Source organism: Pteronotus mesoamericanus, unplaced genomic scaffold (assembly GCF_021234165.1).
Source record: "Pteronotus mesoamericanus isolate MK-2021 breed Mesoamerican mustached bat unplaced genomic scaffold, CSHL_Meso_final scaffold_167, whole genome shotgun sequence".
Lineage (NCBI taxonomy): Eukaryota > Metazoa > Chordata > Mammalia > Chiroptera > Mormoopidae > Pteronotus > Pteronotus mesoamericanus.
In genome coordinates this window covers 21,361,348-21,597,360 of record NW_026555308.1, presented here as the reverse complement: position 1 = coordinate 21,597,360, position 236,013 = coordinate 21,361,348, and the positions used below count along the sequence as shown (strand labels likewise).

The window sequence follows — 236,013 nt, the reverse complement described above, 5'->3', positions numbered from 1 at the left end:
CGGGGAACATGGCTTCTAGCTTTGTCCTGGCCAATCTCACATCCGACTTGGATGGCCCAGGAGGCCTTAACCATCCAGTTCCTTGCCTTCCCCTTTCAGGAAGGAACATCTCGTCCTCCTTCGGAATCTCACCGCCAGATGGGGGTGCCTCCCTTTTGCCGCAGAATTCCTCTCCCAAACTCACCCCTCACTGGACCCAGTCTAATATTTTTCCACTTCATCTTCTCTCCCATGGCCCTGGAGTCCACTCTGTGCTCTCCCTGCGACCTGCAGCCCTCAGCCCCTCCTTATCTTTCCAGTTCTCTGCCCCTTCCCATTTTTCCATGGAGTCTTTTGCCTTCATTTTTCCTGACGCTTGTTTTGGGATAGTGCCATTGTGCCTCAGGGACTGCTTCCTCTGCTTATATTTAATTCATTTCTCAACTCACTGCAATTCACATCTGTATAGCATAGAACTGGCCTTACCCAAAAGGAGAGCTGGCTCTGCCTTCAGCTCCCGTGAGGCAATCTCAAAGCCCTTGCAATGTCCTAATAAAAGTGTCTCTGTGTACCCGTGGGCTTTGGCGATACAGTATTGCTTGACCTTTGGAGGGGCTGGAGACGAAAGGTCAGCCACACAGGTGACCTCCATGTCTATGTGATGGAGTCCCAGGAAAATGCTGCACACAGGCTTGGCTGAGCTTCTTTGCTTGGCAATACTCTAAGCAGGTCGTCATATGTCATAGATCCGAGGAGAACCTAGAGCTGCCCAGGACTTTACTGGGAGGGGACACGGGAAGCTCCAAATGTGGAACCCTCTTGGACTCCGCCCCATGCATCTCTTTCCTTGGCAGATTTTAATCTGTATCCTTTATTTGTCGTAAGCTGTAACCACAAGTGTAACAGTTAGCTCTGTGAGTCCTCCTAGTGAATTCTTAAACCTTGGAGACCCCTGAATTTCGTGGCATCCCTACGTTTACTTAAACTGCTCTCTCAGGGGCACACATCTGCACCTCCTAAGTCCTCTCCTCGGTCACCCCTCTCTCACCTCTCTGTGACCTTTGGCACTTTCATTCACTCCCTTTTTTCTTGCCATACTCTCCTGCCTGGGCTCTGATGACATTGAAATCTGCTGGCTTCCCTTCTACATCTCAGGCTCCATCTTCTCAGTCTCCTTTGGCTTCTTTTCCTTGACCATTTCTTGTGGATGCTTCTTATCACTTGCCCACCTGATAACTAAACATGACAGAGCTAAAGCTCAGACCCAGGTCCCTGTCACTGAAAATCCCTGACTTGATCCCCTGCACTGTGCTCTTGTTCCTTATTCATCCTGACCTGCATGAATAATTTAAAACCAGGTAAACTTTAAAAATGTACACTTGGTATACTCTAGATACATGTCCTTTGTCAGATAAATGTTTTACAAGTACTTTCTCCTGGTATGTGGCTTGTTCCAAGTTTCTGTCTGGATACCCCTTTCTTCTCTCATCCAGACCCATAGCTTCCCCCACCATCTCGATGAGAGTGGCCCTCCACTCACACCTATAGCTCTGACGGTCCTCTGGCTATTCCAACAGCCTGATGGCCATCTCTGTGTGGCATTTGAACCTTGGTGTGTCCACAGATGAACTCGTTGTCTTTCCCTCACAGTATTCCTTATCGCAATCAATGGCATTATTTAGCAAATGCAGGATGAGATCAGCTTTCCCTGCGGACACTTGACCCTCGTCCATCGCCAGGGTCGATTCAATGCTCTTTGCCTATTCCTGGCTACCAGGCTGCCTGTCTGGTTTTGGCTTCAGTTCCCGTTTTGGCTTAGCTCCTGCCTCCCTGACTTCTGACTTGACACAGCCCCTGGCTCCAGTTTCAGGTTCCGCTTTAGCTCTTGATTCAACAGGGACAGGTACCCCACTCCAGCTTCCCTGCACTGGTCTGATGTGGGGCCCCCTGAGCATTTCTGCCAGGCCTTCTCTGCCCCCTTACTGGTCATCACCCTTCTCCCCAGTCTACTCTGAACCCCCTTCACTCATAATTAATGCTTTGAGAACTGGTATGGACATTTCAAGGTCTGCCAAAGACTTTAGTAATAAAGTATAAGTCACCCTATACAACTAAAGAGCAGCTTACGGTCTGGGAGCTCTGCCTGTACACCAGCTAATAATAAGCTGAGAGTCCGTTTCAACCAACATACTAAGCACTGCTTGGGGTGTATTTTTGTTGTTTCTGTGTTTATCAATTATGTTGTTTATACTTTCTTTATTTTTAAATTAAAAGATACATAAAAGCAATAATCTATATATAAAACTCCATCTCCACCCCGTAAGTTATTAACAGCCTGGATTATATCCTATCAAATCTTTTTCTATGTTCATTCACATACACAAGCATATATACAGCTCTATGAGAATTTTGTTCATTTGTTTTTACCAAAGCAGAATCATTCTATAAACACTACTTTGCATCTTGTTTCTCTCCCATTTGACAATTTATTATCGACATCCCTACAATTCATTAAATATAGATATAACTCTATCCTTTTTCTTAGGTATTCATATATACACATAGAGAGATAATTTTCCATAAGATCCTATTCTTGTTTAATCCCCCATGTATCTGGAGAAATATGCCACTTTCATACCTCTGATCTAGCACTTGCCTTCTTGTATAGGATGTGCTTTTCTTTACATGTATATCCATCAATAAACAATAAACTTACACCTTTTTAGTCATGTACCTCCTCCAGAATAGGATCTCAACAAATGTCTGCTGAGTGAAAGCTTGTGTTACTTACTACTCTTCCTGTTTTGCAGTTGGGTAAGAGACTCAGAACATTCAGTAACTTGCCCAAGTATCCACAACTAAAATGTGGTAGAATGGAGGTTCAGACTCAGATCTGTGTCATTGTAAACCCTTAGATGGTCCCCTACATTGTGCTCTTATGCGTGAGTCACCCTGATCTGTATAAACAATTTAAAACCCAAACTAGGTTTTCGGTTCCTCCCTGCATGTCACTTGTGCCTTTCAAGCTGCTACCCCAGTGCTAGAGCTCAGAAAGAATCTGAGAATGAAGTCCGTGTGTGGGTTCTTTAAGGGCAACTCCTTAGGACTCCAGAAGTTCCCTCCACCAACTCAATCCACACTGGTTTTTGCAGCCAAAAGTTATGGGGACTCACCTTCCTGGCACTGGAAGCTTGGGCTGGGGGGCCTGGTGTGGGGCTGGGACTCCTCACTCCCAAGATACCTCTCCTGAACTTATATCCACCGCATGTGGATGTGGGACCAGCCTGTTCTCTGTCTTGCCCCTCCTACCAGTCTGTATGGATGTGGTTTCTATAATTCTGTAGTTGCCAGGCTTCCATTCAGCTCAATTCCTGACAGTTATGAGTGACAGTTGTTCTATATTTTAGTTGTAATTTTGATGTGTTTGTGCAAGGTGGTGACCTGTGTTTACCTATGCCGACTGGAAGTCCTCCTTTTCATTTTCATAGCAGTCTTTTGAAGAGCAAAATTTTAAAATTTTGATAAAATCTGTTGATTTTTTTCCCTTTATACTTCATGATTTTGGTATTGTATTTAAGAAACTGTTGTCAAATACAATGTCACTAAGAGTTTTAGTTTTTATATTTAGGTCTATAATCCATATTGAGCTAATTTTTATATATGATATGAGGAACGTATTGAGGATTGAGGGTTTAAAAACATTTTTTTTAATCTTCACCAAGGGCATTTTTTCATTGCTTTTCAGAGAGAGGAAGACAGAGAGGAAAGCATCAATGCAAGAGAGAAACTTTGACTGGTTGCCTCCCATCTGTGCCCGGACCAGGCATTGCTCATGCCCAGAATAGAGACTGAACCTGCAACCTAGGTATATGCTCTGGCTGGGAATCAAATCCGTAACCCTCTGGCTATGGGATGATGCTCCAACCAACTGGGCCACACTTGCTGAGGTGAGGATTGAGGGTTCTTGTTGTTGGTTGTTGTTCTTTTAGGCATTTGGTTATCCAGTTGTTCTAGAACCTCTTATTGAAAAGATTATCTTTCTTCCATTGAATTGCCTTGCATCTTTGTGGACAATCAATTGACCATATATGTGTGGTCCTATTTCTGGACTATCTAATCTGTTCTATTGATCAACACATCTACATTTTCACCAATACCACACTGTTTTGATTACTGCAAATTTGCAAATTTTTATTAATTAAAAAGGAAAAAAATAGTGGAGAAAAATAATAGACCGCCAGCAAGCGATTGAGCTTATCAACAGTAATAACACATATGTACCCCCAAGAGAATGGGTGAAGAAGGGTACACCACTTCTGTGCTGCTATTTTTACCAGAAATTCATAACATTAATCTAATCAAAGAAAATATCAGGTAAGTTCAAACTGAGGGACTACCTACAAAATATCTGGTCAGTACTATACAAAAGTGTCATTTCAAAAACACAAAACTAAGGAACTGTCACAGATTGGAGGAGCCTAAGAAAACCTGACAATTAAAGACAATGTGCAGTTTTAAATTGGATCCTCGGGCAGAATAAGGACATTAGTAGATGGTGAAATCCAAATAAAGTTTTTGGTTTAGTTAGTAGTATTGTACCAATGTTAATTTCCTAGTTTTAACAATTGTATCATGGTTATGTCCGATGACATTATCATTAAGTTGTACAAGAAGGTAGGTGAAGGGTATGTAGAAAGTCTGTAGTATTTTGCAATTCTTCTCTAAGTCTATTGTTTCAATATAATTTTTTTAATGTGCAAAAGTTTAAATAAACACTTAACCAAAGAGAATATACAGATGTCAAATAAGCACCTGAAAAGGCAGTCAACATCATTAGTGATTGGAGAAATGCAAATTTAAATACCAGTGAGATACTACTACATATTCATTCAAATGGTTAAAATTAAAAGACTGACCATACCAAGTATTGACAAGGATGTGATGCAACTGGAACTCTCATATGCTGATAGTAGGAATGTAAAATGGTACAGCCATTTTGGAAAGCAATTTGGCAATTTTAAGAAGTTAAACATACATCTACCATACAAGATATTTACCCAAGAGAAATGAAAGCATATGTTCATACAAAGACTTGTATATAACTGTTTGTAGCAGCTCTGTTTGGTAATAGTCAAAAACTGGAAAGAATCCAAATGTCCATCAGCAGGTTAATGGATAAATAAATTGTGGACTCTCCAACACTGGAATACTATCCAGCAATTAAAGGGACAAATGGCAACATACATAAATTTCAAAATAACTATTCTTAGTGGAAAAAGCCAAATGAAAAAGAATACAGCCTGTATGATTCCATTTATGTAAAATTCTAGAAAATCCAACTAGTGTATGGCGCCAGAGAGCAGATAAGTAGTTACCTAGGCAAAGGGGTTTGGGAGGAAGTAAGACTCAATTACAAAAGGGGATTTGCGGGTGATGAATACATTCATTATCTTGATTGTGAATCAAGACTATAGATTATAGTTTTATGTGTGTACATATATGTCAAACCCATATTGTATACTTTAAATATGTGCAGTTTAATGTATATTAATGATTTCTCATTCAAACTATTAAAATGTGTACTTTGGCTTCAGGAACCTGTAGGAATAGTGTGGTCAGCTTATATAACCTCATACCAGATATTAAATCAGATCCAAACTAGGTGTGGCGTGGGGCAGATTTTACCAGTTATGGAGAGGCAGATAATCACACTTATTCCCCTTTCGGTTTCCGAGGGACTAGTATTCCATGCCCTAAATCCGGCATCCCTAGGAGGTATAACAAGTGGCTCCACCTGAGGGGAGAGACAGTTAGAGCTAAAGTAAACTAGTAGTGTCCTGCAGTTTATATGCTGGAGGGTGGTTTCCCTCAACCGTTGGCAAACGGTTTTGCTGCCGGGGCAAGTGGGATGTCCTTATTTTTAACTCACTCCGAGTTTCACAGAGGAAGGTAACTTGATTGAGTGTTTTCCACTGGGTGCCTCCAAACCACAAATTCCTAATTCCTATTCTGATTTATTCTAATAAGGAGTAAGCAGATCCCTTAATCCCTGTTTAAAGTGCCCTTGTTTATTGAAGCATAAACTCTGGGGAAAGGGTTATAAATCACTCTCTAGCTGGGTCCAGAATGTGGGGTGGGTGCAGGACTAAGAACTGGCACACAAAGGTAATGTAACAGGGTACAGCTAGGCCCCCCCAAAAGGGGATTTGTAATGGGGTCCAGAAATTGGGGTGTCCAAGAAAAATAAAGGTATTTTCAACACCCCACCCACCGCGGGCTGCTGTGGGGGATGGGAGACAAGGAGCAGGGCCGTAGAGAGTTGCTTTGCAAGTAACAGCTCCATTTCTCCATTTCTCGTATGCAAAGGTGGTGATTTTGCCTACCAACAAGGCTAACCAGGAAAGTTTGCATAAGTTTAACCTAGGATGTAACTGGAGTCAGAGATGGGGTTTGGCGGGGAGGATTCACACCAGGGGTTTAAACCCAGGCACGGCAACCAGGTTGCGTCAGCTAGAGGCTTTTGACCTTGCAGTTTTGGGAAGCAGGAAACCACGATGTAGCAGCCATGCAGGCGGCTCCCCCTGTTAAAGTGTACATGCACGAGAGCTTGGAGATTGTTCGCTCCACGCCGTGGGGGAACAACGCGAAGACCATGCGGGAAGGAAAGGGGATAAAGGACTCTTGCTAGTGGACCATGAGAAGGTGCCGCGTGGATTTGATTAAGAACTGGAAATCGCAGCAACACCGCTGACGGAGCTGGGAACCGCCAGAGGCCTTCCTAGCTGAGCTCTGGACTTCTGTTTTCCTCTGAAGGATGATTTGCTGATATGTAATTCTTTACATGTGTCAGTAAGAAAAACCAGGTATTTGCCATCAACAGTTATACTATTATGAATCTTGCCTGTTTTCCTTGTAGGCATATTCTTGTGAGCCCCCTGGCGTGGGACCCTCATGCGCACCGCGCCCGCCCCCCGCCCACGCCTTACCTAGTCTTCACTCTTTTCCACTCTACTCTGTGTCTAGGAGAGATGGCGGCAGTACTGAAGTATCACCCTTGCTTCTGGCTTCCACCTGAGTTTGGCCAGTGCGAGACACTAATAGGAAATCAGAGGAGGGGAGAGAAAGCAAGAGAGTGGGATCTCCCAGTGACTGGTGTTCTACCTGAGGCCACAGCTCTTGTCAGCCTGTCCCTTCAGGTATGGGCTGGTAACACCTTCCTCTGTTCTAATCCCTGAGTGCTTCCCCCGCTTTGGTTGATACCCTTATTCTAGGTTACACCTTTGTACAAGTTCCTTCTTCAACTTCTAGTCAGCCCTTCTGGGGAGCGATCCCTTTCCTTCTGCAGCTCTGACTGATACATCTTCACAACCCCCAAACAACTGCAAACATGGTACTCACCTATTGCCTTTTTCTCCTAACAGGGTACAATTTATTGATAACACCTACCCTCTTGGCCTTGGTGCTTCCCCTATTTCAATTCTTCCTCCCCAGGCTCCTCTGTTTTCACACATCATCTGCTTACTGGCCAAGTCTATGTTGACATTGCTTTGCTTAGAACTGAAGTCCTCCCCTCTCTGGCATCCAGCATGCTACTACCATGCTCCTCTACGCAGTGTCACCTCTATTTCCCAGACACAAAGCCTCAAAAACTAGGTGACAATGAACCCCTTCCTGGAGGAACCCAAGGGGCGCCACTCCAAAGCCTCCCATGTAAACAATTAAACAACAACAACAAAAAGGTGAAACAGGTGTGCTTGTTATGCAAATGTAGCCTCAAGGCAATTCCCCTCCATCCCATAGCCACCCTTACACCCTTCTTCTACAGAAATTCTAGCCTCACCACTGCCTCCTCTCTTCCAGCATTCCTCTTGTCCAGGCCTATTCACTGGCCTCCACAGGACAGAACTTTCTCCTCTCCATTCTAGTGCAGGGCCTCATTGTCCCTCCCCTGTTGCTGGAGTCTCCCCGTCAGTTCCCTCCCTTCCCTCTCCCACCAAGATCCCACGCGCACAATGCCAGCCTGGCGAAGCACAGATCTGAGCAACAGCCTTCAGTAGCTCCCTCGCACCTGCAAAGGCCAGCCCGCTCTTCCATTTCTCTATGCAATGTGTAATTTTTTTATTGTGGAAGAAAACGGGCCACATATTAACTTGACAAACTCAGGGGGCTCCTGTGAGGCAGTCTTATAAACTCACAGACCTAAAGTAACCACAAAGGCTGGTCTAAAATTAAAATATTAATTAAAAGTAGTTTACAGTGGTTAGTCTTGTCCTAGGCCAGCACTTTTCCCTAACAAAGGTCAATCTTTTTACCTTAACTGAGCGTGTCTCTTGTCTTTTTACATCTATGATAACACACCTTTGGAAGGTCAAGTTAACTCCCCTTTTTCCCAAACCCCTTGGGCACAAGCTGAGGCCACAAATCTTATTGTTATTGTTATCCTGTTAATTGTTGACTGTTAACTATCCTTTCCCCACCCATGTAAAAGAAGTTGTGTCGACCATTTCACGTTTTATCCAATCCCAGAGGTTTCCCCCTTTTGCTTTCTCCTTCCTGTCCTCATCTATCATCAATGGACTTCATGTAACACCCTCATGGCTCCTCCTTTGATTCTAATGTATAAAATAAGGGGCTAAACTGCCTTTCTCCAGAGCATTTCTCAATCCGTTGAGATACTGCTTCCTGGCAATTGTTGTCAGTTTGGCTCAAATAAACTCATCCAAAATTCTCTACAGGTTTTGAATGTTTGTTTTTTTCTTATGTTGACATTATCAAAAGTTCATAGTTAAAATTTTTCTATTTTTGTTTGTATTTTTTTAGTTAAAAAAATTTTAATGCCTTTCTTTGATTTAAGCTTCAAAGCTCCCCCCGCCCAACACCAAAATTTACGGAAAACTTTTTCTTCAGCGTCTGCGGTAAGCATCACACTTTCCTCTGCCTGTGGGTACCTTGGCTGATGTTTGAGCAGGATGGCAGGGGTAGCCCAGAACCAAGGATGAACAGAAAGTGTCTACAGGGGTTTCTACCAACGAATGCTTTCTGGCCGGTCCAGATGAGAGGTTTGGAAAGAGGGTGCGGGAGGTTCCAACTGACCCAGCCCAGCGCTCCCAGGGCTGCAATCATTACAAAGGAGACTGGCAGGGATTCAGCAAGGGGTCAAGCTAAGGGAGGAAGCCAAGAAAACTGGGTGGAGCCCGCCACCCACAGCGGCCAGGTCTGGCAGATGCTGACCCATCCTGCGGGAACCTGGCCTGGGGGCAGAGCTTCCAGGGGCTTCAGCCGCCAGGCCGGTCTATCCCGCGCTCTCAGGTCCCTGGCCCGAAAGAAGTAAACAGGGTATTCCAGACATGCAAGAAGTCCTGCGGGAGAGCCGACTCCCGGCCAGGGTGACCCCCGCCCACCACGCGGGGACCTCGTAGCGCCCAGGCCGAAGTAGAGCGCGACTCGCGGGGAAAGGGCACGAACTACGGCGGGGGAGAGCGGAGCGGAGGGCGGTCCACCAGCGTCGGGGGAGTGGCGGTAGAGGGTGGGTCAGGGCCTTCCAAGACTCCTCCCTCGCCCCGCCCCCGCCCGGGGCGGTGGGACTCAATGATGGACAGGCCTCCGGGCCGGTCATCGCGCGCCTGGCGGTCCAGAGGGCTCGGCCAGGCGGGACGCACCGGGGGGCTTCGGAGGGACCGAGTGCGGGCAGGGAAACCTCTGGGTGGGGCGGGGCCCCGGGAGAGTAGCAGCGCTCCCAACCAATGAGAGGCAGCAGCCGTCCCGTTAGCGCCGGATCCCAGCGGGGCGGGCGGGGCGGACGGCGCCGTGGGGATCCCGGCGCGGCCGAGGGCCCCAGACTCGGCTCCGCTCGGCAACATGGACAGGATGGCCAGCTCCATGAAGCAGGTGCCCAATCCCCTGCCCAAAGTGCTGAGCCGGCGCGGGGTCGGCGCGGGGATGGAGGCGGCGGAGAGGGAGAGTTTCGAGCGGACTCAGGTGAGGACCAGGGGACTCCGGGGGCGTGCGTGGCTGGGGCATCCCGACAGACTTGGTGTGCTGGAGGGACTTTGAAGGGAGTGGGGGTCTTGCAGGCCAAGGGAAGGACGGGGCAAGGGGACCGCTAGAGGGGGCATCTCGTGCTCAGGTCTGGTCGACCCGGGAAGGTCGGGGACCCGGGCATCCCAGCTGGCCTCGGAGAAAGGCAGGGCGGCTCCGAGGAGCTAGCGTAATCCGTGCGGCGCGGCTGATGGGAGCGGGTCCCGGTGGGGCGGTGCAGGGGTCACAGGGGCGGTGTCAGGGGAAGAACCGAAAAGCGACAAATGGAAGTGCCCCTAGGCAGGGGGAGTGTGTTGAGGAGCCACTTTGAGACGCAAAGGTGGCGGCGAAGAGTGGGGCGCTGAATTGGGGATGTGAAGTGTCGGTGATGTGAAGGGGTCGGGAGCCCTTTCCTCCTCTCTCGATCGCTTCTCTGTTGCATCGACACTCCCCCCCGCCGCAGTACCCCCTTCCTAGTGCCTCTTGCTTGGCTCACACCACCCCCAGCTGTCGGCCCTCAGAGGCTGGGCCAAAGGGGTTTGAGCGGTGAGAAGGAACGTAGGAAATGCGAAGTGTGGCTGAGCTCGGAAAATAACTGGGGGCTGGAGGAGGGGGCGGCCAGGGGTAGGATTGGAGGTGCTTGACCGGACAGTCCAATGCTGGTAGGATGAGCTAGCTACCCAGTGGTGCCCTGACTTGGGGTTTTGATTTCATCCCCCAAGATGTGCCTGACAGCTAATAGGCAGACTGCCCCATTTGTCCAGCCTGACCAGGGCTGGGGGCCAAAATTCCTCTGTGTCATCAACAAAAAGCCACAATCCATTTTTACCTCAGCGTTTTAATGCCTGGTGTATTGATTTGACAGAATTAAGCTGACATGTTTATAGTGTTCATCAGCTCGTTTGTATGCAAGATCCATTTCAAAGGGTGCAGTACTTTTAATCCCAGTGCCAAAGTTGTTCTTCATTCCTCCTCTTAGAGTGGAACCTTTGAAGATCCAGCTGGGCCTCCACTGCCAGAGGGCTGGTTCCCCTGCTCTCTTCTGCTTTCCCCCCCACAAATTTTTAGATAGAAAAGATTGTGAGGCCCTGACTCAGTGTTCTATATATGGAATCTTGCAAAGAATAAAGCTTTATGCTCCAAGGACTTCATCCTCTCCCCTTTCCAGCCACCGCTGGCCCCTTGCAGGTGTGCCCATCATTGAGGACTGATGTAAAGTAAAGTGTGTCCTCTCCTTGGGGCATCCTACCCCAGGCACGCTGGGAGAGGTGGCCATTCACTTCTGCCTCTCAAAGTCCAGCTGGGTTGGAGGCTTGTTCTTTGGCTTTGTGGACCGGACTGACGAAAAGAAGGAAGCTTGCCGTGGTGCCCGTCTGCCTTGGGTGTGAGTGCCTCGGGTGTGAGTGCCTCTGCCAGTTGCCTGATCACATGAGGCTTCTTGCCCCAGGAGACAGTGTGAATACTCTTCTTTTTTTAGATGGGAAAGGAAAATAAATAGGTGTTATTTTATGGTACCCTGTTCCTTCTAGAGTCTCAAATAAGTAAAAACTGGAGCAATAAAGAAATAAAACTTTGACCCATTATAGCGATAGAAATTAGGTTTGTGAAAGTTTCCACCTATGACTAGCATGTTTCCTCACTATCCAGGGACAGCCGAATGAGGAGAGTCTAGATTATTCTGTGGAACACTTGTAATTGGCTAAATTTGACCTAGTGTTGAGGGTTAGTGGGGAGTGGGGAGGTAGTCTGGAGCAGGAAAAGGGATTTTTTCTATTGGGGGGTAGGAGAGTGAAAAAAAGAAAAGAGAACAATCCTAAAACTTAGCATAAGTCAATCTGCGAAAATTTATTTTGTTTAATGACTACCTATCAAATGTTTTGTGATATATAAAAATAAGTTAGGAAAAAAAACTTTTAATGGGTTAAGAGACCCTGAGAATCAGCCAAGGAATAGTGATCATTGTAACTAATTAGTGTTTGGCACTGTTTTAAGTACTTTATTGTATTATCTTCTTTAAGCTTTACAAGGACCTATTGTGTAGGGTATCAGCCACATTATCCGGGAGGAAATGGCGCCCCAGAGAGGTTAAGTAACCTACCCAAGGTCATACAGCTGGAAGTTGCCTCTGACTACTGGGCGGAGCGTTGGCGTTGGAGCTAGGTGAGGTTTGAGTTTTAAGGCTTGCCGCCGTGTGGATGGGCTGTGTGGCCTCAGGCAAGTTGTCTGTCCTTTCTAAGCCTCCATTTCTTTATTGTGAAATAAAGACAATGCTCTTGGGGATTAATTTAAGTAATATGTGTGAAGGCATTCTGTAAACTGTGGAGCACTATTTCAGTGATTAATACTATGTATAGTCTAACTGGGGAGATAAAACATAAGAAAGCACAGTGTAAGTAATCATGCAGGTTGTGATTAACGCTTCAGTAGAGGGACAGAAGTGTTACTAGGTAATGCAATAATTACAAGAGCGTGTGCATAAAGTGCACATTGTGGGGTTGGGAAGGGATAGGAAGCCCTCACACAAGACTGAACCTCTTTCAGCATGAGTTAGCACTTGCTGGGTGAAGCGGAGAGGATTGGCCATTCCAGGATCGGGGAATGACATCAGGAAACATCTGGAGGTGAGCGTGGATGACACAGATTGGCTGAGGTGGAGACGAGAGCAGAATTGGCCTCTCCTACGTGCTGCCTCATACTGTCACCATTTCTATGTTGCCCTCAGTTAACTATGAGCTTCCTGAGGCAGGACTGTGTCTTGTTCTTGTCTGTGTCCTCAGATGCCTGAGGCTTGTGTTAGTGGTAAGCTGGCTATAGCTGATGATAGAAAATGACTGGTTAGCTCCAGCAGAGAAGTCCTGGCCTGGGTGGGTTATTCAGCTCTGGACTACAGAGGACAACTGAAGTTACTTGACGATTGCGCCTCCAGGTTTCCTCCTGGTCCAGCCTTGCCTCCTACATTCTCAGTCAGGAGCCTCCCCCATGCCCACCAGAGGATTCCCATTTCTCTGCCTTCCTCCTGGTCAGGCCAGTGTCCTGGCGGTGCCCTCAGACCATCCTTGTTTCCTCACTTCCGCCAGCCTCTTCCAGGAAGCCTTCGCTCCTCTTCTCCTGGCATCATCCTCACACTTCACACAGTCACTGTTCCTGCCAGAATGGGGACCCCAGACCCACCTGCCACAGCCCTCATCTCCAACTAGACTGGTGTGTCCTCCCTCTGGTCCAGCACAGGCAACCTTCAGGCTCTAGGGAAATGAAAAGTTCTTGCTCTCAAAATAGCTGCTGTAATAACAACCCCTTGCCTGGAGCACTTTATAAAGCGTGTTTCAGCCATTGTTGGGCTACATGATGGTTAGGTAATGTCTCCCTCACTTTAAGAATGAGAGCTTGGTAACTTAGCTAGGGCCACTGGTTGGCAAATGAAAGGGTTGGAATTCAAACCCAGGATTCCAGGTTCCAGGTCTCAGGCCCCTTCTACCACGCTGTCCCCACAGTGCCAATTCCAGAGGGTGATTCGAAATGAACTAAGCGGACTGCAACTCACAGACAAACAAAATACCCTCCTTGTATTTACTTAGCCAGAAAAAAAGTTTTCTCTATGGTTTGTTTATTCTTTTCAACATCCATTTAGTGAGCACATACCGTGTAGGGGACATGGAGATGAGTAAGATAAAGGAGACCAGCCCCAGAGGAGCCCATGAGTCAGCAGGGAGGCGGACCAGTCACTGTGGGGCTCCTCCACCCCGAGGACAGAGGACCTGCAGCACCAGCCTCACTGGAGTCCTGACCAGTGCAGACCTGCCGAATCTGAGCCTGCGTTTCAACCAGAGCCCCCGTGCTCCTGCGCACACCGAAATTTCAGCAGCTCTGCTCTGTGGCAGGTGAATGCTGGGATCAGAGGGAGAGGCTGGGGCTCTGGAAACACAGAGGAGCCCTTAGAGAATAACAGTCTCTTCAAGGGGAGCCCATCACAGAGTACAGAATGCTAGTGAATCACGTGTTTGGAAGAGCCAGGAGATTTGGGTTCTAGTGAAGAAGAGGCAGAAACAAATATTTATTAAGGGGCTGCTGTGTACTAGGAACATGTTAGGTGATTTCTACCCATTATCGTATTTAACAGCTCAGACTGAGAGAGAACAAGTGACTTGGCCAAGGTCACACAGTGAATAAAGAGAGAAGCCAGGGCTTTATAATTGGACAGCTGAGTCTTCTCCATGTTTAAGTCAGGGTATTTCTGCCACCTTGTTCATGGTCTTCAGCAGACGCTCAGCCTTTGATTCATCAGCTGAAAAATTCAAGGGTTGACTAACAGGGATCTGTCATTCTCAACCCTGGTGTTCAGGAATGGCTCCTTACGTAAAAATTACCCCTATCTCCTCCTGCTCCCTTAGTTGGTATTGGCAATGTAGTAAGGAGGCCAACAACTTTCTTTGGGTCCATGGTTTCCTCCCACTCATGCTAATGATAATAGCCAACACTTACTGCCCTTACTATGTGCAATTGGTAAAGGCCTTACATGAACCGCCCCTTTGAATTCTTGGAACAAATTTACGAATTATAATCCCTATTTTATAGATGAGGAAATTGAGGCTGAAGAGGGGTTAATAACTAGCTCAGGATTCTGAAGGAAGTGACAGAGATGAGACTCAGTCCCAGGAAAACCAGTCCCAGAGCCTGGCCTTACACAATTCCCATCCCTATGTCACTGCCTGGCCCCCTCCGCTGTCTTCCTCCTTCCTCCCACTAACTGTTGTTGGGGTTCCCAAGGCGCTGTCCTCACCCCACTTCTTTTTTACCTCCTGTCCACTTCCTCTGCCCTCACCACCATCTGATGGTTTCTGGTCTTGCCTCCATGATGCCGACTCCCCACATCTCCCCTCTGGCTTCCTAGCCTGAGTGACCACTTCCTATTGGGCACTTCCCCCCAGATAAACCACACACGGGCCAAACTCAGCTTAGGCCTCCCCCGTCTCTGAGTGCCTGTGTCTGGTCCCCATCATCTCCCTGGCATCTGTTCTGAGTCCCCCTTCCCTCTTGCCCTCACAGTCACATTCTGTTCCATGACACTTCTCTTGTTCCTTTGCTTCTCACTGTTCCTGCCCTTATTACTTGATGTCTGTGTTGTAATCCCATCCTCCCTGCCCCCCAAATAGCCTGGTGCCAGATGGATTGTCTCTAAAGCCCAACACTGCTTCTATAACTCCCTCTTTTCAAGAATCTTTGCTGGCTCCCCAGAGACCCTGAATGATGCGGCACCATCCTATCCTTATCCCTGTCCTTTCCAGGCCTTACTTACGCCACCTCCTTCCATGAGGCAGCCCCTGCAGCCTGGTTTCCGCTAGACCGTGTAGTCAAGTGAGCAGGGCCCCTCGCTACTGTGTGTCTCTCCCGTTCCTCCAAGGAAGCCCACATCTTGGCTTCCCTTCTAGTCTGTAAGCTCTTTGGGGCAGGGTCTGGGTCTCAGGGCCTTGCATGAGGCAGGCAGTACGGCCCGTTTGCCAAACATGTGAACATAAAACGGCCGGAGGATCTACAGGGAGCCTGGGTACTAAGGCAGGCGCCCTCTTGCCCAGCACTTTTCCTTTGCACATTTTGGAGATTCTCCCTCTTTCTCCTTTGATTGCTCTAATGATTAATCTTACTTACTAAGTTTCTGTCCTGTGTGCCACGCCTTTGCACCCAGGCTGCCAGGGAAGCCCCCACCCAGCTCCTGCGAGCTAGGCTGGAGAACTCACTTAGGAGAAAGCCTGCAGAGTCTAGGAACAGAATTTGAGCTGAAGGTCAATTGTTAGAATTTCTGTAAAGTTTCGAATAATTTATGAGCGTTCCAAAAACATGCTCTTGGACTTCCCAGGGCTTCTATCTTCTTCAGCTGGGACCTTTCTGAGCTAGAAGATATTACCAGGAAGGGAGACTGACTGACCTAGTGTCTCAGGCACCTGCATGTGACTAGTAGCAGTGGCCACGTGCAGGTGCTGGAGTTTGCGGCAAGGTGTAGCAGAGGTGTCCAACCTCTCGGCGTCTCTGGGCCACACTGGAAGAAGAAAAGTTGTCTTGGGTCACACGTTAAATACATTGCAACATGTAATCACCAAAAAAAAATTCATGATATTTTAAGTAAATTTATGATTTTGTGTTGGGCCCCATTCACAGACACCCTGGGCTGCGTGCGGCCCGCAGGCCGCATGCTGGACACCCCTGGAGGGGATGTTAGGGTGAGTGCAGAGGAATGTGAGAGCCCTCCCCTGGCGAAAATCTGGCTCTGCTACTGCATTTCTTGTTTCAAAACGAGGAGCCTGGAAAAGACTTCTGAAGGTCCTTCCAGCTCTCAAATATTTTAGCTTATAAAACTCCTGTCAACAGGCTTTCACACTGTGGAATAAGGATGTGCATTTCTTCTGAGCTTTCTATGCTGGCTTGAAAAGTTTCCAGATGCCCCCTGTGTATGGAATGGGGCCCAGGTACTGCTGTACCTCAGGAAGAGATGAGGAGTGGCCGTGTGGCTCAGGAGAGCAGATCTCTAGCGCTACTTGGGCACTGAAAGGGTTCCTTGCCTGTGAGGCACTGATGAGGGCCCATTTACTCTCCCCATACATTGACACACTTATCATGTGACCTCGTGGAGGAGACCTGGGTGGGGCGTGGGGCGCAGCCTGGTGCAGCGGGCTGGGGGCCAGTGCTTTGCCCGCATCCAGAGGGTTGATGGCCTGGAGAGATGCCCACCTAGGAAAGGGAACTTGTCAGCCCCACCTCTTGGCAGGGGGGAGCTGCTTCCTGTTTTCCTGCCCAGGCAGGCAGGGAGGAGCCCTGTTCCCAGCTGTGGGCAGTACCGTTCAGGGAGAGGGATGGGGGATGAAGGTGTCCTCTGGCTCAGATGTGGAAAGAGAACTGGGATCTGAAAGGTTGCTGCTGTTGCTTCTGCTATTAGTGCTGTGGGAGAGCTCAGGAAGCTGGTCCAGACAGGCCAGGAAGCTGGTGTGGCCCATGGCTTCTGATTGAACAACAACTAACACTGTAGTTATAAAGCACATTTGCACATAACCTTTTTTTAGGCACAGAACAACAGTGCAGTAGGTGATTGTGGTCAGTTTTCACGTGTGGATGCTAAGGCTCAGAGAGCTTAAGTGACTTGCCTTAATTGCACTCAGGAAGTGGCTGATCTGAGGCTTGAACCTGGTGGCTCAGATCTCTGCTTGTGTACTTTCCTTTCCATATATATCTCCCTTTAAAGCTGAAGTGTGGTCTGGGGCTGCTAACTTAGAAAAGGTACAGAGATTTTTTCCCCCCCTAGATCCTTCCCATTTGACTATTTGGACATTGGAAATTTCCCCCAGAAGAATATTTTTGCAACATACATAACCATCAGTGGGACTGTGTCAATAATATGTAAAAAACTTGTAAGGGCCTTGGCTGGTGTGGCTCAGTGGATTGAGCACCGGCCTGTGAACCAAAGGGTTGCTGGTTCAGTTCCCAATCAGGGTGCATGCCTGGGTTGCGGGCCATGTCCCCAGTGGGGGACATGTGAGAGGCAACCACATATTGATGTTTTTCTCCCACTTTCTCCCTCCCTTCCTCTCTGCCTAAAAATAAATAAATAAAATTTTTAAAAAAATAAGAAAAAAAGAAAAGGGCAACCTAATAGAAAAATAGGCAGGAGGTACTTCACAAAAGAGGATTAAGAAATGGCTAATAAATATATGAAAAGGTGTGCAACTTCATTAGTAATCAGGGAAATGCAAATTAAAATTACAATGAGATCAGGACGGCTGAAATAAAAATGAAAAAAACCTGACAGTGTCCGGCGTTGATAAGAGTGTGAAGCACAGAGATGCTCATGCACTACTGATGGGGTTGTACTGGTACAGCCAGTGTACAGCCCCATCAGTTTTCCAGACTGTTCTGGAAAACTGCTTTGGAAAACAGTCTGGTATTATCCTAAAATTGAAGATATGTACACCCGATAACCCAGCAGTTCCACTGCTAGCTGTATACTAAATAGAAAGGCATACATATGTACCAAGAAGAATATTCATAATCGTATTTTGTAATAGCCTCAAACTAGCAACAGTCTAAAAGTCCATTGACAATAGATGGATACATTGTAATATAGTCTCTCATTGGGATACTATAAAAAAATGAAAATGAATAAAGTATAGTTACACTCAGCAGCATGCATGGATTTTACCAAAAAGGCAGACCAAAAGGACACTTCTGTATGCTTCCATTTATATCAGGTTTACAAACAGGCAAAGCTCCAATGTGGATACCCCCTGGGAGGTCACTGTCCACGGGGCTCTGTCCAGGTAGGGTAGGGGAGCATCGGGCTCTGCCCCCTGATGCCTGGTCCATTTCCACAACATTGGAGAGAAAGTGGGCTTTGAGTCTGCACCTGCGTGTTCCCACAGCTGCTCAGAGTCCTGTGGACAATGACTGAGGAGACAAACCATGCAGGAAACATGTATGGGGAAAAAAAAGAAAATAAAAAATAAAAATTAAAAATTTTTTAAAAATAGGCAAAGCTAACCCAGTATTAAGGGGTGCTACTTAGATGGTAAAACTGTAAAGAATAAAAGGAATGATTACCATGAAAATCCAGATAAAGGATTTTCTTTGGGTGCAGGGGAGGTCAGTGATTGGGAGGGTGTGCAAAGGGAGCTTTGGAGGTGCTGCCATCAGTCTGTTGATTGGCCTGGGTGATTAGGATACTTTATTAGCTGTGCATTTTTGTTTTGTGTAGTTATTTCAAAATACAAAAGGTTAAAAAGAAAACAAACCTCTTCCTAGCAAATCGAAGACAGTGTTTTGAGGAGGCTGAGGACCTGCCACGTATACATTTGAGGTCTCTTTGAAAGGCAGCCTGCCCTGTGAAAGCATTTCTGATGGTGCCCTAGAGCTGGAAAGCTTCTGATTTATGAATCATGCATACACAAGCATCTTCCGAGCACTGCTGTAACATGTAGCCAGGAAGTTGAGACCTATCATTAACCCACACTTACCATGTTGCCCTCGACTTCCATTCATTTGTCTTCCTTCCTTAGTGGCAGATGGGCTCTAAGTTCCTTACTCAGCTTTTAGCCAGTTTACCCAGCATCTAGCAGAGGGCTTTACATCAGCTCAGGCTCAGGGTATCTGTGAAATACAAAATAAATTAGGTGGTAAAAAGTTCTCAACGGAGAGAATGAGAGAAGAAAGTCTGCCTTCAGCTCAAAAGAAGCACATTTGAATAAAACCAAAGACCTGGTGGTGGACTTTTGGAACACAGCCTCAAGTTTAGCTCATGTTGCAAAGATATAGATTAAGTCATGCATAATGAAGCTATGATGAGTGGCTATGAGCATCTGAGAGCCTTGGGGAATGTCACCTGGGAACATGGCAGAAATGCTAACCTTCTAACAGTGGTTCCTTGAGGTCTTTGGCTGTGTGGTGTGGTCCACGGAGCCAGCCCACAATGCAGTTGCTCTGTGAGTTATGTCTTACTCTGTCATATGCTCCCTCTCCCATTTTGGCTAGAAGCAGATACCTTTTCTGTTTGGTTTTCCTTGGCTGTGACTTGACTAGTGTTATATTCTTCCCTCCAATTTTCCATAACACTTCAGAAACACAGGTATGAGCTGTGTGGTTTCTTCTCTGAGCAAGATCCAGGGTAACTTCCCTTAGAGTAACAGGGTTAGGCTCTGCGTCTCCGGGCTTGGCATTTGGTTGACATTCACAGAATCCATGTTGAGTGCCTTATTCATCATAACCTCAGGTTCGTGGAGCAGCATCTGGCCTTGAGCAACTCTTGTTAAGGGTATTGGGAATGAAGGATAAAGTATTTTGAATTAAGCACTGAATGAGCATCACACATTTTCAGTCCCGGCTGTGAACCGTGAACCCTGATGAGCTCACTGAGTGTGGGTTCTCCTGAGCACATTTGGAGCCACCACGAGGAACGCTGAAGAGACCAGCTCTTTGACGTAATGTGGGTGGTTCTCTGCGGACTTCCTCTTGAATGTCAACTCCCTGACTCATGCTTGGAAGTGATTTGAGATCTTCTGTTTCCTTTCAGATCCTTAATGTAAGATGGGACCTCCCTGTACAGTCTAGGCCCATTATGGCTGATAGGAAAAATCCAACATACTTACACCTGAACTCTCTCTCTTGCCACAAACGTGATCATTCTCCTTTGTTCTCAGATTTTGAGAATTTCAGTTTATAAACCATCCCCGGCCATTCCAGCTGAACTTCTCTCAGCCATCCTTGGTGCCCATCCAGCCTGCACCCCTGCAGCTTGTCACAGATTCCTGGTGTTGATGTCTCCTTAATTGCTCTCCATCTCACTCCCACTTTACCCACCATGGCCTGTGCCTTATTTCAGCCCTTCATCTCTAGCGTGAACTATTTATTACACCGCCCCACTCCACTCTACCCTCTTGTGATCCACCCTCTCCTCGGCCGTCTGAGTTCTGTTGGAAAAGGCATAACTGCTTGTGTGATGTCATGTTTTAAAAACCTCTGTTTGTGATGCATCACTCTAAGCTGAAACCCACGCCTGTTGGCATGACACAGAGCCAGCTTTAACGCCCTGCCGCGTGCCTCCTCTGCAGCCCAGCCTTACCGAGCCCTTGGCACTCTCCCAACACAGCCCCATTTTACTCCTTTGTGTTTCTCCAGGCAGTGCCATGCTTTTCTGCCTAGAATCCCTCTTCCACTTTATTCACCTGCCAAACTCTTCTTCATTTATTATTATTATTATTATTAATTATTTTAGATTTTATTTATTTCTAGAGAGAGGGGAAGGGAGGGAGAAAAGAAGGAGACAGACATTGATCCACTGCCTCCCACATGCGCCCCAACCAGGGACCGGCCCGCAACCTTGGCGTGCGCCCTGACTGGGAATGGAACTGGCAACCTTTGGCTTTGCAGCCTGCTGCCCAAGCAACTGAGCCACACTGGCCCTATAAAGTAGAGAACCTTCTCTGGCTGCAGGCAGAAGAGAGGTGTAACAGAGAGAGTGCAGGTGTGAGGAGTCACCATGCCATCGCTGGCTCCAAGATGCGGGGGCCCTTGTGCAAGGACTGGAGGTAGACTGCTCGGAGCTCAAGGGTGGCCCCTGGCTGAGAGCCAGCAAGGGTACAGGACCTTGGGTTTCTAACTGCAAGGAATTAGATTATACCAACAACTGGAATGATCCCAGAAGGGAATTTTCCCCAGCGCTTCCAGTAGGGAATGTAGCCCTGCTGACACCTTGATTTTAGCCACTGAGATGCAGTTGGCCTTCTGACCTCCAGAACTGTTAGATGATACATGGGTATTGTTTTAAGCTGTTAAATTTGTGGTAATTTGTTACAGCAGCAATTAAATCTACCAGGGGATGATAACTGGTAACTTTTGCTCTGGGGCAAGAGTCCTAACAGAGCCCATGCCTCACTGCACAGATGGGCCACCCTTCTTATCGTAACCTACAGGGACACTTGCTATTTCATTTGTGCTCATTGTGGTCATAGATAAAACATTGGATTTCCACACTTGGCACTTTTTCATAGAAGTTTTATCCTGGAAAAACAATTCAGCAGCCTATTCAAAACATTCTTTCCTGCTGGGTTATGGAGTTCTTTGGTGCAGTTCCAAGTTTAAGGATCACAGATATAATTTACTTAACATTAAAAAAAATTTTTGATGAAGTCCTGTGCTATTTAAAAGGGCGGGTGGGAAAGCCCCGTGTTACTATAGGGTCATGACTGTGTCTCTGCTAGAAGGAGAGCTGACTTAAAGTCAGGAAGCAGAGGTGGGAATAAATGAAGGGCTTTCCCTCAGGGTGGGCCTGCTGTGTCCTGATGCTGAGGTCCCCGCTGCGAGCAGTCCGGAGCTCCTGGAGCACTGGATGAAGAATCGGGAAGCCTCGTTTCTGGCAGTGGTTTCTCCTTCTGCCGCGGCCCGCACCCTCTGTAGGTCTTCAGTTGGGGTCGGACGGGACGGCTGCCAAGGCGTCGAGAATTGGTGATTCCGTGTCAGCGCGCTCACTGAGGTGGCAGGCCTCTCGGGGTCAGCTACCTTTAGACAACGCCTGGCCCTTGTTATTCCAGCTCTGCTATCCTGATTCCCATCTTTCCCATCCCCAAGTGGCCTTTCCTTCTGGCTGCATTTTGTTGTTATGGGGAACTTACTTCTGTGTTGGTTAGATGGACCTATGCCCCACTAAAGAACTGGCCTCTCAAAGCCACTCACTCAGAAAACTTGCAGAGCAGTTGGTCGCCTGTGCCCAGGCACCAGCCTCTGCCTTCTGCTTAGGACTGCTGGGCACGCCTGCTCAGGCTGTGCACTGCACACCTTTGCGGGTGTCTTCTCATCCTGTGCTAGTTAGCCTTCCCAGTGTTAGCCTATTAGGCCTCAGTTGTAGCATGTAAAAAATGTAGCTTCCAGAAAAATTCTTTGACACTAAATCAGAGGGCACATAGAATGTCTAAAATGATGCCATCTCAGCAAACCTGTGGCCCAGCCCCCTAAATCTTTTTGACTTCGAGAACACTTAGGTTTTCCACATTCCCCACCACTCCCTGTTGTCGTCTATCAGACTGCTTCACGCATTGACCTTGACTCCGTGGTTCCTGTTATCTGAGGCGTGACCTTTGACTCAGTCCAGCTTCCTAGAGGAAAGTGAGGATTAGGAAAGAAAAGTAATTGCCCAGGGTCCATACTGCAGGTCATTGCCTAGATTTGAGGCAGCCCAGGCTTGTGTCTGGGTCTGGGTTGTGCTCCAAAACTCTGTAGAGGTGATGAGCTTGGGCTGCAGAGCCAGACAGTTTACCTGCTGTGGGTCCCAGGCAGCAAGATGTTGGTGGCCATATGTTACTCTGAATCAATGAAGTAGAGCGCTGTCGAAAGAGCATCTATGTAAACTAACAAACACACCTAGCTCGCAGGGTTGATGGAAAGATTAAGAGACGTAATACATGAAAAATGCTCAATACATTGCCTTCCATGTAGCAAGCCCTCAGAAATATCACTCTTACTATTATTCTCTTACTAGTTCTTAGTAACATCAAAGTTTAGGGGCTAGTGCACTATTTGGCATAGAATAGGTGTCTTGGTTTATCTCTCCTGTTGAGGCCTGAGTTGAGGATCATCTAGATGAGGACAGGCTCTGGGTTTGCCGGTGCGCTGTTTCAGAGGGCGGTGTGCAGAGCCACAGGAAGAATTACCGGGGATCTCAGGCTGTGTTTTCCTGGACCGTGACCTGAACACATGGCCTGCCTTTGCACAGGGCCAAGGCTACACTGCGTGCCCCGAGAAATCTGGATTTCTGGTTCTGTGGCACAGGACTGGCTCAGAGGTGACAGCTGAGATGACAGAGGGCATGTAGAGAGAACTGTCTCGTCTGGAAGGACAGAAGCTGAAGCAAGGGTGCAGATGGGAGGGAAGGACACTGGCCCTGCGTCAGAACACCGGGGTTTGGGTCGTGGCTCTGCCCATGACTCATTGTATGATTTTATTTTCACCGAAGGTGTATCTGTAGATAGTTACAGGAGTCAGGGAGTTACACAGGCTTGGTACCAAAAACCAGCCAGTCTCCTGGCCCAACTCTTTCTCCTTTCCTTACCATTTCCTGCTTCCCCGGAATCACCAGTTTGATTTCTTTAAATTGCTTTCATTATAGCCCTCATTATGAACCTGCTGTTACGGAAGAGGAAGATAAAGACGTAGCTTTTATTCACATTTGTGCTCCTCCCACCCCCATGGCAAACATGTTTCCTCTCCTGTCCCCAGAATTTTCACTCTGTATTCAGTGTCAACTTTATCGTGGCCCTGTAAATACGAGGGGCAGCTGAGCCCCTCGTGTACTTTGATTTCTTCTCCTTCCCTGCAAAAATTTTCATTAGTCCTGGAGTAGTTAATTGTTTTCATTTGCTTGGGTTTCTGTGTACTTAATATTTCTCCACGACTCTCGCTCCAGTGAGAAAATCACCACAGAACACCGTTAGTCTCGTCACCTTATGGTCAAGTGAAAGAGCGCACGGGCAGGGGCTTTGTAAGAAGACAGGGATCATGAAGATGACCTAGACTGGTGATGATGATTGCTGTCTGGAACTTTCTTCCCAAACCTCCAAACTGGAAAGTAATCATAGGGCAAGTGAAAGGATGCTCCCCTGTGCCCAGTGGGAGGAAGGCACACCCAACCTGAGTGGTGGAATAGGCTAAACATGTGTATAGGGCCATAACGAGTTAAAAGATTTAGCTCTAACATATTATGAAGGAAAGTCTGAACAATGAAGGGTGTCCTTATGTCATAAAGAATGACCTGGACCTCTCACAGACCCCCTCTTGGGGGCCTTGTTAGGGGCAGAACTAGGGGCTCAATGGACTGGATTGATCTGATGGCATTAGCGATATTTTACAGAAACAGAAAATACTTCCTTTAGTGCCTAGAAAGACAGTATGTAACTATCATAATGATGGTGGTGGTGTGGTCATCTCCTTCAATGCCTTGCTCCAGGGATGGCTCAGAGCCTGGGAGTTTTGAATATTTATTTTCATTTATTTTGAGTGCCAGTTAAATACATTTACAACGTGTCTTGTCATGGAAAATGGGAAATAAAACCAACGGATAGGGGAGAGTCTTAAATGCATGGTGTAGGGTCGTAGCCATGGTCCTGCCTTAGGCCTCAGGATGAGGGGCAGGCCTGGGTAATGACCAGCTCTAAGATCCTCTAAGCCTCTGTTTCCTCGTTCACAAATTACTTTATCTAATAGTATGGGCCCACAATCCCTAATCTGCTATTCTGAAACCCCAAAGCTCTGGAAACCTAAAGTTCTTTTCAGAGTTTGGTGCTCTGCCTGCACTTGTCTGGGCATATTATAGTCTTTGTTCATGTCCATCTTAGAATAGACGGTCACATAATATGCTACAAAGATATTACTGTATTTGATTAGAGGGTGCTGCCTAAATCCCCAAATTCTAAATCCCAAATACACTGGCCCCAAGAGTTTAGAATAAGGGATTGCATTTCTGTGGTATCTACTTCATTGTGTTTTTGGAAGGATTTGAATGAGATACTTTGTATATACAAGATGAAGCACAATGCCAGACAAATAGTAGGTGCTCAAAAATGTTAACTGTTATCCTTAGTGTTCATTCATTGATTTTAGAGTCACCCTTGTAGGACTAGCAATAATTAGGTTAACTATCTGAGTCCAGCTTCCTATTAAAGTCATATAAAGTATTTTAAACTAGAAAGAATTGAAGTAACAGTTTAGCGTAGAATAGAAAGATCCAAAGACATAATAGGGTTCAAATCCTATCTCTGCTACTTAGCACCTTTGTGACCTTGGGCAAATGCCTCAACTTCTTTGCCTCAGTTTTCCCATCTGTGTAATGGGGGATAACAAACCTGTTTCATGGGGTTGCCCTGAGGATCCAGAGAAACTCCAGAAGGCAGTGCCTTAACATGACTGACCCGTGTCACGATACTGTAAGCCGGGCATGATACCTGTGTGGTTTTTCTTGCCCAAATTACATATCTTCAATCTAATGACAACAAAACACACACACTCAAATTGATGGATATTCTACAAAGTAACTGACCAGTGCTTTTCAAAAATGTCAAGGTCATGAAAGACCAGGAGCTGTCACAGACCGGAGGGACTAAGGAGATGTGACAATCAATACAAAGTGGGGATCCTGGACTGGATCCTGGAACAGAAGGAGAACAGTAGTGGGAAAACTGGAGAAATCCTAATTGATTCTGTGGCATAGTTAATAGTATTGTACCAAGCTTATTTCTTCATTTTGATGATTTTCCTATGGTTGTGTAAGATGTTAGTTAATATAAATGGAAGTTGGGCAAAGATGTACGGGAACTCTGTACTATTTTTGCAATTCTTCTGAAAGTCTAAAATTATCTCAGAGTAGAATGCTGAAAAAAAGAATGGCATGCTGCTTGGCAAACCTTAGTCAGGGCTAAGTAAATGTGCATTCCCTTACTCCCTTGGGTCATCCTGGGGACAGTGGAAACCCACACACACAGAGGCACAGGACAGCAGTTCTGAAGAGGGAGAATATGACTAGTCCAGGCTGCATCCGAGGAGGGAGAGCCTGGTGCCTGTTCCGAAGAGGAGCTGCTTTGTGTGGCCAGGCCTTGGAGGCAGAAACAGAGCAGCAGCAGACACACTCTGTCAGTCTCCACCTGTCGCAGTGGCTTAGGACTCTGAGTTAAGCACTTTGCAGCCAGACAATCTTAGCTCCTACTCCACTTTTGTTTATTATTTTGTGGGGACCTTGGGAACTCTGTAGTGTGGGACAATGTACTAACCTCTGGTGTCTTTGCGTGGGTTGAAAGAGCGGGCCCAGCGCAGTGGCCTGTGCCCGCTATCATCGTCCACCTCCCCTACCCCCCAAGCCTTCCTGAATGGCTCCAGTGGAAGCGTCCTCCACCTTCCAGGTTCCTCCCACAGCACTTGCTCTGTGTCCCACCAAGGGCCCTTTCTAGGGAAGACCTTCCAGTCCCACAGTTTGTGTTTCTTGTTGGCCCTTGACCTAGAGCTCCTATGGACCGCAGGGCTTTGCCTGTAGGGAAATGTGCAAATGTGGTGAGTGAGTGGCTGAGTGAATGAATGAATGAGTGAATAGAGAATGAAGTGAGTGGATGAGTAAAGGGTGTCCCTCCCTCCCTGCCTGTCTGAGGAGGGCTATGTACCACATATGGTTATTGGCTCAATTAGTTGCCCCGTGTCAATCTGCTCTCCAGGATGACTCTGAAAGGGTACAGGCCAGACATACCTTTTTATTATGATTTTTCTCCCCCTATCTTGGGTGCTAGTCACGTACCCAGAAAAAGCAGTTAACTCCTTTTCTTACTATGTTTGAACATCACAAGCTTTCAAGTTGTTTGTCAGTGCTTCAGAGTTCTCTGGGCCTCTCTCCTAGTTGTTGAGAACTTTTTGCCACAGGAAATCAGGCTCATTTTAAGGGCCAAATAGTCACTAAATATAGCCTCCCCGGCAGAGATATTTAAAGAGCTGTGTTGGTGATGTTATGTCTGAACAGAGAAGAAGAGGAAGAAAATACTTTTTTTTTCTGGAAAAAAGAGTGAAGTTTCACCAGCTTTTCTGTGGGTTCTCAGGGAGCAGAGCAATGGTGCGGTGTCAGCGTCTTCATTATGGAATCACTGTACGTTCGTCACCAGCTTGGGGCTCGGGTTTAGGTGTCTTTTGCCAGGGAGTCATTTCTTGATAATTCTGCCCGTCTCTTTAAAAATGCCTCCTGCCCTGGAGAGTGACCTTGGACGAGCGTGCCCTCCCGGAGAAGGCTGGAAGAGCTAGGCTCAGGAACATGTCAGCGAGAGCTGCTTTCCCCAGCCCCAGAGCAGCAGTGGCTGGGTGGGGAGCCCACCCCACAGCATTTTCTCCTAAGTGCTGGTTGACCAGCAGCAGGTGATACAGGTGGACAGGAGTGGGATGGGGCCCCCGGATTTTTACTGGTGTAATGTGATATTGGGTGCGGCGGCCAGGAAACAGGTCGCCTCAGAGAGAGGTCTAGACCAAAATTCCTAGAGGACGCTGGTCACAATGGCATGGACTGGGTGGGTGGGTGGAGCTTTCATGGGGAGGGTGGCTTTCCTGGGGGGCCGTTGGCTTTCCACCTACTCTTTCCTCTCGCTTCCACTTTGGGCTCATTGGGTGGTCAAGATTATGTCAGGAGTATAAAACTTTGGGGATGATGTTTTTGCTTCTCATGTGGTCCCTCTAGAGTATAAGTAGGACTCATTTAAGAGTTCTGAACTTTCTTTGGGGCTGAACTGACATCTCTTTAGGAGAGGAAGTTAGCTCTTTCTGTAAGAAGCTCTGTGTAGTGAATTCCCTTAGTTTAAGTATGGCTGAAGGTGTCTACATTTTACCATCTTTTTCTTTTTTTAACCTGTTATTACTAAGATTTTATTGGTACTCCTTTGGTCCTCAGCACACAAACATAATGAATTAATGCTAGTATTAAAAATCCTGCACAATGTAGCTGCAATATTTTGCTAAAGAGTTACTCAACTGCTATTCCGGCACAATATTTGGAGACAATATATCTACAAGCAGAGAACATTAAAGTTCAGAATTTCCAAATATTGCTAACTTTAAACTCTTTTGTGAGGAATGTCCTGATAACACAGAATGTGATATCTTACACATTATATCCATTGCGCATTAACAGGTTTGGGAAAATTCCGGACCTTCCCTTTCAGGATATTGCCACAGATAGTGTGTGATTCTGATAAGGAGACAAAGACCATATAGAAGACACAGATAATAATAGTAGGGGAAAACTGGTATAAATATTAAAGATGGGCCATTTTTAAATGACTATCATTTGGGTTATGTGTGTTTTAGAGGATTTTTTATTATGCCCTTCACAGCCTATGGAATGTTAAGTTTACATCAAACAAAACCTCCTGTAATTAAACATTTCACTAATTTCTGTTCTTACTGAAATTAACTAGCACATGATTTTACCTCTTAAAAAGGCATTTGTAGTTATTTAAAGATGCATTAAAGCACGGGAGAAGGTAGATTTCATGCTTCCTAAAAATGTTTCTGGAGCTACAGAAAATCTCCGTTCCTAAAATAGTTGAAGCTACTTCTAAGAATTGTGGAGAAAGGCACTCAAGAACCATCGCTTAGACTGATCTAAGATTGCTTTGTTACGCACTGCATTGGGACCTGGAATGTTTGATTTTTAGATTCTGGTTCTGTTAAGTCATCTATAGTCTGCTTGATAATCTTCCTCTGCTCATCTTCTTTTGCTTCCTTTCTTCTTTTCTTGAGAATTTTTTGGCCTGAAGATTTATCCTTTCCTATATTGCCTTTTTGGCCTAAGATTCCATTTTTTTCAAGGGCAGGTTAAATCACTATTTGCTCATCTTTAGGGGGTTTTCCTTAATGCCTGTCCATTCAGCAGAATTGACTTTCCTTATTGTCATCTTCGGGGCAAGCAGTGACTGTGGATACAGTGGGGTCAGGAGGCATGGCCTGTGGGTACCATGGTGACAACCTTCCCAAAGCGGGCAACCAGGACACCCCGCTCCTGAGCTGCTAGGGCACAAGATGGAGGTGGAGTAAGCAGACAGAACAGGAGTAGGATCCTGCTGCCTTCTCATCATATAGTTCTTTTTTTCCAACACTGTGAATCTATTATTCTGTTGTCTTCAGGCATTTGACAATCCCTTGTGGACAAGTTTCTCTCTAATAGCTTTCAATATTCTTTTCTTTTACTGTGGTACATTGTATGCACCAGGTGTTTTAGCTTATTATTCTTGGGACTTGGTTTCATTTATACTGTAATTTTGGAAAATTCTCAGCCATTATCTCTTTTGCCTCTGATTTTTTTCACTATTCTCCCTTTTGCAAATGCTATAAAATACACAGTGGAATTTACCATTTTACTCTCCATTTAATTTAATTTCTTTTTCATATTTCCTGTCTGTTTTTTCCCTTTGTTTTCATTTTAGTGATTTCCTCAGATTTACCTTCCTATTCCCTAATTCTCTTTTCTTGGATCTAAATCTACTTTTGAAAAAATTTACTTGCTCTTTTTCTACAATATCTTATTTTTGCTATGTGGTTTCTATTTCTTACTTCATCTTATTGACTATTTTAAAGTCCCTTTCAGGGGACTATTATTTATAGTTTCTGGAGTATTCATTCTCTTGGTCAAATGTTCTCTTTCTGTAGTATTTGATTTTCCCCATAACTTTTGTCATTTTTGTCTGTGAGACCCACTTTGATGTAGATTATATTCTAGGGGGTTCTGCATGTGCCCTGAATTGTGAAGATGTCCCTGGGGATATCTTTTTAGTGTTTGTCTTTGCTAGACCCTACAGGGCTCATTGGTTACTGTAGGCCAAGTTTTGCTTGGTTTTCCAGGACAAGGGTTCACATTGCATGAGTAGCGGGGGAGCCTTGGCATACCCAAACAGCCAGGCCGGAGACTCTGGCTTCTCTCTAGTCTCCTCACCAAAAGTCTAGGGCTGTGGCTTTGGCTAGGAGTTCAGTTCCAGACCCTGATGCCCACAAAGTCAGTGACCTCAACTTTGGTCCCTCATAGCATATAAGTCCATGGTTTATAAATCCTATAGCATGTGTCTTTGAATCTCATTTGCTGCAGTAGCTTTCAGGTACCTGGAGATACTTTCAAGTTCATCTATATGTTGATTATATTAAAAAAATTTTCTAGCATGTCTACATACATACTGCATGTCTACATACTGTATGGAGAGGTCTTATGTATGACAGCTTAGTCTGTTGTTTTTTTTTAAACCAAGACCTTAGTCACCTAGTATTTATCTGCTATAAAGCAGCCAGACAGAGCTTTAAACAAACAAAAACATAAATCAGATTATTTAATTTATCTGCTTAAAATCTTCCGGTGGCTTCCCAATTTCTTAGAATAAAACTACCTTTACTAAGACCCCCTTGTAAGCTATCCTGATGCCCGCACCAGCCTCATCTTGGTTACTATAGATCTGCTTCCTTAAAGGGGTTTCTTCTCTCCCCCACCCCCGCCCTAAGAAAAGCACACCTCCACTCTCCATCTCACCAGCTCATTATGTTTTCTTCATAACCCTTATCACTGGGTAGGATCATCTTGTTTATTTTTTCCCACTTTCATCCTCCGTCTCCCTCTCGCTACCCCAATGGAGACTCCCGGAGCGCAGTAAGAATCTGTGTTACTTACTGTTGTGTCTTCCGCTCCCACCACAGCGCAGTGGAACAGAAATTAGTGCCAGGCTTCTCCTCTGTAGGTGAGATCATTCGAACCCCTGCCACCTCCCTTCAGAATTGCTTCTCGGACTCTGTCAGGAAAGAACACTGGAGATAGGGTTGAAGATCATTGTCCCAGTTCTGGGCTGAAAGGCACGTAGCCTGTATGATCTTGGGCAAGTTCCTTAACTTCTGCCCGTCTCCACTTTCTCATTTCTAAAATGAGGACAACTGTATGTGATAGAGTTTTTGGCAGAATGAAATGTGACTGTTCTCATAGCCTTGGGAGAGGTGGCAACAATTATTCTCATTCAGGAGTAAATGTATTCTATTCACCTCTCAGGGAGGGGACTTCAAGGCCACTCCCTACTGGGATCCTGAAGCCGTGTGAGGCTTTGCTCACTCCTCATCTAAGCACCTTCTTGTTAGTTTTCCTCAGATGTTATTTTTTGTCTCTGCTGTGACTATATTTTTTGTGACTGTATGGGTCGTAAACTCCATGTCGGGCCACCAACAAGTATGTTTGAGGGCTTGCTCTAAGTGACAGCGTAAAAGCTAGTATATACCCTCATGGAGGGTCTGCCTGAACCCTGGAAGACAGGTATCCTGTTGTCCTCTTTGGCTTGCTCAACAAAATTCTGTCAGGGGTCTGGATAAGTGAATTAGTTGGATTGCCTGACAAAGAGAAGACCTGCTCTGAGAGTATTTGTTCTTCAGCAGATGAGGTTTCCCAGTGCCAGGCCCCAGGAGTCAGGGATAAATCAGACTTGATTGTTGATGTCACGTTGCTCTTAGAACACGGGGAAGACTGGGTGGGCTCAACTGCAAGCCACCAACTGCGGAAACAGGATGCCAAAGTCCTGGGAAGAGCCCAGGACGGCAGGATGCGCTGTCTCAGTTGCTTTAAAAAAACGCAGGCAGTGGAACTCAGAACTGTGGATTGCAGTGACTTTAAACCTGACAGCTGTGGAGAAGAGAAGAGAAGCTCAGTGCGGACTGGAGAAACCAGGGAGGCTTTGAGGGGCAGGTGGGCCTGAGGAAGCCTTCGGAGAACCAAAGGGTGTAGCTGAGGGAAGAGGGGAAGTGTCAGTGAATGGGTAATACTGCAAGCAGAGGCCGCAGACTGGCATCCTGAGGGCTGGATTCTTTTGTGGGCTTGTTTTATTTGGCTCATACAGTGGGGTTTTTTTGCTGTTGTTGTTGTTTTTGTTTTTTTAAATAAATTGGAACTTATTATCTTTATGTGGAGAGTGCACTTTTTCCTTCACTACAGTCCTCACCACTCACCCTTTTCATTCCCGACCTGTCTAAACACAGTTATGGAACCAGCGTAGGCCCTTGCTCTGTTCATTGGAAACTTAGAAAAGTCAGTGCAAAAGGGCCTGGAATTCATAAGTGATTTCATTATAAGAAATAAAAGTGCTGGGAGCAAGATAAGAAAATCAATAGTATATTTCCTTATGTATCAGTAACCAGCTTGAAAGTCTAATAAAAACAGCCCTGGCTGATGTGGCTCAGTGGACTGAGTGCCAGCCTGCAAACGGAAACGTCTGAAAGGTCACTGATTTGATTCCCAGTCAGGCACACGCCTGGGTTGTGGCCGAGGTCCACAGTTGGGGGGCGTGTGAGAGGCAACCAGTGATGTTTCTCTCCCTCCCCTCTCTCTAAAAATAAATAAATACAATTAAAAAACAAAACAGATCCTATTCACCAAAAGTAGGAAGAACATAATTTACCTTTGAAAGAATCTATGAAATCTCTAGTCATTCACTCAGAGCACATTTACTGAGTGTCTGCTATGTATTTTATTTTTAATTAAAAAATTTAAAATTTACTTAATTTTTGCATAGGTAATACAATTACTTGGTTTACAAAAATGTGAAAAGGCTCCCTTCCACTCCTGTCCCCTACTGCCTAGTTTTTACTCAACTACAAGAGATCACCACTCACTAATTGTTGTGCCCTCCAAATGTTATATTTTTACATGTAAATAGGTATGAATATATTGGTATAGTACCCTCTTCCTCACTTTTTACACAAATGCTAGTTCAGAGTCTTGCATTTTCATTTCACCAGTATCTTGGCAATTTAAAAAATATCCATAAGAAAAGGCTTCCTCATTCCTTTTTACAGCTGAATGGTAAAAATACTGATTGTAGATAAAGCCATGGGCTCCAGAGTAAAATTTCCTGGATGGGAAACCTGATTCTTCTGCTGTGACTTTGAACTAATTTCTTTGTGCCTCAGTTTTTTCATGTGTAAGGAGAAATAAAAGGTTGCAAGAATTTAGTGAGGTGACACTTATAAAAGGGTCTAGAGCCATAGCTGGTGTAGCTCAGTTGATTGAGTGCTAGTCTGCGAACCAAAGGGTCGCCAGTTTGATTCCCGGTCAGGGCACGTGCCTGGGTTGTGGACCAGGTCCCCAGTATGGGGCGTGTGAGAGGCAACCACACATCGATGTTTCTCTCCCTCTGTTTCCCCTTCCCTTCCCCTCTGTCTAAAAATGAATAAATAAAACCATTTTTTGGAAGGGAAAGAAAGTGGGTCTAGAATAGTGCCTAGCACCTAGTGAGTCCCCTAAATATGAGCTGCTTTTCTTATTCTTATTAAATGATGACTATTACACATGCAAAGTAAGGTAAAAGGATAAGAAGTTATTTTAGACAGAGGGGTTCTGTACTGAGAGATAAAACAGATGAATTAATGGAGAGATTACTTTGTTTTCATTGGTAACTATGGAACTTGCAGAGATTATCAGCTCTTCCTAGTGTAATTTATACTTTTACCATTTGTAACCAGAACTGCAATAGGATTTATTTTGGAACTTAATTTTTTCTAAAATGTACCTGGAAGAATAAGTGAGTGAGAATAACTTTAAAACTTTGAAAAAGATTGCAGTGAGATGCAAATTGCCCTATTAAATATCAAAACACAGTTTAATGATTAAAGCAGTGATTTAATTATTGGCTTAAGAATAAACAGATCAGAAGAATAAATAGCCCAGAAGTGTACCTTTATACACATGTAAATTAATTATATGATGTCAGTAAGACTGGAAAAAATCATTTGAGAAATGAGTCGACGGTCTGTCATTTGGTGAGCTGTTTGTGAGAAGGGGATGGTTTAGATTCTCACGTCAGGCTGCCTGCCTAGGTAAATTCCAGCAAGAGGATAAAGTTAAATTTGAGGGAGGGAGAATTAAACAATTTTTTTAAAACTCAAAGAAGTTAGAAGAGAGCATTAAAGTTTTTAATGCTCTGAGTTTTAAAGCAGTCAAAGGTATCACAGTGAGAAAAATGTTGACTTACGTGGTCACAAAACTTAAAGGCTCTGCATTAGTTTCCTAGTCTCTTGGACTAGCTTCCTAACTCGGAAGTCCTCTGTGGCAGAGGGTGGGGTACTGCAGTACTGAAAAAAAGGGAGCTAGTCTGCAACTTTCACTCCATCCAAACGAGCCAAGTACTTTTATCTCCCAGGTGGGCGATCGGAAGATGCTTCTCTGGAGAAACCCAAGGCCTCAGAGCAGAACCCTCCGCAGCCTGATTGGGAGGCCCAGTAGGAGGGCTGGCTCCCCACCCTCTCCCTAAAACTCAATTTGCCAGTTGATGAGTTCCACCGCTGGAACTTCCACATAGAACCTCCAATTAACTTTTTTGAACTTTGTCATTAATATAAGCAGCTAACCAAGGATCAGCTGACTTATAAGGAAAGGCATGCCTCTGCATGAACAAAAGAACTCAAATAAACCATCAGGAAAAAGCAATCTGTAAGAAACAAAGACAATGCAAGTTCAGAAGAAAACTTCGGAAACTTCCAAATGACATTCTTGTAGAGTTCAAGAGGGCAGTGAACTTAAAATTTCATTAGAAAATAAAGTCATAAAAGATAAAGTCACAAAAATCTCTCACAAAGTAGCAAAAAGGGCAAGTTGAAAAAGTACAGAGAACAGATAAGAGACCTGGAGAATCAATTCAGAAGGGTCAACATCAAAATGTGTCGAGTTCCAGAAAGAAATAGAGGCATCAGAAGCGAGGGAATCTAAGAAGTTAGACAGGGAACACATCTTCAGACCACCAGAGCCCAATACAATAAATGACAAAAGACATCCCAAGGCACAGCACTGTGAAACTTTAGAACACCAGTGTTAATGAGGGGATTCTACAAGCTGCCAGAGAGGAAAAACCGGCATCAGGCAAAGGAATGAGTATTGGATGGTACTGAACTTTTCAAGGGCCAGCACTGGATGCTGGGTGTGCATGCCTTCAGCATTCTGGGGGAAAATGATTTTCATTATGTTATTTCTTAACCAGCTGAGTAACTAATAAATAGTGAAGACATGACAAAAATATTTTCAGATAACCTAGGATGCAAAAAAAAAAAAAATTATTTCTGAAGCCTTTTTACTGGAGGATGCACTTCAGCAAGACAAGAGGAAGAGGAGAGCCTGAGATTTGGGAAAAGTGGATCCAGTCAGGTGAGGTAGGGGTGCCTTCTGGAAACAAGACACCCCACAGAATAACTTATACAATAGAATATTTGGGAAAAGTTCAGAACGTATATGTAGAAAATTATGCAAGTAAAATAACAAAGGGATTATTAACTCCAAGAAAAATAAAAAACTGAACAAGAATGGAAAATGTAGTCACAGTTTTCCATTTGGCTCTGTGCTGAATGACATTTATATAGTTATAATTTAAACACTGATTACTTAACTGAAACATTTGTAAAAGCATGCTGAGAAGATGAGGAAGGAAAAATCTAAAGGAATTATATATCTGTCATAAAGGAAGTCATTGGGCATATTTAAAATGATAAATAAAGAAATAGTAGGGTGAGTATATTGGTTAGAAGTTTCAAATTTATTAGTACCCGCTAGAGGGGAAAAAAGGCAAAAAGCAAGACTGCCTCTGGGAAGCGGAATTGGGCGAATGGAAGGGGAATTAATGACTACTAGTCGCACATTAGAAGCTGTCCTTACCAATTAATTGTTTTAATTGAGGTGAAATTTACATAACTCAAATTAACCATTAACCATTTTAAAGTGTACAATTCAGTGGCATTGAGTACGTTCAGAATGTTGTGCAACCACTACCTCTGTCTAGTTCCAAGACATTTTCATTCCCCCACCAAAGGAAACCACATACCTATTAAGCAGTCACTCCCCATTCCTCTGTCTCCTTCCCCCGAGCCCTCAGCTCCTGGCTACCAGTCATCTGCTTTTCTATGGATTTATTCTAGAAGTTTTCTACAAATGAAATCACACAATGTGTGCTCTTTTGTGTGAGCCTCTTCCACTGAGCATGATCTTTTTGAGGTTCATCCATGTTGTAGCATGTATCCGTGTCTCGTTCCTTTTTATGGGTGAATAATATTCCACTGCATGAATAATACCACCTTTGTTTATTCATTCAATAATACAAAGACATTTCCACTTTTTGGCTTTTGAGAATAGTGATGTTATGACCATTAAGTTCAAGAATTCATTGGAATGCCTGTTTTCAGTCCTTTTGGGTAATACACCTAGGAGTGGAATTACTGGGTCATATGGTAATTCTATGTTTAACTTTCTGAGGAATGACCAAATTTTTCCACTGTGGCTGTACCATTTTACATTCCCACTAGTAAGGTACAAGGGTTCCAGTTCTTCCACTTCCTGCCAGCCACCTGTTATTTTGTTTTGTTTTTTTAAAATTATTATTCTAATGGGTATTAAATGTTACTCATTGTGGTGTTGATTTGCATTTCTCTAATGACGAATGCTGTCGACTGTCTTTTCATGTGCTTATTAGCCATTGTATATTTTCTTTAGATAAAAGTTTGTGTCATTTTTTAATTGGATTGTTTTTCTTTGTATTGCTGAGTCGTAAGAATTCTTTATGTATTCTGGATACTAGACTCTGATCAAATATATGATTGCAAGTATTTTCTCCATTGTATTAGTTATCTTGTCACTTTCTTGGTAGTGTGACCACTTGTTTTTTAAACTATATGTATGATTTTGATTATCTTTATTAAAAAATAAAAATAAAAGGACAAAAATAAATATGATATAAATAATAGATATTATGTAAAAAGATAATACGAGGGGTGACCAAAAATAACCCAGAATTTATTTATAAAAAATTGTGCATTTATTCTTACATGTTTAAACTTCAGTCACCTCCAACGTACTCTCCATTTGATATCATACACCTATCGAGACATTTTTCCACTGCTCAAAACAGTTTTTGAACTTGTCAGTTTCGATGCCTTTTAGTGCTTCTGCAATTTTTTTGTTTCACCTCTTCCACTTTGGCAAAACATCGTTTCCCTTTGAGGCCTTTTTTCATCCCAGGTGAGATCAGGTGAACAGGAAGGGTGGGGCATGAGGATCATGCTGTTTTTTGTCAAAAACTGTTGAATACTCAGCGCATGTGGGCAGGTGAGCTCATAAATCACCCATCATGAAATGGGCAAACGTGTTGAAAGAGTCTTAAAAAAAAATTCACTGAAGCCAAATGCAGCCTCTCACAACAACGCCAGCTGGTACACTGACACACACGGGTTCCTAGAACACTCACCTAGTGTAAGAAGCCTGTACTACAAGGGGCCGGCCCTCCAGAAGATAATTCTGTTTATTTATTTTTTTGGGGGGGAGTCCCCTCTCATAAGTTTTAAAAATTGATAGAGTAGGTATCTTAATCTATTTAGAGAACTTATACAGACCTCTAAGGAAGCACAGACTCCAATAAATAAATGGATATGAATAAGATGACTCATGAAGGAGAAAAATTTCATAAACATAAGAAAAACTAGTAAGTAAAAACTACAAATTTATGTAGTAAGATATGTATACTTTTTTTTATAGTGACAAAATTAATGTCAGGATATGCAAGATGGTATTCTTCCGATGAAGAAAGTACAAATTGGTGTGACTTTTGGGAAGGCAGTCTATCATACCATGTCAAGAATCTTAAAAATATTGTTATTGTTTGACCCAGTAATTCAGCTTCTAAGAATCTCTCCTAAGAAAATAACTCGAAATATGCAAAGCCCTCTTACATACAAATATGTTTACCATAGTGTTAGTTTAATAGTGAGATACTGTAAACAACTTACATGTACAACAGAAGGTGAATGAGTAATTTCCGATATACCCAGTGCTTGAAAACTGTCTAGGACATAGCAGGAGAAAAGTAAATAGTTGTTGAATGAATGAATACATCCATAGGATGGAATATTATGCAATCATGTAAAATTATATTTATAGCATTTTAAATAATATGAAATTATTAAACTTTGGGGGGAGATGCCATTAAAAAGTTTATCTGGAGTATGGTCTAATTACCTGCTTTTTTAAAAAGATTTTATTTATTGGTAAAATAAAGATAAAAGAAAGCATAGGAAAAAGAAGAAAATAAAAACGTTGTCTCTGGATGTTAGAACATTAAATGATGAAAAAGAAACAATCTCCTTAGCTGCTGCACAATTGTTCGACCTGCCTCAGGTAGGACAGTTTTCCCAGGACTTGATCACCTGGTAGATGATCTAAAAGTGGAGTCAACAGCTTCTGCTGGGCTCTCGCTCCCCCCATTAGTTTATTTAGTAAAGGTCCTGCCTTTAATAGGGCTGAGGCCTCTGACTCTTTGCTGACCATGCTGAGAAGTGCAAAATGTATGCAATTTATTCTCAAGCATTAAGCACCCATTTTGTACCAGGGACCAAGGACACAAAGTTGAAGGAACCCCTTCCCCTAGGGAGTTCACATTCAAGATCAAATAAGATCCATCATGGCTCCAGACCGTCCTCCATGCATGTATAGCAAAGGATGACACCATCTTCAAATTTCTTGGTGAGGCTCTCCAAGCACCTGTAACGACTTACTCAGTTGACATCCCTCTGCTGGTAGCCAGGTCTGGTGTACCTGAATGCTCATTTTGTTGACAACCCTCACTTTCTATTTGTCCCCATGGTGTGTGGCAGGGGGGCTTCTCATGGAAACACAGACAAAGCCACTGATGATACTCCAGAAAAAGTGACTTCCCTGAAGTGCCATGGCACAGCCAAAAATTTTGTATCATACATTCATATATGTATGTGTATACACATATTTATACATACCTGCATATATACATATATGTATAAATAATAAGTTGATTTCACTGTTATATGGCAAAAATCAAAGTGCAACTTGTGTTTCTCTTTTGGCATTTGCTCTGCTCATTTGGTTTATGGACTTGCTGTCTGGTTCGGGTCCTGGGCATGGCCACAGTGTGGAGCTGAATCAGGGGACCTCAGAGAGGATGCAGGGGTCTTGAAGAAAGGACTTGGTCAACTGGTCAGCTGGAAGCACTAGTCCTTTGCTTGTAGCTTGAGTTGGGGACACCAAGGTGCCCTGGGGCCACTCCGCTGAGGGCTCCTGGGTGGCTCCAGCGATTTGAAGGTTGCTATTAGGAATTAGACCAGGGAGGCCTGTGACGAACCATTTTCCACCCACTGTTGTGGTGCAGCTGTCCCCAGGAGAGGACCAAAGGCTGCCAAGTGAGGGAAGGTGGCAGCTGCTGGCAGCAGGCACAGGGCCAGGACTGGGAGAACCATACAGAGGATTTGCTTGGGGAGCCTGACAGGTGGAGCTTTGTGTCCCGGGTGCCCTCATCCGGAGCGGTGGCTGAGAAGATCTGCCCTTAATCTAGTTTCCTGTCATGTGGGCTACTCTTGGCCATCTTCCAGTCACTCACTCCTCGAGGGTCTCTCCCAAGAGCCCCTTTGCCCCGACTCCTGCAGATGCAGCATGGTGGGCACCTCATTCCCTGAGTCTCCTCGGCCTTGGCCACTCTCTTTATATGGTGGTGGTAGGGTCTCACCTTCCAACCACAGGAATTTCTATGAGCACCTGCTGTGCCCAAGGGAAGGCAATGCTGGTAGGTTTCCACATGCCACCTCCAGGATTGTGGCTCACAGTGGAGCATTGGCAGCGTGGGCAGGAGCCATGTGGAGTCCAGAATGCTGGGAGCTTTGCCCACAGTTTCACAAAGAGAGACTCATCACCAACCAGAGTGAGAGTACCTGCTGAGGCGCCACTAGGGGACACTAGGAAGGGAGTGAAGGACTCTTCCTATGTGGGGAGGGTAACTTACAGGGAGGTAATTCATGAGCGATGCCTTGAAGAAGTTTTACAGCTGAGGGCACAAGAGAAAAAATTCATGTTGGAAAGCCCCCGAAGCATGAAAGAGGCTGGTTCTGAGAACAGCAAGAGTTTAGGGATACAGGTTGGGAAGGGATTAAGGCACAGAGGGAATGAAACAGGGAAGGAAGGTTGGGTGCAGATTATGTGCATTTGTCATCTGAGATATTAAAGGCATTGTGTGGAGGGAGCAGATGAGTACCAGCAAAGTAGTCTTCTGTTTTCAATCAGGTGCCAGCTGGACTCCTGGGGGAGAGATCTGGGGCCTTTGGAGACTTGGTTACAGCCTCAAAGTGGATCGAACAACCTGAAAACCCTGTTGCCTCAAATACTTAGAAGTGCTAGATGGGGATTCCAGTCAAATGGTGGCATAAGTAAATGCAGTACCTGGAAAATCCCACAACCACCACATCAAAATTACAACTGCAGAACAGCCATCATTCAGAACTGCCTGAAATCTAGCTGAACAGAAGTCCTGTAAGTAAAAATATAAAGAAGAAGCCACATCAAGATTGACAGGAGCGGAGGAGGTGTGGAGACATGGAATGGTCTGGTCCCACACCCTCTTGTAGTGAGTAAAAATTGGGAGGGATATCTCATCTGTGGAGATGCCCCCTGAGGACCCAGGAAAATAAGCTGCACATCAGAACCTCCACCCCAGGGTTCCAGTACCAGGAAGATAACTCCGCATAACTTCTGTCTGTAAAAACCAGCAGAACTTGTGCCTGGGTGAGACAACGGGCAGCTGGAGTCCCAGTGTTCCTCTTAAAGGGCCCACACACAGACTTACTTGGACTCACTCACCCTGAGCTCCAACACTGGAACAGTAGCTTAGAAGGCACCAGGGACCTATGGGGAGGAAGTGAATTGTCTGGTTTTGGGGCCAGGGCTGGAGGGGAAGCTTTCTTCCAGACAGGTGCTGGCGAAGGCCATTTTTCCTTTGCTGAGACTCCCCAACCCTACACAGAGCTGGCAGGTGGGCACCATATCTAAATCTCCATCAACCTGGCTATCACTGTTCACTCCACCCTGGTGATTTCCTGAGACTTTGTCCCACCTAACTTGTAGGCCCACCTGAGCAGTTTCCAGTAGCTTTTTCCATCCAAATGGCCTGTCTTAGCTCATGCTCTGACTTTCATAAAATCTCTCAAATAAGTAGCATCTGGCCTCTGCCTACTCTCTACCTCTAGCGAAGTGGCCCCAGGCCCAGCCCTAGTGGCAGCCAGCCTCAGTTCTTAGCTTGGCCTCTCCTGGGCGCCTCCAAGCCCAGCACAAGGAGCAGCCCTCTGCTGATCACTCTAGCTCATGCAAGGTGGCCCCAGGCAGGGCATGGGTCGTGGCTGACCTTGCACCTCCCAGGAGCCCCAGAGCCAGTGGACAGCTTCAGACCATGCCAGATTACAATTCAGCCACCTCCATGAGTAACACAGTCAAGGGGTGCACTCAGCAGGCCCCACTGAAGCAAGTCCTGCTCAATGGGATCAAACCCCGAACAGCAGCTTCTCTGATGTAGTCTCTAGCCTGTCTTTTCAGCCAGTTGGCTTTGGTGAGGGGGGTGGTCAGCCCCTCCCAGTGATGTTTCCAAGAAATCACGGATCAACTACAGCATAACAATACACACAGGGAGCACAGGGGAGTGCCCAGCTTAGGTGACTGGGGAAGCTGCACCACTGGGTCCTATACGACCCCTACTACATATTTTACCAAGCAGGGAGATGTACCAGCTCTACCTAATACAAAGAAACAGATACAGGGACGCAGCTGAAATGAGGAGACAAAGAAAGAGGTCCCGAATAAAGGAACAGGAGAAATCTTTAGGAAAAAACTAAATGAAGTGGGTCAGCAAACTACCAGATACAGAGTTCAAAACAATGGTTATAGAATGCTCAAGAACTTAGTGAGAACTTCAACAGCATAAAAAAGGACGTGGAAACCATAAAAAAAATAACCAATCAGAATTAAGGATCCACTAACTGAATTAAAGAATAAATTACAGGGAATCAATAGTAGAGTAGAATAAGCAGAGAATCAAATCAGTGATTTGGAATATAAGGAAGCAGAAAACACCCAATCAGAACAGCAAAAAGAAAAAATCCAAAAAGATGAGAATAGTATAAGGAGCATCTGGGACAACTTCAGGCGTACCAACATTTACATCACAGGATTTCTAGAAGAGTAGAGAGAGCAAGAGATTGAAAACCTATTTGAAAAATTAATGAGGGAAAACTTACACAACTGGGTGAAGAAAATAGACATACAAGTCTATGAAGGGCAGAGTCCTAAACAAGATGAACCCAAAGAGGTCCACACCAAGACACATCATAATTAAAATGTCAGCCCTGGCTGGTGTGTCTCAGTGGATCAAGTGCTGGCCTGCGATCCAAAGGCTTGCCAGTTCGATTCTCAGTCAGGGCTCATGCCTGGGTTGCAGGCCAGATCCCCAGCAGGGGGTGTGCAAGAGGCAACCACGCATTGATGTTTCCCTCTCTCCCTCCCTTCCCCCCTTCCCCTCTCTCTAAAAATAAATAAACTCTTTTAAAACAAATAATTAAAATGCCAAAGGCTAAGACAAAGAGAGAATTTTTTTAAAGTATATTTTATTGATTATGCTATTACAATTGTCCCAGTTTTTCTCCCCTTTATACTTCTCCACCCTGCACCCCTGCTCCCTCCAGCATTTCCGCACTTAGTTCATGACCATGGGTCATACATGTAAGTTCTTTGGCTTCTCTATTTCCTATATAGTTCTTAACTTCCCCCTATTTTGTACCTACCAGTTATGCTTCTTACTCCCTGTACTTTTACCCTGATACTCCCCTATCCCCCTCCTCGCTGATAACCCTCCATATGATCTTCATTTTTGTGATTCTGTTCTAGTTGTTTTCTTAGTTTGTTTTTGTTTTGTTTTTTAGGTTTCGTTGTTGATAGTTGTGAATTTGTTGTCATTTTACTCTTCATAGTTTTGATCTTTTTCTTAGGGAAGTCCCTTTTAACATTTCTTATAATAAGGGCTTTGTTATGATGAGCTCCTTTACCTTTACCTTATATGGGAAGCACTTTATCTGCCCATGCATCCTAAATGATAGCTTTGCTGCACAGAGTAATCTTGGATGTAGGTCCTTGCCTTTCATGACTTTGAATACTTCTTTCCAGCCCCTTCTTGCCTGCAAGGTTTCTTTTGAGAAATCAGTTGATAGTTTTATGGGAACTCCTTTGTAGGTAACTCTCTCCTTTTCCCTTACTGTAATCTCTCCTTAAGATTCTTTCCTTATCTGTAACCTTGGGTAATTTAATTATGATGTGTTTTGGTTTGTTCCTCCTTGGGTCCAACTTCTTTGGGACTCTTGGAGCTTCCTGGACTTGTATGTCTATTTCCTTCTCCAAACTGGGAAAGTTTTCCTTCATTATTTTTTCAAATAAGTTTTCAATTTCTTGCTCTTCCTCTTTACCTTCTGACACCCCTGTGATTCAGATATTGGAATGTTTAAAGTTGTCCAGGAGGTTCCTAAGCCGCTTCTCATTTTTTTAAATTCTTGTTTCTTCATTATGTTCCAGTTGAATGTTTATTTCTTCCTTCTGTCCACAAATTGTTGATTTGAGTCCCAATTTCCTTCCCTTCTCTGTTGGTTCCTTGTATACTTTTCTTTATTTCACTTTGCATAGCCTTCACTTCTTCCTCTGTTTTGCAGCCATACTCAATCATTTCTGTGAGCATCCTGGTTACCAGTGTTGTTTTGAACTCAGCATCTGATAGGTTGGCTATCTCCTTGTCACTTAGTTCTTTTTCTGGAGTTTTGATCTGTTCTTTCATTTGTGCCAGATTTCTTTTTTTCTGTGGACCTGTTACATTGTAAGGGGCGGAGCCTTAGATATTCACCAGGGTGGAGCAACCCACTTCATTGTGTTGTGGCATTGTCTGTCGGGGAGGGGTCTGAGAGGGAACAATGCCACTTGCTTGTCTCTCTGCCGCCTTTCATTCACTTCCCCCGCTACACACAAGTGAATTGGTCCCTTCTAGGTGCTGCCCTGGTGCTAGTTCCTGCGTGTTTGGGCTTATGTACCCTCTTAGGACCCCATGGGTCCTTCCAGCAGACTTTCTTGTGAGACTGGGCATTTCTCCCACTGCCACAACCCCCACAGGTTTTTACAGCCTGAGGTTTTGAGGCTTTATTTCCCCACGCTGGAACCCTAGGTTGCGTGGCCTGCCTTGCTCCCCAGTTGTTCCTCCCAGTTTATCCCCACATTACTGTGGGACTGCCCGCTCCACCAGCCACTGCCTTGCCACGTGTCTTCTCCACCCCAGTTGCCCATCTCTGCCTCTCCCACCAGTCTGGATGAATGTTTCTTCTTTAACTCCTTGGTTGTTGGACTTCCATACAGTTCAATTTTTATGGCAGTTCTGGTTTTTTTGTTTGTTTGGTTTTAAATTGGTTGTCCTTCTTTTGGTTGTGCGAGGAAGCAAAGCATTGCTACCTATGCCTCCATCTTGGCCAGAAGTCCCAAAGAGAATCTTAAAAGCAAAAAGAAAAAAGCAGTTCGTTATCTACAAGAGAGTTCCCATAAGATTGTCAGAACCTTTCTCAACAGAAACTTTGCAGGCCAGAAGGGACTGGCAAGAAATATTCAGAGTAATGAAAAGCAAGGACCTACAACAAAGATTACTTGATCCAGCAAAGCTATCATTTCTAATTAAAAGACAGATGAAGAGCTTCCCAGACAAGAAATAGGTAAAGGAATTCATCACTACCAAACCTGTATTACAAGAAATGTTAAAGGGTCTTCTCTAAGAAGAAGAAAAAAGATAAAAAAATATGAATATTGTGAAATAGCAATAAATACATATTAATAATTACTTTATTTTTTCATTTATTTATTTATTTTTAGAGAGAGGAGAGAGGAGGGAGGAAGAGAGAGAAACATCAATTGTGGTTGCTTTTCGCACAGCCCTACTGGGGACCTGGCCCACAACCTAGGCATGTGCCCTAACTGGGAATCATACTGGTGACCCTTTGGTTCGCAGGCTGGCACTCAATCCACTGAGCCATACCAGCCATGGCTCAATAATTCCTTTAATTGCAAGTGGATTAAGTTCTCCAGTCAAAAGACATATAGTGGCTGAATGGATAACAAAATATGACCCTTAGAATGCTGTCTATAAAAGGCTCACTTCAGATCAAACAACACACACAGACTGAAATTAAAGGGATGGAAAAGATATTTCATGAAAATGGAAACAAAATAAGCAAAAAAGTTGGGGTAGTAATACTTAACACCAGACAAAATAGACTTTAAAACAAAGGGCACAACAAGAGACAGAGATGGACCCAGCAACTCCATTTTTCTGAGTATTTATCTGAAGAAACTCAAAACACTAAATTGAAAAAACATATGCATCCATATGTTTATTGCAGCTTTATTTACAATAGCCAGTATGTGTAAGCAACCTAAGTTTCCATCAATAGATGAGTGGATAAAGAAGTGGTATATATATACAATGGAATATGATTCAGCCATAAAAAAAAAAAGAATGAAATCTTGCCATTTGCAACTGCATAGATGGTCCTAGAGGGTACTGTGCTGAGTGAAATAAATCAAATAGAGAAAGACAAATGCCAGATTATTTCACTTATATATGGAATCTAAAAATCATTAAGCAAGCAGAACAGTAACAGACTTACAGAGAGAACAATTTGGCGTTTGCCAGATGAGAGAGGAGTTGGGGGGATAGGTATAAAAGATGAAGGGAATTAAGGATTTAGAAGTACAAATTGATAGTTACAGAACAGTCATGGGGATGTGTGGTACAGCATGAGGAATACAGTCAATAATATTGGTGTAACTATGTATGGTGTCAGATTGGTAGTAGATTTATCAGGGTCATCACTTTATAAGTTATATAAATGTCTAATCATGGGGTTGTACACCTGAAGCTAATGTAATATTGTATGTCAACTGTAGTTTAAAATAAAAAAGAGAAATGCTAGATAAAGAGAACAAATATCCCTTCAGATGCATAGAGGTACTTATGGGATAGTAAGATAAATTCCCATCTCACTTTCCTGACCCCCATTCCAGGGCTGCCAAGGGCTCCTCCCAAATAAACAATTTGCTCTTGAATCTTTATCTCTGGGGCCTCCTTCTGTGAGAACCCAAACTAAGATGGATTCTTCAAGAAATGATGCTGAAGCAACTGATTTCCCATAGAAAAAAATAAAATAAAATTAGAATATTTCTTTATACCTTAACTAAAAAAAAATTCCAAGTATATTAAAGACCTAAAAACCAAAATTTGAAAACTTTTAGAGGAAAATAGGAGAGAATACCTTTATGAGTTTAGAGTAGGGACAAAAGTCTTAAGTATGACACCAAAAGCATGAAAATAAAGGGAGATATTAATAAATTTGTCAATGTGTTGACAAAAGATACCACTGTAAATAAAAAGACTGCCCATGGGCTGCAGCAGATATTTGTAATGCAGAAAACTGACAGAGAATTGAGTAATCAGAATAAATAAAAAAGCAGAACGAACCTATACGAAAGTAGACAGGTAACCCAATGGAAAAATAGGAAAAGACAAATTGCATTCCAAAGAGTAGAAAATGTGAACGACCAACAAACTTATGAAAGACTATTTGGCAAATGTCTAAACGTCCAAGAACACAAATGCTGGCAAGTAGATGGAACTGCTTGGGGCACTCCTTTGCTGGTGCTGAGAGTATAATTTTCACTTCAACAGAGATAAATTTGGAAATAGAGTTTAAAAGTGCGTACCTTGAGCCCAGCAATTTCACTTCTAGGCGCATATGTGCAAGACATGTAAACTAGATTATTCACTGAATCACTGAACAATCTGTAGCTATAAAAAGCTGGAAACAACCTAAGTGTCTGCCTACATGAAGATGGCCAAATCAATCGGTACAATGGGACCACTGATCAGTGGTTTACATTGTGTCAACATGGCTAGCTCTGAAGAACTATAAGTGTTGGACACACACAAAAAAGCAAGTGGAATTCAGCTTCTGGTTAGGATGTAAGGAAAAAAAGAGCAAGTAGCAGAAATGGTGCCACCATTTATATACAGTTTGAAAACATAAAGACACAGCATATTGGTTTGGATATGCACATATGAATAAATGTTCTAAAAACATGCAAGAGAAAAATAAAGACTACATTCAGGAGAGTAGGAACATTTTTGGAGTGAGGAAACAGAATGGAGTTGAAAAAGGATGTGCAAGGAGTTTCAGTTCAACTCTGCCAAAGTTAAGATTCAATAATGCTAGGTAATGAGTACATTGGTGTCATTATAATATTCTTTATTTTCCGTGTGATTGAAATTAAAGGTTTGGAGAAAAGAGAAGATGTGATAGAGGGAATGAGGGTAGGAAGATAACCAGTAGACAGTACCAAGAACAGGTCTTCGGGGATCGCCCACATTTGAGGAGTATATAGGTGCAAAGGGGCTTAGGATGAGGCTGGGGGAATGGAGGAGAATTGAGGCAGACAGGATGTGGAAGAGCAGAGCTTGGTGGGGGGCGGGGGGCAGAACGCCGAATCCTGGGAGAAGGTCCTTGAAATGGGGAGTGAGTTAGGGCAACTGAGCAAGGAACATGGGCAGGTAGAGAAGGCTGCACGCAGACACAAGGGTTCAGAGCAGATGATAGTAGAAACTTCTAGGAGAAAGCATGCTTAAAGGGAAGGAGAGCAGCAGCCTCCGGGGAGTGGAGCTAAGGGAAGCTGGAGGTTGCAACTCCAGTAGTGCAGAACCTGAAAGAACAAAGCCAGCCAGCTCAACTCTGCCCTCCAAGCTCAGTCCAGAGCTCCCATCTATGTGTGCATCTTAGGTCTCAGGCTGCCCAGAGACAAGTCCTGGCTTCAGGGACGAGGGACCTGTGGCCATTCTATCCTGTCACACTAAGGGTTAGCTCTGCCTCTCCCCTGTGTGGGAGGCATGGAAGGGGCCCCCCCCCCCCGTGCAGCACCCCTGTTGGGAGGGCGCAGCTGTATTGGGAAGTCAGTTTTGGGCCTGTTGTCGGACTCCAGCGTTGGGGCCCCAGGAAACATGAGGCCTGTGGTCTTCCATCTTTAACTCTGCCCTGCACTCAGGTTTGTAAATCTCTTTGGAACCCTTTTAACAGTAATGCCGTTGTGGTCTCCAGAAAGAGCACATCGCAGCTGTGAGACTCCCAGTGAATCACTTAACCTCCCTGTGTCTCAGTGTCCTCAGGTGGAATATGGGGGTAATACCTATTTGCAAAGTTCTTACAAAGGCTAAACAATAATAATCATCAGCAACTGTATAGAGTGCGTCCTGGTGTCAGATGTGCTGCACCTAATCACATTTAGTCACCAACCCAGGAGTCAGGCAGAGGTGATCTCTAACCCTAACTTAGGGATGAGAAAACTGAAGGTCAGAGAGTACATAGTTTGTTTAAGTTCACTTAACTGATTGGCTGCATGCAAAATTGGAATTTGGTCCTACTACACTGCCCCCACTATTGACTAATATATATGAAAGTGTTTCATAAACTGTCAAGTGCCATACAAACGTTCAATTGTTTTTATTTCCTCCTTGATGAACTTCAGAGACCAAAACAGACCCTTTAACAAAGAGGGAGCAGGTGGCCTTTTTTCCACAGCACCAGGTGCAAGGATGGGGCAGGGGTGTGGTTCTCAGATGCCCCTGTCCTCTGGACCGCCACAGCCTGCGCTCCCAGAGGCTTAGAGCCTCAAGATGTCCCTCTCGTCCACGCTGGAAAAGCAGATGCCCTCAGTGGTATCATTTCTTCCTCCAGTCTGGTTTCCCTCCTTCCCGACCAGCTTCCCTGGGTTCCATCCACACACATGCCCTGCTGTCCCACAAGCCTGAGTGACAGCCTTTGCTTCCTGGCAGGCCACCCTTCCTTCAGGGTGGCCACAGCTCCCAAAGTCATCTTGCCTCCTCTTTAGCTCAGGTAAGTCCCTGCCCAGGATCCGCACAGAAGCAGCTTGTTGGGCCCAAAGGGTACTTCACAGCTCCTTTGGTCCAACAGCCCCATTTAGTGCATGTTTGGATTCTGTGCAGTGCCCTAGTCCAGGGCCTCAGCACCTTCCAGCTTCTTCATAATTCTCAAGTGAATGATGAATATTGATGTTTGCCTCTTGGAGCTAATTTAAATTCTCTAGCCTTACTCCCAAAGTCCTTGAATAGAACGTCCCATGCCATCGTCCATGCCCTTGGCTGACCAGCAGAGCGAGAATGGATTAGCAGCCAAACCCTCCAGGGCAGCAGTCGGGGGACACATTATCAAGGAGGAGGTGGGGACATGGTCAGAAGAGTTTGCTCCTGTTTGTGAGTTCTGTAGCAGGTGTGTTTTGGAGTGTGTATGTGTCTCTGTATCCTTGTCTATCTATTAATGCCTCCTTAAGCATTCCAAGGTCAAAGTCCTGCATAAACAAGCAAAACTCTGATCTCCTGGGAAATAGGAATATTAATTTCCTCTGGGCTACAGTTGGTTTTTTGTTTGCTTGTTTTGGTGTTTTTGTCTGTCAAATGAGGGTGTTGGCCTAGACACATCATTTGTAAGCCTTTTAAATTTATTTATTTAACAGGTATTTATTAATCACTTGCCATGAGAAGACATTATGCCAGCATTGCTGGCATATGGGGTGGGTGGACAAGACACAATCGGGTGCCACCTTCATGAGTCTGGTGGGTGGATGGGTGCTCCATTATGTGACGATAGGCATGATGTAACCAGAAAATCTGGTGCTGTGGAGTGAATGATAGGAGAAGCACCCTAGTCTGGGGACAGCAGGAAGGGAGGTTTAAGCCAAGATCTTAAGGAAGAGCAGGAATTAGCTGGAAGAGGAGGTCAAGAAGAACATTCCAGGCAGGGAATGCAAAGACCAGAAGCTGGAGAAGATGCTGCTCATTTCAGGAAAGACGCGCAGTGCCTCTGGTAGACAGGGAGGGCGTCAGGGTCTCAAGGTAGTGCTGAAGGGACAGGGCAGTGCGCAGGGCTTTGGGGCCCTCTTGAGAGTGTTATGTTTTATCCTAAAGACAATGGGAAACTTTTAAAGGATTTGAGGCAGAGGAATGTCATGATTGTATATGTACTTTTTAAAGATCCTCTGTCATTTGGTTGTGACCCCATAAATATTTGAATGAGGTAGTAGGATGGATTAAAGGGAGGCCACATTGTGAAGAATAGAGTGGGGGCAGAGGCAAGGAGCCAGTGAGGAGAGTGAGGATGGTGACCACAGAGACAGGAGAAAAGTGGATGGGACATTTAAAAGACTGAGTTGCCAGAACGGTCATTGGCTAGACCGAGAGGGAGCATATTCAAACATTATTCCCAGGATTCTGGCTTTGGCTACAACCTGAAACACAATGATATCATCAGATTTGCAGGATTGGTCAGGGGTGGATTTGGAACATGTTAAGTCTGAGGTCACTGGGGATATTGCTAAACAGATGTGGAGGTCAGAGAGATGGAAGTTACGTTGGCCTCCGGGTGGAACTGGAGGTATGGGGGTGGGGAGGCTACCGAAAGAGAGAGTACAGAGGGCCAAGCAGGGCATCTTCATCTGTCCTGAGGACCCCAAAAGTTAGTGCAGGTTGAGAAGAAGTCAGCCAAGGAGGTGAAAATGAAAAGAAAAAGGGAAACCAAGAAAGCTTCGTGCCATAGAGAACAAGGGAAGAGTCATGTAGATCAGCATATAAGCTGTGAAAAACACTACTAAAAACACAAGCTCTAGTTAGATGGGAACTAAAATAAAAACAAAACACAACAATAACAAAGTGTTCTTTGGCTTTTGCAAATGGAGATTATTGTGCATCTAGCAAGGAGTTTGTGAAGACAGTCTGTAACGGCAGGTCTTTCAAGACATTTGGGGAACGGAGGAGAGAGTCACAGCTGGAGCTGTGTGTGAGGTCGAGAAGGGAATTTTCTTTTTTAAGTCTAAAAGCAAACAGGGATCAATAGAGAACGGGTGTATCGGGTTCAATGGGTGAAGCAGAACCACTTGGAGATATATGTAATAAAGGATCTGTTAGAAAAATATGACCTTGCACAGTTGTGGGAGCCCATTATCTATGGGAAGTTGTTTTCTCAATGTCTGGTGCTGGACCTTGAAGTCCACAGGGGCCAGTTGGGAAGGGATGAGGGATGTTAAGTGAGGAAAGCAAGAAAAAGCTGGAACCTTAGAAGGTGAGCTGGAACCCTTAAGGATGGACTGGAACATGTGTTGTTTTCTCACTGGCTGCATTCCTCCAACTTGAATAATGAGGATGGCATATGGAGTACTGGTGTTCTTTGTCACAGAGCTAAATATCCACATGGCCAAGGAGTTGGAGAAGCTAGAGGTGGAGGAGCTGTGGGCCTGGCTGCTGTTCCATGCTCATCAGGTGACACCAAAGACAAGTGATGGTGTGCATGAGCCGAAACTGTGTCTGGTGCCTTGCATTGACCTCCTGAGCGTAAAGGAACATGGCCTCTCCTTCATGGCTGTGTGTCTGTTCTTGGGTAAAGTGTCTCTTGCTAATTTGGAACTACACAAGGAAGGGAATTCTGGGAAGTGTAGTCCAGTTGAGGTAAGCTGACAGAATACAAATCCATCATAGGAGACTATTTCATTTTTAAGCAAGTATTTATTAGCAGATCCAGGCACTGTTTTAAGAGTTGGGGATAACAATGTAAGTCAGAGTTCGTCTTTACAGATCTTAGGTTCCAATAGGGAAATCAGACAATAGCAAGTACACATATGATATAATACCAGATTGTGATGACTACTTTTGAAAAAAAAAAGAAAGAGAACAGTGAGTGTTGGAGGTGGGGATTGGGTGAGAAGGAGGTTATATAGAGGAGTAATCATGGGAAAGACTATTTCAGGCTGAAAACAGTATGTGTGAAGGCCCTGAGGCAGGAAGAGCTTGTTCAAGAAACTGCAAGCATGCCAGCATAGCTGGAGCAGAATGAATGAGGCAGAGAGGGTTAGAAGGTGAAGGAGAGTTAGACGGCAGCCAGATCACGTAGTATAGCCATTATCTAACCTCTCCAGTGGTTCCCATGAAGACCTTACTTGGAAGGTTTTTTCCTTTTCGACCTTACTTAAACTGTCCCAGTGCTAAAAGCCTCTACCCCAGGGACGTTTGTTGCATATCTTAACATCACAGCTGATTGAGGCAATGGATAACACTTGGGGTAAACTATAGAACATAAAGCTTAAAAGGAAAGGCTGAGGAATAAGATGTCCATAAGAAGCTTTCAAAAGCTCTGACATATTTCTTTAACCCATGCAGAGCTGTTGGCTGTGTGTATGTTCAGAAAAGACTTGAGAAGGCAATAATCTCTCACCTCTGACTGAAGCTCCGTGCAAGCAGGACGTGAAAGCTGAGGCAGAGTTATAAGCTGCCTGGTAGAGTGTCGAAGGCATACCCCCCAACACATACAGAGGCCCTCAGCAAGGAGTAGGAGATTTATTGGTTCTATGAAGTTAAGGAAATCTCTCTCTGTCCATTAGCTGACCATTAAGTTAACCAAGCCAAGACTTCAGTGATCATCATGACATAGAATACAGAGTTTACAGCATTAGTTCAATAAAGTCACTGAACAAATAAGCACTGCAATAAGCAGCACTAACAACACACCATATAGAGGAGGCAGAATCTGATTTCCAGAATTACTACATTATACTATTTAACATGGACAGTTTTCAACAAAAATTAAGAAACATGAAAAGAAACAATAAGGAAATATCCTATATGTACAAGAGGGGAGATGCACAGGGTCGGGGGAAGCCATTAATAGAAACTGTCCCCGAGGAAGCCCAGAAGCTGGAATTACTAGATAAATACTTTAAATCAGATATTTTAAATATATTCAAAGAAATGAAGGAAACCATATCTAAAGAATGAAAGGTAAGTATGAAAATGGAATCTCACATAGAGATAATCATACAAATTATAAAAATGAACAAAAAAATAAAATTATAGAATTGAAAGGTATAATAATTAAACAAATAAAAAAATGCTGGTGGGGCTCAACAGCAGATTTGAGCAGGCATAAGAAAGAATCAAAGCTTTGAGATAGGTCAGTTGAGATATTTGAGGAAATAATGGCCAAAAATATGCCTTATTTGATGAAAAAAATACATCTAAGAAACTCAACAAACTTTAAGTAGGATACAAGAAATCCCCATCTAGGCACATGATAATTATACTGTCAAAAGACAAAGGCAAGATGAGAAAGCAGCAAGAGAAAAGCCATTCCTCATGTACAGAGGATCCTCAGTGAAACTGACAGCTGATTTCTCATTAGAGGGGGGAGGGGGGAAGGGGGGGAAGTCAAGGATGAAAGGGGGGGGGGGGGGGGGGGGGGTATTTAAAAAGTAAATTAATTAAAAAACAAACAAACAAACAAACAAAATATAGTGGCCAGGAGGCAGTAGGATGACATTCAAGTGACTACAGGAGAAAAAGAACTGCCAACCAAGAATTCTATAGTTAGTGAAACTATTCCTCAAAAATGAAGGAGAAATTAAGAAATTTTTCAATCTGATAAAGAGCGTCTTCAAAATATTCACAGCTAACATCACACTTAATAATGAAAGGCTGAAAATTTTTCCCCTAAGGTCAGGAACAAAACAAGGATGTCTGCTTTTACCACTTGTAGTGAAGATTATATTAGAAATTATAATGAGAGCAGTAAGGCAGGAAAAAAAATAAATGGTACCTAGATAGTCAAAGAAGTGGTGAAACTATCTTTATTGATTGATGACACAGTTGTATATAGTATATATAAGAAAACTAAATTAGAGTCCAACAAAAACAACCAATAAAAACCCTATCAAACTAATAAATGAGTCAAGCAAGTTAATTAGCATTAAACTAATAAATGTTCTTGCAGGCTACAAGATCAGTATTTTAAAAATAAGTTGTATTTCTGTTTACTAGCTATGAAAAATCCAATAATTAAGAATATAGTTTCTGCCCTGGCTAGTATGGCTCAGTTGATTGAGCTCTAGCCTGTGAACCAGAGTCACCAGTTTGATTCCCAATCAGGGCACAAGTGTGGGTTGTGGGCCAGGTCTCCAGTAGGGGGCATATGAGAGGCAACCACACATTGATGCATCTCTCTCTCTCTCTCCCTCCCTTCCCCTCTGTCTAAAAATAAATATTAATATATATATAATTTCCACTTATAATAGCATCAACAAAAAGAATAAAACACTTAGGAATAGATTTAACCAAAGACATGCAAGACTTAGACAGTGAAAACTATAAAACATTGTTGAAAGAAATTAAAGAAGACCTAAGTAAAGGAAAGATATTCCATGTTTTTGGTTCAGAAAATAATTTTGTTAACAGTACTCCTCTAATGATACACAGATTTGATGCAATCCTTATAGAAATTTCAACTACCTTTCTGCAGAAATAGACAAGGTCATACTAAATTCTTATGGAAATTTCAAGGACCCAAACAACCAAAACAATTTTCAAAAAGAACAAAGATGATGTACTGATACCTCCCAATTTCAAAACTCATTACAAATCTGCAGTAATCAAGATAGTGTGGACTGGCATAAGGATAGAAATATAGATCTGGAATAGGATTGAGTGTCCAGAAAGAATCCCATATATTTATGGTCAGTTCGTTTTTGACAAGGTCACCTAGACCATTTAATGGGGAGAGGATAGTCTTTCAACAAATGGCCCTGGGACAACTGGATATCCATATGTAAAAGATGAAGTTGGACCCCTACCTTACACTATATACAAAACATGAACTCCAAAGGGATCAAAGACTTAAATGCCAGAGCTAAATCAATAAAACTCTTAGAAGGAAACACGGATGCCTTAACGCCATCATAATCCCTTTGGACCTAATGTTCCCATTAATGAAATTGGAACTCTTATATTTTGCTGATGGGAATGTAAAATGGTGACTTCTATGGTATCTGAATTGTGTCTCAACTTTTTTAAAAAAAGATTATTCTGGCTGCATGTAGGCATGGAGCGTAGGTGGGAAAGTGTGGACTGGGAGGTTGTTGTAGTCTAGTCTAGGGATGAGCTGATGGTTCACTAAGGCCCAAGGGGGGATGCCTTTAGAAGGTGGGAAGGCTCAGGACAGGAACCCACGGAAGAGGCTGGCCTCAACAGGAAGAGGGACACCTCCCACAATGAGGGAAGAGGGAAGAAAGAAGGGACGTGGGTACAGGAGTGGGCATTTTAGGAAATTGGATCTGCTTTTTAGTTTGGTACAGAAAGGATCATGCACCATTGTGAGCAGAGGATGCCTGGAAGCTTCATGTAGCTGTGGGCAAGCTGAGAACGTGGCCTTGGCTTCCAGGAAGATCATGGGGGCCTGGGACTGGGCATAGGGCCACTGGTCAGGAAAGCAGTCTCCTTGAATGGTACACAACAATGATTTTTGAATTGGAATATGAGGAAACTTGAGATATTTGTTGTATTATTATGGTTCAATAATACAAGCCATAGCCTGATTTTAGTGAATGTTTATTTTATGAAATCAAAGTCTGTGTCCGCAAGCCTATAGTCGGTGTGGACTTGCTGTGTTATTTCACTTAATATATATCTTGGATATTGTTTATATCAGCACATATGGCTCTGTCTTGTTCTGTTGTTTGTTTTAAACTGCCATATAGCGGAAGGCTTTTTAAAGTCAAGAAATGTCAAGAAATGGCATTATTTTACAATTACAATTTAATTTTGAATTGGGTATATGCTAATGCATTAATAAAAGAGTAAAAGGTAGAATTAATACTAACATTAAATTTACCTGGTTTAATTGACGGGGTTTTTTTATCTTCAGTGTCTCACTTGGTCGCTATAGTAATCATATGAAGCAAGTTTTATTATTTTCACAATCATTTTATAAAAGGACATGGGGTCTTAGGGAGTTAAAACTTTTCTAAGTAACGAATCCAAGTCTTCCAAATTCCATGTTCTTTCCACTGTTACCCCATGAATCAAGCAGAATACTTTTTTTTGCTTATTCAAAATCTCAGAGTATGTTGCCAAGGTATCTTTTTCCAGAAAGTCTATTTTTGTAAAATGCCTCTGATGCTTGCTCATTCCAGTGACTATTTTAAATAGCATTTTTTCTGTTAATATGAATGCTAATTGTAGAAAATCTATTGTAGAAAGCATTTTGAAAATCCTACTCAGATAACTACTGTTAATACTTTGGTGTTATATCTTTCTGGTGACTTCTTAAAAATAAACCATATAATACACATGTACACACACACACATAATTACACACATAATTATCTTTCTATTTTTACAAAATTGTGCTCATACTAAAAACAGTTTTGTGTTCCACTTTTCCACTGAATATGACGCGAGAAGTGGCATATCACACTGGTGAAGGTTAATTAGACCCTAGCATGGAAGGCGACGCGCTGTTAGCTGTGTGCCTTTGTGTGAATGCTACCTAACCTTTTTGTACCTTAGTACAAAATAGCTTCATTCAAACCTTCGTACAAAACATGGTATATCCTATCTACTGTGTACTCTTCTCTGATCCCAGGTGATCTCTGTTCTTGAAATCAGGAACTGCTCTATGTTTGGAACGTGTCTGCTCCCTCTGCCGTTGGCCAGCGGGGCCCCAGCCTTGAGTCCCTCTTACTCACACCCTCTGATCCCTTGCCCTGTGACTTCCATAACACCCACGCCAACCAATGAGCTTCCTAGAGGCAGCCCCTTTACGGTCTTTGTACAGTCTTCCTGACACAGTCTGTGTCCGCAAGCCTATAGTCGGTGTGGACTTGCTGTGTTATTTCACTTAATATATATCTTGGATATTGTTTATATCAGCACATATGGCTCTGTCTTGTTCTGTTGTTTGTTTTAAACTGCCATATAGGGGAAGGCTTTTTAAAGCATGCCATGAAGCCTAGAAACTATAAAAACGTTGATAAATTTGGCTATATAAAGATTAAAAGCTTTAATAGAAGAAAAGATAATATAAAAATGTCAAAAGACAGTTCTGGCTGGTGTGGCTTAGTTGATTTATCGTTCCATAGACCAAATGGTCACAGGTTTGATTCCTGGTCAGGGCACATACCCAGGTTGCAGGTTTGATCCTGGGTCAGGGTGCCTACAAGAAGGCAGCCAATTGATGCTTTTCTCTCACATTGATGTTTCTTTCTTTCTCTCTCTCTCTCTCTTTTTCCCTTTCTCCTCCTCTCTCTCAAACAATTTTTTTAAAATGTCCTTGGGTAAGGGCAAAAAAAAAAAGGTCAAAAGACAAAACAGCCTCCATATTCACTTGGGCCTCCAACATTGCTTGGTGATCCTCTTTTTGCTCCCACCCCTTTCTCAGCAGTGACTGATTCAGACCTTCCTGCTCCTCAGAGCTCCAGCTCCGTCCATCCTTGCTCACTTGTCTCCAACTTCATACAGAAAACCAAAGTCACCAGGGCAAATGCTCTCTATTTCCTGCCACAGAACTTCTAAATGTATTTGAACTCAACCCCATCCATTCCACCTCCTACCTGTTAAAATGGAAGGTGCCTCTCCTGCTGTCTGAAGCCAACATGGCCTGGCTCACATCCCATCTTGCCTTGGCAGGATGTTGCTCTATTAATTATCTGTGTCAGAAAACTAGAAATCAACCTGGCCTACCAGTTCTGTACTCTCACCCTATCCATTACCACGTCCTACTGGATATGTCCTGACTCTGTTCTCTCCTCTCCTTCCTTTCTTCGCTGCTCATGGTCAGGCTGCGTCATATCATGCTGGGACCTCACTGGCCCCTGCTTTCAACTTGGCCATCCTCAGAGCTCTTCTCTGTACAGCTCTGCCAGTGGTGCATCTAAAACTCAGACCTACTCATGTCTGCTGCCAAACCCCCTTCACTGACCGTCTACCTCCTCCATCAGTTGTATCCTTTGCTCTAGTTTGGGCATAGGAGCGGTATGTAAGGATCCCTGTGGCTGGTGAGGGAGCATCTATAATTTAGAAATGCTGCCCCATTCATTTCGAGTCACAGACCTTCAGGATAGTCTTGTAATGCAAGCTTCGTGCCTCCAGACTCAACCTGCCCACAGTCCTCGCCTTGGACTTTATGTCACACAACTGCCCCACATCTTCCAAGCACACATTTACCGCCCTACTTCTTTGGGACCCCTATTGCTCATCTTCCAAAACTCAGCTCAGACATTGTTGCCCCTGAGGCCCCGGGTGGGTAAGTGGCCTCTGCTCTGAGCAGCCCTAGCAGCCTGCACACCCTCAGTGCTCTGCTGAGCAGCCTGGTGCTCTTGCTGCCTCTTAGGAAGCTGGTTGGAGCTGTCTGACTCCAGAATGTGGGACACATGTCACCACTTGGGCCGCAGCTTTGGGTCCCACCAGCTAATTCTGGGGTAATAGGAAAGGTCCCCCTTCCTTCATAGCACTTACTGTGATATTGGAACTGTGGTATGTTAAAATGATTTATTGCGTTTGCATCCCCACTACACTAGAAGGATGTGGACAGTAAGGACTATGTCTTGTTCTTCACACAGCCTGGCACATACCTTGTGCTCAGCTGAACTGAAAGGAACTTGGCAAATGACAGATTGATTTGATGTTTTCTTGGTCATTGTACCAGAATGGGTGGTCATAAAGACAAGTTATGAAATGTAATTAGGATAAGTGTAAATTCACATAGCTACACACAGAAATAACAGGCATGTAAGTCTCAGGTGGGCAAGGGTGGCTGTGCAGCAGTTGATGTGAGAAAAGGTGCGGATTTTCACTGAGGAGCCTCCGCCTGGGCTGCCAGCGCGGCCAGGGTTCAGGGTGCCGCCGGAATCTCGGCCTGCCCTGCTGGTGTCCCTGCGGTCATGCTCTGCCTTTGTCTCCATTCTCTCTTGTTTCTTCAGTAATTTCCTCCTATAATTTCGTCCTATAAATACACCTCTGTGCCCCTCCCCACAGCCTTTAAAACCCTCTGGCCTATCCTGCCTTTTCCTCAGGCGCCTCCCTCTGTTCTTTCCCTTTATTTTCTTGAAAGAAGAGTCTGTGCTCATTGCCTCCCCCTCCTCACCACCATCCCTTGCCATCTGAAAACCCCTTTTCCACCTTCGCTTACAGGCTGCCACTTTCTCTCTGTTCCTCTTTTCCTCTCCTTTCTTCCTCTCTGGAGATAAGTGTGCTTTATTGAAAAGCTGGCGTGCCTCCAAAGTGATTCCGCTCTCCATTTTTTATCTCATGCACCATGACATCATTGAACATATGCCCCCTCCTCTTTCCTGACTGTGGTTCCCCGACCCACTTGTTTCCAGGAGCCCGTCTACTCTTTAGACACTTTGCTCAATCAACCATCCCTCTTCTGTTGCAGTTCCTACCCATTCCATCTCTTCTGCCCACAGTTTGTGCAAATCTTTCCATCCCTACAGCCCCCTTTGGATTTTTCCATCCCTTAAGAACTTTCTGTGACCCTCTGCCCTTCTCCACCAGCCTTTTCCAAAGACAAGTCCACCTCCCTGCCTCCCTCTTGCCTCCTCTCACCAGTCATTCATGTCATGCAGTCTGACTTAGGCCTGAGTTATTCTGTGGCAGCTGCTCCCTGAGTGGCATTAGAAACCTAACCAGCACTTTCAGTGCCTTTCTGCCCCTTCTTCCACAAGTCCCATCCTCAGGGATCCCCCTGCAGGATCCGGCCAACTCCTTCTTGTTTTAGGGAAGTCCCCAGTCCTCATCTTCCCCTCCCTGTTGTCTCTTTGAGCTTTTGTGGTTTCTTGCAGAGGCTGCTTCTCCCCTCCTAGACGGGGTGTTTCCTGATGCTCTGTTCTTGGTCTTTTTTCTCGGCACTTTGCCCATTGCCTATAACAACAAGGAGATGGAGAGAGGGTGCTGGGAAGACTATAGGAATCGGGGAGTTCTTTGTGTTGGTTTGGAGGTATTGATTTGTTATTATTGTAGTTGTTTTGCAACAGTTTGAGGGATTCCTTGGGGCACAAAGGAGAGGGTTGGAAGGAGACCAACAAATCACATGTTGGTTCTGCTATTTTCTGGACATGCCCCCCAAACATTCTTTGTCATGGTCTTTTTCTACCTGTTGCGTTCTCTTCCCGCTCATGGCCTCTGTAGCATTCTGGCATTGCCTCTTATACAAATCAAGTATGATGTTGTCATCCTTTTACCATGTACTGTAGCTTATATTCTACACCAGGACACAGGCTCTCTTGTGATCAGGACTTATTTTACATCCCCTGGAGCACGTAAGAGAGTTTCTTTCATAGAGTGGGTTCTCCCTAAGAGCTTCCTCCCCTGCCTCAGCTGATGGGAAGAGCATGACGTTTAGATGTAAATAGACCTAGATTTTTATGCTGAACCTGACCTTGATCCTTGTTAGTTGGGAGACCTTGGACTCATTGCTTACCTTTCTAATTACCGTAATTGTGAAGATTAAATATGACAATGGATGCTCCAAAGACGCGGGTCCCCTCCCCTTCCTGAGATGGGAAGGAGTGGAGTGGGGTGGACACCATTGTAGGGGACACTAGAGCACCCAGTGAAATTAAATCCAAGCATTTTTGCAGACCTCAGGATTTGTGAGGAAGCCATCTGCAAGACTATCGAACTTTGATGTAACACACATGAATGATCTATAGTTCAGCCCCAGTACTGACCCGAGATAGGAGGAAACAAAATGACCTAAATTACCCAAAGCAGCTTCAGTGGACATATTGACATCACTTGATGTGTCCCTGCCTGTAAATGACCGACCAGTGGCTGGAATTTTATTGCACTTGATATGGCCCCTTTAACCTTCACACAGTCCTGCCTTAGCTTCCTTTTCTGCTGTTTTTATAGATTTTTTTTTTTCCTGTCCCCTTCCCTCCTTTGGCCCTGTACCACATGCACGAACACCAGTACGCCTTCCTAGCTGCCGCCTCCCTGACTTTCCCTGCCTCAGAGTTAAGCTGCTGGGGTAGGATACTCCACCCTCTTCTTTCAAGTCTGGCAGCTCTTCACATGGTATCACGCAGAGTAGCCATGGAGTTGGGCAGATGTGTGTTCCACCTGCAGAACCCTTGAAAACAAGGAAGAGGCTGGTAAGCCAGCTAGCAAATCTATTTGGAGTGATCTGGGATGTTATTTCTTAGAATTAAAGCAGCTAGGTTGTTTCAAGTTTCTGCTATTGTGGGAACATTGAAGTTGTTCTCGCCTTTTCCTTCGGAACAATGCTTCAGGGAATGCCCCTGAATACGGCTCCTGGGAGGGTTTCTCTAGGATGGATGCCCGGAGATCAGAGGATATGTGTATTTGAAATATTCAATCCTGCCAGACTGTCCAGTTCAAAGACTGCTGCCACAGGGAAAAAATTTATGGTGTCATCATTTTATTTTCTATCTTGCACAAAAAAGCTCTTCTCATTGCTAAAGTTATAAATTGATTTTTCTGTATTTATTCTACTTGGCCTTTTGCTTTTATGCATTTGGCTGCCCTCATTCCCTGTGAGAACTTTTTCCATTGTGTAGGCACTGCCCGAGGAGTCTGCTTTTAGACTTGGTCTTCTGTCTCACTGATCCATATTTCTACTCTGATCCATATCGTTCTATTTCCGACCCATACTGCTGTCATATTTTGTGCGTGTTTGTGCTCTTTAAAGATATCTATAACATAAAAATTTCCATTTTAACTATTTTTAAGTGTATGATTCAGTAACATTAATCACATTCCTAATATTGTGCAACAATCACCACTGTTTCCAGAACCTTTACCAGCCAAACAGAAACTCAGTGCTCATTAAGCGATAGCTTCCCATCCCCATCTTACTCCGTCCCCTGGTGTTCTACTCTGTCTCTGTGAGTTTGCGTATCCTAGATGTTTCATAAAAGTGGAACCATATAATATGGGTCCATTTGTGTCTGGTTTATTTCATTTAGCCTAGTGTTTTCAAGGTTCATGCACATTGAATCATGTATCAGAACTTCATTTCTTTTTATGGCCAAATAATATTCTGTTGTATCCACATTTTGCTTATCCATTTGTCTGTTCATAGACACTTGGGTTGTTTTGTGTTTTATTGTGAGTAATGCTGCTATGAACATATGTGTACAAGTATCTGTTTGAGTCCCTGTTTTCAGTGCTCATGGATATCTAACTAGGAGTGGAATTGCTGGGTCACATGGTAGTTCTATGTTTATCATTCAGTGGACCCGCCAGACGCTTCTACAGTGGCCACAGAGGAGATGTTTGACCCCCTTCATTGTTAGTAGAAAGAGCAGTCCCTGAGGTCTGTTCTTCCTCCAGTTTTGCATTCACCTACCCACATTCCCCCGCCCCCGTGCCCCCGCCCCTGGAGCCTAGGCACAGAACCTGGCACATGGTGGTACCAAGTGAAAGGTGGCCTGGTTGGATGGGTAGATGGACAGATGAACTCCAGACCACTGGATGATTGAGATCGTCCCGGATGGTATAATAGGACAGCAAAAAGCAATGTTGGGCCATGGAAAAAGCCCGCAGCCCTAATAATGGTGAGCAAGTGCCACAGGAGACATGAGGTCTCTTTCATAGATGAGCCCTCAGTTTCTCTGTGTCTCATTTAGCTCATTTGTAAAAGGCGATTGCACCCCTGCTCCACAGGATGTTGAGACATGAGATCTGGGTGCGAAAGCCAAAGACACCCACCAGTGTAGGTACTGCAGGGTCCCATGTGAGCCCCAGCCCTCAAAATAGAGCTGGTGCACCAGTTAAATGATTTCTTGTTTACCTTCATTCATACATTGAATTGCTATTAATTGAGTGTTTGCTCTGTGCCAGGCACTGTTTGGAGACTGAGATTCAGCTGTGAATAGAGAGAAAAAGGCCCTGGCCTCATCAATCACTCAGTGGGCCAACAACAAGTCCCAAGAGACCACTCCCTTCTCATTCTTTTGGCACCAACTCTAGGCTTTTTAAAAGCACAGCAAAAAATGCTGGTGTTGAGAGCCTGTATTTAAGGAGGTGTCTCCAACTTTAAGGAGAAAAATGGAGTTTAAAATGTAGAACAAAGAATAGGCCAGGTACTTTGCAAATCAATCAGCTTGAAACTCCATGAGGGGAAACTTTACGGGGTTTCAGAGAGAAAAGTTTGCAGATGCCCCTCCCGCCGTCACCCCCAGGAAAACAGAGAGCCGTGGACTCCATGCCTCTTCTGTAGGAGTTGGGGGTCGGGGGAGGGTGGGAGGACTGCCACCAGCCTCTCTGCAACACCAGACATGACTAGCAGTAGTGCCAGGTGACACCTTGGCCTCACTTTGGCCCCACTGGAAGACAGAAGGCTGTTTACCTGGTTTGGTCACTGAGCCCTGCTCCCCAGGAGCGCATAGCCACTGAGCACGGCTCTCATGCACTGGTCGTCAAGCATCTCATTCAACCCCCTCCATGACCCTTGATCATCTCCAGAAAACAGGCTCAGGGAGGATAAGAACCTCAGTGGTCATGCATCTATTCAAGATAGAACCAGAATCCTTGTTCTTACCAGGACACAAGTTGAGCCAGATCCTAGAAGCCAAGTAAAGAGAGGAGCAGCCAGGTTGATGGGGGCAAGAATTGGCAAGAGACTCTAATAAAACCTGTTACCCCTACAACGACAGATTTTATTATTTATTAATAAACTTAGCAATAAAGGAACCCTTTTGAAGCCCAGAACATTTTATGAGCACTAATAGTTTCCCAAGTACTTTCATATGTTATTTTGCACTTGATGCTTATAATGGCCTCTTGTAAAAGCAATGTTTGTTTGTTTGTTTTTATGCCCATTTCATGGACAAAGAAACTGTGGCTCACAGGGTAATGTGCTTCAGGTTGCATGACTAGGCTATGTGGGAAGCCTGAGTTGGGGGTGAGGGGAGCCTGACTTGGGGGACGGGTCCGGCAATTGTGGGCAACAGTTTTATCACGGGTTTCACTCCCAGTGGGGTTCTCTGTGCAGAGGTGACCCCAGCCTGGGGGCGGGGCAGGAATTCCTCCACCTAATGAGGTCACAGTTTGGTTTATTCCCAAACCTTTGTCACTCAAATCATGTATTGTAGTGAATGCAATTGACCTATATGTGCTATTTCCCAGCTTTTTCTCCAGAACATGAAATAAACTTCACCTCTATACTATTGCCTTTTCTTAAAAGGATTTTCATCTCTGGTGATGCCAGTGTATTTTGAAATGGTGGAATTTTTCCTGTGCATGTGCTTTAAGGGCCTCCCTTGAAGTTTGGGAGAGCTGCTTGCCCTGGGCTGGGCTCGGCTTGGAATGAGACTAGGCCCCAGCCCTCAAAGGATCAGCCAGCCCAAGTGATGGCACCAGAGCTAGATGTGCAAAAAGTGCTGTGGGAGACAGCCTGCCTGGGAAGCCTTCACAGAAGTGATAGCGTGTGTGTGTTTTTCTGTGAGGCAGAGAGAAACAGAGAAAGGACACAGGCGGCCTTGTAGGGACAGAGGTTGACTCATGCAAAGGCCCTGTGGCAAGAGTGACCTGGGACAAGGTTAGAGGGGCAACAGACAAGGTTAGAGGGGCAACAGCCAGGGGAAAGCCCTTGGGAGCCTCCTTGAAAGCTGTGGGTGGGGAGCTCTTAGGATTTTTAAGGAAGGGGTAACTTACCTGTTTCTGAATGATCCCTGAGGTAGCAGATGGGGAATCTGGAGGGGAGGAGACCACCGTCCCTAGCATCTCGCCACGTAAGCCTGGGATCCCATGACAGAAGTAAACCCTGGTCCCGGAGGCTCTGCGGAGGTCTGCTGGGGTGCTCAGCCCAGGAGGCCTTCAGAGGGGCAGGAGCAACCCTGAGGGAGGCAGACTGGTGTGGAAAAGAGTGGGCTCTAGACCACTCTGACCCGGGGCCCGTTATGTGAGGGTGGCAGGCAGTGAGAGTTTAGGGAATTCCGGCTCCTCCCCAGGGGTCTCTCCCCCGCAGGGGCCTGCTGAATCCCCCCTCCCTGCACACGCACACCGCTGTTTCAAACTCCTTGTCTGTCACTCCCTGCAAGAAGATGCCCCTTGGTCTGCCGCCCCTTCCCCGACCCACCTCCAGCCCCTCTGTGGCGCTCCCTGGGCACCAGCAGTCTTCTTGTCCAGGTAACCCCCACATTGTATTGAAATTATCTGTGGTCTGAGGCGCTGGCATTATTTGTCTCAGTAGTCGCAGCACTTAGCTTGGGACTATGCATACAGTAGACACTCACTAAAGGTTTACTGGATGGAACTAGAAAGGAGAGGGCAGTAAGGGCTGGGTTAGCAAGCAGGGGGTGTCAAGGGCAGAGGAGCAGCCAGATGTGTCAGGCAGGTGTTAGGGAGGGGGTGCATGGAGGGTGGTCGGTGCAAAGCAAGGTGACGGCTGGCAGGGAGAGGTCAGATTCTAGATGGGTCTGGATTTGATTCAGTGGGCAACCAGAGAAACAGAACACACACATGCATGTGCACACACACTCATACACAGACTGATCGATTGGTTGGTTATAGGGAATTGCCTCCCACTGCCGTCTGTAAGCTAGAGACCCCAGGAAAGCTAGTGGTCTAATTTAGTCCAAGTCCAGAAGCCTGAGAACCAGGGCAGCCAATAGTATAAGTCCCAGTTTAAGAAGACTGATGTCCCAGCTCAAGTAATCAGGCAGAAAGGGAGCTGAATTCTGCCTTCTCCCACCTTGTTCTAGCAGGCCCTCAGCACTGGGTGCTGCCCAGCCACACTGGGGAGGACATTCTTCAGTATTTAATCCACCAATTTAAATGCTAATCTCATCCAGAAACACCTTCACAGACACACCCAGAAATAATGTTCAGCCAACTCTCTGGGCACCCTGTGAGCCAGTCAAGTGGACAATATTAAGCCATCACAGCAGGAGAATTTGAGTTAACAGCAGGATAAGCACCTCCTGCAAGCCATGCTGTGGGCTTCCATTTTTGTGATGCTTTAACACCCAAAGAGTGGGTATCCCCCATTCATAGGAGGAGAAACTGTGCCTCAACATTCATACCTAAATGGAGGCAAAGCCTCTTTACGCTCATCCTTGGCAGGCGTTGGGTTGTGAATACAACATTTTTTTTCTTTATTTTTATTGGCACTAGTACAGATGCCCCCATTTCCACACCCCCCCCGCCCTCCCCCACCCCGCCCCTGTGTCCCCTTCCCTCTGGCCATCACCCTACACCTGTCCGTGTCTGTGAGTTATGCGTGTACGTTCTTTGGCTAATCGCTGTAACTTTACCTTTTTTCACCTCAGGCCTTCTGTGGCTTCCTACTCTATTCTACTCCAAAATACTATTTTAAATTGACAGTAATAATTAACATATGTATGGTACTATAATAGAAATGATAGCTCACTCTTACATAACATGAGGTATACCAGGCAATTTTCTAGTGTTTTAGTACATTAACTAGCCTTGTTTTGTAGATGGGAAGTTAAGGCACAGAGAAGGCGAATGTCTTGCCCAAAGCCACATGTGGCCAGGGTTCCATCCCAGGGTCTCATCTCACTTTCCCAGTGAACTGCCCAAGACCATCCAGTGAGAGAAAGCTGGGGGTAAGATTTGAACTTGGGGATTCTGATTTAAAAGCCTCTCTTTGTTTGCCTCCCTACACTGTCTTCAGAATTGTGGGACATTTTCACTGTGAGAAGGGCCCTTGAAGACCCTCTTACTCTTCCTCCTTATGCAGGTGACCCGCTCCCCCTGCCCCATTCCCCCCATGTGAGCAGCTGCCTCCTGCTAAATGGTGTTTGCACAGAACCTGTGTTGTGGCTCTTAAAGAGAAATGCGTGGGATGAATAAGCACCTAAAAATAACTCAGGATCGATTTGGGGGGGGAGGGAATGGGGAAGGCTGTGTTTTTCTTTCTCTTCCCTCTTCTCCCTCCTTCTGCCCCCAATGCCCATAAATTGCTGCTGGTTGACAGTTGGGCCAGGCTGGCTTCCTGTAAGGCTGTAATAACATGGAATTAGCCTGGCTGCCGCCCTTTCCAGAGCGGAAATGCTGGCCCTTGGTCACTACAGACATCTCTGGGTTGATGCTTTCTGCCCTGGCCCACGCCCCTGGGACAGGTCGTTGCTCATTAGAAACTGGGCACAGACAGATTCCTGGACTTGTCTACCTAGGGAGGAGCAGTGGAAAAACCTCTCCAAGTAAGAGGCTGGCAGCTTCTCGGCTAGGCCATTTGAGGGTGCCCAAAATTCCTGCCTCCAGGGAGGAGCCGGGCGGGCAGGGGCAGAGAGCTCTGGCAGCCTGGGCCCCTGAGCCGAGGTTTCCAGCCGTCTGCTGACTCAGGGACTTGGCTGAGTGGCTTCCATCTGTTTCCGTGCCTCTTTACCCCCACCAGCTACCCACAGCCTGCCTGGAGAGGCTTCAGAAGGCCATTAGATCTTCGCTGCCTTTCCAGCTAAAAGTGGCAGCCAGGCCACCTTTCTTCCTCAGTCTGGTTGATCTTGCAGAATGGATATGGATTCTGGGAGTATGCTGGATATTTACATGTAGCTCAGCCATACCTGGAGTCTTTATTTTCCCTGTGATGCCAAATGTGTGGAAAAGGTTCATAGATACCTGTGTTTAATATGGGAGTGGGTATGGCAGTGTAAAGAGGGGAAAGAAATCCACCAGGATCAAAGAGGTCCTTGCTTATGCTGAGTCTTTGGCCAAGGGATGGAAAATTACAGGTGGAAGCTCGGAAATTCCCAGTGTAGGAGAAATGGCAAGGGAAGTGTCACACTTCCTGTCTCTCGCACACCTCAGTTTCAGCCAGGACTGGGGCCAGGGTTCCTGAGCCCTAATGGTGATCTCAGTTATTCCCAGTCTTGGCTGCATGATCAGCATCTCCTGGGGGCGATTCACAATGCTGATTCCCAGGCCGGCCCCAGACCAGCTACATCAGCGGCCCTGGGGCAGGGCCAAGCTTCCCAGGTAATTGCAAAGTGCGGCTGGAGTGCAGAGCCAGTGCTGACAGTAACAGCCTCCACTTTCCTCCACCCTCTGCCTTCCTTTTTCTTTCTTTCTTTCTTTCTTTCTTTCTTTCTTTCTTTCTTTCTTTCTTTCTTTCTTTCTTTCTTTCTTTCTTTCTTTCTTTCTTTCTTTCTTTCTTTCTTTCTTTCTTCCTTCCTTCTTTTCTTTTTTCTTTCTTTTCTTTCTTTCTTTCTTTCTTTCTTTCTTTCTTTCTTTCTTTCTTTCTTTCTTTCTTTCATTTATTTTTAGAGAGAGGGGACGGGAGGGAGAAAGAGAGGAAGAGAAACATCGATGTGTGAGAGAAACATCGATCGGCTGCCTCCTACACGTGCCCTGACTGGGGTCCAAACCTGCAACCTAGACAAGTGCCCTGACTAGGAATCAAACTGGTGACCCTTCGCCTTGTGGAATGACGCCCAACCAACTGAGGGACACTGGCCAGGGCTGCTGTGCTTTTTAACCTCTGATTTCTCAAATTCAGAGGTGGGCGTTGCTGTGCCCGGCACCATATGCTACATAACAGGGGCTCAGTAAATAACCTTGAGGGCTGCTGTGATGATGATTTAAGTCACACTCCAAGGGCTAGAAGCATTCAAAAAGTGCTTTTCTATGACCTCGATAAAAAGTGTCCCTTACAAATACTGAAGGGAAAGAAAGGATCATTTTGACAGTTGTACTTAGGTTCAAAAGGGGTTAAAAACAAAAGTTCTCCTTAACCCATAGCCTGCAAAATGGCCCATCTTCTGGGAGCTCTGCTGCCTTCCTGGGCCTGGCCTGAGCTGAGTTCCCACCCTTGGCACTAAACGAGCCTCCCAAATGGCTCTCCTGGCTCCCTTGACTCATAGGTGACTCCCAAAAATGCATGTCTGGGGCCCATGTGGTCAGGCTGCAGTGTGTCCATTGGATCTCCCTTGGCACATGGTCATCCAGCAGTGCAGACTTGATGTGGTGAAGACCAGGTTCTTTCCCCATTGTCCTGGAAAGCAGGGCTCTTGTTCTGATTCCTCCTAACAGTACCACTTCTAGTCTCCAGGGTCAGATATTCTTCTGCCCCTCCTTCATCCCTGTAGCTGGTCTTATCTTTTTCCTTGCTCTCTTATTCTTTTTTTTTTTTTTTAATATTCTTCCCCCTCCCTTTATTTTTTATTTTTTATTGTTTAAATACATTTGTCTCCATTTTCCTGCCTCCCTTGCGCTCTTAAAGCCCTGGCCCCAATTCAAGCATCTGTCTTCCTGGCTCACCCTGACCGCCTGCAGCTCCCAGCCTGGCTCCTCTCCGGAGCCTCCCAGGCACCAGCCCCAGCAGCTGTCCTCAAACACAGCTGGGCATGAGCGTCTACAGGCTGGAGGGGCCGCAGGAGCCATCACTGAGCTCACCCTGTGCACTGCTTGGCTCCTCTCAACCCTCGGTAGGTGCTCCAGCTGGCCTTGGCCTGAGCTCTGAAAGAGTAGAGGCACTCAGTCCTACTTCACCTCTTGAGTTCGTATTTGATCTTCCTGGCCAGTGGCCGCTCTGGCTTTCTGATGCCTCCGTGGCAGGACCTAAGTGTTCTGACTCTACATGAATTTCCTCAGTGAGATGGCCTATTCCACTTACCACACTTGGCCACGCTGCCCCTGTGGCCATCCTTGCTGCCTGGTCTTCTTGCTCCTGCTGACCTTCCTTGCCACCAGCCTCCGTTTACAGCTCCATGTGCACTCTGCTCTCCCGGAACCCTCGGGAGGGAAGTGGCATGTACAAGTGCCCATGGTGTCTCCCTAAATGGGGTCAGGGACGGTCTCTGTCTACACAAACAAGCCAGCAGGGGTCTGGTAGTAGCCCTGCACTGTCTGGCCCACCTCCTCCTGCTGAACTGCCTGAGAACTCTGGGCACACGTCTGGATTTCTTGATTTGAAACTTGTCTGCCTTCTAGGTGTACCTGTTCTTCCGAAGGAAAGAACAAGAATATTTCTGGGGTGGCTTAGAAGCTGCAGTAGCTGAACTACCAATAGGAGCTGCTGGTAAGCAGGGCTAGAAACAGAATTCTAGGTTTTCAGGTTCACAGATAATAAAACCAAGGCTAAGGCACACAGGCTCACGCATACTTAGTGCCAGAGTGAGGGGCACCTGGGACCTTTCCTCCTAGGAGACCCTGACCCTTTTGCTGACCAGGAGGGTATTTTTCTAGATATACCTGCTCTAGCGGACTGCACTCCTGGGCTCCTAAGTATGTTCCTGGAACACCCTTAGTCCTGGAGGAGGCTTCATGATTGCAGAGCACTTCACCTTTCCGGACTCAAAGTGGCACTTCAGGCCTCATCTCATTACTCATTTATGTTGCCGCTCCTTAGGGTCCCCAGGGACAGCTCTGACACCCCCAGCTGGTGCCCAGAGAGGTGCTTGGGCAGATGTCCCAGCTAATGGAGAGGTTCCCGTGGCCTCGCTCCTAGAAGGCTGGCAGATTGTCTGTGGGAGTGATCTGAGCCCCTGCCATGCCCAAGTTTATCCCAGGAAGGTGGGCCATGGGTACAGAGAGAAAGCAGAGACTCTGCAGGAGACAGCCTGTCGTAATCACTATCTGTGGGACCTTGGGAAGTCCCTAGCCTCTCTATAACTCAGCATCCACATCTATAGAGCAAGTGCCATGAGCTGGAAGAATGAGACAGGACAGTGTAGGCAGAGCATCCAGTCTGGGTACCTGGCAGATTGCAGGTGAGTTTCTTGCTCCCGTAAACCCTCTAATGGGCAAAGCACTACACAGATGTTTGTTAGGTTTAATGCAGGCTCAACAACACAGTCACTGTGATCACACATCAGTAACTAAGTCTTTATTGAGTGGGTGCTCAGAGGCCAGGTTAGAGCTTGTGTGGGATGTGCCTGCTCAGTGCTCATAATGGAGGTTTATGGAGATTACCACCCATGCCCCTGATTGGGCTGTCTTGTGAATGTCAACACATATGTAGCTGGTCTAGGTGAGAAGGAGAGCTGGTGGCCCATCAGCAAGGGAGCAGGGATTCCTGTAGGCACCTGGCTATGGCATGAGCCCAGGACTCTAAATCAGGTGACTTAAGCTGCTGACAACCTGGCCCTTCAGGACCACAACAGATGAGGCTTCTGGGGCAGTTGTGGCAACTCACAAACAGATCCAGGGCTTGGTAGAAACATCTGAAAAGGGCACCTCTGTGCCACCAAGTGCCTCCGCCAGCCTGAGGCTTCCCCAAAAGAGTTGCTCAGCTTCACAGTTTATTGTTACCCTATCTCCTATACCTGCTGCGAGGTTCCTGTAAAATGAATTTTATGTATAGAAAACAAATAAGTAGAATTTCATATAAAATTAGAGGTATGTTCCAAGAAGTCAAAAGACAGACTTCCCAGTGGTTCCATCTGAAAGGTTTAGCAGAGAAAATGACGTGGAAGCTGAACCTGTTTGTGATCTACAGCATCACGGGAGGAGGCGGGAAGTTTAGTGCCTGCCTGGCGGTTCACTCTCCTTTCTAGCACTTCCCGTACTTAACTCCAGGGGCTCCCGTCTGCATTCTCTGCTTGTCTTTTACTTCACTTCATTCCCTATGGCTATGGGATTTTCTCAGCCTTGTTCTAGTATCTTGTTCATTGTTGACAGCTTCCAGCCTTAGCTGCCATCATTTCCTTTCTACCTGGTGTTTAACTTAGGTCAGTATAGGCACACCTCGGGGACATTGTGGCCTTGGGTCCAGACCGCGACAATAAAGTGAATATCACAGTAAAGCAAGTAGTAATCTTTTTGCTGGTGGAGGGTCTTGCCTTCAGTTTGTAAAAAACATAACATCTGTGAAATGCAACAAAGCAAAGCACAATAAAATAAGGTCTGCCAGTATTTATTTTAACTTCAGTTTCAGAATTTGGGATACCTGGGACAATGCCAGGTATCTCTAAAATAGGCACCTATTTAGGGTGTTGACGATGAAAACTGGGTTCAGGGGAAATGTTTAAACTACTTAATGAATCATTTCTTAGGAATCCCTCCTTAGGGCCCATTCTTGCATACCCGCAGCAGATAAGCCTGTACACAGCACACACGGTGCAGGGGGAAGGAATGGGATTGGGGTAAGTGCCTAGCATCTGGCTCTGGGATTTTATGCAGATCACTTAGAGGAAGGAAGAGAAAGCAGCTGAATTCATTGTACTCACAATCAATTCACAAAATTTTAGAATAAAAAAATCAACCCCATAAACAATAATTCCTATTAATAATAGCAGTTCAAACTGCCTGCCAACCCTGGTGAGGGCATTAGCTGTGGACCCTGGGAAAGTCACTTAACCTTTCTGGACCTTGCCTCCTTATCTGTAAAACAAGGATGATAACAGTAATACTTAGTGTCCAGAGCTGTTGTGGGGACCAAAAGGAATAATACAAGTACCTGGCACATGGTGAGAACTCAATAAAAGTTACCAGTCATTATTATTCACAGGGTGACACAGATGTCCTCTCTCCCCCCAACAGCACCCACATCCCAACGTGCCGCGAGATGCTGTGCACTTCAGGTATTGAGATACACTATAGGTCTAGGACCTCTCGTGCTTCTTGAGGGTGTTTCCCGCCCCCCCCCCCCCACAACTTTTAAGTGTAATCATGCCTCCACAGGGAGGCAGCAGAAGGCTTTTCCCACTGGAGTCAAAGCGACTCATTAGAAAGGCTGCATTCTGCCCAAGGAAAGCCCAGTGGGAATACTCCGTGACGGAGCTCCCAGGATCACAGGCCATGCTGGGATCTCACCGGCCCTGGCCAAGGCTCTGTTTGCAGGAGCTTCCCATGGGAAGGATGGGGGCCACTCAGCGAGTGAGTGCCAGCCAATGTCCTCTGCTGCTCAGCTGGGTGTGGTTGATGGCTTTGAGTACTTATTTTTCCCCCTGAAACCTACTTATTTACTGTCATTTTGATCAGAATGACTGCCGTTATCCTTGGCTTTTTACCCTTTTCTCTTGTGATAGGAACTTTAAAAAAAGTTTATCCAGAACTTTCCAGGGACTTGCCACCAAGTAAATGCAGAGATGAGTGTGTTGAGCCAAGCCTGGGGCCAGCCTCCCACTGTGGTTTTCCTTAATTCTCACATCAACCCCGGGGGTATAATATTTATTAGCCATAACAAATTCAGAAAGGTTAAAATACTTGCGCATATCAAGAAAGTAATGGAGCTAGATTTCAGCTTGAGGTCTGGCTTCAGAGCCTATACTTGCTTCTTTAATATTTTTTGTCATTAGGCAGGTACTAATATTTCACCACATTTTCCCTATAAAATGTTAAAACACTATAGGCAAAGCTGAAGAACCTTTAACCTCCCCTTCCCACCTCAATGCTTTGCCCGGTTTCAGTTGTACGCTCTTTCCTCTGTAACACCTCAACTGTAAAATAAGTGATGTGATAATTCCCATTCTATGTGCCTTACCCTATTTTTTAAGGATCAAATGAGATAATGGACAAAAAGGCATTTCATAAATTTTAACAGCCCTCTGCATATGCTTATTGTTAATGGTAGCACAGTAACATACATTATATAAGATCTTTTGTTGGAAGTATTTGTTTCTGGAAATTAACGGAATCTCAAGCTTCTAAAGTACTCTGTACGGCCAAGCCTGGAGCCTGTCCTCTGGGATTAGTGTGGTATTTATAGGGCTAGGCTGCAGAACCACAGTTCTCCAGTAGGTGTCACTCTCTACCAGATCACATCCACTACACCTTCCCCCACAGGCCTCCTGAGTCCATTCCGTACTTTATGTTGACGTTAAGGGTGGTGCAGTGATGTAAGTGAGGAATTCGGGCTGGAGAGAGCTCTGGGACAGGTTAAGTGAGTAAGAAAGGGACAGGGCACTCAGGATGCAAGGCCAGTGAGGCCCAGCCTCTGCCTGAGGGAGCTCACAGGAAAGCAGGGAGAACCAAGGGCATGGACCGTCCCTTACCAGGGTGATGGAGGCTGTATCCAGGAGCTCTCCATTGTAAGAGGGACTCCTGAGGGACTGGTTGTGTCTGGAGGAGTCAGGGATGGCTTCACAGGGAAGGCGGTATCTGAGATGGGTCCTGAAGGGTGAGAAGGACTCTTCCAAGCTGAGGAATTGGGAAAAGCGCCCCAGGAGCATCCTGAGTACTTTGAACGGTTTGATGGGCTAGGACCTCACTGATGCGGTGGAAGAGAATAAATGGAGAGGGTAGACTAGAATGGAGGGAGATGCAGCCAGATTAGTAAGGAGCTTGAGGGACAGTAAACTATAAAAGAGGCTGGTTTGTTTTTTCCTATTTGGGGTGGACCAGTGGAGCCTCACACTTAGATGAGTAGAAGATGAATTAAATGGGAAGAGGCTGGAGAGAGGAGGCTAGGAAGCTGTTGTTGAAATTCTTGGCCATCACAGGAACAGCTGATACTGGAAGGGAAGTCACAGAACGGAAGCTATTTCCCAGAAAGAATTGCGTGCATCAGTGGCCTGATTAGATGGGGTGAGAGTAAGGAATTGTCAATGGAAGAATTAAAGCTGACTTTGAAGTTTCCAGCTTGAGCAACTAGTGGAGGTGGAACAGAGAACATAGGAGAGAGACCACAGGAAAACAGGGAAAAGTTATCTTTAGACTTCTTGAGTATGAGGCGCCTGTGAGGCTGAGACCCTCCACCCCCCGACTGCAGGTGGAGATGTGCAGTAGGCTTTGGATATGGTGGCCTGGAAGTGGTGAGGAAAGGACAGAACAGCAGCTGGAGGGTCATAGCATTCTTATTTATGGACCTGATTTCTCTTTCTGACCCAATTTATTCAAGAGTCTCCCGCAGCCTAAGCCACTGGCCCGCAGCCGCATGGTGACCTCGTGTGTTTCAAATTGCTTCTCTCCCCACCTGCATGGCTAGAAATGTCTTTCCTTGATTTCTTAAGACCATGGGATACCTTGTGGCGCAGCCGCTGTAGAACGGGGAGTGCTTGGGCCGGCCCCTCTTCATCACCTCTTCTACAAGCCTGACTCTGTCTGTCCTAGAGGAGTGGTAGGAATGGCAGCCCCCAAAGATGCTTGGGTGCTGGGTGGGCCGAGCAGGTGCTTGGGAGAAGCCCAAGCCCTTAAGCTGTGTGCCCCTTCCCTGTGTTTGCATGTGTGTGCAGGTGTGCATCCATGCATACATGCTTACATGTATTTGCCAGGGCACTCCCCCTAAGCAGACCAGGAGGGTAGGCCTGCTCCTGGCAGACCTCTCCTTTTGCCATCACACGAGCAGCTCCAAGGACGTCTACAGAGAAGCCCCCAAGGCAGGGGCCAGTGTGGAGCCATGACACCAGCCCTCAGTGACCTTTGGGTAATGTTTTCACTTCCTGTGGCTGCTGTAACAAATTCCCATAAATTTTACGGTTAAATCAGCAGAAATTTATTCTTTTAAAGCTCTGGAGGCCAGAAATCTATAATCAGTATCAGTGGGCCCAAGTGAACGTGTTGACAGGACCACATTCCTTCTCGAGGCGCTAGAGGAGAATCTGCTCCTTGTCTGTTAGAGCTTCTGGCATTTGCCAGCATAGCCGACCTTGTGGTGCGTGACTCCGTCATTCTGCCTCCGTGGTACACTTCCTTACCTCTTCTGTGTGTTCAATGTTCCTCTTATGGGGAGACATGTGATTGCATCTAAAGTCTACCCAGATAATCCAGGATCATCTTCCCATCTCAGAATCCTTAATCATACCTGCACAGTCTTTGCCATATAAGGTAGTATTTACAGGTTACTGGTATGGGGCTGACATTAATTCAGTGGACTACAGGTAAGGTGTGGGAAAGTTCTTTCATTTGCCCCTTACCCCCTGTGAGTGAAGTGGGTGTCACCATCTCCATTTTCGCAATGTGAAAATTGGGCTTTGCCAGCTAAGGTGCCAAGAGCTATTGGGAGGCCTTGAACTATTGATAAACCCCAGGCCTAAGAGATCATAATATATTTTAAACATATAAAGTCTATCTTTTTTTTTTTTAAAGATGGTGGTACATTTAATCAAGTAGATGATCCAAACCTCATTTGTGCCCTGGGTAACTCCTGCTGGTTCGCCTGGCCCTAATCGTGCTTGGGTGTCACCTCTGTGGGAGCCCAGCATGCTAGAACAGACCACAACAGCCCTCCTGACTTCTCTGGCTGGGGCACAGGGTGGAAAGAGCTGGGCTTGCCGGGGCAGCCCTGCAATGGGGTGGGAGAGTGAGTCTGCTGCCAAGACTCAAGGTTAGACAGAGACCTGGGCCTGGAGAGCCTTTACCTGAAGCTGAGGGACCTCTGACTGGTATCCAGAGCCCAGAAACTAAAATAACCTCCACAGTCAAAGTCCCTTACATCCCCATGCTTCTGCTCTTCCATCTTTTATATCATGATGTTCTCACATGAGAACTCAGAAGTAAAGGGGCAGGGGCTGTCCTAGTCAGCCTAGCTGGCCCTGGCGTCAGCATAAGGGACTTACCCAGAGCTGCCGTATGGATGGATCCCATCACTTGTTCATTGGAAAGGATTTTATTTACTTTTTAAAGATTTTATTTATTTATTTTTAGAGAGAAGGGAAGGGAGGGAGAAAGAGACGGAGAGAAACACCAATGTATGGTTGCCTCTCGTGTGCCCCGTATAACGGGAACTGGCCTGCAATCCAGGCATGTGCCTGACTGGGAATTGAACCGGCGACCCTTTGGTTTGCAGGCTTGCACTTAATCCACTGAGCAATGCAAGCGGGGGCTGAAAAGGATTTTATAAGCTGGGTGCACCATGGCAGCATAAGGAGCTTTTGTTGGCTGGGGCTGTGCTGTCCTTACTGAGGATTCTCCTGCTCCCATTCCCTCCCAGCTGTGTGGCCTGGGGCAAATCACTCCCCTTCTCTGGGTCTCAGTTTCCTTACCTGTTGTGTAACACAGGGTTGGTGTAAGAGGTCTCAGGTCTCTGCTGACTTCGGTTGTGCCCCAAACCTCCCTGCTCATCTGAAGATTTGAGGTGGGCTGTGTTCATACCAGGGGCTTGGGCTTGCCGCATTTTTCTGGAGAGCATTTGCCAGGAGCCCTTTTCTGCCACCAGCTGCCTTCCCTACGGAGAGAAGTGTCTGCCTCCCATTTCTCTAAGGGTAGACATGGCACTGAGTACGAAATGGAAGATTGGGGCTTCTAGTTTGAGAGGAAGGAGCTCTGCGCTCAGGGCCACCGTCATTTAGAAGCCAGTTTCCCTTACTCCATGAAGGGCTGGCTCTGGCTTACTCGCGGGGAACCTAAGGGCCTTCCGAGGATACCTGTTCCAATTTCTTAATTTGCCCATCTGTTGGCAGACCCCCGACTCATCTGGACGTCCCCTCCGGATTAGCTGAAGGAGGGAAGCAACTGGCTCTGAATTCCGCCTTTGTCCAGTGAAGCCAAGTGAGGAGGGGCTGAGCAGACCCCCTGCCCCCACTGGAATGTCGGCTCGCGGCGCCCCCCAGCTCTCCCTCCTCTTCAGCCGCCTCCCCCGCTCACTTCCTGAGTCCCACTGATCCCACCACCAAACATGCGCGCACACACACGCGTGCGCGCACACAGAAGCACAGAAACACACACAGACACTCACACTTCCTGGCGGCCCAGCGGCCTCGCTCCCGGCTTGGTTATCCCGGTCGCCAGGGCTGGGGGAGAAGCGACCTTTGTTATTCAAATAACCCCCTTAACGCGCGCTGGGCCGGGGCTTCGGCACCGAAAAATCGGTCCATTGCCCCCCCCCGCCCCTCCCCCCCTCACGGCTCCCCGCCCCTCCTCCCTACACCGGGGCACCCCGCGCTGATTTTGGGATTTCCCGGCTCCCCGGGGCTCGCCGTGCGGGGCCGCTGGCTGGGCCGCGCCTCCCCCGCCCGCGGTGCGCTCTGCGGCTCCGCGCTCGGCACCCTCCTCCTCCCCGCCTCCCCTCCCCCTTCCTTTCCCTTCCTTTCTCCGGTCCAGCCGCGGTCCTGCCGCCGCCGCTGCCGCTGCCTTCTCTGGTCCGCGGGGTCCCTGCCGGCCGCCTTCCCTGCAGCATGGCACCATCGGGTCTGGATTAGCTGGGAGCAGCATTTGGGGGAAGCGGATCCCAAGGGGTGGGGGGTGCCCTGCAGCCTCGGTCATGGATGTGAGCAAGATGGTAAGTGAAGAGAAGGGGCTTTGCCCTGGAGCCCCCCCCCCGCCGCACCCTCCCTCCACACACTTCCCCCTCTCTTTTCCCCTCCCAGTCGGCATGATCCATTGAAAGTTTCTGGATTGTTGATCCTGCCTGTTGGCCCCAACTCCAGGCATGCTGGAGAAGGGAGTCCGGCCAGGATTCTGGAGGCAGCTGCCGGACAGGGATGGGGCTCCCGGTTTCCCGCCGCGCTGCCACCAGGGCTGCCCAGGAGAGCTCGACAGACTCCAGGGGGAGAGGGCTGTTGAGCTGCCTCCCAAATTGTGAAACTGGCCTGGTGGGGGAGGGGGGCATGGCTGTAGGATAGGAGCTAGTCCCATCCCCTCCAGAGCCGCTGCTTGCACACCTATTTGAGATTTATGGGAAGATTTTTGGACTGAACCAGTGGTCAGGAGGGCACAGGTGGGTGGCCTTGGAGGGCAGTGTGGAGGAGCTAGGGCGTTAACCATCCTAGAAGATGAGGGGCAGGAATGGAATCCTTGTCATAGATGGGGAGTGTTCTAGATTTACCACTTGTAGACTCCAGCTGCATGAGCCTGAGGAGCAGCCTCTTAAGCATCTGACTCCCTGGAGAGGGCTGATCCCCCCTTCAGGGCAACCCTTCACCCCCAGGAACACAGCGGTGCTGAATACATTGCTTGTTAATTGAGGAGCAGTTCTCAGGGGGTAGCAGGATGTGATTTAGGGGACTCTGAAGGGAGAGGGTCTCTGGGAGCACTTGTTGATCTGGGGTAGTTTTTCTCAGGGGTCCCAATTGGCTGCCACTCTGAATGAAGATTTAAGGGTGCCCTTGACATCACTACCACCCTGACCCTGGTTTTAGACCAGGGTAACACATCCCCCACCCCAAGCCTTCCAAACTTTGAGGGCCAGAGTGGCAGGCTGGAGAGGCACCCTATGCATGAGCTGTGCTTCAGAGGAAAGGAGCTGGGTTGGGGTGTGTCTGTGTGTCTGGGGGAGGGGTCTGGGTCTGCTTGTACCTAAGGAATAGGAAGATACTGGGATGTGACTTCATCTTGTACAGAATTAGGCTAGTATTCCCAAGGAGTGCCCTTTAGAAGCAGCTATTTCTATGGTAAAGGCAGGTAGGTTCCTGGCCCTGGCAGGCCTTTGGCATTCTGTCTTGGGTAGGGGTCAAAAGGAAGGGGAGCAGAAGATAGGTTAGAATCATTTCTTCTTATGGCTGGAAACTAGTCTCAGACTGAGTACCACCCTTGGGATTGGGGAGGAGCTTTGCTGTCTCCCGTCTTCCTACGAGGATGCATACCTGTTCATGGTTGGGCAATGCCAAGAGGCTGCACCATTTGTCCCTAGGTGTGAATCGTGACAGCTCACTTTCTTTGAGTGACTATAAGAACTATCCCTTAAGAAAGCCCTTTCTGTAGCTGTGGGGGTGGGGAGGTGGGAAACAGACTAGCAGCCAGGCCCTTTCCTAGAGATGTCTTAGCAAGTCCAGAGAGTCACCTGTCCTGGCTATGGTGGGAGGCAGGATGGACTTGAAGCCCTAATCCAATGGCTGCCAAATAGCTGTCAGCCAGGCTCCAGTCAGAAGGTCACAGCTCCAAGGGCTGTGGAGGTCTGAGAAGGGACTAGGCTGCAGAGTTCAGGTGGAAGATGAGGCCCTAGGCTGGCTCTTCAAGGCTGGGTGGTGTTGGCTCTGCTGAGCGCCGTGAGAGGCATTGGCTGTTGGGAGAGTCACAGAAAGAGGAATGCGCAGAGCCCATTGGGTAAGGCTGAGGATGTCTGGCTGGGACAGAGGTTTGAGATCAGGAAATGTTAAGATCATTGGTTAGGGCCAGACAAGAAAGGCCTTGAAGACCAGCCAAGTTGTTCCAACCCGGGCCTGTAGGCACTGGGTAACCTCTGGAGAATTTTGGGCACTGGAAAGGCACATGTATTGCCTCTTTTCTCTTTGGCTTGGGGTCCAAACAAAAGGGATATTAGATTCTCATTAATTATTGAGCAGCTGAATACCCAGCCCAGAAACTATTGTCCTCAGCTCTTTGTAAAGAGCACAGATCCTGGACTGTGTAGTGAGAAGAACCTAACCCACCCCAGGGAATTGGTACCTGCTTCTTACTCCTGCAGAAGGCCCAAGTTACTATTTTTCTGACCATTAAAGCCCCATCTCCAATTTGAAGTCCTCGCTCTGGGGGCCCTTAGCTCCAGGGCCGACCTCACACCCAGCATTTCCTCCATATACTTGGCAGAGCCCAACATCAGCCTTGAGAGTTTCTTTAGGTTATCACTGAATAAGAAACGCAGATTGTAGTTCACCCAACTCCCTGCATGCTTTTGAGCCAATTTCTTACCTCCCAGCCTCATCTGTAAAGTGAGGACAGTAATATAGGCATACCTCATTTCATTGTGCTTCACAAATATTGCAGGCCTGGGTTGTTTTTTAAAAAACAGATTGAAAGTTTGGAGCAATCTTGCACCAAGAGAGTCTATCAGCATCATTTTTCCAACAGGCTCAGAAAATGGCTAGCATTCTTTTTAGCAATAAAGTATTTTTAAATTAAGGTATAGACTTTTTTTTAGACATAATGTTATTGCATGCTCAGTAGACTATAGTATAGTTAAACATCACTTTTATATGCACTGGGAAACCAGAAAATTTGTATGATTCACTTTGTTGTGATTCGCTTTATTGTGACCACCTGGAACCAAACCCGCACTATCTCTGAGATATGCCTGTACCTGCCTTGAGCATTCTCATGAAGGCTGGAAATAATTCTTTTAAGGCATAGGACCTGGCATAGTAAGTCCTCCATACATGGTGGCTGTTACAATAATGGTGGTCTCCAAAGTCTCATTCTCTCCCTGCCCCGCACCCCCCGCCCTTTACTTTCGTGATTGGCCACAAGAGCTGAGTGTAGGCTGTATTGACTGCTTCTGAGACAAGTCATGGGAGCATGTCTTTTTTCTGAATGAAGGTGCAAATGACTAGGGAGTGTGGCTTCACCAGCTGCTATGACTGATGAATTTTTGATGACATCAGGTATCTGCCCAAGGGAGAGCTGGTTTACCCTGGCACTTGGGGGTAAAGTGCAGGTGCCTTTTGGGGATTGATGATGGAGTCTGTGCCTTTACTAAACACAAAGAATGCCAAGCTCTGATTAGGGGAGTCAGCACTGTCAGTTCTTACAAAAGAATGTATAGTTGATGTAATAGTTTATATTTGCATAGTGCTATACAGTTTGCAGGGCATTTTCACATCTGTTCAATTTTATTACAATCCTGTGAGGAAGTCAGGGCAGAAATAATAAACCACATTTTATAGGTAAGAAAACTGAGGTTCAGCAAAGTGAAGCCCAGATCCCATACAAGTGGTGGAACCAGATCTTGTATCCAGTTCTTCTGATCACCAAAACATATGCTATGATGACAAAGTAAATAAAGGGTAAGAAGAGAAAGACAAGTACCATATGATTTCACTTATATGTGGAATCTAATGAGCAAAATAAACTAACAGTGGAGACAGACTCATGGATACAGAGAACGGACGGATGGCTGTCAGGAAGGAGTTGCGGGCTGGGTGAGAAAGGTGAAAGGATTAAGCAAAATTAAAAAAAAAAAAAAAAAAGGAAGGAAAGACCTCTGGACACAGACAACAGTGTGGTGATTGCCGGGGGGAGGAGAGGGCAGGGGAGGTAGAAGAGAGTACAGGGGGGATAAATGGTGAAGGAAGGAGACTTGACTTGGGTGATAAACACACAATACAATATACAGATAATGTACTGCAGAATTGTACACCTGAAATCTATATGACTTTATTAACCAATATCACCCCAATAAATTCAATTTAAGAAAAAGAAATAAAAATAAAAGGTAAGGAAAAAGATTCAATGACCACAAGCTATTCTAAAAAGATGAGCTGGGTGTTGGCCTTTGGTCTCTGGGTCCCTAGGGCAGAGGTCATTTGCATTACAGCCTGAGCTCTGCCTCCCCCCACAACCCCCCAGCCATCTGGTCTGTGGAAAAATTGTCTTCAGTAGGTCCCTGGTGCCAAAAAGGTTGGGGACTGCTGCCGGGGAAGAAGACCCAGGGAGAGGGAATTAGCACCTGTCTATAGGTGGACTGTGCACGTCCTCAGTCACCTATGGCTATCCTTAAAACTCTGGGTTTCATGAATTTCGGCCTCCTCTTCGAAACTGGGACACCTGACACCTCGGATCCTCCAGCTTACACTGCAGGAAGGTCGGAGGAGTAGAGAAAAAGGTGTTTCAGGTGTTCTGAGTAAATGATGATGATGGTGGGGCAGGAAAAAAGCTTCAGGTCAATCTTCTGTGGCTGGTGGTGTGTAGGTGTGTGCGCTGGGTTGAGGCAGGGAGTGGGAGAAGGGAATGCCAGGCAGGGGGGATCCCGGTGTTAACTGATGCCGCGGCCTCCACTCACGGCCCACATCGGCTACCAGCTGTGGAAAGGAGGGCGTTGGGTCTGAGGTAAATAATTCGTTAAAGCTTGGCATGGATGACCTGGGTGAAACCACAGCACTGTTTTCAGCTCTGGGTCACAAAACCCATCTAGTGTGTTCTAGCCAACATTTAAAAGAGTGAAATAGATCAGAAAACATCCAACTGTATCCCCTTTAAGGAGGTAAGCATTAGTTCATGAAACTGGTTTTGGTTGTTATACACACATGGACACAGGTAAGGACTGGCCTCATAAAATGTACTTTTTACTGTGGTCAGAGTCAAAAAAAGGTTTGAGGTCTCTGACCTAGAAAAACCTGAGGAGGGCGAGGAGGATGTCCGCCTGGTAAGAGACTGGAGGGCCAACTGCGGTCTGATTCACTGAGGGCTGTCAGAAGGAAGAGGTCGTTTATCTGCTCCACGTGCTCTGGGGGGTGGGATTTGTTTTCTAGGGGCAGCAGATTTTGGCCAGCCAGGACTTCCCCACAGCAGGGCCACCACCCTAGGGCAGAAGGAACTCCCGGAAGAGAGGGAGCCTCTCCAGCCACTGGAGCTGCTCAGGGCCCCTTTGTGTATTGCCCACCACAAAGCCAGGAGAGCACCACGCATCAGCCACCTTCTCCATCCAGCCCCTGGAATAAGGTCGGGGATCATAGATGACATGGGCCTCAGAGAAGTGCCAGTGGGGAAGGAAATCGGTAATTGCCTCCTTTAAAAATGCTTAGAGCCCTGGCTGGTGTTGCTCAGTGGATTGAATGCCGGCGTGCAAACCAAAAGGTCGCTGGTTTGATTCCCATTCTAGGCACATGCCTGGGTTGCAGGCCAGGTCCCCAGTTGGGGGTGTGCAAGAGGCAACAGATCAATGTATCTCTTATAACATTGATGTTTGTCTCCCTCTCTTTGTCTCTCCCTTCCCCTCTCTAAAAATAAATAAATAAAAGTCTTTTAAAAACTTCTTTAAAGCTAAAATGCAGCATTAAAAAAAGATTAAAAATGCTCAGGAAAAATGTTTTCAATTTACCATATAACTGCTATCACTTATTGTCACTGATTACTAACATTTTATCCAAGTGATTTTAACCAGAATGAGGTTGAATTCAATTCAGACACATTGAATCCCATTTTATGTGCAGGCCCCTGGGTATGATGTTAAGATGTTAGGGATCCAGAGCTGCGGATGGCCGAGTTGTCCTTAGTCAAGAGAGAAAGACAGAGGTTTCCTTGAAATACATTGAGCTGGTTGACACATAGGCATTTGTAATTGACAGAGCACTCTCACCTACCTGGATTATTTTCTCCCTCAAAACAGCTTTGAGAAGCAGGATTTAGTGTCTTCAGAGGCTGCTCCAAGTCATCCTTCCAGTCAGGCCTAAGTTCAGAGACAGACGTAGGTTTTAAGACCTCCCAGCCCACAGAGAGAAGACCCTTCCTTTCTGCTCTTTCCCCCTAAGCCCCTCCTTCCCCCAACACATACACACAGCTGAGTGATTTTCTTGAAGAGCACGTCTAGGGGCTGTTTCCGCTCCACCTTTGTCTCCTTTCTTGCCTGCGAGGTCCCAGTCCAAAGCCAGACAAGCACATGGTCTGGCAGCTGTCCCTGAGCCAAAGAATTCCAGCATTTGTTATACTGCCTGGGGCCCCAAAGAAGCTAAACCATAGGTCTTTTAAGAAGAAAAAAAAACCCTGTCTCCTTTAGGTTCCCTGCCTCCCTAACAAGTCTTTGATCTGGAGGTGGTTCCTGTGGATGGGACTAGAGGGTGGGGGACTATTTGTAGATATGAATGGGAACCACCTAGAGCCCACAGCATCGCTCCTGCACATAGAGGTTCAGGGAGCACCTTCTGTGTCAGAGACTTCATTAGATGCTGTCCAGGGGCTTTGGAGACACATAGGCCAGAGGCTAAATCCTGATGCCACTGCTTGCCTCTCTATGACTACACACAAGTTAGTTGACTTCACTGTCATCTAGCTTCCTCATCGTGGAGGGATTGGTGTCTGCAGACAAGGGAGGGGTTGAGATGGCCTGTTTAAAGTTCATGGTACATGGGAGGGGCTTACGAAACCACAGCTATGATGATTAATATTTTTGCTCATTCCTTTAGGCAACAAATACAATCTTGAAACTTAAGGCAAAGGGGTAGAATGTTCCTTCTTTCAGAATGACCCGTCTTCTGGGTGAACTTGGTCTGGTAGGGCAGTCAGACATGTCATAAGTAATTACAGAACATGAGGTACTGAGTGCATTTGAGGCATGTGCTAGCGTGGGAGAGGGTAGGAATCATGACCTGGCACTAGAGGAAAGGCCTCGCTGAAGAAGCTGGAGAAGAGAAAAGAGGAGTTCCTCTGGCAGGTAAGGAAGGAAGGGTATTCCAGGCAGAGAGAGTCACACGTGCGAAAGCACTTGGTCGTGGGACCACAGGTGTGTTCAGGAACTACGTGCAGTTCACGCTAGATGAGTAGGTGCAGTCACTGCCTCCGACAGACTAGCAAAGTTTCCAGGACAGGGATCCTAATCTTATATCTCAGTGCTTCCTGGAAGAGGTATTTAAGCTGTGTTTCGAAGAAGGGGAGCAGCAAGTTTATTGATAAAAACATGACACACAGTAGGTGCTCCATGAATGGATAAAGGGATGAGAGAAGACATTCCAGCTGAGTGTGTGCTGTGTGCAGGCGGATGGATTTAAGTAGGTTTGGTAGGAGCAGGGCCAGAAGAATGAGAGGAAAGATGAGTGGGTGCAGGGTGTGAGGCCCAAGTTAAAAATAATCAGCAAGTGTCCAGGAGAACCAGTCATTGAGGCCCTCTCTGCTTGACGATCAGGCTTGGATGTGCTATTCTGGCCAACAGGCTTACACCTCCTCTGGTCCCAGTGCTGGAGATGAGCCTCGCTGGTGCCAGGATAAGTGTGGGAGCTGCAAACCGTGGGTGGGGGGAAAGTTTTTTTTTGAAATGAACATTTCTTTAACTTTCTATCATGACCTCTCTTGGGTGCACTCAGTTCAGTCTCATTTTCTGGGACCTAAAATAGCTTTCTCCAGCTGGAGTTATCTCAGGCCGATTCTTTGAAAAGGGGTCTTAGCAAATCGCTACCTCCACAGCCCCTCCTGCTCAGAGAGCAGTGTCAGCACTTTCAACCGGGGTTCTTGAGGTCACCCCTTTTTTCCTGGGTTTATATCAAGATTGTCCCCTGAGTCAGCAAACACTGAGGCCCTATGCCAGGCACCGAGAATATGAAAGAGAATGGTATCATTTGAAAGCTCCTGCTTTCAAGGAAGTGGAGGAGATAAATAGTTATAGTATGATAAGTGCCATATTAGAGATTTAAGGAAAGTCCTATCTGTAGAAAACTCAGGAATAATTCTGCCAAGTAGTGTAGGAGGTACTTTGGAGAAGGGGACATTGCAGCCCATTCATTCATTCCTTTATTCAGAAATATTAATGGAGTACCCTTTATATACCAGGTGCTGTTCTAAGCATTTGGGGTACCTCAGTAAACCAAAAAAAATCCTTGCTTTATGGAGCTGTCCTCATGTGTGTCGTGTGTGTGTGTCGTGTGTGGGTGTGTGTGTGTGTGTGTGTGTGTGTGTGTGTGTGTGTGAGAAAGAGAGGGGGGTGTGGTACTCCTGGGGGCAGGGTACAATAATAACAGTAAATATATACGAGGAAATTGTGTAGGATGTTGGAAGGTGGTGAGTGATCTAGGAAAAGGGAATGGAGTCTGCAGAAGTGGCCACGATTGCCCTAAGGATGCTTGGCTAAGAATTGAAGGGGAGTGGGCCAGTCATTTCTAGCACGCGTTTTCCTTGGCTGCCAGTGGACCCTGAGGCTCCCGTTTCCGGTCTGTTACTGGTTTATGGTCTGGCTGAAACGGCATCCCAGCACAGCCCTGGCTCGTTGCTGAGAGTTGCCTGAGTCTGGACCTCAGGGAACCTGCCCGTGCCCCGGTGCCCTGTGCCCTCTTCCTGCAGGCCATGCAACTTTGGATGCAAGAGTCAGCCGTCCCATAGAGAGAGCACTGCAAGCCTCTTAGGTCCTCTCAGATTTCATAGAAGTTGGAGGGGAGATGCTGCCTTTTGTTTCCAACGGACCTCCATGAAAGGAGCTGAGTGTCAAGCGGGCAGTTTCTGGCCGTGGTTGTGGGGTAGGCTTGGTCGTCAACACTGTACGAGGCCCTCTCAACCACACCCAGGTCACACCAACTAGAATGAAGGTGAGACGACAGAGCACTTGGTTCCTGTCTCATTCACTTCTCAGAAAAGTGTGATTCCTCCTCTCATGTTCAAGGTGGAGAAACTGAGGCTCAGAGGAGCCCCGCAGCTGGCAGGACTCGTCACTTGGAACGCTGGGCTCTCCTACGGCAGCTTTTGACCACACTTTCGCTTTTCAGCTCCCGCGGGGAGATGGCCATGGGTGCCCCGGCCGCTGATGCTGTGGCTCAGGGGGGCTGGGGCCCCGGCGCTTGGGGTACATCTTCTTATCACATCGCTGTGGTCATTGGCAGCGGCGATGAGGAAACAGGGAAATGTTGAACTCGTGCTGTTTTTCAGAAAATATGAAAAAGTGTAAAGAAATAAAGATCAGGCCTATTCCCACCATCCAAAACTACTGCTAACAATTTGATAAAGATCCTTATAGACATTCCTCATATGTATACATACATGCACGTGTGCACATGTACTGGGTTGAATCATATGGCAAGTGCTGTTTTTATAAATCAAAAATGACCAAATTTTCATGTGATTCAACCAAATACAAACATGTGTATAGACAAATACACACATATTTAAACAAAATAGGGCCATACCATAGAACAGCTTATAGACATTTACTTTAGTTTACACTATGCCATAGGTCTAGAAACAGTGTATCAGAGTGGCGAAGGGCATGTGTTCTGGGGTTCAAATGCTGTTTCCACTGCTTACCCACCTAGACAGGTTCCCGAGGCTTCCCATGTGGACTTCCCCCTTGTGTAGTGGGGTAGTCACGGGACCCTCTAGTTAGGGTTGTTGTGAGGGCACAGGAGTTAGAATGTACATCAACTAGACCAGTGCCTGGCCCATGGCCAGCATTCCGTAACTGTTAGCGATTGCTACCATATATCCAAGAGAGTAGAGATGTATCATTTCATTGTAATTCGCACCTTGTTAATAGATTTTAGCTGTATCAGTTTTCCACTGCTGAAGTGACATCATTGTACACACATGTAAGAATGTGGGTTCACTGCTGTATGCGTTAAGATTTTGGCTTTTAAGAGTTCTTTGTATCGATGTACTTTGAGCTGAGTGGTGTGTACAGGGGAAGGTTGCCCTCTTGTTGCCTTGTGACTTCGATCCCTGCCTCCCTTTTGCATTGTCTCACTCCAGCAACACTAACAGCTCGTCGGTTCCCACATTGGGCGCTGGCCCCCGCTCCTGTGCCTTGGTGCTGGCCTCTCCCCGTGAATCCCCCCCGATCCCCCTTTTCCAAGCTGGCCTGTCGGGTTAAACACCTTTCCTCCTGGGAAGGGTGCATACCCAACCCTTCCGCCTCGGTTCAATGCCTGCGCCCAGGCCTCCCTGCACTCTGCACCACCTGTGTCTCTCCTCTCACTGGCTGTGTACGCAATCCACCATCTTTCTCCCCATCTAGATTATACACCTTAAAGTCAGGACTTTCATCTTACCTGTGAGTTGACCTCATACAGCACTTGACACATAGTTACTCAATATATGTTTGGTGGGTGAGTTTAGTGAATGAATAAAATCATGACTGACTAATTAATGACAGGACTTAAGTAAATGGAGGTGGTTTGGAGAGGGTGGTTAATTTCAGTTATAGGGGTGGAATGAAGCAAAGGCATGAGTGAACCCTCGGCATGGCTGGAGCTGTGCTTTAGAGAGAGATCTAGCCCTGTTGTGACCAGCGGGAGCTGGAATCCCGGGCAGCAGTGGGATGTGAGGCCTGGACAGCCACTGGGGGTTCACCCTGCCCAGGGCTCTTTGGGTGACTCCAGCCACACCTCTACACTCCTCTTGAACCTCATGGCTCTTCCGCTGAGGAAGGGCTCTCCTCCACCCTTGAGAAACAGAAGTGAGAGTCCCTGGCTGCTCTGCGTCCTGAGGAAGTCCGTCACAGCCATACTGCTGCTGATGAAATCCGCCTCTGGAATTAGCAACCACCCCTCTCTCCGCTGCAGAAAGCTGTTGAGAAAATCCCTCTCAGCCTGTTATTACTTCCTGTGTCCAGAGCTGGAAGTATCCATCAGGGTTCCAGCCTGCCAGCTGCGACATTCCACGGCCTCCCGAGGGTGACCAGACCCTGCTCTGCTCATCCACTCTTTTCTCTTTGGCTCTGACCTAAGATCAGGGAGGCCTGTGCTTGTGTTGTGTGTTAAATAAGGACTTCAATTTCCGGGACCCCAGGCTTTACATTGACCTGACTGTTCTCTCAGTGGAAATAAACCTGAATTATCCCAGACCTGGAAGGATATAGCCGGGATTGATGTGCCTGAACCTGGAGTGAGATCTTGGTTGAAATGCTGGCTCTGCAGCTTACTGGCTGGGCCACCTAGCTAGCCAGGCATCAGGACCAGCTCAGCAAGACACTTAACCCTTTCACGTCCATTTCTCCGTCTCATCAATGGAGCTAACAAGTCCCAGTGTTACTGTAAGGGTTAAATGAAATAATGTGTGCAAATGAATCTAGGATCTATTACAGGCCAGGAAAGGTTAATTGAATTAGGGAATGAGAGACTGAACACAGTGAAGTAGAGACTATTCAGTCTGTGTTTTAGATAAGGAAATTGAGATCCAAAAGGAAGGAGGGTGACAGGGGGAGAAGGAAGGAAGTTGAGAGAAGAACTGAGACAGTCTGGATGTTTTGCCTTATATTTCCTCTGCTTCCCCCAGACTCCTGTGTCCCTGATCCTGCCCCCGCCACTGCTGCCGCCACCGACACACACACACACACACACACACCCACCCACCCATCCCCGCGCCCCCAGCAATTGCCCAGTCCCTGGATCTGTCTTCCCAAAGGAAATAACATCAATTCCATCTTTCCTTCCTGAAAGGCCTCATTGAAGAAGGAGGACACCAAGTGACCAAGTATATCTGAGTGATTCCATCAATGTCCATTCAGTTTTAAAGCTAGAAAGGCAATGAGAAAGAGAAGGGTTTGTGTGAGGAAAAGTGAAAGGGATGGGAGAGAATTCGTCTAGAGGAGGAGGGGGCAGAGGGCTGGCTTAATTTCTGTCTTCAGGTTGCAGTGGATGCGCCTTTAGTGCTGCTCCCTGGCAGGCCTGTGCCTCCCCTGGTCCTTAGAGCCCACCACCTTCCTACATGGTATGCCGTGCCGCCTCCTCCCCCACCCTCGCTCTCTGCCCGTGACCTGCTTCGCTGTGAAACGAGATGAGACGCAGTCCTGAGAAAGAGATGAGACGCAGTCCTGAGAAAGCGCGCACGTCTGCCTACGCCTGTGCCCATACTCTGTGACCTGACCTGTTATTCTAACAGAGTGGCCACCTCCTGTTGTGCACTAGATCCCTTCTCCACTCCAGTGACTCTCCCTTCTCCCCTCTTACATATATATACAAACAAGTTATAATTTTTCCCATTTACAACAAGGAAACCTAGACCCTGCCCCCTTCTTTCTCTGCCTCCTTACAGTTCTGGCTGCCTCTCCCTTCCCTCTTCCCCTCTGTCTCATGGATCCCCCATCAGGCTCTCTGTCCCCCTTCCCTACCAGAAAGCCCTGGTAAAGGTCACTATGATGCTCAGTCTGATGGTCAGTTTCCAGCTCTCGTCCTGCTTGATCTGTTGGCAGCATTTACCACAGTCAATCGCTTCCAGGTGAAATTCATTTCTTCATGTGGTTTCCAGGATGCCACACTCTCCTGGTTTCCTTCTACCACATGGACTGTTTCTTTTCTGTTTCCACTACTCATTTTCTCTCTTTTGAATACTGGGTATCCTCAAGCTGCCCCAGATTTCTCATCTGCAGTGATTCCTTGGTGAACTTACCCTTTTTTAAAAAAGATTTTATTTATTTATTTTGGGAGGGAGGTGGAAGGGAGGGAGAAATAAAGGAAGAGAAACTTCGACGTATGACAGAAACTGATCAGTCGCCCCTCACACGTGCCCCAACCTGGGACCAAACCCTCAGCCCAGGCATGTGCCCTGACTAGGAATTGAACCGATGACTTTTCACTTTGTGGAACGATGCCCAAACAACGGAGCCAGAGCCACATCAGTTGGGGGGAACTTACTTTTCTTAAATCCTGTCTGTCCATCCTGATGACTATACCAAACTGACACATCCAGCTCGAAACTCTTGAATTCCAGGCTTGCACAGCCCACTGCCCTTTCAGGGCTCCATTTGGATATCTCATAGGCATCTCACATTTGACATGTCTATAAACAAGCTCCTGTTTGCCCTTCCGCAAATCTGCTCCTTCCATGGCTCTCTCCATCTTGTTAATGGCAACTCAGTCCCCCTCATTGCTCTGGCAGAGTATCACGGTGCCGTCCTTGACTGCTTCCTCACACGCCACATCCATAACATGCAAGTCCTGTGAGCTCTGCCTTCAAAATATATCTGACCACGTCTCGGCACCTCCCCCGTGGCCGGCCTAATCTGAGCTCCCGTAACCTCTGGCCTGCATTAATGCAGCAGCATTTCCACCGTCCTCCCTGCTTCCATGCTGGCCGTGGTCTCTTCTGTGTAGCAGCCGGGGGAGTCTCTTTAGAAAGTGAGTCAGGTTGAGTCACCCCTTTGCTCAAAACCTCCCAGTAGCTCCTGTCTCACTCATAACGAACCAGTGGTCCATAAACCCCTTGTGATTCGGCCCCTCCCATCTCAGACCTTCAGGCTCCGGTCACACTTAACCTCTAGGCATTCCTTGGACCTGCCAGGTGGGCTATGCCTGGAACTCGTTTGCCAGCTCGCTTCCTTGTTACTTCCAAATGTGTCCCTCTGTCACCTTCTAGTAGCAGCACCTTCCCTGATGACCCTGTGTTAGGTTATGATACCAACTCAGCGAGCCCTGGCCTATAGCTGGCCTTATATTTCTTCCATAGCACCTATTGCTATCTCATGTGCTCTGTATGCTCTTTATTTGTTTACTCTCACTCTCCCACTGGAATGTAAGATCTCTGGTGCCAGAAGCATTGTTTTTTTGTTCACAGCTGTGTTCGTAGAGAAGTGCCCAATGCATGATAGGCCATCAGCAAAAACGTGTTGAATGAATGAGTGAAAATGAAAAGAACTCAGAGTGGCCCTTAAGAATGTATTAACCATAGTCAGGTAAAACATAGAAGTAAGTGGCAGAGAGTGGGGCTGGGTGTCTTTAAGAAGAAAATAGGTGACCATCTGTACTGGGCCAGTTCTATAGTTAGCCAGGCTACACAGGAGGAGAGCTATTTTTCTAAGCCTATGTAACAGATGTGGTTTTGTATAAATCACACTTCTGTAAATGGAATCCTATTTTAAATGTACTAGCGGAGATTGCTATTTAAAGGAATCTGATGCCAAATTCTTTTATAAAATGAATAATCTCTTAATTTGTCTTTAGTATCAATTCATACCCCTCCACCCCCACATTTATTTATTTATGTCAAGGTATGCTGGTGCTAGCTGAGAAAAATCTCTTTATTTTTCACTTTTCCTTATTATTTCCTTATTCTCTGTCCTTATAATTCTCTTCCTCTTTGCCCTCATTCAGTCCCCTCTCCGTTCCTGCTTTTTCTATAGCTGAGTTTTTTTCTTAGACTCTGACATAGAATGTTCTTCTGTAGCACAGCCTGAATTAGAGTGCAATGAGCAATGGCTCCTTTCCAGACCAAGTGAATCCAATCTGGGGGTGGAGCAAAGGAGTCTGTTAGGTGTGTGCGAATGCTACTGGGGTAGTGGGTTAGGTGCTCGGGTGCTATTCATGCACAGCTGGGTCTGAGAACCACTGACCAAAGAGACAGCCACGTCCTGTTCTCACTTCCCACATCCAAGCCTACAGTCTACAGAACTGATGAGGCTTTGCAGCTGGCCGATGTGAATCTGATCACAGACTGATTTGTCTGGGGGCTGGAGTTCAGGGCTCAGATTCCTCTCTCAGTAACATCACCCACCCTGCTGATATCTTAGATGAGAGCAAGGTCCTGTGGCCACTGCCTGATGCAGTTTTGTTCAGGTGTTTTCCAGAGTGTCTGCCTGTAATGACCTTGGGCTTCATAATCCCAGGCCACAATCTCTGTTTTTCTTCAGACTGGAATGGGTCCCTCAAGAGAACACCACTGTGATTAAGGATTCAGTGGAACATGTGCAACCAACTACCACTACATCCTACTTCCTCAACAATAGTAGAAGGTTGACTTGTTTAGAGGCTGCTTGGCCTTAGGTTGGATCTTCTTTATGTACCCACTCTAGGTTTTCTGGAAAACTTTTCCTTTTTGTACTCACTGCACCAAAAGATTGTAGCATCTGCTAGTAGGGCAGGTTGGACATTTTATAAGAGAGGGAGAAATTTGCCTTTTAGACAACCAGTGGGTTGAGATCAGGGAAAAATTTTAGGAAACAAGTGGACTTTGGCTAAGAGTTCAGTTGTAACCATCTAAATAGTTGAATGCAGAACGCGTACCTGACTGAGAAAGTCAGGTGCCAGCCACAGCAAAGCTGACCTCTGAGTGCACTTGTTTATCTACGGAATATGTTCTGCCTCCCTCACAAGGTTTTCTCACCAACTGGAAGGCAGTACCTATGAAAGCTCTTTGAAGATTATAAAGGGCTAAACAAAAATGAGAAATACTATTGTCATTACTATTTAAGCAAACCTGGTATTTACACATTCTAATGAGTGAAACCTGTATATTGGGAATGTTTAACTTTACAGAATTATTTGCTAGAGTCAAATAAGATATCTTCACATAGCTACCCCCTATGTAAAATGGGGTTATATTTATTTATACACTGCATTTCAAGAAAATTGGATTGCAGTCATGTGAAGACCACCACCTGAAGTGAGAAATACCAGCTGAAGTATTGAGAGGGGTGATGCTGAAGCTATGGTGTTGGCCAAAAAGTCCATATGGTTTTTTCCATAAAAAAGAAGACACATTTTTCATTTTCACCAATAACTTTATTGATTTGGATAGTTTGAGTATGTTGGCTGTCTCCTGTTTGGTACAACGCTGATTGTTCTCAATGTCTTGGTTTGATTGCTAGCAACTTCAGCTGGTCTACCCAACAACCATGGAGCACTGTCCAGAGAGAAATCTCCAGCACGAAATTTCACAAATCACTTTTGACACATTCAGTCAGTCACAACACCTTCTCCATACACTGCACAAATCTTTTTTTTTCTTTTGCATTTCAGTTGCGTTTGTACCTTTCTTAAAATAATAAAGCATAATATGCCAAAAATGTTGCATACTTTCTTCCATGTTCAATGTTAAAATGGATACACAAAAATTCACCAATTTCAATAAGTTGGGTTTTTTTCAAATGCATGCTGATATGACAGCTGTCACAATACAGTCTAGCAGAATTGTTTCGAATGAAGTTAAAAATAAGCACTACCGGAGCCGTCGTACAGAAAAAAACCAAGCGAACTTTTTGGCCAACCCAATGTATTGGAGGGTTTGGACTTCACAAGGTCAGGAGCCACTTGAGATTTCTCTGCTGGGAGAACCTGTGAAGAAAGTTATTCTTGCTGCTTTATTTGGGGTTAGTTGTGGTGGAGACTAGAGGTAAAGGGCCAGTCATATAGTAATATGGGTGTAAGATGAGGGTTTTTGCCGTAGAAATAGAACAAAAAGCGGCCGGAAGGATGTTTGGGAGGGAGGAGTGGCAGGCCTTGGCATTGCCTGCACGTAGCAAGTGCCCCCTGACTCATTCCCTGGACAGAAGGAGACACTCTCAGGGGTAGGACTCTGGGAGGGGCACAGGCCCTGAGAGCAGGTGCTTCCTGTGCCCATCTGTCAGTCAGGCAGAGAAGAGACAAAACTAACCTCACAGTTAAAAATCTGGGAGGTGGAGAGTGGCAGAGGGCATGGTAGAGGGGAGGAGAGGAAGTTGAGCGAGTTTAGGCAAAGACACAGGGCAGGGTTTCAACTCTTGTAGAGCAGCTGTGTGCCTGGTAGGCAAGGACATTGCAAAAGGCCTGCCTGAGGCCTGACTCTTCTACGTAGAGTGACTTGCCCAGAAAGTGACCCTAATGAGTTCTCAGTGCAAGACCTGTGTGCTTGGCATTGCAGTTTCAATTCCGGGAAAGCAGAACCAAGCCTTCCACTGTGAAAAGAGAAGCAGAACCGCAAGGGAGGGCATGCTTTCTGAAGCCGCGGCCCCCTGCAGGTAGAGAGGAGGGGAGAGGGGCCGGCTTCTTTTCCATGACACCTGGGGTCTAAGTGTCTACCCTTCGAGCCCTATATTCAGAGGCCTTCTGAAGGCATCCTGAGCGTTGTCTTCGAAGTTCTCATGTGGGAGGAGGCAGCTGCTGTGTGGAGAAAAATGAGTGGCTGCAAGACCCCCATGAACAGCTGGGCTGCTCAAGTCAGTAGGTGACATGGGCATGGGTTTTTAGGTGAGGACGAAAGTGCAGGGGGGTGATCTTTGCCTAAGGATGTGACAGGATGACCTGGCTGAGCAGCTCATCAGTAATGATAACTGAGGGCAGAGAGACTGAGCTGGCTGGCTCCTTCTCCAGGTCAGGAGGGATCAAGATGGGGTCCCCCTTTCTATAATCTGCAGTCCCCTTGCCGAAATGGCCTGATTTGGAATCTGTAGTAAAAGTTCTAGGGAGCTTTGGGGATATGGAGCAGGTAGAGGAGGCGGGTATCTTCCAGTGCAGTGACCGAGAAGACAAGAGCACGAGGTATGCATGGCAGCGTGGTCGGAAGTCGGAGAGTGTGGGGAGGCCCGATTCAGGACGGAGACGGCTCGCCCAACTCTCCCATGTTCTGCTTACCCCCCACTGAGTAAGAGGAGCCTTAGGACTGGTAATAAGGTGGCAGATGGGACAGGTGAATGTTAATAGTGAGATCTTGTTCATAGTAAGGGAGAGCATTTTTCTGGGGATTGATGAGCATCCTGGATCATTTTCACAGAAGAAAAGATAGGTATTTGTCTCTGGCAAAAGGCATGGCCTTTGCAGTCCCTCTATTCCCAGTCTGGAAAGATCCTATGCCTATCTGTGCTCCTCGTCTACCTGACCCTTGTCTACTTGACCCATGGAGCTGCAGTTCGAACTGGGGACACCGGCGGGAGGTCCTAGAGGGAAGACGAGGGGCTGCTCATGGTCCCAAGAGCCCCACCACTGAGCCCCTGGCCCTGGGAGGGAAGGGACGCCTGTTCTGTCCAAACTGTCTCCACTCCTCTCCTGCCGTTCTGTCTTACCCCGCCCCACGCAGCCCGTTGCCTCCTCCAGCATTCCCCTGGAGCTGCTCTTGCCCAGGGCGCCAGTGATGCCCTTGCCATATGCAGTGGATAATGCTCAGTCCTCATCTCCCCGCGTGGCTGGCACAGTTGACAGCTCCCTCTAAACTGAAACCCTTTCACTGAGAGAGGTAGCCCCCACGCCCGGGATCCCCCTCCAGCTTGCCAGCTGCTTTTTCTCAGGCTCCTTCCCAGTTCTCTCCTTTCCTCCTAGGACCATGGGATCATAGGGCTGAGGGGGCTTTAAAAACCCTCTTGTGTAAACACTCCTCCGGTGACTGAACATCCCTGGCCCCTTGTTAGTGTGCAGTTCTGTGAGTTTTGAAAGTCACATACAATTAGGTAGCCTCCACATAGTCACAGGTTAAAGTAGGTCCACCATCCCCCCAAATTCCCTCATGTCCCTTTATAGGCACCCTTTCCACCACTTTTGCTCTGGCAACCATTGGCCTGTTTTTTATTCTTAGAGTCCTAGCTTCTCCAGAATGTCATACAGATGGAATCACATAGTATATGGCCTTTTGAATCTAATTTTTTCACTTAGCATTGCATTTTCGAGCTTTATCCATGTTGTTGCACGTATTAGTTCCTTACTCCTTTTTGTGCGTGGGTGTGGTAAATATACATACCATGAAATTTACCATTTTAACCACTTCTAAGTGGCATTAAACACATTCACGTTGTTTGTGCAATCAGTCACCACCATCCAGCTCCAGGCCTCTTCCATGTTCCCAAACTGAAACTCTGTGCCTATTAAACAGTAGCTCCCCACTCCCCCTCCTGCCTGCTCCTGGTGCCTACCATTCTACCTCTGTCTCTGTGAATGTAACTGTTCTAGGTGTTTTGTGTAAGCGGAATCAAACACCTATATGTTCTTTTATATCTAACTTACTTTGCACAATGTTCTCAAATTTCACTTTGCACAATGTTCTCAAGATTCATCCATGTTGTAGCATGTGTCAGAAGTTCCTTCCTTTTAAGCCTGAGTAATGTCGCATTGTATGAGCATACCATGTTTTGTTTATCCATCCATTCTGCGTGGATGGGCACTGTGGTTGCTGTCACCAGTGTTTTCCACTTTGAATGTTCTTATTTCTTCGGCTGTTCCAGATGCTCCACTGTCCTGACCACCCTCCTCCCAACACAGGATTATACACCATGTTGGTTGCAGGAGTGATTGACATTTTTTAATCTTCTCGATTTTTTTATTCCATCTTCTCTTCCATATTATCAGAGTGCAGTATAGTGCCTTTCTTTTTGCTGAACTCTTTGAAATCAGTGTGACCCAGACAGTTCAGTTAATAACCACTTGTCCAGAAGCCAGAGAATGGTTGGGGGCCTTAGAGTGGGAGGGAGGGGGAGATGTGATCCTAATTTCATTAGCCCCCGGCTTATGAAGCAGGGAAGGCACACAAAATACTAAAAGGAAAAAAAAGGCTATCTTAGTCTGTTCAGGCTTCCGTAATAAAATATGTAGGCTGGGTGGCTTAAACAACAGGAATTTATTTTTCACAGCTGTGGAGGCTGAGAAGTCCAAAATCAAGGTGCTGGCCGATTCAGATCCCCAGTGAGGGCTCTGTTTGTGACTTTCAGACAGCTACCTCCTTGTGGAGAAAAAGAGAAACTGAACACTTTCTGGTGTCTCTTTTTATAAGGGACTCATCTTGTCATGAGGGCGCCATCCTTATGACCTCATCCAAACCTAAGTACTCCCAAAGGCCCCCCCCCCATTTCCAAATACCATCATGTTGGGGATAGGGCTTCAACATATCAATTTGAGGGGCACACAATTCAGTTCATAGCACATACCTTTTATAAAACATGTAAATAAGTCAAAGTATTTAATTATAAGGAGCCTACTGGGTATAAAAGAAGTATAAGAAACAATGGGTCTCATCAGTTAGGGCAGTTTATATTTCAACATCAGTAAGATTTCAACTGGAAAGGGAAAGAAATGTGTCTTGAGGAAGGACAAGATAGACAGGAGAATGGAGCAGACAAGGTATCGAGGACGTCTGCTTGGAGAGGACTGAGCAGAGCAGCCCCTTCTTCATCCCTGCCCGCTGTGTACCAGGCACAGTGCGTGAGGCCAAGAACACAGTCCCCGCCCTCACAGGGCTCACTGTCTAGTGAGAGACCGAAAACAAGCAAATGAACGAGCAAGGGAATTTCAGGTTGTGATCAGGGCAGCAAAGAGCTAGGGTGGTTGTGAGTTGTGATAAAGAGATAGTGCAGGGCATGGGATGGAGAGATGCTCTAGATTAGAGAGGCTGCCTAGGGGGTGGGATTTGAACAGCTTGAAGAAGGAGGAAAATCCAGCCTTGCAAAGAATGCGGGGAAAGACTTTTCTAAGCATAAGAAGCATCAGAGACAAAGAATAAAAAAAGAGGCAGCTAGTGTGCTTGGGCATAATGAGTAGGAGGGAGAATGTGGTGGGGGCTCTGAGCAGGTGGTGTGTCTCATGAGTGGTTTAGAAAGATCAGCTGGGGGAGGCAGTCCATTTGGGAGGCTGTTTCAGTGGCCCACGGGATGGAACAGTGGTTTAGGCTTGAGGGGCGGCAAAGATGAAGAGAAGCACAGGGGCCTGGGGGTGGAAAGGACAGCATTACTGATGGGCTGGACGGGAGCACTGAGGCAAAGGCCACAGCCAAGGGTGGCTTCTAGGGAGAGTGGGAGAGGATTAGTTGGGCAGGTGGGCGTGCTGGCAGAAGTTAAAGCGTTCAAACCATGGGCCTGGTTGAGATCCCTAAGGAGTGACTATAAGTAGATAGAGCTCTGGGGATCGGCATCATGGGTTAGAAAGCAAGGCAGACAGGTGGGAGGTGCTGACTAGTATATCAGGCTGCTGGGAGTTACTGAAGGCCGCTTGGTGTGAGGACAGGGACCTAGGTTTGAGTCCTGGCTCCACCTGCTGCTGCCTGTGCTACTTTGGGCACCTTGACTCAGAGAATAGAGGGGTTGATCCATGACTTCCAGGGCCAAAGGGAGGACCAGAAACAAATGCCGGAGTTCAGTGGCTAGTAGGAGGCAGGGTCTCTGCTGCTGCTGCTGCTGCTGCTACTGCTGCTACCACCACTACCGCTACCGTTACCACTAAACCATTGACACCAACTATGACTGCTCTATTATTATTATTTCTGGTCAAGAGAAGAATTAAAAAGACTTGCTGTTGGACATCAGCCGCTAAGTATCACAGCTAAGACCAGAGAAGTCTCACAATATGCTGAGTCTTCACAATATACCCGGTTTTGTGCCTCGCTTGTTACTTCCCCTAAAGCTCATGAATCTTGACTTGCTTCTGAACTCTGTCATCCTGGCCCAGCCTTGGGGTCCCAGTTGTGAAATTAAGCTGTTCCCACACTTGCTGTGTGTGACATGCCGTTGCAGCCTTTTGCGTTTGTCTCTTCGCGAATCTCACCCCGCCCTCTCTCATTGCCATCCTTGTTCCTCCCAGTCAAGCTGACTCCCAAGAGGATCCTTCTCGGCCCCCTGTCTCAGGATTAGGCATTTGGGGAAAAAATTATTTCAGCCCCATATTGGCCAAGCTTGGCTCACAGACCCTGGAAGCCTTTTCAGGAATACAGGCCAGGGCGGGAGAAGGAGAGCCTAGACCAAACCGCAGGTGTTAACGGGCCCATCTCCCTTATCTGTTTACCTCAAGCTTGCAAACCTGAGGAGGTGAGGGATGCCGAAAGTGAGGCTAGTTCCCAGCGCCCAGCCCCGTTGATGGGCAGTCATTGCCGGGGCCACTAGTGGTGGCTGCTTATGCCTTTGCTGAGAAAAGCCTCCTTTCCCTCCGCTCTTTGAATTTCTTTTGTCTCCTTTCTATCTTCTTTCCTTTCTTCCCTGCCTGGTCTCAGATATTCCTTGACTTGATCTGGGCTGTGGGCCCCTCCATTCTTTGGTTGGGGACCTTCCACTCCCCACTCCAGCACATTGTCAACTCCTGCCCCTGCTGTGGAACTTTTGCCCACGGGGCCTTTTTGAGCCAGTTCGGCCTTGGCAGCCCAAATGCTGGGCCTCTGCCAAGAGCTGTGTGCGCGACCGGACAGTGCCCAGCTGGACCCCACAGGCCAGGCCCAGGCCCTGCTTCCCCCAGAAGCAAGGAAGGCCCGCGGGTTTTCGTTGGCTGCAGCCTGGCTGAGGGAGCGGAGGATGGGGACGGGGGGCAGGGAGGCTGGGAGAAAGCCACCCTTCCTGTGGTGCCTGCTGATAATTGGCGCTCCGGAACCAGCTTGGGACACAAGGGCCAGCTGGGTCAGGAAGTCGTGTACAATGCTGCTCTTTCAGGGGGACACTGCAGGGTCTTGGGTCCCGTGTGACTCAAGGGAAATCTGGAAAAACAGCCCATTCTCAGAGGCAGCTCTCTAACCTAGACCGGAGGTGAGAAATTGAGCCCTGAACTTCCCACCCTGTGCCCTGGCAGGGCCCCAGGCATTGCCCAGATGAGAACCCGGTTATTTTCTTCAGAGAGAGTCTGGGGAGGGAGGGAAAGGAAGCAGATTTTCTCAAGAGACCATGAATCATGTACCTGGTACTCTGTAGAGGGGGGGAAGCAAGCAGTCTTTAATGATTTATTAAGACTCTATGCCCTGCCTTAGCAACTGTGGACCCTCAAGGGAAGAAGGCAGTGTCCTTGCCCTTAGGATTTTACTCTGAGGTAAGACCGTATAACATACAAAGTGTCAAACTCATGGAGAGAAATAGGATTTCAAGAAAAAAAGGAGAAACAATGATTATTGGCCAGAGTAACCTGGCAAGTCCAAAGGAAGGTAAGATTTTGGTCTGTGGTGGGAAAACAGGCAGGGGTTTGGAATGAAGAAGGAAGCGGAAGAGCGTGTCCCATAGGGTGGAATCCCAGGCACCAAGTATTACATAAGTATAGGAAACTCGCCATAGCCCGGGGCTTCTGCCCTGGAAATGTCCCTGTGTCTGACGTTCCGAAGGCCCCGGAGGACCCGCAGCTTTCCTCTACGAGCCCAGAATGCTGAGACTCGGCCCTGCCTCCGGGCCCAGAAAGCCTTGCCACAGAAACTGGGCAGTGGGCCCGCAGTCACAGGCTGGACGCTGCCTCTCGGGAGCTCTGCTTGCGGAAATGTTGGTTGGAGAACTTTGAGCACGTTGGCTTCAGTAAGTGGGCGCTCCTGTGAGCCTGCCAGGGATGCAGGAAAGGGGTCTGGGGCCATTGTGACAAGGGCAGGCAGGACTTGGGGTGACTTGTAGCTGTTGGTTTAGGGGGAAGCTTTATTCCATAGCCCGGTGCTAGGCTTTGCTAGTGTACTGAACCCGTGCTGGAGACCGTGACTCTTGAGTGTCCACACAGAAGTTGTTCCACACTTTCTTTCATCGGGGCACTGAAGCAGCACCTCCTCAGACTCAGGAGGATGAAGGTTATTTGTATGAAGACCCTCCCCTGCTCTGTGGCTCCCTAATATCCATCGGGTCACCATCTCCTGCCCTGATATCCAAAGCCCTCCATCGTCTAAGGCCCTATACAGAGTCTGAAAATGGGGAGGGACCTAGAAGTCATCTAATTCAGCCTGAGCCATCAGTCTTTTTCACAACAAACCTGAGGAGAGGTTGCCCCACTTCTGCCTATACGCTTCTAATAATGGGGAAGTCTCTTTTTCAAGGGACACCTTTAAGTTTATCCAGAGATGGCCTGCCTGTAGTTTGTACTAATTGCTCTAGGTTTGATCCTCCAGAGTTACTCCTTTTCCACATGACCACCTCTCAGAAAGCTGATACTCCTCTCTCTTCAGGTCCTGCATCCATCCGAGTCTAAATCACTTTCTTTTCCAAGTGGTCTAATTTGTCAACTTCCCTTATAGGAAGCCTAAAACTGAACGGTGTCTTTACTTGTGAATTGATCTGCATAGTGAATTGGAGCGCCCCACCCCCACCCCCCGCCATTCTGAGTACTATACTCCTTTTAATTCATAAGGTCTCAGACTTGCATTTTGATCAGCCATATCAAAATGTTGCTTATATCAAGTTAGCAGCCAAGTAAAACACAATTGTTTTCACAAGTTCTGTGAGGCATCTTTGCCCTGTGCCAGTGAGTTTAGATGTAAATGTAGGAAACTTCCTTTATACCTACGGGAATGCATCTTGTGACGTTTCACCCATTTTTCCAGCCTGTGGAAATCTTGTGGGTTCTGACTCTGGTTCGGTTTTGTGGTGTGCAGGGCCCTGTCCCGCGTGGGGATCGAGATCCAGTGCTCAAGTCACAGGGCCGCGCTGCAGGCCTGAGTCCTGCTCCATGCTGGCTGGTGGAGTGGTCGCGGGCAATTTATTAGCCTTTCTCAGCCTTGATTTCTTTATTTGTAAAATTGAGCTCATTAGTAGTAATACTCATCTACTCATAGGATGTAGAGTTATAATCTTTAATGAGATAATTCATACAAAATGTTTATTAACACAGAGCCTGGTAGTAAACACCCATTAGCTGCTGTTTCCTTGGTGGTTATAACCGCTGCTACTGCTAGTTCATTTCCTCATTCTTTTTTAAATGGCCATTTCTCCCCAAATCCTCCTGGCCTCATTGTTCTTAGCTTCTGATGTCTCCATGCTGTGCTTCTGTTCTCCCACTTGTGTAGGTGCTAAACCTCTGCCGCACCTCGGATGCTTCCTTCTGCTGAATCCCCTGTTAATGGGAGCTCCTACCTTATATAGGGTTCCTAACATTTTCCCTTCTATCATTTTGGTTGAAGCCTTTATTCTTTCACATCTGTTTGCTGTTAATACCTCCCTACCTCCAGGCTCTGCCCTCCTTTACTCCAGCTCTCACACTGCTGCTGGCCAGACTTCCTCCACTGCTTCTGTCTTTTCCTGCCCCCTTGAAACCCACTGGCTTTCCACACCCAGCACCACCTCTCTCTCTGGCTTCATCCCCTTCCTCCCTTAGATGCTGCCCTCCAGCCAAAGCTGCCTGCCTGCTCCAGGCCTTGCCGCTCTGCTGCCTTTCCTTGTTGTGCCTCCTCAGCCTGGAGGGTCTGTCCTCCATGTCTCTGATGTAGACCCAGCCCCTGCAAGCTCTTCCATGGTTCAGGGCTCTGCTTGTACATCCAGTTGGCCACAGCTGGAAGTGAATATAGTATGACCTTGGGCAAGTGGCTTAGCCTTTCTGTCCAATCATAAGGTGCCCCCGAGTTTGCATGCAACACAAATACAAGAAGTAGGTAAATTGCAGGGGACAACAGCACCTGGGACAAGTTATCTATCCCTCTCTTCCTCTGAGAAGTCTTTCCTGAGCAGCATCACCATTTCAAGGGGTTTCTCCGTCCTTAAACATTTAGAGCACAGAACATTTCCAACTTACAGCCCCCTCTCGCCCCCCGCCCCTCCCCACCCTGACACAGAGTCTATAGATACAAAGTCATGGTATTTTACTGCTTAAAGGAATTTTCAGGATTTTTGTTTTTTATTTTTTGTGAGCAAGGCCAAAATGACCACAAGCTTGGGCACTTGGGTTGATTAATATAAACAAATATTTGTGGATAAGTGTAAATTCCACCCATCAGAGGTCCTCCCTCAAGGCTCTGATGTGATTTCTAGAATATTCCACCAACATGGGTTTTCTCGTCTTCCTCCCTGCCTGCACTGCTGTCTCTACCAGTCCCACTAGAATTTGGCCACATCCAATTCAGCACCTTATTGGATTTGGGTCTCTTGTCATTTTACATGTTTACGTTCCTCATAATTTCTTACGGAATGCAGGCAACCTTTAAGGGCTCAGCAAAAGTAGTGACTTTGCTTAGAGCTCCGTCTGCAGCCAGGATCCCCTCATTGTCCCGGATCCAGGAGAGAATCATAGTTTAAACCGCCATAAGTACCCGAGGAAATCTGAAGGAAAGTGAATGGCCTGGGATGGCCCTGGAAGCAGAGGCTGAGGAACAGGGCCCAAGTAAGGATCTGTTAAGAGGAAGCTGGAAGCACTCGGCCTCCATAGGACACATGAACTGCTTCACTGAGTGAGAAATGTTTGGGGAATGAACTACTCACTTCTCTCTTGTAGCACCTCTCATGTGAGATTGCTTCTCAGTAGAGCCTCATATTGGGTGCTACAGGGAGGAGGGAAGGAAGCGTCTGCACTCTCCTGGACCTCAGGAGGACCCAGCCTCAGGGGGAAAGAACACTGTATCCATCCCCTGGGGCTGCCATAACAAGTGACTACAAATTGGGTGGTTTAAAACAACAGAAATGTGTTCTCTGGCAGTTATGGAGGCTAGAAGTCCACAATCAAGGTGTCCGCAAGGCCGTGCTCCCTGTGAAGGCTCCGGGAAGCACCCTTCCGTGCCTCCCCCAGCTTCTGGCGGTTGTGGTCATCCTTGCTGTTCCTCGGCTTGTAAACACATCACTCACATCTCTACCTCCATCTTCACATGGCCTCTTTCAAAATTATTATTATTTTACTCTCCAATTAAAGCTTGTATTCAATATTATTTTGTATTCACATGCTCTTATGAGGACATCAGTCATACTTGATTTAGGGCCCACCCTAATCCAGTATGACCTCATCTTAGCTGATTACATCTGCAAAAACCCTGTTTCCAAATGAGATGACATTCATAGGTAATGGGGGACTTGGACTTGAACATATCTTTTTGGGGGTGGGACACAATTCAACCCACAGCAGAGCTTATGCTGTTAAAAAGTTGAGTCTCGTAGGGAGAAAAAGGCAGAAAAGTGGGCTTAACACATCCAAACATTATATAAACCAGATATAAAAGAACATATTTTGGTAAAGCCTAGAAATAACCTATTTTATACTGTATATACACCTATACGAGGTCTGTCCAGAAGGTGTCTAACCCTGTAATATGAAAAAGAGACATATTTTTTATTGAAGAAGATACAAGAAACACTGTACATAGGACAATGACGCCTCAGCCCTCTTTGGAGTTGGCACTTTGGGACCTCACACAGTTCTTCCAGGTGCCATCCACTGCCCCATTATATTTTCCTGAATTTCATCAACAGTCTGAAATCTCTTCCCTTTCAAAGGAGATTTCAATTTGGGGGAAAGGCAGACATCACAGGGGCCAAATTTGGGCTGTAGCGGGGCTGAGTCACCTGGGTGATTTGAGGTTTCGCCAGAAAATTCTGTATGAGACGTGAAGCATGGGTGGGTGCGCTGTCGTGATGAAGCTGCCAATCACCAGCTGCCCATGGCTGCAGCCTTCTGAGTCATCTAAATAGTTTCCACAGAGGAATGTTCAAGCTTAATGCAAAATTTGATGCAGATTCGTTGCTCTAATTGCTCACACATTTTGAAGGAGGTGGCCACACGGTACACACGCTCACTCAGTGGTATCTACACCCCACTGACTAGTACAGTGAAGTTGTCATTGTTCACACATGCACATTCCTGTCCACTCTCCTTGGCTGCCAGGTTACATCGAGGTCACTCAACTCGTTCTTGTTATATTAACAATGGCTGGAATTTTTCAGGACATACCTCGTCATATGTACATGTACTTATGTATGTACTTTTTCCATATAAAGACTCAAATGTGAAAAAACAATAAAACATTTAGAAGAAAATATAAGTCTACCAGGGGTAGAAGAAACCTTAAATAAACAGAAGTTTAAGATAAGATGGGCATACTTAACTATGTAAGGCAATCAACAATCATAGCTTATAAGACCAGGAAATACAAATTAAGATAGTGATCAAATGTCACTACACCCATGAGACCAACAAAACAATAAGAAGCAATAACCCCTGTTGTTGGTGGGGATGCTTTTACACATTGTCAGTGGAAAAGGGAACTGTTAGAGCGAGATGGCAACCTTATTTGTATCCTGATTTGAATGACTGCAAAAAAGCTTTTTTGTTTTGATACAATAGGGAAATGTGAGCAACAACTAACCATTTAATGGTATTAAGGAATTGCCTTTAAAATGTTCGGTGTGATTTATAGTGTTTTGGTTAATTTTTGAAGAGTCCTTTTTTTAAATTTTTCTTAGAGAATACTGAATATTTACTGTTAAAATGATGTTATGTCTGGGAATCTACTTCAGATAATCCAGTGAGCAAGGGGGTGAGTGGCTGACAGTATAAAGCAGGCGTATACACACTGCAGGCACAGCCAAATCTAGAATCCAGACCACCTCCTGGTTTTTCAGTTAAGTTTTATTGGAACACAGCCACACCCATTCAGTTACATTTTTTTTTTTTTTTTTTAGTATCACTGGGGCTGCTTCCGCACAACACCAGCGGAGTTGAACAGTTGCATCAGAGGCCATGCGGCCTGCAGAGCCTAAAATATTTACACAGAGAATCTTTGCAACCCCTTGTCCATAAAGAAGCATGTTTGGCTAAAAGTTTGTAAAGGTTGATTCGGGGGACTGACAATATGAGGGCCTCTTATACTAGTCTTCCTACTTATCTGTTTTGGGACTTTTCCATAATGAAAAGTTAAAAACAACAACAGCAAACTTTGACCTAGCTATTTCATTCCTAGAACTCTATCCCTTGGAAATAAAAACTTCAATTAATAAGGATATCTGTATAAGAATGTTTACTAAAATAGTTTACGGTGATTTAAAAAAACCCTGAAAATAAATTGCCTTCCAACATGGGGATGCTTGTGTAAATCACCTCCACCCACACCGTGCAATATGATGTCTTTTTAAAGAATGAACTAGAGTTTTGCCTTTCTGCTTGGTGAATTTTTCATGAGATATTTTCAAGTGAGAAAAAACACAATGTAAGAAAAAGTCTGTGTGTGACAGTCCAATTTTTGTAGAACAGTGGCAAAATTAACCCCTTCGAGGGATGGTGCATAACAGGTGGTTAACATGGGTTGGGGTAGAATGACGCCTGTTTAAAGGAAACAAAGCAAAACAAAAAAAAGGAATAACCTATACTTAAAAAAACATGATTCTGTGTTGTGTTTCTATAAGTTATATTCATATGTATATGTGCTTTGCTAAATTAAAAAGGGTTATGCTTTTTAAAATAACTGGAAAGGAGTACATATTTTTAATGCCCTTTGATGTAAGTAAGGAAATAAAAGGGAATTTGGTTAGGAGTTGGAAAGTGCCCAAGAATGAGAAAAGAAGAGACAAGAGCGACCTGGGCCAGCTAGAGAAGGCTGTGTGGAAGGTTCTGGCGGTGAGAGGGGTGGCTTGATGGTCTGTGGGCCTCAGTCACTCCCTCATCTCCGCGCCTCTTCCTCCTCCTCCCAGAGAAATAATGTTTCCCTGGGGGATGAAAAAGCATCCCTTTGTGCAGGCTTTAATTGCCATGTTGTTGTGCCAAGTGAATGAGTGGCAGGCGGGCGCAGCAGCTGGGCACAGCCAATGCCAGGCAGCAAAGCCCACTGCCTTAGGGCACACTGGGCCAGCTGGCCTGGGAGCACTGCCCACCTCTGCCCCCCGGCGGGGGCCAAGCACTGGGACAGTGGGGCAGAAGGGTCTGTGGCGAGGGAGAGAGGAGTCGTTGGAGGGAGAGGAAGGGAGGGTCTCAGCCACTCTCAGAAGCTTATTCATCTCATCCTCCCTTTCCCTTCCCCTCCCTCTTGTTTTTCAGACTGTCAGCATCAATAAGGCCATTAATACGCAGGAAGTGGCTGTAAAGGAAAAACACGCCAGAAATATCCTTTTGGATGTTGCTTGGAAGACCAACCCTGAGGGGAGTCAAACTGTGGGGACTGAGGTCGGGGTGAAGTGTCCTCGCGCAGCTGCAGGAAGGGGAACCCCCACGCAGGCCAGGCCCCTGCAGGGCTGAGCAGTGTCGGTTGGCAGCAGCTGGCCGCAGAGACCAAGGCTCCCAGGCCAAGGCCCATTAGGATGTAAGGCACCAAGGTGTCAATGTAGCCCAGTCCTTCGAGCTTTTCCAAAGATCCCGCTCCCCGCCCAGGACTTCCGCTTTTCAGACTGCCAGGTCCTTTCTTTTGAGATGCTTCCTCGGGACATCAGAGGGATTTTCTCTCTCTCTCTCTCTCTCTCTTTTTTTAAAAACATCACTTGAGGATGTGTTTCTTGATTTTAGGGAGAGAAAGGGAGAAAAACATCAATTGGTTGCCTCCTGTATGTGCCCCAACTGGGAATTGAATCTGCAACCTTTTTTTGGCATACAGGACGACGCTCCAACCAACCCAGCCTCATGGGCAGGGCTACCAGAGGGGTTTTCACCTGTACCATCAAATTACTCCAGGTCCTGCACTTTGCCTATAGTGCCGCACTGACCTCCCCTTGGGGTACATGATCATCTTCCCTTGTCTGAGCACAAAAGCAAAACAAAGGCCTCAGTTAGAGTGGTTGGCCTTAAACCAACAAGGGTTCACCGTAAGCCAGAAGGGGAGGAGACTGGGACCTCAAGGTGGTCTAGGGAACCGGTGCCTTGACGGTTTTCACCACATTGAGTTGGCAGAGGCCCCAGATGACCACCGTCATGGATCTGTGGCTTTGGAGAGAAGTGCAGGCAGTACTACGGATCCCTGAGGGTCTGCCCTGAGGTATAGAGCCCAGGAACTGGAGGGCGGAGTCCCCAAAGCCTAAGGAGGGGCTGCCAGTGGGGTTGAGCCCTCATCTGTGTGTGTGCCAGGGGTGGAGCAGGGCACCCGTCAGGGCAAGTGGAGGCTGGGCTTCCGTCTGGGATGGGCAGCTCCTTCTTGCCTGGGCTCGTCATGGTGGTTGCACCACAGCCAGTCAGTTTGTCTTGACACCATCCCACCTCGGCCCCTGGAGGAGACACTCTAGCTTATAGGCCCAGAACTGGCAGGCCGGCAGGAAATGTTGCTAACAGCATGTACTCCTCTTCACAGGGGTGGAAACAGCTTGTCTTTAGTGGGAAGATACTTTGTTTGGAATTGGGGCTTTGCTGTGTCTTGGGGGCTGTAGAGCCTCTCCCTGGTACCCCAGAAGCCTGCCCGGCAGTCAGCCAGCCAGACCTTGCCCTTTTATTCCCAGAAAGACATAGTCCCTTTGTTTAACTGCATCAAGAAAACCAAACCAAGAAAAATCCATTTGATTTTCTCAGAATTACCTAGTTCTGACCCCTACCTGCTAAGAATTTGTGAGATCAGTCTGATGCAAGATACGAAGTAAGAAAGAGACAGTCGTCATAGGCCAGTGTGTTCCTCTGGGGGGGGGATTGGCACAGAGAGGACCAGGAGGCCATGTGGGGCAAAGAAGGGGTACTGGAGGAAGGGTCCGGGACCCCACCCCCAGAGCTCTCTGGCTCGCTCTGGACTCATGGGGCCTCCATGAGCCTTAGACCCCTTATCTGTCAGATGGAAGACTTGGTTGAAGAAGATGTCAAAGGTCTCATGTTCCAGCTCTAACACTCTGTGCCTCTCTCTGATTCTCCATTTTTAAGTGGAGGAATGTTGGAAAGATCAACTCTTTACAGTAGGGTTTTAAAGCCTAATTAATGATATCACAGAACATTTGTTCTTTATTCCTTTAAAGAGCATCAGCCGCCCTAGTGCTTTTGACTTGAGAAATACTGTTTACACGTTCACTTATCCCAGGCGCCTAACTGGTGAACAGGTGGCCCCCTCCCCACAACCACCATGGTATCTGCTCCTGGAGGGCTGGGGACTGAGTCTTATTTTTCTTTGTATCCCTGTGTGCCTTTAACAGTGCCTGACACATAATAGGTACTTTAAAGTGCTTATATAATAAAAGAAAGACAGAAAGGTCTTGCCTCTTTCAAAGTCGGAGTGTCCAGCTAGCTCCACACCTGCTCCTGTTTCTGTTTGGGCAAACTGCCCCCAGGCAGGGCAACTACAGTCAGTGCGAGAGAGAAGGCATCGCGTGAGAGGGAAAGGTGCTCCCCGTCCCTCCTCTTGGCTTTTTTTCTAATCTAAGGGGCTGTGTTTTAGGTGAAAACATAAGCTATGTCAGAAATCCAACACCAAAAGCCGATTTCAGCTTCCGGACCCAAAAGTCTACATGCAAGCCCACCCAGCTCACCATGCAAATTTCAGGCCCAGGAAGGAACTTTATGACACATTCTAGCTCAGGATAAAAACAACACGTCTGGATGAGTCATATGGTTTGTGACCTGAGGCAAGTTTTTCTGTCCTAAAGGGCACCGTGCTTCTTACCTGAGCCTTGATAAAGAACCTAACGTTCTGAGCAAAGAGGTATACTTGGGGTTGATGGTGTCCAGTTATTGGGTGTGTGAGGCCTGTTTAAACAGACAATGACAAAAGAAATGTGGGCACCCTCTACTTACCCCCAAAAGGGTTCACTATCTACCGAGGTCTGGAGTGCTAACTTAAAGCATAGGAGGCCAAATGGGCATTTATTACACACGTACCATGGCGGGTGGTCCCTGGGGAGTGGGTACCCTTTGGAATTGAATCGGGAGGAAGTGGCCCCAGGATTCCGCATACAGGGAGCTCAAGGCGTTAGGGGACGAAAGCACCCTTGAACAAGGCCAGAAAGGTTTACAGAAGAGTGGGGTGTTAGGGAAAAGACATCTTGCAGGAAGACTGCTGCCTCCAGGGCAAGAGCAGAGTGCCCAGTGGAGAGGAGCTGGGTGCCGCCAACCAGACCCCCCTCCCTTGGAAGGCCTGCCAGGACCGCTGCTGGCCCGGGGGGCGCTCGTGTGAGTTAGAAAAAGACACCCCTCTCAAAAGACATTTCCATCTCTGGGAAAATGATCTAACAAAATGTATTTCCTTAGAACGAGACACTTTATTTCCATCTGTCAAAAAATTGCCTGGATAAATGTACAGATCTGTGGTGTCTTAGTTATAAGCAGTGTCCCCTCCTAGGTCGGGCCACCGCCCTGAGCAATTACACAACCCTCCGAGGTAGCCTGTTACAGGCTTGACCACAAGGATTGGCCGGTGGCCTGAGGCAGGGCCTGTGCCTTTGTTTTCCATGACCCTCCCTCACCGTGCATACTGGGCACCCACCATGAGAAAGGGGCGCAGACCTTTTGGTCTGTGGTCAACCGGCTGCCCCTCTCCAGCAACGCTGTGCTCTGCTGGAAGTTCTGCCATGTGTTCCACAAACTCCTCCGGGATGGGCACCCAAACGTGCGTACCTGGGGCTGCGGGGGATGGGCAGAGGGCAGGGACCCACGTGGGGAGCGCGTGATCGCCTGGGCCACAGAGGCTGCTGCCCCGCTCCTGCACGGAGCGGGGCAGCTGGCCTTTCTCCTGGCCTTTGGGTTACTGACTAAAGGTGGGGTTGTCCCTCTCTGATCAGCCTCTCCGTCCCACCTGAGACCCATCCTTTACCATCATCTGTGTCCTCCCTTGTCATCGGCGGTTCTCCTCCCTCCCCAGGTCCTGAAGGACTCTCTGAGATACAAAAATGAGCTGGGCGACATGAGCAGGATGTGGGTGAGTTTGGAGCTTTGCACAAGGGCTACTTGTGCCTCCTGTTCTTCCCCAGAGGCCACAGAACAGGGACTGTGGAATGGAACAAATTCATCTCTTTCAACTCGTTTAGGATTTCTCTCAGCATCAGGGAGGGCTCAGGGGTGCCCCCCAATAGTACCATGATACCCACAGTCTTACCTGGGGTTCCAGGAAGCCGCAGGGAAGTTCAAGAGCCTGGGAGCTGCTTCTACCAATGGAACCTTAGGTCACAGTGTCCTCCAGGCATTGGGGTTCCCCCAGCAGTGACACTGCCACAGTTCCCACCTCTTTTTTTTAACTGGTCCTATTGGGGTCACAGTACATTGAGAACTAGCATTCCCACTTCTTAATGCCAGTGCCTTTTCTGTCTAGGGATTCAGTGCCTTAGGATGAGGGAGGGGGTCGGTGACAGCATCAGAATCGATTGAAAAGAGTGTTTTTATGCACACACACCAGAATTCCTCTAGAATCATATCCAGTGGGTGTATGTATGGACGAGAGGTGATCTGCATTTTGAAGAAATCTCCCAGGTTGATTCTGATGTGTCCCTTTGCCCTCACTGGGTGAGAACTACTACGTTAGCTCCTGCCTTCAAAGTCTCACCTGTATCTGTGCACTCACACAATGTTCGCAGTTATGTGGTCCAGGCTACCCATTACAGGTGAGGCCCAGAGAGGGAAGCGGCTTTTCCGAGGCACAAGGCCAGTTCAACTGAACAACGCTGAGAGTTGTCCCCAAACCTTCCAGCGGGATACTAGAGAGCTTTCTGTTATATCCCTAAACATGTAGAGCTTAGGTCTTTTTCCTTTTTGTTACAATTTGCCTGGTATGTCTTTTTCCATCCTTTTATTTTTGACTTTTCTACATTCGTATGTCTTAAAAATAACACTTGTAAACAGCAATTAGTTGGATTTTGTTGATTTATTAAAGATGGCAGTCTTTGTCTTTTAAATGTGCATTTGCTGAATTTACATTCACTGTAATGCGTGATATGTTTAGATTTATATCTCCATCTTATTTTGTGCTCTTTGTTCCATCTTTTTCTGTTTCCCTCACTTTGTCCTCTATTGGATTGACTATTTTTTTTCTCATTCCATTTTTCTGTAATTGCTGGTTGGGAGGGTAAAAAACCCTCTGCTTTTATATTTTATTTTTTGGGATGTTATCTAGTAATTACAAAATGCATGTTTAGTTTATCAAGGTCTAAAATTCATATCTTTATCTGTTTCCTGTATGACACAATGACCTTAGAATATTTTAACTCCATTTACTCCTCAACTTATATGTTATTGTCATGTATTTTAATTTTGGTTATTTGTTTCTTTTTAAATGCTGTAAGATACTGGGTTGGCCAAAAAGTCTGTATCGTTTTTTCCATAAAATAAAAAACACATTTTTCATTTTCACCAATAAATTTATTGATTTGGGTATTTTAAGTATGTCAGCTATCTCTTGCTATTGGTTTCTAGTGGTTAGAGGCCAGGGGGGCTGCTAAACATCTTCCAATGCATAAGACAGCCCTGCAGCAAACAATTATTTGGCCAAAGTATCAATAGTACCAAGAAACTTTGCAAACCACTTTTGACATGTTCAGTCAGTCACAGCACCTTCTCCATACATTGCACAAATCTTTTCTTGCATTTCAGTTGTGTTTTTACCTTTCTTGAAATAATAAAGAATAATATGCCCAAAATGTTGCATAGTTTCTTCCCTCTTCAATGTTAAAATGGCTGCACAAAAATTCAGCAGTTTTGATAAGTGTTTTGTTTTTTTTTAATGCACACTGATAGACAGCTGTCACAATACAACCTAACAAAATTGTTTTGAATGAAATTCAAGACAACTAAGCGCTACTAGAGCCATCATATGGAAAAAATTAAATGAACTCTTTGGCCAACCCAATATTTCATTTTAATTCTTTTATTCTGTGTTTTTCATTTCTTCTTATATCTCATATCCACCACCTGAGATCACTTCCTTTCTGCCTGAATTATTTCCTTTAGTGAAAGTCTTTTAGTGGCCAAAAACCATTTTTACTTCTTTGAGAATGTCTTTATTTCACTCTCATTCTTGGAATATATTTTCTCTGGGTTTAGAATCTTGGTATGACAGTTATTTTCTCTCATCACATGGAAGATATTATTCAAGCTATCTTTCCACTGACTTCCAGATTTATTTTCATGAAGTCTGCTGTCAGGCTCACCGTTACCCCTTTGAAGCTAATCTGTCTTTTTTATCTGGCCATTTTAAAGATCTTAGTGCATGTCTAGGTGGGACTCTTTGGACTTCTTAAATCTGTGGGTTAGTATCTTTCATTACCTATGAAAAATTCTCATTGTCTCTTCAAATATTGTCTTTGCTCTTCCATTCCGTCTTCTCCTCTGACTCTTTAGTTAGAAGTATGTTAGACTTTCTCACTTTATCCCCCCTCTCACTTTAAACTGCTATTTCATTTCTTCTACCCTTTTGTTGCTCTACTTCCTTCTGTATTAATTTTATTAGATCTCACTTTCAGTTTACTTGTTACCTCTTCAACTGGCTCTAATCTGAGTGGCATTCTTTTTAATCTCTTGTGTTTAGCATGTATTTTGACTGGTCTCTTATTTATTTAGACATACTACACATAATGGTTTCATATATAATTTTTTTATGCTTCCATTATCTAAAGCCCTTAAGAGATCTGTTTCTTGCATCTGTTGTTTTTGGCCAGTTTTGCTCATGCTATGTAGTTTCTTTATGTGCTTAGTTATTTCTTACTGTGAGCTGCTCATTTCCCTTAAAATTTTTTTCGTGGGAATTTTTTGGAGTCTGTAATGAAGGCAGGTTCCTCCAGAGATCCATTACGGATCCCTTTGCTTCGGTAGGGATCACTCTAAATCCTCAGCTTAAGGTTTTTTGAATTTTAGGCAGAGCCCCTTGAGAACTAGCTCATGGGTCCAATTCTCAGCAGCCGTATTTTTCCCCCCTCTGATCACAACAGTGGTCTGAGGCAGCAGATTTTCTTTGTCGTCCTCAGGGAGGACTCCTTCAGTGTAGGAGCACAGATGTGTGCTATTCCTGGTTTACCCTTAGTTACCCTGAACCAAGGAGGCAGCCTTTTGGCTCCTCTACTGGACTCTTCAACTTCGGCAGACCAGAGCCCTACCTCCTGTTTACCACCTGGCCCTTGAGGCCCAGAAAATCAAAGCTCAGGTTCACTTGGTCTGGCAAAGTCCCCTTTCCCCCCAACACCATTACCCCAGTGTTCCATTTACTCTGCGAGAATCTGTGTTTACTCAGTCCCTGGCCTGAGGATTCCTTGCTCTCTTGTTAGTTCATTAATGCCTTCAAAACTCTTTTAAAAATGTTTTCCCAGTATTGCCTGTTTTCAGTGGGAAGGTCAACCCAGGCAGCTAGCCTGCCTTGTTATCCAAAATAGAATTCCTTTAGGTCTTTTCTCCTGTGTAGCCTATCTCTCCCATTTGCCTAAGAATTTCTGAGGTTAGAAACCTCTTTTACTCTACTGTTTATTTTTTTTAATTAAGACTTTTTTTTTTTTTACAGCAGTTTTCGGTTCACAGCAAAAATGACTGGACTATACAGAGATTTCCCATATAGCCCTTCCCACTCCAACAGACACAGCCCTCCCCTGTGTCAAAATCCCGCACCAGAGTGATACATTTGTCACAATCAATGAACTTATATCAATACATCATAATCACCCAAAATTTATAGTTTATATTACATTTCATGGTGTTGTATATTCTATGGGCTTGGGGAAAGGTATAATGACATCCATGATTGCAGAGTCATCCAGAGTGTTTTTACTGACTTAAAAAATCTTCTGTACAACCCCCGTTTATCCCATCCCACCCTCTGCCCGCAACCCCTGGCAACCACTGATCTTTTTTATTGTGTAAGGCTTTGCCTTTCCTAGAATGTCATATAGTTGGAATCTAAAGAAGGTAGCCTTTTCAGATTGGCTTTTTTCACTTGATAATAAACACTTCAGTTTCCTCCATGTCTTTTCATGACTTGATAGTTCATTTCTTTTTAACACTCAATAATACTCCATTTTCAGGATGTACCACAATTGATTTCTCTATTCCCCTACTGAAGGGCATCTTGGTTGCTTCCAATTTGGGGCATAGATGAATAAAGCTGCAATAACCATCCATGTGTAGATTTTTGAGCAGAAATAAGTTTTCTACTCCTTTGGGTAAAAATCAAGGAGCACCATTGCTGAATCATATGGTAAGCGTATGCTTAGTTCTGCTAGAAACTGCCAAATTGTCTTCCAAAGTGGCTATACCACTTTGCATCCCCACCAGCAATGAATGAGAGTTCCTTTTGCTTCCTGTACTTACCAGCCTTTGGTGTTCCCAGTGTTCTGGATTTTGGCCATTCTAACAGGTGTGTAGTGGTGTCTAATTTTTTTGATTTGCATTTCCCTGGTGACTTATGATATGGAGCTTATTTTTATGCTTATTTGCCATCTTATTTTTGGCCCATTTTTAAATTGGGTTGTTTGTTTTCTTATTATTGAGCTCTAAGGGTTTTTTGTGTATTTTGGATGGTAGCCCTTTATCAGGTGTACCTTTTGCGAACATTTCCCCCTAGTTTATGGCTTATCTACTTATACTCTTGATGCTGTCCTTTGCAGAGCAAAAGTTTTTAATTTTAATGAAGTCCAGCTTATCAGTTACTTTTCTAGTGGATCATGTGTTTGGTGCTCTAAGAAATCATCACCAACTTCTGGCCAAGATGGAGGTTTAGGTAGATACACTTTGCCTACTTGCACATCCAGAAGAAGGACAACAACCAATTTTAAAACAAAAAATAACCAGAACTGCCAGAAAATCAAACTGTATGGAAGTCTAACAACCAAGGAGTTAAAGAAGAAACATTCATCCAGACCAGTAGGAGGGGCGGAGACAGGCAGCCAGGGCAGACAGGATGCGCGGCAAGGATGCAGCTGGTGGACCGGGCTTTTATTTAGTCCCACATTTGTGTGGGGATAAACCATGGGAAACAACTGGGAAGCGAGATAGACTGCGCAACCCAGGGTTCCAGTGCGGGAAAAGAAAGCCTCAAAACCTCTGGTTCTAATAACCTGTGGGGGGTTGTAACAGCAGGAGCAACTACCAGCCTCACGGGAGAGTTGTTTGGAGGGGCCCACAGGGTCCTAGAACGTACACAAACCCACCCACCGGAAAATCAGCACTCGAAGGGCCCAATTTGCTTGTAGGTAGTGGGGGAAGTGACTGAAAGTGGGGCAAAAGCCAGTGAGCAGCATTGTTCTCTCTCTGATCCCTTTCCCACATATAGCACCACAACACAGCCAAATGGGTTGCTCTGCCCTGGCGAATACTAAAGGCTCCGCCCCTTACAACATAACAGGTGCTCCAAGACAAAGAATTATAGCCCAAATGAAAGAACAGATCAAAACTCCAGTAAAAGAATCAAGTGACAAGGAGATTGCCAACCTGTCAGATGCAGAGTTCAAAACACCAGTAATCAGGATGCTCACAGAAATGAGTATGGCCACAAAATAGAGGAAGAAGTAAAGGCTATTCAGAGTAAAATAAAGAAAAATATACAGGGAACCAAGAGTGAAGGGAAGGAAACAGGAACTCAAATCAATGATCTGGAGCAGAAGGAAGAAATAAATATTCAACTGGAACAGAATGAAGAAATAAGAATTCGAAAAAATGAGGAGAGGCTTAGAAAGCTCTGGGACAACTTTAAACATTCTAACATCCAAATCATAGGGGTGACAGAAGGAGAAGAGGAAGAGCAAGAAATTGAAAACTTATCTGAAAAACAATGAAGGAGAACTTCCCCAATCTGGCAAAGGAAATAGACTTCCAGGAGAACCAGGAAGCTCAGAGAGTCCCAAAGAACTTGGACCCAAGGAAGCACCCACCAAGGCACATCATAATTAAGTTACCCAAGATTAAAGATAGGGAGAGAATCTTAGAAGGTGCAATAGAAAAGCAGAGAGTTACCTACAAAGGAGTTCCCATAAGGCTATCAGCTGGTTTCTCGAAATCCTACGGACAAGAAGGGGCTGGAAAGAAGTATACAAAGTCATGAAAGGCAAGGACCTACATCCAAGATTACCCTGTCCAGTTAGTTTTCAGCTAACAGTGCAAGATATTCGATTACCTGGAGTGTGAGCTCAACCTCTTCCAACCTCTTCAAAGCAAGCAAAGCTGTCATTTAGAATGGAAGGGCAGATAAAGTGCCTCCCAGATAAGGTAAAGTTAACAGAGTTCATCATCACTAAGCCCTTATTATATGAAATGTTAAAGGGACTTATCTAAGAAAAAGAAGATCAAAACTATGAATAGTAAAATGACAACAAACTCAGAACTATCAACAGCTGAACCTAAGAAACAAAAAGTAAGCAAACAACTAGAACAGGAACAGAATAACAGAAATGGAGATCACATGGAGGGTTATCAGTGGTGGGGGGAAGAATGGAGGGAGAAGGTACGGGGAATAAGAAGCATAAATGGTAGGTACAAAATAGACAGGGGGAGGTTAAGAATAGTATAGGAAATGGAGAAGCCAAAGAACTTCTATGTACACGTATAGGGACATGAGCTAAGTGGGGGGAAATGCTGATTGGAGGGTGATTGGAGGGTGGAGAGGAAAAAGGGGGAGAAAAAAACTGGCACAACTGTAACAGAATAATCAATAAAATATACTTTAATAAATAATTAATTAAATGGCATCACCATACTCAAAGGTTATCTAGGTTTTCTCCTGTGTTATTTTTAAGAAGCTTTATAGTTTTCTGTTTTACACTTCAGTCAATGATCCGTTCATCTTTTACTTTTTGATCCTGTGCATTTTCATGTAAAGGATAGTTGTCTCTGATGGTGAGAATAGCTTAGCTTCTTTTTTTTTGCTTTCCAGTACTTTCCAATTTGTCTCTAATAAACAAGTATAATGTAAAAATCAATATGATTATGAATTTTCATAGAAAATTAATACATTATGAAACACTCGTCTCTGGCATTTGGTATTTTTAACCTCTGATTGCTCAACTCCCTTTGGTGCTGTTTGAGGCATGTTTCAACAGGATCTCGTTAGGATATAGATGCAATTAAAAAAAAACAAAAGTAAACTCTCATGTGGGAGCCACAACTATTCAACTGAAGGGTGGTGTCCCATATACCTTCTCTTTTGTATGTAACTAGGAGTTCCCATCATTACTTTGCTAATCCTAGCTTCCTGCCCAGCACCCAGCACACGGTGCCTAGGCAGGCCCCGAGGGAATGCTGTTCACCTGAAGGATTGATGACATTTCACACCGCAGCCCGCCCCCAACCACGTATAATACTACAGATGCTCTCAGTCCCGTGGAGTCCAACTGGAGGAGGTGTTTCTTCTCCTGTGCTTAGGGAGACAGAGGAAAAGAAATAGCACATAGCCAGGCTGTGATTACTAAGAGTAGGAGACTTAGAATTCTTAAATAAGAAGCCCTTGTTCGGAATTTATCCAAGAAAGTCCTCATGTGTGTACATAAGATTAAACTGTACGAATGAACAGTAGGGAGTTGGTTCGATAAATTATGGTACATACTTACAATGTACTGTGTGGTCTGTCACTAAAAATAGTGATACAAAAGGAAATTTAAGGAAATAGAAAATATTGCATTAAGAAAAAAAAGCAAGTTGATTCCATTTTATATTTTAACGTAAAGGTGGAGTACAAAGGATTTTTAGGGCAGGAAAACTACTCCATGTGATATTATAATGTTAATATATGTCCATATACATTTGTCAAAACCCATAGGATACACAATACCAAGAGTGAACTTTAATGTCAGATTTATTTTGGATGATAATGATGCGTCTGTGTAAGTTCCTCAGTGATAACAAATGCCCTACTCTGGGATCCGATGTTGATAGTTGGGGGAGGTTTTATATGTGCAAGGAAGAGAGAGGAAATTTCTATACTTTCTGTTTAATTTGCCATGAGGATAAAATTGCTCTAAAAAGAAAGTTTATTTAAATTGATAAAATGAAAATAAATACCATTTTGTACCCCAGAGTGTTAGCCATGATTATATCTAGAGTCTTTAGATTAAGGGTGATTTGTTTATATAAGTAACTGTCTATATTTTCCAAATTGTCAACAATGGACATTTATTATTTTCATAATCAGAAAAAAAATGTTTTTAAAAATGAAGTTCCGGCTTTAGGTCTTTCAACTCAAATGTGTAGTGTTGACACCCTACTTTCTTTCCTCTTCCTGGAAGGGCCACCTGAGTGAGGGGTATGGACAGCTTTGCAGCATCTACCTCAAACTGCTGAGAACGAAGATAGAGTACCACACCAAAGTGAGTCTTTGCTAACAATTCCGCTCTCTACCGTCGTCCCCACCCCACCCCCCAGCCCCGGCCTCCTCAGCACCTCGCTGGCCTTACTTGTCAGGTCTTTCAGGTAGTAAGAGAGCCTGGCTTCTCAGGGATTATTTATTCCACCTCCCAGCTGTGTGAGAGGGAGCATTTTATAGGGCAACCGTGGTCAGGCCCTGGGATGTGGCCCATGTCTTCTGTACCTTTTGTTCCCCCGTTTTGCATGGAGAAGGAGGAACCCTATCCAGTAGCTTGCCCTATGAAATGTTTTAGAATCACTGACTTCACTATTAATAAAAACAGTTCCTTCCATTTATATAGTGAATTTCCATGCAGAGCCTTCTTTTCATCAGTATATGACTTTAGTCAGTATTTCTTATGTACCTAATGCATGTAAACCTGTGTGGTTGGTACCAAGTAGCATATAAGAATATGTAAAAAGGGTCTGCTCTGTAGGCATTCACAGATTCGTTGGGGAGAGCAGGCTTACACGCTTAAAGCAGCCTGCGTAGTGCAAAGCAGTTAGGCGCGCCTCTGCCTGTGCCCGCGGAGAAGGGCCGGAGACGTTCTGAAATGATTCAGGGCCCAGGGCCGTGGTGTTCAAAAGGACAAGACGAAGGACGCGAGGCTCGTGGTGGCCTTGAAGGATGGGTGTGGCCTACACAGGTGGTGGGGAAGGATGGCACCCGGGGGAGAGAAAACCGCCTGAATTAGGGAGCTGGCAGGAGAAAATGGAGAAGGAAGAAGATTTAAGGGAAAGTAACATAATTTAGTATCTTTTTTAAAAGATTTACTTATTAGAGGGGAAGCAGGGAGGGCTGTGAACTGTGGGGCCTGGGGGCCGACTGTGGCAGACTCTATTTTCCAGAGGTTGCTGCCATAATGTATCCCATTCAAAACACTCTCTTTACAATGTGATTTTGTCATTCCTTCCTCGAGTGGTGTGATCTCTGTCCCCTCTCTTTGAATCTAGGGACCTCTGTGACTACCTCAGCCAATACAGGGCAGTGGAAGGAATGCCTGTGACTTCTGAAGCAAGACCTTAAGGATGCCACACCCCTTTCCCTTGTCCCCTTGGGGAACTCCCCAGGAAGGACTGATGTTTCTCTCACAAACACCACATGTGAGAGAAACATCAGTCAGTTGTGTCTCGCATGTACCTTGATTGGGGTCCAGGCCCTCAAGCCAGGAACGTACCTGGGAATTGAACTGGCAACGTTTTGCTTTGCAGGGCGACACTCAACCAACTCAGCCACACCAGCCCTATTTAGTGTCTTTTATCTCCATTATCTTTTATGAACTTAAGGGGCAGCTTTGATTTATTGAAACCATTCTAGTCTATTAAACCTTTTCTATACATGACTAATCCTCACAATATTACATCCTAGAGAAATGAAACTCACAGAGTGGTTGAACCCCTTACCTGTGTCACGTAGCTTTTCCATGGTATGGTGGAGATTTGAACCTACAGCCCCTGCTGCTCAGCGGCCACCATTAACCAACCCCACCCCCATCCCCTCGCCCCACATCTCATTGATTGCGTGCCAAGGGCCAGAACTAGTAGGCCCTGAAGAGAGAAAGGTGAATAGACTTTGCCCCTGCCTCTGGGAGTCCTAGTTGCGTTGGGAGAGAAGTGGTAAAGGGAGAGGTGATAAACCGCAGTAAAGACGAGAACTGAGAGAAGTGCAGAAGGTGGTACAAAAGCACAAGAGGACAACTAGCCCAGATTCAACCAGGTGGGTTCCCCAGAGGCAGTGCGCACCTGAGCTCAATCTTACGGTGTTACAGTTATCTATGCTGCACAACACATCACCCCAAAACTTAGTGCCTCGCAACAACAGACCTTTATTATCTCTCACCCTTTCTGTTGGCCAGGAATTCTAGAAGGGCTTGGCGGGGCAGTTCTGGCCAAAGGGCTCATGCGGTTGCAGTCAGAATCTGGCTGGAGCTGCAGCAGTGGGGGACTGGCCTGCCAGCCCTCTCTTCGTGGAGGCTCAGGCCCAGTCAGGGCTTCCGCACAGCCTGGGGGAGTTCCCCAAGGGGACAAGGGAGAAGCGTGTGGCATCCTTAAGGTCTTGCTTCAGAAGTCACAGGCATTCCTTCCACTGCCCTGTATTGGCTGAGGTAGTCACAGAGGTCCCTAGATTCAAAGAGAGGGGACAGAGATCACACCACTCGAGGAAGGAATGTCAAAATCTCATTGTAAAGAGAGTGTTTTGAATGGGATACATTATGGCAGCAACCTCTGGAAAATAGAGTCTGCCACAGTCGGCCCCCAGGCCCCACAGTTCACAGCCCTCCCTGCCTTCTGGGGAATACACTTGCCCCTCCCCCAGACCTGTCTGCTGCACAGCCAGTAGAGGGGAGGGGCGGGTGAAGAAGGGTGGGGCCTGCATTCTAGGCAGAGGAATCAGCTGGAGACACAGGGCATGAGGCCCAGGACGCTTTGGTGTTTGTGTGGAACTGGCAGTCGATGGAGGTTCACGAAGCGGGCAGAGTGGAGAGCAACAGGGGGCTGAGTGGGTGGGTGAGACTGTCCCAGTTACGGAGTACGGAGTGTGAAAGGTGGTGAGAGCCAAGTAGGAGGACACTTAATTTGTGGGACAAAGAATGGAACTTCCTGAAGACTAGAAAGAAAGAGAGAAGAGAGAGGGCAACAGCTAGAAGGAGATATTGGGACCATAAGGAAGACATGGGCAACAGGAAGGGGGACAGGGGCATAGGGCGAGAGAGTGGGCCCCTGGGAACTCTGGCCTGTGGGCTCCAAGAAGACAGAGGACAGGTGTGTGTCTCCTTGTGTCCTGTGTCTGGCCCAGCATCTAGCCTGGAACAGGTGCTCCATCAGGATTTGTTGGATGAGTGAGAGAATGAACCAGAACCTAGATCGGCTCAAATAGACAGAGTCAGGAAAGAAGCAGCCGTCCTCTGTTGAAGCTGGAGGAATGGAAGCATTGCTGAGTACAGTGAAAGCAGGGAAGGGAGTGGGAGGCAGGAAGCTGAGGGAGTTACCACAATGCAAGAAGGAAGGCACGTGCTGGGGCAGTGGCTCAGGCTGGGCACCAGGTTTGAAAGCTGGGCAGTTAATTGATGGAAAGGGGAACCGTCCAGGCAGTAGCAGGGACTGTTAACAGGGCATGTTCTAATAGTGCTTCCAGCTGTGAGTCCTTCAGGGACATTTGTCAGCCTGTCCTAGGCACAGAACACATGACAAAAATCTAGACTCACCAGGTTTAACAGGTGGAAGGACAGGCAGTAAGGAAGGCAAGGATCAGGGAGAAGGGGCCAGGTCACCATAATTTTCAGACTAGGTGAGACAGTAAGTGCAGCGAGAAGGGAGCTATGAAGGAACTGACAGTGTCTGAGGCAGAGGAGCTGGCGGCAGGTCTGAGGGCCGGGAGGACTGCAAGGGCCGAGGGCAGGTGCTGCAGCCAGAGTGAGGTGCCGGGGTGGAGGGCTCCTGTCTCGGAGCCTAAAGTATTCACAGTGGAATTCAGCACCCCCCTCCCTTGGGGACTGGCCATCCGTCTCCCTGCGCCCACCTCCACCTTTCCCTTGGCCTTGTGTTCTATCCACTCCAGACAAACCACACTGAGGAGGAGATAATGGTACAGGTACCGGATAATGATCAATGATACAAAATAACATCTCCTGACTTCGGGGGTACATGGTGTAATATTTTCCTACCTTTAAGTTTATTTGACTAATTATGTTTTGCTGAAGCTAATATGAGAGTGGGTTTGCCTTCCCTGAACCCACAACAGCAGCTCTGGGAAATGGCCAAAGGACAGTGGGAAGCCTGGCTGGGATTCAGGAGGTGCCAGGAAAAACAGATGCTGCACCGCCTGTGTCTTATAGATGGTTGGGGGCCGACCGTTCTCGGACTTGGCCTTGTTGCACCACAGGAGAGTGTCCCGGGACACAGATCGCTAGGGGGGACTTTCTTCTGGCTCTCGGGGATAGGATGGAGGCTTGCCTCCGATGATGGGCAGTGGATGTTCTTTGCCACAGACAAGGGGTCTGTGTTTGTGTGTGAGGCTGTGTGCACTAACACCGTTACCTGGGAAGAGTGTAGACATGAATCGTACGCATATGTGCCACACAAGCAGAATCATCAGGCCGGCTGCTGCCTGCCCTCAATGTAGGCAGCTTGTTTCATGTTGCTTAGTTGGACTCTATAGAGAGCTTTTGGGGTGCCCTCTTCTGACTTCCTTTCTCTGCTTCCCTTCCAGAATCCCAGGTTTCCAGGCAACCTGCAGATGAGTGACCGGCAGCTGGATGAGGCTGGAGAGAGTGATGTTAACAACTTGTAAGTGGCTGTCCTCGTGCTCTGGAGCCAGTGGAGAAGAAGGCTTTTGCAGAATGTCTTACTTTCTGTTAGGGTCACATAAGGCCTGATGGTAGGGGCTGGGGAATAAAGCCCCTGGGTGGCTTGGCCTCGGGGCCGCCTACTGCTGGCACCTCATCCGGAGCGCTGCCAGGCTGTCTCACACTCCAGGCCCTACCGTCTGCTCCGCTCCTCCCGCCCTACCCAGCGTGGTACCTGTCCCCTCCCTCTGCCACTGTGACTGTTGATTTCACCCTACCTGATCTTCAGACGGCCTTAACACCTACTCAGCTGGCATCTAAGAATTGTAGCTGGTGTTTGTGTGTGCGCACACACAGGGGGCGGAAGCAGCAGCACAGAGTGTGGGGGAAGGGACAGGGGAAGCGCTGGTCTTAGGCTGTGGAGTATAAGTTCTCTTTCCTCTTGGGTTCAGTTTTCAGCTAACAGTGGAGATGTTCGACTACCTGGAGTGTGAACTGAACCTCTTCCAAACTGGTGAGTCCTCCCTCCCATCTGGCCCAGGCTGTCACGGAAATTGCCTAATTCCCAGCCGTGTTTTCTGCTTGGACCAGCTGGGTTAGTCTACCTCTCCCTACAAGCTGCACAGCACAGCGCCAGGAAAGGGGAGACTATGGGCTCTCCATCTCTCATGAAGAGAGGGGCTGACGCTCTTGGGCATTTTCAGAGTTGGGATTTCATGTCTGAGCTGGAAGACCACACTCCCCAGCCCACTGGCTTCCCCGCTGAAGGCCAAGAGCCCAGAGACAGGTCTGACCTCTTTGACAGCCCATGGACTGTGGCCCCAACACTGTGTGGTCCTTCGGCCCAGCCCTGTCTGCTACTCAGCCAGCGGGGCACTTGGGCTGAATTTCTGCAAGAAGAGCTGCTGTCTGCTGTTTGGTCAGTAGCCAGGGAGGAAGCTGGTAGAGTTGAATTGTTACTCAAGTCCACATGAGAAGTCCTAATTCCCTGGTAGGGGAGCACTTCCTGGCTCCCTCCTGCTGAGGGTTCTAGTGCTTCTAGGCTGTCAGCCCCTAACACTTCCTGAGAAGAAAGTCAGCCCCCAACTCTTCTTTCCTTGGGAAGGAAGCAGCTGCTTCCCTTGCCTCCTGTGCTCTCTTCCCCACACTTTCCAGCGTGGCTTCCCCTTCTGGCCTTGGAGAGCGGACGAGTCAGTGTTCTAAGATTCAGGATGTTCTATGACAAGTGTCCAACTCTGAAAGCACGTTCCAAACCACAAGTAATTGTGCGCAAGCTTGGCGACCTTGGCATTTGGGCACGTAGGGCCCATGGCTGGGGCTTTGGTTCTCTCTTGAAAGACAGAAACTCTCTCACCATAAATTGCAACTTTTCTCAGCGTGTTCATCTGTAAAGCAAATACTTACAACTGGCCAGTTAATTCCAGCTGTACCAGACCTATGACAGGGTGGCAAAGTATCCGTGATACTTTGACCAGTCAGTTCAGTGTGGGATGTGGTCAAAGAACACCAGAAACAGTTGGAAACTATAGTGTGGGAGAATGAGTATGTTGCCTACTAGCAACCTATTTGAGCAGGGTCTTCTACAAAAGTCAATAGAGAAATCAAAATGAAACAAAAAATCCAGTCCCCCCTCTAAGGCATTGCCAGCAAGGTAGGAGAAATGGTGCAGAGGCATTTTTTTGTTTTGTTTTTAATTGCATAAAAGTAAACAAACAACTACACATTGTTGTTGCCAACTTTCAGTTATTTACCTTTGGTCAGGAAAGGCCCATGGGTATAAGTCAGAATTCATTGACATTCGGCTTTGGAATGTGCTTAATCTGAATGCAGGTATGAGTAATGTTCTAGGATTTGTCATCCTTGGGAGAATCAGTCTAGAAGTTCCCACTCAGCTGACCCAAGCTCTCTTCCTGCAGCTCTGGCCTTCTTTTCAGAGTCTGCCTGCCATTGCGGCAGTGGTTGGGGAAAATAAGGCAAATGTTTCAACCTTTGGGGATATCCCTTCCACCCCCTGACAGATTGTTGGAATAAGAGTAAGCAAAGGTGTGATTCCACCTGCCAGGATGTGAGGAGGCTGGGAGAATGGGTATGTAGTGCAGGCAAGTGCCCCGCCCCACGTGGCCAGCTCGCTCCCACCTCCCATGATACCTGGCTCTGTTTTTATCTCCATTGTTCACTTGTATTATTACCACTAGATCCTGAGCTCCTCCTCAGAACCAGGAACCGTGCCCTGCTCGTCTCTGTTCTAGCCCAGAGCCTGGTCTATAGCCAGCGCTCAGCGGTGGAACAGCAGTGCAGAAACAGCAGGCGAACGGAGTTCACAAAATGGTGTCAGCATCCAGCTGGACGCTCTGGGGTTATCTGGGTGAATTAGCTACTTAGAGTTTTCTAGACAAGAGCTCCCTGAGTCGACTTTCTCATTCCTCAAAGAGCCCTGTTTTGGAATCAAGAGCCCTCTTCTACATGCCTCCCCTGCTACCTTCCTGTCCCCACTCACCTACTGTGTGACGCAAAAGTCATGAGGGCTGGTGTTGGAAGAAGTCTCTCCAGCTTCTCAGGCCTGGCCTGTGGCCTTGCAAGGTTCTGGCCTGTACCCTCAGAAGCGTGCCACTGATTTCCAGCTGTAAGAAATGGACCAATAACAGTTAACATTTATGCCACAGTTCTGTGATTCCTGGACCAGTAGCGTCAGCATCACCTAAAATTGTTAGAAAAGCGTATGCTCAGGTCCCACCCCAGACACAGTGAATCTGGGGCTGAAGCCCACCAATCAGTGTTTTAACAAGGCCCCCAGGTCTGTACTATCCATTATGGCAGCCGCCAGCCATATGTGACTATTTTAATTAATTACAATTAAATAACACAAAGAAAGTCAAGTCCTCAGTAGCACTCACCATGTATCAGGCACTTGGTAGCCACACGCGGCCAGCATATTGGGCAGCACATGTGGAACACTTCCGTCATCAAAGGCTTCAACTGGACAGTGCTGCCTGGTCATTCTGGTGCTTGCTGAAGTTTGACCACCACTGAGGTAGAAGATACAGCTTTTAACTGGCTGCATAGTAGAATCACTTGGGAGTCTTTTGAAACCTACTGACGCCCCAGTCCTACCCCAAACCAATGAAATAGAATGGGAGTATGGGAGAGTTGCAGGCAGGCATTAATAGTTTCTAAATATCCCCAGATGACTCTAATCCATTTCAAAGCCAAAGCTAAAAACCACTGAACAGCGCTACACACTTCACACAACATTTTCATTTAGTTATTATGAGGCCCTTATGCGATGTGCTATTAGAACCACCTGCATTTTCTAGAAAAGCATCTGGAGGCTCAGAGAGGTTGAGTGACGCACCCACGGCCACGCCGCTCTAGCTGTCGCTGGGCGCCAGCGGGTTCCTGGAAAGCAGCGGCAGGCCCGGAGACGGAGCCGTCTGCGATTCCCTGCCAGAGTGGAGCCTTCGGAAGCCGGTAGACTTGGGGATGGCCGCCTTGCAGTGACAGCTGATTTTAATTTGTGTCAAGAAAAGCTGACTTTTAATTAGAACCGTTGGGGACTTTTTTTCAGCTGCCAGACTGAGCTGGTTAACAGGGATTAGTTCAGGCAGAGAAGGCCGAGCGCAGCAGCTCTGGGTTTTCCTCCGGGAATGTCTGTGGGGAATGCCTTTCGTTGCCGACCACGTGTGGAGTTCTGGAGGTGCTGGGCAGCCACACAGGCAGGAAATCGGCCCCGGCCACTGGTGTGCACTGAGGGCCCACTGCCAGCTTCTAGTGGCTTGGCTTAGGAGAAGGTGCAGGGGGTTAATAGGGAAGGATCTCAGGAGAAACGTGCTCTCTGGAGCTTGGGAGAATGGAGGGCAATCCTGGTGTTGACCTGCTCCAAGGACCTCCATCAGCCCCTGAACTTGGTTCTAGCAGGCTCTCCAACTATCCACCCAGGGCTTTTGCACATCCCCCCACCCCCTTTAGCTGTCCCAACAACCTGTGGCAAGCCACCAGAAATCCAAGGCTGACTTATTCCCTTCCTCGTGTTCTGATCGGTGTTTGATATTTTCCCCACATGTTAACTGTTGCCACCACCAGATTGGGTCCTTCTCAGCTTTGGGGTTACCTTCAGATGTGTTCGTATAGGAGAGGAAGGGCTGGATTGGCCATCTCTACAGCCCCTTCCAATCCTGAAATATTTTTTAAACATGCTTTTAAATTTTTATTTATTTACTTATTTTTTAGGATTTTATTTATTTATTTTTAGAGAGGGAGAGAAACATCAATGTGTGGTTGCTTCTTAAGTGCCCCCCACTGGGGACCTGGTCCACAACCCAGGCATGTGCCCTGACTGGGAATCAAACCAGCGACCCTTTGATTCTCAGGCCAGTGCTCAATCCACTGAACCACACCAGCCAGGGCCCAGTCCTGAAATTCTAATGCCCCATACACTGGAGCATCAAGAGCTCATTTCCCCATTTCCACTAAATCAGAGACTGTGAAAAGTGATTGTTCAGTCTTTCTGATTAGCCTGGGGCAAGAGGCCACCAAGCTCCTCTAGGAGGGGTTCTCCGCATCTAGGTGCTCCCCCCAGGCTGTGGGTAAATCTCTCTTTCCCAGCTTCCACAGGGCTGTGTGCACAGAGAAGAGCAGAGTTCACCTGCTCATGATGCATGGAGCACCTGGGTTTATGGGAGCACAGGCTTCTGGTGTAGCCATTGCCGGCTACACAGGCACTATGTTTTACCTCACCACCTCAGCAAAACCAGTTCTTGATTTTGTGGCTACCGTCAAGTCACTTACTATCAGTTTCCTCACCTGTCTGACAAGGCTACCTTTAATTATCCTGTAGGCATGGTGTAAAGTTTAAGTGCATTAAATATGATAGTGAATGTACAGAATAGGTCCTCAGTGTGTGAGCTCCCGCCTTCTGCCCCTCTGAGAAGATCACCTAAAGCTTCCTAGCTCCACTGCCTTCCTCCCCCTTTTATTTTCTAGTGTTCAACTCCCTGGACATGTCCCGCTCCGTGTCAGTGACAACTGCCGGGCAGTGCCGCCTTGCCCCGCTGATCCAGGTCATATTGGACTGCAGTCACCTGTATGATTACACTGTCAAGCTTCTCTTCAAACTCCACTCCTGTGAGTACACCAGCCAGATTTTCTCTGAGCTTCTGGCTAGAAGGAGGATCTCGGCCCAAGGCTGTCCCTGGAGAAATGCAGCTCCTCCAGGGCCTGAGCGTTTAGCCTCTGTCCTGAAAAACCCACCTTGAGAAGAGTAGGATGCAAGCTTTATGGTGCCCAGTGAAGCACCTGGCTTGCCACACTGGGGCCCCAGGATGGCCTTCTCCCTCCTCCCCTAGCTTTACCTTCTCTCCATCCATACATGTCACGTATTCTGTGAACCACACAATGATGACAGATCTGGCCTAGACCCACAGCAGCACAGGCATTGTTTCCAAAGTGTTCAGCAACATAGTCTCTTTGTGCTAATGGAATTTTGTAGAGACACATAAAATATAAAACGGCTGCTCAAGTAAATGGAGTGCCGACCCTAACCTAGCCACAGACCCCAGGGATGCTTTTGCATAATCTATTTTGGAGACTGCTGGCCTTGCAGAGGTTCTTATACTTTCATGAGCTTCTTGTTTAAAACAACATGTGTGGGTTCTGCCCCTGCACGGTCTGCATTGGTAGGTCTGTTGCCCTCGGGGTCTACATTGTTAAGCCATATCCCAGATGAATCTGATGTGGGCAGTGCCTGGGCCATACTCCAAGGTGGCCACTGTGTAGGGTATACATGTGCAGAAGGTGTGGGTGATGGAACACCAAGAAAAATCGAGACATGAATGGGGACTATCATGGTTTTGGTTTAGAAGTCTCGGACAAGGGACACTTTGGATCTGTGGTCACTGACAAGGAATGGATCTGCATACTTAGGACAAAGGGGTCAGCATCACTCTGATGAACCCAAGAGGGTGCGGTGGAAGGAAGGTTGGACTTCGATGTTCAAGGGTTAGAAGGGCTTTGGAGCAGGTGGGCGTGTCTAAAAGGAGCAGAGGTTGGACTAAATTCTAAGAGAAGGCAGGCAGTTACTTAGAAGCTCTGAATACTGATCAACTTGTAATTGTCTCTAAGATGCAGTGAAACCCAATTGCCCATTAGCACATCCCTACTTTTTTACAAAGTGGTGAGTTATGAGAAGAAACAGGTAATTAAATATTTGGGTTTAAAGGCAAAGCAATACGCAAGGCCCCCCTGCTGGCCTCTGCGGGGCGGCGTGGCCTGAGGAGGGGCAGGGGCAGGGGCGGCGCTCCGTTCAGTGTGTGCTTTTCTAAAAATAAAATTTTATTTTAGAATAGTTTCCATCTGCAGGAAATTTGCAGGTAGTTCAGGCAGTTCCATATACCCCCAACCCAGTTTCCTCTGTTGTTAACATCTTAGATTAATGTATTTGTAACAACTAATGACCTAAGATTGATATATTATTATTAACTAAAGTCCATATTTCATTAAGTTTTTATAGTTTTTACCTAATGTCCTTTCTCTGCCCCAGGGTCCCCTTTAGGACACCACATTACATTCAGTCATGTCTCTCTCCTTAGTCTCTTTTTGACTGTGACAGTTTCTTAGACTTTCCTTTTTTTTTTTTTTTTTTTTTTTTTTTTTGATGACTTCGACAGTTTTGAGGAGTTCTGGTCAGATATCTCTTAGAAGGTCCCTCAATTTGTATCTGTCCGATGCTTTTCTCATGACTGGACTGGGGTTAAGGGTTTTTGGGAGACAGATCACTGGTAGAGTGCCATTGGCACCTGCTGTATACTTTTGCCATTTTGAATTATCATACCTTATGTGTGTACTACTTCTTTATGCCAAATGAATGTATCACCTCGTCAATAAGGTTTAAATTTAAGAAAAAATAAATAAAAGGATCTCTGAGTTATGCTGTATCACTGAACTACACGGAACCACACGATCTGTGAAGTGGAAGGACTGTGGAGAACCCGCTCAGGAGGAGGCTGGCCCTGAGCAGCTGCGGCTTGTCCCACTCCATAGAGTTAGCAGTGACCAAGTGGGCACCGGACCCAGATCCTTGAGTCTTAGTCCCTGACAGGCACCCTCTCAGGCAGGCTCTGTGGATACCTTCCAGACTAATGTCTGCACTGAGCCCCACCCAGTGCACCCAGTGCATACGCCTCTGGGAAGAACCCTCATTCCGCTCCTTCTGGGGCCTGCTGCTTGGCCACGTCACCACTGCTTTTTCTATGGTTAGGGACACAACTTCCAGTCCACTGTGCCCAGCATGGCTCATGCTCCTGGGCAAACAGAAGGAACGACTTGGAGCGTAAGCACCCCAGACTCCCTGCTGGTCCTGTTGAACCTCCTTGGATACCAGTCCTGTGGCAGCTCTAGGCCAGGGATGCCTGCCAGCAGGGTTGGCCACAAGCCCCAGGATGGGTGGTCTGCTGCAGCTTGACCCTCCCTCTGTTCCTCCTCTTCCCTCTTGCTTTTTTCTAATTTCTCCCAGGTCTTCCAGCCGACACCCTGCAAGGCCATCGGGACCGTTTTATGGAGCAGTTCACAAAGTAAGTGGCTCAAGTGATAGAAATGAGGGTGAATCAAAAAGTACCATAAAATCAATCCATTCAAGAGCACTTGCTTTCAATAATTGAGTGAGGGTACCTGCATTTTAAAGCAATAAAGTGAAGAAAAAGACGTAGGTGTGTGGCAAGCCTGCCAGTGTCTGGGTAAACTGTCGTTTCTTCAAAAAAATCTCACAGCAGCATGCAGAAGTCCCTGGCTGGTGTGGTGCAGTGGATTGAGCACAGGCCTACAGAAATGAAAGGTTCCTGGTTTGATTCCCAGTTGGGGCACATAGCCGGGTTGCTGGCCAGGTCCCCAGGTGAGGCATGCTTGCAAGAGGCAACCAACTGATGTTTCTCTCTCTTTCTCCCTTCCTTCCCCTCTCTCTAAAAATAAATAAAATTTAAAGAAAGAAAGAAACAGCACACAGAAGAAGGTGATTTCATTCATCATCTGCTTCATGCCCAGAGCCCCCTCCTCTTCCCTTTTTCTTCTCCCTCAGTTCTTGTGGCCTTATACCATGTGCATGCTGACACTCCCAAATCAGTATCTCTTGCAGAACCTTACCTCTGAGTTCCAGTCTCATGTACCCAATTGCCTATGTGACATCTCTACACCAAACTTAAATCTCAAACTGAACTCTAGGTTTTCCTCCAAGAAACTTTCTCCCCAGTGTTTCTGTCTCAGTAATTATTTCCATTGTCCATTTAGGCCAGAGATTTAGAACGTGCCATTTTCCTCATCCCCTACATCCAATCCATTCACAGGTTCAATCGATGCTCCACAGATATATATACCTTGGCTCTGGTCATATCTCATCCCATCTCTTCAACTACCATTGCTGCCCGCCAGGACCGCCAATATTGATGGGATGCCCTAGACTTCCACTCCACCCTCTTGCAATCCTATTCTCACCCAGCAGTTCAACATCCTCGTGAAAATATAAATCCCTTGCTCAGAACCTTTCAATGGCTTCTGATTACACTGAGAATAAAAGCCAGGCTCTTCTCCATAAGACCCTGCATGATCTGGCCCCTGCCCGCTACCTCTGACTTGATTTCCAGAACTCCACGTGTTTCAGCCGCATGGGGTCTCCTTTAGTTCCTGGAACAAAGTCAGCGTATTCCTTCCTCAGGGCCTTCATATTTCTGTTCCCTCTCCTGGGGATTCTGTTGCCCCAGCCTGACCAGCCCCAGGTCATCTTTGGTCACCTACTCTCAGAGGTAGTCTTCGGTCACCTTGTTTGAGTTGGGATCTTCTCCCCCATCTTCTGATCCTCCAGCATCACCTTGTTCCACCCCCATAGTCTTCTTCACAGCACCCTGTTTATTTCCTTCATCATTTTTTTAAAAAGATTTTATTTATTTATGTTTAGAGGGAAGGGAGGGAGAAAGAGAGGGAGAAAAACATCAATGTGAGAGAGAAGCATTGATCGCATGTGCCCCAACCGGGGACCAGCCTGCAACCCAGGCATGTGCCCTGACTGGAATCGAACCGGCCACCTTTTGCTTTGTGGGACAGCACTCAACCAAGTGAGCCACGCCAGTCAGAACGCCATCATTCTTAGCACAACTTTATTTCTGTTTGACTGTCTTGTCTGTTATATCTCTATCACCTGATACATAGCAATTAAGCATATAGTGTTTAAGAAATACTTGAATGAATTAATGAGCTAAATTAGCCAACTATCTAGTCTCGAAGAGGAAGACCTTATCTGACTGAGAGGCTCATTATTCTGATGTATTTGGAAAAGAAAATTGGCAGCTACATGAAAAGTATAGCGCATCTTTCAATTAAATGTGCCCAAGAAGAGGGGAAGGAATGGAGTGGGAGGTGGAAGAGCTGAGGGAGCTGAGAAGGGAGTCAACTTAACAGGGTTTATTTTGACCCTCTTGTCTTTCCTGTTAATTTCTTCATCTTTGACAACAGGAAAAACATAGCTCCCAAATCCCAAGCTTAGGTTTCTCTGCAACTGGTTCCCAAGCAGTAATCAGAGGACAAGTTCAGGGTTGTACTAACCTCCTGATTTCCTTGTTCCATTTGAAAAGCCTCGTGTGTTTATTCTATAATAAATGACTTACTAAACCCTAGGAGACAGGCCCTGGGGCTGATTTCCTGGAATGTTAAATTCCAGTAGCTTTTGAAAGCAGCAGAGCCTATTACTGTTGGCTCCATCCCAGAGAGAAGGAGATGTGTGGTCAGGTGGTTTTATTTCCATTAATTTTTTTCTAGCTTATGAAAACATCCCCCATGCATATCCACTTCATTTTTTCTTTTATAGGCATGTTGGTTCTCTGAGGTGTCACTGTCCTCTAATTCTGGGAAAGCAGCATGACATCACGGGGACATTCCCAACCTTGGGGTCTGACTGGCTGTTATGAGACCCCAGGGATTTAGTTTATTAGGCTAAGTTGGACAAAATTCTGTGTTGCAGAGAGAGGGTGCTGAGGCTCCTGACTCCCTTCCACCTCATAAAATATTGGGCTGGCCAAAAAGTTCATTATTTTTTTTTAGAAAATAAAAGACACATTTTTCATTTTCACCAATAACTTTATTGATTTGGATATTTTGAACATGTTGGCGGTCTCCTGATATTGGCTTCTAGTGGGTAGAGGCCAGGGGTGCTGCTAAACATCTTCCAATGCATGAGACAACCCCACAGCAAAGAATTATTTGGCCAAAATGTCAATGGTATCAAGAAACTTCACAAACCACTTTTGATATGTTCGAGCAGTCACAGCACTTTCTCCATACACTGCCAAATCTCTTTTTGTGTTTCGGTTGTGTTTTTACCTTTCTTGAAATAATAAAGCATAATATGCCAAAAATGTCGAGTATTTTCTTCCATCTTCAATATTAAAATGGCTGCACAAAAATTCACCAATTTTGATAAGCTTTTTAAAAATGCACACTGATGTGACAACTGTCACAATACAACCTAACAAAATTATTTTGAATGAAGGTAAAGACAATGAAGCAGTTACTAGGGCCATCATAACGGAAAAAACCAAATGGACTTTTTGGCCAACCCAATAGAGACTTGAGGATGAGGGAAAAAAAATTGATTTCTTCATTCCCGTATTCATTCAAGACTAGGACACAATATAATTAGTTTTTCTCCAATGAATACTTGTTCAATAATTCCTCTATGCTCGGTATTATGGTGAACCTAGGTCAGCGGGACCCAGAAGCTTATAGTCTAATTGCGGAGATAACAAACAGCTCTGACAGAAGGTGAATAATTTAAAAGAGTCATTAAGAGTAATTACCTTAGTAATTAAGTTCCCTTCCCTTTTCCTGTGTGTAGTTGGTTTATTCTGAAAAAAAAAAAATTTATTTTAATGTTCCTCTAAGCCAAACTCCTAGGAAGATACATCTGTCAAGCAACAGTGATACAGAAATTAGTTTTTGGATATTATCTACTCTTGTAAAGGATTCTGCAGTTTGAGTTACTCTTTCCTCACCACCAGATGAGTGAGGGCTGGCTATAGGTACTCTTTATAGCATCATAATTGAATCCTTGCGCCATGGGGGCCATCTCCTTGACAGCCTGTGCCTTTGGCCTGGGCAATCACAGGAGGAAAGCTGGGGTGTGCACTGTCCCCTTCCCCCTGGGTGAAGACCCCAGCCTCCTCAGGCTCTTCCCCACCCCTAGGTTGAAAGATCTGTTCTACCGCTCCAGCAACCTTCAGTACTTCAAGCGGCTCATTCAGATCCCTCAGCTGCCTGAGGTAAGTGCACCCCACCACACCTGGGAGCCATCGAGCCCAGGATTCTCTTTTAGAGACTGTCAGGTCTGATGAGTGACAGAGTTCGAGGATGTGTCTTCCCTCTTCAGAACCCACCCAACTTCCTGCGGGCCTCCGCCCTGTCAGAACACATCAGCCCTGTGGTGGTGATCCCGGCTGAGGCCTCATCCCCTGACAGCGAGCCGGTCTTGGAGAAGGATGACCTCATGGACTTGGATGCCTCCCAGCAGGTAAGGACCACCTGGAAGCGAAACTTGACTCTTCCCATTGCCCCCAAGTGCAGGAGAGAGGATGGGAAGCCACATTGGCTCGGACCAGGGTCAGCTGCCTTGTAACCCAGGCTCTAACCTAGACTGACGCCCTGCCCCGTGGTCCCTGGAGCGACCGCAAATGGGTTGGAACCAAATTAAGAAAGGGTCCGTTCTCGGGTGTCACTCATTTGACCCCCACTTTGAATTCTCTGGATCTCTAACTTTGTCCTCAATCCTTTTTGGTCACCACAGAATTTATTTGACAACAAGTTTGATGACATCTTTGGCAGCTCGTTCAGCAGTGATCCCTTCAATTTCAACAGTCAGAACGGTGTGAACAAGGATGAGAAGTGAGTCCAAGCTGAGTTAATGTAAATGCAGCAGAAACTAAGTTAAGCCATGATCTGACTCGCCACAACTAACCAGAGAGGAATTCTTAATGATGCTTGGGCTTCTTAGAGAAATGTCTTGACTCTCAAATATTGGCCCCTTTAATCCCAAAGGAAAATCAAGTGATGCTGAAAAAACAGTGGACCCGTGGGTATTAGATTAGTACCTGTTAACACTGACGGGCTTAGAGTAAAACTTATGGATTTTAAAAGAATTGTCCTAAGATTAACCCCAGCTGTTCACTCCCTCCCCTGATCTCCCAGCTTGCATTTAGAAGGAGAGGGGTAGGAACACAGTGGAAACAAACTAGTTCTCCTTTTATTCCTTCCTAGGGATCACTTAATTGATCAATTGTACCAAGAGATCAGTGGGCTGAAGGCACAGCTGGAAAACATGAAGACTGAGGTAAAAGTGGGCTCTGATCTGCTTCTTGGCTTAACAGGGCAGATTTTGATTAAATTTGCTTCACATAACCCTGGCCGGTATGGCTCAGTTGGAGTGTCATCCCATAACTGAAAGGTTGTGGGTTCAACTCCTGGTCCAGGTGTATATGGGAAGCACCCAGTTGATGTTTTTCTCTCTTGCCCTTCCTCTCTCCCATTCTCCCTTTCTGAAAGCAATGAAAAAAATGTCCGCAGGTAAGGATTTTTAAAAAATTGCCTTACATAGATACTTGTTGGATCACATTTTAAGGGAGATTAATTAGTAGAAATGCCAGAGTCATAGGGTCAGGTCTTTCTGTGGTCTCGATTGTAATGCATTTCTATTGTATTTGCTTTGAGAATGGCATTGAAGCCAAGCTCCAGTGTCCCTCAGAAATAACCATGATCCCCAGCTGGCTATGAAGCTGTGGTGAGAAAGACCTATACTCACATGGTGATAACAAGGTTTGATTTCGAACTCTGATGGCTGTTTGCAGTGTCTGCTGCTGTACATGTGCCTTGCCCCTCACACCCAGAGTTGGTTAGTCTTTACTCCCTGGGACAGGAGAACATTCTCTCCTTCCTGATTCCCACTCATCCATCGCTATTCCCAAGCCACTCTTAACAGGACCAGAATTCCCTCACCATCATCCCCTGTTGTTGCTGATTGGATGGGTTTGTAATGACCTGAAGGCTTAACTCCCATGAGACTTTGGGAGTGGGCTTGTTAGGTAAACCTAGATATTTATTTGGTTGGTGCTGGAAACGCAATAGGGCCTGCTTCTCAGGCCAGCTCCCCTGACCCACAGCAGCCAGCGATCAGACATATTACCTAAGTCCTTCCCACAGAGCCAGCGAGCTGTCCTGCAGCTGAAGGGCCGCATTAACGAGCTGGAGGCCGAGCTGGCCGAGCAGCAGCACCTGCGACAGCAGGCAGCCGATGATAGTGAGTTCCTACGGGCAGAGCTGGATGAGCTCAAGAAGAAGCGAGAAGACACGGAGAAAGCACAGCGGAGCCTGACAGAGATAGAAAGTGAGAGGCTGGATGGGGTGGGAGTAAGGGGGTGGGTCGGGGAGATCAATCAGGATGAAGGAGGCTGGGTGGCGGAGCCCCACCCAGCTTTACATCTGTCCAGAGGAGCAGTCAGCAGTGCCACTCTTGCCACCAGTCAGAAGGCGATGGGAGTCCAGCAGGTAGGGCATCTGTGTGAGGCACTGCTGAGAGCATGGCGAGGGGGGCTACAGAAGGGGGAGGCGGTGCCTGACCCAGGAGACTGGATCTCCGAAGGAGAGAGAGCCCAAGGAATAACTTGACCTAAAGGCAAAAACCCGTACAAAATGAATACATGCATGGAAATGCTCAGGAGGCATGAATTGGCGTGGTGATTTGAGTCAGGTGAATTCATTTTTAAAGGCTTCCCCAAGGAGTTTCCGTGGGGTTTTTGAGGGAGAAGAGGTGTATACATTTGTGAAAAGAAAGGAGGGTCTTGTAGAGACTGTGGTTTATTGGAAGGCGGGTGGAGGGTCCCAACCAGGTAGGTGCCTCACCTTGGTCTTTGACCGCAGGGAAAGCCCAGGCCAATGAGCAGCGGTACAGCAAGCTCAAGGAGAAGTACAGTGAGCTGGTACAGAACCACGCGGACCTGCTGCGGAAGGTAGGACCCTCAACCTACGTCTCACCGCACGCAGGCCTCACACCATGGGACAGAGAGTAGCACGGGCCTCATAGTTTCTCCAGGTCCAGTGTCCCCACCAGTCTCTGGTGGGTCATCACCATTTCTTGGGAACCTCAGCTTTTTAGGCTCCCTTGCCTCCCATATCTTGAGCTTCACCTTAGATGCTAGCCCCACTTGCATTATCCCCCATCTTTATTAGTTCTTTAAATACTTAAAAAGTTAAGACTCTGCAGATGACAGCTTTCTTCTGGCTTCCCTCTGGGTAGAACAGTGATTTCTGTGTCTGACTCTAGGGCACGCAACAGCCCGAATGCTGGCATTTTTCCTAGAAGGAAGATGTCCTGTGATGAGCTGCCTCAAGATAATATTCTTCCCTTACAGAATGCAGAAGTGACTAAACAGGTGTCTGTGGCCAGACAAGCCCAGGTGGATTTAGAGCGAGAGAAAAAAGAGCTAGAGGATTCCTTCCAGCGCATAAGTGAGCAGGCCCAGCGGAAGGTGAGTAGGAAGGAGACCACGTGGGAAATGATGGAGGGGTCCATCTGAGTTGGAGGCGGACCTTGATCCAAAGCCTTGTCCTCTGCTGCTCAGGCAGCCAGCTCCGTGGGTTGGAACCCTGTGAGGGTGCTACAAGAGGCCATATAGAGTAGATTGTGGTTACCGAGGCACAGGGGTTTAGAAGTGATGGAGGGATCCAAGCTGAGTGAATTTCATCAGCAAAGGCTTTCCTGGGGCAAGTCTGGAGGAGAGTTTGAAGTAAAAGCACGTGGATATCGGAGAGAGGGACAAGCGTTTACAAGGAGTTGGAGCCAGAGGAAACCCCGGGAGTCAGGGTAGGATTGACAGGCAGGTTACTTTGGAGTAAGTGATGTTGGATGGATAAAATTAAATGCTTTGCACTTTAAGTACTGGCTTTTATGTTTTCTGTCACCCAGAGTAAAAATATACATCTATCTAATGGAAACAAATTTTCACAAAGAAATACTTATCATTACTATGTGAATGCATTGGGATATTTTTTTTTTTTGCTGTTTTTTTTTTTAATGTTAGCCATGAATTTTAGTAATGGGTCACACAACCTGCTTTTTGAAAAACACCACTTAGAAATCAAAGAAAGGGAATATTTCTAGATGGCAAGATTTGTCAGTGTACCAGTGTTGGGATGCCTGAATTAAAGATCCATTTCTACTTTAATGAGTATTATGGGCTTAAGCATGGCACTCGGGAAATGTCCTAAAATTCCCCCCTTGATATTCCACTTACTCAGAAGAAAAATATTTGTACACTCAGAGTTCTCACCTCCTTTCCTCCCTCCCCATTTTGCTGAGGTAAAACTTTTCCATAACAAAAAGAGTACACAAATCTCATTGATAGGTCAGGCATTTTTTTTTTTACATGTGTTTACACCTTGTGCCCACCACCTAGATCAGGGTGCTCCTGTTTTTCTTCTCTTTCAGACTCAAGAACAGACGGAAGTACTAGAGAACTTGAAGCAAGAACTTGCCACCAGCAAACAGGAACTCCAGATTGTCCAAGGCAGCCTGGAAACGTGTGCCCAGGTGCGCACCATCTTTATTTCCCTCCCTATTTCCCCTCCCCTGGCTTTCGTATTGCTGTTACTGAGCCTCTGTCATGCTCCAGCCCATGGCCAACCTGGTCCCATCTGTGATCAGTGTGTACTCAGGGGAATGAAAGTGACAGGTTAAAGAGATAGGACCCTTCTGTTCCTTGTGGCCTCGTGGTAGGTTTGAACTTCTGGGAAGGGGACGGTTTAATTCCTCTCAGCAACTCCCTGTTCTCCTGCGGTTGCCATTATAGTCAAAAGAAAAATGGGTGACCCAGATTGCTGAACTGGAGAAGGAGCGGGACAGCTTGGTGAATGCCGTGGCTCGTCGAGAAGAGGAATTCTCTACTCTTCAGAAACAGCTGGAATGCACCCAGCTCAAACTGTCCAGCACACAGGCAAGTAACAGATACCCTGAGGCCGACCAAGTTCGACCTCTCATCCATGGGCATCAGCAGCGGACTCATGGAGGGTCGGGGGCTGTGAAAGGGGTTTAGACCCTCCCGCCTGATTGTGAAGACATTTGTAGGAATCACCCCTAATGCTGCATGCTCTGCGTCACCCACAGACCAGATGAGGGAAAGCAGAGCTCTCCTTTTTCGTATGAAAAAGAGATGCACTTAGTACTCTATCCCCAAGATTAGAGAATGGGTTGCAGTGGTCCATCCCCATAGCCTCCTGTGCTCAGTGGCACACACCTTGGACAAAGCAACAACTTGAGCTAAGATGCCAGGACCCTCAGCTGTGCCACCGGTGGGTGCTGGTCGGAGACTGTTATGGGGTCTGAGGCAGACTCTCACCTCCCTGCACCATTTCTAGGAATCTATGTGCCAGCTCGCAAAGGACCAACGGAAAATGCTTCTAGCAGAGTCAAGGAAGGCTGCGGAGCAGGTGATACAGGAGGCTCTGGGGCGGCTTGAGGAGCCCAGTCTTGTCAGCTGTGCCGGATCTGCAGGTACTCTTCCCTGCTTGCAGGTGCTGAATCCTGTTGGCATTAAATCTTATGTGACGCTGAACTCAGGGGCTCTCAGCCCAGCCTCATGTCACAGCTCCCTGGGGGTGCCTAGGCCCCAATCCCAGGTCAGTCTGACAGGAGGCTGTTTGGTCCAGGGCCTGGGCAGTAGTATCTTCTAAAGCCTCCAGGTGTGATAACTACTGCTTTGGTCGTGGGTCACACTGTTGAAACACCTACGGGAAGTCGGGCTCCGACAACAATTCTAAAGGCCAGGAGGAGGAGGAGCAGGCAATCCTGTGTCTAAGAAGGGAAATGTGCTCGGAGTCAAGGGGTAGTTGCTCATGAGCTTCAAGTCAAGACAGGTAGGCATCATATGCATGGAGAGGCAGAAACAATAAAAATCCCCACGTCGTCATAGGTGTGACCAGGGGCCTACTTGGTAAGTACCAGAGTCCTAAGAGCATGCGAGCAGAGCAGCAGTCCAAGTCAGAGAAGCCCTCTCAATGAGACGGGAGAGCCTTCGTGCCCACTAGACGGAAGAACACCCAGGCCCGGGGATTTGTGAAATCATAGTCATGAGCAGTCTCATGACAGCTCACTCTGTAGCAGAGAAGACATGTTGGCAAAGTAACAAGAAGATCCACTGAAGGGTGGACAGATGGGAAGAGACAGCTGACAGTTGATTTTGATTATCAAATGGAAAGGTTGCGATGTGGTGAAGTCCACAGCAAGGACTGTTAATGTCTTACTCAACAGGGAACACATCTGCAAGGAAACGCAACCATGCGAATGAAGGAGCACACTGAGGGAGTGCCAGGCAGTGGGGCCACTGCAGGAAGATTCTGGGAAAAGGTGTGATGAGCTAGCTTTTGAAGGAAGAGGAAAGACGTGAACCAATGGGGGAGGAAGAAAAGGGGGAAATAATAAAATAACTGACATTGCTTTCTCTGTGCCAGGCACTATTCTAAGCACTTTTAATGCCTTAGCCCAGCAAATCCTCACAGTGATGTCAGAGGTGTTGCTGTTATTTTTGTTTTCAGACGAGGAAGCAGGCACAGACGGCATGAGATCACAGCCAGTGGTGGTAGAGCCAGGAGCCACAGCTGGGCCTAGTGCCCGGAGAGCCCATGCTGTAACTGCTGTACAACACAGTCTCCGCGGCCGTGTGCACAGAGGCACCGCAGTGGGAATGACTGTTGGCGTGCAGAGCACGAGCACAGATTAGCCTCATGGGAGCCAAAGCTCTGGGCTCAAGATGAGTGAGAGTCCAAGGGCCTTGAAAAACTTAACAGGAAAGTCTGGATTTGATACAACGGACAGTAATGAGAAGTGAGATGCAGAATCTAGAAGGGCAATGTTGTTGCCCTGGTTCTCAGCTAAAGACCAAGTAGTCTGAGAAGCACAGCTTTTGAAGCTACAATAAAAGAATCACGTACCAGTGTAACCGAGGAGCTTTTCTTCCTTCCTCCTCCTTAGGGCAGCTCCTATAGGGCTGGAGCCACTCACTAGGTAGGCTCATCCATCAAGCGACTTACCTAACAGGGATAAAGCAAGCTGCGACAATTCTAGCTTTGACTTTGCCCGATTTTTCCTATCATAGATCACCTTCTTTCCACGGTCAAGTATGTTTCCAGCTGTATTGAGCAACTGGAAAAATGCTGGAGCCAGTACCTGGCCCGCCCAGAAGGTAAGAAAGGCAAAGGATAGAGTCTGTCACCAGTGATGGCTCAGTAGGGTTCAGAAATGCTTGAATGTGGAAACCGTGCGTTCCTCTCTATCAAGCAAGGAGTGTGTACAACTTGTAAAGTGGGGAGGGTGGACATGTGAAAGTGACACCTCCGAGCAGGACTGAGAAACTTTCCTTTAAATTCTTGGCAGATATCAGTGGGCTTCTGCACTCGGTAACCCTCCTTGCCCACTTGACCAGTGACACCATTGTTCAAGGTGGCACCACCTGCCTTAGAGCCCCACCAGAGGCTGCTGATGGTGAGTACCAGGGTGGGGGGTGGGCATTCAGCAAAGCTGGGGGAGCAGAGGGCATTTAAAAGTCCTTATTACCTTGCCTCACCAGCACTGACCGAGGCCTGTAAGCAGTATGGCAAGGAAACCCTTGTCTATCTGGCTTTCCTGGAGGAAGAAGGAACCCTTGAGAATGTCAACAGCACAGCCATGAAGAGCTGCCTCAGCAAGATCACAGCCATCGGCGAGGTATTATCAGTGTCATCACTGGGGAAAGTCATTGTTGTTCTTGGGTTAGAGTGCCTGTGATTTGCCAGGAAGTCGGTGATGTCCTAAGCCAGTTCTTTCTGCACTTTACACTTAATTCTAGAAAGTTAAGAGAGCTGAAAAATCTGACCTCCCTGCACGACATTCTAGTTACATTTAATTCATTGGCTATTAAGAATTCACTGTGTGGTCATCATTATGCTAGGCTAGATCAAAGAAGAATAAACATATTCGAGGATTTTTATGTGGTTGGGCAGGTGACACCTAGAATGGATATAGTGATATATATTTATTCACTCAAGAAAGATGTAGTGAATACGTCCTGTATACTAGGAATTGTGCTAGGTGAAGTTATATAGGGACAAATAAGACATGGCTCTAGAGGAAAGGAAAAGAAAGCAGTCATTTCTGGGCAGTGTGATGAGAAGTGAAATAGAGATCTGTTTTAAGAGTACAGTACAAGGCAGCATTTAACTAATTCCTAAAATGTGTGGTGATAAGTTCAGGGAAGGAGGAGATCAGGGCCAGAGTTCAGATCCTCATCATCGCTCATTAAACAGCCTTCTAATTAGTTTCTCTTCAAACAGCCTCTGATTACTTTCTGTGCCTCTGGCCTCTTTTTTCTTCTGCTGTCTTCCAGAAACAGAGATCTGATTATGATTTCTCTGGTTTGATAACAAAAATCATATTATGTAACGTGACATACAAGGACCTTCAGAGTCTGGCCCGTAGTCACCTTTCTGGGCTCCCCTTGCACTCCCTTCACCTTGCAGGTGGTGGCTGCCACTGTAACATGCCTGAGTACCTGCCTATTTTCCCCCAGTGAGCCCTCAGAGGTAGAGCCCATACCTTCTTCATATCGTATCCCTGGTCCATGGCATAGTATCTGGCAGATGGTTAACACCTCACCAATGTTTAATTAATTGAATATGCACACAGAGAGAGCAAACCAGATACAAAGATGGATCAGGAAGGGGAGGAAGGTTCATACTGGGGAGAAGAGGACAATGAGGTGGAGAAACTTGAAGGTCTGAATAAGGAAGGCTATGGACAATGGTGAATTGCTAACCTCCCTTTCACAGGGTGACATAATCATGGTGATAGTTTGGTCTTGTTAAATTGGTGTGGCAGCTGAGGCAGCATTACACAGTCTGCCTGTTGTTGGAGAGAGAGCGTCTTGCCCAGTGTAGTGGAGAATTGAGATCAGTATGTACATGCAAAGTATGTAGGACACCATGAAGAGATAAATCAATGAAGGCAAATCAAAATGTGACAGAAAGATCATAAGCAAGTTTCCTTCCTGGCACTAGGGTTTACCAGATGTTTAGAGGCTCTTCCCAGAATAGGACATGAAAAATGCTGAGTAAAATTTGAAAAAAAAATTTTTTTTCATTGAATCTGAACTGGCTAAAAACTGAGGAGACTTCAAGATGGTGGCATAGGTAAACATGGCTCACCTCCTTATACAACCATATCAAAGTTAAAATTAAAATAGCCCTGGCTGGTGTGGCTCAGTGGATTGAGCACTGGCCTACGAACCAAAAGGTCACCAGTTCGATTCCCAGTCAGGGCATATGCCTGGGTTGCAGTCCAGGTCCCAGGTGGGGAGCATGCAAGAGGCAACCAATCACTGTATCTCTCACATACTGATGTTTCCTGCTTTCTCCTTCCCTTTTCCTCTCTCTAAAAGTAAATAAATAAAACCTTAAAAAATAAAAAATTACAACTAAAATATAGAACAAATTACAACTAAAATATAGAACCACCATCACTCAGAACTCAGAAATCAAGTTGAATGGAAGTCTGACAGCTACAGAATTGAAACAACCACATCCATCCAGACTGGTAGGAGGAGTGGAGAAACAACATGGGCTGGTCCCACGTCCACATGTGATGGACAAAAATTGAGGAGGGCTATCTATCAAACAATTGAATCTAAAAAACAAACTGCGTGAATAAGAAGAACCGAGACAGAATCATGGATACGGAGAGCATTTTGATGGTTGCCAATTGGGAAAGGGATATAAGGGAATGGGTGAAGAGGTGAGGGGATTAAGAAGTACAGATAGGTAGTTACAGACTAGCCATGGGGATGTAAAGTACAGTGTAGGAAATGGAGCAGCCAAAGACCCTATACACATGACTCATGGGCATGAACAATGGTGTGGGGAATGCCTGAGGGAGGGGGTGTTGCTGGGTAGAAGTGGGCAAAGGGGGAAAAATTGGGACAACTGTAATAACATAATCAATAAAATATAATTTAAAAAATAAAAACTATGATTCTCAAAGTCAGAAACCAAAAGAATACCAGAACCAGTGTTTGTCCATCTCTGGTGGCCTAGAATTTGGATTTTAATGGGCCACACGTAAGAGAATAAGAAACAAAACCTAGGTCCAAGTATGACTAAAGATTGGAACGGGGAGCCTTCCTCCCCAAAAAGGAAGTCTGAAGTGAATGAGGGGAAAAATCCTGCCCTACAGGGAAGTTCTTTTCTTAACTTTGACAAGTTGAGGCAGCAAACATGGCTGCCAAGAGGATTCCTTTCCACGGATTCAGGTTCAAATCTCATACTTACCAGAGTGGCCTAAAAAACTTGAAGTGGAAAATTAAGCTTAAAGCCTAAGGTTGTTGGGGGCCCAGTTACCTGGCAGAAACAGACCCCAATTGTCTCTGAAGGAATACACTTTGATTCTAAACCTCAAAGAAGTTTCATAGATAATCCCAAGGACTATAAGTTACCAATAACTGTTTGACATATTAAAGAACTTTTTAAAAGGTATTAAAAGTGTGATGGAGTAAGTTTCAAACGAGATATATTTGAAAAACAACAATGGAACTTCTAGAAATGGAAAATATATATAATCATTGAAAGTAATAACCTTAAGATATACAGATTCAATAGTGGGTTAAAACAAAGCCAAAGAAAGAATTAGGGACCTGGATGATAGAACTGAAGGAATTACATAGACTATGGCACAGATTTTATATGTTGGAATGTAGAGGTTACATGTAGAATGTTTAATCAGTTCCAGAAGAAGATAATAGAAAAACTATATTCTTCCCACCCCCAGTTTCATATTGTTAGTTCAACGTGTTAAAGACTCTTCTTCTATAGCTTGCTTTTACCAACGTTCTGTATGTGAGATTCATCCATGCAGATATGTTTGTTTTCACTGCTCTACCATGCTCTATCATGTGAATATTACTTAATTTCTATATCTTTTTTCCTCTTGGTGGACATTTGGATTATTTCCAGTTTGGGCCTGTTATGAATGTGTCACTATGATCATTCTTACATCTTCGTATGCGTGAGTGCAAAAGTTTCTCTAGAGTTTATACATCTAGGAATCGAATTACTAGGATATAGAAGGACTCTCATACACAGAATGCTGAGTGAAGAAGCAAGTCACAGAAAACATACACAGTATGGTTCATTTTAATAAAGAACAGAACATGCAAATTTAACACTGTATTGTTTAAGGATGCATTCTTACGGACTTAAAATACAAAGACATTGTAAGTATTCTCCTGAATTCTGTGTTTATCTTGGTGTGAGGAGTAGGGAAGAAGGGAGATGGATCAGGGCAGGATGCAAAGGAGATTTCAAAGGTACGAGTAATGTTTCTTAAGCTATTTCTTAGGTTGGATAACATGGGTCATTTTCTTATTCTTTAAACCATTTGTATCTATTCTATACACCTGCATTTATAACACATAATGTTTTAAAAAAATAACGGGCCATCAGACCTGCGTTCTGATCCCTGCTTCACCATTTCTTAGCAGTATAACCATGTTCGAAACATTTGATCTCTGTGAGCCTTGGCTTCCCATCTGTACAGCAGGAGTGGCAACTGCTTCACACGACTGCTGTGGGAAGTTAAATAAGGGGCAGGCTCTCTGATGGGAAGACATTGTCTACATTTGAAGAGGTTTTTAAAACATCCCAAGCATCAAACAGTCAACACTGCAGCTGTGGGGTTAGGACCTGTGCAGGTAAAAGTACCTGCAGCTGCAACTGAACGGCCTTGCAGGGGTACGCAGGGGTGGCCTGGAACGAGGTGGGTTCTGAGTGAAGGTAGAGGAGGTGGAGCACGAGGTTCCAGAGTTCACATGGTAGAGAGTTCCAGACAAGGCCCATTAGGGATGCCCCTCTATGGCTTGCAGAAGTGTGTTATGTGGTAGGGGTCCTCCCACCTTCTGCCATCATGTGAGGGTTACAGGTCTGCCACAGGAGAAAAGAGGAGGTCAAAGGGTCATTTAAGCCCTTGTGATCTGTTCACAGGAGCTCCTGCCCAGAGGCCTGGACATCAAACAGGAGGAACTAGGAGACCTGGTGGACAAGGAGCTGGCTGCTACTTCAGCTGCCATTGAAACTGCTACAGCCAGAATAGAGGTATGGAGTATCTGATGATCTCCTAAAGCAATGCTCTTGCAGCTACCCTTTGGTAACATTTCCTATTGAATGTATCTTAGTTGTTCAATAAGGCTTCAGGGCCCCCCTATAAAAAGAAACCAGAACCGGAACTCACAGGATAGCTGAAGGATAGAAAATGAGAAAGTCCTCACCAAGAGAAGGTGAGCAGTTTCCTCAAAGATCGCATTCGTGGGCATCAGCCCATCCTGCATTCAGGTTCTGGATTGGCTGACCACTTACGAACTGTACAACTTCCGATAAGTTACCTCAACCTTGCTAAGAGTCAGATTTCATTTTGCTATGATGTTGATAGTAAAAGTACCTAATTCAGAGGGGTGTTTTAAGAGTTAAATGAGATAATGCACATCTCGCAATGGCCCGTGTGGCTCGCTGGAATGTTGTCCCATAAACCAAAATGTTGCTGGTTTGGTTCCCAGTCAGGGCACACACGAGAAACAACTGATCGATGTTTCTCCCCACCACCACCATCTCCCTCTCTCAAATCAATAAGCATGTCCTCGGATGAGGATTAAAAAAGAGAAGAGACAATGCCCACCTCTCTCCATGCTAGGCACTCAGTAAATCAATGATAATGCTTGTCTCAGGGAAAAGCTGAGGGGGCACCTTTGGAAAGGTCACATATTGCTCCTGTGGTGAAAGACTCAAGCCACCTGCCTTGGTGTGAGTACCTGCTTCCTGGACCTGGTAGCAGCTGCCCCTCCTGACATGGTGCCATAGCTCTCAGAGTTCTGTGCATGTGAGCCTGGGTGCCAGAATGTCAGGAGAGCCGGCCTGCTGTAGATCCACTGAGTAGATCAGAAGTCTAAATTTTTTCCCAATTCTTGCAAGTATGTGGATGGGCCCAAAATTCTAGATTATCTAGAATTATTCTAGAGTCTAGAATATCTAGATATTCTAGATTCTAGATAGTCTAGATTTGGATATTGGGCCCAAAGTATAATAGGACACCAGTGGTTCTCAGTACCTGTGACATGTTAAGAACCTTGCTTCTTTTTAACAGGAGATGCTCAGCAAATCTCGAGCAGGAGACACGGGAGTCAAATTGGAAGTGAACGAAAGGTCAGTCTGAACAGCATGGTGGCACGTAGGTGACCAGGATCAGTCTTGCCTGGATTGGATTATACTAATTAGAGTAGAACATTGGCAGCCACAGGGAAAAGTTGAGTCTATGTAATTGTCAAAAAACAGTATTAATGATGGTGATAGTATCGCTGTTGTGTAATAGGGGAAAAGAAACCCCCAAGAATCCTCACTTAGCTATTCCTTACAAAGAAGATCCACGATCAGTCTCCTAACTTACCTGCTTTTCTTCAGGGCTTCACCCACAGAGCATTCCCTGCCTTATTTCCCTTTCCAATTTTGCCTGTGTTTAGGAGTGGAAAAAAAGAACAGTTTTCTTCATTGTTGGTCTCTGTCCTGTATCCCTCACCTCTTTTTATTTAATTACATTAATTAATTAATGTTTTGCAGGATTCTTGGATCTTGTACCAGTTTAATGCAAGCTATTCAGGTCCTGGTTGTAGCCTCGAAGGACCTCCAGAGAGAGATAGTGGAAAGCGGCCGGGTAAGCATGGCTGATGGCCCATGGACGGGGAGAGCAGAACAGGCGGTAATTGCAGATTCCCAGCTCACTGAGCGGCTGAGTCTACACGGTGTACTTGTCCACACTCAGTGAAATCTATATACGCAGTTGTCTCACCCTATGTGTCTTATCTGAGGGCACAACGGCCACCCGTTGGATGTCAGCAGACATCATGGGAAGAAGCTGGAACAGTGCCAGGTCCCCAGAGAGCAGCCAGCCACAGCTTCTGGCTGCAGGTTCATTGACCCAGAGAGATCACTGGAACCCGCTGTGGAAACCCAGTGTGCACTGCAAGCCTGGGCCCGCGCAGGAGGACATAGAGCTTTTGAAAACTAAGCAGATCAGAAGAACGAACCTGGCGCTAACTTTTCACAGTGGCCTCTGCTGTGTCCCTTTGCAACAGCAGCCAACTGGCAGCGATGCGCAGACTCTGCCTCGGTCTCGTGTCAACTTCAGCACTGTGACTTTCTCATCCCTTTGCTGGCATTATTGCCATCTCGTTTTTTCTGACATCCCTGATGCAGCTGCAACTCAAGAGACAAAGGTCCTGGGAAGGTTTATGAGCCTGAAAACAATCACATAAAGAACAAAACCATATGTGCTTTGGTAGTGCTTTTTATCAGTCTGAGAAGTGATGTTCTGGTCCCCAAAAGTAGAAAGAGACTGAGGAGGGAGTATCTGCAGATTCTCAGACTGTAAGATACTCTCAAAGCGTAAGGTCATTTTTAAAACCCAAGTAGAAATAGTTCTTAAAAAGTATTCACTGTATACTCTCCCCTTTTGGCAAATCATGGAGAGCAGCTAGACTCCTCTGAGATTTTTACTCATATTATATACATGTATATACACACACACACAATGTGGAAATGCAATAAAAATGCTATGAGTTTTGGAGTCAGAAGAGCCTAGGGTTTACTTCCATTTATTTCCTACATGACCTTGGGAAAAGTATATTTGCCTCTCAGGATGTTACTTTTCTCATCTGTAAAATGGGAATAATAATGCTTGCCTCTCCAAGTGGCTGTGAAAATATATATGAGGTTATATATATAAAAGCACCTGGCACATAGTAGGCACTCAATAAAAGGTACCTATTATTATTTCTCACTTCCCTAGGGCACAGCATCCCCTAAAGAGTTTTATGCCAAGAATTCTCGATGGACAGAAGGACTCATCTCAGCCTCCAAAGCTGTGGGCTGGGGAGCCACTGTGATGGTGTAAGTGTCTTTCGGTCCTAGTGCTCCTCACCCGCACCCCCACTCCATTGATCCAGCCCAGAGCATAACTAAGGGAAGAAAATACTGCCCCTAGAACCACTGTTAATGAAGTTTAAAAGAGAGCCTGGGTCACCTGGGGCAGCACAAGGCAAGGCAGGCAGGCAGGCGCTGCTCCCTGGCTGGCAGGGTGATGGGGTGGTCTAGAGGTGGGAACAGAAGGGGTTGCGGCTCTGGCTTCAATGGTGGCATAGTTCATCTTGTCCTTTCCTGACCGTCAGCGATGCAGCCGATCTGGTGGTACAAGGCAGAGGGAAGTTCGAGGAGCTGATGGTGTGTTCCCATGAAATCGCTGCTAGCACAGCCCAGCTTGTGGCTGCCTCCAAGGTAGGACCTGTATTCCTGGGATACTCTAAGGCCTGGCTACTAGGTTAGACATACTTGGACTAGGGAGCTGCCTCCAAGAACAGATGATTTACCCAGGGTCCCGGTGGGCTGGGTCCCAAATTAGTTCTGACTCGCAAGGGTCCCCTTCTACCTCCCCCTGAAAGCCTTTCATCTGTCAGTAACAAGCCCTTCTACCCAGCCCACCACATATTCTCCTCTTGGCTCGCCTCACTTTGTTACAAGTGGCCTTCGAGGGTCCCAATGGTGCCGACCTCTGATAAGCAATCACAGCACCCAGGAGCTCTCACATAAGGAATGGGTCGGAGCAGTCGGGTGCTTAGCTGGCCTGGCCCAGAGCTTCCACAGCCAGTGTCGGCCTCTCCTCGAGAGTCTCCAATTTGAACCATTGCCCCAACTAATCCTAATGCAAAGCTTGTCGCCAAAATTCTTCAGTGAGTTAAACAGTATCCTAGGGAGTGTTCTTTTATCATCCTTATTTATTTTTATCCCAAATTGGTTTTCACAACTGGAACACTTCATCAAAATACCTGATTAAGCTAGAGTTTGAGGCCATCAAGCAAATAAGCCAGGAATCATCTTTTATGTTAAAGATGTGCCAGGAGTTGCCCCACAGGCAACAATTTTTGAGAAGTTGATTGGTAACCACAGCGGATCACATATATTTGTCAAGAACCGTCAGTCCAATTCTGACTCAGTCCTTGCCACCACTCTATATCATGTGAACCTAAATATGCTTGGTTCTGGCAGGTGAAAGCTGATAAGGACAGCCCAAACCTGGCCCAGCTGCAGCAAGCCTCTCGCGGGGTGAACCAGGCCACGGCTGGAGTTGTGGCCTCAACCATTTCTGGCAAATCACAGATTGAGGAAACAGGTAGCCTTTCAGAAGCAATATTTTTTTTTTATCCATCCGACTTAGCTGCTCTTTATAGTCTCCATGATCCCAATTTACCACAGTTCTGTTTTTAAATTCTTTACTTTTCATCTTTTTGGATAAATACTTATTTTCTCATAAGAAGGGACACCACATAAGCATGCTGTTTATATCGCTATAGTGACACACCTTTAGGTAGATTTTCCATTTATCCATTTCTCTGAATTCAAAGAAGTGCATCTATAGGCTGGTTGTCTGGGGCAGGAGGAGGGGTGTTGAGGAATGGGAGTTCTGACTCTGGTCACCCTGTCACTGCGTCTTTCTTCCTCTCCATCCCTTGCACTGTGCATACACAAGTAAATGGCAAACCAAGCATTTCAGTAGACCACTGGCATGGGTCACCTCTCGAGCGAGAGTCAGCCTAGTGTATTATTTGACAAGAACTTCTCGTTTCCATCCTGCAGACAACATGGACTTCTCAAGCATGACGCTGACCCAGATCAAACGCCAGGAGATGGATTCCCAAGTAAGAACTCCATCTCTGAGTCTAGCCAGTTTTATGACTTATGATGTTGATCCCAAATATTATCCCCCTTGTAAGAAGCCAGTGAGAGAGATACTTGTGGGGAAATGAACTCAGGTGTACCTTTTAGCCCAAGAGTGAATGTAAATGATGCTGGAAGAAACAGTGGACGTGAAGAGGGGCAATTAGTAATGATCAGAACCTTAACTCTTGCCCACTAATCTTCAACTTGTGTCCCCAAACCTGACATCCTTGTTCTAGAATTATTGGTCATCAATTTTGGGGTAAAGTCGAGATTAAAACTATTAAAATCTATGAATGGGACACTCAGGAGGTATCTTTATGAAAAGTCATGTGGCCAAATTTCTGTGTATATACTGAAAAAACTGAGCTCAAGCCTGAGTCTTCTCTATCTACACTCTCTTGTTTACTAGTCTCAACTAGCCCCTCTTGACTTTAAATACCATCTGTATGCTGATAAATACCAAATTCTTCTCCCCAGCCTAGTTCTTCTCTTTGAGCTCTATATTTTTCCAACTGCTGACAATATCTCCATTTGATGCTCAATAAGCATCTCAAACTTAACATCCAAAACAGGTATTTTGGCTTCCCTCTTACCCAAATTTGTCCCTTCCCTAGTTTTCTCCATCTCAGTAAATGGCACCACCACCACCCACCTGGGTGCCAAGCCCCTAACCTAGGAGTCATCCTTGGTTCCTCTTTCCCTCACCCTCTACATCCAATGTACCAGAAAGTCTTATCAACTCAAAATTTCCAAATGACAGTCTTAATTAATCTTCCCACTATTTCCCATCTCCCTAACCTAGTCTAAGCTGCCATTGAGCTCTCTCCTGAGCTACTGCAAAAGCAACTGAACTATAACATATGTGAGTCAGTGTTTCACAGTCATCCTGTGGTGGGGCTGGCCCGGGTGGCCACGGGAGAGAGAACAGGAAAGAGTATTGCTGAGACAAGTTGGGCCATGAGTTGACAGGTGGTGGAACTAGGTAGAAGGCACATGGTGGGGTTCATTGTACCAATCTCCATCCTTCTGCATGTGTTTCACATTTCCAGTAATAAAAAGTTTAAAAACAAAAAAAGGAACCATCTAACTGGGTCTAGTTATTTCCACTTTTGCCCCTCCACAGTTTGCTCCTTCTCTACATAATTTAAAAACCTAAGTGACAACATGTTACTTCCCTGCTTTAAATCGTCCAATGGCTTCTCTTTGTACTTAGAGTACTATCCAAATTTTTAACCCTGGCCTGTATGGGCCTGGGTGAAATGATCCTTACCTGCCTCTTCAACCTCATCTCATGACCCTCTCCCACTCTCACATTTCAGTCAACCACGCAGGATTCTTTCTGTTCTCCTACATCTCAAGCTCATTCCTGCGTTAGGGTCTGCTTCCTCTACTGGAATATTATTCCCCAGTTCTCTGAATAGCTGATCTCTTACAGCCATTTAAGTTTCAGCTCCAAAGTTATTTCGTTTTCTGACCATCCTTAGTATTTATCCCTTCACCTTGTGTCATTTTCTTTATGATCTGACCTTTTCTTGTTTGTTAGTTTGTCTCTTTCCCCTACAAAGGAAGCAGGGACCTCGTCTGTATATGCACCACAATGTCATCAGCACCTACAGGGCCTGGGTTACGTGATGGGTGCTCAGCAAACTATTTCTTGAATTAATAAATAAAATAACTAAAATTAATCAGGAATAGGGACAGCCACAACCAGCCTCACCTGTAGTGAGATTGTGCCTGCATAGTAATAACTCCTAAGTTGCACGAACCCTTTAGAGATGTTTGAACCATCATATTTGGTTCCTGCCTGAACTTCCAGGAAAATGAGATTGAAGGGCTATGACTAGATATGCCAAACAGTAGGGTTGTTTTTAGATAGTGATTTATTAAAGGAACTTAAGATAGCCCTACTCTGTTTCAGGCATTCAGACTATAAAGCATCATTCATTTCTAGTAGAGGGTCCTGGTGAGAAGATAGATGAAATAGATGAATGAATGAGAGGGTTGAGAAATTAGAGCAGAGACAAGGTTGGAATTGAGAACTGGGTAAGCTATGGAATAATATGGAAGAAAACTGGAACATGGGGAAAAGGATTAAGTCAAAATAAGACAGTTCTCAGATTGCTGCTCAAAAGAAAACACTTTCTCCACAGGTTAGGGTTCTAGAGCTAGAAAATGAACTGCAGAAGGAGCGTCAAAAACTGGGAGAGCTTCGAAAAAAGCACTACGAGCTTGCTGGTGTTGCTGAGGGCTGGAAAGAAGGTAAGCCTCTCTGAGGACCTGCACTAGCCCACAGTGAAGGGGGTTGCTGTGTGGTGAGGGCTTTCCCCTTGAACATAACAGAGTGAGGAACTCATTGGTCAATGACTACCTACTTCTCTGTACTCGCAGAGCATGTTTCCAGTTATAAATAACCTATAAACCCAAAACTGGGATAAATTGTGAATTGAAAGCTTTTATTGTCACCTTCCAAGACCGTAACATTGACCAGTGGAGTGGTCACCCACCACCATCGCCCTCCAGGTTCAGTAAGCCTGGCTTACGCCCCAGGAGTTTCATGTCTGGCCAGCCTGGAGTTGGATAGGGAATGAATGAAGAGTCCTCAGTGAAGATGCAGCAAACAAGGGCAAGCGAATTACAAGGTTCTGACTGTCTAGAGCCAGCAATGGGCAGCAACAGCCAAAAGATAGGAAGGGTCAGGAGCCAGAAACGGCACAGAGTGAGTAATGTTCGGCCCACCAGCCCAGAGGCTGTTGCTCGGACTCTGAGTGCTGCTTTTCCGCTTGTCCAAAGTGACCAACCTGATCACAACCAAGGCTGCCAATTCTCGTAGGACTTGGCTGGCTCTCGTGTATCCCAGTCATTCCTGGACGCTTAGGGAAGAGGTGGCTGTGGTTATAATGTTCTTTAGAGCCCAGCGTGGTGGCAGTATTGGTTAACTGAACGTGTGCATGCATCATGGGCTATGCAACATGAATGGTTGTTACTGTGTTTTTAGGAACAGAAGCATCTCCACCTGCACTGCAAGAAGTGGTAGCCGAAAGAGAATAGAGCCGCACTGACACCCCACACGTCACAGTGTAAATCTTTGTTGCCCCTTTATGTGTGTTTTATTCCCCAGCCACAGACTAAACCCTTGGAGTCGCAGTGGCAGCCACACCACTCCCATTGTCTAGTGCTAAGGACCTGCATGGCCTTCCAAAGACTCCCTCCACAGGGACGCCCTTTGTGTTGGAACCCGTGATCTGTGTTCTTTCCCTGCCTCCCTGCTGTCCCGAGAGGACGGGAACAGGGCCACCCCCACAGAGAGAACCTCCCTCCCAGTCCTGCCTGCTGTTTTAGCCTTAAACAATCGGTGTCCTTGTCCACGGGGCTCTGGTCGCTGTGGTTGAGAGCCTGCGGAGGGAAGGTCTTACGCATTTTCTTTTCTGTTTTCTTCTCAGTCTTTTCAGTTTCATCACTTGCACAAACTTGTGAGCATCAGAGGGCTGGTGGATTCCAAACCAGGACACTACCCTGAGTCTGTGCACAGAGTCAGAAGGACAGGAGGAGTGTCCTGGCTGAGAATGCCAAGGCGATGCTCCCCCTCTTTTGGCAGTTCCATGGATTCCCACTTCTGCTATGGTGGTGGGTTGGGTTTTTGGTTTTCTTTTTTCAAGTTTCACTCACATAGCCAACTCTCCCAAAGGGAACACCTCTGAAGCTCTGAGCTCCCTGGAGCCCCTGACCACAGCAGTTAACAGCGATGGTGCTGCTCAGGCTCTACCTTGGTGCTCCCATCAGCCTCCATGCTGAGTGTCCTGCTGAGTGTGGGTCAGCCGAGGCCACTACCCAGGGTCGGGCGGAGCTGCTGAGCCACAGCTTTCCTCCAAAGGCAGAAGTGGAGGGAGTGCCTTTCCTTCCCAAAGCTGGAGCCCAGCTGAAAGCCTCTGCCCACCTAAACAAATGAAAGGGCCACCGAAAGAGGGGAACGAGGGGTGTGCATGGCCCAAGTCTTCAGGGGACGCTTTTCTTGGGAACTCCTTGTGACCAGGCTGGAGAACCTTGTCACATGCTTGAATGGAGCTGGTGAGAGTAGCCACACCTCTTCCTCCAGGATGAATTTTCCTTGGCATCTCCCTTCAGACCCAGGCAGGGCCCCAAGAGAGAGCTTGTGAGGGGTTTTCAATTCCTTCCTCCAAATGTCTGCCTGCCTTGGTATCCTCTTGAATCTGAAGAAGCTAGTTCCATGTTCTACCTAATGACAGACCCAGAAGATAAGTCAAACTTGCTCCCAGTAGGAAAGAACCCTGTGCTTGGCTTGGTTCCTTTAATATTTATTACTAACCTCCATTAAGCAGCAGCAGCGTACAAAAAGAAGCTTGGAGCAATCAGGATTTCAGGTGTGACTCTAACAACGCTTGTGTTGCTGCCCTATACATCAGTCTTGAAGAATCAGAAACAAGGCCAAGATGCCATCCCAATTTGTCACCGGTTTGGATCATGAAGCAAGCAAGGTTCCTCAGAGTATCTGAGGCAGGGAAAACAAAAAAAGGGGACCACTGGCTCTGTCCCCTTCCAGCCGCATGTCCTGGGCCTTCACCGCCCTGTGGACAGGATGAGGGCACATTAATATCCCCATAGAGACGGTCAGCCAGACAGCACTTCTCCACCTCCAGAGGGACCCCAGCATTCAAGTGACCTTTCGATCTTGGACAAACAATGTCTTCCTTATCTGTAGCAACTCATAGGTAGCAGCCAACAAGCACTTCCCAGGACCTGTCCCAAAGGAACATTGTTAATGTGGCTATGTGACAGGTTATGAGACTCCTGTTTGATCACTGTGAATCAACCCCCTCCTTCCTTCCTACATATCCCCCCAGACTCCGTCTCTGCATTTTCTAAGTAGGGCACTCAAAAAACTATCTCCCTTTAGCTCAGATTATGAGACTCGGATGTGTGATCTCCACACTAGGCTAAGGAGGGTTCAGCAGTAGAAACTGAGTGCTCCCGGGTTTAATGCTTCTTTGTGCTCAGCGTTTTCCCATCCAAAGCTCAGAAGGAGTGGTATATGGCATCCCTGGCCCACTTGTGCCAATTAAGCCAGTCAGTGTGTTCTCAGTGTGGATCAATATTTCCAAAGGTGGATGGTCCTCATTTCGAGAATCTTGTCCATTCACACAGTTGCGCTTCAGGTCACCAATGGGGGGAAAAAACTCTAGTATATTGGGCCAAATTAGGACTGAAAATCACTCTCTTAAAAAGAAGCCACAGTTTCAAAACCTTCATGGGCTTAGCCAGTAATAAAACCATTAAGAAAGCCCTTAAACAGGAGCACGGGCTCAATCAGTCTCTCATGAGGCAATACCTGTCATAATTACGTTCATCGCTGCTCAGATTAGAAGCTAGTCCATTTTCTAGCCAAAATCAAATTGTCCTATCTTGGCTCTTCTAAAATGAATGTGTGGTATACCTTGATGAAAACAAATCATATCCTAAGGCTAAAAATGAACCTCACAGCCTTTTAAATTAGTCACTGAGCATCATTAGTGACTGGAGTCTCATGGGTCAGTGTAAATGGGTCATGACAAGAGAGGACAGTGGCAAAAGAATGGCTCAGGATTGATAAGGTTGAAATGAAGCTGCATCTGTTATTTAATTTTGTAATATGGTGCTCTAATACCTCTAAAATAAGGATAGGTGTGTACATAATGAAGAAAAAAACAGAAAAGACCTGCTTTTGTGGTGTTATTTTATATCTGAACAAGGAATTCAAACTAAAATTGAGATTGGTCCCTAGGATCCCACCATTTGGAAGAACCAAATGTTTTCCAGGGCATCCTTTCCTGGAAGTGTTTGAGCTGTCAAATCAGACACCAGGTACCATGGGGTCACAGGTGCATGTTTTTCGGTCAGGGCCGTATGCTTTGGCCTCACGAATGAGGAGCTGGTTCTGAGCCTGCACCCAAGAAGTGCTCACTTAATACCATCTCCTTAGTCTAGTGCAGCGATTTTTCAACCGGTGTGCTGTAAGAATTTTTAAAACATGAAATACTTGACTATTTAGTCACGGGCACTGACCTCTTTTCCCTTAGATTGTCAAATTAAAAAATGACAGTAGCTGACCAGTGTGAATGCCCTCTTGAACCATACAGTTGCATCTTAATGGTCATGTTGCATAATGTTGAATTTTTTAATTCTCAGTACCAGAAATCCTTATATACAAGTATAGGCACCACACCTGATTCTTAAAGTCACTTTCGAGCAAAAAAAGGTAGGTAATTACTTTTTGGCGGGGGAAGAGGGGAAGTAAATCAATCAAAATTATACCTATTTTTTATCAGATGAGCAAGAAAGTATATTTTTCAGTGTGCCACAGAATTTTAGTAGTTTATATGCGCCAAGAGATGAAAAAGGTTGAAAATCGCTGCTCTAGAGGGGTCCTCTGGCTCCACATAACCTGGTCTTTAGTAACTGTAAAGTTCTTGCTACCTTCTACCACCTTTCCAAATCCCTGGAAATCCCTCTTGCCAACGAAAGCCTTCGATCTTGGCATCGGCCTTCCAACCAGGTCAGCTTTGCCCTCTGCCCACCACCCTCCGTCCTCCAGAGACCGCGCTGCCTGCAGTATCGAGCGCCACCACCACAGGCCTGCCGGCCATCAACACAGCAAAGTGGCGAGCTGTCTGCCGCTCACGTCCTTTGTCTCCCAGGTCCAGACCAAGTAAGGATCAGCAACCCACAGCGGTGGCCCAGCCCTTCACCCCAGGAGCCAAAGCTACATGAAACAATTGGTTAGATGCCGGGTTGGGTTCCATTCTGAGAATAGATCATTTCCAGACATGTCTTTTCAGGTGACCCTCAACTACCTCAGGTTTGAAGGCCCTAAATTAAGCTGATTATTCATAGGGACAAACCGAGGGGGTTCAGGTAAATGTTGGTGATAACACAATTGTCTCTAACTTTTAACTCTTTCACACTTAGGTTTGCAGGGATGGGTTTGGGTTTGTTTTTTCTGTTTTTAACCTTTTCCCCACTTTTCCATTAGAATAGTTCTTATGAATGAATTTCATTTTTCACTGAGTGCCTACCTTCCCAGGGCAGGTAGCCACTGGCTTTTATTCCCTTCCAACAATACTTTTATTATGGTATTAAGACCTTTCTTTGTACAAAACATTGCATCTGTGTTTTCAACTTTTCAAATAAATATTTCAACCTGGCAATGGAGAGTAGTGGTGATAACTGACCAAACAAAGCGGTTTTAAGGTCTGGGGTTCATTGAATCCAATTAAGCTCTTCATCCCTGGGAATATGTCCAAGGCACATTTTCTGAAGCATTGGGCTCCTATTGCATTTCCTTTGCTTGGTAGAGAAACTGTAGTTTGCACCATCCTCTGTACAGTCTGCTGTCCCTGAGAATGATCCAAGTGCCAAAGTGGTCAGTACTATAATTTATCTAGAAGACTGGGTCTCTGCATGAAACCTGGGATCTTAGGCTATGGATATGCCCTCCTCCACCTTTAAGATGTAAAAGTAAACTACTGCCTTAACATTGGATGGGATGAATTTTGCTCAGGGACAGAAGCTGCCAATCATGGGAAGACTCAGAGACAGCCAGTCACAGCTACCAGAGGATTTTTTGGAGGGATCTGGCAGGATTGTCTGCAACCTTATGCTTGCCAGTATGTGAAGCCGAGGAGACCTACAGGGACGAGCAGGGCGGGGCAGGAGGGGTGGCATGGGGAAGACCTGGGGTTGGTAATTGCCCAAATGATATATCGAGTGAGTAGCAAATGATGCAAGTAATTAGAAACCATAGAGTATAAGGTGGTCAAAGAACCTACGGGGGGAAACTGTTGAAATCACCCAGTAGGGAAGATGATCTGGATAAATACAGAAGATGGGGGACACTTGCCTATGCTCGGGCTTTTCTCCCTGTAGCAGAACGCAAAGGTGAACCTGCTGCATTTGAAACATCGCCAATAGACTGGACACTTCTTGGTTACAGCTGTCTTGCAGATCAAATGTGAATTTGGGAGTCCCAAAAGCTAGGCAGAAGACTGCCTTGAGCACACAGGGCCCCCGTGCTTTGAGTGTCTGGGGCGTGGGTCTGGCCTAGTGCCATCCAGACAGAGCCTTTCTCTCCTTCCGGATGTACTCCAGTTCTCGATGCCCCCTACACCTGCATGTGGCCTTGACCAGATGCCCCAAAGGCTCTGGTGCTTGTGTCTGAGTGGTCCTCCTGGGCTCCTGTGGCTTGCTCCCCGTTCTAGAAAGACAGCCTGGCTAGCTGATCACTGGCTATTACAAGGAATCCTGAAATCAGGCCACCAGAATGATGCATGCCATAAAAAGGGGGTTGGGGAGGGGGCCAAATTTATTTGGGGTCTAGTGCTGGCCCTGCCAAAGTAAAAGAGAATAAAGGGTTGTGATGGGTAAGCGGGAAGTTGGCCAAGATGAAATCTAGGCCGAGGGCACATATAAAATGCATACTACGCACTGTTGTGATTTAAAGCCAGTGAGTTTTAATCCTGCTCACCATGGTTGTCCTGTCTTAAACCCATTGCCCCAATGTACAGTGTAGGCCCTTAAACATTTTGGAGTGAATGCTCTTTTTACAATGCATTCTTAGTTCTACATGTATTTTATGCATCCATTCATTGTGCAGGCGCTGAAATTTTCAAAGAGGAAGGCTTTCCATTCCCTGTCCTCAAAAGTTACTCTCATGTATTCACTATTTGTTATCAAGTGTCTACTCTTATCAGGCACTGGAAACACAGTGGAGAGCAAAAATAGATATGGTTCCATAGTTCTAGAGCTTATAGGCTATTGAAGGAAACAATTAGGATAATCAATTAATCACAAAAACAAGTGTATAACTGACTGGACTAAGTGCAAGAAAGGAACATGATAGAGCGCTCTGAGCATATAAGGAGGGTCAGAGAAAACACTTGATAGTGGCAGCTGAACAAAGACTAAACACAGTGTGAAGAGGTGTTGACTAGGGTCTATCATGGGACACTACAGAGGCTTAAAGGCCAGTATAGTGGGAGCCCACGCAGGGTACTGCAAGGTGAGTCTGGGCAAAGAGGTGGGGGCAGCTCATGCAAATGTGGAAAACGATTGATGGGCTTTAGGCGAAGGGGTATCAAAATCATATTTGCATTTTGAAAAGACCATTCCAGTTGCAGTGTGGAAAACAGATGAGAGTGGAGCAAGAGTCGATGGGAAATCCAGTAAGGCTAAGAAGTTTTCATTTTGTTCCTTAGAGAGTAGCAAGCTATTGATGGGTCTTAGGTAGGCGGACAGGTCACCTCTCATCCTCACCTGTATTCACTACTCAGACTGGCCAACTGAAAAGACTTTTTTTATTTTTGGCAGGCTGACATATTTTTGTCACCCCACAAGACCTTCCCCACTCCCCCTCCGTTCCCCCTTTAACTTTGCCTTTCACCTCTTGCAGTCCATTAGGTCTGCATCAGGCCATTTCACAGGACACTCAGGCTCTGTAACCCTTCTTCCTCAATCAGTGTGCACCACGGTCCCTTTCTGAGCCAAAACTGAGCCTAAATGTGGCTGATAGCACAGCAGTACTGTTTCTAGAGAAAGTGTTAAGTTTCTAAGTTAAACCCCAAAGTCTTTGGAAGCATCCTGGACTGTCCTTCAAGACCTCTACTGAACTTTCCATATCTCCCAATTAATTACATGTTGTCCTTACACAACCAACATTCACAGTCAATTTTGAAAACTAAATTTTACTCAGTTTCTTTTAAAAAGACTAATATTACAACAGGTATGTCCTCTTCAATCATGCCAACTCAGCAAACACTGCTGAGTTCTTATTGTACACAAGAGACTGTGGGGAAGAAAAAAATAAGCAAGATATGCTCCCATCTTTAAGGATCTTCCAAGCTTAGGAGGAAGACAGACACATTAGAAAGTGAAGTATACACATGAAAGGAATGAAACACTTTCAAGAAATCTAGCAGTATTCAAAGGAAGGAGAGAACTCAGGCAATAACTTTAGGAAGCAGTGGTATCAAGGGAAGTGTTTTTAAGGAGAATGATGTAAGAATACTTCAAGGCTAAAAAGAAGTCAGAGGAAGTAGGAATTGAAGTATGATAGAAATGAGAGGTACACTGAAGCGAATTCCTTGAGATGCAAATTCATTCACTCCTCCCACAAACTCTTACTCAATGTTTACTGTGTTTAAGGCACAGGGATACAGTGCCAGGGACACTGCATCCTTCTAGTGTGTGTAGTCTGGTGGGGCAAATGACAGTGAAGACATGCAAGGCATGACCCATAGAGTGTGGGAAAAAAGAGGACATGGAAGGGAACTATTCAAGGAGGTCAAGGGCAAGCTTCCATGAGATAATGACATTTAGGCTAAAACCTGAAGAATAAGTAAACGTTAGTAGAGAGAAGAGTGAGGTAAAGGATATACAGTCATGCCTTGGCACACTCATTGCTCATCGGCTTCAGAACTCATCAGCTCCAGAACTCGTCAAACCCCCTTGACTCTTGCTCGGGACTTGTTGCACTTGCTAGAACTTGTATGAGTCACGACACTGCCCCACAAGAGAAGATGTGTCATCACTTGGTACTCGTTGGTTTTGGCACTCATCATAAACTCCAGAACGAATTAACGATAATTCCTTAGTAGTACTAAGGTACTACTATACTTTAGGCAATGTTAATAGCGAGGAGAGTTTGGCACATGGATAGATGGTAGTAGCCCCAATCAGTTATGGGTGACTGATTTAAGAGCCAAATTGTGGAAGGCCTTGAATGCCATCTGAAGGATTTGCGGCTTTATGCTCGGGATTTTAAGCAGGTGTGTGATATGACACCAGCTATCACCTCTATCTAAATAGCTTCAGTGGCCTCCTAAATCTTACACCTAAGCCAGCTGTGCCCTCTGCCACGCCATTCTCAGTTTTCAGCTAGCATAATTGTTCCCAAAGTTACATCTGTTCTTGTCACCCTCCCTCCCTTCCAATGACTAGAAAGATATGTTTCAATGGAAAATTAGAGTATAGACTTACAGATATTAAATTCTAGTCCTCTTCATCATCTTTAAGGTTTTATTATCTACCTATAAACTGAACTGGATCCTGAATTTCTCTAGTCCCCTTCAATATCTGACTACAACTCTCCAAACTAACATTTCCAATTTTTCTCCCACTCTTCTGATTTGAAATCACTGAAAACTAAAACTGCCCTTTTCCCAAAGCACGTCAAATTGAAGCTGGATGACTTGGTTATAAACTTCAGAGACATCATCTCAATAGGTCATTTATAGACAACCTTCTTGGCCTTTCTGAGTGGGACACTCAGAAAGTGTGCCAGAACACCTGATGACATCAACAAGCGATGCTGACACTGAAAACTAGGGAAATCTGTCAAATTGCCACTGCCTGTCCTCACTCCATCTAACATCTAGAAATCTCAACTGCCCTCTGAACTCAGAAACTGAATTTTTAGTTTGTTCTAACCATTAGCCTTTATTTTTCTTTTGTCTCCATAAAAATGCTTATTAAATGCCTGATTGCTCACACCTAATTATAGAAGCCTAATTTTGTTGGGAGCTCACCTGCAAAACTTCCTCCTGAAATGAGATACAACTGTTTTACTGGATAGACCTATTTCCTGGCCTAAGAGACTGGATCAGTGGGTTATGAGACAATCTACCAATTCAGTTTCTGAATTATGAAAATTTGGGGGGAAATTTCAGACAAGTGATACAGAGTCCAGGACATACTACCATAAAATATGGTGCTCTGGCATACTGAATATTTTATGGTGAAGGAATTCGAGAAACAACATGTACTGGAAGGACTCTCTGATCTTCCCCTAAGCAGATCATACAGCTCTCATGTGAGAAGTACACTCCCCAGAGGAAGGGAACCTCTTTATCTCCTAGTCAGAGGGATGCCAAGAGGAATCTGAACAAACGGGCCTTCCTTGCTGTTTCCCTCAGTTTACTACATTCAGCTCACACCCTTTTTTTACTAGCATTTTTCCTACAACTCTCCACTTTTCATCTAACCTGGCATAAAAATTACTCAGGTTTAACTGCTTCTTTGGGTCATTTCCTTATGAAGATTCCCATGTCACACAAAACTTATGTTAAATTAGTGTGCTTTTCTCTTGTTAATCTGTTTTGTTGTTGTTTTGTTACAGGGTATACCCAGCTGAGAACTTAGAAGGGTAGAGGGAAAATACTTTTTTTATCCTCTACACTTCTTTTCATTGAAAAGTATTTGGGAAAAAAGTATGAAAGATATGACAAAATGACAATACTTGTTTTTTTCTGAGTGGTGGATTATTTGATAATTGTGTTATTTTCACACTTTTCTATATTTCACATTTTCATTTAAAAGATGTTTACAAAAATACAGATGCAAAATATATGTAGGTGAGGTAATTTACTAAAATTAGAGTGGGGTACAGTGGAAAGCCTGTGGCAGACTATAGGAAGTCTAGAGGACATGTTGTAGTTAATTTGACAGCAAGGTCACAAGAATGGGTAAAATAATTTCCAATCTGCAATAGGAGCACAATGCATTTGTGGAGGAGTGATAGCACAATTCTCTGCTTTTTGATAGCAATGTTTGGGATCTCTGCAGCCGAACTGGAGAAAACACACCGCCTGTTTTAGCAAGGGATGGAAACTTGCAAAAAGGGCAAAGTTAAAAATCACTGAGGTGAGAAATAAAATGATTGGTCGTAATACCCAATCGAAGCCCAGAGAGCTTCTGGTTAGAGCAAAAGAGCTTTACAGGACCTACTGAGGATGAAAAGTATATTCAAAATAGACCTGGAGGAATGTAAAGCGGTGGTCCCCAATCCTTTTGGCACCAGGGACCAGTTTCAGGGAAGACAATTTTTCCACAGACCGAGAAGGTGGGGGCTGGTTTTGAAATGATTCAAGTGCATTAAATTCAAGCTCACCTCCTCCTGTGCGGCCTGGTTCCTAACAGGCCTGGAGGTTGGGGACGCCTGATGTAAACTATTTCCACTAAATGGAGGGGGAGAGATGACAGGATCAGTTTGTGGTAGGAGAGAGGAATTTCGGAGTTTGAAACCCACAAAAAGGGTTTTCCTTTAATGCTCAGACTAGTGGAATAGGTGTTAGGTATTTGGTTTGGGCCAGACCTTGTGACAGCACGGTTGTGAGGAGGAAACACCTGAGCACGTGGAGCAACAACAACGGCAGCAGCAAAAAAGTGCCTGTGAGATTTGGATTGCCAACGATCCATCCGAGTAACTTACAAAGAACAACACGAAAACCAACCAACCAAACGTGGGAAATCTCCAGCTGTGTGGGGTGTCCAGAAAGACCTAGCACTTGCAAGGGACAGAGATGAGGGGGGATTTGGGCTCTCAAAGAGCCACGGCGGTGGAGGAACTACTACCCTTGGGAACGTTGGTGCTGGGACTGAGCAAACTACCCCTTCCTGCAGAAAAGAGCCATCAAGTTGGGTTCTCTGGGTCTGCGAGGTGAAGGAGGAGGGTGGAGCCTCACTCTGTGCGCCTCAAACCCTAGACCCCACTCTGGACGCGCCTCAGGGAGCAGCCTAGCCTCGTTGCCCAGCAACCGGCTCCCTCGTGCCCCTCGCGCGCGAGTCGCCCATAGTGACGGGAGTTGCGCGAGGTGCATGTCGGAACCACGCAGTTTCCGCCTGCTCGGGCGGGCTGGCCAAGAGGCCAGGCCGTCGCGGCCTGGACTAGCTCACGTCAGGGCCTTGCCTGCCACAGCCGTTTAAACTGGCTAGTTGGTGGGGCCTTGGCCAGGCCGCAGTCTGGAGGTGCGCCGTCAGGTAAGCCCCTCCCGTGCCCCTAGCCCACCTAGACCCCGCCCTCCGGGCGCAGGCTCGCCTCTGGGACCGACACCCGCGGCTTTCGACTCAGGGGAGGTGATGAACGTTATGAACGTAGAGGGTTGTGTGCTAGGGTTTGTCAAGCAGATCACAGTTAAAAGGCAATTCAGCGCCTAGTAAGTGCACAGCATCTCTTGCTTAGCATTGCACCTACAGGGGTGTCCGACCTTTTGGCGTCTCTGGGCCACACATTAAATACGCAAACACGAATGAAAACCGATGAGCAAAAAAAGGTTTTAAGTAAATTCACGATTTTGTGTTGGTCTATATTCGTAGCCATCCGGGGCGCGGGTTGGACACCCCTGCTCTAGTACATTCTTTGCCTTCCTTGCTGGTTCCTGTGCGCTCTCTCTCATCAGCCCTACAATTCCGCTCCTTCGAGGACATCCAGCCCTTCTCTGCCTGCTGCTCCTTTTCTGGTTTCTGCTCCTCAGCTCAGCACCACATCTCTGCTCAGGGTTCTGTTCTTGGCATCCTTTGTCTCTCTCTCTTTCTCTCGTATTTTTTATTGCTTTTAGGGAGAGAGGGAGGGAGGGAGGAAGAGAGAGAGAGACAGACAGATGTGAGAGAGAAACATCCATCAGTTGCCTTATTGTACCTGGTATCAAACTGCACCCTGGGTATGTGCCATGATGGGGAATTGAACCTGTGACCTTTTGGTATATAGGAGGCAGCTCCAACCAACTGAGCCACACTGGCCAGGGCTATTCTTGACACTTAACAGATGTTGGTCTGCTACATCATTTCCTCAAGTACTAAAGTTGTTTAGGTGGTTCCTAATCGCTCTCCTTTTGCAGAACTTCTGAACTCTAGGACTGCATAGAACAGCATTATGTGCTTCATCCCTCATACTGTCTAAATCTGAAGTCATAATGTTCGCTTTCTCTCCCAGTCTCCCAATCTCCCACTTCCTGTGTGCTTACTGAATTCACTAAAGTCACTAGGGCATAAAATACCAGATTTGACTCTTAACCACCTCTTCAGCCCCATCATTCGGTGAGGTCCTATAAAACTGTCTCCATCATTCTGTCCTTTGCCTTCTTACTACCCTTCCACAGGTCCTTCACCTCTGTTCCATTTTTTAAAAATTTTTTAAATTTTATTTTAGAGAAAGAGAAACATCATTTTTTTGTTCCACTTATTTATGCATTCATTGGTTGATTCTTTTTTAAAAACACTTTTTTAAATTAATGTATTTATTTTTAGAGAGGGGGGAAGGCAGGAAGAAAGAGAGGGAGAAAAACACTGATGTAAGAGAGAAACACCCATCGGTTGCCTCTCTTGTGTACCCGTCCGGGGCTAAACCCACACCCTAGGCATGTGCCTTGACCAGGAGTCAAGCCCACAACCTTTCACTTTGCAGAACACCCAACCAGCTGAGCCACACTGGTCAGGGCTCATTGGGTGATTTTTGTATGTGCCCTGACTAAGGATGGAACCTGTAACCTTGGCCTATCCTGACAGTGTTCTAACTGAGTTACCCAATCAGGGCTCTGTTCCATTTCTTTAGTTTTCTTTCTGCCCCTCAGACTGGATAATTTCAAAGGACTTATCTTCAAGTTTGCTGATCTTTCTTTTTACTTCTCGAATCTGCTGTTGAACCCCTCTAGTCAATTTTTCATTTCAGTTCAGGAAGTTTTCAGTCCAGAATTTCTGGTTGGCTCTTTTCTATAACTTTTTATTGGTATTCTCATTTTGTTCATTCATTGTTTTCCTGATTTTCTTTAGTTCTTTGTTCAAGGTGTCCTGAAATCATTGAGTTATCTAAGATAGTTGATTTAAAGTTTTTGTTTAGTAAGTCCAGTGTCTGGGCTTCTTCAGGGATGGTTCTGTCAAGTTTTTTGATTTTTTTTTCCTGTGAATAGTCCAAACTTTGCTGTTTCTTTGTATATCTTTTCTTGTTGTAGTTGAGAGCTGTACATTCTAAGTGTTATAATGTGGTGACTCTTAAAATGTGATTTTGTTAGTCTTCAGGATTGCTAAGTTTTGCTTGTTGAGGGCTGTATATTGCTTTTCCAAACTATTTTCATGAAGTGTGTATTCCTTGTTTTTTTTTAATTTTTGTAGTTATTTAACTTTATTATATTTTAAAATCTGAGAACTATAAAACATAGTATTTATACAGACACCTGAGAACTGTTCAGTTGGGCACAGTATTGTCACACAATTTGAGAGATGATGAAAAGTGTAAATTAGAATCTTGTCTTATAATACAGAAGGAATAACATAGATAAAACCACTCTTTAGATCATATATGGCCAATAAATAGTTGCTTTTGTTTTAAATATAAAGGATACTTGGTTAATGGCTAATACAATTAACACCAGTCCTCATAACATAACCATTACAGCAAATGTTATATTATATAACAATGTAATAAATAACAAAATAATAACAATGAACATGTTTTGCTTGAAAGTTGTAATTTTTTAAATAAAGTCCAAAATGACAAATCAGAACTCACATACTTTCCAAAGTTTAGTAGAATAAATAAATGGCTCATAAAGTGAATTAATTAGAAACATTACACAGGTCAGAGAATTTTCCTGTATGGAAACCCTGAAAAGTGAGCTAAGAGGTACTAGTGATGGCAAATGATGTGCATATTTTTTACAGAATAAAAACATCTCACTATATATAGATTTAATCTAACCTCTGTTGGAGTGCAAAGTGCCATTTTAAATTCAAAAAGAAAAGATTTACTTGTGTGTATACTTTAGATATAGAGTAAGATACAAATACGAGACAGTATCTATATGAGGGATAAACACAGATAATAGAATTTATATCTTTAAAAAATTTGCACCTAGGCATCTTCACAGAGAGATGTGAACTATAAAACACTAAACATCCAAGCTTAGGCAAAAATATTTTACAAGTTTTAAAATAATAGGGATTTAATGTAAAAGAATATAACCAGACTCCATCAAAATCACCCTTGTAGTATAAGATTTATTGCATAAAACAACCATTCTATCTTAAAATTTATCAAAATACTGGTAAGAACACTTTATGAAGGCTTATAATTTTGCTTTTTTTCTTTAAAGAGGAACAAATATAGCATACAGAGAAATAACACAAAAAGGAAAATAATTTATATGGCTATTCCATTTCAGGAAACTGGTAGAACAAGAACAGAATACTGCAGAATATTTTGTAACAGACACAAAATATTTGAGAAACATGATATCTACAGCCGTATCTTTAAATTCTCTTCTAAGGAAAACATCTCGTGGATTTTATTACAGAACTTTTTGACCCCTGATACTTTTCTCTTTGGGATTTAGCTGTTTTGATTCTACATATAAACATTAACCTAAATCAAGTGTATTTTTCTGTTTCCTATACAAAGTATATTTGTAAACTATCCAATGACACAATAAAAACCAATCTATATGTTTCAGAAACAGGATCACTTCCTCTGTGGACCGAGTTGAAGGGTCATCAGAGAAGTTTTGTTTTAGTATACCCTTGTCAGTTCCAGTTGATGAGCTTGTAGTGAAACCAACTGGGATGCAGAGAGATGAGGCAGTATGGCCAAGGCTCTTACTTTTCAGCAAAGTCAAGTAAGCCGTCATCTCAGGGTTGTGAGCCGCACTGGAACTGCCTTAGCCCAGCATGGCGGCAGGTACTTATGTGGCATCTCGGGCAGCTGAGAGGATACTACTGGTGCTGCAAGTCCTTGGGATGGCAAAGCAGGGCATGGAAGAGGAGCCCTGCAGTGGATCATCAGGTGTGTAATATGACTGTGAGAAGATGGAAGAAATCATCAAACTCTGTCTGAGGTGTGGCTGCTACTCCTGATAGAGTGTCTCCTGATTTCTTCCTGGTAATCAATCCTCTGACGGGTAAGATGTTCCTACAAGGTTGCTCTGGGAATCATTTTCTGGCCTTTCTACTGGTATAGTTGGGCTGTCACTTTCGGGATAAGATAATGAAAAGGGATGAGGTTCCTTCTTTATTTTCTGTAATTTGATCTTTCTAGAAAGAAGATAATTTTATGCATATCCAAGTGGGTGATTTTGCTACATTTATTTCACATGAAAATGGTGAATTGTTGAAACCTTTCCATTAATGACGTCAAACTTCTTATCCAGGTTTTGAATAGAATCGTGGATGATCTGGCAATGACTCAGGACATCCAGAATTGTTTTTTGTCTCTCTTCATCATAGGATGTGTCAGACAGAATACTTTCCTGTCGTCAGTTTCACTGGAACAGCTAGACATCTTTGCACAACAGGAGCAATTCTACTTCCTCTGAGTTGGACCTGATTATTTTTAAACTCGCTGGAGGGTTTATTTGTGAAACTGCTTGGTCACCTAGGACTAGTAAACCTACTACTCCTTTTCTGGTCACAGATTTTGTCACACCAGCTTCCAGAAGATGTGGGAACTGACTAGCGGTGGCCTGTCTCCTCAAGGGGCAACAGTGAAGAAGTGTATTCCTTGTTTTTGTGAAGTCACTGTTTCTGTGGGGAAGCTGATGCTGGCTGCTGAGAGGGTTCAAATGCAAGGAAAGCATTTGTGCTGGTCCTCAGGAATCCATAAGACTGACCAAAATGTGTAAGCCCTAATTTTGGGAGGACAAGGTTTCCGCTGCCAGTAATGGCATCAGCAGCTTCTCCAGAAATGCAGGCTGCTATCCGTATAACAGCAACATGTCTAAGAAGTGGAGGATGTTGGCTGGTTTGCACATGCTGCTTACTTGTGAAAGAGCTGCAACTTCTCCCTTCATTCTTATGAGGACTCCTCTGGTTGTTAAACGTTTCTGGTCATGTTCCAGAGTTCCAAAATGTTAATTTCAATCACTGTTCCCTGCTCAGTGGTTGCTTTGATGATGGGACCAAATCCTAGAGTTTTCTACTTTGCCATTTTGTGCGACCTTTCTCTGAGTCATGTTTTTAAAAAAATATATTCTGACAATGTCTGTATTTTAATTGGCCTATATAGACCAATTAATGGTTGCTGTAGAGATTATATTATACATACTTTTACCAGTTCAAGTGGAATATAGAAACTTTACCACCTTTAGGTCCTTTTTCCTTTCTTGATGATACTGTTTTCTTTTTCTTTCTTTTTTTTTAAATCCTCACCCAAAGACATGCTTATTGATTTTAGAGAGGGGGGAAGGGAGCGAAGAAGGCAGAGAGAGAGAGAAACATTGATTGGTTGCCTCTCATATGCACCCTGACCTGGGACTGAACCTGCAACCTAGGAATGTGCCCTGACCAGCAATCGAACTGGCAGCCTTTCATTTTATGGGACAACACTCCAACCAACTAACTGAGCCACACCGGCCAGGGTGATAATGTTGTCTTAAATAATATCTCTGGATACATTAAAAACCATATGAGACAATGTTATAATTTTGCTTTCATCCATTAAACATAACTGTAAAAATTCAAGAGATTATATTCACCCAAATATTTACCCCAGAAATATCCTTTCTTCATTCCTGATGTCTCAAGTTTCTATTATTTCCTTTGCATTTGAAGAACTTTTTTTTTTGGAGCAGCGCTCATAGTGGCATCTCACTTCATTTTCTTTCATTTCTTTTTTTAGGTACATTTCATTGATTATGTTATTCAGGTTATCCCAATTTTTTCTCCCCTTTATGCCCCTCTACCCTGCACCCCCCCCCCCCCCCGCGCACCAGCATTCCCCACCTTAGTTCTCTGTATAAGTTCTCTGGCTTCTCCATTTCCTATACTGTTCCTAACCTGCGCCTGTCTGTTTTGTACCTACCAATTATGCTTCTTATTCCCTATATCTTTTCCCCTATTCTCCCTACTCCCCCTCCCCTCTGATAACCCTCCATGTGATCTCCATTTTGGTGATTCTGTTCCTGTGCTAGTTGTTTGCTTGGTTTTTGTTTTTGTTTTTTAGGTTCAGTTGATAGTTGTGAGTTTGTTGTCATTTTACTGTTTATAGCTTTGATTTTCTTTTTCTTAAATAAGTCCCTTTAACATTTCATAAGAGCATGGTGATGCTGAACTCCTTAACTTTACCTTATCTGGGAAGCACTTTATCTGCCCTTCCATTCTAAATGATAGCTTTGTTGGATAGAGTAATCTTGGATGTAGGTCCTTGCCTTTCCTGACTTTGAATACTTCTTTCCAGCCACTTCTTCCCTGTAAGGTTTCTTTAGAGAAATCAGCTGATAGTCTCTTTTTTCTTTTTTTAATTATTCAAATATATTTGTCTCCATTTTTCTGCCACCACTTTCCCCTGCCCCACCTCCCCCCACACCTCCCACCCTCAATCCTTCCCCACTTTGGCTTTGTCCTTGGTCCTTTATACACATTCCTTGATTTGACCCTTCCTCTACTTTTCTCTGTTACCCTCCTCCCTCCTTCCCTCTCGTTACTCTCAGTTTGGGTTTTCGGGGTTTTTTTAGTATTGCTGGTTATATTTTTCTTGCTTCCTTGTTTTGTTGATTAGGTTCCACTTATAGGTGAAATCATATGGTATTTGTCCTTCACCCCCTGGCTTATTTCGCTTAGCGTAATGCTCTCCAGTTCCATCCATGCTGTCACAAAGAGTAGTAGCTCTTTCTTTCTGCTGTGTAGTTTTCCATTGTGTAAAAACTTACCATAGTTTTTTGATCCACTCATTTATTGGTGGGCACTTAGGTTGCTTCCAACACTTGGCTATTGTAAATTGTGCTGCTATGTACATTGAGGTGCATAGGTACTTTTGAATTGGAGTTTTGGGATTCTTAGAATATAATCCCAATAGAGGAATTGCTGAGTCAAAAGGCAGCTCCACTTTTAGCTTTTTGAGGAAATTCCAAACTGTTTTCCACAGTGGCTGCAACAGTCTGCGTTCCCACCAACAGCGCACTATGGTTCCCTTCTCTCCACAGCCTTGCCAGCACTTGTTGTTGATTTGTTTATGACGGCCATTCTGACCAGTGTGAAGTGGTATCTCATTGTGTTTTTAATTTGCATTTTCCTGATGGCTAGTAATGCTGAGCAACTTTTCATATGTCTCTGGGCCCTGTGTATGTCATCCTTGGAGAAGTGTCTGTTCAGGTCCTTTGCCCATTTTTTAATTGGATTGTTTGTCTTGGAGTGGAGTCGTGTAAGTTCTTTATATATTTTGGAGATCAAACCCTTGTCCAAGGTATCATTGGCAAATATATTTTCCCCATACAGTTGGTCCCCTTTTCATTTTGCTGATGTTTTAAGAAATCAGCTGATAGTCTTATGGGAACCCCTTTGTAGGTAACTCTTCTTTTCTCTTGCAGCTTTTAAGATTCTCTCCTTATCTTTAATCTTGCGTTATGATGTGACTTGGTGGATGCCTCCTTGGGTCCAACTTCTTTTAGACTCTCTGAGCTTCCTGGACTTGCATGCCTATTTTCTTTGCCAGATTGGAGAAATTTTCCTTCAGTATAAGTTTTCAGTTTCTTGCTCTTCCTTTCCTCTTCTGGCACCCCATAATTCGGATGTTGGAACATTTAAAGTTGTCCCATAGGTTCCTAAACCTCTCCTCATTTTTTTGAATTTGTGTTTCTTCATTCTGTTCTGGTGAAATACTTATTTCTTCCTTCTGTTCCAAGTTGCTGATTTGAGTCCCAGTTTCCTTCCCTTCACTGTTGGTTCCCTGTATATTTTTCTTTGTTTCACTATGTGTAGCCTTCACTTCTTCCTTTATTTTGCATCCATACTCAATTATTTTTGTGAGCATCCTGATTACCAATGTTTTGAATTCTGCATCTAATAGGTTGGCTATCTCCTTGTCACTTAGTTCTTTTTCTGGCATTTTGATCTGTTCTTTCATTTGAGCCATATTTCTTTGTCTTAGTGCACCTGTTACGGCTATAAGGGGCAGAGCCTTAGGTATTCACCAGGGTGGGGCAACCCACATTGCTGTGTTGTGGTGCTGTATGTGTGAGAGGGGTCAGAGAGGGAACAATGCCACTTGCTTGGCTCTCGCCCTGCTTTCAGTCACTTTCCCCACTACAGACAGCAAATTGGGCCCTTATGGTGCTGATTTCCAGGTGGGTGGGTTTGTGTATGTTCCAGGACCCTGTGGTCCCCTCCAGCCAACTCTCCCGTAAGGCTGGGAATTTCTCCTGCTGCAGCAACCGCCACAGATTTTTACATCCAGAGGTTTTGAGGCTTTATTTCCCTGCGCTGGAACCCTGGGTTATGCAGTCTGTCTCGCTCCCCAGTTGTTCCTCCCAGTTTATCCACATGCGACTGTGGAAACACCTGGTCCTCCAGGCCCTGCCTCACCCACCCAGTCCACCAGATGCGTCCTTGCTGCATGTCCTCTCTGCCCTGGCTGCCCTTCTGCGCCCCTTCTACCAGTCTGGATGAATGTTTCTTTTTTAACTCCTTGGTTGTTGGACTTCCATACAGTTCAATTTTTGGCAGTTCTGGTTGGTTTTTGTTTTTAAATTGGTTGTCCTTCTTTTGGTTGTGTGAGGAAGCAAAGCATATCTACCAATGCCTCCCTCTTAGCTGAAAGTCCCATTTTCCTTCATTTCATAATATCTTTACTTAACCTTCTTTCCTGAAAGGTATTTTTCCACTGGATATAGAATGTTGGGTTGTCATTTCTTTTTTTTTTTTTTTTTGAGCACTTTAAAAAATGTTTTGTCGCTTTCTTCTCCATGATTTTTTTTTCCTTTTTTAAAAAACTTTATTTTAAAAACCTTTAATGCAGTATTAAAAAACAGTACAGCCATCTAGAGCGATAACCAGTAGAAAGGGGAGGAGTGGGGAAGACCCATGCACCACACCCTGGCTTTCCCAGGGAATGGAGACTGGGGGAAGACCAAGGAGGGGCCTGGTTGATGGGGGAGGGAAGAAAGACCACCCACGAAAATGAATAGGCAGAACAAATCATTTATATAGGAAACATCTGGCTGAACTGAAAATCTAGAGGAAATGGGAAGCCTTCACATTTTTCCCAAAAACATCTAGGCTCAGGGGGCCAGGGTTGGCCTTCTGAGGTGAAATAAGCAGGCCTTTTCCCACCCCACACTCCTCCACCATGGAGTTTAGGATGTTCTAGAGGCCAGATATTTTCTGGGGAGACAGGGAAGAGAGGAAGAGGGAAGGGCGTCCCCTCATTGGAATCTCTTATGAGGGCTGAGAGTGTCTCTGGTGCAGCTCCTAGACTCTGGGGTCGTTGGGTGAGATGGGGTTGGAGTGCGCTGATGCAGGGGAAAGATTGGGCACTCAGCATAGAAAGCCATCAGGGTCATTACTCTCAAAGTAGCCTTGCTGGAGCACCTTTGTAACCGAACAAACAGGGGCCTGTGCACGTAGTGACCCAAAAATTAGTGTTGGAAGAAACATGTTTTTATTTACAGGAGCAAAACCTTGCAGGGACTGAGAGCACTTCTGCTCAGAGCCCTGTTCTTCCATGAGACCCGACACTTCCCTTGCTCCCCACCAGGCTATAAGCCAAAACCAAGCCCAGTGGTTCCCCATCTCCTTATCTGTTCTTAACCTGGCTGCACAAGCAGATCCCTATCCTTTCACAGCAGGATCTGGGGTATATTGTCTTCAGCCTCCATGTTATAGTCCAGGAAAACATATGCCATGATGCAGTGGATTATGGTGAAGTTCAGGAAAGGCAAAAGTCCCAAGAGAGTGGTCTTTCCATATGTCCTGAGGCCCAAGAGCCCAGATAGAGTCTAGGTCTGCAAGGCAGCAGGTTAGCATCTTGCAAGGCAGAGTCCTTGGTGGCTTCAGAGTCACCTGGAGTGGGCACAATTAGAACAGCAGCATACCTCCTTCCTTACTACACCAGGCCACATGGCAGAATCCTGACTACAAACTGCATGGCCACTACATCATTATAGGCAGTATGGCTGACTCCTCCACAACAAACTACATAGCTGCTACTTTACTACCAGCCATGTGGCTGAATTCCCTTCTGGCTCATGGCTCCTTCCTCATGGATACTCCTTCTTCCCTTTCCTCACTTTGCCTGCATGGCTCTCCCCATAGCGGACCAACTCTCCTACAAACTGCTACATCATGGCCCTCCTACCTCCTGCCTGCCTGCTGTTCTTTCAAATCCTGACCTGGAGTTTCTTATGTAACCTCCTATGTGTCTTCTCCCACAGTGAGCTACATTTGCCAGTTTCCTGTATTTCTGCCTTCTCTTGGCTGCCATGTCTAGTCAGAGCGAGTGTGACTCCCTGATACAAGGGCTTCCGCCTCCCTGGTTATGTCACAAGTCAGGATACCTTCAGAGAGTCTTGTATACCTTTTGCCCGGGATGGGACGGTAGCACAGCTATTATCTAGCCATCAGCTTGCCATAGATATGCAAAGTATCTCAAGCCTATCATCTGCTCTCTTCTCCCACCCCCAACCATGGGCTACAGAGAACATCTCTATTTAGGGGACCTCTCATTCTGTACCTCATTTCACCTCGATGTGGTACTTGTGGGTTTTCAGGATTGGGCCAATGAGGATGGACAGGCAGGTTAGCATGTCTGTTGTATAAGCAAGAGAGACTTGCTATTGATTTCCTGTTCTTAGAAAGCTGTTGCCTGCTTAGGAAAGCCAGCCTCTGTGAAATTTCTACCACATCCATCACTGTCTACTCTACAGGGTGACCTGGCTTCTCTTTATACCCAGAAGGACAGCCAAAGGGGAACCCACTGGCCTCAGGCAGAGCTGGTTTTCCTGGAGCAAAAGCATGGGGAATGGGGAGTCTGGCCCAGTGGCAACAGAGACTGATTCCACTTCCTTACAGTGGCCATGGAGAACACCTAGAAGGTGCCATTGCCTGGTTCTAGCCCCTATCCTTCATCTTGGCCCTGGTGGGGTCCACAGGATGTCCACTCCTTGGCCCTCTCCTTGGCACTCTGAGGGTCCTGCTCACCATTACGCTGGTTGTGCTGGGCACCCGCAAGATGATCACCCTAAGGCAACTGGGAGCCTTCGCACACATTGTCTTCATCACCCTCATCTTCATCCTCATCTTCCTCTTTTCCTTCCCAAGCAGTTGCTCTTCTGATGACAGATCTATAGTCATTCGAATTGTTATTCTCCTGTAGGTAATACTTTGTTCCTCTCCAGCTGCTTTCAAGATTTTTTTTCTTTATCTTTAATTTTCGGGCATTTGATTATGATGTGTCTGGGTGCTGATTTATTTGGGTTTATCCTTTTAGGATTTGCTCAGATTCTTGAATTGGTATATTTATGTCTTTTGTCAAATTTGGGGAGTTTCCAGGCCTTATTTTTTCAAATATTATTTGTACACTGCACTGTTTTTACTCTCCTTCTGGGACTCCAATAACATAAATGTCAGATCTTTTGTTATTGTCCCATAGGCATTTGTTAATTTTTTTGTTTTGTTTCTTTTGTTCAAACTGGATAATTTCTACTGATATATCTTCAGGTTCAGTGACTCTTTCATCTGTTAAATATCCATTCTGCTTTCTGGCCCATTCATTGAGTGTTTTACTTGTAATTTTTAGTTCTGAAATTTCCAGTCAGTTCTTTATATCTATGTTTATATATATCTTTATATTTAAGCCTATGATGAGACTTTCTGTTTTCCAGTTTGTTCCAAAAGTATTCATAATTACTTAGAATATTTTTATGGTAGCTTCTCTAAAATCCTTGTTCAACAATTCCCACATATTTGTCACCGCAGTGTTGGCATCTGTTGTATTTTCTCATTTGAGTTGTTTTTAATGTTTCTTAGTATCAGAGGTAATTTTTTTTATCCTGGACATTTTTAATATTGTTGTGAGGTTCTAGTTCCTTTATAAAACTTATGTTTTAGCAAGTATTCAATATGTTGATATATAGAATGCACATTCTGGTCCAATTTTGGGGGCTCTGGTTCAAAGATCAATTTTCAAAGCTTTTGCAGAGCTATTCTGACCTGTTCCACTGTGAACTACTGAGAGGCCAATTTGAAACCTTAGAGTATTCCACATTGTAATTCAATTCTCAAAGCTTTTGATGTATTGATACCAGTTGGTTTCATACATGGCTTGCTTGGGGAGGTAATACCTCTTTTTCTACTTCCCCACTCTATTTGAGAGTGAATGGGGTACCACCTTTTAATTATTCAATTAGCGCAAGTTGTGAATAGTCCGTAGAACTCCTCCCCATGGTCTCTTCAGTACCTGATGAGGAAGGAAGAAGTGCCCCCTTTGCTCTGTTGGTATAAGCTGGGGATGGTCAACAGTGCTTTGTCCCACAGTCTCTGCAGTCTCTGGGGAAAGGGAAAGGTATGGGTTTTTTTGTGGTGCTTGACTAGAGTAGGGTAGCTATGTCAAAAGGGTACCATCCTGCAGAACTACACTTTTCCTGGTCATTCGGCTAGAGCAAATGGGCTTTTCTTGGGGCTTGTTTTTTGTTTTTGTTTCCGGAGGGGGCAGTTATTAGCATTTTCTGGTTGCATATGCTCTAACATCCAAGCCAGGTTATATAGGAGGCAAAACAAATAAACCTCCTAGGGAATTCACCACTGAGTCGTCCCTCATTCCCTAGCCAGTCCCTAGCCAGTTTGCTTTCTTTTCTCCACTTTAATTATTCATGTGTTTCGAATAGGAGTTTTGATTGTAATTAGCAAGAAGAATATGATAGAATATGTTTACTCCATTTTCAATGGAATAGGAAACAACATAAGGCATTTTAAATTGTTTTCTTGATAAGTTGTAGAGTGTTCTCATTTGTTCCTGTGTGTAATGAAAAATCCTGCCCATTTTGTGTATGGATTATGTTTCATGGTCCCATACTGCGACAGGCAGTAAAAATCTAGCCTCGGTACACAGCCCAAATCATCTACCTAAAGAACGCTACTCTTCAGCTCTCTCCCTATGCACTGGCTCATGAGACCACTCCAGATCTTCCTCACTTCATCTATCCATTTGGGTCACCTTCTCCAGGTGACCAGCTGCAGCCTTTTCAGCCCTTCCTGAACTTACAATAGGACTATTAAGAGGATTAAATAGTTAATACATGTTAAGCGCTTACAACATACAACTGCCACAGAAAAAACAGTCATTACACAGTATTGGTGGTGGTTATACCCTTCAATTTTGGCACAGCCTAAGCTTAAAGTAAAAGATAATCCAAAGTATCTATGGTCTTCCACCAAAGTAGGGAGGTCATATTCTTATTAGCTTCAGTTTGAAGGTGGAATTTTAATTCATGCAATAGTCTTCAAACATTTACTGAGTGCTCAACATATTGAGCATCCAAAGATAAACAAATAAGACACACTTAATGTCTTCAAAGAGCCCAGAGACTAGAGTGGGGCATATATATGTGAATGAGTACAATAAAGTAAATAAGTGCAATGAAAATAGTCTCTACAAGATAGAGTGGGGACACCAAGGTGGCCATATACTTGTGGTTGAGGAAGGGTTCATAGAGTTGGTGATGCCTAGGCTGAATCTTAGAAGATAAATAGTTTTCCCCAGGTGAGTAAAGCCATTTCATGCAGAAGCAGGATGAGCAAAAATTTCAGAAGCATTAAGTCAGTGTGGCAGTAGTTTAGTATCCACATAATCTGTGACATATGTCTGTGATTGGGTTGAAATTGTATGTTTAAAGAAGCACAGGAGCCACACTCTAACCTAATTTACAAGGTCCTTCATGATGTACTCCCTGCTTGACTCTCCAATTTTATCTCGTCATCTGCATACAGATATTTATTATTGTCTGATATTGTATATTAATACCTGCATGGTGATACACAGTATCCATTTTTAAAGACAGATTTTTTGGATCTGAATCTTTTTTTTTTGCTTTGAAATTTAGAAATAGATTGTATTTAAGATCTGAAATACAGTTCCTAAATATCAACTTCTCCAGAAAACTGTGGCCGCATTATAATGCATTGCCTCTATCATGTTAGAACATGCATTAGACTCAAATACAAAAACCATGAGACAATTCACTATCCTTCAACAATCTGAGTGAAGATAGAATGCCTAAGGAACAACATAGATGGACTTGCAGAGGATGGAGTACTTTACTTCAGGCACCATTAAAAAAGGAGCACAAATGCATGGGTTTTCAAGTATATAAAGTTGAACCTTTGGCCCTTGGAATTAGGGTATTTTATCATGTAGTATTAATACATAATTAGAAAATTGTGTAGTGTCATGGGGAAGAACCAACAGCATTCAAGCAATGTTGTCAACTAGGCAAGAAAATATTCTACTGAATGTTTTTTCTTTGTCTAATTACTGCTTACATTGGTAGCAACTTTCAATGAGAAAAGGAGCTTGCACTCCTTTTATTTCCTGTTTAAGAAAAACTGAAATATAAGCCCTTTATACATTAATAATTTTAAAGAACACCAATTATACAAGACAAAGACTAAGAATGAAAGAGTGTTTACAGTTACAAACAATAGTGTGTTCAGTGGACCCTCACAAGGCTTTGCACTGGTACTCAGCTGAAGCCACTTTGTAATCACTGGCAGTAAATAGAGATCCAGCATTCTTTGCCAAATATGCAAATAGACCAATAATAATGCAAGGCTTTTCTCATCAAGGGGCATAAATGACAACACTGGTCTGACTTACAAATAATCTCAGTAGGTGGGGCATTCCATAAACCTGGGACACTGGTGTGTCAGGGTGAGCCAAGAGGATTTCATTGGGCAGTGCATATCTTTTTAAAAAGATTTTATTATTTTTGAGAGAGAGGGGAAGGGAGAGGAACATGGATGTGCAAGTTGCCTCTCTCACACCCTCAGCTGGGGACCTGGCTGGCAACCTAGGCAGGTGCCCTGACTGGGAACTGAACTGGCGACTTTTCGGTTTGCAGACTGGCACTCAACCCACTGAGCCACACCAGCCATGGCTATTGTTGACATTTTCTTGCAATTTCTTGCAGCTTGCATAGTCTTCTAGAATGGCATCTACATTTTTCTTAGGAGGGAGTTGAAGCAGCTGCTTCTGCCTGGTAACTAAGTCCCAGTCCTCAAAAAGCCATGGTTTTAATTCTTTAGGAATCTTCCCTTTAACTTCCATTCTATTCTTAAATGCTTCCTTGCTTTCAACAGTGAGGTCAGCCTAGGCCCTTTTCTTCCGAGGTGGCTGAAGGGTTTTGCTGGTACTGCTACCATATCCATTTCCAGGAGTCTTCTTTCTTGTCTCCCTCATACACCCTGAAGGGGGCTTCTCGACAGAGCAACACCCCCATCTGCCTGGAGGGCTGGATCCAGATTCTTCTGCTGTGGACCAGCTGTCTTCTTTCCTGACAACGGGTCCCTCTCATCTTACCTCTCTGCATATTGCTTCTAGTTGGTTTTTTAAAGTTGTATTCTTTGGCAGATTGTTGTTCATGAGTTTAAGAACCTGTTTTCTGGACTCATTCAGTCCTGTTTTTATTTCAACCAATAATCCTCTTCTTTCTTGCTCTCCAAGAACTAGTGTTTTCCCAACTGGAATCTTATAGATCTTTTGGGATGATCTAGAAGGATGAGGTGGGGGGAACAACTCAGGATTCTGTAATCAGGATCGGATCTTCTAATCTTTATTATACAGCAAACTTAGCTTTTCTGATAATGGCCTTCTTGTCCTGATCTTCAAGCACGGTGCCCTTTAGGGAACTGTGCGCTCAGTTAATTTTCCATTGGGTCAGACTCTTGAGATAAGACTAATTTGAGACATATTCAATCCCAAGTATAAAATGAGGGGAAAAAAACCATGCAGTCTCTGATCTAAATTGAGGACGAGGGGAAAGAGTACAGGGTAGCAGATGCCTAAGTGACAGCAACTTGAGATCTTTACTGTAGACTTTCTGGGTCTTCCCATCTCCATTGTACTGTTGATGTGCCTTGTGTCAACTCCTTTATCCATAACTGCCTCAGGCATATTAGAGGCAAATGGAGTCTGGGCATAGTTATTTCCTCTGGACACCCATTACTTTATCTGGATAAGATTTGGGCAGGACTATCTTCCATACTGGGGCCCCTGGGCTAGTTAGATGGTAACCAAACCTCATAGGGTTTCCCTCACTTTCATGAGTTTGGGGGTGGTCACTGCCTGCTGCTGTCCTCTCTAGCCCCTCACTTCCTAAGACACCTCTAACTGGAGACTGCTCCTGTTCTCGGGGTCCGGCACAGAGGGTATGATCCAGGGCACATGGTATCTTCCCTCTGTTTCTTCCTCTTGCAGCATGTTTCCCTTACCCTTCATACCTTCATCACTTTGAAATGCATCATTCAGACACACCAGCCTCTATCTGGAGTACACCATTTACACATGTTGATTCTTCTACCTGAATCTCCTCCCCAGGCTCCTTTTAGCCACTTACCCCCCTTAGCTGAAGACAAGACTTCCTCACAGAGACCTTTGCTGTTACTCGCTACCCCTACTCTATGCTATCATTACAGCTGATGGCAGATTGGTATTTTATGAAGATGGCGGCAGTATAATATCTCCCATCCCACATGCTCTTCTTACCATGTAATTTTAGTGCTGTTTCTATCAAGAAGTGGAGTTAGTGGATCTTCTCCTTGAAGCTATGCAGATCTTTGTGATTGCCTGACCAAATAAAGTACGATAGAAGTAATGCTATAGTACTTCTGAGACTTTATCATCAAAATGCTATGTACTTCCACCCTTCTTCCTGTGAATGCTTGCTCTTAGAACTAAACTGCTGTACTCGGAGGAAGCCCAAACTAATCCATATGAAGAGACAACATGTAAGAGAAATGTATGCATATTCCATCCCACAGTTCAGCAGAAGTCCCAGGTGACAGCCAGCATCAGCCACTAGCTATGAGCAAAGATGCCTCTAGATGATTCCAGCCCCCTACCAGCACTTACCCCTAGCCTTCTAGTCTTCCTAGAGGAGAAACAAGCCAGTCCACTGAAATCACAGAATCTCTGAGGATAATGTTTTATGCCACTACACTTGGTATCTTATGCTATTAGTAACTGAAAGTCTTTACTACTCCAGTACTTTTAGCACATTTCTATTTTTAAATGTCTGACTTTCCTGGTAAACTATGCTTCTTCAGGGCTGGTACTGTGTCTGTAGTGCTCATTTGCTGTATCTTGTGTGGCACAAAGTAGGTAGTGGGTGCACTAATAAATAGAAGATATATGTTTCTTCTCTTCTTTTAATGTGGTAGACACCAAACTTGGTATCTGTGTACAAGCAAGCACGCACATGTTTCTGCTTTCAGGGTGGCTTCTGGCCTGCAGTTCTGTGCTTCCTAGGTTTACCCCTCCCTTTCCAGGTATCTCCTCTCCCTTCTTACCCTGATTGATCTATTAGTTAGAGCTGCACCTGCTTGTTCCTCCCACATTTTTTACTTACAGGTGGCACCTGTAATGTTTCCCTCTACCTTTGTAGGGGAAAGGGTAGAAAAGGTGAAGAAATAGGAGGCTAGGAGTTCCAAAGGCAAATTTGACCCATTTTATAATTTTGTTAAGAACAATCTTGGATGAAAGAAGGTCAAAGGGACTAGTCAAAGAACATATATGCATAACCCATAAACATATCCAACAGTGTGGTGATGGCCAGAGGGAAGTGGGGGCAGGGTCTGGGTAGATGGGGGCAAAGGGCGAGATATGGGGACATCTGTAATAGTGCCAACAATAAAAACAAAAACAATCTTGATAGAAAAATATAAACCTTAAGTAGTTTGATATTTTGTCCTTCATGACAACTCTTTCCTGGTCCTTATTATAAAGCAAATTTAGCTTTTCTGATAATGGCCTTCTTGTTCTGATCTTCAAAACAGGCAGCCCACTTGCTTGGTCATAGCTTGCTGACCCCATTCCTTTAAGAAAATTTTTATTATGAAATATCTGAAACCTCAGAAATGTACAGAAAGTTCTACAATGAATACCCCATGTATCTATCACTGTTTTGTTTTTTTAATTTTTTAATTATTTTTTTAGATTTTATTTATTTCTTTTTAGAGAGGGAGAAGGGAAGGAGAGAAACATCAATGTGTGGTTGCCTCTTGCCTGCCCCCTAATATTAGATTGTTGGGTTTAAGAGCTATTACTACATCATTATGGGCAAGCTTCAGGCTGCCCTCTAGCGGAAAGCAGCACAATAAAGTCCTGGTACATTACACAGTGAGACAACCTGGAACCCAGGACAGTGTTAGGCCTGGCTTTGTCTTCGTGACTGTATATAACCAGTACCTACAACATTACCTGGCACTTAGTAGGAGCTCAATTAATATTCATTAAACAAAAAACCAACATGCACTGTTTATGAGTACTTAGCACATTTCTTGAAAGCCTACTACATTTAAGACATTAAGCCAAACACTATAGATGATATAAATCAAGGCCAGGTAGAAAATATTTTAGGTTTAGAGGCCATATGGCCTCTATCACAACTACTGACTGCTGTTGTGGTAGGAAAGCAGCCACAGACAATACATAATCAAATGTGTGTGTGCTCCAGTGAAACTATGTACAGAAACAGGCAACCCACTTGCAGGTCATAGCCTGCTGAGCCCATTCCTTTAAAAAATTCTTAATTATGAAATATTTCAAACCTCAGAAATGTACAGAGAGTTCTACAATGAATACCCCATATATCTATCACCCAGTTCTGTTTTGTTTTTTTAAATAAATTCTTTCTTTTAATTCTTTTTTTTAGATTTTATTTATTTATTTTTAGGGAGGGGGAAGGGAAGGAAACATCAATGTGTGGTTGCCTCTCAAGTGGGGACCTGGCCTACAACCCAGGTATGTCCCCTGACTGGAAATAGAATTGGTGACCCTTTGATTCACAAGCCGGCATTCAATCCACTGAGTCACCAGCCAGGGCTTTCTCACCCAGTTTTACCAAATGTTTCTATTTTGCTACATTTCAGATCTTTAAAGATAAAATACATTACAGATACAATTAAAATTCCTTTGTGTGCCCCAGCTGGATGCCATTTCCCCTCTTTCTCTTCTTCTCCAGAGGCAAACACAATGTTGAAGTTGGTGTTTTCCCCTGCACACATTTATACTCTTAATATATATGTAGGTATCCATTTTAGGTATATTATTGTACAGTATTCTTTAACTTTGCATATATTATTATACCACTTTCTTTTCTGCACTCAACATTGGTTTTGTTAAAATTTTTGTGGTTTTATTGTATCATGAGGTATTGAAACATCTGAACAAATCATTATCTAGGCTGCAAGACAGCTGCTTTTTCCTTCACTTTGGGTTATGTGAGCAACTTGTCAATAGATTTAAAAAAAAAATAAACCAAAAGACAGCCTTTTGCATTAAAATTTTCCAAAGCATGCGCTAGTACAACACAAACTCCTTCTGTCAGATGTAACTCATCCAGCGTCCAAATATCATGCACAATACCTACGTAGCAGCAGCACACTGTGCCCACTCCCATCGCAGCCCTGCTTGTTTGTGTATGATACTTGGGACATCGGGAAGAGTGTGAATAGTATGGGGAAGAGGAGGGAGGAGGAAACAGCATGAGCGCCTGGCTGGGAGGAGGTCAGCCAAAGTTGTACAAGGCAAGCCTGAATATGTCATTGGTGCAAACCCAGGCATCATTGATGTTCTTTAATAGGAACATCTGGTGGAACTCCATGATGGGGTTTTCATCCTTACACCGACCCACAACCATGCTGATAATGCAGCTTTCTGGCATGGGCTGATGGCCCTGAGCCATGATGCTGTGCTGGACTTTCTGGAACAGAAGTCTAGACAACTTCTCCACAATGGCAGCTTTCCCCAGGAATTTCTGACCTTCCCATGTAAGGCATGACTCATCGATGTAAATTGCATCTAGTAGGGTTCTGTCATTATCATATAACTGGTAGTAATGTTGAATGAAGCTGGAGCCATCCTGCTTCCTAATTGGCTTATCTCCCATTCTGGAGCATGACCCAGCCTTGCTGAGGCCTGAGGGGCTGGTGTGATGGCTGCAGTGGTGGCAACAACTCAGTGTAATCTGCCTCCACTCAACATTGTTTTTGACATTTATATATACTGCTATGTGTACAACATTGACTTTTGTAATGTTGCTTTTGTGTACTTAGAAATCTGCTTATCCTAAGGTTGCAAAGATTATCTCGTGTTTCCTTCTAGAAGTTTTATAGTTGTACCTTTTATCTAGTACTCTGACCCATTTTTGAAATAATTTTTTGTGTGTGGTATGAGGTAAGGGTTGAGATTCATTTTGTTCCATATGGATACCTAGTGTGGGCATTTTATATTCCATAAGTTCTTTGACACTCCTCTCCAAAAGATTGATTCTAATTCCTCTCCTCTCAGGTTTGGGCTGTATTTAATGGCTTGATTTTAATGACTAGAATGTGAAGAAATTATGGTATTATGACCCAAGATTAAGGCATAAAAGGCACTGTGGTTCCCCCTTGCTTTATCTTTCTTTGATCACTCACTCTGTGGAAAGCCAGCTGCCACGTGGTGAGAATACTTAAGCAGACATGTGAAGAGATCCGCATGGTGAGGAACTGATGCCTCTTCCAAATAACCATGTGAGTGCATTATCTTGGAAGCAGATCCTGCAGCTTTAGTAGAGCTTTCATCAGTGAATGGAGCCCCAGCCGATGTCTTTACTCCCACCTCACGAAAATCCTGAGCCAGAACTATCCATCTAAGCCACTCCCAAATTCCTCACAGGAACTGTAAGATTAAGAAATTTATGATTTATTAAGCCACTAAATTGCGGGGTAATTTGTTTGTAGTAACAGATAACTAATACATCTAATGTTGTAGCATCTCCCCCATTGCATTACAGTGCTGCCAAATAGAACATCAGTTTACCACATATATGCCTTTTTTTAACTCTCTATTCTGTTAGCTTGAGCTGTCTATGTATGTGTTTATTCCAACAAAATTCTGTCTTGATTACAATAACTTTTACTGATGTCTTGAAGTCTAGTAATATAAGTCCTTCAACTTTGTTATTATCATTTCGTCAAAATTGATTTGGCTATTCTGGGTTATTTGCATAGCCATGTATATTTCAAATCAGCTTGTTAATTCCTACCAAAAAAACTAGGATTTTTCATTAGAATTGCACCAAATCTGTATAGATCAATATGAGCATAATTGATAATACCTTAACAATATTGAAGGTTCCAGTCCATGAACTTGTATCTCTCCATTTATTTAGATCTTCTTTTTGTCAACAATGTTTTTCATATTTAGTGTAATGTTTTAATGTAGAAGTCTTGCACTTACTGTGTTGAATGTCTCTCTTAAGTATTTTATCTTTTATGCTATTGTTATTGTATTTTTAAATATAAAATTTCAGTTCTTTGTTGCCAGCATATAGAAATGTGATTGATTTTGTATATTGGCCGTGTTCTTTTCCTATAATCTTGCTAAATTCATTTATTAGTTCAGCAGTGGCTTTTTTGTTTTTTATAGATCACTTGAGATTTTCTGTGAACACAACTGTGTCATCTGCAAATAAAGAATATTTTTACTTCTTTTACAATTTATATGTCAATTCATTCTTTTTCTTGTCTTTATTGCCCTGGTAATATTGCATAGAACCAATGAGAATGGACATCCTTACCTTGTCCCAGTCTTTCCTCATTGTGATGTTAGCTGTGGGCTTCTGACTTGTCCTTTATTAGGTTAAAGAAGTTCCTTTCTTATCCTAGTTTGCTGGGATATTTTTAATTTAATCATGAATGGGTATTGAATTTTGTTAAATGTTTTGTACTTTACCAAACCTGTAAATTAAGATTTTTAGATCATTAACTTTTAATGTTATCATTGTCGTTTTAGGTTTGCTTTCAACATCTTGCTATTCGTTTTATATTTATTCTTTGTTATTCTTTCCCTTTTTTCTGCATTCTTTTGAATTAATTCAGTACTTTTTGTTATTCCATTAATCCTTGTTGATAATTAACAATTATTTTTCATTTTTGTTATGATTACTTTAAAGTTTATAGTATACATCTTTAACTTCATCAGAGTCTACCTTCAGGTTATAGTAGGCACATCATGTGTAGCATAATAACTTTATACTACAGGGTGGGGGAAAATAGGTTTACAGTTGTGAGTATTATGAAACAGAGTTTACTCTTGTATTATTATTGTATTATTTTCTATACAAAGAACTGTAAATCTCCTTTTGCCCTACCCTGTATACTTCTCATTCCCTGGCACTTCCGTTATTGTTGTTACATATTTTACTTTTATACATGATATAAGCCCCACAATATATTGCTATTTTTCCCTAGTTTTATTGAGATACGTGATAACATTTAAGATCTATTCTCAACTTTCAAGTATATAATACAATGTTGTTAATTGTAGTCACATTATGTACATTCAATCCCCAAAACTTACTCATCTTAAAGCTGGAAGTTTATACCCTTTAAAGAACATCTCCCCATTTCCCCCAGCCCCTGACAACTACCACTCTACTTTCTATTTCTATGAGTTTAGCTTTTTTAGATTCCACATTTAAGTGAGAACATGCAGTATTTGTCTTTCTCTGTTTGACTTATTTTACTTCGCATAATCCTTCAAGGTCCACCCATGTTGTCACAAAAGTCAGGATTGTCTTCTTTTTTATGGCTGAGTAATATTTCATTGTGTGTACATACCACATTTTCTTTATCCATTCATCTGTTGGTAGACACTAAGGTTGTTTCCACGTCTCGGTTATTGTGAATAATGCTGCAATGAACATGGAGAGGCAGCTATCCCTTCAAGATAGTGATTTCATTTCCTTCAGACATATACCTAGAAGTGAGATTGCTGGATATATGGTAGTTCTATTTTTAATTTTTTGAGGAAACTCCAAACTATTCTCTATAGCAGTTGCAACATTTTACAATTCCTTCATCAGTGCACAAGGATTCCAATTCCTCCATATCCTCATAAACTTATTTTTTTAAATAGTTGTATCCTAATGGATGTGAGATGGTATCTCATTGTGGTTTTAATTTGCATTTCTCTAATAATTACTGAAGTTGAGTATCTTTTCATGTTGATTGGAGAACTGTACATCTATGCATTTCTTTCTGAGCACTGCAGTCAGAGCATTCCATAAGTTATGTTGTCTTTGCATTTGAACTTGTATTGTTGGCCCTTGAATAACACGGGTGTTAGGTATGCTAACCTGAGGCATAGTTGAGAATCCATGTATAACTTTAATTGGCCCTCTGCATACATGGATTCCCAACTGCAAATCGAAAACGCAATTGACCCTTGAACAACTCAGATTTGAACTGTGCAGGTCCACTTACTGTATTTTGCTGTGTATAATGCTCACTTTTTTTGCCCAAATTTCTGAGGGGAAAATATGGATGCACTTTATACATGGGTATAATGATTACATACCATGGGTATAATAATCCTGTGTATAATGCTCACAAAATCATCAGTGCATATTATACACAGCAAAATACGGTATATGCAGGTGTTTAAGTTTTAGTTTTTACTGGTCTGTCTTAAAATTCAATGACTTTATTTTGCTATCTCCAATCTGCTGTTAAACCTATCCAGTGAATTTTCCCAATTATTTTATTTTTTAGTATGTTTGTTTCAAGCATCATTTTCATTTCTCTGTAAGGATTCCTTACATATTCATTCACTAAAATCATGTTTTCCTGTAATTCTTTGGACATATCTACAATCTTAGTCAGCTAAGCCTAACATTTGGATTAATTTCTATATATTGTTTTTTCCTAGACTATGGATCACATTTGTTTGTTTGTTATGGTTTTTTTGGCATGTCTAAGTGGCTTTTTATTGAATATTGTACATTGTGAACAATACTTCAGAGTCTGTTATCTCTCCACAAAGTATATGGATTCTTATTTTAGCAGGCAATGTAATTACAGGCTAATGACCTTATACTTCATTAGGTTTTGTTTTGTTTTGTTTTGTTTTGTTTTTACAGGTCAATGGAGAGCCTAAATGGTTTCCCAAGCCCCAATAACTTGGTAAGACTCCACCTCCAAATTCTTTTCCTGTGGATCTTATCATGGTTTGACTTTAGGCTTTATTAGGACCAACCTAGAGTGGGACTTACTCTGCACTCTCGTCATTAACCCGAGATGTAAATTTTCTGCTGTTTCAGCTGGCTGCAAAGGATGTTAAAGATGAGTTTACAAGACTTCTCTGGTTTAGCAGGGGCAGAACTTTCCTGGCAGTGTTCTTACTACATAACTGCTCTAACTCTAGGATCTCTGTTCTAATCTCAACTCCATATAGTATCTGCTTCTGATAAACCTCAGGTGATCTCACTCTGTGTATTTACAGCCTCACTGTATTATTCAGAACCCTCCAGAGAAACACAGCCAATAGGATGCACGCCCCCCGCCCGCCCCATTTACTATCAGGAGTTGGCTCATGCAATTATAGAGGCTGAGAAGTCCCAAGATCTGTAGTCAGCCAGTGGTGGCCCAAGAGAGGTGATAATATAATTCCAGTCCAAGGCCGAAGACCTAAAAAGTAGAAGAGCCAATAGTATGATTTTCAGTCCAAGCCCAAATCTAAAAGCAGTGGAAGACGGATGTCGCCAGCTCAAAGACAGTCAAACAGAAAGAATTCTTACTCAGCCAGCCTTTTTGTTCTATTCAGGCCTTCAACAGGTTGGTTGAGGCATACCTATTGTGGAAGGGGGGCCATCTTCTTTACTGAGTCTACCGATTCCAGTGTTATTCTCATCCAGAAACACTCTCATAGACACAACCACAAATAATGTTTAACTAGGTATCTGGGCACCCCACAGCACAGTCAAGTTGAGACGAAATTAAACATCACACCCTCCTTCAGTCACAGATCTGTGGGGAACTCACACATGGACTTCTGGAACTCCTATCTGCATGGCGCCCCAATTGGGATACTGTTCCCAAGTAGAGGCTCTGGGTGATCAGGAAAGAGTCCTGTGCTTCCTGCTGTCCTCTGCCTGAAAGTAATTGCCTCATAAATTTTGTCCATTTTTATAGTTGTTTATGGGAGGAAGACTAGACTGATGGAGGCATAGGTAAACACGCCTTACTTCCTCGCACAACTACAGAAAAAATTAACTAGATTTCAAAACAAATAACTCAGAATCATTAGAAAATTGAGCTGTATGGAAGTCCAACAAATAAAGGATTTAAAGAAGCCACATTCATCAGGCAGGTGGGAGGGGTGGAGACCTGTGGAGAGGTACAGAGAGGCGTGGAGAGGCATGGAACAGGGCGGTCCTGCATTCACATGTGGTGGATAAAAATCGGAAGGGATACCTTGGGAACGAGGCATCCCAACCCCAGACCAGACCACCCAGCCTAGGGTTCCAGCGCTAGGATAGTAAGTTCCCATAACTTCTGGCTATAAAAACCAGCAGGGGTTGGGGCAATGGAAGAAACTGCAGGAGTCTCAGGAGACTCCTCCGAAAGGGCCTGCAACAGATTTAGGACTTAGGCAGATCCACTCCATCTGGGATTCAGTACCATGGCAACAGCTGGAAGGGAACGAGTAGTATACAGGGAGAAATGGAAGTGATGGTATCACGGCAAGTGCTGGGAGACAGCTTCCTCCTGGGCAAAACTCCAGAGGCTAGGCAGCGGCACTGTCCCTTCTCTGCACCCTCTCCCATGCAGAGTAACAGAGCTGTGACATAGGTTGCCCTGCCCTGGCGATTACCTAAGCCTCCACCAATACAACTTACAGGTGCACTTTTCTACAACAGGCCATGCTACTAAGACAGGGAGTCAAAGCAGCTCTACCTAATACACAGAAACAAGCACAAAGAGGCTGCCAAGTTGAGGAGACAAAGATATATGGCCCAAATGAAAGAACAGAACTCCAGAAAAAGAACTAAACAAAATGTAAATAAGTAACCTATCAGATGCAGAGTTCAAAACACTGGTTATCAGGATGCTCAAGGAACCCATTGGATAGTTCAACAGCATAAAAAAGACTCAGGCAGAAATGAAGGATACATTAACTGAAATAAAAATCTACAGTGAACCAACAGTGGAGGGGATGAAGCCGAGAATCAAATCAATGCTTTGGAACGTAAGGAGGAAAAACACATTCAATTAGAACAGGAAGAAGAAAAAAGAATTTTAAAAAATGAGGATAGGCTAAGGAACCTCTAGGACATCCGCAAATGTACAAACATCTGAATCGTAGGGGTGCCCACAGGAGAAGAGGAAGAGCAAGAAACTGAAAACTTACTTGAAAAAATAATGAAAGAAAACTTCCCTCATTTGGTGAAGGAAATAGACATACGAGTCCAGTAAGCTTGGACAGTCCCAAATAAGTTGGACCCAAAGAGGACCACACCAAGAGAAATCATAATTAAAACACCAAAGTTTAAAGATAAAGTGAGAATCTGAAAAGTAGCAAGAGAAAAGCAGAGAGTTACCTACAAAGGAGTTCCTGTAAGACTGCCAGCTGACTTCTCATAAGAAACTTTGCAGGCTAGAAGGGACTGGCAAGAAGTATTCAAAGTGATGAAAAGCAAGGACCTACAAACCAAAATTACTCTATCCAGAAAAGCTATCATATAGAATGGACGTGCAGATAAAGTGCTTCCCAGACAAGGTAAAACTAAAGGAGTACATCATCCATTAATATATGGAATGTTAAGGGAATTATATAAGAAAAAAGATCAAAACTATGAACATTAAATGGCAATACATTAAGAACTATCAATTGAATGTAAGAAACAAAGTAATTAAACAAGCAGAACAGGAACAGAATCATAGATACGGAGATAATCTGGAGGATTATCAGTTGGGAGAGGGCAGGCAGTTGTGGGGTAAAAGGTGCAGGGATTAAGAAGTACAAATTGGTAGATACAAAATAGACAGGGGGATACTAAGAACAGTATAGGAAATGGAGTTGCCAAAGAACTTACTGTAGTTTGGTGTGTATAATGCGCACTTTTTGCCCAAATTTTTGAGGGAAAAATAAGGATGCGCACTATACATGGGTATAATGATTACATACCATGGATATAATAACAGGGATAATAATCCCATGTATAATGTGCACAAAAATGTGGGTGCACATTATACACAGCATATTATATGCGGCAAATTACAGTATATGCATGATCCATGGGCATGAACTAAGGGAGGTAGATTTCTTGAAGGAATGGGGGTACTGGGTGGAGGGGGCAAAGGCAGAAAAATTGGGACAATAGCATAATCAATAAAATGTATTTTTTTTAAATGTCTTATGTGAAATAAGTCACATTAAACAGATAGAAGCAGGATCGCCCTGGCAATGGGTTGGGGAGGAGGAGTATTGCTTGCTTTTCTTGTCTCTCCAAGTTGCTCCCAGATGTGTGATTACTGAGCCCTGGCTATCTTTCCAACCTCCTTATTCCCTCAAACATCCTAATCTCCAGCCATATTGATCTACAGTGGAACCTTGTTTTTCAATCTTAATTCGTTCTTGAAGGCTGTTTGCGAAGTGATTTGTTCAAGTGCCAAATCATACTCATACTTGTGCATTCTCTCCTTTGTTTTTTGCCTGAGAGACATACGACTGATCAAACAAGTAACAGCTTGAAAGGGTTGTCGTGGCAAGAATCAAAGTTTTGTTCAACAACTGAGCCTTTTTTCCATGAACAACTCGGTAGAGAACCGAATTGTTCGAGATGGGAGACGTTGGAGAACAGAGGTTTGACTATTGGGAGACTCTTGTGTTATACTCCTTTCCATCTCTGTGCTTCTGGGCAATGCCCCTTCAATCTGCCTTGAATCGCTTTAACCATTTTTCTCAGCTCAATTAGCACCTCCCAGCCCATCTTCCGCTTTATCATTTCTGCTCTTCTTGTGCCTCTATTATCACACCACACTGAATTGTTCCACGTATTTACTCATTGGTTGTTTCTTCTGTGTGCCCTGACTGAGGAATCAAACTCACAACCTTGGTGTATCAGGACGACACTATAACTGACTGAGATACCCAGCCAGGGCCTGAATATTAACTTTTTTGGTACACATGTTTTCCCTACTCAGCTGAGGACTTCTAAGATCAGAGAACCTGTGTTTTCTCCATTAATATCTTTAATGTGTATTAATAACAATGAATAAAGAAATAAATGAATTTCTGACAAAGTCGAGCTAGACCAAGGTCTAAATTGGCAGATCACCGTTTGTTTTTGTTTAATAGTTTTTTTAAGACACAACTCAGAGTTGTGAAGCAATCAGCATAATCTAATTCTAAAACATTCTGTTTCTCCCCAAAAGAAAACTACCCTTTAGAAGTCACTCTCTATCCCACCACTAGGAACACACTCCCAAGCCCTAGACAACTTTCTTAGACCACCAAATTTAACATAGGTAAATTGATCACAAATCTTTAAAATCTATTCTGGACCATGGGAAATTTGGTAGGAAATTGTCCCACTTTATCAACTTGTACTGCAGAAACTCCAGGTTAGATCTGCAGTTTATTAGATTATTTGATCGGGATTTTATTAAAACTAGACCCACATTTAACAAAGGTGATTGGTTTGGGTTGGTCTTCCTTTCCACTGTTTCTGTTCAAGTAAATCCTTTGAAGCTGTTTATACTTCGGCAGAAAATACGTTAACTGGAAAAACCTCACACGCTGTGGTAGCAATTTTGAAAAGTGCCTGATAGTCTGTTTTGGAGTTTAGCCCATGGTATAGGAAGATACCATGAATTAAGCATTACATAGTCGCTTTCTGGAGCTTTTATTTTTAACCTGATTCTTCACAGGCTCACCTCTGGATGGGTGCTGTGTGGGTGGACACACAAGAGACCTGGAAAATCAGAACTTGGTTTCCGGAAAAGCCGCATTTTTCTAATTGGGTCGGGTCCAGCCCGTGGCCCGACGTTCCCTCTCGCGGTCGCGCATTTGAGTCGCGTACGCAGTGACGCATGCGACGCGAGGTAACGCGCCGCGCGGCGCGGTGCACGCTGGGATATTTAAGTCTTCTCCGCGGCGCGGAGCCGCGATGTCTCCGGCGGCTGCGGCCCCTGGAGGATGCGAGCGGCGGCGGCCAATAGCGAGTGTCAGGGACGGTCGGGGCCGGGGCTGGGGTTGTGGTGGGGCGGCGCTCCTCGGCCTGTCGCTTCTTGGCCTCGTCCTGTACCTAGTACCGGCGGCGGCTGCGCTGGCCTGGCTGGCCGTGGGGGCTACCGCGGCCTGGTGGGGACTGAGCCGCGAGCCCAGAGGTTCGCGCGCCTTGTCCTCGCTTGTTCGGAACGCGCGGCGGCAGCGAACACTGCTCGCCTCGCCTCCAGCCAAGTTGGCAGTAAACGGAAATCTCCTAGAGCCGCGGACCCTGCTCGAAGGACCCGATCCTGCTGAATTGCTCCTTGTGGGCAGTTACCAGGGCAAGCCCGGCCCCCCGCAGCCTGCACGGGTTCCGGAGGCCACGGATCTGCGGGAGAGGCCTGTCGGTCGCCCACCCACCCGCACCGCGCCTCCGACTCACTCGGCCTATTACGTTCACCACATTCACTCCTCTCACCCCACTTCCCTTCTCCGATCTTCCAGAAGGCCTTCCCACAGGTAAGGTAACGCTAATCTTTCCCAGACCCTCCTCTCTATCGACTGGCTTTGAATAGAGGACTTAATTTTTAAATACGATTTTCTTTCATTAAGTCCAAAGGGAATTCTGTGTCGTTTGGTCCTCTTTAAACATCTTGGTGCATATCTACTGTGTCTTCTCCCGCCCTTTAACCTTTGGAATGAAGTGATGCCACAACTGTTCTTTCCAGTTCTTAAAACTGTCTGAATTTTGATACAGTATAGATTTAGCATAACACTTGTTAAAACTAAAATACTCCTACTTTGGGCGAAAATGTCTTTATTTTTCGAGTGTGGTCATACAGTATTTTTTAAAATATTTTTTCTTTGGACCAATAAGAGAAATTTTATCAGTGTAGCTGAGCCCAAAGAGGTGTTCCCAGGAAACAGTTCTTCCATTGATACAACTTGATAAAGATGATCAAATTAGACATTTTCTTTTAGTCCCAATAGTGGATAGATATATATGAGAATACAAATATTTGGTGAGAATATTAGGTTCTTGATAAATAAATTTAGCTGAGAAGATGAACATTCAGGTTTTGAAAAGTATTTGACTCTGAGTGTTTATTACTGATGACATACTGAAAAGATTGAAGGATTCTTGACAAGTTTCTCCCTGCTTGTCCTAACGCACACTTTTCTTCATTTGTAGTTTTACTTGTGTGGACGGGGTTTTCAATTTCCCTTTCAAATTGTTGACGTCCACTGTAGGGATGGCTGTTACGCAGTTGCCACTTTTTGCCCTTCGGTGGAATAGCTGGAAGTTGCCATAAAAATTCTGTGTTGTGTGTTGTTTGGAGGTTTAAGCTGTCTGGAAAATATCTGAATCCATGTGGTTCTTTAGTTAGTTAAATTTTCTGACATTCTTTTAAGCTTTTGTGGTTCCTTGATGTGTCTCCTATTCTCCACAGGGATTGTGGAACTTTGTCAAATCGGTTTTTAATAACACCTCGAAGACGATATCCAATTCAGCAGGCCCAGTATTCCTCTCTGGGGGTACTCCCCACAGTGTCTTGGAATGGTTACCACAAGAAGGCTGTCCTATCTCCTCATAATTCCAAAATGGTGTGCAGCCCAGTGACAGTGAGAATTGCTCCTCCTGATAGCAAATTGACTCGTTCTCCAATGTAAGTATTGTTGGAAGAATAGACTCTTCTTTGTGTTCACTTTATTTTTCTATGGTTGTTTCTCTGGCAAGACAACTATAAAGCAAAAAGAGAGAGAGAAGTACACCTGCTTGTTTAAATGAGAAATCCCAAATTTTAGTCATTGAACTCTCTTTATTTTCTTGTTTTTCACCTTGGATTGTAGCTTTAATTGCTGAGATCATTTTCAATGAATATATAAATTACTCTTTTGCTTCTGATTTTCAGTGAAGTCTATGCTGTATGACTTAGTAATTAAAAATCTTAATGCTAGAATCTTGTCTTCCATTGCAGACCAGAGCAGTTAATCACCTCAACACTGTCCTCAACATCAAGTAATGCTCCAGATCCATGTGCAAAGGAGACTGTACTGAGTGCCCTCAAAGAGAGGAAGAAAAGAACAGTGGAGGAAGAAGAACAAATACCCACTGATGGTCAGGAAAATAAAAGAAGGTAATAGGCCCAGCAGAGCACTAAAAAGGCCTCCCTGTACTCCTGTGATTTGTTGAAATACAGATTATTCCCCCAAAAGGTACAGAGGCCAGCTCCAATTTGTGTGCCTTAGTAGGTCTCCTTTGGCTTTTGTGGAAGAACTTAGTAAAAAAGGCTTTCACGCTGTTTAGTTCGGGTTTAGGCACAGGTTAAATCAATGTTACAATTTCCCTTTTCCATAAAGTATTGGGATAAAGCCAATGACTGTTAGTTATGTTAGCCTCATACTTTTGATACAGATGTGTTAAGTTCTCTTTTGGGGAGAGAATGTTCAAAGGCTTCCCCTCCCATGCTTGGGTTGTTTAGTTATTTGGGTAACCACCAGTTTAAATGTCATAATTGTGCTCAAGGGAATGCTGGGCAAAGAAAGGGTAGACTAGAGTATGGTAAGTGTATCAGTAGTAAGAGTAAAACCAACTCCGTTAATTGATTTTCAATAACTAAATGAAAATGGAATAAGGAGTCTGTTTCCTGAGCATGGGAAGAAAAGAGGTTGAAGTCACTAAGTAGAATGCAGAATTGCTTGTGGCTTTCTAAGGAGTTAGTTAAGGAATCTACTCTTTTTTTTTTTTTTTTTTTTTTTTTTTTTTTTTTTTTAAGATTTTAGTCCTTTTTAGAGAGAGGAAGGGAAGGAGAAAGGGAAAGAAACATCAGTGTGTGAGAGATACATTGATTGGTTGCTTCTTGCAGGCCCCCAGCCTGGGACCTGGCCCACAACCCGGGCATGTGCCCTGACTGGGAATCGAACTGGCGACCCTTCAGTTTGCAGGTTGGCACTCAGTCCACTGAGCCACACCAGCCAGGGCATCCACTCATTTTTCAGTACAACAAATTGAGCAGCCACATATGCCAGGGTCTATTCAAGGTTCTGTGGATAGAGCAGTGAGCAAGACAAAGTCCTTACGGGACTTGGAGGGAGAGAAGGAAAAAGGGGGAGGATATTAAAACAAGGTTTAGATTATAAGTAGATAGGAATTAAAAGAAAAACCAGGGTGATATAATAACAGGGTGATGAGAAGGGGGCTTCTTTGTATGAGGTGGTTGAGGAGGTGCTCTCTAAAGAGACAGTGAATGCCACACTTGAAAAATATAATCATTGTTCCCATTACCTAAACCAGATTGTTCTATCCTACACGTTTTGGGTTGACCATCTTTGATACTTTAGATAACAAAATTAAGTAGAGAAATATTGATCAATGCAGGTATATTTACGTAATATAGGAAGATCAGGTTATGATGACTAGAAATGTGATTTACAAGTGAGCAACTGGAGCTAATGTTAACTAGCTAAGAAGAAGTGGCAGGAGGCACAATGTATGGAGGTAGGGGAGGGAATAACTATACTTACGGTCCAAGTAGGTTTTTCATGTTCTTCAGGGTGGTAGTGTCACTTGACATTAGTGAGCCTATAACTGAGGATTCTGTATTCTCTTTCCCGTAATTGGAATAAGTAGTGATTATGTGCACCACATATAGGCCCTTACATGTGAGATGTAAAGTTTTTCCCTAACAGACTTGCCAAATTAAACTTCTAGAGCAGTATGTGTGCACTGGTCCATCAAGTGTTTGTTTGTTTGTTTGTTTTTAATTTATGGACGGTAGGGTGTTAAATTTGTGATTGTAATAATGGATACACTGAATAAGTTCATAAGGTCTTGATGTAGAGTAAGCCTTCACTTAACGTTGTCATTAGATTCTTGGAAACTGACAACATATAATGAAATTAATTTCCTCATAGGGGAATTTGATAGAATCTTGTGGCATCTCATCGACGTTACAAATGAAACAACATTAAATGAAACGATGTTATTCAAGGATCTGCTATATTTTTATACTTATTGCCAGGACGATCTTAGAATAAATTTACCTTTTGGAATCTTTGGGATTTGAAGCAGACTTCTTCTTGTCTAGCATGGAAGCTGTGCTTCATAGGAATAATATAGGTCCCAGGAATATGAGAATATGCTTTAAGGGGGAAAGAGCCATTTCATTTAATTGAGAGTGTTTTATTTATTTATCACAGGCGCCATGATAGCAGCGGGAGTGGGCAGTCAGCATTTGAACCCCTGGTAGCCAATGGAGTCCCTGCTTCTTTTGTGCCGAAGTAAGTGAAAATCCATCTGGTTGACACATATACTATTTAGAAAAAGGGCACTGTCAAAGTTATTGTCCTATAGATTTTTGTCCTGTATTGTCCTATAGATTGTTCTTTCTGGTTTTTGCATTGCTTTATTTGTACAGGTTCAAATCTTCAAAATCAGAGAGGAACATTTGAGTAACTTGCCGTAATAACTCTCTTATAATTTTTTAAAATATTTTTTCATTAATATGGGCAAAATATGTTAAGGCTTAGAGAATCTGTAACTATATTTAATAACCAAGTATGTAAACAAACAAATCACAAAGTTTGCACAGTGTATAAAATGCAACACTAAAATTGAAGATAAGTGATAAGTTTCTACATTTGAGTTTAAATACATTTGAGGAAGAAATGGATGGGAGGGAAAGTGCCTCAGAAATATGTGTGAAAAGACTTGGGGCAACTTTTATGCTTAATATGGTTGCCAAAAAAAGCCAGTGTGCTCCTATTCTGTGCCGACAGAACAAAAACTAGAATGAAACAGGCAAGTGGTAGTCTTGCTTTCCCTTAGTTCTCAGGTACTCCATGGAGTGCCGTGGTTGTTCTGGTGTGCTGCACTATAAAAGGGGATATACGCAAACTGAAATTCCTTTCGAGTGAAGTAACTAATTAATGAAGGGGCGGTGGTGGGTAAGGGGATTTTGAAGGTATGTAAGTTTTAGCACAGAGGAGAAAAATCCCAGTGGCAATAAGGAAATGAAGGAGGGAAGGATAATGGTTTCCAGAAAACTGAAGGACTTATCAAATGAAAGGCCAACAATTTGCCCAGTATGGTACCAAATAGGATCATGGGCGAAAGGTAGAGGGAATACGTTTTTGTCCAATATGAGGATAAACTGGTCCATGTTTGACATTCATCACTCCAGGAGATAATGAGTTGTCTTCAGGGGTCCCCAACCTCCAGGCCGTACAGCAGGAGGTGAGCTTGAATGTAATGCACTTGAATCATCCCGAAACCATCCCTCCCACACCCTATTTGTGGAAAAATTGTCTTCCACAAAACTGATCCCTGGTGCCGAAAAGGTTGGGGACCACTGGACATTGTAACAGAGGTTGGATGACTGTCTATTCTACAAGAAGGATGTACAGGGAATTTCAATTTCAGTTGGAAACTTAGAAAAAATGGTGGGTTTCTCTTCACTGGTTTTTTTTAAACAGCTTTATGGAGGGATAATTGGCATGTAATGAACTGTTTAAAGTGTACAGTTTGATAAGTTTTGATGTATAAAACCATCACTGCAGTGAAGATAGTGAACATAACCATAACCTCCAGAAGTGTTCCGGTGTACTCCTTCCAGTCCTGCCTCCATCCCCAGGCATTCTCTTTCTGTCGCTAGAGATGCATTTTCTAGAATATTATTTAAGTGGAATTGTACATTTAATTTTCAAAATATTTGGTTTTTCCTTCTTGAATTTGTCAGGTACCATTAACTGTTAATAATAAAATTAAGAGCATTATCTCTTTTTATTAAGTTTATTTAAGAAAGATTTTTGTAACCATGGATGAAGGCTTAAAAGAATGTTGCGTTCAATAGCATATCTAACTATATTTTTCCCTTTTATTAGGCCTGGGTCTCTGAAGAGAGGTCTCAATTCCCAGAACTCAGATGACTACTTGAATAAGAGATCCCGCACCTCTTCTGTGAGCTCCATGACAAGCACATACACAGGTGGCATTCCTAGCTCCAGCCGCAACGCCATTACGAGTTCTTACAGTTCCACTCGAGGTTTCCCTCAGGTACATTTTCCTTGTGGGTGGCATGGGCAAAATGGGTTCCCAGCATTAATTAATTGATTAATCAGGGTTTACTCATCACCTTCTGTCTGTCAGATATTGGGATTACCTCTAAATTAATAGAAGATACAAGTCCTTGAATAATAACCATAGGTCAGTGGAACAGAATAGAAAGCTGAGAAAGTAAACCAGTATATATTTGGAAACCTGACATAAGATAGAGCCATTATCGCACATAAATGGACAAAGGATGAAAAATTTAATAAATGGTATTAATTGGATTGAGAAAGTAGATTGAGTCCGGATTGCATTGGATCATTAAAGAAATTTATCCTAGGTTGCAAGTTTAGTGAAAGTTTTAAAAATAAGAAGTGGTGGTAATTTTTTTTTAGAAAGAAGATGTTGTATCTTAATGAACACAGCAGACTTTGCTACCAGATAGCTTGAGTTCAGTTTTGGCTCTGACATTTAGTAGCTCTAAGGCCTTGGGTGGGTAAATCACTTAAATTCTTTGTCATCTCTGAAGGATTGTTGTAAAGATTGAAGGTAATGTTTGAAAAGTATTCAATACAGTGCCTGTCAATAAGTGGACACCCAATTACATAGTACCAGAAAAAAAAGTAGTGAAGCATGTATGGAGGAAGATTTCGGGGGGATGGGGGGTATTTTTTGAGATAAGTTAATCAAAAAGACACAGTATCATGAATACAAGATGAAGGCTTAAGCCAGAGCCATTGTGGGAACACAAGGAAGAGGATAATGATAATAACCTTTGCCTTGATTATGTATTCTAGTCTAGGCCCTATCCTGAGCACTTTACATGCATTTCCTCATTTAATCACCAGAATAGGCCTATTAAGTACATAGCCATTATCTCTATTTAAAAAATCTTTTTATGTTAAATTTCAAATGTATGTACAAGGAAAGAAAATATGAACCTCCATGTAGCTTCAATAGTTAACAGCATTTTGCTCTTGTGTTTTAAAAGTAAATTGTAAACATGTCATTCCACCTGTGGAAGTACTTCAGTGTGTTTTTAAACTGTTTTTTTTACATTTATAACCACGATACCATTATTCCTCTTAAATGATAATTAATATTAGTTACTATCACTTCATGTTCAAATTGCTCTTACTACCCCAAACTGTCTTTATTACGTTGTATCAGAGAACAAAAATCAATTCTTTACATTTGGTTCATATATCTCTTGCTTAGGCTCTTTTAATTTATAATGCTGCTACTACTTTTTTTTTCCATGCTTTTGAAAAAACTGGATTATTTTGTTTTGTAGAATTTCCCACATTCTGGACTTAGTTTGCATTGTCACTGTGTCATTTTATTTTAACATGTGCTCTATCCCATTTTCCTTGTAAATAAGAAGTTGGGTCCTGAAGCTTGATTATATTCAAATTCAGTTGTTTTGGCAGAATATTGCATAGGTGATGCTGTGACTGCTTCTTGCATCACATCAGGAGCATGTGATGTCTGGCTGCCTCGATTTTGTGATGTTAATATTGATCACTGGGTTCAAACGTTATTAGTCTGATACTTCCATTTTGATTTTTGTATGAGCTTTTCATCTGAAAATTTTAGCAGCCATTCATCGTCTGTGCCTAGATCCATTGTTTTATTAGCTTGCAAAATGGCGATGTTCTAATTCTGCCTTTCCCTCTACATTTATTAACTGAAATTCTGTGTAGAAGAACATGTCTTAACTATAGGAATGACAGGATAATAAGATATTGATGCTGTAGCTAACCCCAATGGTGACCAATGATGTTTTTGCTGTTGCTGATTATCTTAATGAACTTCTGAATTTTTATAAGGATTTTATGATCCTCAACATTGTAGTTATTACTTTTGGTACACAAAATTTTCCAACTTTGACCAGTGAGAGCCCTTTTAAATTGGTTCTTGTATCCTTTCATTTTGACCCCAGTAGATACATAGCTTCTTTGATAAGTGTCTTTGATAGATAGCTTCATTGTTTTGGGCCAAAAACAAATCCACCTTGTATATTTCCAACCAACTTGATGTTGGCTTTTCAAGTACTCTTGGTGTTAGTATTTCAAGTTCAGATTTAGGATTACATAATTTTGGGGGGTTTTGTATTTTTACACCAAAAAGTCAGTTTATAATTAGTTACTTGATCCTAGTACTCAAAATTTCAAAGTAATTCAATGTCATTTTTTTAAAGTTTTTATTGATTTAGAGAGGAAGGGGGTGGGGGAGAAAGAGAAAGAAGCATCAATGTGACAGAGAAGCATCGATCGGTTACCTCGACAGGGGACTGAACCCACAACCCAGCAAGTACCCTGACTGGCAGTTGAACCAGTGACCTTTCACTTTGCAGGACGATGCCCAACCAACTGAGCCACACTGGTCAGGGCCAATATCATTATTAACAGGAAGACTTAGGTAATTAGCTTAAGAATTATTTGCAGTTCATTTTGTCATTAGTATATACCACTCAAAGGAAACTGGCAATATACAGTTAAAATCACGTGTTTTGAAGTAACGTGAATTGTAATTATTGTCAGTTACACCACCAACTTGATATATACATGTCCTTGAGCAATGCAGGGGTTAGGGACGCAAACCCTCACACAATCAGATCCACATATAACTTGAGTCAGTCCTTCACATCTGCAGAAAATATACTGTCTTTAATCTGTGGTTGGTTGAATCTGTAGATGCAAAGCTTTAGATGCGGAGGGCTGACTGTACCTACATTTATAAAAAAAAATAAGTGGATCTGCACAGTTAAAACTATAGTAGGGCTGTTCAAAGGTTAACTGTAGTAAGTTTGTTTGGTATGTCTTAATATTTTAGGGATTTCTGTGTTTTTCTTTTTGACAGGTGAAGAATAGTATTTAATTTGTGTTTCTGGTGAGTAAGTTTGAGCAGCTTTTCATACATTGGAGAAACATATTCCCAATGAACTAAAGATTTAAATGTAAATATGAACAGTAAAAGTATTTGCAAAAAAACAGGCTTCTCACACATTGTTGGTGGGAGTTTCAGTTGGTACAGTTCTGTAGAGGGCACTGTAGCAGTAATTATCAATATTAGCGATGCACGTCCCCTTTGATCCAGCATATTTACTTTTAGGTATTGATCCTACTCAAAAACATACAAGGATTTGATTTTAGCGTTATTTTAATACCAGAAGCTTGAAACAATGTATATGTACCTTTTCAGGGGGCTGGTTGAATAATTTACAGTATTTCCATAAGTTTAAATACTATGTAACTATTAAAAAGAGTAAGGCAGGTTAATAAGCACTGATATGAATGATCTCAAAAATACATATATATTTTTTTAAAAAGCAAGGTGCAGCCCTGGCTGGTGTGGCTCAGTGGATTGAGTGCCACCTCAATCCACAAAGGGTCGCCGGTTCGATTCCCAGTCAGGGCACATGCCTGGGTTGCTGGCCTGGTCCCCAGTAGGGGGCGTGCGAGAGGCAACCACACATTGATGTTTCTCTCCCTCTCTTTCTCCCTGTCTTCCCCTCTCTAAAAATAAATTTAAAAAACCTAAAAAACACAAGGTGCAGAACTCTGTAAATAGTGTCCCGTCATGTGTGCTGCTGTGTCTTTAGTCTTTTAACTTGCATAGAATAACTCTAATAGGATGTACGGGGGAGGGGGGGCCCAAAAATGGAAATTATTTATAAATTGTGTATTCTTACATGTTTAAATTTCAGTCACCTTAAAAGTACTGTCCATTTGATGCAGTGCACCTATGGAGATGTTTTTTCCATTGCTCAAAACAGTTTTTGAACTCCTCAATTTGGATGCCCTTTAGTGCTTCTGCCGTTTTTTGTTTCACCTCTGCCACATCAGCAAAACGTCATTTCCTTTTGAGGACTTTTTTTATCTGGGGAAACAAAAAGGTTGCTCAGGGCAAGATCAGGTAAATAGGGAGGGTGGGGCATGGGAATCATGCCATTTTTGGCCAAAAACTGCTGAACACTGCATGCTGTGTGTGCAGGTGCGCTTGTAAATCACCTATCCTTAAATGAGCAAAGGCATTGAAAGAGTCTTCAAAAAAAAATTCACTGAAGCCAAACACAGCCTTTCAGAACTACACCAGCTGGTACACTGATACAGATGGGTTTTTTGAACACTTACCTACTGGGGGAAGCCTGTACTTCAAGGGGCTGGCCCTCCAGAGATAATTCCATTTTGGGGGGGTTCCCCCCTCATATTAGAAACTGGTAATAACAGATAGAATGAAAAATTACTTTTTGCTGTATATTCTATTTGTTGGAATTTGTAACATGTTCTACAAGTATTACCTTTCCTGGTTTCAAAAAATGTTTTAGGTATATATCTCTGTTAAGTAAAAAGTAAAATTCCCCTGTTCTGGCCACTCCAATCTTTATCCCATCTCCATGCCTATTACAGTATTCCTCATGTGTGTGCAGACAGATAATACACAAAATTTTGGGACTGTTTTACACAAATGGGATATGGGATATTGTAGCCTGTGGGGTTTTTTGCATCTTTTAAAATAATTACATATTTTGTAAGCTCCATGTTGCATAATCTATCTCACTTTTTTAATGGCTTTATTATTAGAGTATAATATGCAGAAAAATGTACAGCTCCATGCAACCACCATCCATATCAAGTAATAAATGATTTTCTATATCCAGAAGCCCCTTGCATACCTATTCCCAATCATCACTCCTTCCCTTCTTTCTTCCTGAATATTAGTACTATTTATATTTTTTTTGTTTTTGACTTCATATAAAGAAAATAAAGAATATTTTTGTGTGTGTGTGTCTTTCACTCAGTAGTTTACTTGTGAGATTCATCCATGTTGCATGGAGCTATCGATCTTTTGTTTTCATTGCTGTCTACTGTTCGATTATATGTATATACCACAATTAATTTATCCATTTTACCATTGTACATTTGGGTTTCCAGTTTGGAGCTATAATCCTGCTGCTATGGATATCATTGTGTATTTTGGTGCACATACGGGAAGTATATGTACGTTCAGTTGTAAGAAGTGGTGTTGAACAGTTTTTTAAAGTGATGTTTCAGTTGATAATTCTACCAGTGCAGTATGGGATTTTGTTTCTGTAATTATCTTCACTAACACTTGGTGTTGCTTTCTATTACTCATTCTGGTGGGTGTGAAGTCTTTTTTCATTATGGTTTTAATTTTGTTTCCCTGGTTACTAATGAGATAGAGGTATGAGCTATTCATTGGCAGTTTGTACATCCTTTTTTATAAAGTGCCTGTTCACATTTCTTGGCTCTTGTTCATTAGGTGGTTTTTTTCTTACTTATATAATAAGCTCTTTTTATTTTCTAGATAAAAGCTCTCTGTGAATTATATGTGTTGCAACAAATAAGTGTCCTATTCTGACCCCATTTACTTTCTTACAGTCTTTTTTCACTTATGGTTAGTATATTTTATGTACTGTTTAGGAAATTTTTGCCTACCTAAAGTTGTGATGATATTCTCTTATGCTACCTTCTAGAAGCTTTATCATTTTTCCTTTCACATTTATATCTGTAATCCACTTGAAATTGATTTTTGTGTACAGTGTGAACTAGGTGTCAAAGTTAATGTTTTTCCATGAATACCCATTTGACTTGGCAACATTTATTGAAAGTACCATCCTTTCCCTGTTGTTCTGCAGCACCACCTTTGTCATAATTTAAGTGTCCATATATATGGGGATCCATTTCTAGATTGTTCTGTTTAATTGGTCTGTTTTTCTACTCTACCTGTTTTTTTCCCCCCAGTTCTACACAGTCTTGAAGTTTTGGCATCTACTAGAATAAGTCATTCAGCTTTGCCATTTCTCTCATTCCTTTTCAAAACTATCCTGGATCTTGGCCCTTTGCATTTCTATATAATTTTAGAATCAATTTGTCAATTTCTACCAAAAAAAAAAAAAACTTGCTATTTTTTGAATGGGATTACATTTAATCTACTAATTATTTTGGAGAGAATTGATGTTTTCACAATATTGGATCTTTCAGTCCATGAACTTGGTATATCTTTCATTTATTTACATCATCTTTAACTTCTCTGTATAGTGGTTTTACATATCCTTTTTAAATTTATTCCTAGGTATATGGTTTTGATGCTTTTGTAAAGAGTATATTAAAATTTTAATTGTTGCTGATATATAGAAATACAGCTGGTTTTTAATTCTGAATATTCATCTGTGTAGTCTTCAGATTTTTTTATGTACATTATGTTGTCTACGATAATAACAGTACCCCCCGCCCCCACCCTTTCCCTCCAGTCCTTAAATTGTTTGTTTATGCTTTGCTGCACTTGGGTAAGACTCCAGTATAGTGTTGAACAGAAGTGATAGAAAACATCCTGGTCTTGTTTTTCCTAATTTCAGAGGGTGCACTTTCCATGTTTCATATTACATATGACATTCGATACAGGTTTTTTGTAGATGTTCTTTATTGAATTAAGGAAGTTTCTTTTGCAAGGTTATATAGTCAAAGAAACAATTTTAGGAGCCGCTCTATTTTTCTTCAATTTATGGCCTTATACAATAGATATTATTTCCTCCTTTCTTTGTTTGATTTGCTAAGGTTTCTTTCTGACTTTAAATATAGATTCTTAGATCATTGAGGTCTTTTTTCCCCCAGATTTTTCTCTTTTCTAATAAATGCTGTTTTTTTTTAATTATACATTTCCTGTAAATTCAACTTTCAGTGCCTCACACAGTTTTTGAAATAGATGTGTTTTTCATTTGGTTCATAGTATTTTCTAATTTCCATTGTGATTTCTTCCTTGATTCATAGGCTATTTAGAGGTACTTGGTTAATTTCTAAACAGTTGGAGATTCTAGTTATCTTTTGTTGCTAGTTTTTAGTTTAATTACCAGGTCACAGGATGATATACTCATATCAAGCTTCGAAGTGTTTTGAAATTTGCTTTATGGCCCAGTACATACTTAGTTTTGATAAGTGTGTCAACTTCACTTAAAAAGGAATTTTACTATGAAGTGCTCAATTGTAGTTTATCTTCCTTGGAGTTTGTTGTGTGGTTTCGTGTACTTTTTTTTTTGGATGGTTTTGAAAAACTCAGCCATTATCAGTTTAGATGCTGTTCTGCCGTATTTTCTCACCGCTCTAGTATTCCTGGACATGTTAGACCTTTTCATTGTGTCCCATGTATGTCTCTTGTGTTTTCCATCATTCTGTCCCCCCGGACTTCAATTCCTCTGGTTTTCTAGTTTACTAATTTCCTTCAGCTTTGTGAAATCTGTTATTTTACCCCATCCATTGCATTGTTTTTTAAATTTATTGGGATAACATTGGTTAATAGCATTCTGTAAGTTTCAGGTGTACAGGTTTATAATACATCTGTATATTCCATTGTGTGCTCACCATCCAAAGTCTAGTTTCCACTTGTCACCATATATTTGACCCCTTTTACTCTCTTCATCTTGCCCCCACTCCTTTTCCACTCAGGTAACCACCATACTCCATACTCTTGTCTGTGACTATGAGTTTGTTTTGTTCTCTTGTTGCTTTTTGTTCTATAGACCACTTGTGAAGTGAAGTCATGTGGTTCCTGTCCTTTTCTTTGTTTGATTTATATTACTTAGCATGATACTCAAGGTCCATCTATATTGTCATAAATGGCAATATTTCATCCTTTTCATGGCTCAGTAGTAGTTTCTTATATATACTCATGTGCTACATCTTTAGGTTGTTTCCACAACTTTGCTGTTGTGTATAATGCTCTGCAAGGAATGTAGGGGTACCTATATTGTTAACAAATAAGTATTTTCAAATTTGGGGTAGATAACCAGAAGAGGGATTGCTGAGTTATGTGGTAGCTGTACTATTAATTTTTGAGGAACCTCCGTACTGTTTTCCATAGAGGCTGCACCAATATGTATTCCCACCAGCAGTGTACAGGGGTTCCCCTTTCTCCATGTCTTCTCCAATGCTTGTTATTTCTTGTCTTATTGATAATAGCCATTTTAACAGGTGTTAGGTGGTATCTCATTGTGACTTGGATTTGCATTTCCCTTATAGCTAGTGAGGTGGAACATCTTTTCATTTATCTGTATGTCTTGTGAAAAGTGTCAGTTCAGGTCCTCTGCCCGTTTTTTAATTTGGTTGGGGTTTTTTTGTTGAGTTGTATGTGCTTTTTTTTGTACTTTGAATATTAATATTGGAGGTATCGTTTGCAAATATCTTGTCCCATTCAGTTGGTTGCCTTTTTGTTTTTGTTTTGTCAGTGTTTTCTTTCGTTGCACAGAAGCTTTTTAGTTTGATCCAGTCCCATTCATTTATTTTTTTATTTTACTTCCCTTGCCTTTGGAATCAAGTTCACAAAAATTTCTTTGAGACCAAGGTCCATAGTTTAGTACTTATGTTTTCTTCTGTGTATTTTGTTTCAAGTCTTATATTTTTTAGTTAATTTTTGTGTGTGGTGTCATATAACAGTCTAGTTTCATTCTTCTGCATGTAGCTTTCCAATTTCCCAACACCATTATTAAAGAAACTTTCCTTTTTTTGTTGTACATTTGTAATTTTTGGCTCCTTTGTCAAAAGTTAGTTGCCTATGTATTTGTGGGTTTATTTCTAGGACTTCAGTTCTGTTCCACTGGCCTGTGTGTCTGTTTTTCTGCCAATAACATTGTTTTGATTATTGTAGTTTGAAGTTAGGGAATGTGTTACCTCCATCTTTTTTTTGTCCTCAGGATTGCTTTGTTTGTTTGGCGTCTTCTGTGGTTTTATACATATTTTAGGATTTTCTTTGTTCTATCTCTGTGGAAATGCTGTTGGGATTATAATAGGGATTGCATTAGATCAATATATTGTTTTTGGTCATGTGGCCATTTACAAAGTTAATTCTTCCAATACATAAACAAAACAATCCCATTCATAACTGGAAAAAAACGAATAAAATACCTAGAATAAATTTAATAAAGGAATGAAGGATTTATTTACTGGAAACTATAAGACATTGTTGAAACTGAAGAAGTCACAAAGTAACAGAAAGATACCTACTGAGCCAGACCAGTCAGGGCTGATTTCAGTCTTCATTTCCCACTCCCCCCCTTTGGATTTTAGGAAATGTTCTGTCTCATTACTCTTCCTTTTTTTGGGGGGGCGGGGGGGGACTGTTACTGTTCAATTACAGTTGTCCTCATTTTTCTGCTATTACTCTCTCCTGTCCAACCCTCCCCCGCCCCGCCACACTAATTCCCCCCAACCTCTTGCCTTTGTCCATGGGTCCTTTATACATGATCCTTGACTTGACCCTTCCCATTCTTTTCCCTATTACTCCCGTCCCCCCTACTGGTCACTGTCAGTGTGTTCTTTATGTCCATGTCTCCGGTTCTGTTTTGCTCGTGATTTCAGTCTTAAATTTATTAAGACTACTTTTGTGCCCCAACATACTGTCTGCCTGGAGAATGTTATGTGTGTAGCTGAGAAGAATGTGTATTTCATTGTTTTGGGATGGAAACCTCTGTGAATATTACATCCATTTGGTCGAATGTGCTACTTAAGGCCAGTATTTCCTTATTGACTTTGTGTTGGGATGATTTGTTTATTGCTGTCAATGGGGATTTCAGGTTCCCTACTGTAATTGTATTTTTGTCAGTTTCTCCCTTCAGGTTCATTAGTAATTGCTTTACCTATTTTGGTGCTCCCAGGTTAGGTGCATACATATTGATAAGTGCTATGCCTTCTTGATGAATTGTTACCTTTTTCATTATCAAATATTCATCTTTGTCTTTTATTACCTTTTTCTACCTTGAAATCTGTTTTGTCTGTTTTAAATATGGCCACACCTGTGTTTCTTTGAATGTCGTTTACTTGGGAGTGTCATCTTCCATGTCTTCACTTTGAGCCTATATTTATATTTGTCTTTGTGGCTGAGAAGGATCTCCTGAAGGCAACATATAGTTTGGGTTTTGTTTTCGTAATCCATTCTGCTACTCTGCCTTTGGTTGGTGAGTTCAGTCCATTTACATTTAGGGTGATATATGAGGACTTCCTACAGTCATTTTATCTTTTGTTTTCTGGTTGCTCTGTATCTCCATTGTTTCGTTTCCCTTGTCTGTGTATGTGCTGTTTTAGTTTGGTGGTTTTCTATTATTTTTTCTGTTTCCTCTTTTTTTGTTGTTGTTACATGTCTTACCTGCAGATTTTTGTTTTGTGGTTCCCATTAGGTTTATGTAAAAAAAGTTTCAAACATACAGTAGTCCTTTTTATTCTGATGGCATCTTATCTACAGTCACCTGTGCAAGTTCAGTCCTTTTCCCTTCCCTTATGTTTTTGTTTCACAAATTATCCCTTTTTATGCTTTATGTAAGTTTCCAAATTGCAGAAGTTGTAGTCTTTTTTGAATGCTTCCCCCCCTTAATCTTTATGTTCTAATTAAGAATTGAATACCCTGTTCTGAACAAGAGTTGCAATTTCCTGCTTGTGTCTGGTTTTTTTGTTATTGTTCATGTGGTTTTTGGGGTGGGTTGGTTGGTTGGTTGGTTGGTTGGTTTTTGCTGAAGCTGTGGAAAATGCCCCATATTCCCTGAGGAGGAATACATGCTGTTGGTGACCCTGTTGCCTCAGTTTCCCGAGTACCACCCCCATGGTGGGATGTAGCAAATGATGGGGCTCTGGGCCTGTGAGTTCCCGGCGCTGCCTCCTTGTAAGCAGAGGCAGTCAGCTTCTCTGTACTATCTGAGCTGTCTAGCTGCCACAGCTGGGTTTTGTTAGGATGGGGGGTGTGGTAGGTGGGAGGAGGTGGGTTCATGGGCTGGTGGCTTCGCTCTCTCCCTGTTAATGGCAGCTGCCATACTGCTGTGCCCAGTCTTCGCCTCTGTCACTGGGTTTAGCAGCAGTCCGCACCAGCCACTCAGGCCAGAATATTGCTTTGGCCTCTCCAGCCCTCTGCTGCCCTGTGAGGGCTGCTACACAACTCCTTCCTCCACTCGCAAGTCAGCTGGGGCCACGCGGAGGGTCGGACTGCATCTGCAGTTCCTGTCTCTGTCCTTGCCCCTGTCCTGCCTCCCCTTCTCATTCCAGTACACCTGTCTTCATATGTTTCGATATGTGGATCTCTCAGACATGTTTGTGTATTGAGCAGGGAATCCTTTGTTGAATTATAGTTGTTTGACTTGTAACTTCAAGAGGAGAAACCTAGAGGTCTTCTTACTCTGCTATAAAGCTGGCATCACTGTAGAGGAGGATTCATCCATTGGATTAATTTTAGTTATTCTTTTTTTATAGTGACTGTTTGCCAAGATTCTTTATATTATCATTTAAAATCTTATAGTTCCTTAAAGTCTTGTTCTATAACGCCAGTATTTGAATCCTGTGGTCCGTTTCTGATTTCTGCTTTTTTTTCTATTTAGTTAAACATTATCTTCTTGGTGGTGGTGGTGGTGGTTTTGTTTCTCTGTCAGACATTGGGATGGGAGGGCGTAACAGTGACTTGAAGCTCTGACAGATGGTACCTTCCTCCAGAGAGGTTTCACTTTTGCCTCTGGCAGGCAGCTAGCATAAAGGCAGATTACCTCTCTCCAGTTGGAATTAACATGATTCTGAGTTGACTATCAGTACTTAGGAGGGCTGTTTTGGTGTGTTTTTTTTTCCTGATTTGCCTTATATCCCAGTATGTACCCTGTGGGATACCAACCAAAAGCCTGAGGTGTTTATTAGGGCCCCTCTACACTGGAAAGCACTGAATTCCAGTTTTTGTCTTTCCAGGCTTAAGAGACTATCAGAAGCTTTTCTCAGCCTCTCATCAGCAGCTTTTACTTTTGAAATTGACAGTCACAACAAGGGAAAATGTAGACCTAAGTGTGGGTCTCACCTCTTGGCACCTCTTCTTTGTCTTGTCTCTGCAGTGTCTCACTATCTTGGCAGCTCTTCCTATTGCTGTACTTTCACACAGATGTATTTCATATTTTCTTTAGCGTTTCTTCTGCTTGTCCTCAGCAGGAGGTTGGATTAAAACAATATAGTCAGTCATTGCTTAAACATAGATTTTGTTTTAAAGCACCATTACTCCTGGTATATCCTTGTGACTCTCTGCAAGAAACACTCTCACTGACACTAATAGTTCTTAAGTGTTCTATTGTAAGTAGTTATCAGTCAGTTGATGTCTGATATTTGAATATATGATAAGTTCTCAGAAATAGATCTTAGGAATGAGAGATTAAAGTAATATGGAAGTTCTTTATGTTGAAGCCGCTCTTTGAAAAAAATGTGTACTAAAGTAGCAGATATCCTCAGTAATCAATATAGAGTTGATGCAAGTGGTAGTATAGATATTTGTCTTAATTATATTTTTCCGGAGGAACACTAATAAATACCTAAATCTGTAGCTACCCATACTAGAAGTTGTAGCTTTGATATTATCAAATCATTACAAATGTTAACCTGTACCAATTATAGAAAGTAAACTATTCTCCTTTCTCTCCGTGCATGGCATTGATAATTCCATGTGTCTTACAAGACTTGTCATTTTTCAGAGTAGTCATATTTATCCTAGCTTTCAAAATTTCATACCCCAGCTTACATTTCTGACCCTGTACCTAATTATTTATTTATACCCTGTATTTAAGCCAAGTCAGAACATTTATTATCTTCTAAGAGCACCTAATACTTTCCTGCTTCCTTCCTTTTCCATGTTCTTTTCTGTATCTGGAATAAGTATTTTTTAAATCAAATTACAGATCGTCTCAAATGTCACTTTTTTCCCTTACTGATTCTCCTAACCAAACTCAGCATAACCTCTTTCTTCTTGGATCCTTTTTTACTGACCTCTTTATAGTCAATTTATATACTGTCCTATCCCGTTTCCACATCGTAAATTTCTTCATGGGTGTGGTATTGCTTATTTTTACATTCTTTATAAAGTATAAATTTATAGTACCTTTATGAAATAGGACCTTGGTAAATAAAAATTGAGTTTCAAGATCAACTTTTTTTGTGTGTGTGACTTGCTTTGTTATATCTTTTGCCCACTTATTATTTTATATGTTCATTATATTTATATGGAATTGCACGTTTTCCATTTTGACATGTTAAGGATATTAACTCATTACTTTAATTGAAAATATTTGCCTTTTAATTTTGTTTATGGTTTTGCTTTTGTTCTGTTTGGGTTTTTTTTGTTTGTCTCCTGCCCACATGAATTTTATTTCTATTTTATGGAAATATTAGTATTGTTGAAAACACAAATGGTATAGAAGGTGTATGTAAAGTCTCCCTCCCACATGACAATATTTTTATGTAGAAACGTTCTTAGTTTTTACATAACACTGTCAATTTTTTTTCTTTTGTTTTTGGCATAAAAAGTTTTTTTCCTACCCCATGTTATTTAACAACTCATCTATTTTTTATAGATTTTTTCTTTGTTACACTTTTTACATGTAAATTGTCATTACATCTGCCTTATGTGTTTATGTACAATTTTTGAAGTAGAGATACGTCTTTTCCCCCAAGTGTTGAACCAAGTTGTGTTCAACCCTGGCAAAACATTAGAATCACCTTTGGTGCTTGTTTAAAAAGTGCAAGGTGTGAGAGGCCCAAGTTTGTTTTTGTCTTTTTTTAAATTACTGTCCTTTCTAGTTCTTTACCTGAGGGTAACATTTTTTTAAAAAAATTGGTTTCAGCATTTTTCTCAAGCTCATTCTGAGCCTTGGATTCCCTGATACTAGTCTAATGGAACTTTTGTACTGTTTTATCACCTGTCTTTGATTTTTAAATCCTTTTCTTCCTTTGAACTTTTACTAAGCACTGTTGTCCCCCTTTTTATGTTTATATCATGTAACAGTTACAGAGTAAGAAATCACTAGAAGCTTCTAGGGGAAAATGTGATACTTTAGTATCTTTGTAATTAGGCTAAAGACTTATTTGCAGAGTGCTTGCTGTTTGTCAGTTACTTTGTTGCTAGCCCCCTTTGAAGGAGGCAGAGATGAAAACAGTCCCTTCGATCAAGAGACAGATGTATGGATAATTATCATGTAACGATAAGTACCATACGTGTTGTAAAAGTTATGACAGCATATTTTTTAAAATACAGTTAATAAAACTGAAAATTTAATGGAAGCAAGACTAACTTAGTTTACAGGCTCATCCTCACTGGAACAGTTTCTTAATTTACTTTGATCATTTCCATAGACAATACAGAGTAAATGTATGTATCATAGCTCTAAACCATTATTGAATGTAATGTTCCAGTTTTTAATATATGCAAAAAGTACACTCATTCCTTCCACATCTATCAGCTAGCATTCCATTTCAGATTTTTTTTTATCCCATGGTTAATATTGGAAATTGACTTATTTTTCAGGAGACTTTCTTCACAAAGAAATACTTTTTGAAATATTTTTTAACTTACAAGGAGATTTTATATACAGTATGAATAGAACCACAAAATTATATTGAAGGTCAAATGCCGAACTGTCAGCTAGCATCCGTCATGTAACTTTTGTTTGACTTTTAGCTGTGGAAGAGAAGTGGTCCCAGTTCATCGCCCTTTTCCAGCCCAGCCTCATCCCGCTCGCAGACCCCAGAGAGGCCAGCAAAGAAAATAAGGTAATCTATTGTTATTTGCTGTGCAGATTATTGGTCAGGGAAGAAGAGAGATATACTTGGTTTTTAGGCTTTCTCTAACTCTTATTTGGAGAATCAATAAATTAACAGCTAGAATGACGTAAGTGAAGTAAGTACCCACTAGAATTGCTCTCTTTTTTTATAGTTCTTTACTCACTGACTATATGGGCCTCTGGTTCTCTTCTGCATGAGTGACCGGGTATAAGAGGAGAATAGAGTGAATAATGTCAGTGGGCAGTGGACTTAATGTTTTTGACTCCAGCTGACCCTCTAGGTCTACCTACAGTCGACCAGAATGCCACACTCTTAGGGATTAGATCTAGGGATTAGATCTGTGACTAGAACACTCAGTAACGTGGCAGGTTGTAAGTAAGGTTTTAAAGATAGTAATTGTTTTGTACTTGTTTTAAGACAGTGGCTTCTCCATGGTTTCCGTTAACTGCCTCCCTTCATTTCTGTAGGAATTTTCTTTTGACTTTTTTTTCCTGGCATACCAAGATCTCAAATCTCAGTTGCTCTAGACTTTGGCCAGTTGGTAGTTAGGAGGGTATAAGTTATTCAGTACTTACTGTCAGGAAGTCTTTCTAAACTTAATACTGTGTTTTTCTCCTACAGAGAAGAAGAACTTTCTCATCATTCTAGTTCTTCAACTCCATTAGTATCTAACAAGGAGTCGCAAGGGGAAAAAGGTAAGTTGATAAACATGCAAGAGTGGCTTGTGGTGGTAGAAGTGTTTGTGAAGGATGTTTAGACTACTACCTATTCTAAACATGCCTTCAGCATTGCTGTATAGAGGGTCTTGTATAAAGAGACAGAAGTTCCTGTATTTCAGAGGTGTATAGTCAGGTAAGGGAGAAAGGTGACATAAACAAATATCCCTTCCTTTCCCTCTCTCTAAAAATAAATAAAATCTTTAAAAAAAAAGACTATATTTCTTTCTTTAGTTATAGATACAACTGCATGGAAGAAACAGAACTTGCGGAGTTCCCCGTCTACACCTAGCAGCTCTGGGCAGCGTAAACGGAAGATTCAGCTGCTGCCCTCCAAACGAGGGGACCAGCTGACCTTGGTATGGTCTTGTCCCGCTACCCCTGCCCACCCCAGCTTAGCCCTTCTCAGTCTTAAGAAGGCTAAATACAAGTTAAATACAAGTTTTTTTTTTCCAGTTTCTTCTGATTGACTTGACTTCTTTTTCTCTTGGGTAGCCTCCACCTCCCCAGCTGGGTTATTCAATTACTGCTGAGGACCTAGACTTGGAAAAAAAAGCTTCATTACGATGGTTTAACAAGGTCTTGGAAGATAAGACTGGTAAGGAATAAAGATCTTTCATACTCCAGAGAGGATTTGTTTTCTTTGGTTTTTCTCATTTGAGAAATCCGTTTGGGACCTCAGTAGAATCTGGAGAACAATGAGCACTGAGGTTGAGGGGAAGCATTTCTAAATGAGTCAGAGAGAAACTCTGAGCATTCCCATTCTCTCCAATACACCACTGGAAATAATTCCCAAACCAGGGAGGACAATTGAATCTTCTCTTTCTTCCTTAGATGCTGGCTCGAGCTCTGTCACTGAGAACCCACCTACCACTCAGCCCTCTTTTACTTTAACTCTGCCTACTGCTGGGACTGCTTCCTCCCCGACTTCTCTCCCAGCCTCAAGTACTAACCCACTGTTGGAGAGCTTGAAGAAGATGCAGAATTCCCCGGGCCTACCATCCTTCCCAGGTGAGTGGGAGGGCTTCCCTTAGAGCATACAGTGACATCAGCCTTTCCTGAGGTTGAGGTAAGAACATCATGCCTATCAGTCACTAGGAATTGTAAGGATTGAACCTACTCTGGCTGACCAGACCTGAGCTAGTGCAAGCTTAAGACCTTCAGGATTCTATAATCAGGAAATTTTAGGGAAGGGGAGCTGGAATGCTTGAAGCTGGGAAAAGAAGCTTAGTTTTGGTAGTCAAAGTGCTCTTGATTTGAAACCCAGTTCCTTAGATGCTCTGCACCTTGCTGCCATCTATAAAATGAGAATAATGTCCACCTTATGAGGCATTGCTGAAGTGTAAATGTGATTACTTGGTTAACATGTCTTGTCACACAGTTATTAGACAACAGGCACAAGATAGTATTAGTTACTTATCCCTCTAGGTTTCCAAGAGTCTATTGATTATTCCAGCCCCTTGCCTTCATGGCACTGCATATATGCACACTCCTGTTGCACTTTATCAGGTAGTAGTATATATTAGCTCTCACTCAGTCCCAGGGCTCAAGGGCAGAGACTATCTTACTCATGGTTATATGTCTGCATTTAGCACATGGTAGGCAAATATAGTAAATATTTGTTAGGTAAGGTGTATCTAGATTGTTAACTGGACTTGATTTCAGGCGATTGGATTTTTCTTAGTTTTCAAACATTTAACTCCAATTAGCCCAAGTTTTATTCCCTTCTATTCTCCTTATGATCTGTGAAGGGTAGAAATAATGAACACTTTATTGATTTTAAGGAATGAATACGTTAAGGGCTAGAGGTGTAGATTTAATCATGTTTGTGGATTGACTCTTAAATCCCCAGCATTGTGCTGGGCACAGAGAGGATACAAAAGCATTGAATATCATCATGTTTGAGGTATTGAGAATTCACTTTCTCTACTCTTTTTCTCAGATGATTCAGCTGGAGCGGTAACCACTGTGGCCCATTCGCCTCCGAAGACACCCAGCCTTCTGAGCCCTCTTGGCTCTTCACAGTCAGCACCCTTTCCAGGCACCACCTCAGACTCCAAACTTACAGTTACTTTCTTGGGGCTGACCCCTGCTTCTTCCACAGTACCAGTCACTGACACCACCAAGTCATCTCTGTCCCCTCAGACTGAGACATCTGCTACATCCCAAGCCCTGTCTGCCCCATCTCCAACCCCCAAGCAAAGTATTCTGTTTGGAATGCTGAGCACTCCACCTGCTAACCTTTCTGCCCCTGCAGCTCCTGCTGTGTCTTCAGCATCTCCCATGTTCAAGCCTATTTTTGCAGTCCCACCTAAAAGCGAGAATGAGGGCCCCTTGCCATCTAGCTCTTCCAAGGTCACAACCACAGCATCTTCCAGCTCTGCCCTCCCCACGTCTACCAGCACCTCACCCGTCTCTTTCAAGCCTATTTTTGGCAGCCTGGGGCCACCTACAACTGTGCCCTTGTCAACTCCCTTCTCCTTCAATCAATCTACTACTCCAGCCACAACTACAAGCGCCCCTCACTTCACTGGCCAGGCAAGTGCCACCTCAGCAGGGGCTTGCGTGACCACAGCCAGCACCTCTGCAGACTCCGCTTCGAAGCCTGCCTTTGGCTTTGGTGTGAGTGATGTGACCAGCCCCATGAGCAGCATGACTAGCACCACCACTTCCGCCTCCCAGCCTTTCCTCTTTGGGAATCCCCCTGCCTCTGGTGCCAGCTTTACCCCAGCCATGGGCTCCATATTCCAATTTAGCAAGCTTCCTGCCATGCCTACTTCAGCAACGACGACGACCACCACCGCCACCACCACGACATCCTTTAGCCAGTCCCTATCCAGTGTTGTGCAGACAGTTGCCAGCAGCAGCACCTCTAGTTTTAGTGGTTTTGGCAACACCCTTACAACCTCAGCCCCAGTTACCACCAGCCAGCCTACCCTGACATTCAGTAACACTACCACCCCAGCATTCAACATTCCCTTTGGCTCAAGCACCAGGGCCCCTCTCCCATCATATCCAGCAGCCAACCCCCAGCCGGCATTTGGGGCCACTGATTCTCAGCAACAGGGGTCTACCAAACCAGCCCTCGCCCCCACCTTTGGCAACTCTTTCACTTTTGGAAACTCTGCAGCACCAGCCCCAGCTGCAACTCTAGCACCAACTCCAACCCAAACAGCCTTCGGTAACACTGCGCAATCAGCTTTTGGTGGTTTGAAACCCACAGCCTCTGTCTTTGGCACCCCTGCCAGCACCCAGCCCGCCTTTGGCAGTACCACAGCTGTTTTCTCGTTTGGTGCAGCCACCAGTTCTGGCTTTGGAGCTACAACCCAGACCACCAGCAGCGGGACCAGTAGCTCAATGTTTGGCAGCACAGCACCATCACCATTCACGTTTGGGAGCTTGGCATCCCCATCTGGCAGCGGGGGTTTTGGGATCAATGTGGCTACCCCAGGCACCAGCTCTACCTCTGGAGCATTCAACTTTGGAGGAGGACAGAGTGGGACCACTGGCAGCACCACCCCCTTTGGGGGAGGCTTGAGTCAGAACACACTGGGCGCACCCAGCCAGAGCACACCCTTTGCCTTCAATGCGGCCAGCACACCTGAGAGCAAGCTGCCTGTGTTTGGAGGTGAGATTAGGAATTGATTTGGTCTACAGCGCCAGGCACTGTTTTAAGTGCCAGCATAGTGTCCACTGTTAGTTTTTACATTGTTGTGAAGAGACAGGAGTTAAATATATAAATACTATGTCAGGTAGTGATAAGTATCTTCATAAAATAAGTAATTATTGAATGTGGAGGAGCTATTTAGATAATCAAGGAAGGTCTTTCTGAGGAAATAAAAATTAAGAGCCAAGACTGTGACCAAAAAAAGGGTTGTGATTCTGGGTGGGTAGGGGGGTGTGAGAGCTTTGCAGGCCAAAGGAGGTAGCTAGGGCAACGGCCCTAGCTAGAGACAAGCTGGTGTGAGCAGAAAAGGTGTGGCAAGACGTTTAAAAATGGAAATGGTATAAAAAGGTTGAGAGGCAGGCAGTGTTGAAGATCTCTCATGGCCAGGATTAAGTGTTTGGATTTTAGGTACTAAGGGAAATCACTGTAGAATTTCGAGCAGAAGATTGAAGTGATCTTTTCATGTGAAAAAGATGAGTTAGGAGTTTCCATCCTGATAGCTTCTATTTGTTAAATAGAGCTCTTGGGGAGCAAATTAGGGTGAAATGTGTACAAAGGAGGGCCTCTTAAAGTAGTCATTTTGGAGCATGGAAAAGGAACTAATGAGGAAGTGTAACAGAACTGCCAGGAAAATTGTGATTATAAATTTAAAGTGAGGCCAGTTAGCACTTTTGTTTTTTCTTTAGAAACATTCAGTCATTGGGGTGTAGACCTAAAAGAAGTGGATAGCTGGTAAAAGCCAACCTATTGAAACTGAAGCAAGTATATAGCAGGAGGAGCAGTGGACTTGGAGGTCTTGGTGAGGTTAAGGAAAAGCAGAACTACTAGGAACAGTGAGCTGGAAGATAGAATGCAGTAGTTGCAGTTAAGGTTTGGGAGCAGAGCAGGTCCTAGTAGTGACCATAGAAATGTGTGGTGGAGGCTGAGTGGAGGAATAGATTAGGGTGGCATGGTCAGGGCCTCAGAGGGCAATGATGAATGATACCTATGCCACATCAGGATGAGACGAGTGCACATGAGAGAATGCAGCCTTCCCTGAGGCGCTGTAGAGAGCATCATCGGTGTTGCACATGAGGATTCAGTGAGGGCAAGAGTGTTGATGACTGAGTTCCAGCGGGGCCCCATGGGCAGATAAGGGACCTAGAGGATGGATTGGAGTGGTGGTGAATTTGGTGGAACACTCAGGCTTCTGGAGAGGAGGGAAAGATAAACAGAAAAGAGGCTTAGCATGATTAATCCTGGTAGATGATTAATCAAGCTAGAAAATGGATGGAAGTTCACTGAGTGTCACTTTGCTATGCTTTGATGAGGGCAGGGGCTCTACTAATTAGTGGCCACAAGGCAACACTGAGGAGCTTTTTGTATGCTGCAGGACAGTGGTTAGGAGGCTGGGAGACAGGCAGGTTCACCTGGAGCACCAGATGTTAAGACTTAATTATCCTGTGCAATTCCTTTTGGTGGATGAACCAGAACAGTGGTTCAGGGCTAAGGTGTCCTGTGGGGAGTGCCCCTTCAGAGAGCCATCTCTCCTGCAAGGTTCATTACCATCTGCTTTGATGCCCTCTACTCAGTGGCCTAGTCTGTACAGTTCTCTGTTCTCTTTTCATTCTAGGCACCTCCACGCCCACCTTTGGTCAAAACACCCCGGCACCTGGAGTGGGCACATCAGGCAGCAGCCTCTCCTTTGGGGCATCCTCAACACCCACCCAAGGCTTTGTTGGAGTTGGACCTTTCGGTAAGCTTGGCAAGTTTGTTGCCAGCGTGACCTGCTTATTCCTCTCTGAAGAGGGGCTAGGCTGGGCTGGCAGGTTCCTGATTCTCGGAGGGCTTCTGGGGAAGATCAGGTTCATCAGCATCAGAAAAATGTGGCCAGGCTGTGAGTCTAGCAAAACCCAGGTTTGTAGGTGGCAACATGGAGCAGGGGGGCCTTTGGGGCAGTGTCCCAGATCACTGGAAAGCCAGGTAAAAATGCCTTCTTGGGCCTCCCAAAGACTGTGATTCTGGGGTTTTGCCTTTTCAATAGTCCCCTCCACGAAAGCAATTAATAGAGCTTGGGAAGTCCTATTCAAGCACCCAGAGTTCTCTGGGCCTCTCCTTCCAGAGATTAGCGCACCCAAACAAGTGTTCAGGTAGCAGCTGCCCTCATCAGATCTTGTTCAATCTTTACAGGATCGGCGGCCCCTTCATTTTCCATTGGTGCAGGATCCAAGACGCCAGGGGCTCGACAGCGACTGCAGGCCCGAAGGCAGCACACCCGCAAGAAATAGACTTTGTCCCTTGCCTCCATTTCCCTCACCCCTTGCCCAAATCTGGACCGTGGCACCTTGCTAGGGAAGAGCCGCTAATTCATAGTTCCATAAAGCAACCTACCCCAGACCTCTGGCTTCAGCTACCAGGGAGGTAGCAGCTGCCCTGGGGGCCATTTCCCTCTCTTACAGGAAGCAGAAGCCTCAGGCCTCTTGGGGGAGGGGGTGGCAGGGCAGAAGCCTGATACCTTTACTTGAACAATTCCACTGGTGAGGCTGGAGAGAACTGAAGAAACATCTGTACATATTGTTCACTTAACTTCCCTGACTTGTTTAGTGCGTAAGCTTAGTCAGGTGGCCTCCCTTCCCGCCTTTTCCCCAGAGCGCCATCTTCGCTGGAGGGTAGCAGGTAGAGCCCTGCCCACCTGCCTCTCTGGTTTGCATTTGATGGGACTGGGGGAAATGAACTATCCCTAAAGCTTTACTTTGCTTGGCTTAGCTAAAAAGTGGTTCTCTGATCCCTTTAGGGGACTGTTTCCCCATTTCTTGCTGCTTTGTCCTTTGACTGGTTCCTTGCAGGATCTATTGCTTTTTAAATGATCTTGAATCAAGCTTTGCCTTGAAGACTCCAGTGGATGCTGCTCCTGCTGTTTCACTTCCTCCTGCCAAGTCTGAGTCTGTTTTGTCCCCAACCCTATCTGCCAGTTTGGCCCCTAAAAGCTTGGTGGCTCAAGACTGTTAAGCCTGGCAGATCCAGGGGTGATCCCTCGCTCCAGGGAGGGAAGCTCCTGGAGTAGGCAGGATGCCCACCGCCGCTTTCAGCTGCCTCCTCGCTCACCACTCCCGCTGGCCTCATTGGGCATGTCTGCCTCTCCAGGATTGTATGTTTAAAGCCTTGTCCTGTGTTATTTTGTCTGATGCTCATGTCTATTGCTCTTTGAATCGAGTTTGGAGGAAGAATTGAATTGTATGAGTGGCGGCATGTTGGTAGTGCCGGACTTAACTGTTTCAAGTTTCTGGGACTTAGCTAATTGAATGTGGAAAGTAGCACCACTTTATGGCTACAGGTGCCAACTCCTGGATTTCCAAATGGTGTTTTGACTTTACGGGCTGGCAGCCCAGGAGGATAGGGCCAAGGGGAAGCAAAGACCTCTTCCCTCTGCTGTTTCTCTCTCCTAACCACCTGACCTCCCAGGAGGTCAGATCACCCCTAGTGTATGTTAGAAAAACCTAAATTAATGAACCAGACTTTACATTCTTAGTCGTCATCCCGCCCCCCCCCCCGCCCCCGCAAACAGGGCCTCCAACCCTTCTTTTCTTTGTTTCAAAACCACATACCCCAGGTCTAAGAGCCTTGCTGCCATGCCCATCCTCTTTGGGAGAAGTATGAATGTGTGTGTCTAAATTAAAAGAAAAAATATTTAAACATTTTTTAACAAAATAAAAATTTATTTTTGTATTTAAGCTAAATTGCCTTTTAAATTCCTTCAAGCTTGGTTCATTGAGGTGGTTAAGTATAAATGCTGTTGACTAGGAATTAGCTGTATAGTTAAGTTATGCCTGTGTGAAGAAGAGGCTCCAGTGCTATCCCAGGCAGCTTTCCTGAGGGACTAGAGCTCTTTCTGGACACATTATGTAAAATGTAATTCTTATTTTATAAATAATGTGACTTAGGTGTAACCAATCCCCCTCCCCCTTCTGTGACTGAGTTTTGAATGTTTTGTGGCAGGGGACTGACTGTTTCTCCCACCCCCAAGAAGAGCTCTGTTACTACTTAACTGTCTGTGGAGCTGAGGAGGGAGCCTGAACCTCAAGTCCCAAATACCTACTAGAATTGGAAGGGTGGGGTGGGGCACGGGCCTAGAAATCAAGCTTCTACCTATACCTTATGTAAGGTAGACCCTCGTAGTTTTAGGACTCTAAGCTAGTTTACCTCAGTTCCACAGGCAGGACAGTTGGTCCAGGAACCCCCTGAAGAGGGTGTCCTGGCTCAGCCAGAGTGAGTGTGTGTGTGTGTGTGTACATGTACGTGCACTGGGACTTTCCATTACAAAGACAGACTTAATTCCTGTGAGTCTAGTTGGAATTTTTAGTATGAATGTGAGATTCCCCCCCACCTTGCTTATGTCATTAAGAATAAAAAACTGTGATCTATCGTAGACCATGTCCTGCGCCTTTTATTTCTTTGGTGGGGGTGGGTCACACTTCTCTCACCAGCAAGAATGTGGCCCAGGGAAGGGACTCAAAGGATGAGAAAATCCACTCTTATCTTTCCAGCTTGAGAAACAGGGTTATCAGTTTCCTTCCTATAGCAACAAAAACAAAGCCTTTCAAAAAACAACACTGCTGCCTGGGGCACAGGGGGGAACCAGTGCCTTCCTCTCCTCCCACCCAAGAAGTTAAAAGCTTTGAGTACTTGCTATGTGTAAGGTAGGAGGCTAGGAGCAGCTGCTGCTTTTCGCTGCCTCTTCTTTCTCTTTGGAGCAGAGCTGGGTCTAAGTTCTGGTGCCGATACTTCAGCCTGTGAGACTGAGCTAGAAGAAAAGTACAAGTTAGATGTGTCCCAATCTTCCAGCACCTTCCCAGCAGGCTCCCCGCTCACCTTGGCACCTCTACCCGTTCGAGCACAGCAATGAAGAAGCCACCAGTGAGCGTGGTCTCAGGGGAGGCCCGGAGGCAGTGCTCAGCCCCTGGAAAGGTGTTAAGGCCTCGGTGGGGCCAGGAGGGTAGGATAGGAGCTAGTCTGCAGAAAAGAAATAGCAGACTTCTAGGTAAATGAGAGTAGCCCCCAACCTAAGACCCTAGTGGAAACCTACTACCTGAAGGTTCCTGAGCTCTGCTGCAGGGCATCCTGTACCACATCTTCGTTCTCCTCTTGACAAAGGGAACATGTGGAGTAGACCAAGCGCTGAAGGGATGGGAATGTGAGCGCATGGCACAAAGCTCGCTGCTGGAATGCTGCCAGGGCCCGTAAGCGCTCCTTGCTGGGTTTACCTGTCTCGGGTTCCTCCAGCTGTCTGGTCAACATACCTAGGGAAAAAGTGTTTTAATTGCAAATTGTTTTATTTCATACTGAAACCCCCACGTCAGGGTCACAAGATGATTTGAGTTGGAACTAAACCCTAGACCCAAATGAACTACCCCTTCTGCTCTAAGCCTTCTGACTATGGCTTCCCTAGGCCACTATTTCTCCCCATCTCACCAGAGCCACTACAAGAAGGATCCAGCAAAATGTACTGGACCTGACGATAACGCTGGTCTGAGGGTGAAACTGCCAGGAAGTCTTCCTCGGCCAGCTGGCAGCAAGAGACTCCAGCCCGGGCCAGCAGAGTAGCCATAGACGCCAACCGCTTGGCATCCAGGTCGAAGGCAAAGATCTTCCTAGGGACAGAGTTGAGGTTAACTGACATTATATAGCATGTAATGGACCACACCTCTGACATACCAACATGCACATTAAGTCAGGACATGCAGAAGGTAACATTTAACAGCTTGCAAAGACTAAGAAATTCACACCTCACACCTGCAACCCACTGGGAAGCTTAGCTTGGGGTTGTATCAGGAACTGTCCCAGGTCCAGAAGGAAATATTTAAATAAAAATTTTCCTTTCAGCCTTGAGACCTATCAGAAAAACGAGTTCCTCATTTCTTTCCATCAGCTGCAGGACCAGGCCCCTTGCCCTTCCTCTGTCTGACCATGGCACTCACCCTTGGTTCTTCAGAAGGGCAGCCAAGTGACTGGTCTTATTGCCTGGAGCAGCACACGCATCAATGACATGGGAACCCGGGGGAGGGGCCAGCAGCATGGCTGGGAGACAGCTAGCCTGCAGGGCAGAGTACAGCGGCTGGGTGAACAGAGACTCCCCAGGTTGGTCACTCCCACAGATCCTTCCCTTTTCCACCCACCTCCCCTACCTTGTCTTGTAAGATGAGGTGACCGGCTTGGTATAGGGGATGTTCATGCAGATCCGTTTGGGCAGGAAACACAAGCAGCTCTGGCAACAAGAGATCCAGAAGAAAACACTTCCCTTTGAGGGCCCTTAGGTCCTCCAGGCTGCCAGGGAGTAAGAACCATTCATTCAACATTTTCTGAATTCTTCCATGTGGTGCACCAGGCTGGGCATTTTACATGTTACCTCACATATTAACTATTCATTCATGCAACAGATGTTTAAGATTGCTATGAAATAAATGGGGTAATAACACAGTCTGTGTTCTCAGACCAGACTCCAGTTTCAGGGTCCCACCGCTGCCATTTACCAGCAGTGGGAGCATGAGCAAATCCCTTTATCGCAGCCTGTTTGCACTTCTAGAAAACAGTAGCTGTGAGGATCGAGTTAATACATACAAAATACTTCAAAAAATATATGGCACAAATTAGTCACTCAATAAATGTTAGCCATTACTGCTAAAACCACCACAAGGAGAGGTTTGGGGGTGAAGGGGGCAGTCCAGGGGAGATAAGCTGACTCCTGATGGATAAGTTAGTAACGTGAGGAGCTGGGATGAAAACTATTTGCTAAACTCTGTTAAGGAACACTGTCCACTCCACCTGACCCACATAGAAACAGGCCTAGAGAATACTGTCTCAGTTCAGAAAGGTATCAAGTAGCAGAGCTGGAATTCAAACTCATACACAGCCATTCTCTACCATTCCCTGGTCTCCAAGCAACATGCTAGAGGCCAAAGGAGAAACACCTAAAACAGATCAGGGGAAAGGGAGGAGGCAGAGGTGGCTTTGCAGAGCTGTCAAAGGGCAGAACTGGAAGAAGGAGTAAACCCAGGAAAGAGGTGGGGAGGTATCAGGGCAGAGAGCAGCAACTATTGTGGGAACAACAGGTGCACAGAGCACCATGGCAGATGGGCCGGGAGAGGAAGAGGGGGCAGAGCACAGTGGAGAGCCAACAGAGGGTTTTCATCAGGGGAGTAATGCATCAGTTATGGTTTCAGATCTTTCTGTAGCCAACTAAATTAGGAGATTCTTCTGCCAATCACGGTAGGAAATGAGTGCCTACACCTAGGTAATGCCCAGGAGGACAGAGAGGAAGGAGCAGACTTGAGAAAGATGCTGAAAGCAGAACAGTGAATGACTGGAGGGAGAGGAAGAAAGCATCTAAGATGACTCAGTTTCTGATCTGACCAAATGGGTACATAATTATATTTGTTAGGTTAAAATAGGGAATGCAGAAGGTGGAAAGTTCAGAGATGCAAGGATGGTTCAAATTAATCAATGTGATACATCCATCACATTAACAAAATGAAGGATAAAAATAATAACTCAATAGATACAGCAAAAGCATTTGACAAAATTCAACATCTATTTATTTAAAAAAACTCTATAAACAAAATTGGTATAAAGGGAATGTACCTCAACATAATAAAGGCCATATAGGACAAGCCCACAACTCTACCATACTCAATGGTGAGAAGCTGAAAGGTTTTCCTCTAAAATTAGGAACAAGGCCACTTTTATTCAACACAGTATGGAAGTCCCAGCCAGAGCAATTAGGCAAGAAAAGAAATAAAGGCATCTAAATTGGAAAGGAAGAAGTATAATTGTCATTATTTACAAATTACATGTATATAAAAAACCCTAAAGACTCCACCAAAAGACTCTTAGAATTAGTAAACAAAATCAGTAATGTTGCAGGATACAAAATCAACACACAAAAATAATGTTGCATTTCAATACACTAATAATGAGCTACCAAATTTAAAAACAAGCCCATTTACAATTACATCAAAAAGAATAAAACACCTCAGAATAAATCAAGAATAAACTGAGGAGGTGAAAAACCTGTACACTGAGAACTATATAAGATATTAATGAAAGAAATTAAAAATATAAATAAATGGAAAGATATTCCATCTTCATGGATTGGAATACTGTTGCAATGTCCGTGTTTCCCAAAGTAATCTCCACGTGCAATCGTGCAATATCTATCAAAATTCCAAAGGCATTTTTCACAGAAATAGAACAAATAATCCTAAGGTTTGTATGGTACTACAAAAGACCCAAATAGCCAAAGCAATCTTCAGAAAGAAGAACAAAGCTGGAGGCATCACATTCCCTGATTTAACAAGATATTACAAGGCTACAGTAATCAAGAACAGTATGGTATTGGCATAAAAACTGACATATAGATCAATGAAACAGTACAGAGAGCTCAGAAATAAATCCACATGTAATTTATGACAAAAGAATCAAGAATGTTACAATGGGGAAAGGGCAGTCTTTTTAATAAACGGTGTTGGGAAAACTGGACAGCCATATGCAAAAGAATGAAACTGGACCACTCCCTTATACCAAATACAAAAATCAACTCAAAATGGTTTAAAGACTTCAATGTAAGACCAAGAACCATAAAACTCTTAGAAGAAAACATAATGGTAAGCTCTTTGACACTGGTGTTAGTAGTAATTTTTCGGATTCAAAAACCAAAAGTAGGACTATAACAAACTAAAAAGCTGCCCAGCAAAAGAAACCATCAACAAAATGAAGAGGCAACCTGCTGAATGGAAGAAAATATGTGCAAGTCATATAAGAATTTAATATCCAAAATACATAAAGAATTCACAACATTCAACAGGAAAACAGCAACAACAATCCAATTAAAAAATGAGCAGAGGATCTGAACGTTTTCCCCAAGACATACAGATGGCCAACACGTATATGAAAAGAGGCTCAACATCATTAATCATCAGGGAAATGCAAATAAAACCACAATGAGATATCATCTCACACCTGTTAAAATGGGTATTATCAAAAAGACAAGAAATAACAAGTATTGGCAAGGATGTGGAGAAAAGTAACTCTTGTGCACTGCTGGTGGGAATGTAAATTCTGTATGGGAAACTAAATATAGAGGTTCCATAAAAATTTAAAAATAGAGCTACCATATGACCCAGCAATTTCACTTCTGAGCATTTACTTAAAGGAAATGAACACACTAATTCAAAAAGATACATGCACCCCCATGTTCACTGCAGCATTATTTACAACAGCTGAGACAGGGAAACACCCTACATGTCCATCAATGGATGAATAAATAAAGAAAATGTGACACACACACACACATACAGGAATATTATTCAGTTATAAAAAGTAATCAAAGCTTGCCATTTTCTTTCTTCTTTTTTAGTGTACATTGATACCTTGCCATTTTTGACAAGATGGATGGACTTTACAGGCGAAGTCAGATAGAGAAAGACAAATATCATATGATCTCATATGTGGAATCTTAAAACACACACAAAAAAAACAGAGCTCAGAGATACAAAGAGCACATCTGTGGCGGGGGGACGGTGGGGCAAAATGGGTGAAGAGAGTCAAATTTCCAATTATTAAGTGAGTCATGAGGATGTAATGTACAGTGTGGTGACTACAGTTAATAATACTGTATTACATATTCAAAAGTTGCTGAGAGAATAAATCTTAAAAGTTCTCATAAGTAAAAAAGATGTTTTATATATGGTGGCATATGTTAACTAGACTTATTATAGTGATCATTTTGTAATAGATATGAATATCAAGTCATTTCATTGTACCTCTGAAACTGACATAATGTTACATGTCAATTAAACCTCAACTTTAAAAAGGAATGCTGCAACATAATCCAATAACTTGTTTAGGCATATTTTTTAAAGAATTACTTTTAAATTTTGAATTTTGAATCAACGTAACTGAACAACAACAAAAAACGGTGCCAAGTTCAGAGGATGGATGAATTCAGTTTGACACATGTTAGGACTGTGGTGTCTGTGAAGCACTGATATGAACCTGAGGGTATAAATACAAGAGAAGCCTAGACTGGGAGACAAGAATAGTCAGGTGAGAATTAGAAGTTAGAGCTAGAGAAGAAATTGAGGGGTAGGTACATCAGAAAAATGTCCATGGGACTCCCAAAACAATCAATGTTTAAGGGATGGAGGAAGACAGGCCTTGGAAGGGGATGGAGAGACCGCTGTAAAAGCAGGAAGAAAACCTAAGTGCAGTCACAACCACCCCTCCTCTCTCTTCCCATCCATTTCCCCAGGGCCCCCAAGCACCTCCCTAGATAAGGGCACCTGGGCAGGGTTCTAAGCTCACCTGGAAGCCCGACCCTGGTAGGAGAAACCTTGTCTCTTGAAATAATCAATTACATCATCACAGCAGGTCTTGAGAGTGTTCACCCGCACAAATCGAGGCACCTGGGAGGCTAGGAAGCAATCAGCGGTGAGTAGGTGGAAACATGGCCTTCCCCCCACCCCCAGAACTCAGCTCACCTGGGTCAGGCCCGCATCCCATTTCCAACAAATCCTCATTCCGGCTCACACCTCGACGAACCTTCAGCCGGGCCAACTCAGCCTTCAGCCTTGCCTGATGCCGGTCCAGCAAAGACTTCCATCTGCCCCCTCGCCCTCTAAAGCCTTTTCCCAGCAACAACTCATACACTAAAACCTGGGGACGGAGAGACCAAGAAAAAAATCTAAGCATTAATGCCTCCAAATTCCATAGTGTTGGAACTGCAAGTGCTAAACAGACCACCTGTCCAGGCAGTAACAGGTAAACATGCGGTACCTTGTCCAAGAGCACACAAAATTAATGGCAGATATAGGATTTGAGCCTGATGTCTCGCTTCCCCAGTCCTGAATCCTTTCCACCAGCAGAGCTCAAGACCTCAACCCTTCTTCTCGTCAACATCACCCTTTTGTTTTACCCAAAGAGTCCCTGCCATTGCTATTTGGTGCTTTTGCTCTTATTTAATCTTTCACAAGAGGATCAAAATTAAAGCATTTTCATCCCACTTCAATTCACAACTCAGAAAGGGGCTGCGCATCCTCATTTTAGAGGAGTGACTCCGTAACGGCGCAGACGGTACGTAGCTGGGACCAGATTAGTCGGGACTCACTGCCAGGCCTCGTCCAATCCCACCCCAAGGGTCACCTTGGCCAGGTGCGGCCGCAGCTTCTTCTCGGTGCGGAGGAGACCGGCGCTGGCGATCACGGTATCCAGCACGGAGGAGTAGCGCTGCGTCTCGCACACCAGCGCGTACAGCTGCTTCACGTTCTGCGCGCGGCCAAAGGGACACAATCTGAGGCGGGGGTGCGGCCCAGACTAGCCCACACCCCACCCAAATCCTGAACCCCGTTACCTGGAAACTGCTACCATATACCAGCCCCTTGATAGAGCCCTGGCGGCTCTCAACCCCTGCCAGCACGGCCGCGGCGGCCGCGTACAGCGCCATTCACCGCTCCCACGAGCCTTTACGTCTCTGTCGCGACTCGCACCCGGCTTTGCGCAGCCGCCTGCCCAGACTTCCGGGGTCAAAAGGTAAGGATGTGCGGGACCCGGAAGCCCTATTGTCCCTCCGACTCTTTCAAGGCCAGTGTCAATTCCCGGTAGTTTCGGGAGGGAGGAGAAGGGAGGAGGAGCCCGAAAGTGGCAACTTATTTATCCACTTCTTGGTAGGTCTTCCCTTTTTTCTTTCAATTTTTGCACATCTGATAGCAAACAATGGGATTTCCTGGTGATTTAATTTCATATGTTATTGAGGTTGAATACCTTCATATGTTCATTGGTCATTTGTATTTTTTCTGTTATAACTTGTTAATGTCTTTTGCTCATTCTTAAACTGTCTTTCTCTTACTACTCTATATGTTAACATTATACACGCTTGTCTTAGATATTGCCATTTTTTCTCGTTTATTGTTGCTTTTTAATATGGTTAATAGTTGTTTTGGAGAGCATGGTGTTTTCATTTTTTTAATCTTTAACCATTTCTGGCTTTGGAGTCAGGTTTGGAAACCCCTTCACATTTCTACAATACAGAAGTCACTATGGCTTCATTTTTTCACACTTAAATCTTTCCTCTGTTTAGAATTCACTTTGGCACATGATGTGAAGAAGAGCTCAAACTTTGTTTCCAATGACCGGCCTTTCATGTATTCGTTGTAATGATTCATTTATAGAAGGGTATCCCCAGCCTAACCCCAGGGAGAGCAAGGGTTGTATAGTACTAGTCTCTGTGTCTGCAGCACCCATGTGATTACTGGTACATAAAAGGTTGGTTGAATAAACCCATGTATATCGCAAGTATTGAACTAGACCGGCCTCCGTGGAATGGAGTATTTCAGTCTATGTAGTCTAACACTAACAGCACATTGTCAGCATTTTGAAATAGTGTTAACTCTAGTCTACTTTAAAATTACTGACTTATTTAAAGATTTAACTAACTCCTGTAGCTCTTGATTAGTTCTTAAGTGATCTTTTATTCTTTTTTTTTTTTAATCCTCACCCAAGGATATGTTTATTGATATTTTTAGAGAGAGAGAGAAACATCGATGTGAGAGAGAAACATCAATGGGTTGGTTGCCTTCTGTAGGCACCTCAGCCAGGGGTCAAATCCACAACCTAGGTATGTGCCCTGACCGGGAATCAAACTCACACCCTTTTGGTGCACAAGATGACGCTCTAACCAACAGAGCCACCCAGCCAGGGCCGTATGTGCATTTTTAGTGGGACCCCTCCTCACCCCCTCACATTGAATCACATCATCTATTTTTTATTTTCTTCATTGCACCTATTACATATATGATTGTGATTTATTCTGTCTCCCCAGCGAGCTCTATGAGGGTAAACCCTTGTCTGTGTTAGCACTTATCTATCCTTACCTCCTAGACCAGTGTTTCTCACAATAAGGACCTAATAAATATATGTTAAGTGAGTGAAGGAATGAACGAATGAGGCACAAATTGATGTGGTGCTAGACAGCCAGTTGTGCCAGAGTTGACTTGACCTAGAAAAATCCCCCCTCCTTAAGATGAGTGGGTAACAGGTACACTGATATAGATACAAATCCATAATTTACACGGATGAGGACCTTTTTTTATTGCTTTTAGAGAGAGAGGAAGGGGGAGGGAGAGAAAGAGAGAAACATTGATGTGAGAGAGAAACGTTGACCAGGCGCCTCCCATACATGCCACTACAAGGGATCAAACCTGCAAGCTAGGTATGTGCCGTGACCAGGGATCGAATCCACAACCTTTCAACTATGGGACAATGCTCCAAGCAACTGAACCACACCCGCCGTGGCCCAATGTCTTTTGTCTATCCCAGAATCTCATCTAAAATACCATATTACATACAGTTTTCATGTCTCCTTAGGCTTCTCTTGGCTGTGACAGTTTCTCAGACTTTGTTATTGATGACGTTGATTGTTTTGAGGAGTTCTGGTCAGTGTTTTGTAGACTGTCCGTCTAATGGAATTTGACTGATGTTTTTCTCATGATTAGACACAAGTTATGAGTTTTTGGGAGAAAGACCACGTGTAAAAGTGCCGTTCTTATCACATCATATCAAGGGCATGTAGTATTAATATGACATTATTGTTGATGTTAACCTTGATCACCTGGCTGACGTAGTGTTTGTCAAGTTTCTCCACTGTGAAGCTACTTATACCTTTGTCCTCCTTGAAAAGAAGTCACTGTGCACAGCCCACACTTAGGGAGTGAGGAGTTACGCTTCCACTCATTAATGATGGAGTAGCTACATAAACTATTTGAAATTCTGCACAGATTTGTCTCTTCTGCCCCATTTACTTAATTAATCATTTATTTTTATATCAGTATGGACTCATGGATATTTATTTTATACTTTGTATCCTAATACTACTTTATTTTGTTCCTCAAATTGTTCCTGTTTTGGTCACTTGGAGTGCTTTCAGTTAGCTCCTGTGTCCCTTTGATAGGCTCTTATTATTGTATGATTTTTTTTGTATGTTTATTTGTTTTTGAGAACTTCTTGTCCTCTGGCACTACAAGATACTCAAAGCTCATCTAAAAAAAAAAAAAGAAAAAGAGAAAGAAAAAAAGCTCATTTTATGTGTTTCCTGATCTAGTCCTAGAATCAACCGTTTCTCCAAGGGGCTCCAGTCCCTTTTATTAGAGAATAGTATTAGAAACCAAGATCTGGGCATAAGGTGACCTGTTTCTTTTTATTTTTTAATTGTCACAATTAGAAAAATTAAACTCATATGTGTGCCTCATATATTTCTATTGGTAGCACTGTTTTAGCATCTCCTCTAAGCTAAACATGCCTTCTCTTAATTCCACTGTCTCTCACACTCCTGACCCAGTCTTTTCTTCCCTTCACCATCAAACATTTAAAAAGGAGAATCAGCAGACATTGCCTTTACTTCTTCATCACATGTTGTTACTTAATTCCCAGCAATATGTCTTCTACCCCACTCCACTGAGGTGACTCCCTCCAAGGCCACCAAGAATTTCCTAATATTCCCAAAGTCTTTCCTGCCGATTCTGTGGTTTCATGGCACTGCTGCACACACTGTCTTTGTTGTAAAGCTTTGGCTTCCATGAGCTCTCCTGCTGACATACCCTCCCATTTCTCTGACCATTTCAAAGTTTTCTTGGCAGTTTTCTCTAAGCTGCTGCTTAGGTTCTGGTCGTCCAGCATCTTACCTCCTTTCCATCATTCTGATATTTCTCCCCAGGCAGATTTACCCACACCAACACTGTCACTTCTATAGAACAAAGTTAATATACACTAAAGTAGCTTTGGGACCCTCTCTTCCTGGTCCAGCCCCTACCCTCCAGCTCCAGCTCCAGCATCCCTCCATGGACCTAAACCCCAAAGGCTCTTGTCCTCTGCTTGCATTCCACTTCTTTCTGCTTAAACGCTAACTCCTCATGAAGAATTAACTGTCTTCCCCATATTGGATGTGTATCAATTAAGATCTTTTGGTTGCAGGCTTCCAGTCCAAGATGGTAGCATAGGAAGACCCTGAACTCATCTCCTCCCAGGAAGACATCAAATTTACACTTACAGACAGAGCAATTACCCCTGAGGCAGAACTGAGGGCTGGCTTAACAGCTTCTGCACAAAAAACAAGAGAGCGAGACCACACAGAAACAGGTCTCCCTAGAGTATGCTCCAGCTCTAGCTGCCAGCTGAGTGACTTGCCCCCAGGACTCCCTTCAGCTCACACCACCCTAGCTACAGCTCCTGCCTGGCTGTAGCTTGTCCCCTGAACTTCCTTCAGGCTAAACCCACTTCAGCTCTAACCCCAGCAGCTTACCTGTGGGAATCCCTACAGCTTGCACCCATTCCAGCTTCAGCTCCTGGTCCCAGCGTGGCTTGCCCTTGGGACTACCTGAGGCCTGAGCCCAATGCAGCTACTATACTCAGCTCTCAGCCCTGGTAAGCCTTGGCTCTCCTCTCCCCTGCCTCTGCCCCAGGACTCCTTGTGGCCCATGCACACTCCAGCTGGCCTGCCAAAGACACCTGTCACAAGTAGTCTACAAAGGGGTAGCTCCTATACAAGGTCACTCAAGACTTGGAGAGGTTGCGGTTTCACCAAATTCATAGCTACAAACACAGAGAGGCAGACAGAAAAAATATATTCCAAACAGAAGATCAGGACAAAACCCCAGAAAAAGAACTAAATGTAACAAAGACAAGCAATTAATCAGATAAAGAGTTCAAAACTGGTTATAAGTATGATCAATGATCTCAGTGAGAACTTCAACAAAGAAAAAACATAAAAAAGAACCAGTCATAAATTAAGGAATACAATAACTGAGATGAAGACTATATTAGATGTAATCTACAGCAGGCTAGATGAAGCAGAGGATTCAATCAGCAATTTGGAAGACAACATAGCAGAAGATACCCAATTGGAACAGCAAAAAGGAAAAAGGAATTTAAAAAATAAGGATAGTTTAAGGGACCTCTGAACAACATCAAGAGTAACAATGTTGAAATCATAGGGGTCCCAGAAGGAGAAGTGAGAGAGAAAGAGATAGAAAACCTACATAAAAAATGGCTGAAAACTTTCCCAACCTGGTGAAGGAAACAGACATCCAGGTTCAGCAGGCACAGAGAGTCCCAAACAAGAGGAAGCCAAAGAGACTCACACCAAGACACATCATAATTAAAATGCCAAAAAGTTAAATCAATAAGGATTTTTTTTTAAACTTCAAAGTTGGAAACAAACAGAAACAAACAAACTTAACTACATATCAAATGGGTAACCACCATATTAAAGAAAAGTGGAAAAGAGAGAATCCAAGTAATTTTTACCTGCAATACTTATACTCCTCTCAGTCTGAAGACAAAAGGTCCAAAAGAACTGCAAAGAAAACTTAAATTTGACTTAATATGTTAGTAAGTTTATTAATAGTGGTGTGGGCATAATGATTCTGAAACAAGTTTATGAGTATTGTAGAGTTGAGCAAAGGAGTAAATATATTGACTGTGTTGGGAGCCAGGCTTCTTGGGTGGGAGGAGCTACAAATATAAATTGGTGAAAGGTAAGAATGTGATGAAATGGCAATTTTCCCCAATCTGTCCACTGGAAGGACATGAGCAATGACATCTCATTGGCAATGGGCACAGTAGGTTCTAATATCACTCCCCACTAAAAAGAATCAGGGGTCCTT

The 236,013-nt window shown here is 44.5% G+C and overlaps 4 protein-coding genes, 1 non-coding gene and 1 pseudogene across 8 annotated transcripts; 3 read left to right on the top strand and 3 right to left on the bottom strand.

Annotated features, from left to right (window-relative positions):
* Window positions 1–9,777: 9,777 nt before the first annotated feature.
* On the top strand, window positions 9,778–169,697 carry HIP1 (huntingtin interacting protein 1). Of its 3 annotated transcripts, XR_008530502.1 has the most exons (33): window positions 9,778–9,957; window positions 107,243–107,306; window positions 110,566–110,708; window positions 110,961–111,017; window positions 119,287–119,367; window positions 123,615–123,691; window positions 124,143–124,204; window positions 128,671–128,811; window positions 131,198–131,255; window positions 134,909–134,984; window positions 135,092–135,232; window positions 135,506–135,603; window positions 135,976–136,048; window positions 136,915–137,098; window positions 137,632–137,720; window positions 138,123–138,239; window positions 139,199–139,300; window positions 139,560–139,703; window positions 140,125–140,260; window positions 141,861–141,947; window positions 142,139–142,246; window positions 142,332–142,468; window positions 146,770–146,880; window positions 147,923–147,981; window positions 148,393–148,486; window positions 149,621–149,721; window positions 150,000–150,105; window positions 150,874–150,997; window positions 151,462–151,523; window positions 153,696–153,804; window positions 154,541–154,622; window positions 154,986–155,169; window positions 169,582–169,697. XR_008530502.1 is itself a non-coding variant. In XM_054589744.1 (32 exons), the coding sequence occupies exons 1-31, from the start codon at window positions 9,838–9,840 to the stop codon at window positions 154,591–154,593; spliced, it is 3,114 nt and encodes a 1,037-aa protein (XP_054445719.1). In that variant the 5' UTR covers window positions 9,778–9,837; the 3' UTR covers window positions 154,594–154,622; window positions 154,986–158,727. The 3 variants fall into 3 exon arrangements, 2 of the variants coding, with proteins under 2 accessions (XP_054445719.1, XP_054445720.1); XM_054589744.1 differs by lacking the exon at window positions 169,582–169,697 and having other exon boundaries at window positions 154,986–158,727; XM_054589745.1 differs by lacking the exons at window positions 9,778–9,957; window positions 169,582–169,697 and adding an exon at window positions 77,689–77,853 and having other exon boundaries at window positions 154,986–158,727.
* LOC129083991 (small nucleolar RNA SNORA73 family) lies at window positions 18,248–18,453 on the top strand. Its single transcript, XR_008530554.1, has one exon. It is a non-coding gene; the product is annotated as a small nucleolar RNA SNORA73 family (small nucleolar RNA).
* A 10,085-nt stretch (window positions 169,698–179,782) lies between the features above and the next one.
* LOC129083425 (mortality factor 4-like protein 2) lies at window positions 179,783–180,692 on the bottom strand (annotated as a pseudogene).
* A 4,155-nt stretch (window positions 180,693–184,847) lies between these two features.
* LOC129083424 (nuclear transport factor 2-like) lies at window positions 184,848–185,228 on the bottom strand. Its single transcript, XM_054589258.1, has one exon. The coding sequence runs from the start codon at window positions 185,226–185,228 to the stop codon at window positions 184,848–184,850; it is 381 nt and encodes a 126-aa protein (XP_054445233.1).
* A 9,115-nt stretch (window positions 185,229–194,343) lies between these two features.
* Window positions 194,344–222,848, top strand: POM121C (POM121 transmembrane nucleoporin C). The gene is made up of 13 exons (XM_054589740.1): window positions 194,344–194,836; window positions 195,769–195,984; window positions 196,297–196,455; window positions 198,518–198,598; window positions 200,201–200,372; window positions 214,842–214,933; window positions 215,567–215,640; window positions 215,896–216,020; window positions 216,157–216,259; window positions 216,496–216,672; window positions 217,604–219,289; window positions 220,941–221,063; window positions 221,498–222,848. Exons 2-13 carry the CDS (start codon window positions 195,920–195,922, stop codon window positions 221,593–221,595), a joined length of 2,955 nt encoding a protein of 984 aa, XP_054445715.1. The 5' UTR covers window positions 194,344–194,836; window positions 195,769–195,919; the 3' UTR covers window positions 221,596–222,848.
* An 878-nt stretch (window positions 222,849–223,726) lies between these two features.
* Window positions 223,727–230,847, bottom strand: NSUN5 (NOP2/Sun RNA methyltransferase 5). 2 transcript variants are annotated; one of them, XM_054589742.1, is made up of 11 exons: window positions 230,709–230,847; window positions 230,501–230,623; window positions 229,840–230,014; window positions 229,664–229,772; window positions 225,490–225,628; window positions 225,283–225,398; window positions 224,777–224,955; window positions 224,394–224,604; window positions 224,177–224,317; window positions 223,991–224,108; window positions 223,727–223,880 (listed from the first exon to the last, which is right to left on the bottom strand). In XM_054589742.1, the coding sequence occupies exons 1-10, from the start codon at window positions 230,799–230,801 to the stop codon at window positions 223,994–223,996; spliced, it is 1,401 nt and encodes a 466-aa protein (XP_054445717.1). In that variant the 5' UTR covers window positions 230,802–230,847; the 3' UTR covers window positions 223,727–223,880; window positions 223,991–223,993. The 2 variants fall into 2 exon arrangements, with proteins under 2 accessions (XP_054445717.1, XP_054445718.1); XM_054589743.1 differs by having other exon boundaries at window positions 223,860–223,901.
* Window positions 230,848–236,013: the final 5,166 nt, after the last annotated feature.

Coding starts and splice junctions, on each gene's coding strand:
- HIP1 (XM_054589744.1), top strand. CDS start 9,838: ATGGACAGGATGGCCAGCTCCATGAAGCAGGTGCCCAATCCCCTGCCC. Junction 9,958..107,242: donor AGAGTTTCGAGCGGACTCAG/GTGAGGACCAGG, acceptor CTTGTTTTTCAG/ACTGTCAGCATCAATAAGGC. Junction 128,812..131,197: donor TCTCTTCAAACTCCACTCCT/GTGAGTACACCA, acceptor AATTTCTCCCAG/GTCTTCCAGCCGACACCCTG.
- LOC129083424 (XM_054589258.1), bottom strand. CDS start 185,228: ATGGGAGATAAGCCAATTAGGAAGCAGGATGGCTCCAGCTTCATTCAA.
- POM121C (XM_054589740.1), top strand. CDS start 195,920: ATGGTGTGCAGCCCAGTGACAGTGAGAATTGCTCCTCCTGATAGCAAA. Junction 214,934..215,566: donor AGGCCAGCAAAGAAAATAAG/GTAATCTATTGT, acceptor TTTCTCCTACAG/AGAAGAAGAACTTTCTCATC. Junction 215,641..215,895: donor GGAGTCGCAAGGGGAAAAAG/GTAAGTTGATAA, acceptor TTCTTTCTTTAG/TTATAGATACAACTGCATGG.
- NSUN5 (XM_054589742.1), bottom strand. CDS start 230,801: ATGGCGCTGTACGCGGCCGCCGCGGCCGTGCTGGCAGGGGTTGAGAGC. Junction 230,624..230,708: donor TATATGGTAGCAGTTTCCAG/GTAACGGGGTTC, acceptor GGCCGCGCGCAG/AACGTGAAGCAGCTGTACGC. Junction 229,773..229,839: donor GGGATGCGGGCCTGACCCAG/GTGAGCTGAGTT, acceptor ATTGCTTCCTAG/CCTCCCAGGTGCCTCGATTT.